The 288,358-nt window shown below is 39.2% G+C and overlaps 3 protein-coding genes across 12 annotated transcripts; 2 read left to right on the top strand and 1 right to left on the bottom strand.

Annotated features, from left to right (window-relative positions):
* The first annotated feature begins 8,358 nt into the window (after nt 1-8,358).
* RAI2 (retinoic acid induced 2) lies at nt 8,359-53,570 on the top strand. 5 transcript variants are annotated; one of them, XM_014260655.2, is made up of 2 exons: nt 8,359-8,486; nt 51,396-53,570. In XM_014260655.2, exon 2 carries the CDS (start codon nt 51,501-51,503, stop codon nt 53,163-53,165), a length of 1,665 nt encoding a protein of 554 aa, XP_014116130.2. In that variant the 5' UTR covers nt 8,359-8,486; nt 51,396-51,500; the 3' UTR covers nt 53,166-53,570. The 5 variants fall into 5 exon arrangements, with proteins under 5 accessions (XP_014116130.2, XP_087907620.1, XP_087907617.1 ...); XM_088051494.1 differs by lacking the exon at nt 8,359-8,486 and adding an exon at nt 8,522-8,543; XM_088051491.1 differs by lacking the exon at nt 8,359-8,486 and adding an exon at nt 8,940-9,052.
* Nucleotides 53,571-63,988: 10,418 nt separating this feature from the next.
* Nucleotides 63,989-135,396, bottom strand: SCML2 (Scm polycomb group protein like 2). Of its 4 annotated transcripts, none has more exons than XM_088052013.1 (15): nt 135,376-135,396; nt 122,674-122,781; nt 116,646-116,714; nt 109,992-110,062; nt 105,735-105,969; nt 101,680-101,768; nt 99,988-100,231; nt 88,075-88,325; nt 82,524-82,659; nt 80,471-80,674; nt 75,805-75,987; nt 74,659-74,772; nt 68,562-68,843; nt 67,714-67,877; nt 63,989-66,216 (listed from the first exon to the last, which is right to left on the bottom strand). In XM_088052013.1, exons 2-15 carry the CDS (start codon nt 122,693-122,695, stop codon nt 66,091-66,093), a joined length of 2,190 nt encoding a protein of 729 aa, XP_087908139.1. In that variant the 5' UTR covers nt 122,696-122,781; nt 135,376-135,396; the 3' UTR covers nt 63,989-66,090. The 4 variants fall into 4 exon arrangements, with proteins under 4 accessions (XP_087908139.1, XP_005516724.1, XP_087908140.1 ...); XM_005516667.3 differs by lacking the exon at nt 135,376-135,396 and adding an exon at nt 128,761-128,813; XM_088052014.1 differs by lacking the exon at nt 135,376-135,396 and adding an exon at nt 128,761-128,813 and having other exon boundaries at nt 68,562-68,723.
* Nucleotides 135,397-163,604: 28,208 nt separating this feature from the next.
* On the top strand, nt 163,605-287,383 carry CDKL5 (cyclin dependent kinase like 5). Of its 3 annotated transcripts, none has more exons than XM_088051985.1 (18): nt 163,605-163,654; nt 211,782-211,998; nt 212,525-212,559; nt 238,477-238,522; nt 241,671-241,807; nt 244,771-244,891; nt 246,062-246,121; nt 251,407-251,497; nt 255,747-255,936; nt 258,995-259,075; nt 263,355-263,515; nt 265,764-266,790; nt 270,216-270,321; nt 272,347-272,470; nt 279,887-279,989; nt 283,671-283,793; nt 284,895-285,014; nt 286,265-287,383. In XM_088051985.1, the coding sequence occupies exons 2-18, from the start codon at nt 211,935-211,937 to the stop codon at nt 286,646-286,648; spliced, it is 2,973 nt and encodes a 990-aa protein (XP_087908111.1). In that variant the 5' UTR covers nt 163,605-163,654; nt 211,782-211,934; the 3' UTR covers nt 286,649-287,383. The 3 variants fall into 3 exon arrangements, with proteins under 3 accessions (XP_087908111.1, XP_087908113.1, XP_087908112.1); XM_088051986.1 differs by lacking the exon at nt 163,605-163,654 and adding an exon at nt 163,833-163,906; XM_088051987.1 differs by lacking the exon at nt 283,671-283,793.
* Nucleotides 287,384-288,358: the final 975 nt, after the last annotated feature.

Below are 288,358 nucleotides of genomic sequence, written 5' to 3'. Positions count from 1 at the left end.
AATGCTTTTTCCCAGCATGGATTCAGTTGAACAGATTCTAAGTTACTGATCTCCAAATTTATCACATTCCAAAAGATACCACCGTTGGTTGGCAGCAGCCTCTAACATTAGAGCCCAAGCAAAATGTAACAAATACTGGTGCTTGCTGTGCTTTCATATCTTGACCTTAAAACACACTTTAAAGTAGACTAGAGGTAAAATCTGTAACTTGTATGACACTTGCCAATGGGCCAAGTACTATTTCCTCTTCACTTTCTGCAGGGAACAGTCAAGAGCCAAAATAGACTTGTCTTTCATCTATGACAGAATCTTCAAAGTGTAACCCTTTAATCGTTCAATGTTGCTGTGGGATAAACCTACAGGATGGTATCCCATGCCTCTGTCTAAGCAAGTCAGGTAAGCAAAGTTGCATTTTTCATTGCTGCATTGGCCTGTTGCTGATCCTGGAAAACGTGTGAAAAATACCCTTGAGACCAGGATAAGGCTCCAAATTCTGGATTTTCCTGGACACCCCCTTTCTGAGGTCTGCATCAGCATCCAGAGAAACCTTGCGCAAGGATGGAGGGGTGGGGCAGGCAGCTTCTGCAGGTGGGAAGGTTGGCACGTGGACTAACATCCTGCCCCAGTGGAGCTATCACACTCCTGTCAAGGTCCTTGGTGATGCCAGCTTGCCTCCCAGTGCTGCATGCAGGGTGGGAACACTCCAGCGGCTCCTGGGGGCGGCTTGGCTCACACTGCAGACCAGGAACAAGCTCTGGAGCTGGCTGCCTTGCTGGCTTCGACTGACTGCAGCTGCTTGTTTGCTCTCCGCCAGGCTGCTTCTGGAAAGCCTGTCTGTTTGACCTGTCTGCCTCCTTCCTGATGCTGAGCTGCTTCTCAGCTGCCTCATTTCCTCCCTGTGATCCTGACAGAGGCAGCCTGAAATCTCTGCTCATTGGGCTTCCAAGTGACTTCTCATCTATTTAATCCATCATTAAAACTTAATGCAAGGTCTTCCCATCAGAAAAAAATAGATTTAGGAACTCAGCATTCCTTTCCTTTCATGATGTTTTCTGATTTTTAACAACTATGCCCAGGTATTTGTTTCACAGCTTTAAATCAAGAACTCCATCAAAAGCCTGCACCAACCCTGCACAGGAGCTTCACTGGGATATTGCTTCAGTCTTTCCTTTTTTTTAAAATCTGCACAGCAGGACTGAATAGCATAATAGTGGATGTTGGAAATAAACTCTTGAGTAGTGGAAGGACCATCATTAGCGCTGACAAAAGCGGCTTTTGAGGCTGCGCCAAGATCAAATAAATAAGAACTGGTAGGAGAAGCTGGCATAGTTATGGATGTGAGGTTCAAGTTACCACTTTTTTGAAGCAATTAACTTTTGTGATACTTTGTATAGATGAGTCTAAGCTGAGGGTTTCCCTTCAACTGAAGCACAAATACCTTTGTCCATTATATTAATTATTTCTCCTTAAGTGGTGCAAGAGGCTTCCTCTAATTACTTCCAGGCTGGTCATTTCCCTCCCTTTTTTAACAGCTCTCCCACATCCAGACTTTCCTGGTGAGAGCACATCCAAGCCAACCTTACCCCAGAAGGACAAGTACACCTTATTTTCCTGAGAAAACACACAAGGAAAGAGTTGGACTGCTCTTTTCAAAAGGGAATTTGTCATGATATCCCTGCATCTACAGCCAAAATGTGCACTGACCACGAGGACCCTACTTTCACCTTCATCCATGGAAGAATTTAATTAATCTTTCTATATTGGCAGGCGAACAACATTTCCTGAAGAGAAAAATAACTGTTAATTTCCAGAGGTAATTAACAGTCACTGAATGAGACTAAAGGGCTTTCATCAAAATTACCAATCAGCTCAAATTTGAAGAGATTCTCTCCTCCTCATTGCTTCTTCATCGCATTCAGCCAGTCCTGCTGAATTAGTGCCTAATAGAGTCTCAGACATATTCATATCCTGTCAAATTCCCATCCTCCCAAGGAACTGTCCCTTTCAAATGGTAATACAGAGGGCGTATGATGTGCACTCGTTGCTATTTTGGATTTAACAGCTGGCTGTGTTGCACTAAGAGTAGCTGTGGAAACTTAACTGAGGGACGTGTGCATGTGTGTGTGTGTGTGTGTGTGTGCGTGTACACATCTGTGTGAGTAAACGCCTACTCCTTTGCAAATGACACCATTTATCTTAAACAATGCTCTCTTTATAACTCTGAAAGATAATTCTCTTTTTAGACCACCACAGCTGCCAAAGGGGAGAATGGTACAGTTTCACAGCAACCAAGAGCATGGCCTCACCTCAGGACTGGACTGTGCAACCCTTTTCTCACACAAGTTTCAGCAGGTGAGTAGGGTCACCATCACTACTGGGTCACTGGTGGCCCTCATCAAGACCTAAGGGTTTAAAAAAGGCTCTCTTCAGGCTCTCCTCACCTTGGCATGTACGGAGAGGCAGGTGGAGGGGAAGCCCCAGGGATTTACTTGTCTTTGCACAGTTTCAGATGTTCTCAACACAGCCCAACACACATATTGGAGTGCCTGAGCAGAGGCAGATGGTCTAAGGGCTGACCTCCACAGAGCAATATGAGCACAGAAATTCAGAGTCCTCCCAGGTCACTGCAATATAAGTCTGCCTCCTTCTGCTTTGTAAATATTTTGAGCCTGAGCCAAAGACAGGTGGTGTTTGCAGAGACATTTTCAGTGCCTCCAGCTGGATCTGGAATACCTGGAATTTGGACATCTCGGGGGATCTCATGGTGACAACCAACAATGAGAATTTCTAGTAAAACATTTCTCTGTGCTCTGCCAGGGCACTTCTGGAGACAGCACTAGATGGGCGCAGAGCATGACCTCTGTTAACAATATACACTGCATGAAAGCTAATAATTCTGGCTAAAGCATATTCAAAATAGGATGCTTGAAGCAAAACTAATGCATTATTCACTGCTTGTTGGGAATACAAGAACATGGAGATAGACATCTGAGCCTTGGGCCTTTTCTGAGATGTACTGAACATGGGCTCAGTGGGCTTATTGGCAGTACAGTGACTCTTACTACCATGGATCTTTCATTACTAATAGCATTTAAAATCTTGCACTGTGATAAAAAAAATAGTGTGCGTATTAATCTTTGCTTTCTAGTCACATACAGTGATGAGAGATATTTCTAATGCTGTATTCATTCCCTTGGTGTAAAATGTGCCCTTTTCCCACCTTTACATTAAATCAGACAAATATTTGGTGAAACTCACAAGGTGAAAGAGTGCAAAAATTGCCAATTTCTCAGGGGGAGCTGAAAACAATTCTGAACAGAGGACCAACATAATCAACTCCAATACAACATGCAGGCTCTGCTAACATAATGCTGCTTAAAAATAAAAATGTGTAAAAGAAGGAGAAAAATATGTTATTTTGTATACTTGTGATATAGAAATGAAAATCTCTGCAAAATAATTTAACAGCCACTGTAAGAGCAGCATTATAGAAAAATCTGACTGGTATTTGCCTAATTGCCTGTAGGCAGCCTGCAATATAGACACCTGCCTCTGAACTAATCACTCTCTGGTCCTTTTGTGGTCAACAGAGAAACACTGACACTTGGGGAGTGATTTCTCTCTTCCTAAAGTGCATGTCTAAGAAAGGTCAAATGAATTGCATCCTTAAAGTGCTTACTTCTCCTGGCTGACCATAAAGGTTGAAGAGTGACTAACTCAGGTGTAAATTAACACACTGTAACATACAAGCTTGTGGGTTGGTGGAGAGGGGAGGAAGCTATTCTTCCATTTGCCACAGTGGAAGGGTCTGTAGAATAAAGACAGATAACTCCTCCTCATCTCCAAAGATAGATTTCCACAGTTTCTTCAGATGTGAGATTTTTGGTTCAAGGTGTTTTGCCATACATCACCAGAAATGGTATTGTATGCCCAGACCTGCCCCACAATATCCTGTCAGACAGATAAACTTCTGCAGATGCTGCTGCAAAGAAGTTTTGGTCCCAGCAGTCCCAGCAAGTAAGCCTGATTTATAGTAATGGTTAATCCTTTTTGGAGCCAGAAGCAGCTTGACTGGATCCCAATTACTGCTTAACAAGGTATGTCTTGTCAAAACAGTTTTGAGGCAAACTTCTGATGCTAGCTGAACTTTAAGTGCAGCTGAAGATTGGCTTTTGTAGCACATCTTTGCTATGGCAAATTCTCTTTGACACTTTTGGGGAGCTGACATGGGACCAACTTTCTGCTAGAAAACAGATGGAAATGTAAAAAGCAGCATAGTTATATGCATTACTGTTATCCAAAATTCTCAGTTATCATTAGCTTCCCTACAGCTTATCCTTTTAAAAATCTATATAGTAATGAACCTTGCCTACGTGTGATATCTCTGTTCTTCTCACTAAATGCTTTCAGGATGATCAAATTACATATGATTTCTAATGAATGCTCATACAGTTAATTGAAAAGATAAACAATTGTGAGAATGCTGTTCTTGAAGCCACTGTGCTTGATTTTAATATCCACAAGTTTGTACTTTCCATGTTTGTTTGCAGAAACTTTGCCTAAAAAGCCTGATCTTGAATTTCAGACTACCTTAGAAAAAGGCAATTTTTAAATGTTAAAGGAAATCAAATACACATTCATATCTCCAAGGATGTGTTCCTCCCACTATAAAATAATTAAAGAACTACAACTAGATCAGGCTGACAATCACTGCATCAAAAAACAGTATGTACTATGGTCACATTACAAGCAACAAAGCTGAGCTTGGTGATTTATGACAATATCACTAAAACCTCGTGATATATTTAGCGAGTGGTAATGGTAAAGGTTATAATTCCTCTGAGGGACAATAGTGATGAAATAAACCACGAGGGCCAAGTGGATTATGACCTTGTGAAAACTCAAATAATGGAGATGGAGCTTTATAAACTTCCTTATAATAGATAATGCCTTAAACAATTTAAAAACTGCTCAGTACTCAATTTGGACTTGCCACAGGCTTACTACTATCTATATATTATTAGAGGCATACCTGAAAATTACTTCTGTCACTATGAATCTTGCATCTGCTCAGAACCCCTATTTTAGGTGCAATGAGTGCTCTTTCTGGGCTCTGAATGCTCCCAACAGACAGTGTGTGTGCACTCGTCTGTCAGTTCTCTCCACCCAGCATTTGCAGTGTGGCTGCTTATGCAGAATTTAAAGCTTGCAACACATCCTGGATTGCTGTGTTAGTAATCACACCTGGCAGTATTAATTTTGCTACTGTATACTACTATCCTGGGATCAAAGAGTTTCTACGTGATCAAGTGATAGGGTGAGATGAATGACAGTGCTGATTGCTTTACATGCTTGGAAAAAGACAAGATGTCACATTTATCAGCACAGACAATCCACCAGGTTCCTGCAGATCCTCTCTACAGAGTTACCTTAGACACCCAACAGTCTGTATGGGAGCTGAGGAGTGCCATGTACATGAATTCATGCTGAGATTTAGGTGGTGGTGAAGCAACATCACAGGCAAATGGTGACTATCCTGATCTACCTGAATATGTGATCCTGCCAAACAGTGTGAAAACAGTTTATGGGATCAGTCCCATAAAAGACTACAACCATGAGTCACTTGACCAAGGTCATTCACATACATAGTTTGGGCTCCTTCATTTTCATTCTTGCTGTTGTTTGCTTCCTGTGTGGCAACCCACCTCGCTAAAGCTAGTTTTTTGTACCAAGATACGATATGGAACTGGCAGATTTCTGGAGAAGCTGCATGGATAAAGCAGCCATACTGATTTATACATTTATAAGATTTAAATTTATACAGACTTATAAATTAATGCACAGGAAAAAAATTCTTCTGCCAGAAACACGGAGAAGTTTGAGACCATGCTATCTCAGCTGCAAAGACATGGAGGAGGAGGGAAAACAAAGAGACAACACAATGCTTACCCACTTGTATAATAGCACTGACAATGGCAGGCCTGAGAGGGCATCAGTCTGGAAGCAAACGGGACAATCAGCTGCCATTGAGAGAGGGATTTTTGATTGATTTTAAATTAAGGTCACTGTCCCCAGGCCACAGCTAGATTTGATTATTTCTGTCACATTTTAGAAGAGCGACAGAAACTTCTTTGCAACCAGTGCTCTCTCTCTTCAGTGACTCAATGCATAATGATGGTTTTTTCCGTGGGTTTTGATGATTCCAACTTCCACGATTTGCCACATGTTGGTACAGCAGTGACATTCTCCCACTGAAAGCCACTCATCCCTTTTAGTATTCGAATCTATGCAGTAAGGGCATTAGGAAAGCTGTGGGCAGCACAAAATTAACACAGGTATGACATTAAATCTGAGAGGTGTATTCACTGCTGGCAGGTGACTGTCAATGTACACAAGAGCAAACGGCAAAAAGAGAGTAAGCCCAGCCATGAGCCATTTCTCATGGAAGGACCTTTCTGAGCAAGCTATGATTTTGTTGCTCTCTGTGGATTTCTCTCCTGTTAATTCATTCATTTTCCTCTCAAAATGACATCAACTGCCTGCTGTCAGATGGCAAAGGGCTCCACAGCTGTGTTTGCATGAAGAATCACCTCTGTACAGTCAGGTGGTCTGTTAATGGCCTTTCCCTTTTGTGGTGGAAGCCAGGGCCACCAGTCCCTGCTCACCCTCTCCATGCTGCTCAAGATCTGAGGAACCTCTGTCACATCCCGCCTCTGGTGCCTCTTGCCAGTGTGCATGTACCTAACTAGGGAACCCTTTCAAGTCATGAATTATCACTGCTAGCATCCTCTGAAGCTTTTCTAGCTCTGCTAGGGCCTTTTTGAGAAGGTGAGACCAGAATTCCAGCAGCATTCAGAACACAGGTCCAGCACACATTTTCCAGTGTAAAATATTTTCCTTTTCATTGCTCTCCTAGCAAGTCCTGACATTTGAGTCACTCTTTTGGCCACACTGAGCATGATGTTGACATTTTCTCAGCTGTGAATGTCCCTGTGCTCTCAACCTAGGGAAAGTGATGGCCAAAATCCTTCCATGATGATGGGCAAGAAATAAATGACCAACTGCAACTGTACAGTTGTGCTGTCTGGGAGAAAAAACAAACAAACAAACAAACCAGCTTGGAATAACAGTAGTGGAGTTTAAATCCCAAGTTGCTACAAAATTCCCTCTCAGGCAGCTTGACCTAAATTCCTATGGGCAATAAGGAAGCCACGTATTTGGAGCATTTGAAAGAAAACTAGAAAAATGCCCATCCATTATTGTATGGGGGGACATTCCTACTCTCTTTTGGAAGATGGATTAGGCAGATGACCTACTAAGTTTTTTTTTTTTCTTCTTTCACTAATTCCTACAATGTCATGAGTGTGTGTGCTTTGCCCTTTCCTAAATCATAATCTATTTGATCCAGCACCAGTCAAAGGTTTCAAAAAGCCCATTAAACCTCAAGAGGAAATCTTGAGTGGTTTGCTAATATCAACAGAAATCCAGATGGAATTACAATCATCTTTTATATACATTCGAGGGCATATTATGTAATACTAGCCATGGATTTAGTTTAATGCACCGCACCTTCCAATAAGCTGCTGGTGACACTTAATAACGATTTGAAACCTACAAAAAACTCTTTTGCCCTTGACAAAACCGTTTTAAAGCCCAGAGCCTGAGGTCAAGGGGCTTGGGTTATTCAGAGTCTGATGGGGAAACGGGGACAAGGGAAAGCGAGGATGGAAAAGACGTGGGGGGGAAGGAGGGGGAGACAGGCAGGAGAAGGAATTAAAAAGGGCAAAGAGGTGGAATAAAGAAAATCAGGAAGTCAGAATCGTGGTCAATCCGAGATAGACATGGGGGAGACAAGGTCAAAACTTCAAGCAAGCAGGGAGCAAAAAATGCACGGGATTGCTGAAGAGCGCTGCCGCTGCCCGCTGCAGCATCCTGCCGGCTCGGCTCGGCTCGGCTCGGCTCGGCCCGGCCCGGCTCGGCTCGGCTCGGCCCGGCTCGGGGCTCGGCTCGGCTCGGCTCGGGGCTCGCTCGGCTCGGCTGGGCGCTCTGCGCGGCTCGGCTCTGCGAGCCCGGCTCGGCTCGGCTCTGCGGGCTCGATTCGGCTCGGCTCGGCTCGGCTCGGCTCGGGGCTCGGCTCGGGGCTCGGCTCGGCTCTGCGGGCCCGATTCGGCTCGGCTCGGCTCGGCTCGGCTCGGGGCTCGGCTCGGGGCTCGGCTCGGCTCTGCGGGCCCGGCTCGGCTCGGCTCGGCTCGGCTCGGCTCCGCGGGCGGGCGCGGGGGCGGTGCTGGCGGGCGTGGCGCAGGTTGGGCGGGCCGGGCCCCGCGCCCGCCCCGCCCCGGCCCGCCCGGCGCGGGGGGAGCGGGACGCGGTACCGGGCAGGGCAGGGCGGCGCGTCCCCGGCGGCGGCGGCGGCCGCGCTTGACAGAGCGGGCGGCGGCTGCGGCCCCATGGAGCCCAGCTAGGGGCTGCCGCACCCTCCAGCGGAGGTAGGTGCCGCGGAGCGGATGCGCACCGACAGCCCAGGGCGGGCGGAGCCGTGACAGGTTGGCCGGGGCGGCGGCGGCGTTGTTTTGCGGGAATCGCAACCCCCCTCCAAGCCTTCTTCCCACCGGCGGCCGGGCGCTGCGGTACCGTGGGGAGGGCGGCGGCCCCGCGGTCCCCGCTTCGGCCCGTGACTATTGTTTCTGGTGGCGCCGGGCGGGCGCAGCGAGATGCCGGCGGTGGCGGCTTTGTGCGGGTCGTCCCGGCAGCGGGGCTGAGGCGGTGGGGGGACGCGGAGGGACCGCGGCGGGGAGAGGGACCGGGCGAGACCGTGACCGCGACCGCTCGAGCAGAGCCACCCACCCCACCCCCGCCCTTCCTCCTCCTTCTCCTCCTCCTCCTGCCTGCGCAACTTCTCCAAAATCACGGCCGTGGGTGCGCGGGGAGGAGCGGCCGGGCATCGCCCCCCGGCGCTCGCGGCTCCTGCCCCACGGGCACACGCACGGCGGGGCCACGGCGGCGCTCTGCGGAAAGGAGATAAAAACGTGTGACATGGATTTCAAGACGAGCGGTAATGGGATGATTTGGGGTCCCTCGCGGAGCCGGTCGCAGGCGAGGAGCAGGAGGAGAATTTACCCATCCGAAGTTGGGGCAGAAATTCCTCCCGCTGTCGCCCGGCTTCCTGGCGAAGTCTGCCAGGCGGATGGATGGACTGTCACCTGCGGCTCCCTTAATGGCTTTTTCTGGATGAGGCTGTCGCGGGGCGTGGGTCATCTGCGGCGGCGCGTACGTGGCGGTGGGTGCCGGGGTGAAGTGTCGTGCTCCAGAAGTTCTGCATCCCTCCGCGGGGATGCTGCATGGTGCGAGGGCTCTGGGCAAGAGTTGCAGGGCAGTTGTTCTCTTCTCTCATTTCAGCCCCAGCTCACCTCTTTTTTGAGAGATTCGTTCGGCTTTGGTTTATTTGCCGCTGTTGATGGTAGTTTTCTTGCATGTTCTCCGTCAGAATTATTTTTCTAAAAAGAAAAATTATTCAAATGGCGGGATTCAAAGTATATATATTGTTTAATGGGGATGTATTGTTAAAGAGGAACGCGTATCTGGTTGCCCATTAATTCTTCAGATATTTTCCGTTTAAACTTGATGAGGAAATGTTCTTTTTTCAAAGTAACCTTTCATGTCATTTATCATTAGCAAATCGGCTTAGCATTCAAAGGAAAGATTTCCTCATAAATATGCTACTAAGTACTAGTGTAATGTCTGAAACACTCCATAGGACAGAAATCAGCACACCTTCAGTTTTTTAATATGTAAATTTGAAAAACCTTTCCTTCCATTTCATGACGCTGTGAGTGGCCCTGGTTAATCAGATGTAGCTACAGTAACTAGCAGAGGAGGCTGCTGGTAGGCAGGGTGGTTTCCTGCACCACTCTGCTAGAGCAACCTGATCAGTTAATGCATCCTCACTATTTTGTCCTTGGCATCTCTGATGAATTTTATAGTATTTCTGTGAGGAGCATCAACAGGGAGAATCTGAAGTCTCTTTTCACCTTCAGAGATGACTGAAGCCAAATTTGAAGAGGGAATAACTGTTTGAGTTGACTGGAGAGTGCTGCTGAGTTCCTGTGTATACATTAAGTTCTGGAGGCGGTGCAATAGCCGGAGCTATCTGGGTCAGACTGGAAATCACCTCAGTGATGGGTTTTGCAGGGTCCTGGGCACTTCCTACTGAAGAAAAAAAATAAAAAAAAAAAAGACTGTTAAGCTTTTGCAACATGCACCGATTGCATTGTAGGCGAGATCTGGAGAATGGAGCAGGTCACACTGAGCACCCTGCAACTTCAGAATGCTTGAGTTCACTGTACGGAGCCTGCAGCAGTATGAATTACAGGGGAAAAAATGCATTTAGATGTAACAAAGGCTGCTGGCTCATCTCCTGCATGAGGAACTAATTTTTTTAAAAAAATCTGGCTCACGTTTCTGCCTCTGACACAAACTGCCAGTGTGGCTGTGGGCAAATCATTTCATGTTTCCCTCTCTGCTCATCTCTGCCTGACCTGCCAAGGTCTCATCTATACAGGGCTGTCTGTTCAGACCCCAGCTCAAACCCCTTACTTTCCACCAGCTGCCTTGCACACAGCAGTCTGAAACCAAATGTAGGTGGTACCTCTCTGCTCCAAGGGGTTACAGTTTGACATTCAAATACTGCTGCTGGAGCCAATCATACAGACGTAGCAGCCTCACAGCAACTCATCAATCTCTAATCCTACCCCTCTTCTAATCCAGTCATTCTCTGCTGCTGATGGAATTGCCCGGCATCATTTGAGCTGTGTTTGGCTGCGTGCTCACCCTCATGTCGGCGAGCCTTCATCAAGCCAGGAAAGCAAGTGGCAGTGGAGATGGGCTGAGGATCACCAGCTCTTCAGGACACAGACTGTCACTTGAGGCTACAAAACCCCTGGCACGAGAGGCCTGGTGTAATTTAGAAATAGAAATTAGAGCTAAAGGGTGAATTGCACCAATGTCACAGAAAAATGACCAGAAAATGGAACCGTGGGCATTCCTGCACAGCCAGCTGTGTGCTGGTCGGGAGGCAACGGAGGTGGAAGGGAGCAGCTCCCTCGGCGTAACAACGGCATTCTTATTTTAGCATGGAAGACAGCCAGAGATAAGGAGTGGTTGTCATCCGGATGGTTGGAGGATAAAAAAAAAAAGAAAAAAAAGAAAAGCTGTGTGGAAAAATATTTTGTTGTAGGTACTAAAGGAAAAAAAAAGCAGATAACCTTGCAAGTGATAGTCTAACTATGTAAAGCTGGCAGGACAAGGCTTTTCCCATAAAATCCAGAATCATCCTAATTAAGCCCAGACCCTGTTAAATGACACATGGCTTTATTTATTTCAGATGTTTCTAGGTCCTAAAGATGGGACCAAATGTGAAGAGTTTGATGTGGCAGATAGTTTAACCCCAATTACTTTTACATAAATCACACGATTGGTACAGTAGCCAAGTACCTCTGATGGGTGCCCCAGAGCTACTGATAAAAAAAAGATATTTTAGAAAATCCCCTGAAAAATCTATGCAGCGCAGGTGAGGGTTTATGGAAGAGAGGTGGCCATGCTCTCCACAGGCAGGAGGATAGCAGTGTGGGAGCTGTTGTGGTGCTGTGTGCTTGCTGGGCTGTAGGCACAGGCAGCTGAAATGGTGGCTTTGTAGAACAAGCAGCCAGAGAAAGGGACATAAAATGGGAGCTGACAAATATTTTTGTTATGAAACTGGGATGGATGAATGATTTATGGGGGTACTTGCTTTTATTTTATTTTATTTTATTTTGAGAGGAAGGAGATAGTTAGTGATGTGTGGCGCTAGCCACGGATGGCTTTGTTTTGAGATCAGGTTGTGCTGGGTTCTGCCTCCAGAAACGGCATCTACAGAACAACAATACAGTGAAGCACTTTCCAGCAGTGCTTGAGTTTCATAGACTCGTTTCAAGATGAAAAAGTTTTCCTTATGTTCAAAGCCGTAGTCTTAAATCCTCCCAGCAGACTCTAGATTTCAAAAAAGAGGTGTCTGTATAAGAGGTCCTAGGCTGCCAGGATCTTTGTTAGCCTGTCTCCGTTCTCCTAGGGAATTTCCTTTCCGGGATTTGCAATATTGCCCATCCCTCCCAGGGCACTGAGTTACTCTGTAAATAGGCCACTCTGCGGAGGAGCTGCTCTGCTGGGTGATTTAATGTTGCTTGTTAGTTCTGGCTTCCCTTTTTTCCCAGTCCCACCCAGTTCTATCCATACTGTCCTTTAGTGTACAGAGCAGTGCTGTAACATGGCTGAGGTGAGTTCACAGAGTCACATCTGTAGGATTTTGCCAGTCCTGTGGGTGGCTGGGTGTCCTGGGGGCTCTTGTGTCAGCTGCAGCTCCATACTCAATTGCTGGCTTTGGGTGTGAATGACTGGATCCCTCTGAGCAGGACCTGTTTCCAGCATCCTTTTGTATTTCCTTGTTAGTAGAATCATAGAGTAGTTGGATCAGAAGGGACCTTACAGGTAATCTAGTCCAACCCCCTGCAGTAAGCAGGGACATCTTCAACTAGATTAGGTTGCTTGAAGCCCTGTCCAACCTGACTTGGAATGTTTCCAGGCATGGGACAATTGTCACCACTCTGGGCAACCTGTTGCAGTGTCTCCTCGTTCTCCCAGTAAAAAAATTCTTCCTTATGTCCAGTTTAAGTTGACCCTAGTTTAAAACCATTACCCCTTGTCCAATTGCAACAGGATCTGCTAAAGCATCTGTCCATGTCTGTCTTGTCAGTCCTCGTTGGACATTGGAAGATGCTGTAGAGTTTTCCTGGAGCCTTTTCAAGGCTGAACAGCCCCAGCTCTCTCAGCCTGTCCTCATAGGAAAGGTGCTTCAACCCAGGATCATCTTCCTCGTGCTCCTCTGGACCCGTTCCAACAAGTCCATGTCTTTCCTGTGCTGAGGACACCAGAGCTGGATGCAGTATTCCAGGTGGGGTCTCACAAGAGTGGAGGGTGCCCTTGATCCCACTGTTTGTGTCACTGATGAAGTTATTAAAGGATACCAGTCCCAGTATGGACCTCTGAGGGACACCACTCATCACTGATCTCAATTTGTGCATGTCGTTGTTTGGAAATGCTTCTTTTAAGATATCAGATGGCTAAATGTTCTCAAGAATTAAACAGAGAGCCCGGGATAGGTCTCCTGTTTGTTCCCTCCACCCTCTTCAAGGAAAAGGTGTCCTTCAGCTTAGTAGCTTCCAGGTGTTTGTATTGCTCCCAGTCCCTTCAGAGTGGCTGGAGAGCAGCCACTATAGCCGGAGGAAGGCAACTGCTGCTGACTCGGAGAGTGGGTTTGGGTTCCCCGCACCTCCCCCATGGCAGGCACAGAGATACCAGAACAAACCCCAGGACCGACTGTCTGTGTCCCCAAATGTCTTATCATTGTGTTATCTTTGGGCTGATGATGGGGGGTGAGCTCTGATTGACAAGGGAGGTGAGGGAAGTTTGCTGTGACACCTCACTAAGCTTCAGTGGGGCTGCTGAGGACAGGTCCCTGAACATTCCAGATGCAGCTCCAAATTGATTTGGTCAGGCTAGTTTTGAAAACCAGTCTCTCTTCCAATGTCTGCATGTGATTCAACCTTTTTAATTATTCTGCACTTTTTCTGTGGCATGGAAACAAAGAGGGGGAAGTGCAGTGGCCACCAGGAGGGCCAAGAGGGCAATGGCTCTTGCCTGCCCTGGCAGTCAGCATGCTTCTCATAGCAAAGCCAAGTTATTTGGAGGAGTGCAGGTCTTTCAGTCCAGGAAAAAATAATTTGTTAATGGCCAGAGAATAATCACTTTACTCTGAAAAGCCTCTCCAGCTGCATTGCACCAACTGTTCTTTATCAGTCTCTGAATCCTTAATGACAGTAGCAGCTAATTTCTCTTTCTGTGTTTTTCTAGCTGCAATGTCTATTTTCTCTGAGTTTATTGAGAAAATAATGGAAGTCATTACATAGCTACTTGTCACCTTTCAGAGAAGAAAACTTCTCCCTGCCTGAATGGCCAAGTTAGTTATTTGGTGGCTGACTCAGACAATAGCAACTTTCTGTAGCCCATCAGTTATTAATCTGTGCCTAGTGAATAAACTAATTAACTAGAGGAGTGTTACTGAAGGTCTAGTCTGTGATTATCAGATTATGGTGAATAAACTGTTCACAAACAGTATGGCAAAGGCACATGTACATTCTGTTGCATATAAGCAAAAAAATCAAGGGTTAGGAGTGACAAAGTGAGAAATGTGAATTCATTCTGTTTATTTTCTTTTAAATTTGATTGTCTTTGAAGCTTATGTGGCAGTACTACACAAAATGATTCTTAGTTAAAAGAAAACTATTAGGTATTCCATATGTACCTATAATAACTAGGCTAAAGAAAAGATAGTGAGGAGCATTGGAATAGATGGGAAATGAGAATGGAAGACACAGAAAATAAAGTGAAATGTGAAGTATTTTTGTGTTTTCATGATACACATCTTTCTGGTTGTTGGTGATGGATCACTTGCTGTAGAGCTGGATCTACACAAGGCCACTGCAAAGCAAACAGGAAGGGCAACACATTGTTTTTTAATCAGGATTTTAACCAAGAAGTCAGGCATCACTGTCTGAATAATAGATGCCTTCATCTCCAGACTTGGTGATGGGGCTGGGGATCTGAGGCAGCTCTCAGCCAGGAGGTCTGCCCTGCAGAAATCTGGGGGAGAGGACTTCTGCTATAGCCAGAGCTCACTCTGCAGGCTGTGGGATGCTGAGGGGAGACCAGAAGGAAGTAGGAGCATATAACCAGATCCTAGAAGAAGGAGCACACAGAAGAGCCTTTCTGTTCTCATGTGACATCCTTGTAATTCATCTCTGGTCCCTGGGGGATGGATGGAGTTACCTCTTGCCTTTCCATGTCTGGAGAAGCCATGTGTGCTTAGGGTGGATTCACAAAGTTTCTGTGACAGAAGGAACTGGGCTCTGCCTTGGAGCTCTGCTGCATTGTGTGTGCAGGATATATCAAAGGCCATCATTCTCTCACGGGACTGGTGGTCCTAAGCTCACATCTCCCCCCCTTGTGCCTAAGCTTGTGTTCATTTTGCAGAAAATTGCTTGACCATGCTCCAGTTGTGCTACAACCAGAATAATGTTGGTAGGTGGAAGAAGACAGATGCAAGGAATTTACTTCCCTGCTCACCGAGGAAATGCATCTGCCTTTGGCTTGGGTTTGATGTTTAGGTCCCTAAGTGATTTTTTTTTTTAGATGCTTGTGTAACAGCTGTGTTTAGCTTTGAAATCATCACTTCTCTTTTAGGATACATTTTGGGGGTCACCACAGCTTTCTGTCCCCAAAAGGGGGGGTACTAAAGTGATGGGGGGAGCCATCAATTGGGTGCCATGAGTGCCATGGATGCCATGAGTGCTACAGACAGGAAAGTGGAAGCAGCGTAAGGCTGTGTGCTATGGATCCCCATGTTCCTAGCATGAACCTCAGAGCTGTGCAGTGACTGTCCTGAGGGACCTAGCACGGCCTCCCACCAGAAATTAATAGGTCAGGAGACAAGGTAGATGCCCTTGATCACAAACAGGCTACAGACACCTTAGACTCACTTTGGTTACTGGAAAGGCTGGTCAACACTCTTACTTTGTATTTGCTTTTTGATGGAACTGAAGAGCTCTTTTGCTTTGCAGCATAAAGATCCAAATATTTTGGGACCTGATAATTCTGATTTTCTTGAGAAGAGGTGCCCCTACATTCCTAGGGAGCTGAGGTTCTCAGTCGAGTAGCCTTTTATTTTTAAAAAGGAAGGAGGTGTTTTTATTAGAGTTTCCTGTTTTGAACTCTTTGGTTAGAGGGTATGAAGTGATCATAGAAGGAAGACTTATCATTTAGATAAGTTGTCTCTTTGTATTTTCTTATTTGTATACATAATACTCATACATAAATTACTTTCACACATATATATATATTATTATATATTTTGAATTGTGCAATTTCCCCCAGTTCTATTTAAGGCTGCTACTTAAAGGAAATCTAAATAAGGTTTCCTGTCAAGAATGGTTTAGATTTAGCTGGCCCTGCCTGGGGCTGAGGGATGGGTTAGAACACTTCCCAAGGTCCTTTTCAGGACCCTTGCTGTGATTCTAGGCAGTTACTGTAAAAAACAGATTCATAGTAGGTGGTGCTTCTTATGCTGAAAGGGTTTTGCTATAGCATTTAATGTGGTTATTTGTTCGAAAAGGAAATAATAGGTAATTGTAGCATAGTTACTGCTGCTGCATTGGACAAATGTTTCTTTAAAGAGGAAAACAACTGATGTTACATTTTTAGACCAGCACCATGATATGGCTGTGATTAATTTTTCCAGGAGCTTTGTGTTTTTTATATCTGCTTAAGTGTATTAACATTTTAAAAGGTCAAAGGTAAGCTTTAAAATGGATGCCAAATTAAGATGGATGGGAGGAAAATGACATTTACTTCTTGTTACTGCACATTGTTTGAATTTGACCAAAGGCAAAAACAAAACAAAGAACAGCCCTCCCCCCCATCCACATGTACGCACGCATGTGTGCATGCGTGGACAGCCAGCCATGTTCCCACCACCTGCCTTCCCTCCACACCTGGTCTGGCAAAATCTTATTCACCAGGGCTGATTAATCATGATAATCATCATTATTATCCTAACAAAATCAGTAGTCCAGTGTATTCACTTCCAGACATCCTTTGTATTCTTTTCCAAAGTATATAATTTAACTAGTGTGAGTGGACTCTGTAAATAAAAGTAGCTAAAATATAAATATTAGGAAAACATGGCTAATGAGAACTCTAACCACATTATCATTTCCTGCCCTTGCTGTGTTTGAGATGATGATTTCATCAGGGAAGGGACTGGACGCTCATCCCTATTCATGCAGCTCCTTGCACATTGAATCCCAGTGAAAGCAGAGAATAAAATATGGTGGGAATGATGCCTTTGGTTCCAGTGGGAGTGGTGGCCAGTCCCAGCCAAAAGCAAGGCTTTAGCAGAGCTGCTCTGTGACCACACCGGTGTACGACAACTTTGGGTTTGGACAGAGGGACGGCTCGAGGGAAGGACCAGGTCTTGTTTATGTCCATCATTTCCACTCTTGCCCTCAGATGATGGTGGGTGGCTATGCTGGTGATATGCCCTGTGCCTCAGGAACCTCAGCCACTCTATCAGGAAGGGACCCAGTCTGTTTTTGTGGATGCTGTTGAACAAGGCATATTCGCTCCTCTCACTTTGTGACATCTGCCAATATATGGGGGGTTTAAAACAAGGGAGAAAACTGCTAAAATTCCTTCAAATCCTTCTTCCTACTGGTGGAAGTGGCTTGTCAGGGAGGCTTCAGGCTATGTCCTGACCTCTGGACACTCAGCCCCAAGCCATATCCCAGAGCACACCCCAAACTGGTGGGGGCCATGAGGGCTGTGTTGCTCTGGGAAGAGTTACCCAGTGCCAGCTGTGGCTGAGCCACGTGTAACCAAGAAAAGGCAGTGCTGCTGTTCCCATACCCACATCCAGCTGCCACCCTTGGGCTCCCTGGGCAGGGTGGCTGCCCAGAAAACAGCGTGGGGGAAGAGAAGGGCTGGCAGCAGCTTCCTCAAGGGAGAAAGATGCAGCACTCAGCCCTGCCCCTGCACAGCAGCATTAGATGTGTCCAAGGATGGCATAGGGGATAGTCAAATCTTCTCCTCCCTCCCCAAGAAGCAGCAAGCTCTCCTAAGCTTCCCTTCCTGAGTGCTGAAAATGTTTGTCTGACAAACAAAAAAAAAAAAGGAAGGAAAAATGACAATTGCTCATATGCTTTGTTTCAGCATGAAAATGTATTTTTCATTTCAAACTGAATGGATTCTGAGTTGAATCTGAGCATAACAAACTAGACAGTTTTATTTTTTATTTTTGCCAAAATTGTTTTTAAACCACTCAACCCAAATATTTCTTTTTAATTTTTTTTATCCCAACCTTGCCACTAATGCAAACAACTCCATTATTTGCATAGCTCTAATTGCAGTGATTAAACAAACACAGCAAACTTAACAGAGCCTCATCACAGCCCCACAGCCAGCTTGGTCTGTATTTTGTCAGCAGAGAGGGAGATGTGGCTTTGTGTAGACTGAAAATAAATTACGGACTTTCTGGTATTTTTTTTCCCCTCCAAACTGATACAGTATCAATTTGGGAAATGAATAATTTTGCTTGTTCTTTTGCTAGCAGGATGAGAGGTATCTCCCTATTGTGAACCTGGTACAGTTTAAAAAGCATTTGGATTTTCAGTGCATCGTTCACATGTTACGCTTAAGTTGCAACCTATGTTGCTGTTGTTAGAATAATGTGTAGGGCTGCTACTCCGTTAGTAATACCCATATTAAAAATAAAGGAAAGAGGGACAAATCTGTTTGGAGTTTTTTTTCTGTGCATGTGGTGGGTATCTGAAGACAGGGTTAAGGAAAATCTTACATGGCTACAGTTCCATCAAATAGGAACAAACAATTTTTTGGACATTTTTTAATGACATTTATTTATAGCAGGTAGCTCACAGGCGGCTGCTATTTCTCAGCAGGCTGGAAGAATGTTCTCCAGATGGTTCTTGCTGTTTATGCTTTTATTCACTTCGCTTGAACACAGCAGCACTCTACACAAAACATGGAAAATTGGAAAATAAAAACAATTATGTTTTTACAAAGTGCCATGTGATTTGCTGAAATGTCTGAGCTGACTGATGAGCCATGTGTGGAGGCAGCGGGGGGATCACTCCTGTCACAGAAACCCAACGCCCCAGCCCCACATGGGTCACAGGCGTCGCCCCTGCTGCGAGGGAGTTTTAAATTTATCTCCCAAAAGGTGGTTTTGAGCAGAGCTGATAATTCTGCCCTCTGTGTTTGTGCCTTTTCTGCCTCCCTTTTCCTTCACAAGGGTTTGGGTGAATGTAGGAAAGGCTGTTGTTTTAATGACAGTATTTTTGTTGGGTTTTCTGTGAGTGTGCAGCCGCAAGGTGGGAGAGACGAGAGACAAAGCATTTCATAACCCTCACCTGTGCCATCCTGTTCCTTCTGCCCCTAATCTCACTGAAAATTATTAAGGCCTTTGGCTGGTCCACATGAAAGCAATAGCTAAAGTCAAGACTGATGCCCAAAGGGAGCAGCGTGCTCCATGATTTCTGTTGGTTACAGTGGTGAAGATAGGTATCCAAATGGTTGGTGGGCTCTTGCAGGCTTTTGTTGTGCAGCTTCTGCAGGACTACTTGCACAAAACATTCTCTAAAAATTCAAAGCAAGCTTTAAATGAAAGACTCTGGAATCTAGATTTTTTTCCATTAAAAACCTTAGGAAAATTGGGAAAATAACTCGATTTTTAAAATTTTCTTTTTAAAAGAACCCCAAACAAACTAGCTAAACAAAAAAAAAACAAACCCAAAAAAAACCACGAACCAGTCAATCATAAAAATAGATATTGACAAGCAGGATAAAGGTATTTTTGGGTTTTTTTAATAAATATATCTTAATGTATGGGTAAAAGAAATAAGTATTTCTTGCTTCTACTGAAAAAGAACAAGAGAATAACAAACACACAGCACTTCATGGCAGGTTTTCAGATACCAAAAAACATATACCAAGTTTAAACTTTGAAGCAGGACATGATCATTATTTCTTTGAGAACAGGAGCCTGCAGATTCCTTCAAAATCTAGTTTAAAGCCAGCAATACTTTTAGTGAAATTAAATTTCAAGAAATTAATGTGTGAACAGCTCAACCGGTTTTGGGGTTTTCTCTGGTAAATGGGCAGTGCTGCACAGCGCTGCAGTTCTCTCCCTTGCCCGTTACCCCAGAGACAGCCCTTTCCCAAGCAGAATTCTTGCTACATCAGCTCCATGCTGTTTATCTTCTGTTGCTCCCTTGGCAGTTATTATTTCTTAATGTGTTAATTGTAGTTCCTGTACCCTTGTGTGTGAGGGTGTGTAATGCTCATGGTAATGATGCCAACACATTCTCTAGTTCCTGGAATCACAGAGCGAAAAACTGAAATATGGTTTGGGCATAGAGCATCCAGTAAGAGAAGTCAATTAGAAAAATTCAAATAGCATGACAAGAATAAAGTGGGTAATGGGGAAGAGTAGGAATTGGCTTGGGGTGGGGGTTTTTTTAGGCTTATTCAGTTATTATTCCTTCTATGGCTCTGGCTTTGTGTGATATATTTTTTTTTTTAATTAAAACGTGAATTATGTCACTTGCTTTCCACCTTTTAACAGTATTTCACAGTAGAATTCATTCCTAATAGCAAGTAGTCAGGGGTAAGGAATGACTTTGCTGAGTGATGGGATTGTTAATTATTAAAAAGAGACCTATGGATTTGAAACAAATTAGACCTCATTAAGCCTAGGTCTCTTTCCACACAGACCAGCAGACATGAAAAAGCCCATCTAGGAGCATGAAAAATCCCACTTTTAGCTGACACATTCCTAGCAGCGATGCTTCTGGGCTGGAGTGGGGTGCATTTGCTCGTTTGCTTTGTATCAGAGATCCCTGATAAAACCTGTGACTCTTTTGGATCTTTCCCATTTTCCTTCCACTTCTCCCATCACCCCCAGCCATCCCAGCCCACCTGCACACAGGACTCCCACCTCACTCTGGAGGTGGCTGCTGGCCATCAGCAGCTGGAGCCCACCTGGCTGCCAGGCTGGGGAAGCCAGTGCCTGGACAATGTCAGAGTGGACCATATTGGCTGCTACAGCTTTAGTGAAAGGAGAAACACAGGAAAATGCCTTTTCTCTTCCTTGATTTTGGAGGGAGGAGGATCTTTGGCTTTACTATAGAGTTCTCCCCATGGCTAGGCTGACAAACTGTAGGATATACTTACTTGTTTCCATTTACAGAGGCAGAGTTTTTTTGTTTGTTTGTCTGGATTTATTTTGTTATCCAGATTCATCTATGACACTTGTTTGTACCTAGAGTTTTTCCTTGGGCCTTTAGCAAAAATCCAAAGGGCTGAAGTGTTTGTTGGAGATTACCCTCAAACCTGTGTAACCATGGCACATTTTGAGCTGCTTTTTTGACACTTTTTTAAGGCAACAAGAGAGTGCATCCACAGGAGAATCCTAACAAGGGAGTCAAAGGTGGCCTTAAATGATTGTTTTAATTGTATGTTCACAGGCATGCCATGTATGGGCTTTGCTGTCTGGCTGAGACATCCCCCAAATCTCCTCTGGCATTACAGGCAGTGACACACTCATATCAGGAGAAGAAACGCCCATTCTGTTGGCTAGAAATCAGCAATAACATTTTGACATCTGTGCAACAGTTTAAAATGAATTATTCAGCACATAGATCGTGCTGTTTGAGCAGCCAGCACATCTCTGCCCATTTACTACTGTCAGTCCATGGTGGAGATATCATTGATGCCAGTGGGAGCTGAGCACATGGGCTGGGGGTAGGTTTTGGCCCATAGCCTGAAACAGCATTTGACAGCACCCCTGCAGAACATGATAAGAATAATCTGCTTTGCTACCAGCAAAAGACCGAAAGACAATGCCAGCCTGTTTCTTCTCAGAGTATTTTGAACACATGCAGATCTTAAGATCTTAAGAATTAAAGAAAAGATCTTAAGATCTTAAGAATTAAAGCAACAATTAATTGTTTGACTGTTTTGAGTTTTGCTTTAAAGAGTGAGACTGGCATGTAATTTTGATTAAATGAGTGTATTGCATATGACTCTCCAGAAGCCCTGAGCATCTCTTGCCTACTGGGAGTAGAGCCTGAGCACAAACTGGCAGCAGGTCCAGGCCAGCCTCCAGCTTCTGCCAACTTGGGGGGGTTAAAGTGAAGCAGTATCTAATCCCTGTCAGCAAAGAAAATCCATAAGATTCACGATGTCAGCAGCATCTGATTTAGAAAAACAAGCTGAAGTGCTGTAAGAACACACCTTGGGGAGCTGCAGCCCCATCTGGGAGGAAACAGATAACTAAACACCAGCACAGCCCTTCCCTGCTCAAGACAGGCATTGAGGGGAGAAAGTGGACATTTATCTTGTGCTTAGCTTTCTAATTCAGCAAGGTCATCTGAATTAAAGTGGTGTATGTGTGGTGAGAGTCTAACGTGTGTTGTTTCACAGGATGTCTGTTCCCTGTAGCTGCATTTTTAAAAATAAAATGCAGAACACAGTATGGAAATGTTCTGTGCTATGGGTTACTGTCCTTTCCTCACCCTTCTTTAATGACTATGTTGTAGCTGTCCACTGATGCTTATCTCAAAATTCAGGAGCACTCAGATAGCATTGCAGTGTGCAGCAATATCATCTGCCTGTCATTGTCCATGTTTTTCAGGTAGCTAGCTAAAAATGCCTCGGTTTCTACCTGCTCTTCCATTTATGTGTAAGAAGTAATACCCTACTTTGGAAGGAGCTCAGTGTAGTACATGAAAAGGCAAGACATATTATCCAGGTAACTGTAAAACAAATGGCTGGTATAATGAAAGTTAAGCAAGTCCTTATGTCCCCTGAAGTCAGTAGAAATTAAGCATATAGTTAATTCTTTGCTTTCAGTAATGGTATATTCTGATAGGAGCACTGTAGCTGTAAGGTTTTCAAGCTCCTGCATGTGTATAGCTTTATTTTCAGAATCCCCAAGAGCTTTGCAATTAGCTGAAAGATGTGAAATTGTGCTGTGTACCATGCAGCAGTGCTGGATGCTCAGGTGCAGAGCTTTGGCAGGAGGTGGGACCTGGCTCCCTCAGCTGGTCCTTGATGGGAGCAGTTCTGCAGCTGCTGCAGCTGGGTGCAGGCTGGGGTGTGCAGCCCTAGGTGGGTATATTTTTGCAGGGACTAAAGTCTGTTTTGGCTTTTGTAGGGTTGCCATCACCAAAGGGTTTGAACCTTCTTGCTATCTTTGGTCCACTCACCATCGCTGTGCTCCCCTGGGGCAGGAGGATGTTGTCCCCCTTGGGCAGGGAGTAAAAGAGGCATAGAGAAATGTCAAACCCGATTTTAATGGTTATTTTTGTGTCTGCATATGTGGAGGCATCTCTGGGGGAGGGTTCCAAACCTCCTGTCTGCATAGTTTGGAGCCTGTCTGCTATTACAAACTTAGTCCAGAGTGGCACCATGTGGGAAGCTCATGAGTGGGGCTACAGATGTTCATCTCCCCTGTGTCAGAGCAGAATTCGAGGATGTACCTTGCTGGTAGAGATGAGGGATGGTGGGGGAAGAGGCGAATGTGCCATCCAGAAAAACAAGGAGTGGGGTAAAGAGCTCAAGTAATATATATAAGACAGTAAATAAAGCTACCTGGGTTTATTGCCACTTGGTTGGAAGGATATGTGTAGCCTGTGTGCATCCATTAATTAGTGATGCAGTTGCTCCATGCTGGTACCAATAAAACCTTAATAGTACATGCTACCAGCCTGTGATTGCTTCCTCTTTTCCACATCCCCTTGTGAGGATGTGTGTATATCAGTGCAGCTGTGCACTGCGTGCAGTGTGAATGTGCTGTGGCCTGCACAAGAAAAGGACAGTAAAATAATTCAGTGAGTTATTACCTCCCATGTGATTTTTCCAAGTGTTTATAAAAGGATCTTTGATATGCAGCACTCTCTAATGTGCACAAAATAACCAGCGTTGTTTTCTTTCCTTTTCCTGAGACATATTAATTCTTAAAATGGCTCCTGAGCAGGCTTTCCTAGGTACGTGTAGCAACTGCAGCCTGACGGTTTAGCAACAACAACAACAACGAAAAAGGCTGTCCCTGGTTTCCTTTATGTGCACATTGTGCAGCTTTTCAAGCAGTGCATCAAACACTGCTGGCTGGAAATTTCCAGGCCCATTTCCTCCTGCCTGGTGCATGCTCATAAAGCAAGATTGTCTGTATGGTCTGTAGCTGCAGCACTGCAGAAAGTCAATAAAGAGCTGACCACCTCACCTCTATCAAAAGCAGTTGAGAAGCCCTGCCTCATCTGCCTTATTAAAACTGCACTTGACTCCCGCAGAGAAACCTAGTTGGAAACCTTGAAGAGGAGGGATAAAAAAGGAGTCTGAAATTGCAGTGAGTATTCTACAGCTAGGTCTTGCAGTTAGGTTAAAGAGTGCATATTGTGAAATAAACCAAAAAGACAACTTCATTAAAAAAAGGAAAAATGCCTGAATTTAATGCAGTGAACTTCTGACTTTCCCACCTGCAGTACAGCACAGAGATATGATTAGTTATTGCAGCAATAAGCAGATTTAACTGGCTCCGTAATGAATTTGTATTTTGAATTTAAATATGTATATGCCTACTTATGCATGCATGCTCATACCTATATATGCATTTGTGCAGGAAAAGGCATGATGTAGAAATAGATGCAAGAGGTAGAATTTGTAATGCAACATGTCTTTTGTGTGTTTGAAGGGTTGTTTGGGTTTTTTCTCCTTTCCTTTATGTAAGGGTAATTGATTAAATGTTTGCCAAGCTTTCAGTAGTATCTACTGGGAATCATCACCCTCACCTTCCCCAGGCGTGCCAGTTTTTTTTCACCTTGAAATGAAAAAAGAGAGAACTTTAACAGAAAAGATCATTGCTTTAGCTTAATACTGTAAGATTTCAGAGATTGAATTTTCTGATAGTAATGAAATGAACCCTGAGTTGTGCCATGAATTTGATTGCAGTTAATTTGATTTTTGAGATGCTCAACAAAGCTTGCCCATTAGCTTTAACCTCACATACTTTGGATTTGTACAAACTGGTATTTTTATGTATGTATGGGTAGAGATAACATGGAAATCTCTCTCTGGTGGTTCAGTTGTTTGTAACAATTACTGTCACTGAGTACTTACTAACTATAGGGCTGTTGGAAGTAGTATCTATTGATTTGCTGACCAGTAATCCTACTATGTTTATTACTTTCGTGATGCAGGGATGTTTTCCTTTTCACAAGGAAAAATACAGCTGAACATCTCAGCCAGGAGACCCATGCAGCCTCCATCCTGCCGTTTTTTCCAGTTTTCACTGATCTTAATGAGCCTAGTCATATGAATAGCATATCTGACTCTTGTCAGAAAGGAGTTTTTTTGGCTGAAACTCACCATTTCTGTTTATGTGATTTGCCTCCTCAGGCTTCAGAGTGAATGTGCTCTTCTTGCTAGTATTTGCAAAGAGGCAACAGCTGCGGGGTGGGGTATTCCCCAAGGTGGTCCCAAAGTCTGGCCTGTTCTCCTTATATGATTTATTCTCAGTCAGCAGTTGATAAGATGGTGGAAGATGGCCTTTTATATATATGTGAATATAAATAATACCAGCCGCAGATAAGAAACTATTTGGTGATGTCAGAAAACTGAAGACATAAGGCTACAGATAACTGGAATAGTGTTATGGTATGGAGTTGATTGTGTGTGGGTAAAACAGGAGGGAAATTCTGCTGCTGGGAGAAGATTGGTCACTGTAGGGAAAAAAATACAGAGGGTGCAGTTTCCAGAACCGGGGAGAAACAAGACTGGGGAGGGAAGAGATGAATGGCAGGGGCACGCAAGTTGGGAGTGATGCCGAAAGTTCTCCAGGCAATGGGCAAAGGGTTGAGCTGCCAAGGAGATTACTGCCATGAGCTGCTCCTGGGAGGTCCTGTGAGCAGGGGAGTGCAAAGTCTCAACAGAAGTCAGGGGATATATGACTTCGTGATGTGTGGAAGGGAAACTGCCTGTAGATGGAAAAAGGATTGGACACATGACTGGAAAGAGGGCGTTCCATCTGGATGTGTGCCACTGAAGTACACATCAGGCACTTGTGGAGCCAGGAACGAGGCTGTCTCCTTCCAGCTCCGTCATCCTCAACAAACCTGCTGGAGGTTCATTTCCTGGCCCCAGCACAGAGGGGCCTGGGACAGCCCTGCTCCTCACTTGGGTGTTTCTGTGTCCCATGGAGCGCTCCTGGAGGTCACGGTTGACTGCTACAGGAGCAAGATGAGGGCATGTGCCAGTCCCCTCCTGTCCACCTGAAATAATCTGCCCAGGGTGGAGTGGAGCACTCACAGCAGGGCTGATCTGAGAGGCCCACAGTTTGGAAGTGTGAGGGACCAGGTACCAGGGTGTGCCTCTGCAGGGAGCTGCTGTCCTTCTGCAGGATGCTGGCATGCGCACACCTCTGCAGCATCTTCCTGGATCCTGCCAAGTCACAGTCCAGCAGTCTCTCTTGCTGACTACATAGCAAGGAGAAGTTTTGTTATTTGCAGCTTACTATTTTAGAGGGTATAGGTTGTTTCTTAAATTTTCTTCCCTCCATTCTGCTTTTGGTGGCCCCATATGAAGGCAACGTGTGCAGTTATTTTGGTCAGAATTAGGCAAACCCATTCAGCAGCAGAGGAAAGCGGGGAAAAACATTAAAGAGAAAGCACTGATGACCTCACCAGAGAGTCCCATAATACCAAATTCAGCACAAAAAATTGAGGGAGGGGGCAGAAATCTCTTTCTCTTCAGGGGGTGTTGAAACAGTGTCCTGGAAATGCTCAGGCAACAAGGACCATTAAAGCACCCTCTTGGCATGGAGCTGCCCATTTGTGCCATCTGTTTTGCCTCACGGTGGACAGTGTTGTATCTTCCATGAGCATCTATATCCATAGGCTTCCTGCTAGCAGCCTGCACCTGATGCAGTGGGGATGTTGGTCTGCATGTTCCCTGAGGGACATGCCTTTCCCCATGGCTGAGGCTGGGAGCAGCGTCAGTCCTCACCAAAAAGGATGATACAGCTTCCAGATTGCCACGAAGTTAGAGTAATTCAGAGGCAGCATGTCCAATTGTCTCTCAGCCAATGCTAGCAAGAAAGGAAATAATTTTACACATCAGCAATTTTTTATGATTAATAATATTATCCTGCCTTAATTGAAAAATGGGCTGGTGTCCTCAAGAAGAAATTAAGCTGCAGGAATTAGTGTCTAACCTCTTTATGATGAATGTATATTTTTACCTTACATTTACACTGCATATTACTGTCAGTGCTTTTAGAAAGAATCGTACCGTGTATCGTCATAAAAAATTGTCCTGCATTGTTTGTAGTTGCGTGGCACCATTCTGTCTGGCTTACTTGGCTTTAAGAGCCTGAACGCTTGGGAAGAAGCAGTGTGAGGATGCTGAAATCCTTTTAAAGGGAATTTATGTACAAACAGGAGGATGATGTGTAGGCTCTGAGCTCTGCTATCAGTTGTTATTGCTGAGAGATATTCACAGGGAGTTGATGCCAGACGGAGCATTAGCCATTGCTGGCCTCAGTGCCTTCGTGGGAAGTCGGTCATAAAGTCAGTGAGGGCTCCTGTTTGTGGGATTTTTAAACACCAGTGAATCATTTTACGTAATAAAGCAGTTGTCGTTGGATGAGTTTGTGTAAAGGTCTTTGTGAGCCACTTTCTACCAAAACAAAGCTTCAGAAGGAGAGAGAGGCGATGCTGAAGGACGGGGAGATTTGTTATGCTGAGAAGAGAGCTAGCAGTTCCACTCTGCTGAGGTTTGCCAGGCACCCAGTGGGAGCAGGGAGCTGCTGCCTGTGTCTGCCAGTCTGCCTGCAAGCATGGGTGGTCCTGGAGACAGGGTGAATCACGACTTCAAGGTACTGTGCTCCTTCCATGTGTCCTGGGACTTTGTCTCGTGTGGAGCAGCCCAAAGAATCCAGGATTAAAGAAGATAAGAAGGTTTAGGTCTCTCAGTTGGACAGCTGGGCACAGAACAAAGTCAATAAAACTGCTTTCAACTATACTGCTGCCCTGGCACCATCCACGTCTCCTGGAGGTTTCTTGGAGGACCATCACTTCAGCAGGAGACTCACATATAATATGGTGTGTTTCAAATGCCTTGTTCTCTGAACATAAAACACTTAAATCAGCTTTCATCAACTTAAATATTGCTTACCCAAACCTTTGAATGTTGTGTGTCAAATCTCCCTGGAAACACACAGTGGAACATAGGTGCCTATGGTGGAATCACTGATGCTTTCCAGTGTTCTTGGGCAGAAGGGTGTAAGGAGCCTCTTCCTCTTCTCCATCCTGGAATAGTGGGAGGATCCTCATGGAGAAATATGTACTTGGGTGGTGCCATCTTTCCTGGGGGGAAACCTGCCCACAGTTTGGGGCTGTGTAGGGAGGAGGAGGGTCTGGGCAAGGAGCCAGGAGTATCTGTGCATAGAGGGGTCACGCTGGCTTTGCAGGGATGTGTGAGAGCACAGTGGGAGCAGCCTGGGCAAAGCTGTCCTTCCCTGTTCCTTCTTGGCCGCAGCCCGTTGGACTGTGCCTGCCATGGGGACCCCAGGATCTCCCAGTGCTGCTGAGCAACAGTGGTGGGTGGGCTGGGGTTGGCAGTGTTTCCCTGGTGCCACGCTGCATCCCTGCTGTCACTGCCTGCATAAGCTGGTCCTGGAGCATCCTCACACCCAAACTCTTGACTTCTCTAAATTTGTAGCCAAGGTCTTCTTACTTACCTCTTCCTTTGTATTTCAGCCAGGTCCCTATTAAAGCAGACAGTGAGGAAGTCTGCATTAAAATGCGTCCTTCCATCCGTCTGTCTTCCCCTCCTCCCAGCCCCATCCTCCTTGTCCCTGGAGGAAACACTTGTCTCTGCCAAGATCCTGCCTCACTAAAGTAAACAATATGAAATTACAATAAAATGTTTTGATTTGCTGGGCCTGACATTCAGAAGCTGCACAGCAGAGATTTTAAAAAAGGATTTTCTATAGATAGCCAGTGTGAGAGAGAAAAAAAAACAACTCTCATATTGGGCATTATTTAGATCCAAGCATCAGGGCAGCATGAATGGAGAACAGAGGATTTTTTACCAAACCTGAAGGTTCTTAGGTTTATGCTGCAGTATCTGTCAGCAGCTTTCTGCCTGGCATCTGTGGGTGACTGGCCTATTGCACAGTAATGTCAATATTTGGGCTCTTGTCTGTGTGTGTGTATATGTACTGTTGTTGCTTGATGCTTTAAGACTGGGTCATGTACTGAAAGCCTTCAGAAGGAAATAGATGAGCTGAAACTTGTTTCTTCCAGGGCTCTACCACATAACTCAGAAGAAGGCAGACAGAAATGGAGGTGTAATCCCTGGGAGTTGAGCTTCCTTGGGCACTTGTATGTTTAGCAGGCTGGGTAATCTGCGCTGTCATCAAGATTTGCGGATTAGCTGTAGTGAAGCTAGTTGGCTTTGACATTTCATTAGGGAAGTTTTCCATAGTTTTTCATCCTCAATCTTGGGGCTGTAAATTGTGGCTGATGTAGGTTTGTTATGCTTACACCTTCTAACATTTATGCAAGTTGATGCTCAGGCTGCAAACATCTTATCTGGTGAGGATTTTTTAAATCATTGCTTGTTTATGAAAGACTAACTGGGTCAAAGGCTAATTTTGGGAAGGATCCGCTTTCCCCAGTGCTAACCAATAAATTTTCATCTGGATATAGTAACTTACCCAACTGTTATCTCCTGAAAGGGGGATAAAAGCAAACACCATTTATCCTATAATCTGCAAATATTTTGAAAAGCGAACTGGAATATCAATAAAAGAGCTTATCATCAAGGTCTTGTGAGAACTCTTAAGGACTTTTGTTTAGAAAGCAAAATGTTAAATTTGGAGACAAGAACTGTGCAGATGAGGAGGGACTATGTACAAGTGACAGCATTGTAAATTGTCTCAAGGATTCAAGGGACCAGGGAAGGACACTGTGTCCTGAAGTCACTCCTTCTCCGAGATGTCTCTGCTGATAAGTGCCAGTTGTTGTTCCTTGTGACAGTGATCGAGGGGGACAAGGCGAAGGATCACCCTGCGGGCTCCTGCAATGGTGAGCAGAAATGGGGATGTGGCCTGGTTTATTTATGAGGGCAGGACATGCCCTCACTCTTCCAGTTGCTGCAAAGGACAATTCTGTGTCCTTGGAGCTTCAGTTGCTGTCCCCGTTATCCTCTCCCTCTGGAGTCCCTTTTCAGATGCCCCCTGTGAAGGATTGCTGCCCTGAGGACCAGGGGTGTGGGCTGTGTGTGACTTGGCCAGGGGGCTGTGTGGGCCATGGGCTGTGTGAGCCATGGGCCCTGTGAGCCATGGGCTGTGTGAGCCATGGCCCATTGGCTGTGTGAGCCACGGGCTGTGTGAGCCACGGGCCGTGTGAGCCACGGGCCGTGTGAGCCATGGGCCATGTGAGCCATGGGCCGTGTGAGCAATGGGCTATGGGCCGTGTGAGCCACGGGCCGTGTGAGCCATTGGCTGTGTGAGCCATGGCCCATGGGCTGTGTGAGCCATGGGCCATGGGCTGTGTGGGCCATGGGCCATGGGCTGTGTGAGCCATGGGCTGTGTGAGCCATGCCCCATGGGCTGTGTGAGCCATGGGCTGTGTGAGCCATGGCCCATGGGCTGTGTGAGCCGTGGGCCATGGGCTGTGTGAGCCATGGGCCATGGGCTGTGTGAGCCATGGGCCATGGGCTGTGTGAGCCATGGGCTGTGTGAGCCATGGCCCATGGGCTGTGTGAGCCATGGGCTGTGTGAGCCACGGGCCGTGTGAGCCATGGGCTGTGTGAGCGATGGGCCGTGTGAGCCATGGGCTGTGTGAGCCATGGGCCGTGTGAGCAATGGGCTGTGTGAGCCATTGGCTGTGTGAGCCGTGGGCCGTGTGAGCCATGGGCCCTGTGAGCCATGGGCCGTGTGAGCAATGGGCTATGGGCCGTGTGAGCGATGGGCTATGGGCCGTGTGAGCCATGGGCCATGTGAGCTGGCTGTGGAGAATGTGCTGCAGAGGCATCGCTCCGGGGACAGCCAGCAGGGATGTGTGGCACAAGGCATTCAAGGCAAGAATCAGCAGGGACACTAGGCTCCACTTTATAGTCGGACATCCTTGTCCCTCTCTGGCTACTTTGCTTCCTCACTTCTGCCTCTCTCTGTTTCACTGGTGCTCTCTCATATCCTTTGCTTCCCTGTCAACCTCCTGTCCCACAGTTATTGTCGACAATGGCATGTGGGCTCTGGTAGCTGAATTCTGCCTTAATGCACTGCTTTGTACTTCTGTTACAAAACCGTGAATGAAAGGCAAAGTTTAGTTACAAATTATTTACCATGCTCTACTCCAGCTGAAAAATAGACATAGTTAACATAAGTGTTGGACTGTGTATCTTAGGGCTTCAGTGATTTATCCATCAATTATGTCATTGTAAACTGAAGGTGAAGTTACACCTTCTTAAGTCTGGGATAACAAACGATTCAACTTCTGCTGGGTACCTGTTTGAATTACTTTCAGTGAGAGAAAAGGGTACAACAAGTAAAAACATCCTGCACCTTGCAACTGCTTAGGTTGGTTTGGGATAAATCAGCAGTTCCTGTAGCATGTATTCCTGTGATCCAAAAAGTGGAGAAATGTTAAAAATACAAGTTTGTGTATGTGCCCATGTGGACATATAGACAAATGCTGTTCCTGTAAGGGGTAATTATCAATTCTGATTATCTTAATATTGATGTAGCAATTTAGGAATAGCTTTCCAAGAGAAGGTGTTACATTTACCAGCATAATGAAATCAGACAAGTTTTCAATCCATAAATCACAGTACAGTATTTGCCATTACAATTTCTATGCTTGTACTGAGCAAGCTGCACTACCCAAAGAATGTTATTAAATCAAAATAATGAAATTGAAAATCTGTATTGACTCTTCCTTGGGTCTTTCATGTTCTTTTGTGCTTTGACTTGGGAATATATTTTGTTTGTTTTTCCGACTCTATTCCCATGGTTACTTTATTTCTCAGGTTGAAAGCTGTCTGTCAGATCTTACAACCTTGTGTCATAAATCTCAGGATGCTCTTTGTGGTGTGTACTGGCTGCAGCATAACACACATTTTCTAATAATCTTCATTATTTGAGAATTTGAAGCACCAAGGGGGTCCAATCAGACTACAGGAATCTCTGGCTTCAAGGCAATTGATAAGAAATTTCTTAATGGCTTAGTAAGGGACAGCATAAATTTAAAGTTGATTTTTGGTCATCACAAGCAATGCTATTGGTTAGAAATTGCTTCAGTGTAATATTATTTCCTTCCAAAAGACAAACTTTAAGGGGATTTGTGTATGGGATTGACTACAGGCAGAAAGTAGAATATTTTTTTCAAGAGCCTTAAACATTGTTCTCAGTATATTTTCATACCACACATATACAGGTCCTGCAATTTTAACTGAGAACAGTTTTGCAGCTCACACTGTGAAGATGTCCTGGGACTCCACTGCTTGCTAGTCGCTTTGTTTGAGCTTTCAGTCCAAATCCGACCTTCAGAGCTGGATTGTGGAGAGCCCATGGAGGCCTGTAAAAGAGCATGGTCAGCCCAAGTACACCTGTTCACAGGATCTGGCTTTCTGTGATATAAGCCTATTCTTCTCCAGCTTTCAGAATTATGAAAATATTCTGTATCTTCCCTAACAAATTCAGTTTTCCACCGCCTCTACTTCTAGTGTACTCTGTAGCTTCATTCATCTTTTTCCTTGGGTCAGCAGCTCTAGGTTTTCCTCTTCCATTCACTTCATCTTCCCTATATATTTTTGGTTGGGGTGGGGGCAGGAGGGAGGTTGTTTGTTTGGGTTTTCTGTTTGGTTGGTTTTTCAATGCCCAGAATTCTGTATTTTGTACCCTGCACCATCTCCACTTTTCATAGCAACATCATGTGCATCCCCAGAATTGTATTCCCCAAACTCTCTGCTGATGCCACATTTCATGTGCTACCACTTCCTTCCATTGCAGCTAGTCCTAAGAATAAATCATGAAGCATGTCGGCATAGTGGCCTTTCCTGGGAGGGTGAGTGAAGTTTGAGATGAGTGGTGGTGTTCTGCTAGGAGGCGTTTGGTGACTGCTATCAAGTGGTCCTTTGATCCGGAGACAACTCAGAGGTTCCCACAGTTCTGTGATACAGATGTCAGAACTCTGCATCATTCCCCCTCTTTTTGCTCCTTGCTTCAGATTTTTGGGTCATGCTCTTGTCTCCACAGGATTGGTGTCTGACTTGCTTTCAAAGTTATCTTCATCTCTGGGGTTGATCCAAAGCAGCTCTCTGAAGCTATTGCACCAAAATCCCATCAAGCTGAAGGCAGGGTTTCACAACCTACAGAACCTGATGTTAGGGCCAAATGTGTTGTTCCATAAGGATCAGCAGCTGACTTCCAAGGTACTTGAGGAGAAAGTGATTGTGCCTACTTGCACAAACCCAAAGACAACATTTAATTACTTCCTATAGGTCTGTTTTTAAGAAAAGGGGTTCCAATGATCTGAGACCATCGGAATGGTCACCTGACCATTGAGATGACCAAATGAGACATCTTTACCAGATTAGTGTAGGCTGAAAAACATATTCAGATGCTAATGCTCACTCATCAGCATAGTAATTGTCTCTGGGTTAATAATAGCTTCCTTTTTTCTTCATTTATTCCCCAAATTTGCCCTCTAATGGAAATCATGATTGTCACATGTTTAGAACAGATTTTCTTCACTGTGCATATGGAGGAAAGTAAAGGAAGTGATAAATCTCTAAAAAACAATATGATAAAATAAATCCTTTCTTACTAGGGGCTAGATATTGAGCTTTTTACTCCTTTGGAGTCTTGATCTGTAGCTGGCCCTGCTGACTGTAAGATAACTTCTGCTGCAGCAGGACTTGAAGTGCCAGAAACTGCTCTCTTGCAGTCACATGGGAACCCCAAAACTGGAAACTGTAGATCACCATATCCAATGAATAACTGGTGTGTTGGCTATCAACAAGGATTAGATTGATGGAACTGAAAAAAAAAACAAACAAAAAGCAACCCCAAAAAACCTGTTAAATTTGGCCATGTTTGAAACAAAGTAAAAACTTCAGGGTTTTGAGAATTTATGTCTTTCCTTTTCTTGCCTTCAATAATCTGAAGAAAATCCATCACCCTTCCTACCTGCTGCTGACACAAGAAATATTTTATACTTAGTTATTTCCCTCTGTTAGCATCTGATCGATAACAGGATCAAACTGCCGACTACATGCTCGTTCCTTTCCTCCCCGTGTTGCTGCTGTTTGGATAGGGGAATAATTAACTGAGGATCAGAGTGATGCATCTGCTGTAACCTAATGTTTCTGTCACACCAGTACCCTACTGATGGATGGGCAGTTGTTCAGCTTTCTGTCATGGAGACCTTGGGGCAGGTTGGGGCGGGTGCTGAACTTCTCATCCCACTCCAGTGCAGTGTCAGGTGTCCTCTGGCTGCGGTTCAGCAGCAGTGATGGTTATCACCCAGCCTGCCCTCCTCCCTTGACTAGAAGAAAGGGAAAACAGGACGAAGGCTTTTGTTCTTGCAGGATAAACCCCTTCAGCAGCAGCCACAGGATGCAGAGTAGATGCTTTCTGCTTGCAGTCCTCCCTGTTCTGTGGCATACAGGCTTCAGCTAAAATAAACCAGTATTCCATGAACCTTTGAAGTGTGCTTGTCTTCTGAGTCACTTCCCTATTGCTGACGGGCAGTGTGATGCTGAGGGATGTTGCCTTGCATCACACAGATGTGCTCAGCCATTCAGCCTCCCACTTCATTTCCTATGTGAGTGGCAGCTTTGCCTTTCCAGACAAACATCTTCCTTAGGGTATTTTCCAAGACAGTGGAAAGCTAGGACCACTGGAAATGCACATAGCCTGGTGCCACTTGCGGCCTCTGAACGTCCCTCCCTGCTTTCCCTCTTTGCAGATTATTTGTCTTAGTAGAAGGATCTGGGAGCAGTGCCATCAAAACAGGTTGTCTTCTCTCCCATCTTCTGTGATGGCGACTGTGCAGATAGAAGTGTGGCCTCCCAGGGCGAGCTGGCACGCACACCAGCAATGCTCCAAGTGAACTAGACAGTCCGCCACCATCAGAAATCACACCCTTCTTCTTGATTTTACATCCTACAAGCAAAGAAAATCCTAATGTTGTAATGCTCTGGGCTCTCTTTTCTCTCCCTGAAATTGCCAGTTGCATGAAATAATTTGTGATGAGTCCAGAGACCCCCAAAAGCTTAAATGCTTTTTGAATGAAATTGCCTATAGGTCTATTTTCTTCTTCAATCAGTCCAAATACTTTAATTTGATAATGTTGAGATCCTTACCTTCCAAACAATATAATTCATTTAGTTTTAATTAAAGAAGTTCTTCCTTTGCACTAGCCTGATTCTAAACTGGCTTCACTAAATCTTCTTATGCTGTAAGTAGCAGTGACCCAGATAAACATATTTGAAAGTGCAACTACTGAAACTACTGTATGTTGTCTTTGTAAGATGCCGCAAAAGAAAGACTAAAATAGTTCTATACATTTACAAGAGTAACAAGTAGCATTATATCTTTAAAAGCAGATTCATAAACCAATCTAAATCTTACATATTTCATGTACAGATCTATGTGAAATAAGTGTTGCTTAGCTTGGAGTCAGAAACTTAAAAGTCACAAAGAGGCCTATGAAAAAAAAATTGATTTTTCCTTTTGTGGATGACCTTCTGCATCATGACAAGGCCTTTTGAAAAAAAGAGGAGATAACTGTGTTTAAGAATATATCATAATGCAGCCACATTTCAGGACCATATAGGCAACCAGGATAAGGTTGCATTTCTGTTTTCCTCAATGCCTGAGTCTGCAGCTTCAGTGACTTTTTGACGTAAAGTCTGAATTCTAGTTCAGCCAAACCCTCCTGGTGCCCACCAGCCACGTAAAGCCAAGGTCTGGAGAAGACAGCTGTACTTCACTGGCTGTGTCAAGGATGTTGCTGAAGGGCTTTGTTTAACATTATATGGGTAATCCCTTTTTAGGGTCCTAAAAATTGGTTGAGGAAATAAGGGGATACTGCCCCTTGTTCCAGATGCGCATTTTGTGTGTCAGTGTGTGACAAATGCTGTTCAGGATGCTCTCGTACCAACTTCATGCTGCTGTTGAAATGTGCTCCAGCTACCTTATTCAGATCTGATTGCATGTAAACACTGCTTCTCCAGGAGCAAATGTGACCAGAATTTCTCCTGGTAACTGCTGCCCAAGTCATGAACTGCATGGAAGGAGCTGATGGAACTCAGGAGTGTTCAGACTCAGCTCTGCGTGGCAGCAACCACCCATGCCTGTGGCTGATGGATAGGGAGAGCCAGGCACTGGTGGGGCAGCCTGTGGGGTGTCCCTTGCACCCCATAACTTGGTGAAGTGCAGACCTTTCACCAGTTTTGGTTTTGTGGGTTTTTTAGACATTGGCGTCAGCTGTGTTTACACAAAGAAGAAATATATGCTATTGGGAACAATTGGATAATAAACAACCTTTAATTAGCATTGAAGATGCACAGAGACCTAATCCCTCAGTGCCTGTTTAGACAGCTAAACCCAAACATGTGCTGGTGGCTGGGTCCTGGAGAAACCTTCACCCAGAGCAGCAGCTGAATTGTCCTTAATCACTGTAAGGACTGGGCAGGGTTTACTGGGTGTTTTGGTATCTACAAAGACCTATTCTCACCCTTTAATTTATTTTTGGTAGCAGTATGCTCTCCTGCTTACTGTGCTTAGCATTGAGCTGTAAAATTGCTATTGTCAGACAAAAAGTCAATGGATTTTATTGATTCTTTATGCTTTTGCAGCTTTCTAGGGGAGCCTTTCTACTGGACATGGAGGATGCCTGGGGGTGGCAAGATGAGTGTGCACTGGAATGCATTCACCATGGCTGCCTTCCAGGTGAAGCAGTGGGTGCTGGCACTGACCTCACCGGTGAGGTCCATCCAAGGGCTGCCATCCCTCGAGATCACTGCAGTTAACCTGCACAAAGTGTTTTCTGGGAAAGATGGCCCTTTCAGTTGCATCAGCCAGCCATGGAAATGCAGATTGGTTTGTTGCAGCCTGACCTGTCTTCCCTGTGGGGAAAACTGTGGATGCTGAGCTCAGGGCAGCTCTGGTGCCTTCTTGTTGTGGAACACAGTTTGACAGAGTTTATGGTCGCTATACCTGCCCTGGTGGCCACCCTCCCCAGTGCAGCCATGGCCAGCGGCTGTCTGTTTGGCTTCTTGAACTATGGCACCTTTTCAGGGAGGATTCAGTTGAGGATGTAAAGGGTTTGCACTCACCAGGGGACAGCTGTCTCCTCTGGTTTGGTTTGTGCTGCCCAGATGTTTACCCAGCTCGACTGACAGTGTGGCACATGAGCATGTCCACTGACAAGCAGTAATAACAGTGGTTTCTCTTGGTTGCTGCCTTAGCTGTCAGGACTTCTTAGGGCTTCTTTTGCAACCCCTGTAGTGGTGCGGCTTGTTCCTGCTGTGCATCTCATATTGCAGACGCCTCTGGTTTCCCTCAGCCACCATCCTGGGCAAAGACAGGCCAGCAGCAGCCCCTGGGAGCCCAGTGGCCTGGCACATGCTGCTTCAGTACCTCACAGACCACCCATCCCTGCGTGGGGGGTGCCTAGATAGGACAGCCCAGCTGGAACCATAGACTTTCTTGGGGTAGTGTGGCACAGAACCACATTTTCCATGCAGAGGACCTGAAAGGTGCAGCAGCACTTCTGGTCAGCAATGGCTTCACCCCTTAAGCATGGGGCAAGGGCAGAGATCAGATGCTGACTGTCCCACTGGAAGGGATGAGGGAGAGCTTTTGCAGGTGGCATCTGCCCACCCCCTTTACCCAAAGCAGGCTCATCAATGAACATAGTTGTTTTCTTTAATACCCCACCAAGAAAATACAGAATGTTTTGTAGTGCTCTTGCTGTTTCAGTCTGCAAGGGTATCATTTTCATAGCCAGACTTTCTACCTGTTGGAGTCTGGAATATAGTCTTGCTTCTGATACTTAGTTCTAAGATCCAGAAAAACACTGAATTTCATATAATATGAAATTCAGGAGCATGTTTTCATGGTGATACATGAAAACAAATGTTAAAGTTAGATGGAAAAAGCTAAAAGTGTAAGTGTGTAGATTAGGAAGTTTTTTTAAATCACTGGGTGAAAAAGTTAGTTTAGAGAACAGGAGACAAGATGGAGGATTTAGGGTGTTGTCTCTTGTCCCTTCTTTCTTCTTCATGTTCTTCTCCTAGAGGTTTTTGGGTAGTAGTAAGTCATTGGACAAAGAATGCCACAGTGCATCACATAGGTGATGGGTCATTGGGTCATTAAGAAAAAATACGTGTCTATTGTTAATTGGGTAAAAATAGGTATAAAGATAAAAGAACTGCTTATTTTGGGGCCATTTTGTGCATCAGACACGAAGTGTGCCACAAGGCCTTGTTTGTACCATGAGAAGACAGAAATGTACAAGGTTGCAAAGACTAACCTTGTGTAGCCAGCCTGGAGAGACCTGTTAAATTTTGTGATGACCTTACAATAAACATGAGAAACAAGATTCTAATGAGCTCGGAAGTTTTCTTCGAATCATAAGAACTGAGATAAGCAGGGCTCCCCACGAGGGAGGATCCCAAAAGAATTCAGTCCAAAGGAGGCTGAGAAATCCAAGAATAAAAAGAAAAATACAGAAGAGATGCAGCAAAAACAGAGAAACAGAAAAAGGATTTTTTAGAGAAAGGTTACACTACCAACATAAGCATTTGCCTGAGGCAAGAGGAGCATGTGCCATTTTCCACAACTTACATGGGCTATAGGCAGTTTTAGTCCCTAAAGTTACTATATAATTAAAAATACTTCCTCCTTGCTTGCTAATCTCCCAGGCTCTGTTGTGCTTCTTTCTTGGAGCTTCAGGAGCTGCAGTAGTTCAAGCCCTCAGTGTCCATCCCTGGTCCCCTGGCCAAGGGGCAAGGGGTCACTCATGCTGGGGACAAGGTGCTTAAGAGCTGGCAGTGGGGATAGGGAGGGTTGGACAAGGCATGGGTGGTACCTCAAGGCTGTCCCCATTTCCAAGGGTATGTCTGGTGGTGGCCCTATCCTAGTGGGAATAGGCATTGCCACCTCAATAGGTGCCATCTCATTGTATACCCAGGCTGAGGAAGAAGGACCGCGCGCATTACCCGTGACAGTGGTCCAGTGTGGGGTGGGGTCAGTGGGAAAAGCTGGTGCCTCAGGGAAGAGAGGACTCAAAATGGTTAAGCCATTGGGAGTAGCAATGCTGTGGCATTCCCCACTCCATAGAGTACAAAAAAGCTCTTAGCTCCAACTACATGAAAAATGTGTCAGGAGAATATATCACTGCCTGAAACAGAATATACACAAAACACCAGAGACAAAAGTACCCTCAGACCTCCTTGCTCAGAGCTGCCTCTCAAAAGTGCTTCTATGGGGCTGACCTTCCCCCCAGCCTGCTCTTACACTGTGGCTGTATTTGCATTAGTGCAGGAGATGAGGGGGAACAGCCTCAGGCCCTGCCCAGTTATTACAAGGAAAAGCTAGGACATGGTACAGCCATGGAGGTTTTTATTTGTGTGTTATTTGTTTGACTTTCCTAAAGGGAGAGCCTGTGAGAAGTATGAACTTCCCTAATAGAGCATCACCTTACATTTTCATGGCAGACAGTCTGCTCTGTCTGCTGAGGTGGCCTGAAGAACCAAGAAGATTGACAGCAATAGAAAATTACTTCAGAATTGCACCAGTCTTCTGGCAGGTTTTTTGGGTTTTTTTTCACTGTTAGTTTTATTCTTCTTTATTTTTTATTTCCTTTTCTTTGTTGTTGGTAGTAAAGGAATGAAGCTACGTAATCAACTTTATTCCTCCACTGTCTACAATCCATGTACCAAAATTCAGTTCTTTGAAGAACTGACTGTGTGAGGAATTAATGCCAGGCTGCAGCCCTGTGTGCCCTTACATGCTGAAGTGCATGACCTCTTACATCCAGAGCTTCATTGCCATAGAGCAACAACACCTCACCAGGAGAGCTGAGCCACAGTCATGCCATGAACTGCATTGCTAGACAGCTTCCTGAGGCTGAGCTGAACAGCCAAATACGAAATCTCCCAGTCAGATTTATTGGAGTGGGCTGGTGACGTTCCCCAGAGGACTTACGATCTATGGTGATGGATGATGCCTATCCATTAATGTAGTAGTCTCATCTGGGAAAGATGTAATTGTCGTTCTGCATCCTGCAGTTTCCTGAAGTTTTTCTGAACATGTAATAGCACACATTGCAGTGGAAATTACTGGTGAAAAATGCTGCAGTAAATATGTCAGGGGCTCTATATCCTACGGCAGTGTGCTTCTCTTCTGGAACCACGCAGCCATCATTAAGATAGGGGAGGTGATAATAACAAAATTTGGTATAGTGCACTCATCATGATGTATGTTCTCGCCAAAGGTTTGATGGAAAATATGGGCAGGACTGACCTTGTTTCTTCTTGCAATAACCATCTGCAAATAGTGTTCATGTTGACTTGTTCATAGAATCAGGAAAATGCTATTTATTTTTACGTGCCATAGCAGTGCTGTTTTTACAGTACTGCTTGCCCTGCCTGCATTTCCTGAAATACAACCCTTTTCCTCTGCGTAGTCTGAGCCTGGACCCCTGATGACAAAGAGCATTATTACTTTTTTGTGTAGTCTTGGCGTAGTTTGGAATAGTCCCACCTCCATGTATTGGGAGCAGTGTGTCGGTCGTAGCTCAGATACCAAAGCAGCTGGAGAAGACTATGTTTAACTGGCTAGAAGATCTTTGTTCATAGAGCATCAAATTAATAAAATTCAGACAACATTCACTCTTAGACTGACTAGAAGTGCTCTGGCAGCAGAGAAACATGATGAAGAGAGAGGAGAAGGCACACTGGAGGAATGAACCCACAAGGAGTGGCCACCAGCTATTCTGAAAGGGAAGGCAGCCCTGTGCCACCTCAGTGAGGGTGTGCGTGGATGTGTGCCCACTCATCCTCATGATTGCAGTGGTAACTGGAATCCAAGCTGAGGTCTGTGCTTCGTGCTATCATGTGCCAAAATGACTGCTGCCTATGAGACCTCACAGTCGAGTGGATGAGGCAAAAGGCATGACAGAAGTGCTTGCTTGTATGCATGTGCATGTGGGACATTTCTAGGCACTGCAGGTAATGCAATTTATTTCAATCTGTAATTGCAGAGAGACCTCAACAAATTAGAGAGATGGGTAATCACCAACCATATGAAGTTTAACAAGAGCAAGTGCCAGATTCTGCACCTGAAACAGAGCAACCCTGGTCTGTGCATAAACTGGGGAATGAGAGGCAGGAGCACAGTGCCACGGAAAGGGCCCTGGGGTCCTGGTCAATGCCAAGTTGAACATGAGCCAGCAGTGCCCTTGGAAGCCAGGAGGGTCAGCTGTGTCTTGAGGGGCATCAGGCACACAGCATCACCAGTTGGGCAAGGGAGAAGATTGTCCTGCTCTGCTCTGCAGTGGAGCAGCCTCACCTCAAGTGCTGGGGGCACTTTTGGATGCCACGACACAAGAAAGACATTAAACTGTTAGAGAGTATCTAAAGGATGGCAGCAAAGATGGTGAAGGGTCTGGAGGGGAAGCCATGTGAGGAGCAGCTGAGGTCACTTGGTTTTTTTCAGCCTGGAGGAGACTGAGGGGAGACCTCATTGTGGTCTTCAATGAGGGGAAATGGAGGGGCAGGTACCAATCTCCCACGTGTTACCAGTGGGAATGGCCTGAAGCTGAGTTGAGGGGAGTTAGGCTGTGTATCAGGAAAAGGTTCTTCACCCAGTGGGTGGGTGGGGACTGGAGCAGGCTTTCCAGGGAAGCGGTCAGAGCACCAACCCAGAGAGAGTTCAGGAAGCATCTAGACAATGCTCTCAAGGGCACAGTGTGGCTCTTAGGTGGTTCTGTGCAGGGCCAGGAGCTGGACTCAATGATCCTGATGGGTCCTCTTGAGCTCAGTGTGTTTTATGATTCTGTGATAACCTGGACTGGTTGACTGAACAGTGGTAAACTCAGTGGCACTGACATGCAACATGACATATTTTAAGTATTTTCTGTTATTTACATACTACTTGTGGTCAGTGCATCTGTCAGAGGCCTATTTCCCAGTTCAATCTAGCAGCTTCTAGATGGGAAAAATTGGTCATTGTTGAGAGGTTTTGGGGTTTTCTTGTTACATCCATCAGCACCATTGTGCTGCATCTCATGCTGGTGTTATTTCAAATTCAGTCAGAATTCATCTGACATCTCGTGCATCATGTCATGGTGGAGAGGTCAGTTCTCTTCCCTTCAAAGTCAAACCAGGAAACACTTGGTACAAATGCTGTGAGGAAAGCACATGTAAAATGATGTGAGATTCAAAGAAAAAATGCTGCATTTTTTAATCACATCACAAGAGTCTTGCATTTATCTGTATCTTATAAACAAAATTCTTGCAGTGGTTAAAATTTTTGCAAGGATGAAAATAAGTGGCCTTTTTTCTTGAAAGTTTTTTCCGTACGCACATTTTGAGATAGGGTGGTGCATGAGTGCTTGAAATCTGCTGTGTGCATACTTTCTGCTGAGGAATAGTTCCATTGAATAGCTGATGAAATGTTGGGCTTGGCTTATAAAAGTGATGGGGAGGGAGAGAAGGAGAGTCAGTCTAACAAATCTGAAACTATGAGCATTAACTTGATTTTGAAGTGGCGAGCTGATGGAGTATTTGGTTACTCATGCTAGTGGGGAAGGACAGAGCATTAAATAACCATATTTTGCATAGAGGGAGGGAAGATTCCTCTATCCTTTGGCTCCCCAGGCAGCACTCCAATACTCCTGCACCTTTGTATCTGCCTGTGCTCTCAAGTGAGACCCTATCCCACAAGAGAAGATAAGCTGACGAGTCTGTTATTTATTGTCAGCTCTTCATCCCTAGATCTTCCCATTTAGGGCTATATCTGCATCATAAGAACCACCAGTACCAGGGTTTATCCCTTTCAGCCCACAGTGGCAAGCTGGGTGGCACACACCTGTGTGGTTAATTACCTGCACGTCCTTCCCCGTGTTCTTAGGCAAGAGCATTCGTATGTAACCAGGAAGGATCTGTGAGCTGGAAGGTTCAGTTTTTCACTTGGCTTTGCTTTTCTTCTCATTATTTATTTATTTAAGCCAGGCTGTATAAGGACGATGAGAGGCTATGTGAAAATGTGGCTTTCGGTTGATTTAAGATGAGTTACAGAAGTGTTGGAATTTGCTATTCTAACCCCATGGCTTTGTAATAAAGCTGAGGTTAGCCCTATTCCGGCCCTGTCTGCACCAAGAAAAAGTGTTTTTTAACTGGAGCTGGTGTGCTGTAAGAATGGATGGAAAAGGGTTTGCAGTGAGTCTAAAGGACTGGGTTTCTCAGGGCAGGTGTGGTACTAGTGGCACCTCACATCATTTACTGGATTTGAGCTGGTGAAACTGGTTTACTCCTCAAGGGGGTAATCTGGTGTGCTTCACTTTTATGGCTAGTTGGGAGACAGACAAAGGGGTCAAAACCGTGTTTGTGTAACAGGGAAAAATCCGATTTTCTGCCTGCAAAAGTGATATAGCAGTTTAAGAACTGATTTTTAACTTCACCTCACTAACCTGTTGGCTGAGACCTGTTAACACATCCATGGCGGGGTCCCTGTCCCTCTTACAAGGAGCAAGACAGTCACATCAGCAAGAAGAGATGGGCAGTGGATGGCAGCCTTTGCCACACTGATGCTCATCTGATGCTGGAGAAGATCAAGTGGATGTGGTAAAAATATCTGTGCCTGGGATCAGTGGAGAGTCAGGACAAAATAGGGAGCTGGGTGTCTCAGAGAAGTGTCTCAAACCTCCACTGGGGAACTAAGGAGTATTTGAAGTCATTTAACTGATATCAAACTTGGAAATCCTTTCTAAGAACTGAAATGCTTTATGGGCTGTTTAATAAAGCACTTGACTGGAAAAGGAGCAAATATTTTATTAGGCTGACACTGAGTGCTTTTTGTTTCAGGTTTTGGGGGAAGCAGGGCTGGCAATTATGTTTAATTGGTATCCTTTTCCTCTTGTTATCATTGGTGTATTGATTGCTGGGAAAACAAAATGTGTGGGTTTTAAAATTTACTGTAAAGTAAGGGCTCTCTTGTTTGTTTTGTTTAGCTCTGTGTATTCAAACCAGCTCATTTTTCTTTGCTTTGCTAGCGAATATAATGTTTTGATTGAAAATGATACTAAATAATCAGTTAAATGGGATATTTAATGACAGGAAAAATCCTTCAAAATATTTTTTCCCATAGGAAAATCATGTGCTTCACTTTCCAAGCCTAAAAATGCTAGCATGAATCTGCATTCTTTGTATGATCCTACTACAAAAGTAAATATGTGGGTGCACAGCATGCATGAAAGCCATGGAGGTTAAGGTATAGTAAATCTCAGGAGCTCTGATGCAAGACAGATCCCTAGAGTAAGTTCAGTCTTTCCCTCATAGTTTTAATTTAGACATTCTTAGACTCACAGTCCATTGTCAGTTTTCCTTCCCTGTGGGAAGCTGACCTACTGTGTGAGAGGAAAGCCTGGCAGATGAGAAGAGCACTTGATACTGAGGAAGGCCTTTGTCACTGTGTCCCATAAGATCCTCACAGACACACAGCTGATGTGGGGGCTGGATGAGGAGACAGTGGATTGGAAACTGGTGGAGCAGGCCCAGCAACACAAAGTCCAGTTGGGTTGGGTGACTTGGTGTGTACTCCAGAGGTCAATGCTGCGTCCTGCCCTGCTCAGCCTCTTCATTAATGATCTGGATGATGGGCACAGTGTACCTTCAGAAGTTTGCAGATTACACAAAACTGGCAGGAGTAGCTGATACATCATAGGGTCGTGCTGCCATCCAGAAGGACATCAACAGGCAGGAGAATTGGGCTCACAGGAGCCTTGTGAAGTTTGCCAAAGAGAAATGCAAAGCCCTACACCTGGGGGAAAGCATCAGTACATGCCAGGGACCACTCACCTGGAAAGCAGCTCAGCAAGAAAGAACCTGGTGTCCTGGTGGACACCAAGTTTACCATGAGCCACAAAGATGATGGGCTAGAGCATCTCTGCTGGAGGAAGTTTGTTTTTTGGGAGGGTGCTGGTGAAAACATAAGCTTCCAGGGCTATGCAGGCAGCACCTTCCCATGGTAGGTGCTCAGGGCTGGGCACTGACACATCTGTCCTGACATGGTGCTGCAGCATGTTCCCATCCCAAGGGACTGCTTCATGCTTTGAATGAGACATCTCCACACTGCCAGCTGTATAAGGGGAAAGCTGATTTAAACAGGTACTTCCATAGTCACAAAACCAAGTAACTTGTCTTCCCAGTTTGAACAGAAATTGGGAGCAGAAAAGCTGCACTGTGTCAGAAGCCCCAGCTGGGTTGAAGGGACATCACTTAACACGTGACTCAGCAGTAATTGTGGCTGGCAAATTTATATTTGTCCTCCATGTGTCAGGTTTAATACATCAGATTTCCACGCACTGTCTCCACCTCGGAGTGTGTTTTCAGCTTACTGGAAGCTAAGCAAGTTGATGCTCTTCAGGCATTTGTGTACAATACCAAGGATAAAAAATAAACTACAACTGTAAAGGTTTTATTTTCAGAAATCTGGTGAAAGGTTCCTCCAAGTATGATGGGTCAGGGACCCTGGGAACAGGCCTACACTGCAGATATGAGAAATATTGAAGATTTGGGAATAGCAAGATCAATCTGAAATAATTTCAAGGTTGCCCTGTTTTTATAGTGCTGGCTTACATGTACTAGTGTATATGGTATCAGCAGTGGTCCTTTTGGAAGCAGAGCCCATCAGTTAAGTGTTACAACCAGTTAATGAAATAGTTTGTGAATGGAGTAAAAGAAAAGGGAAAAGGCATCCAGGAGTGCCAGCAGTAAGTGCCATCCCCTTATGCTTCGGGTATGTCAGTTTCCTCTGCAAATGTAGGGGGTTTTGTGAGGCTTTCAAATTGGGTGTAAAAATTGACTACAGGTTGAAATTTGTCAGGAAAATGTTCTATTCCTTCCACAGCATTTATTGTCTGTCTTGTATATATTGCCCTTGAGAGTGAAGGCACTGGTTTCAGGCCCATGACAGGATTTTTTTTTCAATTGTTCTGATTTGTTTTTAAATGAGAAAAAAGTGAGTTCTCTTCTCCCCAGAATGGATTGCTAACTACAAATTGTTGACAACAGCAATATAGTTAGCAAATATATGACTCTAACGTGCTCTTTGCAGGCGATTAGCCTGTGCAATAGGCAGACGGCCGTGGTATTTATTCAACTGAACTATTTAAAAGACCAAGGTACCATCGGTTAGTCAAGCTGCTGCATTTGAGAACGATCATGCTGTGTGCTGAAGCAGTGTACACATATTGTCCATGTCCCATCTATCACGTGCCATTTTGCACTGCTGTAATGATTTCCTTTCTCTCTTGTTTCCCCAGGGCTTAACAGCTTGGATGGGAGCCTTGACACAAATAGCTTTGTTTCTTGAAAGCATCCACACATGCAGCAGTGGAAAATAAACCTGTTGCATGATTTGCATTGGAGCGGTATTCTCTAGCATCTTTTGAAGTTGTCTGATGAGGTGCTTATTTTAACTGCTTCTTGGCAGCATTCAGCTCATCCTCCACAGCATAGCTTCCATAGAGTAGGAAGTACCATCAGGCAGTTCATACATGCGTGGTGAACAGAAGATGTGCAGAGGCATGGAGAGCAAAGGCTGTGGGTGTTCCATACTGGCAGTGATACCCTGGTGTAGTCCTCCCTTCTCTGTCTGGCTGGTGCCAGAGTGAACCCTGCCCATCTTTCCAGTGCCTTTCTCTCCTTGCCTTCAATTGATTTTTGAATGGAACCTCCTAAATCTTAACAGGGAGTTAGTTGTTGGGTGTTTGAGTCAAGGGACTGAGGCAGAATAGGGCAGAACTAAACTGGGATGTTTCCCTGGTGCCCCTTAGAGGAGACAGAGAAGTGTATGCTCAGTGATTCCCTTTTTGTGATGACCAAGCAGTGGTCATTGAGCCCCTCACCTTAAGAAATAGCCTGTGGGTTTCTGCTCTGCCTGCCCCATACTTCGGAGTTGTTCACCATCAGCCTGTCTGCAGGCAGAAGGGGGACAGGCCCCACTGGCCCTCATGGTGCCTCTGCACCCAGCTGACCTGGGTGGTGTATTAAAAACAGCACCACAAATGGTGCAACATGGGGGGAAGGCAAGCTCACCACTAGCTATGAGTTGATTACTGCTTTGCCCCTTGGTGCTTGAGGATTGCACTACTAAAAGCATACATGGGGCAGCCAGGATTCTCAGTCCCAGGTACCTGAATGAATAGGTTAATCTGCAGGAAATGTGAGAGGCAAACACTGCTGAAATAGTTTGTGGGTTGCACGTGGGAGAGCCTACCTGTGTGTTGTGTTAATAATAGTTCTGTGTATTTGGCATATGAAAGCTCACTTTATTCAAGTACATTTTTTCTATTCTAGCAACAAAACAATAGTAATAATTTGGTAAAGCCTTTGTGTATGGCTGAAAACTATAGAGATCAAAATTTGTAGCATGGAAGATGATTTGTAGTTGTTTGGATCAGTGACATCAAGCAGCGAGTTTTGGGAAAACACTGAAGTCCATATCCAACCATAATTTTGTCCCTGAGCAGCTCGATTAAGTCAAGATTTTTAATTTTCTGTTTGCTACTGTGTTTATACTCAAGGGAAGCCCCATTTTTCCAGGAGATACTGAGCCAGGCATCCCACAAAGGGAGCATCTAATCCTTTCCCACGGTGTGCACAGTACAATTTGAGTTCTGTGTAGACATGAGGTACAAGCCATGGTACAGACAAGCAGGCAGAGCGCAGGGAGAGCTGTGCTGCAGCCCCACAGGAAGGCACCCAGCAGCCCTGAGAAAAGTCTGTTGCACAGCCATCAGCAGGAGATAAAAAAAATAAGCTGGAGTTATCACTACCCTTTAAAAGCATTTGTGTATAGCTAAGATACCATTTCCTGTACAGTCACACACATCATTGCACAGTGCCATGAACTTCGCTGTTATCAGCACCCTGATGGGAAAGCTCGGGTTATTTACAGTAGGGCTTGTTTCAGGGTTTCAAGCTTCTTTTCAGTTAAAACCAACAGCAAATTAAATATAAAATAGATAAGTAGGGAAAGTGAAATTGATTGTCCAGGACTGAGGTATGATAGGCAGAGAAAACTTAAGGCACTTCCTCTAGGTTACATTACCTTCTTTTATGTATATTAGATACATGAAACTTACTTTAAAAACTGGGCAACTGAATTTATGTTTAGTGAAGCAGCAATTTTAGATGACCGAAAAAAAATCCCAAACCCCAGCACATGCTTCAGGTTGATTTTGTTTACAGCAGTAGTATAGCTAACACTGTTAATACCAATATTGAAATTTTACTTTTGTTTCAGTCACTTCCATGAGGATTTAGAGTTTTGTATTGTGTACACTATATATGTAGTATATAAAAAAGGAGTCCAGGAACTACAAAATGCCTTTGGACAACTTCAGTCAGTCTCTTGATCTCAGATGTTCAAAGTTTCCTCATTTGAGACTTGGGGACTTGGATCCTTTTCTCTCTGCCTGCTTACTGACCTTGATAATAGATTTTTAGTCTAACACGTGTTTAGCAGCCCTGGGATTCCCTCCCAAATGAGACTAAAAATAGCTTTACAGGGAACAAGATCAAGTTGTGCTGGACTCTACTGTACCTCGCAGCCAGCTACTGCCAAACTGCAGGCTGTGGGCCGGATCAGGAAATAATTTTAAGTATGTACCTATATATTTTTTATATGTTAGTTTTTTTTTTTCTGTAGTGATGACATGCTCAAGAAGCAGGTGTACTGGAAGTACAGAAAGGTACATTCACTTGTACATACGAAACGTGAGGGGGGGGACCCCACCCCAAACCCATAAACCTGGGTCAAGGGCTGCCTTTCTTGTCTCTTTCCCCCACACAGTGGGGCCCTCCCAGAGGTAGTGACCTGGCTCCCAACAATGTATATTTACAGATCCCAGGCACATAGAGGATTCACTGTGGAAAACAATGCTTGACTGTGCTTTGAAAAAAAACAGGCAAGATTACAGGCTTTTCTCTGTGATTTCTGAGGGTGATAGATGAGCTTTTCTTCTCCCCATCTTGGTATTTCCTCTGCCTCCAGCCCTGTCACCTTTTAAAGCAGCAATGGGGGAATTTTACTGTGTTTTATACTTTCATCCTCAGCAGTGATCTGTCTCTTCCTCCGTGGATCCCTACAGCGTGCTAATCCCTCAAGTCTCTTACACAGCATAATTTTCATCTTAATTTTTCTGTTCCTCAGTGTTTAATGGGTTTGCTGGGGGAGCAGGGGGTGGTTTCATGTCCTGACCAGATCATTAATTCTATATGAAAACACCCCAATCTCACACTTCTCAAGCAAACAGAAACATTGGGAAGAGGCAGTGTCATGTGCAGAACACTCACTCAGCTGTGCTGCAGCAGCTGGAGGAGCAAAGATGTTGGTGAGCACTGCAGAGACCAGAATGGTCATTTGAAAAACAGGGAGGAAGAGATTATGTAAGAGCAGTAGAAAATGGCTTTTTAATTTCTTAGCAGAAATGACTATGTCTTTTTTTTTTTCAGCTTAATCTGCTGAGCTGTCTCCTCATAGTCTTTATTTTTATAAACAGTTACTCTTCTTTTTTTTTTCAAAACAACACTGTCCCAATGGTTTTCTTACTGATTCTTGTCACTTTCTGAATAAGGAATTTGATTTTTGCTCCTCTTTTCAGTGCTTGGGCATCTCTGCCTTCCTGTCTCAGCCAAAGCTGGAAAAAAGGAAACAAAAAAAAAACCAAAAAACCAAAAACCCAACCCTATATTTGTGAATCTTTTCTGCAGAGCATTTCATGAGATGGGAAAAATCCAGAATTATTCTCCTTAAGCCAGCAGCAGGAGGGGAAAATGAATGATTCATATGTTTACTTTTAAAAATCCTTTTTAAGAACTCAAATGCACCTGATAAATTGTTAGCATTTCACCCAACCAGCCTCTGCTATCAGCTCCTAGCATTTATGTAGATAGCCCTGTGCTCATGTAGTATCTCACTATCAAATCCGAGGATTTACAGGTCTCAGGAGAGATTTAGTAGATTACCCACTTCCTTGCCTTCAACATTTTTTAGCCTCTGTGGGGTTTTGGTTTTTTCCCCTTTCCCTTGGCCTCTTTGCAGGTTTGTTGGTCTTACAAACATCTGTGCCAGGAAATTATTTCTGTGAGCACTAGAGCCATGTAAAGGGTTCTTTACATGCTCTTTGACTCAGGCACATCCCCAAGCTGGGACCATTCACCCAGACAATTTCAGTTTCAGAGTGGTGGTGCTCTCCCTGTCATCTCCTGTCGTCCCAGGACCAGTGTGCCTGCAGGACATGGGGAAGTATCTTGCTCCAATGGGCCAGGGTAGCCAGGCAGTGGTGATGGCACATCATTTGCTTATAGGGAGCAAGATTCAGCTGTGTGCTGGTGAAAAATGCACATTTGGGGTGTGCTGGTGCTTTCCCATGGTAACAGAGTTGAAACTGGACAAGTTTCCATGGTGATTATTACTACATCAGGATTCTCTTCACACTTCAGGAGAGGCACGGGCAGCACCAGGCAAAGCAGCCAGGAATCAGCCAAAGTCTGCTGGCAGCAGCTCACAGGGCAGAAATTATTTATCCTTCTAAATAAATGGGTATAGTGCCATTAATTTACTGATTTTTTTTTTCCATTTTTTTCCCCAGGGAAGTGTTGATCTTTAGGGGAAACGGGCTGCGCATTTCATCATGATCATGAACAGAAAACATCCCTGTCCTTTTTTAATTGCCATTTGCTTGGTTGATATAAGAGTTGGGCTGTCAAAATGGATTTTAAGTGCTTTTGTTTTGTTTTTTTTCCCCAAGTCTTTAATGAATCAGGTGCCTGGTTCACATTACTGTCTCTGTCTAACTCTGTGGCAGGGTGAACGCTGGGGTTTGGTTTGGTCTTGCTTTGCCGTTGCGTTGTCATGCTCCTTTCTGATCCTGCATATGGCAGTTTTGGGATGAAAAAGAGACAAATATTGAAGGGGAATGAAGTACCCTTCACGAATGGTTGAATATTTCTTGGCTGCAGTATTTTTAGAAATGTTTGTTTTGGCGCTTCTGTTGAGTTAAAACAACATGCTGTCACTCAGCTCTGATGTGCATTGTCATTATGTGAAGCTTTGTTTAAAAATGTGGAATGGGCATCCTGAGTCCTTGTTTAAGGCTGTGTACTGAGAGGTTTTTTGGCTGCAGGCAGTCCTTAAGACCATGTTTATGGCTAAATATAAGTTCCTCAAAGTGTTTTGCACAACACTCAGCGCTGTATGTATATCCAGCATTTCTGTATGTATAGTACCCTGTATTACGGAGCCGTTAGCTTGAAGTGTGGAAACATTTAACGGCTTTTCTATGGTGACGGGGTCTTTAAAGGCAATTGCAAATATTATTTTAGGGAAGAGATTTATGTGGTGCCTAAAATATGTTTCTGGCTTGCAGGCCGAATTATGTCGGTGCTGATGCTCCTGGCAGCGTGGAGCCGCCGTGGGTCCCACTGACAGCAATGTAGAGGTGGTGCTGGCAGAGCCCAAGAACCCCTGCGGCATGGAGGAGCTGTACAAGGATGCCTCAAACCTACCTGTGGATGTCACCAACTCACCCTCGGCGATGGCAAACAACAAGCTGGAAAATGGGGTGGCCCAGCTGATCACAGCAGAGGCTTGGAACATCAACTCGGCCGACCTGATGAAGAAAGCCCTTTCTCCGCTGGTGACAGTCCCCGCGCCCTCCATCCTGACGCCACCGGCCGAGTCGCAGAGCGGGGTGGCCCTGAAGGTGGCGGCCACCGTGCTGCAGCCCATCTGCCTGGGGGACAGCCCCGTGGTCCTGCCCATCCACCTGCAGGTCGCCGGCAGTGCAGCCCCGCAGATGCCAGCCACCAATGCTGCCACCCCGTACGTGATGACCACCCAGGGCCCCGTCCCGCTGCCCGTCCTCCTGGAGCAGCACGTCTTCCAGCACCTGAACTCGCCCCTGGTGCTGCCCCCGGGGGCTGCCTGCCCCGCCAGCCCCCTGCACGCCGGCCTCTTCCCCGGCACGGCCACCCCCGTTGGGCAGCCCCAGCTCCTGGACCCCAAGCCCTCCGGCCAGGCGCAGGAGCCCGTCCTGCCCCCCGTCTTTCAGACACCGGGATTCGCCGCCGTCCTTCAGGACCTGTTTCCCTCACAGGGCGCCCTGGGCTCAGCCCCCTGTCAGCCGCCTCCCGACTACGCCACCCTCCCACCCCAGGCCTTCAGCTCGCCCCTGTCCCCGCTGGTGCCCCCTGCTACGCTGCTGGTGCCCTACCCCGTTATCGTGCCCCTGCCCGTCCCCATCCCCATCCCCATCCCCGTCCCCATCCCTGTGCCCCACGGCGCCGAGGCCAAGGCGGCCCCTGACCCACCCAAGCCGCCACTCTTCACCCCCCATTCCTGCAAGGGCACCCAGACACCCCTGGAGAAGGAGGAGACGAAGCCCTTCGAACTCCTCCACCCACGGGAGTTTCCCCAGCTGAGCCGTCACACTGTCATCAAGATGGGCGGTGAGAACGAGGCGCTGGACCTCTCCATGAAAGGGCCGCCCGCGCTTCGGGCCAGCGAGGCCGCGCCGCCGCCGCCGCCCGACGACGGGGCGCTGGACCTGTCCCTTGCCTCCTGTCGCAAGCCGGGGGGGCCGCACGGGGAGGCGGCCGGCCCTGGCCCCGCCACCACCGCCGAGGTCGGTGCCCACCCCGCGCCGGACAAGCTCCCCGGGCCGACCGCCCCCTTCGCACCCTGCAAGCCCCCCGAGGCGGCGGGCAAGGCGGAGGGCAGGGGCGCGGGCGGCGGCGCGGCCGAGCTGCTGCGGCAGCCGCAGAAGTGGCTGGTGGAACAGGCGGGCAGGGCGGGCTGCGAGCCCAAGGCCGGCAACAACATCGAGATCGTCAGCACCTCGCAGACAGCCAAAGTCATCGTTTCCGTCAAGGATGCCGTGCCCACCATCTTCTGCGGCAAGATCAAGGGCCTGTCGGGGGTCTCCACCAAAAACTTTTCCTTCAAAAGGGACCTGCCCCAGGACTCGGTGCTGCAGTGCTACGATGTGAAGAGCCCGCCCGAGCCCCGGGACAGCGCCGAGGCCCTCAGGAAACCCGTCAAAAACAGGAGCGTAAAGCTAAAGAAAATGAACTCGCCGGAGATACATATTCTTCCAATCAAGAAGCAACGGCTGGCTGCCTTTTTTCCAAGAAAGTAAATTATGGGTTTTTAGAATTTTAAGATTATTATGAGAAGAAGAAAAAATAATAAAAAAGATGCACTCGGTTTTAAACTCATTTAAAACTTTAAACTATCTTTGTAAGTTATTTTTGGGGGAAGAGGGAGAGGATTGGATGTAGAGTCCCTATAAGCTGGGTTGGTTTGGTTTTTTCTTTTGTTTTCGTTTTTTTCTTTTTTTTTGTTACCCAATTTTGACTTTTCATGGGAAACTGAATAAAAAGCAACCTATTTTTCAAGCAGATTGCACATTTTGCAGCTTTAATGGAGTAATGGATGAGTCAGAGGGGTAAGAGCTATTTTCACTGCCATAAAGTGCTTTGATGATGTAACTCTTCATAACAGTCGGAATGGAAATTTCAAAATAAATGTTTGTACGTGCTAATTGGTTGCAGCATTCTTTTCTCATTTCCGAATCGCTTTCAGTCTACACAGAGGGTTGTGCAAAAAGTCTGTAAGCTGTAAAGTGCCCCAACTGACTTGTGATGAGCCTAAAATGTTAAAAAAAAAAAAAAAAGGCTAAGAAAAATTATTTTGTCCCACAAGCAGTGTCAAAGAGCACGTCACAACAGCTGCTAATGATGCACCCAGATGAGCTACCAGAGGAGTGAGTGCTACAAGATAGTGCACCCTTAAGACAGGGTCACTGTGAGAGACCCATAGCAAACCATCTTAAGTAATGCTATCAGTCATTTAAAATAGAAAAGCCTAAAAGTCAGGGGAATTCGGTTGCCAGGGGGCAGGAGAGGAAAAAAGAATCACATAATTTTTCCCAGCTGACTACAGCTATATGGAAAAGTTGTTTATTGTTAGTTTTCTACGTTTCTTTGATGGCTGAAATCAATGCACGTAAAAGAGCAGAGCTGTGTAACTTTATCACTCAGTAGTATAGAAAGCCACCCACGTCAGTGGAGAAATGTGAATGTACAATTAAATAAAAGTTCTGCTAGGTTACAGCTTTGCACTTGTCTGTGGAAATGAGCTGGAGGTGAATTACTGTCTGTTGGCTTCGAAGTTCACACAGCTCACTGGTAAAAACATCCTGACAGGACAAATGTGAGAGCAGGAGGACAATTTTTGGTGGGCGCTGCCTTTTTTGTGACTAAACCTGTAGAAATCTTTTGTTACCATTTCAAATTATGTGTTCTGGCAGCGTACCAGGACTGCCTAAGTAAAAAAAGCCATTGTAAAGCCATCCGCTGGATGCTGTCACAAGCTAACTGTGCCTGCCTTTGCATAGCTGCAGCCAACCTACTTCTAAGACTCCTCTTGGACAGCTTTGGGAAGGTTTTTGCAGTTGTTCATACAATGAGAAGTTGCTCAAAGGAGCAGCTTCAGTGTCTCAAGTCTACTCACACCCAGTGTTGTGCCAAAATCTGCTCTAAGTTTTGATAGCAGCAGACACCAGTTCAAGAATTGGAAAATGAATCTGCACTATGAGGTTAGGAAGGACATGATATTTCTCTTTTCCTTGGCTGAAGGATCGCTGCCTTCTTGCTTTAATACAAAAATGGTAGACTTTCACATAGGCACAGCATTTTAAAGCCTTTTATTTTTCCCTGAGGTGGCAGAACTGACAATGTTCAGAAGAGCATAAAGTGTTGATGGATTCATTAATGTTTAGTCATCTGACTGTATTTTTTAAATTTTTTTTTCTTAATTGAACATACTCAACTACTTTGTTTTTCTCCTTTCAAGAAACTGCTAATGAAAAATATCATCTGGTTATTGCAGTGCAAAGGCTGAGGATTTCAACGTCCCTTGGGATGGCCATCCCAGTTGTCACTGTCCCCTTCTAATTCAGCCTTCCCATTCTAGAGTGTCAGAAAACCTTCTGAAAATGTCAATTTCCCTCAGGGCTATACCAGAGCAAAATAAGGCAGTCACCGACATGATGCTGTAATTTTTATTTTGCAGTTGACAGAAGCAAGTTGAAAATAAGTTTTAATTTATTTTTTTTTTAAGAAGTGTTTCACACTGGTGGTGGCATCTGCTGCACGAATTGCCCCAATCCTTGCTGTCCTTGCATGAGTCATTCCCCACGGCATCCTCAGCAGGCAGAGAGGGCCTTCATCCAGTGCTGCCCCTCCTGCTGGCCGCAGGATGGCTGGGACAGGCAGAGCCTGTTGGTGGCACTGGCTGCAGGTGCTCAGCTTTTCTTTCCCTCCTCTCCTTCAGAGGCCTTTGCAGGGAGCACCAATGCTGAGGGTACCTCCCAGCCCACTCTGCACACAGAGAGGTCTGATTTAATTGAATTTAGACCACAGGCTCCAGAAACCCTGACAACAAATTAGGCTAAATCAGCTTTATGACATTATAAACCCATACAAGCACTGTCAAACACCCAATGCCTGGGGACAAATTGAGTTTAAAGCCAACTGGTATGGGTTGTAACAGTAGACCAAACCTGCAGCCATGTGGCTGCATCTTGCCCCAGTCCCTTGGAGGAGTAACTGCAACTTCTTCCTCTGAAGCAGGGCTGAGGAAAACCAGAGCAGGCTCCAATTATCCTAACATCCCTCTGTGCCACTCCAGGACAGCCTCCCCAGCTTTACAGGCCCAGGATGGGCAGGCTCCCTGGAACTGCTACTTGCCACCAACATCCCCAGAGACTGTGACACAGGCTGGAGCCACTCCCATGGAAATGGGTAAGCAGAGCAGACTGGGTTCACCCACCCTGCTGCCTGGCTTTTCCATTGCTTAAACTGCAGGGGCAGGGGGAATATTCTCAAAAGCGTCTTCCTAGGAAGGCTTAGGGCAGCTCACACTCCCTTATCCTGCTGCCATTTCATGCAACCCCAGGCTTCAAGGCTGTGCCACGGGAAGAGGAGCCACACAATGGCACCTCTCCTGCAGCTGAACTCTGTTGGGAAAATCATGCTAAGCAGGGACCTTTTGCCTCCCACCACCCTTGTGTGTGAAGCACAAGTCCTACATCCCATCAGCACGGGGGAGAAGCAGCCGTAGAACAAAGTACTTAATTATACCAAGACTGAGCACTTTAACCTCCTCCTCCTCCTTGCCTCTAGCAGCAATTACAGTTTTTGTATATTGGGCCATTAATTTTCTACAGGGCTACATTTTAACTGCTTCTGAAACTTCTGTATGAGGAGAAGGACATGGAGCTGCATCATGATATATGGAGCTTCCATTTCTGGTGGCTGTTAATGGAGTCATTAATACCTCTAGTGAAGTTGAAGGGTAAGTCATTAAGCTGTAATGGTAGGAGGAAGACATTTTACAATGATGAGTATATGCAAGAGGGAAAGAGGAGAGGGAGAAAGGAGCTGTGCCTAGAGGAGCACCCCTTGTTGGCTCCAGTCTCCATGTGACTTGGACTTTGGGTGTGGGGTCTTGTTAGGGAGTGAGTGAGAGGGTAGAAGTTTGCGGGATCATACTACCTTTCCCTCTGCTCTCTTCCCTCTGTCAGGCAGGGGCTTTGCAGGAATCCAGAAACTAAATCCAACTAAAGGCAGGCAGAAGGGCTGCACATCTCAGATGAAGGCCATGGGACAGGGCAGCCCTGGGGTCAGGAGTGCTCAGATGTACCAGCTTTCCTACACAGGACAGCCTTTCCCCTGTGGTGGCCAAAGCACAGCTCCAGGACCAGGGGTACACACTTAAGGCTTCCACATGTGAAACTAGCTGTTAGTAAAATTAATTAATCCAAAAGAATAATGAGCAGCTTCTCAGACAGGGTACTTATCTGGACTGGGCATTTTCTAGGTTGGGAGAACACCAAGCAGTCAGGTAAAGCAGAGACAACTGTAAGTGCAAGGAAAAGATAGAGAATAGGGAGAGATAAGCAGGCAATGGAAGCTGAGACAAGATCCAAGCATTGCACCTTTATTTAAGTTAGCAAGCAGCCAGACAGAGAATGAAAGGGAGAAGCAAAACGATGACCTTTGGCCATGAGCTGCTGACAGAGAAAAGAAAGGTATCACCTTCAAAGACACCTCGGGCCACTCATTGAGAGTGAGGAGAAAGGCAGGCACTGAGCCCACAGAGGGCAATGCTTTTTTGGGCTGAGAGCAGGCAAAAAGTGAGGGCTGGGGGAGACTGTACATCAAACCACACATGCAGAGCACACAAGGCAGTGCAACCTCCTGCTCCTGCCCTGGCAGCAGGGGACAGGGGAAAAGGGGTAGCAAAACCATCCCAGCAGAAATGCAAAGAGAAGCAGAAGAGCAAAGGTAGCTGTTTTTGCATGGGAACCATGCCTGAGGTAACATGTGTGACCTATACTCTCATACCACCCGTGCTCCTATCTGCTATAAAAATGATGTGCCATGATGTCTCATGATCAGTGCTCACTTTTTTAACCGCTTCTACCCATTTTCTGCTCCGGCCTCCCAGAGCACTGTGATGGTAACACCACTTTGCACATCCCTGCAGAGGTTTGACCCACAGGGGCTCAAGGATCAGCTTCACACCCTTGCACATGAAAGGTTTCAGGGGAAACCATTTGGCACAGAAGTGGCCACTGAGCATGGGAGTGAATCAGACAAGTCTGTGCCCCTTCACTTGCACAGAGGCAACTTAGGACTGTGATCCAAAAACAGTAAGTGACTTGTTAACAGTTCTCATGAAGAATATTAGACAAGGAAAACAGCATAAAACAACATTGCATAATATCCTGGTGCCAGATGTTTTAGTTTCTTTTTGTGCTCAAGTTTATAAAAACATGTTGAAGGGCTCAGTCAAGGACCTTGTTTTCCTCTGGGGTCTGTTCCTGCCTTCCCAAAGGCAGACAGCCTGAGACAGTGACATTAATAATGTTAATTTGTGCGATTTGCTTTTTTCCCAATGCTTCCCTCCTCCTCCTCCTATTTAAAGCTGCATTTCTCTTAGACTATACTACATACCCTTAATGCTAAAGTTTTCATTTCAGAGTACTCTGGGGCAGTCCTACACACACAAGCAAATCCCCTAATTTTAGTGTGGAAAACATGTTTTCCACAGTTGTTAAAATCATGGTATTGCAATACTGTTAGGAAAATCTGTTCTCTTGTTGAACCATCTGAAATATTTCTTCATGTTTGAGTAGAAATATTACTAATCACTAAAATATTTAGCACAGCTTTGTGCCCATATACCCCAAGCTCTCTTAGAATAATACCATAATGTCCCAGTAGTGAAATTATTAGGATTCTTCCAAACTAAGATATGAAAATTAAAAGAGCAAACAGCAGGATACAATCTAATCAAATATCTGGAAGGAAGGACTATTTCTACTTTTTTCCAAGTGGAACATCATTTTTTTACTGTTTGGGAATGTGTTTCTAGTGAAATGCTAGTAGGAGACACACTGCATCCCTGCGTCACCCTGTGTGTCCCCCCCGCCTTGTTCCTGGGATTACTAATGCTCCGTAGGCCACAGCTGTTCCAAAACGGTCACATTTTTTGCATTGTTTCAGTATCATCCTTCCCACCACATCCTCATCAACAGAGTTCCCATCTTTCTTTGCTTAGGAACAAAGATAGGAAATGATTTGTCCTAGACTGGCATCTCACACAGCCCAAGGGCAGGCCACTAGACACAAAACAAGGAGGTCCTTCTTTGTGGGGCTTATGTACCCAAAGAAAACCCCTAGAAGTACCACCAATAAACAAAGGGAAGCTATTTTGAGCTTTCTGATACACAAGTAATTTCTCACTTATCGAGGAAAAAACCTCCAAACCCAACCGACCTGCATTCAAAGTTATAAAGGTAACAAGTAGATTTTTTCTCTTTTTTTTTTTTAACAAATCTTTCAAAATATGTACTTTGAAAGACTGTTGCACAGAGCACAATTCAGGGTAAGAGAGCATGTACCTACCCTTCAGAGACCCTCCACAGCTCAGCCACGATGGCACAAAGCCCCCATACTCAAAGCCCAGTGGTGCATATGCCACACTCACCTAGAACCATCTGCATTTGTGTACACGGGGGTCAGAGTCGGGTTAAAAAACCCCAACAGAATATTAAGTGCTTGCTGTCTGCTTTTTGCCACAGCATTCTGTGCAACAACAAAGATCTAAAAAAAGCACAAATATTCTCTATGGATAGAAGTTTGGCTAGATATTCTGAACAACTGGACTTCAAAGCCAGACCTCTTGTGCAGTAGAACGTGGGACCTGACCAACATTGCTTCGTTATTGTAATGTGTACCTGAACATTTGCTTCTCAATGCCAACTAGGTGTTCCAACAAAGGACTTGAGGAAGAGGGTTGCTCCAGCTTACTTGCAACAAAGAGCATTTTAGACAGGGAATTAGCTCATGTGCTAAAGTTGAAATGGGTACTGAGACTCCTATAGTCTTAATAGATAGTGATAGTGACAGAAACTGACTAATAAAACCAATAGAGTCAAGAAGGCTCTGTAAAGCAGATGTTGGTATCTAGTCAGATCACTCATACCCTCAACTCCCACAGACTAAACTGAGAAAGAGTCTGGACAACTATGATACCTAGAAATGAAGTTACAATAAGTCAAACCCAAGCCTGTATTCCCAAGCTTTGTCTCCTCGACTGGTCTGGCTTTAAAAAGAAATCATACCAAGAGTGAATTGTTAGCAGCAGCTAAGAAACAATTTAAGGACAGAGAATTCATGTCCCAAAAGTTGGGTTGGGAATTACAAGGATTCATCCCTTGTTTTCAGATAAAATCATGTCAAGATAAAAGACTTTACATCCCTGACATGGTTCAAAATGTTTATTCCTAACTTTCCCCTTAAAAATCCAAGCTTAACACAAATAGTCAAAGACACAAGTCATCTGTGAATCTGAAACAGTTTATCTTGATGTATCCACCTGGCTTTCTCCTTCCTAATTTTCCATTACTTCATTCTTCATGTATTTTCCTTGCTATGTTTATTGCAAGCAAACCCTATCACTCATCCCAGCCTTGCATTTCTGTTTTCTTTCAAAACATTTACACTTTCCCCAACCTGTTCATTTCCTGCAGCTGAACACCACCCAGGCAATTACAATTAATGTATTACAGTGAATGCAAAGATGTGTGAAAGTAATATGCTCCCTTTTGCTGAGCTGGCCTCTTGAAAACAAATGAACAGCTGATAGTACTCAGATAAAAAAAAAACCAAAAAAAGACAAAATAAAAAACCCCACCACAAACCAAAAAACAAACCCCTAACTAAAATCAACCAACAAAACCTGCCCCTTGTCCCATTACCCATTGAACCTAATAAGCAATTATGTTCCAATATAATAAAATTACCTATCTACTACCTCACCCCTAAAGTAAAAGCATAAAGCAAGGGTATACTGAAACTGAGCATTTATTTATTAATTTCTCCCTCCCCACTATTTTGCTTATGTAAGCACAGGGACTTAAAAAGAAAAGCACTTTATAGATGACACCTTGAGTAACACTGTGTAGGTGGGAGGCATCTCTTCATAACAGAGCACCATGTACGTGCCCAGGCAAGGGCTGAAATCAGTAGCAATAGCTGGTATATCACAGATAAAGGAAGAAAAAGCTCCAGAGTCCTTCCCTTAGTTTTTGTAACATGCAGAAGTTAGAAGCACATGGCAAGATCCTTCCCTCAAAAGTTTCTTCAATAAGAAGAAACCTGTTCTGCTGCACTTAGTTTGGGGAGATGGAAGTTGGGGAAGAGTTCAGACCTGTTTGAAAAACTCACTCTTGGAAATCTAGACAGCATTAGCCCAGTTGACTGAGGAAACAGAGTGCCTCCATAACTACTGAAAAAAACTAAATATGAGAAAGGGAAAAAATTAGTAAAATCATGACCTCTTGCATTTGAACACCAGACTTGCTAAGGTGTACCACTATTCATTACATTTTTTCCCACTGCCTTGCCGACTGCCTCAGCATCCGCCTGTAAGGGTAGATGAGTCTTTGTCTTTCCAGTTCTGGAGCTCAGAGCTGGGACAGCCAACACACAGTAATGGCAATTGTCATGGTGGTTTTGTGGCATATTCATTTTCTTCCAGCTGTCACAACTCGAAAGGAACCATTGGCAGAGAGGGTTTCTGCCAGCTTAAAGCTGTACATCTGTTCACACTTGTCTGTTCAGACAACATGGGATGCAATCTCCCTTCCCCTTGTGCTGGCATCTGTTTGCTTGTGCTGTTTGTCCTGAAAGGCCTTTGATTTTGGATGCTGAAAAAATCTCTGTGGATGAAAATGCCTTCAATGTATTTTAAAAAGAAGTAGAGGTATACAGCCTTTGCTATCAGTGCTAGACAGTTCCCCTGCAGATAATGAAGGCTGAAATAAAACTAGCAGTGGTCCATAAAGCTATGAGGAGAAGCAGCTTATGATGCAGGATTCCTCAGCGTGTACAGCAGGACTGGGAGATTCTGGAGTTAATGGAAGCTAATTCTGATTCAAATGGGACAAATTACAGCTAATCAAAATTATCTGCTAGGACAGGGATGGATGATTATGTAAGTAAGGAATGTAAAAGCCCACTGGATCACTGTAATGGCATATTTTAAAAAGACATAGGACTCCCATCATCTACCACAGCCCCAGTAATGAGGATTTATTTAGAACAAACCATCAGAGAACAAAGTAGCAAAGTCTTTCACTATTAAATAACCCCCCCAACCCTATCTCTGCAGTTTTCACACTAAAAAAAAATATAAAATGTTATATATAGTTATATACTGTTACAGACTCACAACACAGTGAGTTTACAACAGACTGTTCAGATTTTAATAAGTCTCAAAATGGTTCTGCATGACCTTTGAAACAACAGGAACACTGACAGTGGGGGAACACAATCCCAAGATTATGGGCTAGTTAGTAAGCTTTACAAAATGGAAGATTATAATCAAGGCTTGAAAAAGAATCAGCAATCATTTCACCACTAAAATGGACATTGAATCAGCTTTTGTATCACTCTTAGGCAGTTCCAAATGAGCACTTTTTACTCACTCCCATGATTTTACATGTAATAGAGGGGAGGAATATATGACCTTTGAAATCGATCTCAAGGAGGTCTCTCTTCTTTCATTTCTTTCTTTTTTCCTCTTCAAGCCAAGCCAGTGTAACTCTACACAGCCTCAACTCGGCAGAAAGAGTGACAAAAAGATGAAGATGCTCATTACTTAGAAGAGGTTCACACCTCTTCATTCATTTTACTCTATTATGTAACTAACTGACCAACCAAAGGAAAAAATACTGCTGTCATCCCCTTTTAAAATGTGTTTTTCTCCAGGATCCTGCATTAAAATAGACAACATTCTATAGCTGACAAAAGAAGACTGGGGAAAACTGGACCCACTTCTGAATGAGAGAGGGGACCTCACTACATAGAATATGGAAAAGGCTGAAGTACTGACTACCAGCTTTGCTCCAGTATACCCATATTTCAATTCTCTCAATTTCAACTTCAATTAAAACAAAGAAAAGTACAAAGAAACTTTTATCTGATCAGGTTTAAAGCTCAAGATTTTAGTCATCCCTACCCAGGGCTTAATTTTTCCCCTACAGAAATACTTGAGATACTCAAATTTGGAATTTTTGTATCATGTTCAGGGCTTACATCATCACATGCACAGACTCACACAAAACTATCAGAGCTATAGAGAAGGTTAACATGGCTTTTTGCAAATTATATCCCTAACTGCAGAGGAAGAAGATATTCTACAAATACAATGAGTAATCAGATAAACATCTTTGTGCCCATGTCTACCACCTGAAATAAAAAATGGTGTGTCTTTATCCAAAGCAACAAAAAAGGGGAAGATGCTCCATCCTTCAAGGCAACATTTGTAACATGATATTGCTGTCTTTCACTGTCATTCCTACACATGTGTGCAAAAGTCCCTACAATATGTATACTGCCACAGTCTACCCTCCAGCCTTCTTCAATTCCACTAATGCATTGGTCTTCTGCACAAGTAATTTTTAGAGCTGCTAGTCCTCCCAGGCAGCAGTATTTTAATTTCCAATAGTCCCATGATGCACTGAGGAGTTATGGCACTGCCTTCCAAGATGACCAAAAGTTACAGAACCAGATAAACAGATGAATTCGTGTTGATAAAAATGCAACTTGGAGAAACAAAGAGACTGAATCATATTGTCTTGTATATAAAATAAATACCAAAAAGATACTAAGTTTGTTCTGAGAGAGACCAGATGCAAAATGCTTCTGGACTACTGGCACTGCCAACCTCCAGTTATCATCATCTGCCAGTGACGGTTGTGAGGTTGCCATTAACCCAGTCCAAGTTCCTTCTCAGACACTGGCTGATTGCTGATAACAGTCACTGGAACAAGAGACTTCTGTATCACAGAAATAAAAAAGCTTGAAGTGTACAAAGTTCAAACTTACTGCCATTAACTGCTTTGATTTTAAATACTTTGTATCTTTATCTGAACACAGCACAAACAGTTTTTATCATGGTCTTCCCCTCAGTGGTTATATGAGAATTCTGTAAGCTGTAAGTTGCAAAATGAGATAATACAAAACTAAATAGCTGAATAACTTGATAAGTCCTTATTTTGAAAGCATAGAACAACCTAAGTTCAAACATGAATTGTTTAGATGAACAAAATTGGAATGATCTTACCCTTTTCATTAAAACCTCCTTATATCAGATGTTTCCATGAACTGTCAAATGCCAGATCAGACAGCCACCCTTGCCAACGCAAAGCACACTCACACATCCACATGGCATCAAACAGAACAGACAGTTACAACAATGAACAAACTATTTTATTTTTCTTGCTAGATAAGAACATCCCACTGAAAATAAAGAATAAAAAATATATTCTGCTGTAAGACTCTGAATGCTTGAATCTCACGCTACAGCACATGGAGAAATTCTGGTACAGCAACATCACAGTTATCTTTGTGCACACGGGTGCACAGAAACCCTTGAACAAATATTTATACCCATTAATAGTGCCATGTACAAAAATGTCATTCCATGAAGACCAAACAGAAAATTTAAACATCTTTGTTTTTTTTTATGCCAGGGCAATGTAAAAAAGGAAAACTGTTTACAGTCAATTACTTCCACCTAAATTGTATGAGATCTTTTTATGCTGAAGAGCCCAAAATCAGCATAGAAGAAGTAGTATACAATTATATATATGTATAAACAAGACACTGAACACATGGTGCACGATGTTTTCCTTAATATATAATTTTTGGTGTAACTATATGTAAGTTAAGTCATTACTTTTTTAACACCAAGAGAAAATATTCTGTTTCTTCAATCAATGCTCTGACCTTTTCTTACTATAAAGAGCATGCCTGTATTATTCATCTAAGTATACATGCACCACAAAAGATATGCAAAACAAATCGATACAGATAAACTTTAGTGTCAAATGTCTAATGATGTAATAACAAAAACAATTCTCAGGGCCCAAATGACTTTCTGAATTGAAATTGCATTGCAGTCACTTAAAATAACAAAATGCTTGGACTTGTAGGTCACAAAATTCACTGTTTTCTAGCAGTACCTCTGCTGAAATCTGGTAAGTATCAATCTATGGGTAAAGAAAGTAATTTTCAAAAAAGGAATTTGTAAAAAATACATTTATACTATACGCTTTCATATAAAAAGGCATTAAGAAATATAATAAATCCTACCATTTTAGGACTACACCTTCCCTAACAAACAGTTTTTATCACTTGACTATTACATATAGTACATTCAGTATCCTAAGCAGAAAGTATATTTTTTTTGTCCCTGATGTATTTTACAACTGGCAGTGACAACAAACTGTTTTATTATCACCACTCATTCTTGCAGCTTATACAAACAGCACCAATTTTACCCAAAAAAAGGTTTATCAGTTACATAGTAGCACTTCCTCACAGGAAATATAAACCCCAAACATTGGAACCAAATGTGTCTTTCCAAATATATATCAGAATATATGTCTCAGAGTTAAGGGATGAATAACCAGGATTATTGCATAGTACAGGGATCTTGCCTGTATGAATAAAGACACCTTTTGATTGTTTGTCACCTTCTGACTCAAGAACAAATTAAACAGGTGCTAATGAAAGTAATATACAAGTAAATTTACTGGTAAAAAAAACCCAAGAAATTGTACAGTTCTCTCTGGCACAGTGCAAAGTACACATTAAAAAACTGAAAATATATGTACAGTGTGTATGTATATTTTTATATAGTGTGTATTTCCCTGACACATACACATGTACATATAAAAAGCATGAACACACACATCCATGCCAAACTTAGCAAAAAGATGGAATGTTTAATATGTGGATGCATTGTTCCAGTGAAATCCGTCCGTCCCAGAAATGGCTGTTTATACAGCCAATATGACCTACCTTCCATGAAACAGAAATATTTACTGCCTGCCTAAACTGACAATATATGATACATTTGTCCTCATAACTTCCCAAAGGACTGATAATCACACTTTATAAAAGCTTATATTTGTATTAAGCCCTCTCTTCCATAACCCTTCCTCTCTTCTGAAAGACCAGAATATTCACTACAGAGATGAGATCTTCTATTTTAAGATTTTCTTGCAATATAAAAGTTTACAGCCACTCCTGTAAAAAATTATTAGCACCTGATGCTGGTTTTATTTATTATTTCCCTTTGGGATTCAGCTGTTTTGGTTCTGGATATGAACACACTGGCCGAAGCCTGTACCACAGAACACACTTTTCAGGATTCGGAGAGCATTGTTACCAGACCTGCCCACACCCAGTATGATCAATTGTCCTTCCCTGCCAATTTTCTGTGAAACAGTTTGCAAAAATACTAGAATGTAATACAAATCCCTCCCTGCCTTTATCCTGAATGTGTCTTTTACATTTTGAGAGCACTTTCAAAAAATAAAAGTTTATATCAGCAAAAGAGTTTCAAATCAAGGCCATGGCTGTGAACCTGAGAGCTTGGTGTGATTTGAGCACACGTGTTTGTGGTATCCCCACTGGCTAAAACTTTCCTTGTTTAAGCCGTTCAATGTGGTAGCACAGCTTCAGGGCAGGCCCCAGCTTCAGTCCCATGTATTTCATTATCATATCACTCCTCAGTAATAGCAGTGCCTTCCCATCAATTTCCTGCAGAAGGAAAAGAATAAACACAACAGACAACTACTTTAACAAGCTGCATGGTAAAACCGGAAAGTACATTATAGTTGTTTATACTGAAGTTAAAATATATCTACTATATATAACTGTATATATCTACTGTATATAACTGTAGTTTTGAATTTACAGATGACCACTAAAATTTAATTTGTTTTAATTTTTTTTAATGTGTGATTAAGTATTTGAGATGTTAAAGAAAGAAAATGATAGTAAATAAAAGAAACTGACTAAATAGCCCTCAGAATTAGGATTTCCAACCAGGAAAAAATGTGAATGGGTCAAGGGAAAAAATAAAAAGAAGCTGCAAAGGAAGGTCTGTGCAGTTAGAGATTAAATGATCCAAGCACTGAGGCCTTGCACTGAACCTTGAAAACAGCCGTGGGAGGATTTTGGCATGCGTGTGCAGTCACACAGAGGAAGGGGCTAGAGACCATCTAAATATGGGAAATTAGACAGATCTATTTCCATGTTGAACCAAAGAGATTGTCAGGATCAAGAACAAGGACAACTTAGTCAGATTTCAACTGTCTGACTGAGCAGCTGCTGAAATATGACAGTCCTAAACTCGTAGTATCATTACATACCATAGACAGGCAATTAGTTCCATAAAGCACCATAAAGAGAAACACTCTGTCTTACTTTTTTAAACATAAACCTGACAAAACAAGTGACATTTACTGTTGTTATACAACTAAGAATAAAATATATGACAGGAATCTCCATCAGAAGTTATTTTGATTTTTCTTCCAATACAGCTTACTCAAGAGATTAAACTGTTAGGAGGAGCTGGAGCAGAACATGGATGAAATACAGCTAAAGAGAAAGCCAATCTCTTTTTGAAGGGCCATATATGCAATAAAATAAGAAAGCTGCTCTTTACTGAGCAACCTACCATAGAAAGGCACAGTTAGAAGGAGTATGGGAGACCAAACCTACCAAACTGATACAGTTTCTGTCTCTAAAGATAACATCTAGTCAGACCTATGAAACCCTACACATTGTTTTCCCAAACAGATTAATTAAATATTTCAGTTGATTCTCTGAATTTTAGTATCAATGACCAAGTGTCTAGCTAATGATGAATAACACAATCTCTGCCCTAGGAGATTAAGTCTCCAAAACAGGACCAAATGCCCTGCAATGCACATGCGAATGCCATCTTCTCTAGAGGCACCAGGGATCACAGGGGTAACCAGGAATGTTGGCCATTAGAACTTGGGTGCTTCCAGGTTGGCATTATTCCATATACACTGAGGTGGTTATTTATCTTAGTCTAGCAAGAGTGACAGTCAGAAAAAATATACTGCAGGAGGGGTTTCAGGTGGAAAAGGAATTTTCAGCCTCTCTCCAGTATACGAGAACAGTTTACTCCACTTCCAACTGCAAACAGACTGATAGACATGAAAGTTGTATTTTAGGAGATTAACATGACACTATCTATTAGAACAGAATGGATATGCATCATACATGTCTCCTGAAGAGTTCTGCATGTGGAGCCAGTGCCCGTGGATCAGCTTCTTTCACAAAACGTACTACTTCCTCTATTGACCAAGTGGAAGGATCCTTATTCAATATTCTTGAAGGTTCCCTTTTTAGTGAATTCAAATCTGGTCCAGTTGTGGAACTTGCAGCTTTTAATACAAAAATATTGTAAAAGGAAGAAATATCACTAGTTTGTTCAGGGATAACACATTTCACATAAGACACTTTAATATTAACTTAAGACGTTTATTATGCATTGTTTGCAATATATTAAAATGAAAATATACTTTATTTTCCTTCTAATAATACTGAACTGTTCATTTTGTCTTTAATGACTTCTATAACTGCAAATATTCAGAGCAGCACAAACATTAGCACTGTGACATACCTAGAGGGATTAGTTTTACTTGTACTTGGCTCCTGGGTCCCAAGATGCTATTAACTGAGAATGAGACAAGTGAAGCTGTATAGACAGAGGGAGAGACAGTAGGAAACCCTATCCCTGTATTTCAGCAACATGCCAATATTTGATAAGATGCTCAGGAAGTGAGCTGCATATAGCTATCCCTGTCTGCTCTGGCTTGCTGCAGTGTCCATCACAGCAGCAAAAAGAAGCTGCAGCAGGAAAGACCCTCCTTGGCTTGCACTACACTACTAGTACTAACAGGCTTAAGTTCTGTATTTGCAGTTACATTAGCAAGCCTGACACACTTGGCAACAGCACATTTCACCCCATATACAACCTTTCCAATGGCAAAGAACTTCTTTATTCATAACTTTGTGTGTTAATAGAAGCAGTTACATATTCTGGAAGATTTTGTATGACAGCATACCTTCAATCCTCCTCTGTATCCGATTCCTACTGACTTCATAGTAACCACTGCTCCCAGCAGAGCACAGGGGCAGCCTGCGTAGGACTGGGGCTGAATTTGAGGTAGCAGTTGCTGGCTGATGGGAATTTCTGTAATATGCAGCATTTCCTGAAGTGCGGTACTCTGTGGAATTTCGACAGGTTGGGTTTGACGGATTTACAGAATTAAGTGCAGAATCCATAGAATCCTCAGAAAATCGTTGTTCTTTGGAAGTGCTGTTTTCCTCTATAGGCAATGTTTCTGCTACACAAAAAGCAAGCATCAATATGTTCAAAGTGATGGACATTACACCTTTGTTACTTAAGGCCTTGCTACGTTCTCTTGGAGGCACTGACAGATTGTAATCCTGTTAACATATCTCCCGTGAGACAATCATTGACACTGAATGTTTGTCCCTTTTCCTCAACCAATCATCAAGCTCTTATTCTATTTTAAAATGTTGTTTGTGTAGCAGAATATTTAATATGTCAAGTTGGAGACATTATTCCATTAAACCATTTCAGTTGTACTTACTGAATGCTATGAGCAGGGAAATGACAGAGAATTTTTTTTTATATAACATTGTCTGCTGTTAATATTGATACTTCAAATAATTTTAGTCAAGAATTTTCATTGTTTTTTAAACATCATTAAAAAGTTAACCATTAATATTATGCAGCATTTATTTTGCAAGACATTTTTAATACAAACAAGAAAGTCATGTTAAGTAAAAATTGTTTAGTAAGTTCTAAACAGCAGAGGGAGTTACTAACTTCATAAAGAAAAACGTGGACTTTTTCTATTATCTATTATTCTAGCTAATTATTATCTATGGACTCCAACAGGTTCAGACAGAGGTATGTAAAATCATTAAAAGGGAAGAGGTCACAGGCAAAGCCACACAAGTCTGTGAGTGCCTGGCACACTAACGTAACATGTTTTGACCACCCTGCTTAATCTACATGCAGTTTTTTGCATAGGGCAGGGTTTCAGTGTCTCTAACTGAAGACTCTGGAAAGTTAAAGATACAGGTAAATTACTGAACCCATGGAGCAAGTAAAAAAAAAAAGTCTCAGGTAGGGAGTATAACAATATTTTAGTTCTCGTGCCTTTTAAGCTAATTGATACCCTACAAAAGACAAACAATATCCACTCAGAAGACTTGTGAACTTTTAAAGTCTGTCAATACTGATTCTAAGGCACATGAGTGGAGTTCAGCATGTCCCTTCCCCTGGGCAGTGAGACAGGAGCCAGGTTTGCTCGATTACTGAAAATTCCACTCCTGTTCAGCCCAATTCAGGTCTGTTTGAGAGAAGCATGCTATGTGAGGAAAAACCAAAACAAATCAACAGGAACACCACTCCATTCTCTAGCAATCATAGATATTCCCCTCCGTTTGCATCAGGCCAATATCTAGAATGAGAAAGAAGTTGGAAGCATGATGTACAAATCTGTATGAAACAAATGCTGCTTTGGCAGGAGAGTTAAAAGCTGGAAAAATATAGTTAACAGGTTCACAGAAGTGTAAGCCCCACACTATCATCTTGAAAATAACTCTACTGAAGTTATAAAACATATGCTAGTGAGCCAGCATATTCTTTGGAATAAGAGCTGGTATGTTCTGCAAAACAAGTTCCTGAAATAAGCTTTTTACTACCCTTCTTATATGAAAACTTCCAGGAATTTCTTGGGCAAATGCCTAATTAAAACCAAAGGAAGCGTATTTTCCTAAAAAACCCAGTCAGCTTCTCAAGCACACTTTCAACTTGCTTCATGAGGTCTCAGGTTCTCAGTCTGGATCCTGTTTAAAGTGTAGTACAGTGAAGAGCCGTTATGTGTATTTTGACCTTCAAAGAGCATAACCCTGAAAGGGAATTAAAGGCTCTCAGAGAGCCAGCTCCATACTTAGTGAGTTCAGTAAGGCAAGACCATAGAATCACAGAATGGAAGCATAGAATTGTTTCGGCTGGAAAAAGCCACGATGACCATTGTTAACTCAGTACCACTGTGTTCACCACTGAGCCACATCTACATGTCTTTTAAATATCCCCAGGGATGGTGACTCAACCCTGGGCAGCCTGTTCCAATGCCTGACAAGCCTTTTGTGAAGAAGTTTTTCCTACCCAATTTGAACTTCCCCATGTGCAACTTGAGGCCATTTCCTCTTGTCCTGTTGCTCAGGAGAAGCATTAGATGGGAGAAGATATGAATTCCCACGTCCCAATAACCTCCTTTCACATAACTGTAGAGCACAATAAGGTGAAAGAGGTGAGCACTCCCACCAGCTCCCTCAGTACTCCTGGGTAGATTCTATATGGTCCCAGAGACTTGTGCATGTCTTTAGTGCTAACCATTTTCCCTTGGATTGTGGGGGCTTCAGGCTGCTTCCCATCCCTATCTTCCAGTTCAGGATGCTGGATACAGAGAACAACTGATCTTAAAGACAGAGGAAAAGGAGGAATGAAGTACTTCAAACAGGCTTCCTCAAACTTTGTCACTTTGTTCCCCTCCACATCCAACAAAGGCTTGAGATTCTCCTTAGCCCTCCTCCCGCAACTGCTGAGAAAAATGAGACAAAAACTTTCTTGCCTTTTATGGCAGTAGACAGATTAAGTTCTATTTGGGCTTTAACCTTTCTAATTTTCACCCTAAATAACCTAATCCTTATAGTCCTTCTGATTTTCTGGCTCCTTCTTCCAAAGGTCCTTTTTTTTTCTGAGTTCTAGCCAAACCTTTCTGTTCAACCAGGACAGTCTTCTGTGCAAGCTTGTCTTTCAGCATGTGAGGACAGCCTGCTCCTGGTATCTATATATCCTGCATTCCTGGACTTCTTTATCTGCAAGGTGATGTAACAACTTTTACAAAATTTGATAGTCATGGAATAAGGAAGCTTTTATGGATACAAGTCCTACTCCTTCATATAAATAACTTTCAAAATAACCACTGCAAAACCTTCTAGTTTGTCAGACCTGAATCACAAAAGCCAAGAAGAAGCTACTGACGTTTTCAAAGAAAACAAACAAGAAAATAAAAGCCTTTATATTTCTCAGAAGTACTTACAGCAACTTACCAAGATTAAAAACAAAAGGTATCATTGCACAGAATCTCAGAGACTTTTAAGAGATTAAGTCAATAATGCACACTATAAAATTTAAAAGTAGCCAACCAAGGGAAAATTAGAGCTGCAGAGAATAAAACCACATCTCAGTCCAAGGCCAAAATGCAGAGGTGATACCTTAAACTGTTACAGCAAAGCTGAATGAAGGAGCATAAGGTTTAATTGACTGAACCTGTAGATTCAGACTTCAGAAGTCTTGAAAGGCAGGATGAAACAATGGAGACAACACTCCCCAGCAGAGAGTTTCAGCTGGAGTATTCAAGCATGTATCAGCCAACACCATGTAAAATATTAAGAAAAAACATTTTAAAGTTTTTATAGTACACTAGCAGGAATCCGAATATAGGTTGTTTATTTGGGTTTTTTAAATAATTGGTTTACATTATCTTTGTCAAGGTATCTGTAGAAAAAAGATATTAAAAACTGCAAAAAGAACTTAATTGTATTCATTCCAATTATATCCCAGATTTCTCTCTGATGTTATGTATCCTGAAGCAAATACTAGGTTTGGGAAAGATCAACTGCTCTTTTTCTCCAAGATATCAGTATTTGAATTTATCTTACTGTAAATTCTAAACTCATATACACAAGGTAGAAAAGCTGGCATATTTCCCATCGTTTTTCAGGGAAGGCTTTCTGTTCAGTAGGTATAGTATTCAATCCACTTTCTGATCCATCCATCCATCTAGCTTCTCTACAAAAAAAAAAATGCTGCAAAATTGGCTTCTAGCAAATGGAGCATTGCAATCCATGGAGTGACAAAGTTCGCCTACCTCAGCATTTTGAGCAGCTGTGAATAACAGAGGTATGGAAATAGATGGGAGGTTCCACTGCAGAATGCCTGACCTCTGGGTAGATTAATGAAAGGCCAGTAAGAGGCCTTAAGTTTCAAATGCAGGGATGACAGCAGACTGTTTAGGCACTGAAGCCTTAGCAGGAACTGGATGTTTTGTTTTCTTGAGGCTCTTCTGGGAATTAGAAGCCAGTTGTTCTGTCTCATACATAACAAAATGATGTAATTGGACAACAGAGTAGGAACACTCTGTTTTCAGGGAAAGGGAGTCTGAGTTACTCCTCCTCCTTTATCTTTCATAACTTTAAGAAGAAACTGTTAGTGAGCAAGAAAGGCAGCAAAATCTGCAAAGCATATCCCTGAGCAGATCAGAAGGAAAACGAGCTGTTTGAAAGACTGTTTCCCACAATTACTCCATTTTGCCTTCAAATGATATTTCAAAACAACTATTTTAAGACAACTGTGTCTCAATGGAACCAGAACTTTTTGGGGGCAGATCTTTCTTGTTAACCAACCCATGACTGACCGCTACAAAATTGCCTCCAGATTTTCAGCAGAGGACATTGCCCTAATGGGAAACACACAATGCTAGAGAACACTCTGCCTGTTAAAATGCACAGAGTACAAATTCAAACCTCTGAAACCATGGAAAAACACTTATTTTAATTATTTTTTATTCAAGTAACTGCATTTTACAATGAACTACTGATCTTAAAATGTATTTTAAAGGGTACACTGACTCCATCTGTAAAAGATCTACTAGGAAACAAGGAATAAAAAACAGTATGTGCACTCATGTTTACTTCAGTAAGATTACTTACAAGATACTGCAGATTTACTTAAACATTTGTTTTGCTAAAAATGAAACAACTTAATTTGAGTGTTATTAAGTGCTCCACACTTATTAAGTTAGTACCAGAAATATAACTTAGATGTACAGTATATCTCTGGAATTAAACCAGAGCTTCTTTTGTGAAGAAACAGAATTCAATAACCAATGCAGAACTGTGTATAATAACAGCTACAGGAAATATAAAGATGTGAATATGTTACATATATACAAAATAATAAGATGTATAATTTTAAATAAGCTACCATTTGGAACATATTCATTTTACATCCTTTTCTGCTTTAACTGTAGTCTTATGGCTTTTTAATATGCACAGAAGAGATATCCTGCCCCCACTCATGGTAATAGATACAAAATAATTTCAAGATCGCAAACAAAAAGAAAGAAAAAAGGAGGAAAAAAAATGAATCCCCATTATAATTCAAAAAAGCCTTTGGAAATGATGCGCAAATGTCTTGCTGCAAGAGGAAGTATGTATCAGATGGGGTAAGTCAGTATCATCAACTTACATGTCTTAACCAGTGAAGTAGCAAATACTGAACCATTCTGCTGTGTCTCTCTCAGTGACATTTAAATCTAGATGCTTTACTTCATATCTGAGGCAGACTAAGACTAGACACAGTTACTGCAGCTGAGCTGCAGCACAGGAGAAACTGTTATTTTATCTGTGAACTACACCAACCTAAGAGCAAACTGCCACAGGGAGGCCACACCGCTCCCCTGGCCATGGCTGCCTTCCACTCAACCCTTCCTTGTGCTCTTCTGAGTCCACAGCAAGTTACTCCAGAGAAGTAAGACATGACTCTTCACCAGAATGTCTTCTGTGCTTTTGCTCACTGCTTCAACTCACTACCCAACCAGGGAAAGGGAGCAGGGGGTGGGCTAGGACCCACTGCAGAGACAAGGAGGCAAGGAAGCAGCACAACTTCCACTGGCAACTAGCCATAAACTCAGGTGAATTGTATCACGAAGCTGCACACTTACTCACTTAATGAACTTAGCCTAGAGTTAAGAGTTGCTTCCAAGGCAATTGGTTTTCTGCTCAGTAGCCCCACATGAAGCAGGAGGCTCCATCTGTAACCTGTGTGCCTGAGCCCCTTCACAGAAAAGGCTGCAGGTTTAAGAGAAGCACTGCTGGAACTTGCAGTAGATCTTAAGTGCAAAATCTGTGCCAATGATCAATAATTAACATGCTTCCACCCTGACCTGTCAAAGGCTAGAGTCAAACCAGACATATAGGTTGCACTCAGTCCTTTTCAACTGGAAATACTGAAACCATAAATAATCCTCATATAGAATTCTGACATAATGTAATTACCTTCAGATGGATGAGCATCGTTTCTGGGAAGCTTAGGGGAAAGAGGAGCAGTGTATGGTGGAGAGTCCTGAGGGTATCGTTTAGCACTCCTGTTTTCAGGTATTTCTTCTTTGGCTGTGAAGAGGAAAAGTCACTACCTATTATTCTAGCTCATGGGCTTATAAAGCTGATCATGGGGCAAGTCCAGAGACAGAAGCAAAGACAGACATCAGCCATTCACCAGGTTAGAGTTCCACTTCTTGTTTCACACAGACTCAGTCACTTCAAAACAAAGCTTCAAACTGAATTACATTGACCCTGTCTACTTTCCTGAATAGTTAAAACTAAGAACTTTCATATGATAGATAGAATTATAAACATAATTTCTCCATTGGAAGGAGGAAAAAGAATTTTCTACAGCAGCACCTGAAACACAGACTCAGCTATCAAACAGCTCGGAGGAAACTTCATTCCCAATACAAATCTTGTGAAATTGTCTTGACAACACAGCTATCTCAGCTGTGACTTTTGGCTTCAGCTGGGACTACACCAGGTCCTGCAAACAATCTGCTGGGACATCTTGCGCAAGTAATTTCATCTCCCCTTCACTCTACCTTCCTTGTGCAGCAAAGGTATTAGACTATCACAGAATTTCACAAGCAGTCAATTTCACAAGTTTTTCTTCTAGATGACTGGACTGTACATAGTACAATGTAAAATTTTTCAAGCCACCCCTAAGTAAGATGAAAAGAGAAAGAAAAGACTTTGTACTTGTGTTGGAAGGGTTAGACTGAATTACCTTTCAGGGGAAGTGCCTTCTCACAGACAGCAAGCATCTTTTGGTAAGTTTATTTTATGAGCTGAACATAAATTTAACAAATTAAATGTGAAGTTTTGAGCTTGTCTTTTTAGCAGTATCAAATGGTAAAGTACATATGTTTTCTGGCTAGCCTACAAGGAGAAGTTTGCTGAACAAAATTATTTTTGCACATGTGGTATGACCTATCCATTACTGTCAAAGCACTTCTACACTGGAACCAATTCACTAAGAACTGAAGTGTATTAATTTCAAGCAATTCATGTCACAGACTAAAAAGTCACATTTCATAAAGTCCCCACATTTCTCAAAAATATCAGCACTTGAAAATAACAAATGATTAACAGTACCTGGCTTATTCCTATCATACTCCATGGGACTATGTGCACATCCCATGTAAGGGCTGAAAGGCTGGCTACTGAAGAGATTATCGCACTGCAGACTGTGGCAGAGTTTCTCCAAGAAGCGTAGGACAAACGATGCACTGTTTACAGAAGGAAGATTGATGGCATGCTTTTCCCCATCAAAGGAAGCTGTGAATAAGCAAATTATGTCAAACATCCCCCAAGCATCATGAAGCATAGTAAAATACCATCGTTAACTTAAAGGAGAAGACATCCAGACTTGATTTAAACCATGCAAGACATGAGAGGTGTAAACAATCATTCTGATAATTTAAAAAATTTATATCCAAAGGACCAATTTCATCATCCACTGGATCCATGTTAGTTTAAATTTGCTCTATGGGAACTTAGTTTAATAAAATAATTTTGGATTCACACCAGTATAACAAAACTTACAACTACTCCCTCACCACCAAAACTTTATGTGGAATTTCCATCACTTATAAAGCTCTTTACCAACTATTTGGAGGAGACAGCACAAGAAAGATCCTTTACAATACATGCTGAAAAAAATCCCCCAAAATCCTCAAAAAAAACCCCAAAAAACAAAAAGCCCAAACACTTCTAAAAAAAAACAAAACCAAAACACCAGAAACAAAAACCCAAAACAAAAACCCAAAACTAAACAAAAATAACCCCCCAAAAAAACCAAAAGAAAAAACCAAGCATGAATAAATTAAACTAATAATTTTAGTATTTTTTTTCTCAGTTTCTAGCTGAATGGAGAATACTTGTGGTAAGGTGCTGGCATCCACTACCACTGAAATTCTGACTCAGAAACTGTTTTGCCATTTGGTATTTTATCACCAGAGAAATCTGTCCTGCTGTCAACACTGCAGTGGTCAAGCTCTCATTTATTTCAACAGGAGTTAGGTGGCAGAGATACCACAGCAGCCACAAATGGATCTGTTGTCTTTTAAACTGAGTGATTACAAAGAGCCTGGACATGTGCTTATGTCTTTTCCTTGTTGACCTCTTTTCTTGCCTCAAACAGTGTGGCAGCTGAGGATATTTCACTTTGTGAAAATTAGTAAGGTTTGGAAAAGACTCAGTACTACAGATACATGGATAAATAACCATTACATCAGCTGAAACTTTTAGTTACTTGTGATTAGGAATACTTCAGAACAAAGCAGGAACAAACTTGTAATTTAAGCTTAGGGCTGAAAAGAAGTGGCATAAACACCAGGTTTATGCATCAATTTGTCTTTTTGGTTTTCAGCCTGTCATGCAGCTTTCTGTTGTTAACATAAGTTTCGAAATGATAAGCAGAGCTTTAAAGGATCACATTTTGTTGGTAGCAGATGCTTTAAAAAAAAAAAAAGAAAAAAGAAAAAGAAAAAAGCTAGAAATGACAAGAAAGCCTTTATTCACAGATCTGAATTAAGGAATATTTCCATATTGTGTTACAAAAGAGACAGATAATATACACAAAACCAAAGAAAATGCCTAAGTCTAGCATATTTTAGGCTTCCTTAGAAAATCTGAAGTGTCAATTACTTAAACTGTTGATGTAAAGAAGCTTCTGATTAGAGTTAATCTGAGTTAACCAGCCAGCATCAACAACAATGTGCTGCCTCCCCCATCTGCTTTCATGACAGACTGACCAGCACAAGTGCTTGAAGTTTAAGAGTCAGTACTACAGGACCGAAGTGTTTCCAAGGCCTATTAGGTTTTTTCCAGGCTCCAATGTCCAAATGAAATGCTAATGACTAACAGTCCCACATGTGGCTCAGACACAAAGTCCTCTACATCCTGTTTGAAGAAGAGGTCTCCAAAGGCAAATTTTTGTTTGGAACTCAACCAGTTCTGGAGAGCAAATGGGCTGTGAGAACATAGCTTGACCTTATGACAAATTTACTGCAAGGTAGTAGTCAGCTACAGCAGAAGTTTAAAATGCTCTAGAATAGCCTTACGGATCTTCCTATATGGCCTTTGGGGAAATGACATATTCTATACCCCTTAACTTCCCGTTTTGAAAAAAACATTGAAAAGAACAATGTTACTCAAGAGTTGTCAGGAGGATAAAGCAAGAAACAGCTGAGGTGCTGTGACTGCCCCAGCGAAATATTCCATGATAAAAATCTGCAAATAAAGATTCAGTGCAAATACAGCTCCCCTGGACTCTTAAGACCTGAGGGCAACCATACAAACTCCAACCAAGGGTGTCCAAACAGATCCACAGGCTCAACTGTCTACTCTGCTTGAGGAAAACATAAGCATCTTACTTCACTGATAAATGTCAGGGGAAAAAATAAGGAGTACCTCTGTGGTGCAATAACCTCAATTTTAATGACATACAAACAAGGAACTGGAGCTTGCATGTGCAACCCCAGCCCTCAGGATGAAGACTCATTTCTTCACCTTCCATTCTTTAAGTATGTTTTAGATACTGGGTTCAAGCTGGGAGAAAGACTGAGAATGAAACAATCAGAGAAATGTGTTTTTCTGATAGTGACGGAACTCATCCAAGAGTCTGATTTTAATTCTCTGCTTGAGAAAATTTATCTGCGCCTCAATCTATTTCATCCCACCAAATACCAAAGTGTCTGTGCTACAAAGAGAAAAAAGGGGCTGACACCACCATTAGTGGGCTTGCTAATCAAGCCTTTAATTTCCTTTCTGTTTCACTGCCTGAGTTGAAAGCTTATGCATTAAGCAAAAATAAAATAGTTTGTGCCTTTGTTTGAGAAAGAAAAGATGGAAAAATCCTAAATTTAATTTTATTGAAAACAATTCTTTCCTTTGGCAGCTCAACCAAAAGAACCCACTAATTATTCCATGTATTCTAGCAAGATTATTTTATCCATGTCCTCATCAGCACACAGTTTCCGCCTACGGCAGGTATAATACTTTCTATAAAAGCATCAGTTCACAAAAGACTTAGATTTCTTTGCTTATTCTTTGCCACAACATTTTTTTTTTCTTGACAGTCTAAAAAAAAAAACCCAAACAAAACCTGAACAACAAGCCACCCTCCAAATCCACTTTAAAACAAAAAGGCTACAACAGTAGTTCCTTATTTTATTCTACTGTTGCTTCCCTCTTCTTCCTTACTATTCATGTGCACAGCTACATGTAATGTGCTACATTAATCTAAGTCATATTTTATGCTTCACAAAATTTATCACACACAAATTTTTGATAAAATGACAGGAGTGTTGGCTCAGCCACTTCTCAGCTACCTGTTTGACAAGCCAAGGAGAAGCAAGAGCTCAAGTACACTAGAAACCCACTGGGGCCTTGTGGCTCACTATCAGCCAGACCAGGACTCTGCTTCTGGAGCAGTCCACATCACCAGGTTACTCCAATCCAGAATACAGGCCTTGGGGTGAAGCCAGGTGCACAAGAGTAAATCCTTTCTGTACAGAATTTTTGTATGCAAACAAGCCACAACTACATAAGGAATCTGAGATTTCTCTCTCCTGTTTGAAATTATTATTTTCAATTATTCAGTCACAGCACAGAGATACTACTGGCCTGTGATTTAGCCCTTCATGATAAACAATCACAAACAGCATACTGGCAATGAATATCTCAGAGCATTTTGCTCTAGAAAATTGACTTGTCTGAAATAGGTACAGCAGGGTATTAATAATATAACAAAAATATATTCATATATATTCATATATATTGAAAAAATAAAGCAGTACCAGTTTCAAAACCACATATATACAATACCATTAAACCTGTACTGCACAGAAGAGAAGCAGCATCCATTTTGAGCACAAACTCAGGGGGATGCCTATGCAAGGCTCACCGTAGTTCTGCCATACACAGGTTGGGGTGCTGCTCTTTAAATACAGTTAGATAGCAGCATCTTTTTGAGTACTTAACTGAACCTCTATTCCACTAATCATCTTTCACATCTGGTGTTAATGTAAAGAGATTAAAGTAATTCCAAATCTTTTACTGCCACTGATGGAATTATTTATTGATGTGCTGTTATACATAGAGTATTTCCTAGCCCAGATGGAAAAATTGTCAAGCAGCAGCTATTCAGATAGAGACAGAGAGATAATTTTATCTTCAGGCCTGCCATCAATATACAATAGAAATAAATCTATTCCATAATAGGTGACATAGGTGGATGAAGAATGACCTAATATGCTTCTGCAGTTCCGGGGAATGGGGTAAGGGAAGCAGCAGCAATTTTAACATGTGGAATCACTTGCCTGGAAGTTAAACAGATTAGTTTGAGACTTGTCACCCACTTGGTTAATGCTTTAAGAACACAAACACCATGCATGGATAAGATTATATGAATGGCTTGAACTAATAAAGCTGATTATTTCACTTGTAGTGAGTTTACTTGACAAATGTTTGGCTACAGATGCTAAATGAGCTACACAAGCTCTACTTAGAGTAAGAAACTAACTATTATTCTGCATTTGTAATTTAAACACTGCTATTGCTATATTTTACTTAGATTTAAAGAACTGTTCAAATCACTTTGAACTCAGAGTAAGATAAATCATACAACATCAATGTTCACACCTGTGTTTACACAGCTATAAAAGTTATATAAATTAATTGCAGCTACTTCAGTTCTTCTGCCCTATCTCTAGTTCAACAAGTAAAGAAACAAAAGAAACAGAGCATCTTCACATACCAGTTATCATTTCCCCTCCATGATGACCAGATTTCAGAAATCCAAAGACTGTTTTGGCTTGATAGGCACAATCCACACAAGCCTGTACAGCCTGCTGAAGTACCACATTGACAGGACCTGGTCCAAAATGGTCTGGAAGCTGCTGAACTTTCTTCTTATCCAAGTGAGGCCCAGAATTTCCATGTTTGTTCACATAAACACACACTGAAAAAGTATAAGCCATATTTACTGCCAAGGAACCAAGATATGTTTCCAAGTCAGAACTGCAAATTGTCATTTTAGTTTTAGTCTTGCAGAAAAGTTATACTGGTCAACTCAAGAAGCTGAGCATGCACACATACTTTCAGAGCATGCAGAAAGTGCTCTTCTACCAAGGTCCTCCTGACTGAATCCTAAACTCACTTTTTTTTCCTGCTTTCTGAAGCCCCCTTCTACCTCACTAATGTAACAAAGCTGACATGATCTGTGCTTGTGTTCTGACTAATCTCTGCTTATACACTAACTCAGTAAAGTACAAATTACTGGTAGGTACTCCAAACTACCAAGTCACAATTCTACAAAGTAGGCCTTACCAAGTTACTGACTAAATTTTTTCCTATTTGAGAAGCTGCAACGAAGAGAATTCTGTGTTATATACCTGCCACTGCTGCTCATTCTGAAGCAGCCATATGGCACTATCATATACATCACACAGAGCGGCTACCAAAGGCCTGTAGCTTCAGAAGCCCTGAACCACTCACAGGATTTCCACACCACAATGTGGCCATGTCTGCTAAATAAACACTTTATAAACACTGTAAGGTGGTTTAAAGTGTAGCACAAAGCAATCATATAGGATTTTTGTAACTACTTTTTAAAGACAATGTGAAACTGTCTTCCAAAACAACTGCCAAGGCAAAAGAACATGGGAAACATGAAAATGATGATTTTTTTTTTCTTGTTAATCCTGGCTGCCACATGACCAAGAATGCACCCAAAGACATTATTACAGCTTAATGAAAAAATGTGCCTCTGTGGTGACTGAGAAATCTAAACAGTCTATTACACAAAAGACTGACATATTTTCTGAACTGTTGTTTAATTTCAGATAAAAATCCTGAACTTTTAAAAATGAAGTATTTCTACAAGAGTTTTAATGCTGCTATAATGTCTTTGTACATATCTGTTTACTCTCTGATGTCTGCAAATTGAAGGAAATCTGTTTGTACAAATAATCAAAGCTACAAATCAACAGTAATAGTATGGCATTTTCTCTCTGGGCTCAACAACTGCCTTGCAAAAGGTTTATTTTCCTAGGAAAAAGTACATGTTTTCCCCTCATCCATGACTGAAATTGGGTGTAAGAAGAGCCTGACAACTTCTGTAAACAGATTTTAAATGTTAAAAAAGCGCCCTAAGCAAAATTATCATGATTTATGGAGATTTTAGAAAGTTCTGAGATTTCAGCTGACAATATATGAATTGCTTCACTATAGGGTTACCAGTTCATCAATGGGTGAGTTCATTTACTAGCTTATTTCTTTTCTGTCAATCCTTTTCAAAACACATTTAATTATATTTAGAGGCAAAAAAAAAATTAAAAAGCAACCATGAGGAAAGAGGAATGTATTCCCTCTGGTTGCTGTTACTGGGTTTTAACAGAGTTGTTTCTTTTCATGTAAGGCTATATAGAGATAAAATCTCCATTTTGTTACATTACAGTACAGCTTGCATGGGATCAGAATATTTTATGTGCTTTTAGCTACATTTATTCCCATTTCATACACTAAGGAGTGGGACAGACATTAATGAACTGTACAGTTTCCTTCTTCACACGGGAACAAACTGCCAGGTCTAGCAGATCTATCAAAAGTCCCTGTGCCCAAGCACTTATTGCTATAATGTGGGCATCAAGATACTAGCTCTGAAAAGTAACTCTGGCTCATACAAATATCTTTAAAAAACAAGGCAGGTGGATAATGATTTACAGTAATAAGTTTGCAGCACACGCTTCATAAAATTAAACTGCTTGACTGGGAGCCATCTCATATATTTTTTTTCCTTTGTCTTTTACCTGTGGATATAACTGCTGCAGTTGCACCAGACAAACTGATTCCATCTTTAAGTATCTGGGTAGTGCCATTTTCCCCCTCAGGAGATGACTGAGGAGAAGGAGATGTAGGAGTCACTTGTTCTGGCAAGATTTTTTTCTGTTAAGAGAAAAAAAAAAACAGAGTCAAAATGTTTAATGTTTTTTAAGGAGTCTGCACAACCTTTCTGCTATCAGTTACAATCTTAATGATTGTGTGTGGTTCCTTACTAGAAAAGTACCACACACAGCAGAGAAGGGAAAATTCAGGAAAGAAAGACCAGAAACTGTCAATTTGCAATTACAGCTACTTTAGTAATGCAGGAGACAACAAATGCCTTAAAAATGAACCCATCTTTACCTAAAAAGTGGGAAAATAAACAGCTTTATATACTAATTCATGACTCTTCTAAAAATCTTAGGAAGAGGTATTTTGGGGTATTTTCCTGCCCATACCCTTTCAGCTGGGTTTATCACAGCTCAAGTAAGTTAGTTGGGCTGTGTATGTATTGCCATAAAAAACCTAAGTCACATCTTGGTGTCAACATTACAGTGCACCTGTATATTCCCTCAGCTTGTTTCAAAGGGGTTGAAATTCTCACTTCCAGGAGTTTTCAGGTGCTTCACGCAAGATATCAAATAAGCCTGTAGTTACAATCCAGTCATGCTGGTTGCCAAAACCTTTTTCTTTCCCAATGCAAACTTATTTGCAGCTTATCATACGACAGATAACCAGAGTTCAGAGCACAGTGGTTTAGAGATTGGTCCATGCGCATTACCTTCTCCACCTAAGGAAAAGAGAATTTTGTTGTAATTTGGTTTGGGCTGCAATTTAGAAAAGAGATGTGCACTTGGAAAACATTTCACAGAATCACAGAATATGCTGAGCTGGAAGGGACCCAAAAGCATCATTGAGTCCAACTCCTGGCCCTGTACAGGACACCCCTAAGAGTCACACCAGGTTCCTGAGAGCAGGAAAACACTTCTCAAGTTCTGTCACACTTAGTGCTGTGACCACTTCCCTGGGGAACCTGTTCCAGTGTCCAATCACCATCTGGGTGAAGAACCTTCTCCTGATATCCACCCTAAACCTTCTCTGGCAGAACTTCAGGCCATTCCCTTGGGTTCTTTCACTGGTCTCCAGAGAAGAGATCAGTGACATGTTTTGACATACTATGAAAATACATTGAAATAAAAGAAATAATAAATCAGAGTTCATCACTTCACCACTTATTCTTGCATGAGAACAGATTACATTTTTACTCTCTTACCTAGCAAAAATTAGGAATGTAAGAGATTACCCAAGGTCTTCACACTGCTGAATGCAGCAGAGACTTCTGGTCATGTGGTAAGGATTTACCATTAAAACAGATATACAGTGAAGTAAAAATTCTGTTGATTTGCCAAGAAAGGCTAAGCCCTCTTCCATATAGTAGTATTTATCCTTTACACTTTTAGAAGCAGCCTATTTTCCAAGTAATGTATTGAAAACCATGTGGAAAGCAATCAGAATATATACCTTCCTAAAAGAAGCAGTGCTTAACTTCTTCACACCTAGAAAGAATAAATTAACTTCCCTCTGAAATTCAGGGCACTTTAAAGAAAAATTCTGTGCCACTTGCAGTTTGGAAAAGATAAGCTAGAGAAAGTACTTGACAATACGGCACCGGGTGGGATCACCATGAACATAAGGAATAGACTGCCAAGACTTGGCATTGCATTGTGAATGAGATGAGGTGGCACAGGTGGCACAGAACCAAGGAGTGATGTATCACTTGTCAGGAACTGACCATTTATCTTAACACTGGATGATAGAAAGGTCTCCATACTTAATACAGAGGAAAAAAATGTACTTGGGAAGATTGAGGTTTTGATCTGAAGTCCAGTGTTCCTGAAGGCCCCCTGTAGCAGGGATTTTTGCAGGGGAGACTGTTACTGCTGAAGATCAATAGATCACACGGACACAGGTTGAGGTGTGGTGCAAGAAAGAGCAGAGTTTATTTTTCCTCCCAGGATTTATAGGCTTCCTACCATGGCCAGGGATTGGATGGTCAGGATAACACTTTGCACTGGCCATGAGAGATGCCCATCACAAGACGTGTAACAGAAAGAATGTACACATATCTATGTTTATAGTTACTGTCCTGGGAAAGTCCTTAGAAAACTATGTTAGCAAGCTCAGAAGCTGAGTTTTCAGGGCGACATCTCACCCTTTTTGGTTTAACAAAAAGAAAAGAAAAAGAAAAATGAACAAAGAAACTAACAACATTATAACAATCAAAAAATAAATAATAGAAAAATACAATACTCCATACAATCAGAAGGCTGTAATTTCAGGGTGATAGGAGACAGTGTTCTTTTACCACACTACCAAAAATGGGTGGTTGAATTGAGGGAAAAGATGAGAAAATGGGGAAAAATATAGCCATAAAAACAAAATACAAACACTAAACTAAGAGGAACCATCCACTCTCCACACCAACGCACACGTGTGGTAAGACTAGCTGGCTGTTTCCTACCTTCTCCCTCAGAAGGTAATATAGCACACGATGCTTCCTCAGCTGAGGCTCTCATTTTGCAACCCCCCCAGTGACAGGTAGCCAGCTGCAAACCCAGAGCCGTGTTGTTCCATGGGAAAGGCCACAGCCCCAGCAGGAGTGGGCACAGTGGCTTGGTCTGGCCTCTGCCAGCTGGGAGGGCACACCAGCTCTCTCTGCCTGCAGAGAGCAGGGCTCACAGCTTGTTCCATCAGGACAGCTTCACCAGCTCCACCATCATGCTTAAAAACTCTTTCTGTGGGGTTGAATTAACAGCTGGTACCCACACTCAGACCAAGGGGTTTCCTCAAGAAATTCTGAAAGGAATTCTTTGCACTGTTATGTAAAGTGAACTTTTAAAATTATAATGAAAGAGATATACACAGGTTTCATCTTTATTATAAGAGGGTAGAAACATATAGTGCAAGCTGCAAGACACAAATGAAAAACAAAATCTAATATGCATCTCATACTTACAAAGCTTAGAAAAATTTTAAATAAAGGAGGAAAATGATGCAACATCTCAATATTTCTAGCTGTATAACAATAGTTAATATCTGCAAAATGATAAACACTGCAGCATAACAAACCTAAAGGGGCAAAGAAATTCAAACAACTCTGCAGAGAGACAGGCTGATACCAATGTCCCTAAATACACCAAATAGCTAGTTCACACTTGAAACACAACCATTTAGCGCAGCATCTGGAGGGTTTTTTTTTTTGCAGCAGTTTATCAGGGTGTGTGGAAGAAAAAAAAAGCCCTTTCAAGCCTCTAGGCACATAGCACTTGCATATTGCATACATACAGTGAGGTGTACAGGCTGTATGGCTGCACTTCATGTCAGACACACCCTGTCTGCACAACTCCCACAAAGCCCCACTTCCTCTCTTTACCCTTATGCTAACAGGTGTAATAGTCCAAAGAAAAGTTTGCACATATGTATAACATCCTGGAAATTTAACCACTTACCAAAGCAGTAACAGCCTTCTGTGAATTCTCAAAAGGAGCTAATTTTTCAAGTTTTTAATGCTAAAGTTAACGAAGTAAAAAATCCCAAATTAGATATACCAAACCTAGATTTTGCAAAACCTAATTCTCCATTGCTTGGTCCCACAGAGGAAATCAGGAGCGCATAGAGGTACCTCAGATTTGCTGCCTCAGGAGAGGGAATGTCAGCACTAACACCCACTCCACAAAGAGTGCCCTCAAGCCCTCATGTGTCAAATGCTCCAAGCAGACACTTTCAGACACCCAGAGCCCAGAAGCCTCTTCTAACAGCAAGGTGCCTCCAACTGCTGCTTCAAAACATAAAGCCTCTCAATTTCTTTTTAATGAGAGCTAGAGGACAAAATTCTTACATGCAAGTAATTCTTACATGCATGTGGCACAACCTGCCACACCTGAATGTTAAGATATGACAGTCCTGTATTCAATGCTGTCCTTTAAAGCCCTGTTCAGACTTATGAAGAACACCCCACCCACCAGCTAAACCTCGACAGGAGCACCTTTCTCCTCTTTAATCTCTGTTGCTGCGCATTTTTACACACCAAGTAAGAGAGAAACAAAACTGGAGACCAATTCCTGTTTGTGGAATTTCCAATCGGTAGCCTAGCAGTTTGGATGTCTGACTGCAAGGGGCAGGCAGCAGGGAAGAGTGCTCAGCTTTCAATTTATGGTCCCCAAAATCATTTCGTATCTTGTGATCATATTTTCAACAAAGTGCTGCTTCCAGTTTCATACTAGAGCTTTTGGCTATGCTCTAGTAATAATATTGCTTCATTAGCATTTCACATTGATCAGCATGATCACTGGAAGGGAGAATCCCCACCTTGCCATCACTCCACCTCTTCCCTCATATAATTAGGAATAGACCCCACAGCCCACACTGATACTGACTGCAGGAGAAAAGCCCCAAAACTTCTACTTTTTGATTCTTGTGAGGAGGAAAGAGGGATGGACATAAACCCCCCACCCAAAAAAAAACACCAGGAAAAAGCACTGCCCCCCACCTTCTCATTAGTGCTAATGCAAAGCAGGAAGGAGTACAAGAACAGACTCAAAGGAAAGATATTGCAGGATTGCTACTCTTCTTGGACAGCCTGCTGTGCATGAGCAAGCCTCAGAAAATAGACTGTACTTCCATGGCAATCCAAATTGCCCTAAGTCTACCCTGCTGTGATCCTATTCTTCCTTGCAGCAGCTGTAGCATTTGTGTTTTTTTAGGGTGGAGCAGACAAAGAAGGAAGTAGGAGGGGTGGATGCCATGCTAGCTGTCTACCAGTTGAGCTCCCTGAACTGGATCACTTGGAGATTTCTCATCCACCAGCGCTGGGGTCAGGGGCAGTGAGAAATGGGGTGAGGGGACAGCAGTTCCAATGTGTACCTGAAAAACAGCTCCACCAGAGGCAGCTGCCAACACTCCAGGTCTGACTCAGCTGGGCAGGGAGAAAGGCATCATGCCTTTCAGACCAGGGCAGAATTAGGCCCACATCAAGAGAAAAAGAAGCTTCCTGCTTCATGCTAGTAGAAGCTCCAGGATTAGGGGGTATCCAAGAGATTCATCTGGCAAATCCCGCTGTATGCTTAAGAAACCTAAATTACGCAATAAAGCCCTCACTATTTTTAATTCTTTGTTTCTAAACCTGAAACAAAACCCAAAAAACCAAAAACCGCAAGCTATATATATGGTTCAGTAACAAACTAACCCAAACTAAAAAGCTTAAAGGCTTTCCTGTCTCTCTATTTCAGAACAGCATTTTTCAACACCAAATACTCACCCATAAATTAAACAGTAATCTTGTTTGGGAATAAAATAATCCACAGGAGTTTATACTAAAATATTCCAGAAGAGCTATTCTAAGTTTTTTCTTCTAATCAGTTACTGAAAACAGTAAAGCCCTGAAGGCTGAAGAGAAGACAGAAAATTAAGTAATAATAATAAAAAAAAACTCACTACAAAATTTTGCAATATAAAGTAAAGTAGTAGATAAGGACTAACCTTTTTTCCAGGTTTTAAACTTTTTTTCCTTGTTTTAGGATTTTCAGTATGAGAGGTGCTTTTTGTCAGGGGAATATTTTTAGGAGACCTGCCCTTCTTGGGAACTTCAGACTGTCCAGGGGGTTTGCCCCGACCTGGTTTCCTGCCCCGCTGCGCTGGTACTGGAGCAGATTTCTGTGGAGACTGCATTGAACGCCGGGTCACTTTGGAAGGGGAAGATTGGATTTTTGCACTGCTCTTTGTAATGGAAACTGAGGAAAAACAAAAACAAAAGGGAAGGGGGGGAAAACCTCAAAATGAACAATGGAAAGCAACTTTTCTAACAAAGGCTTAAAAAAATAAAAGTGTACTGCACAATTTACATTGTAAAATGAATATACTTTTTACTTTGAACATAAGTGGTTGGTATGAAACTATAGAACTTCATAGAAGTCAAAGAGAGAACTCTTTGTACCCATTTTTTAGAGGGACTTCCCTAAGAGAAAAACATTCAAATAAAAATTGTGAAAAAAACCCAATAATTAATCCACTCACCTTATAAATGCTTCCCATAATTTAATTATAATATTTATAAAGTGCCATTCATCAAGAAGGCCTTCAAAAATACTTCATAAATTATACAGCCTATAGTACATCCCTTTTCTGCTAAGAGTAGTTTCACAATTACAAGACATCCAAACTACTTCTAGGGAGCTACAAAACAACTTTGAGCAGCAAAGAAAATCATCCCAGTGACAAGGAGAAACTGTTGGAAGGCAAAATCTCTTCAATGACTATTTGTCTGAGATGCTGGTTTAGCAAGTTAAGCTCACATAACCATACCCAGATTTTTCTACCCGGTACCATTTCTAAGAAGGGATTCCAAAAATCAAACACAAAGTATCATTTTTCTTCATTCTTAACACTGATGTGATTTTCTCCCATGAGATGGGTTAATCTCCCATCCCAATCCAATATGGGCTCCCAACAGATATCCCCTTGGATATGTTCCAATATGCACATGATGTGACAGAACTATAATCTGGTGTAAGGCTCTAAGATATAACCAGATTTCATTAAATTAAAACTTCCTAGTGAACAGGTCTTTTCCACCCAACTCACTCTCCTCTGAAATAATGATTTCTTTTTAACAATTCCCCTCCCAATGGACAGATTAGAACACCAAAGGATGCTGAACAGAACATTTTTCATTGAGGATATATCCTCAATGAAAAGGTGTACTGCACCATGCTACAGCAGCACCTGTGGCCAACAAAAAGCAAATACTAAGTCCCTGTGGCCAACAAATACTCCATTTTGTTGGCCCAACCACTGGTATGCAGACATAAGCTGCAGGACAGGGAAGTCAAAGATGAAATAGGAAATTATTTTGACATCAAACCACAACTGTGTTGGTCACCAGTGCCTAATTCAATGCACTAATTCATACTGGAAATGGAGCATAGGAGCTGTTCATTCTGGATTTTTGTGAATTTGGAATCTTCCTTCCCTGAAAATATTAGTATGTTGAAGCTTTCTGGTAAGCAAGTAAAATAAAAAACAAAACAAAACAACAAAAAACCCCCCAAAAAGATACTTTTGAAATGAGAGATTGAGAAAATAAAATATTTAAAGATTGAGAAACAGTTTTAATGTCTAGCTCTATGAATTATATTCACCTTAAAGAGTCCAGCACCTTGCTTTACAACTGTTCCTTTAACTCTGTATCTTTATTCAGGAGTTAACTGCTATTAAGCATTTGCAATAGAAAATATCACTGTAAGATGAAATACACACTGCATACAGACTTCTTATAAAATACAAGTACTACTGACACACATTTCTAAAGCATTAGGAGCATTTACATACATTGCTATTTGCCTGATTCGGTTACTAATCTAATATTCCTAAATGGCAGTTCAGAAAAGATCTCTTCATTATGGCTGGTTGCAATCCTAATACATAAAATGTAGACCTGATATCCCTAGATATCTGAGAAGGACAACCTTCTGGATGTACAAAGTGATCACTTTCCTTTTATTTATGTGTGCCAAAACATATTTTCATATGCAATGACAACTTAAAATAAGATGAACAGAATTTTAACCAAATGCTGGCACAGCATTACTCTTATGTTCCTGAATTGCTGAACAACAACTCACATTAAGCTGTATATCTGGAAAGCAAAATGGTATCAATGGTAAGCTGTACAATACAATACTACATATTGCATTATACTTAGAGCAATATAAAATGCAGCTATTTTTATTTACTTGTGCCACACAACTATGCATAGAACAAAACAATCATGACCTTGTAAAGAAACGTTGTTTAACAAATTCTTTGTGCTTCTGCATATACTGAAATCTACCAAATGCATCTCTATTCTCACACAGTAAAGACACAGCTGTTGTTAAATACATGCTGCTTTCAAGTCAACAGGTTCTAGGAGCACAGGTAAGAGATTTGGACACTGGGCAATCCCTAGTCCCTTCCAGAAGGACATTTACCAGACAAAGAGTAACAATGCAAACAGTTCCAGCCACTTCATGTTGCCCTCTTGAACCACACGCATCAAGCACTATCTTATCTCACCATCTTCCTACCTGTATATGCCAGAGGACCAAATATGAGCAGCATTAACCATTAAGGGGGCAGGGGGAATCAGGTCCCACTTGCTATTTTTCCTTCTGCCTAGGGCTGAAGCTGCTTTTTTTAATAGGCAGGACTGCAACAAAGCCCATGCTGCCTGGGCAGCCTCCTGGAGACAGCAGCAAATGAGGAAGCTGCTATTTGCATTTGTTGATTTAAGAGAAGATGGGGGGAGTACAAGGAGTGGGAGACTGCTAAAGTAATTCCCATATTGTCTGCAGGCTGTATTGACAGTGATCATCAGTCACCTGCTCATACTTCCCTCACCCCGGCCTTCAGAGGGAGACCAAAGGTTACACTGGGTCACAGGATCTGGGGGGAAATGAAAAGACATGCAAAATCAAGCTGCCAACCCACTGCATCTGTAGACAGAGTTATCCCCACTAGGCCACATGTTCCAAAAACTAAGACATTTTAATAGTCTCATGAGAACTTGTTAAAATATAACGATGAAGAGAATAGAGAGGAAAAATGCCAAGCTCTGCTTGCAATTACTGCAGTATTTAGCTGGGATATTTACAACCATAAAAGCACATTTGCCTTTTGAGGATGCTGCTTTGCATCACAAAGGCCCTTTCATTTGCACAAACAAAATCAAGCATTTGTGTCATGTTGTTCATCTACACAAATATCCACCACTCCAGTTTCAGGAATGGGATGCATTGCATGGCTTTCTTTCCCAAATATCTTGTTTAGAGACAAAACCTGTACAAGCACCCTCAATAACTGAAGATCAGAGGTCACACTACACAGACATACTTTACCATAGAAATGTTAGCTATGAATCACTGCTTTCAAAGTTCATGGAGTTCTAGTTCTGCCACGTTTGTGAGGGCTATAGGTGTATAGCCCTTCATGCAATTCACAGCTTTCATACTTCTCTTTCAAAACATTCTTGCTTTTTTCCCCCCAAATGGTTCCATAAGAATCCCAACACCTGCAAACTTTGCATTTAATGTAAGAGAAACCCCAAAAGCCTGTATCTTGGAATTCACAACCTGGAGACGCACGGCCACAACTCAGTCCCTAGCTGAAACAAGCAGATCCACTGCAATCAGCTCAGCTTATCTGCATGAAAAGGACCCAAAAGGTTACACCTTCCATGAGGGCAAAATTCTGCTTTGTAGAAGCAGAAAAACTGCCCAGACACAGGGAGAACTGAAAAATTTGACCCCAGAATGTTATCGCCAAGATCTCTTGCCAGAATAAGTAAGATATTTAAGACAACTGTGAAATCTGAAGCTACTGAAACCTCCACTGCTTGGGAAGGGGATGGAACAGATGACAGCTCAAAAGCCTGAATTCTCATGCAATTCTAATTAGTAAAATTCCCTCAAATAATCAGCAGTGACAGTTTCACTCTGTGTTTTTATGGAAAGCAGGGGAAAAAAAGGTTCAGATTTGTAATATTTAAACATTATAAATCTCCCATTCAGTTAGTGTCACAGAACAGCAATTACACGACAAGACTTAAAACAGCTAGCTGATGGGAAATTACACAAAGCAAGGTACACAAAGCAGGGGCTCACTGCCATATATTCTGTGAACACAGAATTGCTACCTGAGGTGATGATGCCAATTAGGCCAGTAAAAAAAGCAGTTCACTTTTAAAACCAGACAGAAATTATCCTATTTGTACTATAGTATTGTTCCTATGCCCCCCAATATATAAACTCAATGGTCCTCTGAAAATACAAAAGCTTGGTCCTTCTGTCATGTACAGACAAGAAAAATGAGGCAAAGAGATTTAGCAACTTACCCTAAACCCATGTGAGCATTCCACAGGAGGCGTAATGGAAACATATCTCCTGAGTTCTAGCCTGGAGTTTTAACTATAACATTAACCTTCTTTAATACAGTCGTTATTATCATGATAGTTTTGACAACTGGCTAAGGAAGTGGAAAAGATTAGCAATTTTTCAAAACAGCTTACTGCCAAGGATTATAAAAATGTATGTCCTTATGTCTCAATTGAACAACAGAGCCATACAAAAGCTTAACTATCTGTAATACATTCCACCTCTTCCTATCTGTGTTTGGATTACTTCTGGTTATGAGGTAGCTTTGAGATAGTAATTGTTATGTTGCTATGATACAAAATCAGTTATAAGTCATTATTTTGCTATCTAAAAAGCAACATCACACTTGGAAACTTCAATATCCACCTTGGCAAGACATGGGACACTACAGCTTGAAATTTTCTTCTTTCTAGATTTTAGTTTCTGTTACCAATATAATAAAAGAAATAAAAAGTCTCTGTCTTCTGCGAAAATTTTTAGCAGACCTTACACAGGACTGAAAGGCAAAATGGAGACTGCCAAGCAATGTAAGACAAAAATGGAAGAAAGAAAAAGCATTCCTCTCCCAGTGACTTCCCCAGGGAGCACTGTAGTACCTTCAGTCCCTGAGTCCTTCACCCCAACCCCATTCTGCCACGTTTTCAAGAGGCAGGCAAGAACCAACCACTGAAAAGACCGTTTAAGATCCATCAAAACCCACTGCTAATCAAATTAACACACACCACTTCCAAAAAAACCAACCTTTACAAGCTAAGATGGAGCAGGGGATATGTGGGACTTGGGGGGCTTCAGGCAAAACAAAAGAAAGACTCCTGTAAGATCTTTTCAGTTAGTCCCCAGAAACCAAGTATCGTGAAGCACCAGCTCCTAGTCTCACCCTTCAACAAGAGCTGCCGTTGCAACCACATTAGCAAAAAACCTGGACAAACCTCAACAAAAGAAAAACAACTCTATTTTGTATTTTGTTAATAATCTGGAAGGAAGGAAGACAAGGAAGAGAGCAAGCAAATAATACGAACTATCAAAACAGCATCAACTTGAGTTACCTGAACTTAAATGTGCTGCTGCTGAATCTGTCAGTAAGCCTGGCAAAGCCCAGCTCTACACACTGAGTACAAATTTAACAACCTGACTTTTCACCCAATCATTACTGATTCTGCCATGGTTTTGACATTATTTTTCCCCAAACAGCATAAGCAGGATGAAAGGTGGGCCTAAAATGAGACAATAAAATGCAACAAGCTCCCAGGGAAGAAAAAAAGACCCAGAGAGCATGGATAGTACAATGCCAGAGTTTGTTTTGTCTCAGCAGCTGAGTGACAGCACTGATACTCTGGACATAGCTTATGCCTATTAACACAAATCTGGAAAACATCCACTCAATTCTATCCATTAGTCGGGCACCACAACCATTTGCTGTGGCTTGGCACTAGGTTAGGAACTCTTACTGCTTAGTCCCCACAGGAGTAGGGTCTTTTATTACTCAAGCTGCAGGTGGGAGGTCTGTACAGTAGTACAACTTTCTGTTTATATACCGAAATACCTACAGTACCCATAAGACCTGAACAAGAGCAAATTAAAAAAGAACAACTCCATGTAACAAGCAAAAAAATGTGTTGGAGTACTTCCAATTTACAAGAAAATTACGATTACCTAATAAATAAACATGGTAAGATGATGAGGAATCCAGACTTACAATAAGGTCACATCTTTGGGAAAGATAAAACCTTTATTTTTTTCTTAAGTGATTACTGCCCTGTAGCAGCACTATCCAAGCCTTGCTGCAAGATGTCAAGAAGTATTAATACCAAATAAGAAAAGCTTAACATTTGAGAGAATGTGGCAAATCAAAATTTAGCCTGAAGCACTGAGGAATTTTTCATGTACAATTCTGAAGACAGCATAAATCTGCTTACTGTATGTGCCTGATTTGACTACTGTGTGATCTGCTCACGAAGAGAAGCTGGCTTCACTGACAGAAAAATAAAACCTCCAGCAGTATGAAATTGTACCACTTCACTCCTTTTTTTTTCTTTAATGAAACTTAATTACCATGCTTATCTGATTTTTTTTTTGGCTACTCTAAACAACACAGAGTCTTCACAGATTTAACTGTAGCTCTGTCTAAAGTTTCAACACTTCTTTTGTTTCATCTGCAAACAGGGCAATACTTAGGTTTGTAGTGATGTTGCACATTGTGCACAACTCAGCTGAAAACATAACAGAGCTATTTTCATGTAATCACATCAGCAACAGAGAAGACCATCTCTAGTATCTAGCTTGGTAAAGTCTGCACAAAGTAAACATTGAGAACATGACTGAAAATTAAATAAAACTAAGAAATCATAAAATAGACAAACAAGATACTTTTAAACCTCTACTTGAGCCTATACTACTCTTATTGCTGCAGACAGTTTTAGAAGGAGACCTTTAACATCAACATGCTGATTAGTATAATGAAAGAAGATTGCTCTCACTGACAATAAATGCACTAAATTAGGAGAAAAGCAATGAGGGGACACAGGGTATGGAAGAGGGGGAGACAGAGGAGAGGGAAAGAAAGAATATGACTAAGGGTAAAAGCTACAGTGTATCATGTTTTTTGTTTGGTTTTTTAAAAATTATTTTATCATCCTCCTTTGGCTTCCCAAATTTTTCAAGCACAGACAGCAATTCCAACTTTTTGAGTTCTTTGCATCACCTTTATCCTTCCAAAATCCAGCTTCATAAGGCTGGAGGGATCATGGATATGTAGAAACTGATCCCTCTCTTTCCAGATGCTGTTCACATCTAAATGATAGATACTACTTAATACTGAAATCAATCTTTGCAGGTGAAACTACTTATTGTTTCCCACATGGCTTGTCCCCAATCATTCTTTTGTCTTCTCTGTTTTATGGAAAAGGTTTTACTTCTATTATAAATAAAAAGGTGGGTTGCCTAAGTAACTGCCATTTACATGTAATAGCTAAACAGTAAAATGAATTTATACAGAAACAGCAGATAGAAATTGTTCTGACAATCTCCAGTCACCTGCTGCCTGTTTCAATCATAAGCCTCAAATACAACGAGCTACAGAGCAATACAAAAATATCAAGAATATTCTTGCGTATAGTAACAGATTTCTATTCAACTGAGTAAAGTAAAAATTACAGTCTATTGTGGTTAAATACATTTGGCCTAGAAACAGAGTGAATAAAAAAATTGCAAAATATATAAAACTTTAAAAGCTTTCTTAATAGTATATCTAAAGCAGAAGTTACATGGACCCAAGAGATAACCAGATTTCAGAATGAGCAAATGCAGGCGGTAACAGTAAAGCAACAATTTTTTTTGCATTCATACTCACTTCAAGGAAGCATACAATATCAGTAAAAAAGTCCAAAAATCCCAAATATCAGTTACTGAATAATCACAGAAGGAACAGAAAATGTAACAGAAGGCACCATTACGTCACTAAGTTTCCATATATTGTGCACTTCTGGATCCAGTGGCTCAAAAATGCTGTAAGTGAAAATAAAACAGTACAGAAGAACGGGGGAGACCAGAGGAATAAAACTGATCCCTGAACAAAAAACCCAACATCTTCCTGAAAAGTATTGGTAGTACAAGAACCTGTTTCAGTACAAGAAACAATGACAACAAATGACACTATCAGCAAGGAAAAGGAATATCTCCTTTTCCACAAAAAATATACTCAAGTAGAGAAACCTTATGTTGTAGGAGCTAAAAGTTCAGATGGCTCTAGTATATAACAGAACAGGTTAGATCAAAATCCTCCCCTTTTATGCTGAGTACCTGAGAAGGTAAACAGCACAAAAACATTACTCTGGGCTTGGAAGGTGCTGGGCTGTAGATGGACAGATACTAGGAAAACTTGTGCAAACCTGTCTCCTATGTGCTTATGTGTTTCTTCAGACATCTGCCTTCAGCCAGTGCTGGAGAAAGCCTTCAAGAGCAGGTGGTCCTTCAGACTGCTCCAGCACAGATCATTACCATGTCAATCTCTTTCATTAGGTACTTTTCACAGTACTGTTCATGTGTAACGTGTCATCTCTAAAAGCATTTAAATGATCAAGGTACACAGAGAAAACAATCTATTGCATCCTTAAAATACTAACCTCGAGGCAGTGCGCCAAGTCATCATCAAGCACTGAAGTCAAACCATACATAACCAATTGCTACTACTGGAGTTTCTAATGACATGAACTACAATATTAGCTAAACACAACTTCTGATAGTATAAATATTGAATGGTACATTTCATACCACTGTGCACATACCCTGACATCCAGCCAGGTCCACTGAAGTTACATCTTCTGGTAAGGACCAAAGACAAAACAAACACAAATATTAAGGCCTTGAACAGTTGGTCCAAAACAACTTTTCAGCTAACATCTCTTTGTTATCTTCTACCTTAGTTCATGAGCTGTCTAATACCAATGAGAGGTACAGAATATACAGTTTATAAAGAGTAAAAATAAGACATAATCAATCTGGTCTGAAAAAAATCCCCCACATCCTAAAAGCCTGCATTTAAACTGTTCTTAAACACCTCCCTTGGCAGAGGTCCTACACTCTCTCTGGGAATCCTAAAAGGCTAAGACAGTAGACAGCTGAAATAAAATCTTCCCTAATTTTCATACTGTCTCCCTTACTGCATTTCATCTCTTTTTCAAAAGATTAAATTAGACCCCAAAATACATCTCCTGGCAGGAAACTGTTGGTCTAGGTATGAATGAAATTGAAAGCATCCTTTATTGCTTTCACACATAGATTGAAGGATTCTGGCTTTGCATGTTCACTAAAATCTGAGGCTTTTTTTTTCAGCCCTCTAAGTAGTGATTTAACACATTTAAATTCTTTCAGCTTTACAAAAATCAAGAACACTTTTCATATTCACTCTGGAATTCAAGCCACTCTTAAATCAATTATTTTCACTTTCTGTTGCAGAAATTCAAGCCAGAAATACTGAGGTAACCAGCAGGAAAAAGGTCCAGACCAGAATAAAACTTCAATACTTCAAGCAAATCCCTGCAATGTAGTACCTGTCATATTTTCTTCGTAACAGAAGTAGTCAGTGTTATTGTGACATAATGAAGAACCTTGACAACTTCATCACATTTCTGAATTGAAATTACTTCTTCTTGAAGCTATTATTTACATCTTAATAAAGGATTGTCATCGCAGTTCTTTAATGGCTCAATAGCGAACAAATAACAGTGAAAAACCTAACCTGAGAGCAAAACATATTTCATCCAGCTGTAAATTCAACAAGTCACACACACAAACATAAAATATAAAATAAATAAAAATAACAACACAGAGCAAAATAGAAATAAAAAAATATTTATGCTCAGTTATTTATAATGTTGTTACTTATAACAATTTATATTGTGAAATGTAATTTTTATAAATTGTTACTTACAACAATTATTTAATTGTTGAATACACAATTTCAATAAAACTGCAGTTAACTTTGGGCTCACTTTTGGAATCAAAAATAACACAAACTCCAGCCTACACCCCTCTACATTGAGTTTCTATTACATGTCAAAAATTTTCAGTTTTAACTACAAATCTGTAAGAACCTTGCTTCAGATTTTATTAATGCCTGGAGCATTTTTGTTTCTCATTACAAAGCAATAGTATCCTACCTGGATAGGTATTTCAAGTCTGAATTTTGTTTGGTTTATTACCTGAAGAACTGGATTACATAACCAGCTTTACTTATTGTCAAACAACTTTGAACTCTATCAAGCACTAATCAGGCAAGAAAAAATTCTGGATATCTTACCTCAAAATATCACTGGCCTTCCAGCAGTGAAATTAGAGTAGACTAAACAATTTAATAATATTCTTTCCAGAAGATGAAACTGGACTCAGTAATCCAAACTGTCAGAAAAATATGTTTTAAAAATTTTATGCCATTTATTTACACAGCTCCTCTTGTGTATCATACAATGGGTCAGGCTGGAAGGGATTGCAGTGGGGTCATCTGGTCCAGCCTCCCTGCTCAAGCAAGGTCATACCAGAGCACACAGCACAGGATTGTGTCCAGACAGTTCTGGAATATCTCCAGTGAGGGAGACTCTGCAACTTCTCTGGGCAATCTGTTCCAGTGCACAGTCATCCCCACAGTAAAGAAATAATTAACTTAAGCATAGTAACACATCTTATTCATGATCTCCAAAGACAAGGTCAACCTTCTGAAGAAGCTGAGAGACACTTTAGAGATTGGGAGCACAGAAACATTAAGACTAAGGTCAGTGTGGTACCTATTAGATGACTTCTGGTGAAATTTACATCATCCTCACCTGACTTTCCCCTTCCCTCTCACTGCAGGTTTGTACCAGCAGATCATTTTGGACAGTACAGCTATCCTTTGCTGAAATCTGCCAGAATGGACTCAACTCAATTCCAGGTACTATGACTCCTTGCCAGCAACTTCAGACAGGCAGGTGAGAGCAAGGATGCAGAAGTACCCTTAACTAATTCCAGTCAGATTTTCCATATAGCTCTTGATCTGCTAGCAAGACTGAGAAAAACCATGGGGATGGAAAGACCAGGAAACTTTACTGATTTCTTCCTTCTTGCTTCTTTCCGTGTTCCTTTCCTACTTCCAGTGAGAGTTCTGTGACACCAATCTACTTGTTCTTTACTCACCCAACATCAGCTGTGAAATTTCTCACTGAGAACAAATTATCCTGGTTGATAAAGAAATTAATTAAAATATGCTTCCTCTCCTTCAAAACCTCTCTTCCTGACAAATTTTTATGGGATGGGGATAGAAAAGCTCAAACGGTTTGACAGAAAAGCCTTACACTACAGAAACCTGACAAGCAGTCCCCAGGGTAGGAAAGGGATTACACTGAGGGATATCCCCCTTCACACAATTTCCCTTCTTTCTAAGGTAGAGAGCTGTTCCTTATAAAGTGGCCATTAGTTAGAGACACTATCACCTGAACAACAAACATCCCTAAAGGCAAGAGGATGACAAAGCATTCAGAATAGGAAGCTGCAAGACAGAATTTAATGAGAACGAAAGAAGAAACACTAAATAAACAGTTTAGTCCTGCAGTCATCACAGAAGCAAAGACTACTTTACTTAGCAGTTAGCAAAACATAAAATGCTGCAGCAGCCAATACAGTAGTATCACTAAACAGGAGCATGTATCTACTAATAACACAAACATCAAATCTAGTTCAAGATTCTTTACAAGCACACAAAAATTAGAGCTCATCAGAAATCCCCCTAACAGTATTAAATAAAACATGTTGCCAGAGATACTATGAACAGGCAAAAATTGTTTCCCAGCAATTTCTATTAGCTTAAAGCTACATAAAGAAAATTCAACATTTCATCCTTGTCTGCTACTCACAAATCAAATCTTCAGTCTTATCTGCATATAGCCAGCTGGTTTTTAAAATTCTGCTGTAATTGAGGAGAAAAACAATTAAGCAATATTATTAGTCATCTTACCATTGTTCCCTGGTGGTTGTAATGCATCTCCTGTCAAGCTACACCATCCGACTGGGAAAATATCTCGAGAATCACACCTGCACCAATAGTCAAATGCTCCCCTCCAACCATCAAATGTAACAAAAACTTCGTCTCCTTTAACATCTCCAATGGTTGCTGGGCAAATCAGGTATGGGTTCTTTCTATCTATAGCTTCAAGTTTCATTCCAACTTTAAAGCAGTTTGGCACAGGTTTTGGTGGTTCCTACAAAAATAAGCGTGGTAGAATATTTGTATTTCTAGGACCTCTTGAAAAAGAAAAACAAAACTAAGTAACAGCCCCTTATTTTTCCTCAACATTATTACTACCTATAGTCACTATGCTCAGGAAGTTATAGACAATATTCAAGGAAACTTACTCATATTTCAAATTTTCCTTTGCTCTTCTGCACTACAAAAATCTTCATTCTATTCCCCCAAACACAGCTGGGATAATTAGCAATATCCTCCATGACAGAAAGACCCTGATAAAAGTATTTACATAAGCAATAGGTTGCAACCAATACATTATGTCTGGGCAGCAAGACAGCCAAGACACTAAAATGAAATTATTACATGCTAATAAAGAGGTTTGCAGAGCATGGATATTTCTGGGGACTGATAACTGTCTGGTAAAAGCTTTACCTCTCAATTAATCCATGAAAAATTCATTAGCATTGGACATTATTTATAGGCCTCTGTTAACTCAGTTGGCCTTAGACCAATTCCAAGTGGACAAAAGAAAAACAAAAATCAAGTGAATGTGACTGGCATAAGTGTACCTCCACAGCAGGAGTTGTGATCTGACAGAACACAAATTACCACCTCAGCCTCAAGAACCTTATTATCCAAGCCCATCTCAGATGTGCTGCAGGCTAGCACAGAGAAGCACAGCTCATCATGCCTCAGAAAATTTATCTTATCTAAAAGAAAATTATAATTATACGAAATTAACACCAAGTGATGTAATTGCAGGCCTGAACCCAACTGTTTGATTTGCTGACATACTTGTCAGTATCACTCTCAGTATCCAAAAAGAACACACTCAGTATGACAACAGGGTTTTATCACCTCAAAAAAAATTCGAACCAAGTCATTTTAATATTAGCTATTTTTATTTAATTTTCCGTATTTCACAGTAACTTACTCAAGAGTCATGTTTAAAAAACTGAATGGATTTTGCTGCTATTTTCAACTACTTTCTCACTACATCATACATGATGAGTGTGTGCCCAATGAAAATGTTTAACAAAACCTTTTCAAGCACTACTGTATTACAGTGGGTATCATTCACCATTATTTTTTTTACTCCTGTGCACATTCACATGGCTACAGTGCTGTTAAAGAAATGTGATATGCACTTTATCTAAAATCCATGAGACAAGAAGTAAGCAAATACAATTTTTCTAAATAACATGCCATACTTTGAAGTCTCAGCTCAGAAAACGAAATGGTCCTCTCCAAGGAGTAGAAGCAGATTCCTTTCTCTCTATAGCATATAGTTCTCTCTATAGTTCCACAGCATTTCAATTCAGTTCAAAGTTGTTTTAAATAATAGTCTTGCCTTCCCTGTCTTTGCTGCAGACAACAGGGTAATACCTTAACATTCTCATTAAAAATGCAGCCATGGAACAATTGATAGAAGTTGTTTACTAGAAATGCCTTTCTCCTTACCTTCTTAAAGAATGCTGCAGGTGCCATTTCAGCTCCATTGAGAGTTCTTAAGAGAAACATTGGCCAAGAGGATGCATTCATCTGGAAACCTGAGGACAAAAAAAAACCCAAACAAACACCCCTACTTTCAGTTTGTAAAATAAAAGAGGAGAAAAAGGTTATAAAGTCTGTTTTACCAATGCCTCATGCCCTCTATTTCAGACTTGGCCAAAACAGAAGTAGTTAAGAAGAAATTAACAAATTTAAGAAATTAAATGCTGTAGCTGCAGAAAGCTATGTGATTAATTTTTTTCCTAAGGTACTTCCCACAAAATCCCTCATCATAATATCAGGTACTACAGATTAATTTCTAGGATTTAATGACATGCAAGTCCTAGTACAGCAGACCATTAGGTTGTCTCCTACACTCTCTGGTCCAGTAGAACTTCTGTGGCACAAGCACCTAGCTTTCTCTTCAGGTTCTAGCTCATTTATTGAGAAGATACTTTTTTATTTTTGAGAATCTTGTTATTCTTTCACCAAACCACAGACAAAAAAACAGCGCAATTGGTTCTTCTCCCTCTCTCACTAAAATAAATACATAAATAGTCATAAAAACAAATAATACCTAAGAGTGAACAAAAAAAAGGTAGTTCTAATAAATCATGTATCATACTGAAAAACATAAACCAGACAGTCTATTTTATTATTCTTCATAATAATAAAATCAATAAAAATCATAAACAACAATCAAATTTGTTTAGATGAAATACCTTATTCAAACAGAACAAAAGTTTGGCTGAAAACCTTCTTATCCCAGGTAATCTTCCCTCACAATCAACCACTTTCCAGTTAAAAGATAAAACAAAACAAACAAAAAATCCTTTTGCTTTCTTTGCTTTCCAAATGAATGTTTTAAAGTAATGAGTAAGATAACAGACACAGTGGACTTTTTTTTCTGCTTCTATAGCAGTTAGATTCTGGAACAGTTCTGCAGAGAAACAGACATAATACAGCAAATTGAAATTTTTTCCACGAAGCAAATAGTACCATAATCTGCCAAGAGCTCATGAATTCCTTCATAACTGATCTCTAACAATTGTCTTAAAAATCTGTTACTGGAAAAGTGGAATATATCTGCAATTCCTGATCAGTTAAATAATTTAGTCATCTAAAATTTGATTATATGCTATAGTACTACATATATAGTGGTTCTTTAGCTCACAGCTTTAATCCATCTTCAGTAAAATAAACAGTTTTCCAGCCAGAACTACCAATGCAACACTTAAATTAATCCACAGCTCCTGTATGATAAATGGTGTCATAATTCGGGGACTACTGAGCTGATTGTCAGGCCTGTTTTTTAACCAGAGTCTTTGTAAAACCTGAACACGTGTGGTTACTGAAACCCAGTATTCCCAACTAGGTAGCTCATAAAAAGATATACAAGTAAGACAGAGGACTAACAACTGAACAACAGTTTCAATTAACTTCATTTGGCCTTTAAGTTGCCCTGGTAAAACCAGAGCAAATGCTATCTGCAAAGTAATTTGCTCAGAACATTAAGCTCTCAACAACAAAAAGCTCATATATGGAAAACAGAGGCTGGAACAGGAACACTTTGCTGCAATAATCACTTTCTCAAAACCCTTATGCAACATGCATAATTAAAGCCATGTAAAAATCAGGTAGGAGGGACTATTTTAGTTGGTTATTATGATAGAAGTGGAACATTAGTATCCAGAAGGTTCCCTACTACTAAAGAAAAAAAAAATCCGTTGGTTAAATTTCTAACAGGAGGTAATTATACACTCAATTAGCTCCCAGCTTTACCCAGGAACAGGATGCTGCAAAACTGCCAAAAAGGCTTTTTCAAAAATTTATCTAGGTATGCCAGAATGTTTGATTGCTGGAATTCAGCCTATCTCTAGAAAAATCTAGGGCAGGAGGGCTAAAATAGTGGCACTCACGTTCTTTTCTGAATAACCAGCAATTCAAAGCACAGGTAAGCTTACATGCCTGGGCACAGTGAAACAGCTCCTTGTTAGGTGCTGCACTGCAGGCAGTCTGCCCACATAAGAGAAAGAAACAGTATCTGAGGAGAAGGCATTGACCTTTCTACTGATGGTCATGGAAAGTTTCTCTTCTTAACGAACCAACTGCCCCCATCACAAATAACCAGAGTTGTTTTATTCATCACTCTGACTTAGAAAAACATTTTAAAAACTGCTGTGCTCCTGAAACCATATTTTTAACACTGTACAAGTATACAACTGAAGGAACCTGTAAACTTCCATTTTTCATACTGGTATCACTTCATTCTAGAAGGTTATATCAAGAACTTCAGAGAAGTTAAACTGAGCAACTTCTTGGGAAAAAAGAAGAAGAAGAAGAAAAAAAAAGAGACTTTCCCCCCGATGTCAGGAATTTCCAGTGTTTTCATTCAAAACTTCTATATATCCACTGGAAAGAAGGGGAAAAAAAGCCTTTCTGGGCTCAAGCTGTATCTATGAGAAGCAATATTTTCCTACACTGACACCATGGTTGCTTCTCATGCGTTTCTGAAGAGCACAACAGCACAAAAATCTAGCCTTATAATCTATGTGAAGTGTCTTAATGGTTATGTCAACTATTCCTCTGTCTCTCTACAAGCAAATCAAGATTCACACTACAGTGAAATATTTTTCACTTCATCTTGCAAACAGAAAAACTGGAAGTTGCTTATAAAGCAGGATAACAAGCTTTTTGAGAGGCTACTGAGAGAAAGCATAGCTATCCTCACTAAACTGCCAATGAGAGTTCTCTAGCAATTACTGATGGCACAAAACCAGATCTAGGTTCATAACCGTAAGATGGAAAAGTGGCAGCAACCAATTTCTGTGTACAGGCACTTTTTTAATTTTAGTTTATGATTTTTATTATTTCTTGAATCTTCTAAAAATTACAGAAGATCATAAGATAACGGGGAGAGAGTGTTCAGGTAAATTTTGGTCATTATTCTTCCTTATTCTTTCATCCACTATTCTTTGCTTTTTTAAAAGCAAAGACTATTTGCAGATCATTGTGAAATCTTTAAATATTTCCATACATAGAATTTTAAGCTATTGACAAATTCAGTACAAGAATGCAGATCTAAACATACAGGTTAATCACAGCAAAGAAAGGCAATGTCACATCTTACTACCTCTAGCGGTTTAGTCCAAGTTATCAAGGAATTGCTTTGTAGAATTCCCTATTTAATAGACTAAATTCAAGCACTGTTTCTCAATTTGGGGAGACACAATGTTGTCACTCATACTGCTCATGGAAGGCAAAAGAAGTTCAGCCTGGTATTTCTAAGCATAGGAAAGCTATGCCTTGCTCATAAGCATCCATTGTGCTCACAAACCAGCCATGACAAACTGATCTGCCATTCCTGAACATATGTTTATTTGAGGCAATGAGAATATCACACAGTCTAAGCCTGCAGTTTGCTAGAGTTCTGGAGTGCTCCTTTTACTACCTCAGAATAAAAATTCAGAGCAGAATGCTGCAATTCTGCACTAGCCTACCTTATGCTGCCTGTCCTAGAACACAATCAATTTGCTTGGTGCCCAAGGAAACATCTTGACTGCCCTGCAGGGGCGTGCCTCCAGCAGTCCTGCTGAGGCTTCCCAGTACCCTCTTGTGAGCTGCTCAGATGCACTGATGGAGAGTAAAGGAACAACTTGGCTTTCTCTCTCCGAGGGCTCCCAACAGGAGCGTGCACGGCATCATGCAACAAAACACTGAACACACACACACGTAATGCAGGCTGTGTGTGAGGGAACATTTATAGAATGGGCACATTTAACATTAAGGGCCTATTGAAAAAAAAAACAACAACAAACAAAGCCGCTTATTCTTATGTCAGAAGAATGAAAAAATAAGAAAAAGCCACAATTCACTTAGCCAGAATTAGTTTACTTACCTCTTTTTCAATTAAATAATGGTTTGGTGAAATGTTCATACCATTGAATTTGCCAAGACAAAAAGATAAATTTGACTTCCTGAAAGCAATACTCCACACACATTTATTCAGCAGCTTTGTTACTTACCAAGTGGAGGCTGGAGCATGCCCCCTTTCTTTTCACAGGTCCCGATGGGCTGTATGTCCGAGGAATCCACAAGCCTCCAGAAATCATTTTTGTTGTCACTTCCATCCAGCCGCAACCTTAGCCTGGCACCAGTGATTCCAATTACTGTAGCTATACAAACTGAGGTAACATTGCGAGGATCATGTGCTTCCAGTTTCATACCAACTTTGAAATCGTTCTTGGGCGGAATTCTAGACTACAATAAAGGGCAAAAGACTTTTTCTTATTATTGTAAATACTGCTGAATTTACCAGCCAGTAAATATACAGCTTTATTTCTTCCAAATTTATCATAAAAATGATAAATATTAAGCTTTTAAACTTTGAGTGTCTAGCAGCAAGTCAGAAAAGGCAACTGGGTAACCCACCAACTGCATAAGCGTGATTGCTTTCTAAAAATATAAGGATACTAAGAAGGGTAACAAGGATCTTATCTTTATGAGGGTAAGAACATGAAGTGAATGGCATACAAGGACATTAGGAAATATGACAATTCAACTCAAAAAAACCCAAAAAACCAAAACACAACCCAAGACACACACACACACAAAAAATCCCAACCACAGGGTTTATTAGCTTCCATTCAAAATAAATACTTATCCTCATTGTAGTAATATTTTGGAAATTTAAGCAAAATTTGGACCCTTCTTTATCAAAAAATGCTTACATTACAAAAAAAAGGAGACAGGAAAAGGAGTTTGTGTTAACATTTTAAAGAAAGAAAGCAGTCCTAAAGTTGTATAAAATTTCTGTGCTAAGACAGAAACTGTAGCTTGTGCTTATTTGTAGAGAACTGAATATAATCACAAACATACAATGCAATGCCAATTTAATTAGCACAGCGAAAAGAAATGTGACAAATGCAATTTGGTCTTTACGCAGAACTTTTTGCCACATGCTACAGATGAACAAAGACGGTATTTTTTACTCATAGATCAACACACTATGGGCAGAGATTGACTGGATTGCAGTCTGATTACTTGCCTTCTGTCATATTGCAGGCAAGGACTTCACCTAATGATGTTCAAAGCCTTATATTAGCACTAACTGGGATGGAATGCTTCTCACGATCCTCTTTAATTGTCTCCTCATTTCCAGCCTAAATTTTAGTGATGGAATTTCTGGCTAACACTATCATTTAATTTATTTTTGCACCTTAGCAAATAAAACCAAAAGCTACAACTGACCCTTTCTCAGTACCATTCTAACAATCTAAATAAGCACTTAAATTTTTCTTAAGAGTTGATGACTATTCTCCTATCACCCTGGAAACTCTTTTCTGCAACTCCTCAATACAAAGTTGATTTTGAATACAGACACCCAGAACTGTAAGCAGCCTCCCCCATGGCATTTAAACCCAGTAGTTACCCCATCCAAACTAACACAGTCTGACTTCTAATACAGGGGGCACGTTAAATACCCAAAACCATGGCCATTCACACTCACAGGACTCCTATGTCTCCTTGTGCTTGCCTGACCAAGGTGGGTGAGGATCCCACAACAGGCAAAGTGCACTTACCTGTCTGCGGACACAGGAAAAGAAAATCTGCTCCTGCAACAAGTTTTAGCAGTATTTTTTCCCCACCACATTTAAATGTCTAAAATACATCTTGTTCTACTTGGTGTAGTATGTAGGTGCACTATTTACAATACACCCTAGATCAAGAGCAGAAGCTCTGGAGGAGCCTGAGCCCAAAAGCCAAAGAGGCGAGCAAAATTCAGTGAGCATCTGCCACTGCTACTCTCAGACAGCAGGCTGGCTGAAAGGGGAGCCCAAGCATATTAAATTTAAAGGGCAATTCAATTTCAGGATATTGCTTGTCAAGCTGTTATTTTGTACAACCAGGAAAAGCAACAGAAATTGAGAAATTGGGGAGTTTGCTTCTTTGTGGAAAAGGTGAGCTTGTTTAAATACCAACAATTCAAGGCATTCTACGAAAAGGTAAGTCCTCCATGCTAGTTTGGCTTTAATTAAAGTAACAAAACCTCTCTCAGTAACAGCTTTACTTTAAGTTCTGCTCAAACCACAAAGGACTGAGCTTTTACATTTAAAATTTTCAACTGCTTGGGAAAAAGTTTTAGGGCAAGAAAAAGGAGTATGAAGTGCATTGAAATTTCAAGTAGTTATTAAAAACAACTTAAAGCAACAGACAAAATAGCTTCTAAATTAAGATAAATACTTTAATCAATTTCCATTAGCTGTATCTTAATTTATGGTAGAGATTTTAATTTATTGTTCCCCAGATAATTTTTAATTACCACAAAATTTAAACTTTTAAAATTCCCACAGGTCACAAATTCTGAATGTAATTGTCAAATTAAGTTTTTCTCTGCTCTTTATTTTCTGGCTGGCCACAGCAGTGTATTTATTTGCGTTACACAGAGTAATAATGACACGTACCATTCACATGTAACCCAATAAAAGTCAAATTAGTCCTACACAAAGCACAAGCACTTTAGGTTCTGAGATCTGCAAACATTATGTAGTGAGAGGATCTAGCTCTGCACTTACCACCATTGCGTATCACTTTCTACTTAAAGGTTGACTCTTAGAACTGAAAATCTGCATATGCAAATTGTCTTGAAATTTGCTATGCACATAAATTAAAGCTCTTCTTTCCAACTCACACACTCCTTAAGCAATCCAGGTCATTTGGATTTATCTCTTTTAATGCATGTCACCTAAGCACCTCTATTCAAGGCATTATTTAGTTGCTCAGTTCAAACTTCTTGAGCATTATCAGGGAAGAGGAAAATGCAAGAAAGGTATGTGGAAAGGCTTTTGAGCAGCTTTCTGCAGTAGTTATGTTCCTTGGAAGCACACAATCTGCTCATGGTGGTTTTTGGTCTGTGAGCATGGCATTAACCTCAGAGAGACCCAGGGACAATATACCACCCTCTGCCTTCACTCAGGAGGAGTTTGAGGTGTCTGCCTTGCGAAAAACACATACTGTGAAATTAATTTCTGGAGCTCCACCCAGAGCTATGGACATTAGCAGTTTTAGCCACCTCTCATTGAAGGCAGCATGCGAGGGACTCTTCGGTCTTTATCTTCATATGCAAAGAGCAAGCTGAGATTCAAGATCTAGTATGAGGAAATGCTACCACCTGTGTTTCTCTCTCCTTATTCTCCATTCCTACAACTGCTTCAGACTCACCAACTGATGACTATTCAGCTCATGTTTTTTTTTGTTTGGGCCCACACTGGAGGCCAGTATCATTTACAGTACAATCAGACCACCAACAGACCCTAGAAAACAATTTCAGAACATGCCCAAGCCACTAAACTAGACATGCACTGCTTGTCACACCTATTACATGTCTATGAACCTGAACAATCCAATTCCTTAGCAACTATCTTCCTAACACAGTGAGGGCACACAGACCAAAATGAATCCTATTTAACTTTACACAGACAAGATACACCTCAGCTTAGGAAAACAGAAAAAGATGCCTAAAGAGATCGACTCAGTCTCCAGAGGGCTGAATAACTGGAGGTCATTAGCTTACACAAGATGGTAGATTTAAACTGCATCTGCAAATACACACCAAACCATCGGGTAGGGGGGATCAAACTTGTAGGGTATAGTGTAACACAAAATAGTACATTAAACACCCTTCATTATAAATCCAGTACTTCCTTTGTATTCCCATATAGTCCACTTGATTTTTTTTTTCAATTTTAGTATCTGTTACCCCTAAGTAGAAAGCACTCTGCTCAGTAAGAGATAAAATTAAACTTATTAGAGATCAAGGAAAAAAGTGGTGACTAAACTCTACTACACATATCTTATAGCTAAACAGAATTGAAAGAAATCTTTCAAAAATGGGGCAGAGGAAAGACTCCTCTGACAATCAGCCAAATTTTTAATTCTCACTAAAACCATGGTAGAGCTAAGATTATTGAAAAAGAAGTAGAAAACATTTTTGAACACAGACAAGACTATCTGTTTTCATTAACTAGTCTTTTTTTTTTTTAAAGGAAAACAGAGTTCAAAGATACAATTTTAATGAAACCCTCAAAATTTGGCTTGAGGCAAAAACCAAAAATGAAGAAACTTCCATAGCTAGTAACTGCCAAAACTGTAAGCTACTGATAACTACAGATCTAAAGAAGTCAAATAGGAAGTCTACAAGCAGTCTAAATGTGAAAGTTTTTCTAGGGTCACCTGTAAAAGGCATACATACACACACACTTGCAAAACATTATCTGGCATACCTGTCTGAAACAATGCAGGGGGGCAGCTACTGATTCAGTCTCTTTCAGATAATCATCCCAGTTAAACTGTTCTGGAAGACACAAGATTAAAAAAAAAGACCATATACACAGTTTTTTAAAAGGAAACTTAAATTAAATGAGGATTTGAGGAAAGGGACAGAAAACCCATCTTGCAGAATACATTCTTTTCAAGAGCAGAATCATTCTCAAATGGAAACTCCACCTTTTGAAATACACACAGACCTTGAAGGAGCTTCAAGAGTAATGTTAATTTACAGGGGTGAACACACAATAGGCAAAATCAATATAAACTTTCCTTCAATTTTTTTTTTTTTTGGGCTCCACATGCAAAATGATCCAAGTCAGACTATCTAGATTCAATTCTCTGCATAAGGAACTCCCAAGCATCCTTATATAAATCACATTGGCCTTGCTATATCTTATTTCCCTTAACAGAAATATATATATATATGATAACCTCATATGAGTACTGAGATGATATACGTTGAAAAACACAGACACATGGACACTGTTGAAATATATGTTATGAATACTATCCACTAGAAAGCAAAGAGATTAGCACAGTCTTCCAGTTGCATCTTTGTCTCTTTTTATCTGAAGTCACATAAAAGTTTCTTTTTGTAGAATATCATGTAATATGGTATATATGGGTAAATATTATGGCTATGTTAAGTAACAAAATCATGGTATTTTTTCCAGTGTTAATAGCGTCATTGTTTACGTGCATGGGCAAGTGGATACTGCATTTGATTTGATGGAAAAATATGAAGTACCCACATCAAAGATATAAGTAAGCATATTAATTATTTTAATATAAAGTGTAAGAGAAAAGCTACAATGGCACAGCTAATATTTTTGTTACTAAATTATCTAAGGGAGCTCTTTTGCTTATTTTTCTTGTTTGGGCAGCTGGCATCTTTCTGATGTTCCAGAAGAATAAAGCACCAATAAACCCAAAACGATGCAGTGATGCCACCCAGTGGCTCACTAACAGCCACTCACACAGCCTAAAACAAAATCCTTGGGGATGGATGGAGAGCTTGCTCAGGGTTTGCCAGTAATTCTTCCAAAAATGCCATTTGCCACAGACACTTAAACACATCTCTGCAGTTTTCAGGTGAAAGGAGAAGCAAAGAAACAATCAGAAAATGGCAGCATTTTCCAGCACTCACACAGAGCTTCTGTGAAGGATGTGTGGTGGCTCAAAGCCAGAGTCTACCTGCAGGAGCACAGCATTCAGCTGACAATATCAAGTGCCTCAAACCAAAGGGAACCATCCCCTGGGCCTGCTGAGGTCCTGGATTTGGTGAAACAGATTCAAAAGGGTACGAGTCATCTGTCCTTGGCACTGCAGAAGCCATGTGCTTGTTAGCTATGTGAGAAGTCAGAGAGAAGTCAGTAAAATGTCAAAAGCTGTTAATTTGGTGGTCTGGAATATATGCAGGCTGGTAACAAAGACACTTCTACACAGTATCTTGGTATTCCACCTATTTTGGAATGAAAATTTTATTCACACATTTATGTAGTAACACTGGTTTTGTATTACTTACAAAACACAGGATACAATAATTTAAGCATATATTTGTATTTCAGGAAGGCAGAAATAGTTCTTCAGAGCTTTACCCAGAAAGTAGCCTCCAGATTTGTTGCTCTTCTCATTAATAGGCCAAGGAGGATGCAAAAATTAAATACTATGAACTGATAACAAGGTTTTCTCTTACAAAAATTCATCCTGGACTAATAATAAAGCTGACACTTCAGGTTGCCTAATGCTTTTATTTAAAAAAACGTTTTTCGATCAGTTTACCTTAGTAAAGTACCTAATTTACATCATTAAATCTAGTCTAAAGAAAACATTAGTTGTGTCCCAGCTGTCTCAGACCTAACATGATGTAAAAGCTGTAGTCATGCATCATAGCCTCACTGTGTTAAGGACTGGACAAATATAGATACTTGAGTGACATTGCATTTACCAGGAGAAACAGTTCACCTCCTCCTAAGAAATTATATAGTAACATTTCCAAAATTATCTCAATTTTAATAACAGGATGATAAAGTTTGTGGAATCACCAAAATTACAGAGGGAAAGAAACAGGTTTTTTTTTTCAAGGGAACATTTACTAGAAAGACACAGAAGGTAACACAAGCAGCCAGCTGCAGATAAAGCCAAGAGGAAAACAACATTGCCTAGCTCTTTGCTTTAAATCCTGGCTATCAAAAGCTCTTGCATCAAGCAGAAATGTCCTGGAGTTAAAATTAGAAGCTCTCCACCTGTGAAGATATACTGCATTAAATTAGAGCCAAGCTCTCAGAGATGGTGCTAATTATCATTTAATTAGCAGTTATAGAAATAGGAGACACACGTATGTTTGCAACATGTAAGATGCATCTCTAGAAAGATAAGCACATTGAAAACATATCTACACAAAAGCTTCTCTGTATTCTGAGAGTGCACAGGTCAAAGAAGCAATTGTATTATACATATTTCTAATTCTAAAGACCCTGGAAATATGCAGTTTCTGACAACCAGAAATCCTTAAGAAATTAGCTCATACTAAATAATTTAATGTGCATTTCTCTTCACACTCAAATCTGCAGGCTGAATTAAACACCTTAAGAAAAGACTGTTATGCAACAACCACAACTTTATAACCCACCAGGATAGTGAAAACTAGAGAGAAAAAGAGAACTTTATGCTAAAGAACAAACCAGCACATAATGGAAATGGAACAAAACAAAACCCACACCAGAAGGTAACTAGAGCTTTTAGTAAATGAAAAAAATATTCATTTATAACCAGCATAGAAGTACGACTCTTCTATAGTGATTCAAAACAAGCAGCAATGGCAAAAAGCCTGACTAATCTAAAAATGGAGGGACTGAGTTTATGCCACAGTTGCTTGCATTATTGGCACTGACCCATGGGTCAATGACCCTTGATGCTCTCTGCCATGCTGTATCAATACCCTATCACTTCTTGTCAAACCTGCCAATCCCAAAGTAACTCAAGCTAGAAGGGACCCCAGGAGGTCTCCAGCCTCCTGCTCCTCCAGGGTTCCATCAGACTCAATGTGAAGATTTCCTCATCAAGGAGGAATTTCTTATGCTCCAGCCAGTATTTGTCACTTCTCCTTTCACGGTGGCTCTGAGAGGAGACTGGCTCCGTCCCCTTTCCATCTGCCCGACAGGTGGTTGAAGATAACATGACCATCTCCCAAAAGCTTTCCTTTCTTTTAGCTGAAAAAGAAACATTTCTTCTGGTTTCAGTATCAGTTTTTTGCTTACATCTTGCATTCTGGCCCCTTCAGTCTTTTGCAGGACTTCAATCCAGCCTACCTCAGTACAGCAGTGCCGTCCTTGTACCGTGCGGCTTGTACCTTGTACAGTTCTCCAGCCAGTCTCCCAGATTCCCCAAGGCAGTGAGTGAACGCCTCCTCCCGGCCGGCTGCCCGCAGGATCCCCATGCAGATGACGACTTTCGCCGCAAGAGCTCGCTGCTGGTCCACACTCAGCTGCTGCCTGCCGGATTCCAGGGCCTTTCCTGCTAAATTCCTTTCCAGGCTCAATTTCCCCCTGGGCTGCTGCAGGGCTCCGCTCTTCATTCACCATTGCGTCTCACCGGGATCCTGCCACTCCACTTCCCCAGCACTGGCAAGTCCATCTGAGGGGCAGTCCTGCCTTCCAGCCTACTGGCTACTCCTCCCCATTAGATGTTGCCCACAAACCGGTCTGGCAATGTGTTCTGTCCAATTGTTCCCATCTGATAGTAAGGCATAGAACAACATCAGCCCTACTGACCCATAAGAAATGCCACTAGCTATCATCTGCCAAGGTGGACCTTCCACTGCCTGACAGACCAGTCAATTTTTTATCCACCTATCCAAACCACACCTCATCACTTTGGCTGAAAGGGCACTGCAGAAACTGTACAGAAAGCCTTGCTAAAAAAGTATGATGGTTCATCCATATGCTGAAGTGGATGAACATCCACTGCTCTCTCCCTTGTTTCCAGAATAACTATGCCCAAAAGGGAATCAGTTATGCAGAGTTCACACTTGGTAAATCTACCTCCACTGTCCCTAACCTCATTGTTGTCCTTTATTTGCTTGGAAATGGTTTCCAGAAGTATTTTCTTTACAGTTTTCCTGAAGACTTTGATCAGGCAGGCCAGCCTGTTTCCCCAGGTGCTCCTGTCTTGTCCTTCTTGACAGCATATACTATTTGACCTTTTCCAGTCACGGTGGAACTTCCTCAGTCACTACAAGTTCTCCAAAAGGAGCAAGAATCAGTCCCCTGCATCACTACCCCTGGAGGCATCACATCTGCTGCCATGAATAAGTGAATGCCCACTTTGTTGAAGTGCTCCCCATCTTTTTTCCCCATATGTAGTCCTTCAGTTTAGTGTAAGTCAAAAGTTTTACAAAATTTTAACTGAAGATTTAAAGTATGAATTGTCGCTTGCAGATTGGCAGAATTTAAGGGCCTGGTTTATTTAGGTTAATTTAACACAGTATCACCATCGCTTAAACACTGTTTGGGCAGATGGAACACGTCATGTCTTCTCAGATCACCCTAGGTTCCCTTGGCACCCATCTGAGACTTTGGACATGGAGAGGGATCTTTTCTAGTCTTCATCCCACAATCTCTGTTCTTCAAAGATGAGATTTATTTTTAATTTTTGTTCACACACTCTTGCAAATACAGCAGTTTAAGTGTAAGGTATTTCATACTCCACTTTGTACCTCTTTCTGTATGTTGTGATCCTTCAATTAGAATTTTTCTCCTTCTCATGTTTTTCTCTACTCACTTCAGTCAATTTTTTTAACCCATTCTTCTCACACCTCTGTATCTCCTCTATGACTTTTCCTATCACATTCCCCTGGAAACTCTGGAGACTTCCTAGCTGCTAGCCCAAAGCATTGTATGGCACCTTTCTTCATCCAGCATCAAGATGCTCTTTCTGCTCCTTTGCCACCAACAAGCAACAACACAGGACAGAAAATTATCTCATCTGTAGAAAACTAGAGACCTTGCAAGAAACTCCTCTCTGTCTGACAGAGCTGAGCCTAGTTTCATGATGAAGTTCAGTTCCCAGACATTAGGTTAACAGCACAGACCAAGTCAAGAACACGGGACACAGAATAAGGCTTGCCTGCTTAGCACTGCTTCTCCACAAAGCTTTTTCAACACCTTGCTCTCAACTGCAGGAGGAGGCAGGGACATTTTCCAGTGACTCATTAAATATGGTTATCTTATCCACATATGAAAAGCACTTTGCTGGTGGGGGATGTCTTATAGCACTCCATCTGTCATGTCAAACAACAGTATTTAAAACAGACACGCTGAGTCTAGATTGACTGGAGCTCCTTTTACACTGCAGAAGAAGGAAAAATAGACAAATACACTTCTTTTTCTGGCAAAAAGTAACAGGGACAAATAACAAAGATGACAGGTTGCCCACAGAGGTTGTGGATTCTCTTCCTCTGCAGATAAGTTTATAAGTTTTCTAGATGCAATCCCGAGTAATGTGCTCTAGGGGATCCCGCTTCAGCAGCAGGTTGGACTAAAATGAACTCCAGTGGCTGCTTCCAACCTTTGCTATTCTGTGATGGCCAGAATCCAAATAAATGAAAAAATTAGCTCTGGCAAATGTAATAGCTGAAGGCTGTACTATGATTGGTATTGTATCTTTTATGCAAAGTCATTACCTCAATTATCCAGTGAATGTGTCAGTATCCTGGCATGTTTGATCAGTGACTATGCTACTTGTCTCCACTGGTACCCAAGAGGAACCAGATCATCCATCAGGAGTCAGAGGGTGCAGAAAAGTGAGCAGAGGGAGAGTTTAAACAGTTCAATGTCATTTTTTCAAGAACTCCTGAAGAGATTTTGTACTTTAGTTAATACTACTCATGACATTTCTTACTGGCCTAAATTCAAACAAAGAACATGAATATGTGAAGGGTATCTTAGGATGTTGCTGTTGTCTCACTGCAGCCCACAGAAGCTACCCTGACAGCAATCTCATGCATACACTACCTTATGGCAACTGCTGAGGATAGTAGAGGCTAAGTTAGCTAAGAATCTGGATCATTTCTGGTAAGTGTGCACTTTTGCTGTTTACTAAAAATAACACAAATTCTGTTTTCAAATCAATTATTTAAAGCAAAATTAGAATCCCAGACAATTTAACCCAGTTAGCATTCCTCAAAACTCAAAACTATTAAACTGAAAAACCTTCTTTTGGCACCAGGAAACACATTAAGGAAATAGAAGGCAACAGCAGCAGCAAAGGCATGAAACTGAGAAATACATGATGAGAAGAACAGACAAATCAGTAACAGTTTAAAAATAATAATGTTTACATAGCATCTTTGATTATACATACAAAGAGTACTTATCTTGGCTAGTAAAACTAGCAGGTTCAACTCAAGCAGTTTCAACCATTAATTTCTATACCAAAACATACTTTCCCAACAGCTAGACAAAAATTAAGGTATGTTTTTAACTACCCACCAGTAATATCCCAAGAAATACCAACAAAAAAAGAAAGAAGTCAGAAAACAGTACAATCCAAACACACACTTTCTTTTAGAGTACCTTAACTAATAACCTGACAGCTGCAATACCTACCACTTTTTAAAGATGGGGTGTTTGCCTGCTGATTCTTTCCATCTTTGTCTTTTTTAATATTCTTTGAATCTAAAAGACAAGATTCCATTACATAACAAATGTAATATTCACATCATAACAATGTCCAGCATAACACAGAATGCTTTCAAACAATATCTTCATTTTATTTTATTCATTTCAGTGCATCATCAAAAAGGTATCTATACTCTAAATTTAATCACCACACTATTTTTCTATCAAAATATATTGAAAAGTACAGCATGAAAAAGCAGAGCTTTTGACTACTTTATATCAATTACTAGAATAAATCTAGTTGCAGAATACAGACTATCAGCTGAAGAGATAGTAATCCTGTCCTTTTTTTTTTAAGTTTTACTTCAACCTACACACAATTTGAGATCCTAAAGATCACTGGATATTTTTATACCTCTGGTTATACACAGATCACTGTGAACTGAGAAACAAGGAAAAAACCAAACCCATCCTAAAACCATATTTCTGAGTTAAAAATTTCATTCTATATTGATTCTTTAACACTCAATATTCTCAATATAAAATTCTCAAGTACTCAAAGTAGCTATCTCAGTGCACACATCAGTTATTTAAAAAAATCATTCAAGAGAATCTACCTTCTCTATCACGCATTTTGGCCCACAGTCAGAAAAATGTCTGCCATATTTCATTTTTGATGAATTTCAGCATGTATGAGAGATGCAGGAGAACTGGGCAGCTACAATGGAGAAGACTGAGAGACACAGTTCTACTCATTCCTTTTAAAATACATTGTTTAGCAACCTGCTTTTGACACTCATGGACTCGAGTGCAATTCAAATATGATATTGACCTGACAACAAAACTGCAAGTACATTTTCAGATTTAAAAAGCTTTTTTGTTTTTACTAGGATCTGCATAGGAGAGTAATTCTCTTGGTCTGCAAATGCCTCAGTAATGGGAATGGGACTGATCCTCTAGTTAGGCTTGTGCCTAGCTCACACCTTGGGTTACCCCACTTAGCCTGAACTGGTACAGGTGAAGGGAAGGCTCACTTTTATACTGCAAGACCACATTAGTAGCCAATTATTAGTAGCTGTATTCACTTGCTTTTAAGCCTACAGCTACTAACTGGCTTACTCTTGAAATAAAAACATTCCTGACCTAGAATGTGAAGCATTTGGTGACAGAAACACTTGAAATACAATGAGTTGCTCTGCAGCAAAGACTAAGCCCTAACAGTATTTCTTTTCTGTAAGTAAAGCATTTCTTGAAACATACTGACAAGCAATGTTTGCTGTTCAGCACTTCCACCTCACATCTTCCGTTATCAAGGAATTGCCACATAATGTAAGAGCTGAGTCATGACAATCTTCTGTCACCAGTCCCAAAATCCTCTCCTACCACTCACTGAGGAGAGGATAAGCCATCCATGTGGCTCTGTGCTTGCTAGGATGTGATGTTCCTTTGCCCAGAGCACAGCAATGGCCAGGGCACCCTTGGGAGTGGTCACGCAGGGCCTCACCATCTAGAGCTACCCCATCACTCTGTCCAGGAGCTACCAGGGGGTGGCTCTGGGGGCAGCCCCAGCACTGGGTGCCATCCCAGGAGACAGGCTGGGGCTGGGATGGGACATGGGGCCAGGGCTTTGGTGATCTGGAAATGGCTCTGCTGCAGCATCACTGGGGCAGGGGCTGGCATGGGGTCCTGAGCAGGGCAGGTAAAGGCCTCAGTTGAGTCAGGGTCATTAAAGCCTATTAGTGTACTCAGGACCACACCGCCTTCCAAGAAAACCCAGACCCCACAGTCCTACAAAATGCACAACTACATAACTGCTCAAAATACTGTAAAAATACCACCTTTTTCTCCTAAAGCAGACATGGGCAAAACTATACGTCTTTTGAAAAGGAAACAAAATACTATGTTTACTCCTTGACTTAATCTTCTCTCTTGATGTACATGCTCTTTCTTTTGGAAGAAGTTTGCTTTTGAAAATTTTCTATTATATAGGTTCCTGAAAAAAACTGCTTATGAAGGTCAACTTCAGATGGAACTGCTGAAATTATTTGGGACAGTGCCCACAGACCTCAAATCTCAGTACTTCCTCAGGAGTAGAGCTGAAGGATATTCACACAAGTGGATACCCTACAACTACCTGTGGGAATCTCACAAGGGATAATGCTAAAAATAGTTCAGTGACACTGAAAACATGCAAGGCTAACGTTCACCTTCTCCATCCTACAGGTCAAAATATATTTCATCCAGCCTCTTTGGGATTGAGCTGAATCTAAGTAATTTTCTACTGGGATGCAGCAATCAACAACAGGACCTTTTGCCACGTTCTGTAACCTCAGTCAAGTTTTTCCACAAACAGTCATGGTACTATCACGGACATCAGGCTGTCAGCTTTCATAACTGTTAACTTCCTAATCTGACTATGTCCAAAAAGGAAATCAAGAAGTCTCTTACGTGGAACTGCACTTAAAGAAGAGAACTAATAACTACTTCCTGCAAACACCCAAAGCTTGAAAAGGACAGAGTCATGAAAAAGAATCTACCCAACACTGCCAGATTAAAAACAAGATGACAGCCTTTCATGATGAGAGACATCAAGAACAGGTGAAAGAATGTGAAAAACTGTAGCCTGGACACCACATGTGCTCTTGCTGACAATCACGACACAAATTCTTTATTCCCTGTACCAGCTAGCTTTAGTGCCTCTTTCAAAAATATCACAGCAAATATGAAAGTTGAAACTAAACACTCTTGGCAACATATTTTTCTTACCAGCCACTAAAAAACTACAAGAAAAGAAGAAATGATTATATTAATGAGAAGTGAATTTCTCAAGAGCTTTTTAAAAAACTATTTCATTTGAGGTGGAGGCATTTTCATTCACAGTAAACACAAAGCACTGTCACCATCACTTGTTTTTGATGGTTGGAAAACTCCTCTTTAAAATGCACAAATAAATCTCACCCAGTGTATGCAGAAGCATCCAAGAATAAGTCTGAATAAAACCAAGATTGATTTCAAAGGATCCCCTTGCTTTTATGAATTCCATCCTTCTTCAGTGGGAAGTTGGGAATACCATTACAAAGCTGGAGTATTTTGTCTAAGCAGATGCAAAGTTACTAGCAGGTAGAAACACCAACCTGTTTCTATATGAGACACCTTGTATCTACTGCCACCCCAGAAAATTTTCTCTCAGTCTGTATTTCAGTCTCTATTTCTCAGCTGTGTTCAGGTGTACTTTTTCCAATGTTGGCAGTTAGGGTGAATAAAAAATTATGTTTTATTAAAAAAAAAAGTAATATTTTATTAATAAAATATTGTAAGTGTTAATCTTTTATAAACACTTTGGTTTTTTAATGCATGCCAATCTTCATTTGAAATTTTGATATTCTGTATTTTAATAAATTTAGTTTCCAAAGAGCACAGAAGAAAATTTAGACAGAAGCTATTATTCAAATCACTGGGCTGAACAAGATGACTCTCTCTGCACATCATCCTCAGCTTGGTCAAGCTTTGAGGTCAAACCTCAAAAAATGAGGAAATGAAGGACATAATATGTACCTGTAAATAATTGTACAAGTACAAAGAGTATTTTCTTTTCAACCCCTTGCACATTCAGCTCCTAGCCACATTCAATGGCTAATTCCTTGAAACCTGAAAAATTGATTTGAAAATGGGAACACTATTTTTATATTGGAGACATAAGAGACTTATTAGTCCTAGAGTCTTGAAGCTCATGGTAACAAAAAAAAATAGGTCATCTTAATTCATCATCTATCTTCCCTTATCCATTTCTAAAGGGAAAAGTGGTTTACATTCTCTCAGTGTAAAACACAGTATGTGTTAGATCATTTTCCAAAATCAGACTCAGAATGAAATTCTGCCTAATCAAATGGACTTAATCAAACGCTACCCAGCTCTCTAAAAAAACAATGAAGAGCATTTTCAGAAAAAAAGTTTTGAAAATAAAGTAATACATGTAAGTACACAGCATTTATATATCTACTATGTATATGTTTAGCCTATACCACGTACAGGCTAAATACCCTATGAAAGATTTCTTTCTTCTAGGGTAGCAAGATTAGAGTATAGCATATACTGAAATTTTAAAAGCAACATATTCTATTGTTCACTATTTCTTTTCTAGAGTGCACTTCATAAGCTAAAGCTTTAGATATAAGCCAAGATTAGAGTAGGATTATTTAACATAGTGCTTTCTGCTTACTGATTCAATCATACTGATCTGTGTGTTTACATTACTCCCACCCTATCTTTAACCACAGAATCTTGCTGATAAGATTACTCAACAGAAGACTGGCAAGAGCAACCACATCTATCACTTAAGAAATTAGAGACAAAGGGGGAAAAAAAAAAAAAGACAAAGCTATCCTGACTGACTTGTGAATACCAAATAAAAAAAAATAACCAGAAGAAGGCAGTGGTAAAGCTCTGGACAAAGACAATCCTGGTGATCAATGTGTAATTCCTCTTATAAGCTCCTGTACTGAACTCCAGTTTCTTGCCCGAGATACACTAAAACTCTGCAACCTCTTTCTAGAAGACTTAACTTTTCAGGAAGCTAGATGATTGTTTTGTCTAAGTGATGGCAAGCATCATGTCTTTTAACAGTAATAGTTTTCATCCCAGAATGGTGTGCTACATGGGAAGGCATCTATGTGCTGTCTTCTAAGACTTGTTATTTGCTCGTTGTCCAGTGTGGGGAAAAGGAAGTTCACAGTCATGCTTTCCAGACTTCTGCAGCTATCACTTAGTCACCTTGAAGTCTTCAACTCTTCTGGGCGTTCAAAACGTGACAGGATAATGCTCTTCTCAAACAAACCCCTTCTCTTTTACTGATGTACGTGAAATACCTTTGGGTGACAAAAACTTTTGCTCTTCCCATGAGTAACCCAGCTACTCACCCTCAAATGAAGTTTACTAAAACAAGCCCAAGACTTACCACTGCTCAGGAAGGGGCCGCCTTCTCACTCCCTACTACACAGGGTTGTGAACACCTTTTAGCTACCTTTCACCAAACCTCAGTGCACACAGCTGAGGATATCCAGACAGAGTGACTATGAAATTTCTCTTTTCTTTTTGTGCTTCCCTAGCAGGATTCTTATCTGCTTGGAACAGGGAGTCTCTTTGACTATACTTAGACAACAGCCATGCAGAAAACCTACAAGAGAAGGGAACAGACTTCCTCCATAAACTCTTGGTGCAACAATTAAAATGGATGACTCCTGCCATTACAGAAAATCTATTCTAGCAAAAGACAATTATTTACCAAGGGAGCACACAAGCCCATAAAGCAGCTTGGGTTGAAGGTGGAAAGCTCAAGGAAAGTACAAAAGTGCTAGTAGCCTTTTCTGGGGGAGGACTACTAATCTGCAGCAGCAACATGGTTTCAGACAGTGGATCTTTTGCTCTTCATATTTTTTTTGTTTCACCAGCCCAAACACCCTTGTTTCTTCTTAAGTCTCACTCTCTATTTTAGCTCACAATTAACATCTACAGACATGACACAGCAGAAATCAGACCTTTGCAGTACACCATGCTCTTGTGGATGAATTTCTTTTAAAGTATTAATTTTATCTTCAAGAGACAGTTGCTAATGCATTCAATTGTGAATTGTGATGTGACCAATTCATTGTGATAAAATCTGATTCTCTGTACTGCTTAGTTATTATCCTGCTAAATTATAGGCAGCTCCAGAATAAAGCCATACATTTCAGCACATCTAGACACATTCCTCAATTTCAGAGTGCAGTAATGGTTTCTAGACTGTCACAAGACAGAATTCCTCTCATGAAATTTGTAGAACCCAAGACAGCCAAATTCAGCATATGTATTCTAAAACAACGTGAAGTTTGAACTTACCTGTATTCAGCAGATATCACAAACTGTCTTCCTTAATCTAACAGTATAGCAAATTGTCATGTTGTATCCCACCAGCTCCAAAAAGAGAATTTATCAGGTTACCCACTTTCTTTCCTCTTGGATTAAAGCTACCAGGCCTTACCTTTCGCTGCTGTTCTCCTCATGGTAACACTTCTGTGATCTCCCCTCTCACAATAAAAAGGCTGAAGTTGAAAGACCAGTTAATTCTTCCTCTCAGCACAACAGTTTCCTGTGGAGCAGTAATACAACAAGTTAGGGGGGGGAAGCTGTTGTTGGCATTTGGGTTTGCTTTTTTTGAAAAGGATGATTTTTTTGTATGGGTATATAATTATCTTGCTGGTTTTAAATTGCAAGTGTTTAACAAACTATCTGTAGGAGAGTAATGTAAAAACAAAAGTTAAATAAAAGTAGCAAAGGTACCAAATGTAAACTTTCATTTCCTTGTTTTAGACAGTTCATTGTCTAATGATTTACATTTTCTGTGGATTTCTAAAACAAAGAAAGATAAAAACTGTGCTTTATTCCTTTTTGCCCCCCCCAAGAAACATTATTGAAAAATGGAAGACTCTTTACACATAACCTACTCACCCTGCCTCACTTGCACAGAGTTAAACAATCATCAACTTCAATACCTTTGAGTAAAACACATTATCTTGCACAACTACAGTTGAAGATGGAACAAAACACTAATGTAAAAAAATCTGTACAAGGCACAAGCACTCACTGATACCCCTGCCCTATGATTTGTTATAGATTTGTAACAGCACACAGAACTGTTAGGGAAATGCTAGCTGCAGATAAAAGCAATGAGCCACATTCATTTAGAGTTTAGAAACTGGAAGGGACAGATTGTTTAAACTAGTGTAAAACAGCAAAAACAAACTTTCTTTTTTGTGTGTGTTACTGTGATTTTCTTCTCCAGCATGTAATATTTTGAACTTTGACTGTGTTCAAGTCAAACTAATTTCAAGTATTTAGCCCTGAAGCAACAAAGCCAGCAAGTTTATTATGCTTCTCCATTAACTTTCCATGTAATAATGGGTAAATACATTCAAATTATGTTCTTAGATAATTTCCTTTCAAGCAACTTCCATGAGGTTTAAAGCTGACATCACCAAAAATCTGAAGTTTTAAAAATTTAAATATGTGCATATTTTTTCACACATGATTTTGTCGAAAGTAACATTTTTAGAAGCTACATCTTTCCACTGTGACATAAAAGAAGTAACAGTTGAAAAGCAGGCTACTTGGAATATCTTGACTCTTCTACTCACATGTGAAAAAAATAAATTAAAATACACATCTGTATCACATATAAAAAGAGAAGTATCATACAGCTGAGTACTTTCCTGAAACTGTGATACTTTACTAAAACTTCAAGAAACTTGCACACTATGATGATGGACTGGATGATGAAAGCTTTATACAGTGCAAGACCACAGCTAAAGCTAATTAAAAGGGGTTTTTTAAAATGTCAGTGACTGATGAATTCATTTCATGTGAGTGTTGTCTGTGACCATGCTGGACAGTTATTACAAGGACTCAAGACTAAGACTTGAAAGGAGTTATAAATAAAACTGAATACTACCATAAAATAAGCAGGTTTTGCTACACAATAGCATTCATAGCATAAGTGATCATCAGGATTAAGAATAGAAATCCTTTTAAGCCATCAAATAAATTTTAAATACTTTATACTTTCACAGACTCCCCCAAAAATTCAAAGCTTTTCCACTGCAAGCAAATAAATCATGGAAGGTGATGCAGAGTCAAAGTAACTGTTTTTACAGATTACTTTAGAACAGCGAATGGTTTTTATCTTTTTGTTCCAAGTACCAGATTGCACTTGGTGCAGTAATAAAGATTCCAACCCTGCAGTGATAGTCATCAAGTTTAGCACAACTGAAGCATCTGTGAGAACATAAAAAGGATTCCAGCTTTTCATTAGCTTGTGTTGTACCAGATAGGCTGTTTTACAGCATGCCCACCAGCCTGTTAAAAATATAAGACAACAGAAAGTTCTGAAAGAGCTGTTTGAAATGAGGCAAACCCAACTGCAGGAACACAATATATTACTGTTTCCAAGAGGTGCTACTTAGAACTCAGTTACACCTAAGTATTCAATTTAAAGCTGCTATTAAATTAGCTCATAGATTGTACTGTTTTTCACACACAACACTCAGGAACAGTATTTCTGAGCCTCTATCTAACAACCACTACATGTTGCTGAACCTCAGCAAAATTAAAACCAGCTACCTCAAAAACAGGGGCAGGGTCAACCTGAAACAAATTTTAACTTCTTCTGCAGGGGCAGATCTAGGAACCATTTTTCATCACCTCATGTACTTAAGTGGCAAACCCTAGGCAAGGCAGTTATGTCCTTCGCTAATCAAGACAGAGTCCCTTATGTCGCACTCACCATCCCCAGCCTGGCTCAACCCATAGCACACCCGCCATAGAAAAGAAGAAAACTACCAGCAAACACAGGGGATACACCTCCAGGGCACATTCTGGCAAAATTACATAGCAAAGACAGATCTCAAGGCATTCTTGTATGTGTGTCTTGGCAAGCAAGCTGAATGAGAAAGACATGGTTAAGAAATTAATCAAGCAGCTTCTAGAAATAAAGGGAAAAATAAGCAAATAAAGAAATGCAATGGCAAGGCTGAAATGCAGTGGCATTAGAGTGTACAAATCAGCAGAGTGAAAACCAAAGTTATAAAGACTGAGATAAGCACAGAGGTTGTCAGCTGCAGACAGAAAATGACCAAAGTATTTAAGAGACTGTCAGTACAGAATCCAGTGAGAAACCATTTGCTGCAAATTTAGGAAAAAGGGGAAAAAAAAATCCACAAACCTAGGATAATATTGGATTAATCATCAAAATGTCTTCAATCCAAAGAGCACTCAAAGGATATCCACACTGATGAAGTGTGTTATTTACATCACTTATGTCTCAATTCATTCTGTAAACTGAGTTTTAGTCTTTCTCTGATTAACATCCCTCACATGAATTACTTTTTTAAAAATCAGATCAAAAGCATTTATCTGCCTTTAATTCCCTGCTGAAGTTTTTATTGTTAATCCCCAAATCACTTCTACTAGCCACCTCCCACTGTGCAAGTCCTTTGTCAGAAAGCATTATATTAGTAGACAAGCCTAAGTCTTCACTCTCTGCTTTGCTAGTACATAATACTAGGTGTCAGAAAACAAGATTGAAAACATTTTTCCTGCCTAACTTTGCTCCTTCTATTTTGAAAGAATTACTCAAAGGGCACATATTGCTGCATTTCAAAGAAGGTAGTATTCTACAGAAAATATCAAAATTGCTCCCCCTTTTGCCTGTCACGCATCTGAATTATCCTTCTCACTGTTAGTCAGGCATTCAAATAAGCCAAATGTCCTGAAAAAAAAATAATTTATGCATATCTAGGGCTTCCCAGTACAAGTTTATCTAGACAGCATGCCTGCTCATAAAAACACACAACAGAACTATGGAGATAAATGTAACATTTTAAAGAAGCCTAAGCAAAAAGGATATTGAGGGTTCAGTCTGCACAAAGAGGATTAAAGTTTTTCTCTCAATGACTCTGCATCTAAGGCAGGACAAGAGCCAGCAATTTTAAAGCCCATTAGCTTTTTTGACCCTACCAGTGGTACAAATGCAGTAACTCAGACTTCACCATTGGCATCTTCATGGGTGAGACAGTCATCAATGGGGAATCTCTGCTGGATAAGGACTGAGGATATTTTACACAGACATACTGCACTGTCTGTCTAACAAAACAGACACTTGGAAGCATCGATGAAGTTCTCAGTTTTAGCCTGAGATAAAGGCAGACATTTTTCAGGCATAATATGAACAAGGAGTTATATTTGCCCCTTTTTTCATCTATAAATGCTTCAAGATTAAAACTCCATATGCAAGGGTGAAAAGGAATTATACATAGTTTGAACAGCAAAACCAGTTATAGACGGAAAATAGGTACAGTGTAAGCTAAGAAATACTTCCCTCTGCCAATTTTTTCATTTGTACAAGTCTTACGTTTGCTTTCACCACCAGCAATCATGTGCTATTATGTTTAGAAACACACGAGACATCAGCTACAACTTCTGGCCACGCTCCCATTGCTCTTCTCCCTGCTGTTTGTTACTGTCAGTGCTGCAGAGCCCTTCAAGAAAAGGGCCTGTGCAGCCTCCTGCATGGACACACAGTCCAGCAGCCATAGTTCCCACTCCAGACTCCACACATGGGGAACATGTACCTACAGGCACCAGTCGCTTCCCAAACAAGTATGACTTAACTGCATTACTTCAAAGCTATCCTTAATGAATCTGGAACACCTTTTCCTTAAACTTAATCATCTATTCATCTGTTGTTTCTTAAATAAAAACCCTACTTCATACCATTTTTAAAAGTCTTTAATGGGCTGAAAAGAGGCAAACGAGAGTAAAACTTAAAAAGAGTTTTTAAATAATATACAGTATTTTATTAAATAAAATTTGCAATACTTAAAAATAATTTCCAGCAAACTACCCAGCATATAGACTCATCTAGTATACCTGAAGACACAACAGTATACGTCCTTATTTTTGTAATAGAGATAGTCAGTGTACCTCTCAGCGCACACTGTGGCATCTTTATGGAAAAGTAAGATCTCAAAGGCTAAAGGAAGAAAATTAAGCAAATGTATCAGAACTTTAGAAAAGGTACCAAAAGCTTTGTATTTATAAACTCAGTATTATTTAGCATTACACATATATGACTTTAAACCAAAATATTAAAAATCAGTTTTTCATTTATGCACATAATCAGTCGGTGTTCTGACAAGAAATTTGATCTGAGTTGGAATCCCTTTTAGTTCACATTTTTGTATTTAAAAAAAAAAAAAAAAAGTTCAATTCTTTCAAGGAAAGGAAATTAAACTTCCATATTTTCCTGCAGCTAAACTTTTAATAAACTGATATATTTGAACACCTCCTGTAGTCACTAAAAGCAAAGCTAGGACAGACAGACTTTAATCAAATTTATAGGCTTTCAAACCATCGAAGCAAATATTAACTAGCCATATATATCATTACAACAACTAAGCTTTAGTATTTCTTAAGTTGTTAAAGAAAGCAAGTGGGTACTTAGTACTTTACAAATATATTTTTGTAATGTTATTCACTCTAACATCAAGCAGGAATTTTCTGCACTTGCAAAACGGCTCAGTAAGTCACCAGTGGTGTACTGCTCACTATTTATGAAGTGATTAGCATAAACAAACTTTTAAGCTGTCAGCAGTAAAATATTGCCTGAAAATGTTCTGCTTTCTCTCCAGGTAAGTTTACGACCTGCTTTAGAATATGAGCAACTGTAATTACAGTAAGTCATACATTTCAAGAATGTAAAACTCTCTCTAAATTCTCAAAGCATATAAAGTGTGTTATTCAGTAGAGTAAGGCATTGTATATTTTAAAAAGCAACAGTAACAAGTTTAGACCAAAGATTTGTCCCAAAAAATCCTGAAACAAGAAATACTACTTATAAATGAGAATATTAGAGAAGTAAGGTCTCCAAATTAAACAGCATAGTTTGTATTAATGCACAACAGAAGCAAATAATGTCATGCAGATTTAACATTTACTAAATTGACAGTAATTTTTAAAATTGCAGTTAGAGCTGCTCTATGGCTAACAACAAAAAATGAAAAAGCTTTTCTCCTCCTTCCCTCCCTCCCCATCCTGCTTTAAAAGTCAGAAGATATGGGGTTGTAAAAACCTGAAAAAGGAAATGGTATGTGTGAAGTCAGCAGTTCAGCGAAGAGGCTGGCTGGCCATTAACAGCTTTAAATATTCTTAAAATGCCAATCTTCCCACATGAAAGGGTATTTTAATGTTATATTAAAATAAATAAAAAAATATAACTTATATTTCTATCTTAAACAAAACTGCCAGTTTTAGTAGTTTGCTAGTACATATTTACAGTAGCACAAGATTTTGACAATTTGTTTAAATATTTTGGTGAATTCAGCACACTGAAACCTCTGTGCTGTTTTCCACTTCCCCCTTCAAGCCTTGAGTACTCTTCCTGAAAACATTCATCATCATTATTCAACCTGGCTTTGTCCAAATACCTAACTCAAGTTTTTTTTCATAAAGCAAACTAATTAAATTATGAAAAAAAAAAAATAAACCTGTACAATTAGCACTAAGAGCTACGTACCTGCATGAAATTGTCTCTACACTCAGCTACATCTTCTGTCTTCAGCTCAGCCTCCCTTGACACAGGAAGAAAGATCTCAAATTATTCATTCTGCAAGGCACTGAGCTTACTTTCAGCACAGTGTAAATACAGCAGGTAAGGGAGAAAAGAAATTGCTGTTGCAAATATAGCATGAGATGCCCAGACACTAAAGATACATACCTATACAGCTTTTCTGCACTTGTCTTTAGCAGATAAGAAGCAACAACACCAGCAGCAGTCACAGAGTGTAATACATAAAGAGAAAAGGGGGAAAAAGACAAACAGAGGCCCAATGGCAGAAAGGGGATTTTTCACCCTTTTAGGCAACTTTGGCTTCCTCCCTTCTATATTGCCTTCACACTGGAAAAGGACTGTAAAAGCTTGGTTCAGTTATGAACCAACAGAGCTCTAGCCACACAGCGCACAGTCAGCAAATTCATCCCTGAGGTCCAGATTTTTTATTCACAACAGAGTATCCAGAGAAACACATACTTTTAGTCTGATGAAGAAATCTACAGAAGTCAAATAGCATGCACAATTTTTTTTTTTTTTCACTGAAGGCATTGGAGATCAGCCTTGGGACATTTCTGCACAGGATCCGACTGCTGTCAGCACCCCAGCTTCAGAACAACATATTTATCTCCCCTCACTTGTACTCAATGCCAACAGCAACGTATTTCTGCCACCATACTCTTCCAGAGCATAAAATACCTGTTTCTTTCTCCCACCTGAGAATCCAAACAACATATGTCCCTGACTGGGATTCCCTGCCAGGGTATATTAACAAAGACACAATTCTCCTCAACTCGTTCTTCTGCTGCTGTGACACTCCATGGCTTATATAATGGAATAACTACACTGATCCCACGTACTGGCGTCCAGTCAAGGAACAAAACCAAACCAACCAGAACTAACCAACCCTTAAGTAATTTCTTGATAGCTCCCCTGTTGAGACAATGTTTCTGCAGGAAAAAAACCCAAAATATAGAGCTGCTTGCAGTTTCCAGGCACATGCACTGGACTCACCTGTTGCTGGTGCTGATAGCTGTGCTATTTCTCTAACTCAAAAAGTCCCCTTACATAAGGGATCTTCATGCAAATGCCACTAAAAATATTTGTCCATCTATTTGGACAAATGTTATTATTCAATCACAGAATGTTGTGAGTTGGAATGGACCCACAAGGATCATCAAGGTCCAACTCCTGTCCCTGGACAGGACAACCCCAAGAATCACACTAACTGCCATTCCAAAGGACCATTCAGTGCTGCTAGACATTTTTGCAGCTAACAAAGCACTAACAGGTCATAAAAGACATTACAACTCCTAAGTGCTCAAAGGACTAGACAGCTGCAAATACTCTGCTGTACTATTTTGCTTCACTCTTCAAAAACGGAAGAAGACTAAGGACTCAAACCATCAGGAAAATTTGCAGCAAATCTGTATCTCTCTTCCCATCTTCTATGACAACTTTCCAGTTATACTAAAAAGAAAACAACCCAGAGGTGAAGCAAGCCGCAACAGGGCAATCTCCTCCCTCTTCCTTGGCATGACAGCATATCTGTCATGGGCTGTATTTAGCTCTGGCCCAGAGCAGAGGCAGAGTATCTCCCTTACTGCTGTTTCTGGAGATCCCCTTCCTGAAGGCAATCCCCCCTCTTTCTTCCACCCAGTGCTCAAACCATTGAGAACTAGAGAATATTCAGACTATATTTTCCTACAAGCTGAAAAATAATTACATACTATATTCAGAGTTTTCCATCTAATCATAACACTACTTATTTTGGGATCAAAACCAGTTAATATCATCTGACCTTCCCAAAAAAACACTGTCTGCTTCTTAACAGCCCTCCAGTGCAGGGTACACATATAAGAGATTTGGTAGGGGAAGTGCCATCAAACATGCAGCAGCCCTTTTAATCTCTGAGCCCCTGAGAGACGTTAGTGACAAAAAAAGAGTTCCACCAAATTTAGCAGCTCTGATACCCTTTCACATTCCTCCATGAACAAGACTGTTTTACAAACTGCCCTTTTTAAGTGGGCTTTTAAAAGTGCCCCAAGAACTGCACTCCTTCCACTGAACCTGCCTGCATTAATCTCTGATAGATTCCACACAGTACATAAATAATGGTACATGCTTCATTTTAGATATGCACCTCATTAAAATGGTGCTACTCTCTTACAGGTTTTATAAACTTCAGCTGCTCCCTGAACTAATGTATGGTAGAGGATGAAAGGCTCAACCTCGTCTTTGCCCTACACTAAAAGGAGTCTCGTATTACCTTAAGAAGACAACTGACTTAGATTTCCATCAAAGCTCATCGCTTTTATGAAAATTGATGGAAATTAAAATGATGGCATTCCCTTGGCATCTTAACTAGAATTTGACCTGATTCATGAAGCTGAAGGCCTAGAATTAAATTATCTAAACAGAAAATCTACCTTTAATACAATGTTTTACTTGGGTTTAGATGACAATATATAAATAGGAAGAATATAAACCACTTATGGGTTTAAAAAAAAAAAAATCAGTAATCAGTCATGCTCATGCACAAACTGGGTATAGCATTATTCTTACAGAGCCAATAAAGAAAATGTACTTTAGGATTAGTTTGGACATAAGATATCTAGACAGTATCTTACCTGTGAAGCAGAAAGTCTGTCACTCTGCTAAAACACATGAAAGAGCACTAAAATTCTGCTAAAGGTGTAGTATTTCAGAAAGACTTTGATATTAGGTTCTGCAAGTAATTCAGAAAAACAGAAGAGAGAACACATAAGAACCAATAAGAACAATAAGCACACCATCAGTACACCAAGTGCCAGCTTGGATCCAAACTGATCAACCACTACCCATAAAGCAGGTGCCTTAGGTGAAGTTCAGAACTATGAATCAGTCTTGAAACAAGAGTGCTGAGATAAAAGAGACACAGAGCTTAACATCACAAAGAATAAATCTATACTTCATTTAGAGAAGAAAATGGATACTTCCAAGAGAAGAAAATAATGACTTTTTGGTCCCATCTGAAAGACACAGAAACTAAAGCTGTTACTTTTCCTGAGAGGGATCTTGGGCACAGAGTTGCTAAGGGCACGTGCACAGCTTATCCCTGCAGACACACAGTGCTAAGGGTGTAACACATTATATCCCCTCTACTACAAACAGTTTAGTTGTGTGCACTTACGCCAAATGTCCATTGTATATTAAAGAAACAAGAGCAAGACCAAATAAATAAAAGTCATAACTTGGCTGATAGAGACAGCTGCTGCTTTCTGAATGGTTATGAAGCAGCTCCTGACTTTCATCCAGACCTACACCCTTGTTGACCAAGCAGAAAGACTAACAAGGATGAGATAAAAGTACCTCTGACTGTCATCAACACCATTTATGCACCAGTTACTGGTGCATAAATAATAGCAGTTCTTTGTGTATAGATTTGCCACATACAAAAGGGGAGCTCTGTTGGCTCAGGTACCTGAAGCCAAAAGATGGTAAGAGATCACAGATACCAAATACAACTTTTAGGCAATGTGGTGTGTTTACAGAAACACGCCTGGAGTCAGCAGGTGACTCACCAAATCATCTCCTGCTGCTCCCAGGAGCGAGGCAGGATTGCTGCTCTGTGGCCAGCAGTGCATCAGGAGCTGGGTGCACACCCTCAGCCCTCTCTGCCCACACACATCAAGTCAGCCAGCAGGTGCACAAAGGTACAAAAATAGTATTTACAGAGAAACATACTCTTAAAAAACCCTACATTTCACTTAAGTACTTAACTACCTCACTTTTCAGTGACTGTACCTCAAATTAATTGCCTCTCCACATAGACACCATAAGCTGCTCACACACACATTGTCAGTCATCGTTACAATGCAAAATAAACTTAAGTGCCTATAACTAATATTAAAGATTTCCTAACACTTAATTATAGAGCAACTGGACCTTACAAGAAATCTCCAAAGATGTACAGATTTTCTAGGAAAAGCCTCATATACCCTCATATACCAGAAGCACAAATCACAGTAAAAAAACAATTGCTCATCAAATTGTATTACAATGTTAACAAATATTCTGGAACTTTAAATTTAACATTTCCATTGTTTCTTATCTACCCACTGCTCTACTGCACTTGACAATTTTATATGGGCTTTTCTGGCTTTTCCCACATGCTAGAAAAATCTCATTCTGGGCAATTTATGTTGCATGTCTTACACTTTAAAGAATACAAACGGTATAGTCCTTTATATTTAAGATTTTAATCTCTGAAAGAAGCAATCAGCACTAAGGCTGGATGCTTAAGGCTATTTCTTTCAAATGGGAAGGAACAGAACTTTAAATGCCCTGCAGATGTGGAGCTCACAAAGTTGGTTAACAACCTCCCCTGTCTAGACTCCTTGAAGCAGTGTCCTGATCCCTACCTGTAATTTGTTCTATATTTACACTTTAAAAATACCATAATAGACTGTGAAATAATATCTCTCAGGATTTCTTTAAAACATGAAAAGAATAGCTATATATTTCACTCACCCTGTTTGAGATAGATGTATCCAGACAAGTAAGAAAGCCAGTCACAGTGTCCTGAACAGTTAATGACAAATGTCGTTTCCTGTTACTGACACTATTTAGTAGCAGTGGATAATTGCGGAGGACTTCATTTGTCCCCGTACAATCACTCAGTAAAGGGAGTAAACAGGACTTGCTCACAGCTCAATATTCCATTGGAATATCAAGAAAACAAAAGTAGAAACCTATGTACAGCAGGCAGAAGCAGCTATATATGTCTGCTTCGAGTTTCTTCATATTCTCTAAAGTAAAGCTGCGTTTTAGCACAAATTGTAGACAGGTACTGGAATCAATGCTTTCTCAGTATTACAAATTTCACACTAGCAAAATGCCTCTTTTAAACTTGAGCAGCTACTCCAGAAAACAATGCCTCTGCCTTAAGAGCACTATCTGGTCACAGCAACAGCAGTCACAGCAAAGGGGGAAAAAAAAGCATCAATGTAGGAACAAAGTCAAAAGAAAAATATTTTAAAGTACTGCCGTTGCTTGTTTCCTAAAATTCCTGTATCAAGACTTATATGTATCTGAATGTTAAGAATAATCTAATTATGTTCTCATATTTTCATGGCCCCTAATTATTGTGAAAGTAGTTTATACTTTCACTATAGCACATCATGAAAAGCCAACACATGTTTTTGCTGAATCTGAACCTTACTACAAAAATATAAAATACCAAGCAACCTGAAAGATACCACACAAACATTGCTATTTCTATTACACCAAATAGAAAAAGAGAGCATCAACTCCATCAACAGAGTTTCAAACAAAATTAGCAAACTCTATTTTCATATTCAAGACCAGACCATGTTAAAGTTAAAAGCCATATAAACACTTCCCGGTCTCAACCTGTTTCACCACACACTGTTTCCTGCAGCCTCCCACTTGCATTACTGTGCGACTTCCCATAAATAAAATACTAACAGAAGTGTCTCCAATGCACTTTTTCTTTACATCAGTTCAAGAAATATCATCCTTAAATAGTACTTACATTTTATGTTCCCTAAGGGAGAAAATCGGCTGCCCCTTCCCCAGAACGCGCAGCCTGGCTGTACAAGGAATTTCTGTGGACACGCTCTAAGTGCAGCCACTCACATGGGCTGTGGGTTGCTGTGGCCTGAACAGCACTTGATGGTGGCCCCTGGAGAGCTGGTACAGCGCAATGCATTCACTCCCCTATTTACTCCGCAATGTTAACGTGTCAGTCCAAAACCCAAGTGTAACGCAGCGAACGCCTTGCTGCAATACTGCTCCCATCTGCTCCAGAGCTGCAGTGACTGCCTCACCAAATGCTGTGCTCCGCCACTTCCAAAGAGTAAGGTGGGGTAGGAATGATTTTAAAATCCAAAGGTTTAAGACTGTTACTCTACATTATAAAAAATTCATAACCAGTCAAACTTGAAGAGCTGTCTACAACTTAGACACAGCATGCTCTGAAAACCTACTGTCCCGTCTGCAGAGTCTATGCTTTTTAAGTTTTAATCACCTTGTCCACGTTAGTTTGGAGATGCATGAGTCACAAGCAAAGTTTACATTACCAGAACTCACTAATATATCAGCATTTCCCATTTTCATTAAACCCTTTAAGTCTTAGAATTATTTTTTGATATCTCTCATAGTATAAGACATCAGTGAGGAACAGCACATAACTGTAGGGAAAGACTTCAACTTTAAATCGTATTAACACTTAAAGCACGTCTTCACTCCTAAAGAATAATTGAGCATAAAATTTAACTTGATACACGCCACAGCACTGCAATGTGTTTTGCAGGTTAGCCTAGAAGCTAAAGATAACAATGACGCACAACACAGCAACAGAACTTTCCATACTTGAATTACTTTCTTTGGACCATTCAAAATTATGACTCTCCGTGAAAGATACCCCCTTTAAGTCGACAATCAATATATGCCATATACGCAGTTTAATTGTAAAGAATACGGAAACAATGCCGCAGTGCATCGCAACCCGACAAGTGCCCCACAACAGGCCACGGCTGGCACCGCGCCGTCTTCGAGCGGCACCCGCAGCTCCCTTACCCAACACAAGCGAGCGCTCCGAATTAAACGATTTTTAACAAGCATCCGGCTTTTCTGGTCGACGCCCGCTCCCCAGCACCTCGCCAGCCTCGGGGGTCGCCAGGCAAGGACGATCAGGAGCAGCCCCAGCCGGGAGGGCGGGGAGCCACCGCCACCGCCGCGGGAGAGGCAGCGGGGCCGCCCCGGCGAGAGGAGGCGTGTCCTGCCCGCGCTCCTGTCAAACGCCGCCGGCTCCGCCGCTCGTCCCGGAGGCACCGGCGGCTCAGGGACCTCCCGCGCCACCCTTGTTCACCGGAGCTCCCGCTATCCAGGAGTCGCGGCCAGCCCCGGACAGAGAAAGGCACGCTGTTAGCGCCAGGAGGCAGAGCCGCCGCGCTCCTCTCACCCTCGCAGCTGCGCTCGTACTCGGCCACCCGCGGGTCCCCGCGGGCGGGGTCGGCGGGACCCGCCGTGCTGGGAGTTCAGCCCGCAGAGGAGGGGAGCGGCCAGCGCCAAGAGACAGGGGCGCGGCGCTGGACCACGGGGCAGCCCCGGCCAGACCCGATGCCGCCCCCAGCTCAGTGGTGTTGCCGAGGAGGGGAACGCAGGACCGGGGCGCCCGGCGGCCACGGCGGGCGGAGGTTGCGGTGCGAGCTATAGGAGGGGGCGCGACCTCCGCCTAGCCTCCCTTTCTCTCTCTGCTCCTCCCTCCCCCTGCCCGCCACCGCAGGGAGCGGGAAGCGCCAACGCCGCCACTCACCGGGCGGGCGGGATGCAAGTCCGCGGCGTCCTGTCAAGCCACTCCTGCCGCCGCCCGCCTCACGCCGCCGCCATGTTCCGGGGGCACCGCGCATGCCCGGCAGCAGCACCGGGGGCGCCGGGCCTCTCCCCCCGCTGTCCCCCTTCCGCCCGTCGCGGCGGGGGCGGCTCCGCTCGGCGCTGCGCGACCCGCGGGCATCTCAAGACACCGGCATCCCCTCACGGCCGCCATCCCCGCGCCCCGCCTGCATCCCCTCACGGCCGGCATCCCTGCCCCCCACGCCATCTCCTCACGGCCGCCATCCCCCCAACCCCCGCCATTCCCGCGCCCCGCCGGCATCCCCCGCACCGTCAGTGTCCCCGTGCTGTACCCGGACCTGCGGCGGGAGGTCAGGGTTGGCGAGGGCTGCTGCGCCCGGGGTGCGGGACCGCCTTGTGAGGGGGAAAAATGAACCCTTGGCAGGTGTTTGCGTAGGAGACTTCGGTGTGAGCAATGGACGCCTGGAAAAGGCGTGAGGGATCGATGGCAGGGGATTCTGAGGGGATACCTGAGGCAGCCGGTGCCGTGCTCTGCAGCCGCCCCGGTGCCGTGGTGCCGGCACCGCCAGGGTACACGTGGTGAATAGTGCCCTGCATTGTACGTGCTCGAGTGATCACGGTATGTGCGTATAATTATATGTAACCACTTATAACGGGTAATAATGCACGTTATAATCGGTGCACAGCCACTTGGGAAATATCACACAATTATTTTACAGACATCCGCGCTTGTAAGGACTGTATGATAGGAAAAGCTCTTCCATGGCTTTTTCGGAGGATGCATTCCGATTTTATAAGCTTTGGGTGTTTTAATTCCGACCCCGAGAGGCGTGTAGGCATAAACATAATTGGTAAAAAATCATACTTTAAATGCTACCAGCATTCAGAGGAGTTTGTGCCCAATTTTCATCTTCACTCTTTTAACATCACTTGGAAGTGAAATTTTAAATTTGAAATTATGGTAAGGTCATGAGAGTGAGGTTCTGTGAGTTCTTTTAATAAAAAAAAAAAACAAACCCAAACCACAGAAAAGAAATCCCAAATATCTACCCAAATACCTACCCAATCCCCCTCACACTCCTCTGTATGACAGTGAAATTCATACAGCCCACTTTGGTATCCTGCATATACTGCAAGTTACTACTAGCTATTTATTTTAAGCACTCTCATAAGCAGTAAATGGCTCTTTAGAAACAAGGAAAACTAGTCCTTGACATTATTATAAATATTTCATATTTAGACAACACAAAAGAAACAAGTAAAAATATGCTAATCCAAGTAATTAAAATTCACAAGAGGTAGAGAAAGAAATACTGAAACATGCTTACAGAAAACCTTTATAGTGAAGTGTGTTATGCTCATCACCAATGGAGATGAATGCTGCTTTTAATTTGAAATATTTTCCCCTTTCTGTAATATTGAACTTTTGCAGGAAAATGTTGATTGTAATAATGGATACAAAACCATGCCAAGTGTCACAGAATAAGTCCCTGTGAGACAAAGAGGAAATGAAAACATATTTTAAAGCTATTCTTTAAACCCAAGCCAGTGCTAGATACAACTTCTGAGGAATCTGTTCCCTGGGAGCCAGTGGGGCACCATATCTTGGTTTCTACAGCTGTTGTTGCAGAGCTGTCAAACATGAACTGGTGCGGTCCTATACCTGCTTGTAATTTTCCCTGAAGGCTGAAATCAGGAAGCCCAGCCAACAATAATCCTGCTTTTTAGACCCCTGATGTGATGAAGCAGAGTAAACAATAGTCATAAGAATAAATGTCTACAAGATACATCAGCAGTTAAAAGAGCAGAATAGAAGAAAACTTTTAATACAGTCTTCTAATCCAGGCGTTAAATGGATCTATAACGCTTTCACGTGAGTCCTTCGCCTACAAGCTATAGCTGATGTAAAACAAAAAAAAATACTTCTTTACTGGCTTATTAGAAAAGGAAGAAGAAATCCTGACTGCTTCTACTTTCCAGTAGAATGATGAGCTTGTTTTCTGGTGACTCGCCCATCATCTTTCATTTTCTTTTGTAGGTATTGAACTGAAATATTTGGGTCAGAAAAAACAGGCATTTTTTTAAGTTCTCAGTGTTCTTCACAGAGAGAGACACATGCTTCTGCATGAATGTAGAAGTACGTATGTGTATATATATTTGTATATGTATACATATATAAATGTATGGCTTCACAGTTTTTTTCCAGGGAGATTCTGTGATTTTAGAAAAAAGCAACAACATCAAAACACAACAAAAAATACATTTTATGGAGGTAGGTCCCCATGAACTCCTATAAGTAGCCAACATGATGTTCTGGGAGGTTGATGCAGACAAAAAAAAATGTTTAAGAACTGTCACTTCCCCAAAGAAATAACACTAAGAGTATAAGTAAATGAACTATCCATGCAGAAAATGCAACAGGCAGAGTAAAAGATCAGCCTGGCTGTCACAAGCTCCTCCTGAGCCTCAAACAGGAATGAAGCCTCCAGAAGAGAGAAGTTGGGTCAGGTTACTTGGAGGAACTACAAAAGCTGAGCCTGATCATGCAGGTGGTAAAGTAAGAAAAGGCTGCAGAAAATGAGACACAACTAGCAAGGGATATTTGGGGTAACATAAAATATTTAAGTACCTTACCAGACATGGAAAAGAATCAATTAAATGATTATGCCTATATCAAGCAGAGCTGGTAAGTTTTTAATAGACAACACAGAAATTCAAGCTTTTTAATATTTCTGTACCTAATTTTTACTTTTATATATATATATATATATATATATATCAGGCATTGTTGATAATTGGAAAAACAGGCAGATTTCAGATTTGACAAAGGACCAAGTGAAAAAATATTCAAACACAATTTGCTGCTTTTCCATCACCTGAATTTAAAGGACTGGATGATGAAAACTAATGGTTATCATTGATAATTTACAGTGAAGGAATATTACAGGACAAAAGGGGAGAAACTCTATTGTTGAAAAAGAAAGGAGGAAGGAGGATATTATATATCAATCTGTTTGACCTCAGTACACAGAAAAGATACTGGAGCAAGTAAACAAGCTATCTTTAAGCAGTTGTAACACAACAAGTAACAGCCAACACAGCTTTGTCAAGAACAAAAGATGTCAAATCTAATCTCTCCCACAACAAAGTAAGAGGAATCATCAGCGAAGGAGAAACATTGAAGGTCATGTTGGATGTCACTTTAGTAAGATTTTTGACATGGTCTCATATGATATTCTTTCAGCAAACAAGGAAAACAATGTAGAAGTTGTTATTTAGGGAGTTCATACAAGCAGCTCATTGTCAGAAAGATGTTAATGAACTCAGCGATGGTTCAGAAAACATGTTTACATTACTGGAGATTATACTAAACTGAGAGTCTTTAGAATGCTGGAGGACAGATGTTTGGTTTAGAAGGATTTTCGCACACTAGTGGTTTAGTTTGGGAAAAGGAGGGTTCTACTCAATGGAGATAAGTGCCTGCTACTGGGCAGCAGCAGATGCGATCAGCTATATAAACAGGAAAGGGGAAACTACTGTGTCTTCTGCAGGGAAAAAAGCTGCAATTATGTGACCAAAAGAAAAAAAGAAAAAAAAAAGGAAGTTCTGTTTTTATGTGAATCACAATCTCTATAAAGAGGATGATATCACAGAGCTGCTGCAATGAGAAAGTTAAACCACATAAAACAATTGAGAAAAAGAAAGATGGACTTTTGTGAAAGAGCCTTATTTACATGGCCCTAGGAAAACTTAGTAGCCATGGTCTGTTTGGCTTCAGTAAATACAAAGCCCATGGAAGGAGCAGAAAAGAACAATCTGAATGATTTAGTATCTATAAAACATGACTTAAAACCAACCCACAACGTAGAATTTACATTAAAGGGAGAAAACAGAAGAAGGAGAAAAATACATTATGTATGCAGTATTGATATGAATATATGCAAGTGCCATAAAGATAAAAGCATGAATTCGTTCTCCAGTTCCATAGTGAATGGATCAAAATTTAAAACAAAGCAAGAAGATTAGAAAACAAAAATTATAAGGATAGGAAGAAGCTGGCTAGGTGTTTGTGCAGCTGCCAACCTCAGACCCTACAAGAAGAGCTTGTACCACCATTCAGAACTAGCACAGGTAGAGTGGCCCTTAGGCAGAGAGTGGACTCAGTCACTCTCCATGGTCCCTGCAAACAACATGATTCAATGAATGTAAGCTTTCTTTAAGGACATTGGAAAATATCAGCTTCATCAGGGAAAGGATTTTATGGTTTCTGCAAAATGCATGCCACTGTCTTCCAAAAATAAATTGTTTCAATAATAATTTTAAACTGCTTTTCTATTTTCTGAGCCCTCCTCCTTTCAAGCTGTCACAATATGATTATGTGACTAAGTATATCACAGATATCTGAGAGGGTGTGCAGTTTCACTAGCTGAAGAAAGCTGCAATTTAGACCTAAAGAGGTTTGCCTTAGCATTCAGTTATGTGAATTCAACAGATACTGAAGATTTTTATCTGACAGCAAATTAACATTTTGTTCTTTCTCAAGAATGAAGTTTGCCTTTTTCAGAACAGCCTCAGAAGTCCTTCAGGGCCTGAAGTGTGACAATGACATATGCTTTTAATAACATCTTCTTTAATGTTTCTTTTCCTTTTCTGCTGGCTTGTAGAAAATGCCATCACCTCCTTCGAAATTTTTAAACTGTGTAGATTAAGAGCAGGAACAATTTCATATGACAAGTGTAAAGAACACTCACTGTGACTAGAGTAAGTAAAAACATTCAGGCATTCTAAAGCAGTTTCATTTAATGCTATAATATTACAGTATATACATAAGGTGTTTAGACATGCATGTAGGAACTGGTAGCCCTGAAAGAAGTTATGTTAATTTCATTTGCATAGCTGCAAACCTGAAAATAACTTCTTTGAGGTACAGGAACCTCACAGAAATAAATGGGAACAGAATATTCAATACACAACCTGTTAAAATACTTGGCAGTATTAGTTAAAAGTTGATTTTTAAAGGAAAAGGAGTGAGAAACCAATTTCATGTCAGACCTAAGCTATGGCTAATCTTTTACCACTGGATGAATAGTGATTAAAATTGCCCCAGCAAGGGAAAATAGAATTTTATTTTTTTTTGTATTATTTTAAGTGAGTGCTTCCTGCACAACAACAAAGAAGAAGGAAAAAACGTTTACTCCCAAAATCTTGTGGACAAAAGTATGTAATAGATTTTTAATACCAAAAATAGGAGAAAACGTTTTATGAAATGGATTTAAACATGGGATTTGAGATAAAGTAACAGCACCAGGAAACCAGACTATTACTTCTGGGTCATAATGATTCAGATCACTGATTTGTATTAGAAATCCAAATGCAAAAGCTCTAATAAACATCCTGCCACCAATCCTGATATGTCAGCAAATATTTTAGCAATGCATTTGACCCAAATTCCAATTCCTTTTGCAGTAGTAAAATTAATGATTAATTATTGTCTCCACAAAACAGGATAAAAGGTGGCATAACTTACCCATTTTCTCTTAATGCCATTGGGTTTTCTGCATGTCTAGGTAAGAATTAATTTCTCCAAGGTGTATTAAAAGTGTACTCTCCAACAGGAGAGTAATAAATGTTTAAGCTTTTATAATTGCCAGAGAGGAACTATTCTGGCTCTGGGTTCATATTTTGGCAAACAAAAGCAAAGTCTCCATTAATGTGCTGACATTTCTCCTTTGGATGCACTTTGAAAGTGGAAAGGAAATTCAATTAAAATAGAGCACCCTCATCACTAAGAGTGAGAGCAAACAAGATGAAGTGCTAGTAATCCCTACCCTTGAATTCAGCAGCTGTTGCAAAGCCTGCCATCTCCCTGCTGCTGGGGCTTATCCAGCTGTCTGGGGGCATCACTGCCCAACTCAGTCCCACATGAGAAAAAGCTCCAGCTCTTCTGGCTGTGGGAAAGCTTTGAGAAAATGAAAAATTTAAGCAAATGCACTGTTGTCTCCCAATATTTTTAGGCAATCTGGCAGAGTCATTCAGATACACTTAAGAGGTGATTTTTCTCTCAGATGTAGCCTTTGGACCCCACGGTCCCACAACTTCCAAATCCAGTCCATTTTCTCTGATGCTACTGAACTGAGCACTTCTGCCATAGGATTTGCCAGTTATTGTTGACAGTTCCCTGCCAGCCTCCTGTGGCCCCTTGGCTCTGTGGATCCTGGGGCAGCCAGAATGAAGGTAGGAGCAAGCAAGGTAGCAAGGAGGAGCCCAGCTGGCAAGTGAAGGGAGGGAGAGGGCCATCAGGATTTAGCACAGGCTGGCCGCCACTTGGGCTGCCCTTAGAGCAGGGTGGCAGCTTTGACCTGCTGGAGCCATGGAAAGGAGCTACCCTGGTTGGCAACAGAATCTCAAATCCACAATCAAATGAATCATGCCTCTGAGTGATGGGTGTGTAAATCCTGCTTGGGCTACACCCTGTGCTGAGCATGCCCTGGGAGAAATGGGGGCGATAGGGATGCCTTGGGTGGGCAAAGGGCTAACTGCTAAATAAATTTGCTGCATAAGAGTAAAACCAAAAAGGTCCTTTCTTTGAAGCCAAGAGTATGCTCACTAGGTTGTTATCTCTTTCAATTAGTACCCTAAAACCAAAAGAAGAATTAACTGATAATAACACCATTAAACACTCTTGAAAGTTTAGTTTCAAGTCATGCATTGTTTGGCTTAATGTGACCAACCATGTACACCCTGAGAGGCCACACAGGCATGAATAATATGACAAATGCCATTCTTTGTGTGAACAGCATTTATTTTCATTTCAGTGCAATGAAACCTGAGATGCCAGAGTGGTTAATCCTGTTTAGTGCTACTACCAAGTCAGAGATCTGTCAGCATTATGTTTTCAAATGATGACAGAGGCAGTTTGCTTGCAGCTCTCAGCTTGCAAGCTCACAAGTGCCAGTGACTTCTGCTTTCCTTAAAGCACTATTCCTTGTGAACAGAATACCTTGACTTAAATAGGGTGCTTAAATTGCTGTTTCATTTATTTAGCTTCTCAATAATTTATTTATTCATTTATTTATGGCTTAGTTTACTTAGCTTTATTAAGAATAGGTGCTTCTGCCCCTCAATACCCACCTTCAGAGCATCATGGGCATTGGTAGCATGCAGGGGTCTCTTCCAAGCATGGCTTTTTTCAGCTTTCCACCAAGTGCAGAAGACCCCAGGGGGAGCCTTGCTGCTGGAGAGTGTGAAAGGAGGGAGAGAGGGCAGGTGGCCAGGGAAGGGAGGTCAGACAAGGGCCACAAGAACAAGTAGCAGCTGCTAACACCTCTGTCTTTCCCTTTCTGCAAGGAAAGAGTGGTCATCTCCTGTCACCCATCCCTGTCCTAATAACAGATGACCCCAAGTCAGCAGAAAACAGAGGTAATGGGATTTTATTTTCTCTGTGTGAAAACATTACTATTAAATACTCAGAACAAATACATAGTTTTTTAGTCTAAGAAATGATGTTATGGCAATTGAAGTATTTTTTTACAAAGATACAAAAATAATGTGCTTTTCCTTTCTCATAGAAATACCACCTTACCTTCAGCTTTCAGTCTTTGGGTGAAAAAAATGAAGCATTTCAATTATTTGTTAGCTTTCAGTTTTAACAACATTTTTGCATTTATTACTTTTTTTAAAAAATATATAAATGTATTTTGTTAAAAATATGAGGATATGAGAAGAGGGTAGAAACAGTAAAGAAATGCCAGAAAGCCCTATACACCATTTCTGTTCTACCCCCAGATAGGAGATGGAAGAATCAGAGGGAGAGTTGTTGAAATAACAGGATGAGGTGAAGGACAAATCCTCAGGTTGAACAGTACATTCAGAGAGTTTTAAAATAAATTATGGAACTGCTAAAATAATACACACTCACTCCTAGGCAGACAAAGAGATACTTCTCAGGAACATATTAGGAATACTTTCTCTGCCTCAACTGCAACAAAGGGTCAAAGATGCTCATGGTCCCTAAGGCAAATCCTGCTGCACTTAGAAAGCATCTGCATAAAAGGATCTTTATCAAGGAAGGTATCTATAATCAGCACTGAAAGTAACTCTGACAATATCCAAGCATTATTTAAATCAGAGTTGTATTTTCTATTGTGTTTTATTTTGTTCTCTCCATCTCAAAAAAATGCAGACAAAATTATTTCAAAAACAGATGATGAAACAAATTTGAAATTCTCTTGAGTCTTTTATGCAAGGAAACACTATTTGTGGGGCTGTTTAATGCAGAGATGAGTGAGGGCAATAAATAAATATTTTCAAAAAAATACAAATAATGTAAACTCACAGACAAACATAAGAATGTACACTGAACTTGAATATCAGAAAATGTGATGAGCTAAAATAGAAAAATCTGAAACTCCTTAACAAATATATCATTGCTGTTACCAACAGCTAACAGGACATCACAAAAGGATAGACCTGTAAAGGTTAAAGTAGTTCTGACTGTCTTACGTTGATAAAATAGAGAGAATTTTAAATAGAGAGCATCCCTTCGGGTTTTTCTTTTGTAGCTGACAGATGCTGAGGAAAGAAAACTCTTTTTTGCCTGTAACAATTGCTTGTACTTTTTATACAAGCATTTATGTTGTCATTTTCAGAGAAAAGTCATGGGACTTCATAAATCTCTGACCGTATAAAATACAAAATTCCTTTGTTCTTAAAGATGAAAAACTGTCATGACCAAAATACCAGCTGAGCAGAAGGCAGGGAAGGAGAATCATATTTCTAATGGAAACACCAGAGATGTAAAGAAAATGCATTGCATAAGAAACAGGACATAAAATATGTGAATTATCAGAGCATAATGTTTTTTCTTTCTAGTAGTTCTTTCTTTTTTTTATTTTTTTTTTTTGGCAGGGATATAAGTTTTTACACACTTGGCATTAATAGCTTTTTCTTTGTTCTTTCAATGTTTATATATTTATTTTTGTTCAGTTTCTTGTGAGGCTATTCCCAAAATAACTTCACAGAGTAAGCTCTAATGGAAAAATTCTCATGCCTTCAAAGGAAAGAGGATATAAGCACAGAGAGAGTCAAAAACCCTTTCAAACTAAGCCCTCTATGCTTGTACCCAGTTGTTGGCACAGAGGTTGATGTTCCCATCACAAATGTAGTGTTTCTACACGTGCAGTAAGGATCCTTGAGTTGCTGACTTAAGTGCATTGTTCTCTCCTTGAAAGAAGACTTTACAGCAGGATAATGCTGCTGCCTGGGACAGCAGTAGTACTGCATAGATATGTAGGTAACAGATATATATACACAAAATATAACACATGTAGTATTTTATATATGTAAAGTACATATAAAATTGGAGGGAGCTGGGAGAGATCAAAATTAGGAATGGCTGGAAGGCACAATGGAAACTGTAGAGAAACGGAGAAAGTGTGGCATGGGTACATTGTGTAAACTGGTATGAAATAAGATACTAATTTTTGTAGTGCTACATCTGTGCTCCACTGCTGGTGATGTTACATGATGTGTGCAGCCTGTTGGAAGCTGCTGGCCACCATTGCCTGTTATGGCAAATCTGTATGAGCTGTACAAGTAATCAAAGCACTTCTAAAGTCTAACTACCTCCTGGTCAGCCTTCTCCTCTCCAGATGGAACTTCCAAGTACAATTTGGGCCCACTGATACAGCAATTCTTTGTGTATACAAGTGGAGTTTTGCCCATTACCTGTTTAAAGGACTCCAACCCCTTAGAAGGAATGTGAAGCATTAGCCCCTTGGCCACAAGCTGGCCAGAAATGCATTGGCCTCATCAGTCTTACCAGCAATCTGTGTGAAACAGTCTTAACAGGAGTTGAGCATGTCTGAACACAGTTTGGAGATTTTTGTGCTAGGAATTGTCTAATCCAGGGAAGAGGCAGGGTAATGGAGGGGTTCCTGCTAAGTGAAGTGGCAGGTGTGATCCTATACCTGTTATAGGTCTTTTCCTACCTCTGTGGAACACACAGAGTTAATTTCTCAACGTCTTCTTTCTCAGCTTAAGGATGTCAGTAGCTAAGGAAAGAAAAGTGATTTACCTTCAGATAGTTCAGCTGACCTTACACATTTATCACTTTACAGGATTTCATTTTTTCAATGGAGTCTATTGTTTCAACACCATTACCTCCACTTTTAGCAAAGACAATTACAGGGCATTTATTTATACACCAGAGACACATTGGTTAGATTTTTACATTCTTTTCCCCCAAAATAGGTCTGTCACGAAACAGTTGTTTGTCTTAAGCAAATATTTTTTCTCTCAAAGTTTTACTTAGAAATGCTCAAATGCCTTTTTATTTGCACAAGACAAAGACCTTTTTTACTACTTGTGACAAGTGAAGAACAGGTTGAGGTAATACACTGGCAGGTCATGGACTACTTAGCTAATGTCATACCATTGTATGGACAGACTTTATTTAAGGATTGTTTTTCAGATTGTTTTTGTACTCTCTTAGTTCAGCTAAAAGTTATCTTTTATCAGACTACTCTTGTAAACAAATAGCAAGTTACTAATGTCCTACTTACAATTACTTAGCAGCAAGGAAAAAACTTAGTTATTTTTGATTTTTAGAAGATTATTATTTTAACATAATGATTACTTTTTATTATTTAAAAGACAGATGATTATTTTAAAATATTACTATTTTAAAAAACCTCTACTTCATCCTAGTTCCTGCCACCAGCTATGTGATAATTAGTGAATGCATATGATCGCCTAAATAATTGGAAGATTAGAAAATCCCCACTTTATTATTTGTTTTTAATTTAAAAAGTGGCCTGGTTCCATGTGCAGAGTAGGGCCTTCTCTGCCCCTGACCTGTGTTCATCACTGCAGTTCATGGCAGCGTTGCTATATTCATTCCATCTGCCTCTCTTGGCTATGGCCAGCTGGCTGTGGTGATGCTCTGCTCAGACACATCATGGCAGCAGAGAAGTTACAGGACTCTTACTCCATAACCTGTGGCTGAAAGCTGTTCATTAAATACATTTGTAAAATCTGACACATGCTGGAAGTGTGCCAGGATATTAAGCCCTAGAAACTATGGGGACTATGAGCAGTCTTTCTTATTGGCCTGAGCCATGAATACTTTGACGTATTTTATGCTTCCAGCTCTAAAGTGCTCACCATGGAATTACAAATGGCTGTGATTTGTCTGGTTGACTTTTCTGATCCAATGTAGATACTTGAAGGAGGAATGTTGAAGGACAAGGTGAAAGCTCCAACAACCAAATAGTGCTTCTGAGATCATGGGATGAGAAAACAGAAATGCCATTGCACTGTCCCCATCCATTTATCATTACTCTATCCAGTCCTGGTCATAGGAAACTCCTTTTGAAAATAGGAAATTTTTACTACTGAAGAGCCTGTAAATTCAGTTTATTTTAATAAACAAAGTTGGGAACCTTCATATTTTATGATTCTTGGTGCCAACTCACTAATAACGTATCCTTTGCAAAATAGTTCCCTAGAATTCTTTGTTGAGTCAGGTTTAATAAAGTGACATTCCAAGATGCCCAAGGAATTTGGAGAAATGACTACTGCATAGAGATGACAAAAGAAGTGTCGATTTGTCTTATTTTAGTTACAATTAAACCCATTGTACTGCCCTTTAATGAAATCTGTCCTTGTGGACATTTTCAGTGCTTCAGTAGCTTTAGGAAACAATGATCTAAAGAAAATACAGCAGTAGGATGTAAAACTGCCTTACTCCAAAAAGGCAAAGTAGTCACACAGGAAACAGGAAGGTAAACACCAAATCCAAGGATTGGGGTACAAGCTCTTGTGAGATGGTAAATGCTCCAGTAGATGGGAAAAGCAACAGACTGAACAGAAACAAAAGGAACTGTTGGGGTTTTTTTAAACTTTGGAAAGCCCCCAAGCTTTATCTTAGCCCCTCCAAAGCCCTAGTTTTGCTAAAAATATGAGGCAAACTAGGACTGCAAGTCAGTAAATCTGACTGTAAAATTAGCATCTGAAAATCAGATATGGAATTTGATCAAAAAATGTATTTCAACTAAGATATATTCTCAGGGAGAATAATGGGATCCAGACCAAATTAATTCTCTCTCTCTTGTGAGTCAGGACTGTGTTAACATTGCCTAAAACAACACTGAATCTGAATTACATTGCTCTGAACAACTTCCACATAATATTAGTTCTGGCACACATGATGTTACAGGTCCAGATGACACCATCGTTAGTCTACCTTCAGTCTAAGCCCATAAAGAAAAAGATACCTTTGTATATGGTTTTCCTTTTTTTTTCCTTTATCTTTAACTGCATTTGAAGTTTATGTGCCACAGTAGATTTTTGTACATATTGATACTTTTATCTATTTACCAAGATAGTTCATGTCTTCCTTGGAACTTTGTTGGCTATTTTCACTAGTAAGAAAGCTAATTATGTCAGTCATTGATTACAGGAGTATTTGTCTTTTCTGGCTAACAGAGGCTCTTTGCACATCCTTGTTACCCTGAACATATGATCATATGCTGAATAATCAAATAAATCTTCAAACCCCAGAAAAAGATATATCTGTTCAGAGCTGTTAATATCCTTTGCAATCCAGAATTCTTAACCATGACTTTCAATCCAGCACTGTGCAGATTAAATGGGACATTTATTACTACAGGCTGGCTGACCCTTATGTATCCAGTACCTCCTGAACACTTATGTGCTCAGCTCTTTTCTTCTCTCTCTTCACACAGTAATATATTACAGAATAAAAATGCTTATTATTTTAGTATATACTGGATTTGGCTACTTCAGTTCTCACAGGAGTCAGAAATTAGAAAATGCTTCAAAAATTAATTAAAAAATATTAATTTAGGACAAGCTTTCTTTAAAGGCTTCTAGACTATTTTTTTACATCACTGCAAAATTCCTCCAGAGTATAAGAAGCTAATGTGAAATGAATGTTCCATTAAAGGCACGATCACAATTATTAAAAATAATGCATGAAAGAGAGCATTAGAAACATCAATTGGTGTATAATTGAAGTAAAATAGAAAGATATCTTTCTGTTACAATGTGGGAAAAAATGTCAGATGGAAAATGAAAATTTCTCTATATTGGTTGTGCTAAACAGAAAAGAAGGCCCTAGAACTGTAGTAACACATTGTTAAATAATACTAGGGACTTAAGGGCTTAGTAAACATACATTGTTATCTAGAAACACTTCAACCTCATGAAAAATTAGCAGGAGCAAAGAATGTAATTAAAACAATCATGATATAGCTATGAAAGTAATTTTTAATTTTTTTTTTAGGTAAAGAAAAATAGTTCAGTGAACTAAACAAACCATATTTCAGAGGCAAGATCTGTATGAATGAGCCACTGTGGCAGAAATGTCGATAGCCACTGCATTTAGGCACAGGTAAAAAAGTCCAAAATACAAGACAACACGTAGTAAAGAATCCTGTTAAACAAATTCTCAAGAAGGAGGTTTTAGATCTGACTTAAGTTAAGTCTTTCCCTGATATATATGCTGAGGGAGAGTGAAGTTGGACCTTCCATGAAATGAGCACACGATATAAGGAATTTTAATCAGGCTGATAGTGTTTGCAAGATTACTAAGGATTTTCAGTGTGCTGTATGCAGTGAATCAGCAAAACAATGCAAACCCAGAAAACCCAGGAAAATGCATATGATACTGGTAGGAGGTAACAATAAAATAAATAATCTGTGGAAACTGCATAGCTAAAAGCCATATCTGACTTACGGTTTTCCATTAGAAGGGCATCATCAAATGAGTATGCGATTTTTTAGCTGGTATTTAACATGACTCCATACAAAGAAAAGCAAAACAAAGAGAGGGTAACTTTATAAAAAATCCCAATCAAACATCTCTGTCTTCCTGCAGTCAAGGACATGATGGCTCAGAAACATTCATCTCCCAGCATCACTTTGGCATTTCTCCCAGAACTTTCGGGGTCTACTTGGCAGAAAATATGTAGCAGAATAATTTTAGTGTAGCGAACATCTTTCATCCTATGCATCACAGTCATCTTCATGGAAGCTCGGCTTAAGTTGCAGGGGTGTAACCAGGAGCAACCTCTCTATTTCAGCTTCCTCAGTGATAGGAAGGAATCACTGACAGCCTCTAGGCTATTGTTTCATACAGCTGCCTAAGCTAAATGTTAGAGAGCCTCAATCATGCATGGGTGGGAGCAAAGTAGAAGGGATACACATATGTCAGACCAGAGGCAGCAATCCTCATCACCTGACATTGTTAATAAATTCTAGAAAGGGTTATGGTCAATACGAACATTACCAAGAATGTAGTGACCTCCTGCTCTTGAACTAACAGGTCAGTACCCTATCAGTAATATCAGTATGGCAAAGCCCATCATACCCTAATGAATTTACTGACCTTAGAGCAGCCCACAACCAGTACTCAGGACCAGCATGATCTTGGTTCTGTAGCAAAGACAAAACTGAGCTTGAAATAGAACTCACCTGTAGCTCTTTTCTTTCCCTCACAGAGAATTTCTTCCTTTACTTCTCTTTGCCTAAAAGGATATTTTTGCCTAAAAGGTGGGGACCTTGTTTGTGCTGAAGGGGAACCCTCACTGCAGCTCAGGTGATGTGCATTTTCCACCATGAGATGCTCATCAGGAACAAAACTGAGCATTGCATCAGACCTTCCTCCTGCATACCTCAGTCAAGATTTAGAAAATTATGTCTCAGCAGCTTCTACCTCTGAATGTTAATTTCCTCATCTTTTCATATAGTCTGCTTAGAGGCTAAGTGATTTAACCTGTTCAATATAGAAAATCTTCTTTTTCAAAATTAAACATAGCTGTGTTGCAGGAAGTCCCTGTGTGATTCCTGGGGCATGTGTCAGATGATCATATTGTGGCCAGTACCTGCAGCACGTCCAGACCCACTCCACAACAAGCCTACAAGAAAGTCAAGTGGCTGCTTTCTCAGATGTCCATGTGATAACTGTTTCAAACTGAGCTTATTATCATTGTTCCCTCTCTCATGATTAAATACTACAATTTAAAACAATATGGTAATGGTCACAAAAAGAAAATACCAAATTTGGAAGAGAGAAAACACAAAAAAAAAAAAGACTAAATGGGGCAAAAAAGGACCTAAAGGAAATGTTGTCAGAAAGTCAAAGGCTTCCATGCTTAAACAACTTCAAAGCTGAAAAAAAATTCCTTTGCAGACTTTATCAGTAGGTAAATGAAATGTCAGTCCTCCTATTTTGCATAGAAGTTTGAAAGGTCTAATCAACACAATTTTTTAATTATTTAATATACACAGATTATATAAAGGACTGATGGATCATTGCATGTATTGGTTGTAATCCACAAGCCACAGGGGAGTTATGGTTTACTGATTGACAAGATTTATTTCCACATTTCACTATTCAGACTGTTACAGAGGGTTTACATGTTTTTATTGCTTTCCACACCTTTCCACCCCCTCACTGCTAATTTAGGAGCTGTTAGTCTCACTTCATAGTAATTGTGAGAAAATAAAATTCCATCTGTTTCTGTCGGGAAAAGGAAAGATAGGGAAGGGAATGAGAGAATCAACAGAAAATTCCACTTGCTAGACATGCTTTGCTGCTAGCTATTACTTTTCTAAGGGATGCCTTACACAAAGTACCTAGAACTGAGCATATAAACTGTATTTTAATTTTATGTATGTCCTTAAGTTAAGCGCTTCCAAGAATATTGTGCAAAGCACTATTCTTTGACTGTTCAGCTAAATACATAAATATGATGCCCATCAGCAAATCGTCCCATACAGAATTATTTAACTAATAAGCAGCCTAGAGCTCATTTTTTCCCTTGCTGGGTTTTCTGTTCCAGAAATAATTCTGATAGGAACGTGTAGGAACTCATGCCAGAGTTGTAGAGCATAATAGCAAAATTCAGGCTTCTGTCTTTGCAATCTGTCTTTCCAATAGCTTTGGAATGGTTTAAAGGTGAACAAATAATGAGGAAGAGAGAGAGAGATGAAGAGGGAGACACATATGCTCAGACAGAAGCAGAGATATATTTAGGATGAAAAGCCATTAAGAGTTAAATGATCTGCAAAGAGTAAAGCCTTGAAATTAAATTTCACTTGATATCAAATAGGAGATTTAAGAGTGGTATGCTAGAAAAGGCTCCTTTCATGAAAATGCAAATAGCAGCAAGCTGTTTTAATTATAGGCTGTAAGTGTTGCATGATAGAAGACCAGAAAAAAGATGCAGAAGGGAGCAGAACCATAAACCCTTCCCACTGGTATTTCAAGATCTTTTTTAGACAACAGTAATCTCAATCAAACAATATTTTGCAGCTACATTATGCTTTGTTTTTTTTTTTTCCCTGGGTTATTGATAGTTTGGCACATGCATACCATACAGTGGTGGGATTTCTTCTGCTTGGCAGTATCCCTTCAAGGAGGATCTTGCAACTTAAAGGACAAGATATTTGCTTCAGAGGGATGGAAGTGCAGGCATGAATCCCATTTTCCTCCTCATCCAGCAACCTGCTGCCAATGGCAATAAGATTAGATCCCATAATCCAGTTCCCTGGAAGAAAGAAATGGAAGTATCTGGATGAGGCAGCTACAGACCACAAAGCTTTGCCAGCAAATGGGGCAGATCTCCCCTACAAGCAGCTGTACATAATGCAATCCATTAGTGTTCTGCAGTTCAGTAGTTCATTTCCAGTATAAAACAGTGCTTGCTGGCAAGAGGAGGGCATAAAGAAAGCCCATATTCAAATGTGCTCTACCTAAAGGTAATGAAAATACAAGCAGTTCCTTAGCAGCCGAAGCGACGATTGTCTTGTCCTTTCCACCCACTGTGGCACAGAGCACACAGCTCTGTCTGAACAATATTTATGCTTGCCAGTCCCCTAGATTCTAATCTCTCCCTTCCTTCAGTGAGGAAAAAAAAATCCCTTTACATCCATTCTCAAGTGGAGAATGAACTAAAACTAAACTGCAGTCTTTCAGGAATTAAGTATTTGCATACAAAACACCTCACAGAATACATTGGTTAAGTATGTGTTTAAAGTCTGGGAACATAGTGGCAATGGGTGCTTCATAAGAAACAGATAATAATAGTTCTGAAATTGACAAAGGGAAAAATATTAAACCTCTCAGTATTCAATAATATATTAAATCCCTGGTGTTTGTATTATGTTTTAGAGAGGCAAATACTGCTTTCCCAAGACTTTTTTTGCTTTTCTTCAGTAGATGTCACTGCAGTACAGGATAACTAGTTCCAACACAGTTTTGGAGAAAAGGATATTAGTTTCACCAGGGAGTGGTCCACAATGGAGAACTGCAGCCTTATGTTTTCAGATTTTCAACAGGGAGTATCAAGCTGCACATCCAGATTTTTTTCCTGGTTGGGGACCAAACACAAGAAACTATTCACTGTCGTGGTTGGATGCTGTTAAAATGATATCAGGGAAGCTAATCTGGGACAACTGTCATTCTCAACCAAAATCAGCTACTGTGTGATTCATTCATTTTGCCTCTGAGGATTCAAATAACCACCATTTTTTCTGATGTAGCTTCCAACCAAGTTGTTAATCCCACATATTCATTATTCTGATCAAGACTTGAACTTTTTTCTCTGCATTCTTTGCTATAACTTGAAAGCAAAATCTCCACCATACTAGTTCTTAATTTTTTTTTTTTAATTTAATGTATTTCACTTTAAAGATGCTTACATAGTAAAACAAAATGTTGGTTTTAACTAGGGTCAAGGGGTTTTACTCAAAACAAGAAATCTTCAGACATTAGCCAACAATGAAAATATATTAAAGTAATAGGTTTACTAAGTTGAGAAAATCCATTTGAAAATATTCCTGGAAAATCCTGTATGCCAAACACAGAAGGATTGAAGATAAAAATGGAAATTAACATTATGTATGTGAGAAGTGACATCAGAAACAGAGGAGGGTTTTACAAGATTAAAAACATACTTTCAGCAAGCTCATGTACAGTTAAAGAAATGTGGTTGCTAACAGAGTCAGAATTTAGTCAGAGCGTACAAACTCCTCCTCTCTTAGTCATTCCTAGAAAACAAATCAGAATCACAGTCTGCTACAGCTCCCCAGGCCTAACAACAAAATCCCTTCTCAAAAACAGGAAGGAGAAAGCTTCTCATGGAAACAGGCTTTTTTGTGGACATTATGACTGAAATACTAATGCTGGTGAGGAGCACCATGGTCAGCACACAAGATATGAGACCAGCAGACCTTTCCCCAGGACAGGTGAGAGCAGAACCCCCTCACCCGAAGAGCCCCAGCTGCTGAGCTATTATAAGGACTGAGCAGTGTATTCGAGCAAGATGGATCCCGTCCCAAAGCTTTGCATGTAAAAACACACACTTTGAATTTCACAGGAGCCAAAGCTGCCTGCCAGGAACACTAGGAGGAACTCACTCAGCCAGTGGGTGTTCTGTGCTCACGCAGGGAAGCTCCCTTTTGATCTCTGGGTTTAGTCTTATGGACTGTTCTCTGCAGAAACCCAAACTCCAGGTGACAGAAGCACAGTAAGGCCCACCTCCAGGGGAAAAAATAAAAAACCAAAAAGTATCCACTTCCAAAAAAAGCAGAAGCAGCTGCAGAAACAGGAAAGTCCCTAAGACAGAAACCAACACTATTATCAAGCAGCAGAGCCCTCCAGTGCAGACTGCTGAAATAAACCTGATCTCAGCCATTTAGGTTGCATTCACACTGAAGTCTGTATTAGGCACTGTTACACGTATCATCCAAACACACCTGCCAAATGTGGTGAAACAGAAAGATCTAAACTTGTTTAGTAATGGCATTATTAACATCTCTTCCTTCTCTCAGCTAAATGAATCACCTGATACTTTATTAAATAAAGTTTCTATCAGCCTTTCCACCACCACCTAATAAACACACTGAAGATGACAGAGTAGGAATCCATGGTTCATTTCCTGCTGCTCTCTCCAGAGAAAAGCCCACACATCTGAGTAACTATTTGCAGATGATGTCTGGAAAGAAAAAAGAAAAATATTTTGAGGGACTCTACTTTAAAGCCACTTTTACTAAGATTGCGGAACAGAATTTAGGATCATTATTTTCACCATCCAAGTTTGAAAATTTTCTCTTAATGCTACAGCGTCCTTTCTTACTGCTTCTACCTGTCTTGTTTCACAGCTTCAAATTTCACACCTACACCCTTCTTTCCTCCCACTCTCTTTGTCTCTGTAAAAAACCCCTGTCATCCATGACTTTTTCATATGTCGTTCCTTTCACCCTCACCAAGTCCTGGGTCCTTTTTTTATCTTCCCTCTCTTTCAGAAGTTTCTCTTTTCCATTCATTTCTATCCTCCCTGACACATCTCATGGCAGTCACATTGGACTTTTGCTCTTTCCCTGTCCATACTCCTCCCAGGCTACACCCCTTTTTCTCGACTGTTAGCAACATTAAATATGACCCTTCTCACTTTCCCCTATCATTTTCTTTCTGTTTGCTCTCCATCTTCAGCCTTGTTCTTTGATTTCAGCTCAAGGCATTATTTTATTTTCACTGTATCCCATGTAAGTCTTTATCAATTCACCTGAGTCCTTAGCTGAAGAGTTCCATTTCTCCCTTCTGTGTTCATTCCTCCTTCAGTTCAGCCTATACCAAGGCTTACAGCCTTGCACTAATTTTCATCAGCCATATTTTTGAATCTCTGACGCCATGTTCCTCTCTTTTAAACAATGATCATATACCTTGCGCCCACATACTTGAGGTCATCTTCTCCCTCAAACCTTGTCAGTCAATCTTTTCACAATTTTCAGATGATCAACACTTCTTGTTATTTGTCTCCCTTTCTTTTCCCCACATTTCTTGTCTCCTTTCTCTTTTATCCCAAGTATTTGTGTTAATTTTTTACCTCCTTCTCTTCACCCCTTTTCCCCACTGCAAGCTTTTTTTATCCTTCTGTATTTCTTCCTGTTTCCTAGTTAAGTAATTCTCTGTTCTCCAGTTGGGGAACATCTGTCATCTTAAGTAGGATTTTTAGCTACCCTGAATCATCCTCCCTTTTACTCTTCTCCTGCATCTCCTTCACTCTCCACATTGGTATCTCACCAATGTCTTCCACATGAAGACATCTGCTTTCCATCACTTCCCTTTCTGTAACTCCTTTTCTTCTTCCATGTCACATCTTAAGAATTTCTCTTTTCCAACTCCTCCGTTTGCCTCAGTTCTTCCATCCTGAGCAAACTGTTGTTCACTCCTCCTTCAGTTCTCACGCTCCCACCAAAAACATTCTTTTTCTGATCCCCTTTTCTCACCAGCTACAAACTGCTCTGCTTCTCATTCCCATCTCCAAGCTCATTAGATTTACCTCTTCTCCAGTTTCATTCCAGAACCTCTGCAAACTAGGTTTCTCCCCTTAGACAAAACATAATCTGCTTTTACCTTTGACTGTTACTGGTTTTGAACTGAAGTTGAAAAATAATAATCCATCACTGAAACCTTGTCCTTCTTAAGTTTCCAAGATTTTTCTTTTTTGTTGTTGTTTTTCTCTCTGTGCATCTATCCATTACCACTTCATGTTATTTGGCATTTTTTTAAGACCCACCTCCAGCATTTATGACAATGTGACCCTATGATGATTTAGTTATTATTTTGAATATTCATCTCTTCACTCAGATCTGACTGTTTTTATTCAAAGGAAAGCATCAGAAAATTTGGCTAAGATTTGTTCTCCAGGGACATGACCCCAAGAATGATATGTTTAAAACAGCACTTTCAGTTGCATCTCCTTTGCAGTCACCATGACAAATCATATCTAGCCTGCCATTTATCTGCACTTTCCACCTCCATCTTTTTTTTCATAGCCAAATTATGCTGAAATCCTAACAAGACTTTTTTTCTAACATTTCTAGTAGAAGGCTTTTTGCATTTATATGCATACTTAAAACTCATCCAAATTTTCATTATGCCACACATTTATTGCTGCAACATCTGTTTTCTTACCCTTGCCATGAACTACCTTAATAATTCATCATCACTATGGGAGATGGCAAGTTCTAAATCTTCCTGTCCTAAAACCCTCTCTTTGTTCCCTCCTCTTTACAGCACCAGGGCACACTGTCTTCATTTTGAAGTCCATTTGCATTTTGTCCCCACTATATCATCTCTCAGACTCTCACATCCACCCTACCCAGGATGGCAGATATTATCTGCTTGTTAAAAATTCAGGAATGCACATCCATGTTATCTCCTGTGTGCTCTTATGTGTCCTTGCTGGGTTCCTCATAAACATCAGGAAAGCCAGTTCAGTAATTTCCTCAAAAATCTATGTCTGAGGTTCACCTCTGCCATGATGCTACAAATTTGGATACATCTAGCCAAATGTCTATAATATATGTGAAACAGAATGATCCTCTTATTTTGTGTTTGTATGAAAACCTGATCCATTTAAATAGGAATTCTGTCCAATAATAAGACTCTTTCTAAGAAAAATTGTGATGATAATACATGTTACAATAAATAATAATTGTAACATCTCAACTGCCTTGATACTGTTGCCCAACCCCTCTTTGCTATATTTAAATTCAGATTTTAGAACATAACCTTTTGTATGTCAGGCTACAAAAACACATACATCTCTCCCCTTACTAAAAATACATTGAAAGAAAGTTATATTTTTTATGTAATTGGAGATTACATTTAGTGGTACATCAACCTAGGTGCAGTATTTCATATATTACATAAAGTTTTTGGATTGTGTATACAGACACTAAATGTAGAAGCACAGATTCTCCATGAGGCTTGGCTTAATAGGACAATTAACAAATTTTATGTTTTATAGAATTTTATGTTTTCTTTTATATGGAAACATTGTCTCTTAAAAATTCAGTCAAAAGAGCCCCCAAATGTGGGAGACTGCTGGTATGGTTACATAGTTTAAATGCAACTAAGAGAGAAAGGAGTGAGAAGGAGAAATCAAACAGCAAAGGAAAGTATAGTATAGTTATTTAAATATAGTAAAAGGGACATGCTTTGGGAAACTGTTTATGTAAAGCTACAAATGTTCTCAAAATGGGACTGATTTTAAGAAAATAATCACTACAAAAATATGAGAGCTGTCCTACCTAATCTGTCATCATTGCTAGGGACACCATAGGGACACTCATTCTGACATCATTGCTAGCGACACCAGAGCTCCATGGGGAAAAATAGGTGGAAAACAAAGCGATGTGTAAGTCTGTAATGATATATGTCAGTACCATTGTTCTGAGATGAAGGTGAGAACTGCAGCATTGAAGGGTTTAAACAACCAGGAATTGCCCTCAAGAGCTTTACACACAGACTACTGCAGCAGAAAGCCACCCTGCAATCATGCAATCCCCATCTTGTTCCAACCAAATGCTGACATAGAACTATGAATTATGCTCAAGGATGAAATATGTCATGTTCAAAGCTACCTGTGTGCACACTGAATGTGCCTATTACACACAGTAAGAGATATTAGGATGAATGAAATCCATTAACCACAACTGGTCATTATTATTGAAATAAAGATGTACAGTTCTTGAGATGTCAGATTGTGGATGCTAGCTTTGGAGCAGGCTGCAGGCCCCATGGCCTCTCAGTCCTGCCTGAGAAGCTAGCCTGAGAGTTCATAGGAGGATTTCAAAACAATCCTCAGAAACAGAAAACAACTGCCAGGTGCTGTTTGTCTGTCCTCTTGTTTTCCTTGCAGGAGAAAGTCAGGGGGTGGTGAACCCCACTGACCAATGATGGTGATGTAGTGATTTACTGACCAATAAGATTTTCCTTTCTGTACTCTCCACGAACGAATCTATATAACAAGCCTAGACCAATAAACTAGAAGATTTCTCCTGTTGTGACTCCTTTGAGAGTCCATGTCATTCTTTCCCGCCGTTCCCAATTAGAACGACATCAGATTGCCTAAATTACTATAGTCTGGTAAAATATTTTTTAACTTTATTCTGTCTATTATTTTCTTGTCATAGAGAAATAATAAAAACACACTGATTTTAGATTTACAAAAGAACACCCAATGTTTTTAACTTTGCTAAAAATCAATTTACTTCATTGGAAAATACAATGTAAATGATCGCTTGCATACATAGGTCATTTTATTCAGGTATTAGCACTGTCATAAGTACATTAAGTTACAGTAAAAAGTAGACTGAGTTCAGAATATCTGAAATTAAATGCCAACAACTCAATTATTCATCTTTGCTTCTGCAAGTCTAAACAGTCACATTCTGATCTGAAGGTTATAATTAGGCTGAGTCCTGCCTCTGTAAAAGCAGAATGTGTATCTCGCGATCTACCCACGTATGTTTAGGAAGCCAGCAGAAAGGGCAGTTTTAATGCATAGGGGAGAATACATCAAGTGGGTAAGCAGCACAGAAAACCTATTTTTAAACTAAGAGGCAGAGAGAGTAGGTAAGCTCCAGATAACTGGTACTTTTCATAGCCTAAACAAGTATTGTTAAAGAAGACAATAAGACTATTTCTTAAAGACCAAGTACTGTTTCTTCTGTTACTTTCCTGCTTGGAAGGACTTAATCTGGTTTAGAAGTGCTGGCCAGAGCTGCTTGTATTTCTGTCACAGGGATGTGCAGAAAACTGTCATCCCTTCTGGCACACACACCCCACCCATACCAGGAAAATCTTGTGGAGTGATCCACTTGCCATTTTGGTTGCATCACCCACCAAATAAAGAAAGAATTGGTTTTTAGTCCTTGCATAGAAATCATTGCACAGGAAGGAATAAAGCCATAGCCTTTTGATCATGGGCCTAATCTTCAAAATGAAATGATCAGGAGCAATAGTTGCAAATTACAAATTTTAAAATACACGTTTTAGGAAAAGTTTTGTAAAAGGATGTCAGTGCAGTCTCTGCCACTTGAGAATTGTGACTATTGCATATATTAAAAGTGCAACACTATATAGGAAATCCACCCTAAAATTATTTTGAAGGTATTGATTGCTCAGCTGAGAGCTTGGTTCCCAGGAAAGCAACAACCAGTTTGTAGAGAACAATAAAAAAACCAGCATCACTCCGTTTTGTTACACTGTTTTCTCTTAAGACTTTAAGAAAGAAACAACATCTACTGACTATTTCATGTTTTTTCTTTCTTCTGTATGTAATGAAATGTCGTTGCAAGAAAGAAAAAAACGAATATTCTGCTACTATCCATGTGCCAATTTCTGCACTTTCCAGCTAAGAGAAACTCCCATTGATTTTTGCTCTTTTAAAGACTCTTCTAATGCCATGATAATATCTTGGCCCATTTACATACATTCATACCTCACTAAACTAATGCTTATTACTCAATGTCCTCTTGTCTCTCACTTCCACTTATTCCTACATCAAACTTATTCCTACTTGGCTCTTAGTGTCACTGAACATACGGGATGCAGTGGGTAAGCAGGTCTCTCCTTCCAGGCTGTATGACATTGGCTGGCCACCAAACCAGGAGCTGCCTTTGCACCCGGCTGCTGTGGTGACTCACAGGTGCTCCAGAGAAGTAGAACACATGTAGGACTTGGCCCTTCTCGCCATTTCCAGCAGAACAGATCAGACTGCTCTGATCTGCACTGGAGGGCCAGCCTGACACTGAGCCAGCAAAGGGAAGTCAAGACAATCTGACTGCTGCCTTCAGGTGCTTGTCTCTGGCCTTGATCACTCCACAATCCCTTTAGGAGTTCTTGGAGAAAACACTTAGGTGTCTCTTGGCAAACTCGAGTGTTTCTCCTTTTTGTAACAGGAAGTTTGTCTAAAAAAAAAGATATCTTGTTATGAATGAGACCTGCTGCTTATTTATATTCAGTCATATATGCTTGCTTCACCTCGTAAAACATAATTTTTCCTATATTTTGTTTTAGTGACTTTGTGGAATGTAGTCTAGCTTGCAAAAAAAAAAATAAATCTCTGTAATAGATGTGTCAGTAAAAAAGGGTTTGGCCTCCACATCACATTTGATTTGAAGGGTTCACATTAGAAAATTCCATCTTTAAAACTGAGTTAATTAGCCTTAGACTTTTGTAGACAGTAAACAAAGATCTGTTGTATTCTAACATGTCTGTTATAACCACAAGATCAGGGCAAAAAATACAATGAAGAATATGGAAGTAACCTAGAAGACAAATGAGCTATGATGTTTGATTTCAGACATGTAAAATTATGGACTGCTGTCTGTAGTCAAGCTCCTCAAGATTAAAGTTTATAAGAAAGTGTTTTATCTTATCTATCAAATAACATATTTCTCTCACACACACCTTCTAAAAGTAGACAGATCTCAATAAAAGGAGTAACTACATCATGTTAGTGCACGAAACTGGTTGCCTTGTGAGAAGCAGTGTAAGAAAAAGAAATTTCATGCATGTTGTAAGAAAAAATCTCTCAGATCCGATTTTGCTACCACAGTGGTTCTCTATATGCCTTCTTACAAAAACTCTGTGTGCTACATTTCTTACAATCTGGCCTCATATTAAAATGACAAGATGCACTGATAGAAAAAAAGATGTTTTCATTGTTAACATATGTTATTGGAAGTTAATTCAGTTATTTTTAATTATTAAACCACTACCCAATCATTTATCTTCATTTTAAACTTGCAGCACCGCTGCCATCTATCCTGGAATCTGTTGCAGGGGTAGGGAGATTAATAAGGACCACAAAAGCCATAGACAATATCTGAAACAGCAGCAGTGATAGCACATTTTTTACTTCAGTTCAAGTTATCCTTATAGCTGTGGATGATGTGATGTACTCCTGCCACAAGAATATGGGATGATCCATACATGAACTGGGAGTTCTGGCAGACTTTCAACCATCAAAGTTTTAAAGTATCGGTTGACTGCCAGCTGTGAACCAAGAATCAGGTCTTTCAGACTTTACACTAGAAACCTCCTGGGACCTTCCTTCTGAACTACAAAGCTGCAAATCTTCAACTACACTAGCAAGCACCAAGGTCTTACAGACCTGTAGAGTGCAACCGTTGGTGCTGAGGGCCTGATCTTCAAGCTGTACTCACCTCAAGGATTCCTGGTGTTTGACTAGTTCAGTTTGAGTCCCACCCAGTGCTCATTTGTGGCTGGAATGCATTCGTTTAGCTTTATACAAAAGGGATCTATTTCATGCACTCCAACAGCACTCCACACTCTGAATTACAGCACTGTTAACAGAGATGATGACAGCATTTACTTCAAAAGTGCATCCCTGATCCAAACTAAAACACTTCAGTGCCCCAAGGCTCATGAAGCAGTCTGTGTGGAACAACAAATGAAAATGAGATGCCTGATTTTTATGCACTGCAATGCCTTAAATTCTGCTATATGTCTGTGCAGATTTTTGGAGGGTACATATCCTTAAAGAAGAAATATACTTCTGGTAGCAATACTCAACCATTGCTGAATTCTGCAGCATGTTATGTCCATTGGGATTCATAACATTTGTCTAATTTAAATAGCCATTGAAGCATACCAAGAAAATGGGAGTCGAGTTTGGGCACCCATAACTTGCAGAGCTACATTTTGCCGTGATGCATCTGATATTCGATGCCTGCTGGAAAGTGGCTTCGGTTTAAAACTGTGATTTTGTGTGAGCAAAGCTAAAAGGTGAAAGCCTTATAGGCGCCAGCAACATATTCTGAAAGCCCAGATTAGAGTTTTGTAAAAAAAGGACGGAGAAATGCTTAAGGGCTGGAGGCATTTTCACCGTGTCAAGAGCTAATGAAGAAAAAAAAAAAAGAAAAAAAAAGATATACTGATTTTTAACATCCCCGCTCCCCTTCTCTCCAGCCGCTCTCCTCTCCACCCATCCAGCAAAAGCATCAGCAGCTCCTACGGCGCTTCTCCCGCCTCCCCGCCCCGCACTCGGGTGACAAACGGCTCTGCGTGCCGGAGGCGGGGACCAGTTTCCATGCCAAAAAAAGAAAAAAGAAATTTAAAAAAATCAAAGGAGGAAGCTCATCCGTTCCGCGGAATCCCCCGCACGAAAAGCCCCCCGCCCCCTCCCTGTCAGGGAAGGACACATCCCTCACGGCCGTGCCTTGCTGCCGGGGGCTGGTCTCCCGCTCCTCCACCTGCGGAGGTATCCCACTGTCCCCCATGGCCGGACCTGCCCCCGGGACCGCCCGACGCGACCCGCGGGACCGGAGCCGCGCCGCCTCCCGCGCCCGCTGCGCGGCAGCTGCGCCTCAACCGAACCGGCCCCGACAGGGGCGGTGCCGCGAGGGGCGGTGCCAGGGGCGGGGAGATGTGCCCATGGCGAGCTGCTATTGGCCGAGATGGGCGAGGGCGCGGCCTGATGCCCGCTCGCTCCTCTGCTATTGGCGAGCGGGGACGTCAGTGCGGGTCGGGGGCGGGCCCCACGGCCAGCGGGGTCGGCTGAGCGCGGCGGGCGGGGGAGCGCAGCGAGGGGGCGGCGGCAGCGGGCGGGGTAGCGGGAGCGGGCGCACCGAGAGCAGCGGCAGCGCCGGAGCGCAGGTAGGGGAGGCACGCGGGGAGCTCGCCCCGTGCCCTCCGCCGCCCTCACCTGTCGCCGCCCGGCCGCCGGGTTCTTGCCGCTGCTGCGGCGAGGCAACCCCGCGCCTCGCCCTCTTCCCTCGGCTCCCTGTCCGTCCCCTCTCCTTCCCGGCCAGCCGCGATTCCCCCGCCGCCGCTGGCGGCTGCTTGCCGCCCTCCTCCCGCCCCGCCGGGGCCGGTCGGTGTCTGCGCCCCGCTCCGCTCCCAGCCCAGGTGCGCCCGAGGGGCCGGGAAGGGCCCGGGGGTGAGGCTGCGGTGCCCGGCGGGGTCCGGCGGGGCGCGGGGTCCACGGCCGCCCCTCTCGGGAGGGGGCAGAGCCGGCGGGCGCGGCCCGCCCTCGGTCCGGCCGGGAATGCCCTGGGGCGGGGAGGTGGCCGCCCGTGGGATTCCGCCCGTGGGATTCCGCCCGTGGGATTCCGCCCCTGAGCCTTGTCTTGGGCGAGCTCTCCCTGCTTCGTCCCTAATACCGTCTTCCGTCGCACTGGGAGTGCTTAGGGCTTTTTCTTAAAAAGATGCTCCATAGATTATTATGATTTGGGGGAGGCAGCGTTGTCTTTTGGGTGGGTTTGGGTTGTGTTTTTTTTTTTTGTGTGTGGTTTTGGGTTTGTTGTTTGTTTTTTTTTTTAAATCAGTCGCCCTGTTGCTGGGTTTGTGCATCGTCGATGGCAGTTGTGAGAAAACGTACTAGTTGTTCCAAGGTAGGCAGGTGGTGATGGAGAGCATCGGAGGGGACAACACCCAGGAGAGAAGGCTGTTCCTCACCTCCAGCCGCTAGGAAGATGAGGGATGCCGGGATTCCCGTTGCTGGGCTATTCCTTGCATCTGCTTCAGCTTTCATCTTTTACATTGGTGGGTGAGCAGGGAAACCTCGGTTGTTGTCCTTGGAGTATATGGAAGGCAAAAGGATTTTTTTCAAGCGGGGTTTTGTGTGTCTGCAGCAATGCCTCTTCTAGGGCTGCAGGAGCAAGAAGCGGAGCTCCTGTTCCGTTCTCTTTATGAATGTGAGGGCTCTGCACGCTGTTGCTGAACTACTCCAGCCTCGCTCGGAGAGATCCTCCTCCTGTCTGCATCATGCGGTGCCGACCATGGCTGCGGCAGGTAGAGCTGTCTGAGGCAGCAACAGCCTGCAACTGCCATAGTGAAATTAGTAATGATCGTGCATATTCCTGGGTGCTCTGCCTCGGGCGAGGGAAGCTATTACCCGACTTGTACTCGGTAGGCTTGTCAGGATGGTAATGCATTAGTCATGGTCACATCTGGAAGAATCATTTATTACAAATATATGTTTAACTAGTAAAGCTTTGTGAGGTCTCAAATAGGCTGTAAGAGAATGTGTAACAGAGGAGGGCTGGGAAAATCCATTGGCACACTGATAAACGCAGATCACAAGTGGCTCTGCAGTATTGCAGGAGAGAAGTTTAAAATTGTCCTCTTAGTTTCTTTTCTTTCCCTCATGCCTCTCTGCTGTTTTTCAGGGAGTTGTTGAGCACCACCAGCTTCCACTGTAATGAGTGATCAAGTTGTATGTGGCCAGCTGATACTGGCTCCTTGGCTAGTACAATCTACAAGTCCCGCTTTATTTTGCTTTCTATGTGTACACTTAACTATTTATTTCCCATATGTCATGTGTGTCAAAATTGTGCATTTCAGATAGACTTTTGGGTCTGCCTAAAACAGCATGATCATTAAGATGGTTCTTGTCTTAGTGTGTGTGCTTTTAAAAGCAAAAAGATCTGCAGTTAGGGAGAAAAAGTAAGCTTTTTATAAAATATATTTGTGTGTAGTAGAAGCACGAAGTGTCATTTTTAATAGGTGGATTGAATAAGAAAAGTATTGGCCTTTTCTATTGTACAGACTTAAATACTACCTCTAGTTGTGTGGGTGTTCAAAATTTCTCTCATTTTGCTCATTTGACAATAGGAAGGAAAATCTCCCCCTTTGTACTTCTGGCAAGACGTTCTTCAAGGAGAGATCTTTTGCCTCAAGAAGCCTCTGCATTGAATAGCTCTTAGGGATATGGCCTTGTTTGTCAGTATTTACCTAAAACTGTAGTATTTAGGTAATTACATCAGAATTGTGTCAAAATCTTGGTTGCCTTGATTTAGTTCCTTAGATTTTTCTAGCATGCTGGAGAACTGGATGGCAGATTACAACTGGTGAAAGACCATATTTTATAGGAGCGTGGAAAAATCTAAAGCTGTAGATACCGAGCATTGCAAGGAGCAAATGCTGTACCATGTTTTAGATATTTTAATTTCAGTTGGTGTTGGACCTGCCATTGAAAGCAGTTACCTTTAAAGATACACATGTAAAAAATACTTGCATTATGCTTGTTTTTTCACTTTAACTTAATGTGGACAGTCTTAGTGAATATGATATATAATCTGTGGTTGGTTTATATTAAAGAGGTTTTTTTAAAATTTTAGATTGGAATTTCATGGAAGCTGAAAGTAGATATTGTTTTGATTCCTTTAGTCTAAATTTAAAATGAGAGTTACAATAAACCTGTTAATGTTGTAACTGATATGCACTGGCTTGGTTTTCAAAACTTGGTGTTGAAACAAAGAAATTGCAGATCCTTTTTAATGTTCTCATAGATCCTATCAGTTTAGTTTAAAAATAATGGGGGAAAATATAGACTTGGAGATTTTCATACTGAAATGCACACTCCATCTGTATGTTCCTAACAAAACCCTTGAGATTATACATTTCATAAGCCTTCTTTACCAGTGAAGCATGTACAGGCAAGTGTAAAAAACTGTATGATCAGTATAAAGACAGCCTCTTTATAAAATAGAAGTTTGGATTAGTTTGGTGGGAACTGTTATTGGACCACCAATCTAATTGACATCATGTTCTGGTATTTAAAGGGTGGCTACAAAGAACATGGAGACTCCCTTTTGCAAGGAGTCCCATGGAAGAGATGAGAGGTGATGAGTACCAGTTATTCCTGGGGATATTCCAGTGGGACACAAGAGGAAATTTTTTACGATAGGAGCAATCAGTTGAAAGAATAATCAATCTTTCCAGGAAGCCATTGGATTCCCAAACACTGGATACTTGTATGACGCAGCTGGAGAGGGTCCTGGGCCATCTTGTCTAGGTTGTGCCTTTTCCAGGAAAGGTTGGGCCGAGTGATCCTGAGGTCCCTTCCAAGCTGGTGTTCTGTCAACTGTAGTCCCAGGGTGGCCTTACACTAGCAGTGGCTATTTCTGTTGTTGTGTGGAGCCATACAACAGACTGTGAGTGGGAGGAGAGCTAAGACTGGAAGTACAAGGTAGAATAACAGAATAATTTCAGTAAGCAGAAAACACCCTCTGTATATATATTGAAAAGTCAGTTCAGTGCTGCTATAAAAATAACTATTTATAATACTGACTATATATGGAAACTCTTGAATTTCAAAACTGTTCACATGTAAGCACTGGCTTTCACTCTCTCTTAAATGTATAACAGCAGTAGAAATCTGGACAGAAAAGACCTAACCAACAGTTTTTCCTAGGTACTATTTAAGTTCTGACTAGGATATGAGTCCTAATTTATGAAATCTTTTATTGGTTGTATGCTTATTGTGTGCAAAGTATGAACATAGGTAATGAAACGGTAATGACAGAATGTTACCCTGGAAATGTGTTGATATGGAGGATAAATGAAGTCATTGTGAAATATGTGCTCATCATGTGAACGGAACAAGAATGCCTTGCATTTGCCATAATTTCTATTTGAGAATTTTAAAGAATTTTAGTATTATGCATGAGCTAAACCTATAAACTCTAGATTATTATCTTAATTTTTACAACAGAACATCATCATTCTGATGTTATTTCTAACGTGAGAATGATGAGTGTTTGTAATATAATGAATAATAGGATTAATTTCCTGGTTCCGAATTCTGTATTTTAACTCTGCTACTTTAGTATCTAGATTAAGATCTATTTATGAATGGTTATACCAGCTTTCTGCATCAGAAGCAGTAAGCATTAATTTTATAATATAAATTTAAAAAAATATTAAAATGATACCTAAACGGAGGAAATCACTGTTGCAACATAAGCCCTCTTGCTGAGTCTGTGCAGTTTCATAATACTAAATGTGGATGAAGGAAAGATGATGCAGTTCTGAATGTTCACAAGAGTAACGTATTCAGCTTTTAACAATACTTTTTAAAATTTAGAATGTGATAATATGTTTCTTTATCACTGTTAATGAAGATATCTTAGCATGGCAGAAATAGTTGTGTTAAAAATCTTGGCTAAGTCACAATGAAAGAACAAAATAAATGTAAAAGGTTCTGCATGTTTAAAACTGTGTTGCTATAGAAATATTGCATATATTTCTTTCCTCCCTTCTCTGAGAATTTCATTGGAAATAGGTTACCTTTCAGAGAGCTTCCGTGCCTGTTTCCTTTAGGCAAAGTAACTTTCAGAAATGAATGTATAGGCTCTCAAGTTAGTTGTGTTCCTCTTCTCAATCATGTGATGTTTGAGACCTAAGTTGCATTTAGCTGATGTGGAGTAAAAATAATCTATTGCTGTGTTTTAAAATGAGGAAAATGCAATGGATTAGTTATTATATGATGACTTTTTGTGATACTGAACTGTTAAATCCCCAGAAGCTTTTAATTCTAGCTTTAGTGTAATTAGATTTATTTTTCTAACATTACTTCAGCAGAGATGTTTGTGTGTTCCAGCTTGGCTTCAAATTTGAATTCCTAATACAGCCTTTTAGTGTTGGAATTGCCTACTATTGTATTGAAATTTAATCTTTTAGTTATTTATTTATAATAATAGGGTAACTTAATTTAACACTGACACTTATTTGGAGAAAAGAATATAATCTTAACATGGTGATGTAGTTGGCATTTAGAAGAAATACTTTCATGGCAATATTTTTTAAAAAAAAAAGGCAGGGGGAGAAAAACCCCAAAGTATGAATCAGTTTTTAACTGAATTTTCACTATATCAGCCACATAGAGCTCCATTATTTTGGTAAATTGTATCACTGTCTCTCTTAATGTGTTCTTACAGATGACTGTGGTAGTGCAGATGTTGATGGTAACGCACTGCTGTATTCAGCTAAAGAAAGGGGATGTGGCTGCAAGGTTCAGTAGAATAAAATATTTATTCAACTATTAAGTATAAAAAAAAAATATTTCTTGGAGCTGAAATATGAGACCAAAAATTTTTTCACTCCTTTCTCCTCTTCATAATTAGGTGTCAGTGTTTAAAAGTCATGGTGTACTGTAGGGAACTGTACATTTCTTAGTCAATTTCGAGAAACAGTTAAACAGTTTACACTTAATATGATTTCTGTGTAGAAGTATGTTTTGGCTGACTTCATTACCAAATTCATAGAAGTTGGGATCCTAAAACGGATTTTTCTTAAGTGCTTACTAAATTCATGGTTCTCTGGGATCACTATCAGGTGTAGAAACACCTGGAGTTTTCCTGTGTGTTTAGTTTACTTTGAGTTAATGCTTATGATGGGAGCAACTCCTCAGCTGTAAAGTCCCACTTTATATGCAAAGTAAGTGAATGTACATCATTGCGGGCTTTTCAGTCTCATCACTTCCTGACTTGGAGAGGATAGAGCCTTCTGTTTGGCCTGCATGTGATATTCTGGGTGATACTTTAACTTGTTAAACCAATCTGATTTCATGGCTGCAAAATAACTGCCAGCTTTTTAAGCAAGTGGGACTTTGTACTTCTGTACATTTCTCTTTAAAGCACAGAATCTTTTGAATTAAACTTGATAGTAAATTTGTGCTTATAAGCTTTCTGTTTGCTGCTATATTTCCTAATCTTAAGAAGGTCATATTTATTTTTTATGTATTTTTGTAATTCATTTCTCAGAAGCACCCTGTGTTTGCCTCAGCATTATGTCAGTACTATGCTGGTCTTGGTAGAGCAGAAAGTCCAGTGTGCCCTGAGAGCTGGGGGCTCATGAAGCTTGGGGGCATGTGCTGCTCTTCTTCTCTCCTCTCCCTTTTCATCTGGATGCATTTCTAGGTGATGGTGAAGAGGATGGTGTTCTGGTGGGAGATCTGTAGTAGACAAACTTCAAAACTCTGCTGGAAGGATTTGGGTATTACCCTCTGCTGGCTCTTACTCTTACCAGGCACACTGAGATTTGCTGTGTCTTGCATGTTGCAGCATATCATGTTAATTGCAGGTTTGTCACAGGCATTTTCAATGAGTAAGTGTAGTGTAGTTCCGTCATTCTGCTTCTTTCAAGATGGTGAGAGTGGTTTGTTTGTTTTGTTTTTGGCATTGGTTGGTTTTGTATTTGTTTTGTTTGTTTGTTTTTGTAGGCTGTGTTTTTGGCTATTACCTGAAATATTAATAGCAAAACCGAGGTGCACGGAAAGTTGGGGGCATGTCGTAGTCAACTGTTCCTAAAGCTCTTCCTGTCAGACCTTTTACACTTGTTCTAAATTCCTGTTACTCTGCTGTGTTCAATAAAACTTTCCAGTAGCTAAAAACAAATTGCAAATTTTCCTTTTCTGTTTTTTATTTTGAACACTTGGCAGCATTTTGTTTATTCCCCAGAGCCACTTAAGCCCTCTCTACAGATATCTGTGCGCATGGTGAGTTCAGCATGTGTTTAACTTCAGTTGCATTGCTTATACAGGAGTGTATGCAGGATTAAGGCCCATCTGACTTTGTGACCCTTTTCAGAGGTGAAGAAATCTTAAAGTTGTCTTGTCAAAACATACAGCAGCTTGTACAATATATGAAACTGTTTTTAACACATCTTAATCGATATTCAAGTTGATACGGTTCAAAGTAGTTGGTAGGCCTACTGAAAGCTCTTCAGTGTTTTCTGTGTTGGGTAAATAAAAATGTAATGATGAACAGAAGATGGGCACAGGTTTATAATACATTACAATACATTACATGCTTATGGGTTGGGTTATTTATATACTGGATTATTCATCCAAAAGTTAAAGCTGTTTGTTAGTCAAAATCTAGGCAATTGTCATAGCAATGACAGTAGCTGTTACTAATTTTCAGTTGTGAACCTCAGAACATACACTACTTATAATTATAACCTTTTTTATTGCAAGATGGGTGTTTACTGAAATGAGGCTGAATCTATTAATAAATGTAGAATACTCCCTCTCCAACTTTCTACCGCTGTTTTTATTAGGATTGTGTAGGGTATTTTGAAGTGACAATTAATGTTGGTGGTGGAAAAGGGCCCTCAGGAGGTTTTCTAGGTAGACCTTCTGCTCAAAAGCAGTATTTTCTTAAAAGTATGTTTATTCCTAAAATGTCAGTAGGAAGTTTTGTAAAATTAAATTATTCTTCTCATTTCAGGGAACACACATTTGCCTGCTCAGCTCATTTTAATGACACTGTTGCATTTTTTTCTTTGGAGCACTTAAAAAGAGAATTCTGAAGTGAAGCAAATGTCTTCGGTGCAAGCAGGCGGTTTTTTTTCCCTTTCCTCTTGGCTCTGATCTGCTGCTATTTTTGATTCTACTCTTAATCTACCACATCTACAATGTTGCCATCAAGTTGTTTGCTTAACCTCTGCAAAAATGCTTCCAGTCTTCCTTGCGATGGATGTTGAACAAGGATGGAGTATTCCCAAATCCACCACTCCAGACATGTACACATAATGTGCTGTTATCTACCTATAAGCTTTTTCAAAAATTCAGAGAAATTCCCAACTCCCCTCACCTTAACTAATCCTTTTATGAAAACACCTACAATGAATCTGTGCTGGCTTCAGAAGTTTCATGCTTTAAAAACTTAAGTCTACCTTATGGACCTCTTCACACTTTCCTGATCCATCTGTTCATCTAGCACAGCTTCTTCTCTATCCCTTCACACAATCTTAGGCTGTTGAGATGCAAGACGCCTTTGCAGATCCTTTAATTGGTAGTAGTCTTTATTTTTACTTCTCTACTTCTTTTCGTATTTCTTGAAAAACAAAACAGACCCCCCCCCAAAAAAAAAAAAACAACAAAAAAACCTGACAGAAATAGAATAAATGGACAACTTGAAAATAAGCCCCACCCCAAAAGCTTGTGCTTTCTTTCTCCTTTCCTTCCTGGCATTATTATTTCAAAGGACGTTTCAAATTACATGCCATTATAATGTTTTTATGCAACCATTCTTTTTCTCCTTAACTGTGAAATCTTGTTTGGGTACAGCTTGTGTTTAAAGGCAGTTATTTATGGAGCACTGTGGCTGTACATCGTGATGTACAGTCAGTAATGTGCTGATCCGGTACGTCTACAGACTAAAGCTACTGCTTTATGCAGTATAGCCCATTATAAAACAGAAAACCTTGAAGTGGGGAGTGGCTGGTGCTGATGAAATGCTTTGTGGAACAGGTGGGACTTCAAAGTTATATTTTAGTTTGAGGGAAGGTTGCTTATGCAATTGTTCCATCTGTCCATCCATCTGTCCATTAGCCTGTCCTCCCACCCTGCCAGTAACTTCTGATCTGGTTGCCCAATTCCTTGTTGACTTTGGCAGAGGGGCCGTGTTCTCCAGCCCTGTTGCATGCATATACAGGTCTGACAGAAGCAGGCAGATGGTTAGAGAGGAGATTGGGCAAGAAATGGGGAGCCCCAGTCTGTGTGACTGTGGCTGGCCTGTAGTAATAACCACTATGGCATTTTCTGTCTTTTGCTAGGCCAGCGTGTGTGGGGAAGGTCAGATGGGAAGTGGGAGAGTCACGATGCTGCTGCAATAGGTTATTGCATGTTGCATGAGGGAGAGAAGTCACAGGGGTGATAATTTGGGGATGTTATTCTAGGTGGGAAGCAAGGGTATTCTCATGGATGGTCATGGGACCCAGAGGTACTGTGGGAGATCTGTTTGATGGTCTAACTTAGGTTTTTAAAGAATTTCCTGTCGCTGAGGGTTTTGGGGAAAGAGCTGCTCAGCTTAGACCTGTCATCAAGAGCAAGGAGGAATAGGCATAGAAAACATCATCTGATGTACGTGGGTAAGAGGTTGTGCATATCCTATAAAGTCAGTGACAGAAATATGAACCTGATGAAGGAAGAAGACTGTCAGCCAGCCAGGAGGAACTTCAAACACAGAACCTCATATATAGAAATGAGGGGGATTAGAGAGAAAAGAGGTGCTATAGCACAGCAAATCAAATTTAAATAATTGAAATATTTCCTGAAAAAATTGGAGGGCTCAAATATTTTTTTCAGCTTAGGATTTAAAGAAATCTTTAGCTTCAGCACAACAAATGTGTTGCTTGACTCTCTTTAAAAACTTTACTACTGGTATAAATAAAAACAGATTTCAGCATGAAGGTGACAGTGTGGGATGCCCACAATAATAGTAACAAAACAGTATTTTCAGAAGGTGAACCGTGACTCTGCTTTTCCCAAGTAAATAGCTATTCCTGTCATTTGGAGACCATTAAATCTGTTTCAGTAAATTCTATACACATTGACGTTTTAGTTGCCTGAAGCTCTGTGAATGAGCAACATATCAGAAAAAAAAAAAAGGCATGGCCTTCCATCTATTAACCTAGTTGTTTTTCAGTTGCTGCTGCTGACTCAATAATATCTAATGTAACTCACAGAAAAAAAAATCCATGTATATTTGTAATTAATGTATTTGAAACTTAAGATTGTTTTAACTATAAGATTGGATGCTTAGAGATGTTTGTTTTCTTCTGAGATAAATCACATTTGTTTATATAAATCATTGTAAAATACAGTGACTAAAATTGTATTGCAAATAATATATATGGATGAGGGGAGATACTTGTATTAAGGTCAAAGTCTGCTTGCCTTTGATCATACAAACTACTGAACAGCCCTGGAAGGCTCAGAGGCCTATCCTGTATTTTTCCATACCAGTAAAATGGGTGACCTTTTGTTTGACTGTTCCAGTTATAGTCACTTAAAATAACATTTGAGCTATTGTTGGCTATTTCACTGAGAATGGAAGGCAGATCAAGCTTGTTATCTTGCTGCTCTTCAAAGAAATTAACCAAGAGGAGGTATGCTGTCCTTAAAGAATTAGTCTACATAAAGCTTCAATGCTAGTGAGAAGAGATTTTTCAGTCATTGAAAGAAAAAAAATAAACAGTTTACACTAGCAATTTACTTTTGCACTTTAAAATTAGAGGGCAATTAAAAAAAAACCCTAGTTCTTACACTTTTTTTAATAGCTCATGTTTTAAAAGAATTTATTAATAGCAGTTGCAACTTTCACTTTGTGACTATCAGAGTATTTTGGAACTTTTCTTGCTAATTTTCTGATATTTTGATGATTTTTTTGTAATTTGTAAGGTGCAGAAGTAGTTACAACATATCGTTTCCCGCCAAATTGCCCAAGTTGCCAAGTCCCATGCACTTTTAGCAATCCAAAACCATTCAGATCCCCAAATTTGGGGAATTACTTTTAATACTGAATATGCAAGGTTGATGGTGTAAGGCATGAAAGTAATGTAATGAATGTAGGGATGTAATGTATGAAAATAGGAATGTGCTTTTTACACTGTTGAATCTCAAAGGTAAGGGCTGTATGATGGGACCCCCAGCCTAATTTGTGCTTCTGGAAGTTGCTGTACAGATGAATGACCTGACCACTTCCACTTTCTACAACCTGTTGTGAATGTAACTAATACTTAGAAAGGAAAATATGGTATATTTCCTACCCTTAAAGCTGGTTTTGCATACAATGCTGAGGAAGACATAGTGGAAGCTGTGTTGCAGTAGAGAAATGGAAGCAGAGATGAAAGTGAGACTATTCTGTTGAGCATATTTACAGATTTTTCATCTGCTGTGGAGCCCTGACATTGAGAGAGCCATGTGCTGGGTAATCAGGAAGACTGTGTGCACTATTCTGGCCCATGTGATCAAGAAGGGTCTGGTACAAGGCTATGGTGAGAAGCTGCCCCTGTGGATAAAGCTCCCAGTGGCCTGGAGTGTTCCTGCTCAAGATGAACAGTTGAACATTATACCCAAGTATGCATTATACTGTGGATTGCAGTCCTTGTGCTGTGTTGCTAATACTTGAGAGGATATGTTGTGCAGAAGATTTAAATTGGGGAGCTGCAGATTCAGTTTGATGTTTAAAGTGTGGGATTTGACAGCTCGGTATGTAACATATATATTTGTGCAATGTTAATTTACATTTTTTTAAATCATTTCATTCTTATCTCTTGGGATGAAAAGCCAGTCCACCTGTGAAGCTGAAATAATTCCATCTTATTTGAGGTGCAATGAGAGATAAAGATGGACCTCTAGGATCAATTACATTTGTATGATACATGGTAAATTTTTTTCCTGACTTCCTTTTCCTTCTCTAATAGACTTTGCCGTTTTATTGAGGAACTGCAGGACAGATTAAATTACATATGGCTGACTGTGCTGGTGAAGTTCTCTGCGGTAAATCAGAAATAATTTTGAACGTGATGTGAATTGCTTAGTGTCTGCAAATGCTTGGTAGTTACATAGAACAGATTTTTGGCATGGTACCACAGCAGGAGTGGCATCATAATATGCTTTAACCTGAAGTTTGAATCTGGAAGGAAAATAATGAAAGCTGAGAGAGTTTTCGATACTTGATAACCTTGCTTTTGTCTAGTTATATGTTGCAATCAAAAGCACAAGGCTATTACTGCAGTGTAGTGTGTGCTCGTATTTAGGTTCTGTAGGGCCACTGGTAGAACAGTAAATGATGCTGAGCACCTAAGTATATGTAAGCTAAATAATGTCCTGTGATGTGTGCTTTAAGTTTGACCTTATGAGTACAAAAATATACAAAATACACTGTTAATGCTCTATGGTTTTATTATTAATCAAGCTGTTGTTTGTTACAAAAATCAGATTATTTTAAATTACAGAATGTCTTAATGGAAGATTTCAGTAACAAATACTAAGAGCTTATTTTCTCCTGGTTGCTTTTGTTTGCTCAGCTTTTGTTGTTGTTTTTAAAATATGCTTCCAAAATACATGAGCTGAAGACAAACTGTCCAAAAAGTGTATGGATTACTGGAACATGAAGAAGTGTTTTTAAGGAGTGCTCAAGAAAGTCATCTAGAATATGTACATACTGAAATACTTCAATTTGATACACCTTTTTCCATTTTCTCTGATTAAATGAAGACAAGTAGCCATTCTCTTTTAAATATTGTTCCTTAACAGTGCACAATAAAGTAATGGATGTTGTGTTTTTCACTTTTATTATGACTCGAGATGTTTTCTAATGATTGCCTCTGAAGAAAACAATGCTGCCATTTAATTAGAAGCAAAACCAAAACCAAAGGAAGAGAAGTAGCTCAAACTAATCTAAAAAAAAAAGATGAAAGAAGGGATTGATTGCACTGCAGTACCTAAGAGAAATGTAATGCTTCTGAAGGAGAAACATATAAAATAAGTTTCCAAATTGATTTTAAGTTAAGATGTCAGTAGTGGGGGGGGGGGTGCAGAAAATTGTGCATGTGCCAGTGTTAGCTATTTATGGTACAGCTGTGACTGGAGTACTAAAAAAAGGTGGAATATAAGTCAAGGTAAAAACTGGACTAAATTCCAGGTGAGTAAATTCTGGGATGCAGACACTGAGTGAGGCTTACTTTGGTTCATTACTGTGCTCTGGAAGTACTGTGAACCCAGCATACTGGAATTAAAATCTAAACACTGTTAAACATACATCCTTATGATCCTTTCACAATAGGAGAATTAGATGAAAACAGGAATTTGTCGTTTGGTAGTGAGAAACAGATTTAGTTAAAGTTGAGTAATTAAGAGTTACTTCCCTGCATTTGTTCTGTGATGAAAGCTGTATATTTTCTATCAGCATGTTTTAGAGTCTGTGTTTCCAAACTAGTAGTCTGAGCTTTTTGTTTAAAAGTCAACTAGAATTCTGGGATAGAATACACTGCTTCTGTTCCTTCAAGGAGTTTAAGCAATAAAGCATTGTGTACTATGGTATAAATGACTGACTGATTGTACAAAGTTATTAAGTGGAGTAAATAAAATATATTAAATTTGGAAAGAGTGGAAAAAAAAATACAAATCTGTGCTGTATAAGGAATTGTGCTGAGCATGACCTGAAAATATACTTTGGGTTCCATGAATGGGCTTATTTAATTGCTTTGTTTTGCATGTCTTCCTTTAAGAGATTTGTGAAACAAGGTAGAAAAACACAATCTGGAGCAAACCTTGAGAAAACAGAAATCTTTAGCATGCTTATGCTTCTTGGTATAAACTGTGAACATTCTGGGCTGTATCTGTAGTTGCTATGTGGTTTTCACCTTTGTTGCTTGGCTCTGATCAGGGTGGCGCCTTTATTCTTTTATTCCCCACTGCTTATATGCTGTTGCTTATACAATTTTAAGATAAAAAAGTGGTCAGTTTTTTTTCTCTGACTCTTATTTGTAATGATTCTTTTAGTTAAACAGTATAACAACCAAGTAGCTCTTTTGCAAAATAAACAACATAATTTTCCCAATTATCTGGTAATGCTATTAACTATCCCTCTGTTGTAAGTATTTCTTGCAGCAGAGGCCCAGTTTAATGGAATCAGAGCTGAAGGATGTGAACAGCAATAGTTTTCATCTATTCTACTTGTACCAGAAGGTAGGGGTTAAGTGGAAATGAGTTTTGCTGGTTCCTATACTAAGACATTTCAGATAGATTTTGCAGCTTTGTCAGTAACGTGAGATGGGATGTTCTGAGCACTCCTCAGTGTCCCTGCTCCTATCTCTGTACACAAGAAATTGTTTGGAACTCCTTAATATTCTCCTTTTTGATAGTGGAGTTCTTGGTTCAGCATTTAAGAGAATTGAATAGAAAGCAAATCTAAAAGGTCTCCCTAGGTTGTAAACTGTTTTTGAGATAGAATACTGAGATATGCTGAGCACTTTTATTCAGTGATAATTGTAATTTCTCCCTAAAGTTCCAGTAATGAACTGGAAAAAAAAAGTTCACGGTTTTATCCATTTGTGTTAAAGAAACTTAAGCTATTCAACTGCATTTCTTCTAACTGGGACGCAAAACTCCACTATGATTTCAATATTTTTTCTCTTGAAGACTAAAGGCCTGGTAGTAATTATGTCATAATTACATAAACTTTGCATTTCTAGTTTTGCAGTTCAGTTGTACTTATATAAAAACAAAGGAAATGAAAAGCAAAGCAATAATTGATGAATGAGGTGATAGGATGTGGAAGTACCAAGAGGGGAAGCATTGAAGCATTGCTTGTGAGACTGGAGGAGGAGGGGGAAATGTGTTGCTCTAGTACATCTATTAACACATTTTAAAATACTGTAATTCAGAAACAGCAGGCTAACTTGTGTTTTCAACAGTGGGAAATACACCTTTTATGAGATCTGCTCTTCTGCACTGTTTTACAGACAGCCTAATCTCTGTAGTTCTTGGGTTTTCCAGTGTGGGTTATTCTGTTAGATAGGCTTTTACAGTTCTGAAATTTTTGGGGGTCACTTCTGGAAATGTTGCAGGAGACTAGAGAGAAGATGGAAAAAAGAAATTGTGGTTGGGAAAAAATCCTGATAAAATTTCAAGATCTACACTTCTGAGGTTTTTTTTACCATTTAAGAACTTTATGTTTAGATGCCAATTGTGTGCTGTATCAAATGGAAATAGAAAGAAGTCTCAGTCTGCCCTTCATTTACGTTCATTTACGTTCATTTTCACTAGAGGAAAAAGAAGCATAAACTCAATTCAGTCCATTTCTGTTTCTATGAAGTTTCAAGCCCTGTGGAGCCCTAAAGTGAAGCCTACCTCTTCTAAATTTTTTTCCTCAAACTACATAACATTCTTATAAACAGTCCACTTGTATGATAGAGAAATACTAAAAAAACCCCCATACATACGGTTTATAAATGTACGATGATCTTAAGAGTAGTCTTCAGTATGGGGTTTTAACATGGGGTTTTAATCTTTCTGTTTTTTTCTTTCTCTGCCTACTTTTAGTCCTCAAATAGGGTTTTGAAGCTTCTTCAGTGGAAGTATTAAGAAAACATCTTTTGAAAATTATAGTGAACTATGTCTTATCAATTGAACCAAAAAAAACAACAAAACAAACAAAGGATTGAAACTAACTGGCTAATTGTTTTTTATTTCAGCTAATGTTCTAACAGTTACCTTTAGACATTTGCAGTATACAGTCACATTTTGAAGAATAAAAAAACTCAAGCCTTGGTATTTTTGTGTCTGTGATAGCTTATCTATAATGGTAACAGTAAGAAAATCAAATATTAAACTAGAACTATTCCCCAAAGATTTATTTTCTGTCAGGTATCCCAGAAAACATATAATAATGCAAGATGTCTATTCCAAATTAACTCATTTGAGGCTGATGCTCAAATTCTTGTTTCAGATGAGACAATAATGCATTGATCAGGTATTCTGAAGGAAGGGAACATGCAAGAAATCATTCATCTCTAGCAGACTGATACCTATATGTAAAATTGACACTATTTGTTAGGCTCTGCTGGTGGGTAGGAGGTGTAGAAATTTCTACTTTGTTAGTCATCTTCTACATATGGAAGCTCTACTGTTATTCTGCTGCACTTCCCGCTGGCTAACATCTTAATATATGGTGGAATTAATGAGATTAGCATCAACAGGTTTTAAAGCTCATTGATTTTTGTAAAGGCGTACGTCAGAAGTGGAAATCATGCACGTATAAACATGTGCTTTCTATTACTTGAGTGAGAAGGAAAATTCACTGTTACTGCCTATAGGGTTTATTTTACAGCAGAAGATCATGTGACAGTGTCTTCAATATTAGTCTTTTATCTATATTTTCTACAACTGGGTCTGTATAATACTTGTTAATGCTGCATATTTATGGCAGATACAAGATGTAGTAAAGGGAATATATTATTTAGGATCAGATGTTTTTACAAGGCATTTTATTTGGTGGTGAGAGTAGAATTCTGTTGTTAATCATGTTTGTGTGCTAATCAATGGAAATAAATTGAAGGAGATCAGAAAATACTGTGAGTGGTAGTTTCCATATTGTCCTATGCTTTTGTATAAGGTAAAGAAATGTTTTCAAACCAGAAATAAATGTCTTTTCCTTCTCAGGAAGACTTCCATATTACAACAATTGAATTGTAACCTTTAATGAGTGTTGAGATTAATGAATCAAGTAATCTGCACTTCTTAAACTACTGAAAACAACCTATTCAATTTCCATTCTAGTTCAATGTAAATTGATAAAATTACACTTAATAACTATTAGATCAGTTTTACAGTTGTGTTTCAAAAGACTAATGTCAAAAGGTAGTAGGGTTTTTTTCGATGTTACAAATCTGAAAAAAAGAGAAAAGGGCAAATTAATTATTTGATGGCATAAGCAGATAGTGGATGTTCTGTTTCTGCTAGTAAACTTAAATGAGAATTTCACAGCATTAAAAGTTGCTAATTTTTAAAGCATTTGAAAGGAAGAGAGGCAATTACTGGAATCATAAAATGTCCTGAGTTGGAAGGGAGCCACAAGGATCATAGTGTCCAGCTCCTGACCCTGCTCAGGACACCTCAAGAATCCCACAGTATGACTGAGAGCAACCTGAGTCCAAACACTTCCCCATCTCTGTCAGGCTTGGTGCTGTGACCACTTCCCTGAGAGGAGCCTGTTCTAGTGCCCAGCCACCCTCTGGGTGAAGAACCTTTCCTAATATCTGATCTAGAAGTCCCCAGCACAGGGTTGCCCCATCCCAGGTGCAGAACCTGGCACTTGCCCTTGTTAAAGGTCTTAGGGATTGGTGTCCCTTGGTAATTTGTCTCTTGTTTGTGCAGATGTCTCTGCAGGGCCTCTGCCTTCAGAAGCCAACAGCTCCTCCCAATCTTGTATGATGGGCAAACTCCCATTGTATACCTTGAATGTAAGTGCACTAAGCGGGCTATTTTCCCTTCTCTCCCTGCCCTCTTCAGCTCCCACAGTTCAGATTTGTCATTATAGCTGGGTTGCTACACTTAAGCAGCACTCTGGTAAAATGAGAATAATCACTCCTGACTAGATGAAGTCATAAGAACACAGATAAGTTGTGACTACAGCTGTAACTTAATAATTTTTGAAATTTCTGGGTTCCTGTGTACTCTCAGACAGGTACCACTTAGCAGCGTTTTCAACATTCAGTGAAAGCGGACTGAAGACTTGGTAGAATGGAATGCTTTAATTGTTCTGCACTTCATGTGGGCTATTGTGGGTGAAAAATCCTTTAGCCCTGTATTAGTTTCTCTGGCATCCTCACCTTTTCTGTTGACAAGTACCCACTTTAGTTTCTTCAAATAAGGTGCATGCTTTGTGGCCTTTCAGTAATGAATGTGACATTTTTAGGAAAAAAAAAATTTAAACATATGGCTGATTTATTACTCAGTCATTTTCAATTAACTGTTGTGACTTCTGGTTAGCTAAGGCAGTTTGCTTTTTAGCTTGTTCTGTTCTGTAGAGTGATATTCTTTTTACTGCTAAGTAAGACTAAAAGGTTTTAAGACCTTGTGTAACTACTGTAATGAACTGCCTTAGTCTGCCACAAATCAGTTTGTGATCCATCCAAAAATTTGTGTGTAAGGATGATAACATTGAGTTTGAGCTAATCTAAGTTTTACTTTCAAGTCTGTATTTGGTAGAATATTCTTGTTACAACTGTCTTGTCAACATGGCATGATATTATGCTCCTTTTAGTTTCTGGGGTATTTTGTTAAATAAACATTGTTTTGTCAAAATGTACAAAACAGGGCTGTACTGAAATCTAGATATGAGAAAGTGATTAAATCACTCGAAGACAATGAGAATAATACTATATTTGGGGGCTGTGTCTGTATAGGGAGAGTCTTTGGGAGAATATTAAGGGTTGTCCTTTCCTGCTTGTAGTGATCTTAGGCCATACTCGGTATTACCTCCTGGCTGTTGACAGAAACCACATGCTGGATTTGGTAGACTTGTGGTCAGTCAAGTTTACTCTTCTTGAAAGAATGGATGTTAGTAAAGCTGCATTTTTTAGGCAGATGACAGTTCTTCATATAGACTGCTACTATGTCAGCAGAGGCAGAAATATTTGAAATACCTATGGTCTGCAGGTCTTACAAGTGTTAATGATTTACTTTTGATTTAAAGAAATAAGGAGTACCTAAAGGTATGTTGCCTCTGCCCCTTTTTTTAAAGAAACAGATCCCAGGTAAACGAAAAATGCATAATACTTTTTTTGAAGACACTACCTGTATTCTTACTTAGCTGGGAGGGATTTTTAGAAGAAGGATTTATTTGGTAACCTAGATGTGTTGATACCTACTCTGACTCCAGATTTAGCAGGTACATTTTTTAGTGTCACAGATTAGGGTTTTTACTTTCTTCATTTAGAATCTGCATTGGTGTCTGTGAGGAAACTTTTTGTCTTGTGTGAGGCACAAGGTAAATCTCAAGGGAAGAAGAACAAGTACAAGGAGCAAATAGAGGAGAGAATGATGGTATTTGATGAGATTTCCCTGCTCATTAATTGGAAAGTGGGCAATTAATAGCCATTTGGGTTTTTTTTGTTTTTTTGGTTTTTTTAAGGCTTTTGGAAGTACTAATGTTAGCCTTTGCTTAGGTTGTGAGTCTTACACCTGGCTGTTCACTGTGTGAATTGCTAGGTTCATGACTATTTTGTTTTAAATGGCAAGGTCTGGATGTTTGTTCTCATCTCTCCCAAATGTTTGAATGACTGAGTGTGATAACAAGTTACTTTCCATTTTCTAATGGTGAATAGTGTATTTGCCTTAAAATTGCCTCAAGGAATTCTAGATAAGGAATTCCCTAACTGAAGTTGTTTGACTCTTAAATGAGTTTTTTGCATACTGCATTTATAACATGGACTAAAGCAATGTGTTTTGGACGGATTCATAAACTATGGGCAGATGATCATGTGAAGAGGTTTTTACTGTTGCCTTTACCTGCTCTTGCATTATTTTGTATTAGGACCACGATGCACTAAAATAATTATTTTTTATACCATCCTGTCTGTCAGCATCTAGCAGATGCCATAAAGAGATCATATTTTTTGAACACTGTGGGGGAATTTGAGGCTCCTAAAAACCTCAGGAACTCTGAGAAAGAGAACATTTTTGAAATTCATTATGATGAATTAAATCATCATGATGAAAGCACCGTAAGCGGGTCAAAGGCAATTGTTTCAATGCCTGTTACACTCAATTGTATACCTGGGGAAAGGACTGCAAATATTGTCTCTCTCCCCTGATTTATATTGTTTTATTTGATGTAATATTAAATGTGATAATGGACACATGATACCTACAAATTGACATGCTTGTACTAGGGGTTTTTTTCCTTAAGTGTCTGTGAGGAAAAGCTGTCGAGGAGTTCTTTGATATGTGGATGTAATTGGGTAGCCTTTGAATTGAACCTTGTCAGTCTAATTGTAAAAGGTAAGTAGTGCAGGCATCAGTTTTGAAACAGAGTTAAAAAACTTAAAATTAATTTTCTTAGGGCTGTGTTTTTCACTATGACGGGGTTGGCTGTCCCTGTATGCTGAAATGGGAGAGAGATATTAGAAGTGACGTTGTAAGCAGAGTTTTCCCTGGGGTCTCATCTTACCCAGTGTGGTGAGTAGGAGAGAGAACAGAATCCAGTCTTTCTTCCTTGATTACAGGAGGCCATCCTTTCTAATTTAAGCAACTCTTGCTTAGTATACTTGTATACTCCAGAGAAATCTTAAGTATGGTTAGAGTTAAGCAAGCAATGAAAAGGGTAAAACTTGTTCCTGTGGGAGTGGAAAATACATAGTCTAGTCCTTTTCAGGACTTCTGACTGAGACCTTTTCTCTAAGTGGTAAACTTTTCCCCATCCGTTCTGCATCTCCACAGCAAATTAAGATGAAAATCCTATGGAGAACCTGAGTCAGTGATGCATTTTTATGTTCAGTTCTAAGTGTGATCATTTTCCTGCTTGTAGGTCTGAGATTTTGTTGCATTATATCACTGTATTGTCCTAGATAACAATCCACGGTGTTCTGTCTTGGCTTTTTAGACTTGACAGGGCTTTTTTGTAATACAAAGTAGAGGACAAGCAGCTAATAAATAAATCATTTGCTATGTGAATGGAACCACCAAATGAGGAGTAATCCACTGGTGAGGCAAACACAGGTACCCTAGAATGTCTTGAAGAGTAATTTCAGGCTGTATGCAACTTCTTCAAGGGGAGTTAAAGTTCATCTTGTACCTCTTATTCATTTTATTGTCCTGAAGGAAGACGGCACAGCTCATATTGCTTTTTCCAATAAAGAAAGCTAGCCTGGTAAAATAATTTAATTCCTGGGGCCTCTGATAGGGATTTTAAGTGAATAGCCTATTGCTTTAGTAGTATTAGTGTTTTGGTGATGGGTCATTGAAACTATTTCAAAACAAAAGTTGCAATTGCTGGCCTATCCCTTAAATTCTCAGACATTTTTGTATTTCTGTTTTCTAAAGTAACTGCTACATGACATAACAAATTGGTTAATTTAGTGCAGCAAGTGTGAGGCATAAAGAAGCAAAGTTATATTTTATTTTGTCTTATTTTTTTTTATTAGAAAGCTATAAACATGTCTGAAAATTCAGGAAACACTTCGTGTTGCATTGAAAGAGGGATCACACAATTCACATTTTGTAAAATAGGCATCTGAGCCAAGATTAGCAATACAAAGTTTAAGAGCTTTCTTAATTTAGACACATCTGAAGGGACTATGTATGGATAACATAATGTTCAGAGAACTGCTAGCTGCCTTGAAGTGTGGGCAGGAATGGAGAAATACCTCAGGGCTAAAGAGGATTGTGGCAAATTAAAATCTAGGCATTAAGCATGGACACTATGGAACAAGCAAGGGATAATAAAATTCTGCACTCTTCTCTTGAATCTGGACAGTTAATTCCTGTTGTACTTCCTCAGACACATCACACACTACAGTTTGAGGTAGCTCCAAGGGTGTCAAAGAATCACAGAGTAGCTGAGGCTGGAAAGCACCTGTGGAAAGCCAAACCCCCATCTCCACCAGGGCCACAGTGAGCGGATTGCTCAGTGAACAAACACCACGTTCTGATCGTGTTTTGAGTGTCTGACATGAGACTCTGCAGTCTCTGGGAGCAGCCTGCTCCACTTCAGAGCCCTCCTCACTGCCAGTCAGACAGACCTTCCTCTGTGACAGTTCATGCCCACTTCTGCTTGGCCTTTCAGGGACACCTCTGTAGTGCTTTAGGTAAGACCAGCACAACCTCCAAGGAGAATCTGGGTTTATCTTCTTCACACCCTTGTGTCAGACACTTAAACACTGAGAAGATTCCTGTCTGGTCACCTGTCTGAAGTCCTTGACACCCTAGTGTAGGCTATTGGAAAGTGGCAGTACCTGCTGACTCCTGAGTCCACCCTGAACACTCAAGCATTCCTGGAGCTGCTGTTGCACATCTCAAGCTGAGGGCTTGTGCAGTCACAATTCATGTTGCCTCTCAAGTTTTTGATTCAAAAACTTTGACTATTTTGATTCTTAGAGCAATTAAAAAAATTAAATCTCATTTTTATGTTTTGGATCTTTACTAAGTAAAGGTGTTTTCAAAAGTGGAAGTTCAAGATATTTCTGTATATGAAAACTTCACAAAATCCCATAACTCACTTTAAATAACATTGAAAAGTTATCTGCATTGCTGAACTGGTTGCTATGCTTCATTTGGTTTTCAGATTTGAAGGAAAAAGAAAATTCTGTTCTACGACTTGAGATGAACCCTGCTAATTTTGCTTGGATTCTGGAAGTGCTTTGGATAACTGAAAAATTCGAGGTTTTTTTTTTTTTCTCCCTCAGCCTTGAGTGAAGTTCAGAGATGTTGCTGGTGCAGTTACAAACAATGTTGCTCAGCAGTTCCTAACCTGATCAAACACAGTACCCTATCCTTTTCAGTCTCATTGTTCAGCCTGCAGTTGGTTAATTATCTCTTAAGCAATTCCTCTCTAATTCATTGGTAATCTTCTGCTTATTTTCCATTTCCGTGGGTTAATCTTCTGAGTTAACAAAATGAAAAGAGGAACATCAGAATCTTACTGATTTGATCATGATGATGAAAGTGAATGAGAGGCCATGACAGCAAACTCTTTGTGCTGGTTTTTCATCTCAGACATGTGAGTTGCTAAAGATTCTAGTCATGAACAAGCCATGTTATTTTTTGTGAGATTGCCATGGTGATCAGGTGGGTTGTGAAGCACACTGACAAAATAAATACCTTTTCCCAATTTCTGAGCTTATCAGAAAAGGGGAATTTGGGAACTCCCATTAATCGGAAGCTGTCAGGATTTTTTGAGTCTTGCCAGTACCATTCTACTGTTGGTAAAGCTGTGAGGGGAGGGAGCACAGTAGCCGCTGTGTCATTCTGACAGTGTGAAATTGGCTAACTCTTGGTTGATCCTGTTTGAGCTTACAGTGTCCTTAGTTTGCAGGTGCTGGTGGAGGGTGTTGAAGTAACTAGGAAACCTCTGTAGCCTTCTGCCAGCATCTTGATTTTTATCACAGGACGTTGTAGCCATTGCTGGAATTGTGGAATTTCTCAGTAACCATTTTTTTACCAGTTGACCTTCTTGGCCATTTTCTCCTGTACCTCCAAAGTGCACACAAACCAAGTAGCATGAAGGGAACATGTGAAAAATTCTTTACATTCAGTTGGACATTTTTTTTTGATCTCTTATTGCTGTAGAAATTGGTCCAAGAACTATTGGATTATGCTTTTATCAAAATTTGCTTGTAATTACCGAGGCTGGCATGCAAGGCACGATGTCCATTTCTACAAACTACAGTGTATTTAAGGTGATCATTGTAAGTGTGGGGTAGTACAGTGGTCTGTTCATCAGTTGTTACTGTTGGTACAGAAAGAAGTAATTAATATTACTCTGACTGCAGCATTGGTTTAATCTGCTTAGATGTCCATTTATTCATGCAATACTCTGCTGTTTAATCCCTGAAGTAGAGTTTAAAGATATATGGAACTGGATCATATGGAAGGGGATTCAATGCAGTAAAAATACTTACTATATATAGAAACAGTGAATTAGACTTGAGAGGCTGTGCTAGAGTTGCTGCAGGGAATAATACTACATCTGTCATAAAGTTCATTGTTATTGCTCTGTATAGACAAGCTCAGCACGTGTGGTAGAAACATAAGCCTTTTAACTTTGGTTTGCTTTCTTAAAATGAATGCTATCCAATTTAACAAGACCTTAATGTCTTCTCTGTGAAGTTTATGGTTTGACCTGTAGAATTAGTAATTACAGTACTGAAGTCATTGAGGTGATTGATTTTTTTGTATATGCTGGGTTTTAAAGGTATACTTCATGCCAGAAAAGGGCAATTTGTAATTATTTTGAGGAAGATAGGTCATTATTTGGATCCTTCAATTTTATATTTTTTTTCCAGGATGAAGCTGTGTAGAGAAAAATATGAATGCTGAAGAATCCCCTATAAAAACTAATACCTGGATGGAATGCAGCCTTAGTGCCAATTTCCTTGTGTGCTCTGATGCAAACTGATCTGTCTAGCAAGTTGTAGTGGCCCCAGGAGGTAGGAACTAAGAGAGATATCAGTGCAGTACAGATTGAGATACAAATATAACTCAGGATTTTGCTGAAATCTGTAATAATGAAAACCAGTATTGCCAGTATTTAACTGGTGTAGATGATGAAATATATTTTTCTTTCTTTTTCCAAGGCTTACATTTCAAGTTTAAATTTAACTAAGCTGCTGAACAGGTTCCATGATCTATATTTAAGCAATATTTAACAGCTGAGGATGCCGGTCCCAAATACCATTCTTTAAATGGTTGTGTAGCATTTCCCTTTTCACAGGAACACAAAGGTAGTTCCAAAATTGAATCTGATAACTTTAAATTACATAATTGCGAGCAGAATTTCTAAGTTTATTTTTGGAAAATGTACAGTCACAAGTAGTTCTTTGCTTTTTTCATTTGGTGTAGAGTTGCTCTTATGTGATCCCTACTTTTTATATATATATGTATGTATGTATATACTGATCAATGCAGAGAGTGATGCTAAACCTTAAGAGAAATAAGCATAGTGGATGAACACTTTATTTTTCTTGTGACAGAAGAACACCCTATTAATGTAAAACATTTTAGAGCGCCCAAGAATCTGTGATGAAAGTGGGTATAAGAGGCTAGGGTTTCTGGGGGCTTATCCCAGTACCAATTTTACTAATGAAACTTCTGCTCCCTTCAGCTAATCCTGAAAATGTCCTACCAAGTAAGCAACTGGCAGTCTTCAAGTTAAATTACATTAACATCTGTTTTAAGTCTGTATCAGTTTGCTGATCTAAGTTTTGTGGTAAAGAAATTACATACATGCAGTACCTAATGAATTGCAGTATTTCAGAAGGGAGTGGTTCCCACACTCCATATGTAGGATTTGAAACACTTTTCTTACTGACTTTCATTTCACAGGTCATTATCTTTCCCTCTTTTTTTCTGTTGTTGGGCTTTTGTTTGGTTACAGTTCTCCTTTATTTCAGTCTTTCCTGTTGCACTGGAAACAACCAATTAGTTCTTGATTGCAGATCTCTCTTCTTTATTAAAACTAGGAAAAGTCTAGTGTATCCATGATACTGCATGAGCTGATATTTTGATTTAATCTGCTTTCTTTTATTTCACTAAGTGAAAGTTCTGAAGAGGTGGTATTTTGCAGGAAAGAAATGCTTGGGTAACTGAAATGGACTTCTTGATATGGCCTTAAACTTACGGACAGACAACAATTTAAGGAATTTACAAAAAAAAAAAAATCAAAACAACCAAACCTGACAAACAAAAAGATCCAAACAAAAAGCCTAGATCCTCGTTCAGAGTTTGTGCAAGCTGTGGGGTTTTTAATTTTTTGTTTTATCAAGACCACTGGCTACAATCCTTAGGCTCGTTTTCAGTCTTCTTTAAAGATTAATTTCAAGATCAAGGTATATACATTTTTAAGCACTCTTTTGTTTATCTTGCAGTGTCAGTTTTATTTGTTACTGAAAGGAAGAGTGATACTACTGATATCATACTGAATTCATCCTTTTCTGTTTGTCTCAGAACTCTGCTCTAAATGGAACGAAGCCTTCATGAATATCATGGTTGTCAGCTTGAAATTTGTAAATTTGAGAACTGAATACAGTACTCATATATCTGTGATATATACAGATCTGGAGATAAAAAAATGAGATTCATTGGTTTAGAATAGATGTTGATATATATATATATGAGTTTCTAAGCTTATTTAAAAAACCCATTTATTTAACAAAGACACAAAAAGAATAAATTGAAACATCTGGTCTTGCTAGCTCTTTGGATGTTTTGTGTTGGGGTTTTTTTTAGTACACAGGTCTGGAACTCTCTATAATTAAAGTTTCCAAAGCTTCCTCTTTGGATCCTACTTTTAAATTGCTTGTAACTTTTGACAAATGCATCTGGGCTAATTTTTCTTCTCTTCCCTCCACCCTCCCTGAGGGTGGCTGCCTCAGCCTGATTATTTTATGGCTTTTCATGCAGTTTGGTTCTGACTCTTATTTAATTCAAGCCAAAATGGTTAATTGTTGAGAAAGAAGCTACTTGAGAAGTAAAAAAAAAATCAAAGTTTTCTTTTAAAGTGCTATTAGAATATCTAATAAGGGATGGAAGAGTTACCTTCTCATGGTTACACTCAAGATTTCACAAATAATGATAAAAATTTGTCCAGGTTTAATGTATTAAAAAAAACATTAAAAAATCCTGTTTGAATGTGCTTATTGCTGTTTGGAATTTAGAAGTTACCGGGATGCAAAGATGAAAAGCCTGAGGACACTAGGAAGTTGATCTAACTTAGTAGAGTAACTGAGCTTAAGATACAGGATAATGGTGTGGGAAAGGGAAGAAGAGATGGTTTTTGAGAACAAGGTAAAGATCAGTTATTGAGAAGGGGATATAAGAGACCAAAGCTGAGCCAAAGGGAGTCTGCTCTAATGCCAGGTTTTTGAAAGGCAGTCCCTTTTTCTTCCTCTGCTGTGAGGGTTGGTAGCAAGCTATTCTCTTATCCCCTTCCATGGATCTGATCACAGAATCCTGTCTGGTTGGGGTTGGAAGGGATTCTTCAGGTGATCCAGTCCAGCCCCATGGTCTGGCAGGGACACCTAGAGTCAGTTGCTCAGATCCATGTCCAGGTGACTTTTGGGTATCCTCAGGGTGGGCATTCTGCAATCCCTGTGGAGAAACCTGTGCTAGGGCTCAGTCACCACCCTTACAGTGGTTTCCTGGTGTTCAGAAGGAACCTTGTGTTTTTCAGTTTGGGGCTCTGGTCCTGCTGCTGGGCAGGACTTAGGGAAGCTGAGATTTCAGTGGGAATAATGTTTGAATGACAGTGATAGGTCTGGGGCAGTCAGGGGTTCTGACTGGCTTTTGAACTGTCTACAGGCATTATGCTCCTCCAGTCCATACCCACCACCTGGAGAACCTACACAGAGGTGTATGAATGTGTCTACATAGGCAAATTGTTAAAAATATTCCTATATTGAACTAGGATAAAACAGAAAAAAATTAGGGTGCCTGTGTATTTTTAATTTGTGGCCTGTATTTGCACATATGATTTCAAAAATCATATGCTTGCGTAACCACGATAAACAAGAGTTAAAAATTTGAAATATTGAAAAACTGATTATTAAATGAGCATTATACATCTTTCAGAGTAAATAAAATCAAAAAGAACTGCATTTGCAGTGTTTGAGCACTGATAGGAAAGGGAAGTTATTTGCTTTCTCGTAGGCTCTGAGTGTCTTGATCCCTGTAGGGTACAAGTGCTTGGTACAGCTCTCTGATTTTGTCTTCTGCTTGGAAATGTGACTGACTTGAGTGCATACAATGTTTAAAATATATTTTAGTGTTTAGTATCTTATTTTAGGTGGTTTAGTTTTTGGCATTTCATTTTGTGCTTCAGCTTTTTACTTTTCCTGAAAGTGGTTGTGGCCATGAGTGTACATGTGTACATGTGTACATAAAATCCTGCTTAAGCTATCAAGATGGGAACCCAGAGTAGAATGAAGAAGAATCTTTCCATTCTGTACAGGCTTTTATGGTAGCATATGTTTTACGGGTTTTTAGTAAATTTCCATTCGGAAACAATTAAATGTATTGACTTGTTTGTCATGTGCTAAAACTTCTTGAACTTAACTCCAGAAAATTCCTGGCCATGCAACTGGCTTATTTGTACTGTCTTCCTTTGTTTATTAGAGCGTATGGTTAATTAGTTGAAGAGTAGAGATAGTTTGATTTCTCTTAGATGATTTTCAGGAAATTTGGCTGTACCTTAGTATGGTTGGGGTTTTTTTGGTTTTTGTTTTTGGAGGGTTTTTTCGTGGCTTTTTTTTGGTTGTTGTTGGGTTTTTTAGTTTGTGGTTTTGTTTTGTTTTTTTTAGTCTGAATGAATAGGGGTCCCAGTACAGGTCTTCCATGTGGTTAAATGAAAAAACGATAATTGTCTACTTTTTTGATTGCTGTAAGGTTTTGAAGAAAACAAAATGTTATATTTATTTTCTCAGAATGATTAATAATGCTTCAGTGTATTTATGTCTCATACAAGTCTTAAATATTGAACTTAATATAGGAATATTGTACCTCAAGTATTAAAATAATGTTATCCTTCACAATAGGAAGGGAGGGATGGATAATGACATTGTAGACAGACATTCTTGTATATTTTTGTGGGGATGCTGATCAATTGTTATGCTTTCTTTTTGCTTGTTCCAGTTCCCTCATCACTGTAACTTGATGATCTATATTTAGTATCTCTAGGCATTGAATTAAACAGTACAGGGTAATGATATACCCAGATTTAAGTCTGTGACATGGCAAACACATTTGCAGCTGTTAAAAAAACTAAGTGCATTTACTGGTTTTAAAAGAGTTTCTGACTTTCTCAGTCTTTGTTCATCCTAATCACTGTTGCATTGGAACACAAGCAGTGAATTTTCTTTACACAACAGATAAAACTTTTACTGTTGTGATTGCTGTGCTGTGAAAAAAAAAATGTTATGTTGCTAATCTGTTAGTGATACAGGACAGGCTTAGTCTCACCTCTGTTAGATACAGAGTTGGAAGACAATCTTGTAGTGTGAAATCTTAAAATGCTAACCTAGGCTAGGATAAGAGGAGGTGTGTGAGAATCCATGTATTCTAGGTAGCTTGATCTGTGAATTGTCTTTGCTGACATGAGGCTGTAATTGTCATTTAACAAGAGAAGAAAATGGCAGGATTCTGTAAAAGGTTTGTTGTCTTGGCTTGGAGTCATTGTTTGAAAGAGCATTAATGATTTGGCAACCTGGAATCCAGATGGCAAAGCTACTCCAGAGTGTCCCCTTGAGTCTGCTGAGATGGTGGCCTAAAGGGAAAGCAGAGGGGTTTTTTTCCAAAAAAAACTTTATCCTCGTTGTGTAACATCTTCTGGACTGAAAAAAGAATATAGTAGGTTTGTTGCAAAGGTTTTTGGAAGTAGTATCTAATTTCAAAAAAGAAAACTAAATAACTGTGGGGATTTCTTCTTTAAAAAAAAGTTGTATGTAAACAAATAAAATAGATTTGTGTAAAAACTTTTAAACTTGAACTGGTTTTTGACCATGGGCTAGTAGAGGTGGTAGACATAGGGATTTGTGATTGGCTGTGGATACTCGGATTTGCAGACAACTTAATCTGGATCAGGAACAGCTAGAATTGAGCATCTAGTTGTATCCTGAAACATTTAAGCACTGTCTTGCAAATATTTGTGGACACTTTTATTTTTGTTAGTCTTGATTTTCAGTTAAATGATGTTCTGTGAATGCAAAGCTTCACAGGCTTCTGTAATAGTAAGGATAACAACAAATCCATGCTCAAACACCATAAAATAATATTAGTGTGTTTTACTCTTTAAACACATTCTGGGCCTACCAGGATAGAGACATTTCTTAATGGCAAGGCCTCAGCCAAGTTCTGTTGTCTTCTCTATGAGTGGGCTGACCCCTGCAAGAGCTACTTTCACAAACCAGCAAGCTCTGTCTTCTGTGTCTGCAAGGTTCATAAATTTTAGTTAGATTTTCTGCCTTGATTCAGGATAAGGGCTTTTTAGGAGGGCATTTATTTTAATTTTTCCTTTAAGGAATAGATAGTCTTTTCCCATTGTTATTTTTGATGCTACGTGGAAGTTTTTATATAATAGAGCCCTGAAGAACTTTAACTGGAATATATGTTGGAGAAAGAGAAGAGAAAATAGCAAAGGTTAAGGCATTAAAAAACTTACAGGAAATTTACATAGATAATACTGAAACACCCTTACCCAAAGAATCTGTTGAATTAACTTGAGAGTTAATATTCATTTTAGTAAATAAATAAATGGCTTCTAAATTACCTCAAGAATAATATGTAGATTTCAATCAAAACCTGCATAAACTGAGAAAAGGGATATGTTCTGTCACATTTTCTCATATTAAGAAATGAATTATTAAAAACTTTAGGGTCTTGAAACACTTTCTGCTTAGATGATGTCAACAAGTATAACAAGTATTCAGATGGAATCTTTTGCTGATCTTATTGGTGCCTTTTTGCCTATACTGGACTGACCTGACAGTTACTGCAGCAATCCAAAGCTAGTTATTTGTTGTTATTTCATGTATAATGAGATTTTTGGGAGATTTGATTGAAAAAGTAAAGATACTCAAAAATTGGCATATTTATGCATTTAAATTATTTTTTTCCTTCTTTGAATTCAGTAGTAGTTTTTATCAAGGCTTGTTCTTTTTTAAAAGGTATTCTACACATCTGTATGTATACTGAATACTCCTTTCCATGTACAGTATGTTCATTATTTAAGAATTTCAGTCATTTTGTAACTGCAAAAATAAATGGTAAACTGTACAAAATAAATATCAGCAATATACCTCAACATAAAACCTCAACTGTGCTATTTTAAAGAAAAATTAGGCTTGTAGTATTATTGTATGACTAATGTATAAAAATAAATATCATATGTCTTGCAAAATATCTGTTCTCTTGAAATGAAATTTTGCCTTTTGCTATGAATTTAGTTGACTGTAGTCCCTTAGTACAGTTGTTGTTCTGGCTGTTGATGAAGTTATTTTACAGCGTAATCTTTTTTTTTTTCTTCTTTTCGATAGAACAACATGAAAATACTGAAGGCAGATTATTTTCCTTGGGCCTGTGGAAAACACAGGCTTTATAAAATCTGGCATGCAGAATTTCCACTCATCCATTTCTGTTGTGAGTTATTCAGATGGCTTGAGCTGCAAGTTCTTTGGAAGTCTTGCTAGCAATGGGGAAACATCTGAGAAAGCATCTCACAAGCTCTATTAATCTCTTTCAATTATTCAGATCACCTGGACTCTAGCTTCTCCTTCTAGAACATGTTTTTTGTGTACTGATCTCATTTAAACAGGACAAACTAAGAAAGCACAGGGCTTTTAGAATGGTAATTTCTGTATTTCAATTTGCAGGATTTCAGGAGGATCCCAGTTGACTACTGAGTTCTTACCTGAGTGCAAAAAAAGAAGCTAATCAGCCAGCATGACACTGAAGAAAATAGATGAGATTCCAGTTCACGGCAGAGAAAAAAAACCTTGATTTTCCTTTAGAGATTTTTCAGAACTAATTGTGTGCGATTAGACAAGCAGTTAAGAGGATGAAACAGAATGAAGCTTAAAAGTACTTTTGTAGACTTCAGTTTTGTTAATATAGGCATATTATAGTTGGCTGATTTGATATTGGAGGTAGTGCCAGCAATTAAAAAAATCCAACCAGCAAAAAGTAGCAAACTTTGGGCAGTTGAATGTGCTTGGTGTTAAATGTGATTGAACAGTGTTCAGTACAGAAGCTCCCTTGAGATCATTGAATTTTTATCTGCTCATCCTTGCGCTCTTAAATTTGTTGATTTGGTTTGGATTTTGTGTGAATTGTTTCCTTGTCATTGTTGATTTGTGCTGTGAATGTGATACGGGTTTTGTTGATGTTGTTGTTTGGTTATTTTTGTTTGGTTTGGTTTTTTTTCCTCTGGATACTGCAGTCAAAGCACGTCTGTTGTCATGTTGTTCTAGTTTGTCTTGTTCAAAATGCTCCACAAACATAATAAGGATTATAGCCTGAGTCCTGATTGAATGACTTTTGTCCCATTTTTAACTAGAGCAGAGCAGGCTCTGCTCTTCTACTTACTCCCTCCAGCCACTTGTCTTCTGTAGTTCTAATCTAGTGCACCTCTTTCTTCACAGCTCTGCTGTTCACTTCTGGAAACCAGTTTTTTTTCACAGTTTGGGCGTGGTTATATCTCTGCCATGGAGACATTCTCAAGGACAAATCTCCTTTACATTTTCTCTCATACTGTGTTTTCTTTCTACTGTGTATACTATATGGTATGTTTATATTTTTATAAATATATATGTGTGTGTATAAAAATATACACTGTATACACACAAAATGGTGTGTTTCTGGCTGCTGGCTCTTGATATATCTGGAGCTTCTTACGTCTGCTTCTGCTGCCTGATAGGTGACATGGTGTCAAGAGTTTATTGTATAAAAGCTGATACTTGCAATTTCATATATCAGTCTTTAGAAGCTGGTAAATAAATTGGTTAGTGCTTTCCAGTGAATCAAATTATGTATTATAAAGGTGAGGATTTCTAATTAAGGTAGTACGTTTGGTTGTAACTGGTTTACATGCTGATGCCAAATAACCCATGAGTGTTGAAAGGCGTGCTGATCTAGGTTACTTGTTGAAAGAGCAGCACAGCGGATCTGTAGCTTTGCTGGAAGCTGAGCCTTTAGTAAATGTTGATTCCTTTCTTCCTTTCGGCTGTTAAATCTCTTATCTGAGTTTTCTGCTCTTTTCAGTTCAGGTGTGCTGTTGAATCTCAGTATTATGGTTACAGACATGAACGTAGGTACTTGTTTTACTTGCAGTGAAGTTGTCCTTGGCACATTGACATTTCTCTGGTGTGGTCTCACTGTCAGAGCTAGAAAGAATTTCCTGGTTTGCTCAGGGAAAAATGTGCATTGCTGTTTTACTGAAATGATGGATTTTTATCTGTTGTGTAGGGATGACATGAGATTAGACTGGACAGTATCTCTGAAGGTGCTGTAAGACTACCACTTTTCTACTCCCACTACCCAAAACTTGTGTTTATATTTCTCTTTTAAGGTAATTTTCTGGAGGAAATACTAAGATTTTGTGGCTCCTCTGAGCCAGGTTTTGGAATCTGTTCTTCTTTACTGCAGGAAAAAAAAAGTAGTTATACCCCTAATAGGACATGGGACTGTGACCCTAAGAAGGCAGTGCAGAGGACTAGAGCCTTGTGCTCTTATTTCCTGTTGTCTTGAGTTGCTATGTGAAAGTTAATTGGTTGGTGTTAATTGAAGGGTTGTCAAGGTTTTGGCTTCATTTGTGTGTGGAATTTAATAAACATTAGAGCCTCTAGTGACACAGCAGTCCTTTGCTCCTCAGTGGTCTTTTGCTGGCAATCCTCAGTGGTGTCTTTCTGATTTATGTGCAGAGTATGTGACACTCATTGTGTGAAGATTTTTCTGAGGGTGAAAAATTTTTATCACCTCAAAAACTGATTTGGATTATATCCAGAAGAAAACCTGAAGTAGTCTTGGAGGTTTTTTTTGTTTGTGTGGTTTTGTTGTTTTCTGTTGTTTGTTGTTGTGGGTTTTATGTTTTTTCTTTCTGTTGTGCAAGGTCTGTGAGTAAGGACAACATGGTAATGTACTTTGGTAGGGAGTAAGTGCTGGGATCCTTACTGTACTGAGGATAGGGAATTCTGTAGTTGTATGCCTGTGAATTGAATGGAAAACACCACCAGAGGCTGATGCTTTGTATTGTGGTGGCTTTGGTTTGTACACTTTTTCTAAGTAGTTTACATCATCTTACTATAAAGCATAATATATTTACTATAATCCTTTCAGTACTAGTACAAGTTTCTGCTTGACTTCTCATGGCAGTAGACTTTAAAAAAATATTCTTGGTTCCTTTAAATGTGGTATAAATGTTAGTGGTTAAAGTCTTGATTTTTAGTTTAGTGTGAATCTCCCATCACAACACTTATTTTAACTACTTAGATAGAAATGAAAATAATTCAGGTTCTACATAGTAAAAACATGTTTTTCTTGCCAAATTCAAGCTGGCACATTTAGTGTCCAAACAGTTTATATAAACTAAGGAGGATAAATTTAAATTGGGCGAAGAACTGCTAAAAGGACACTGACTAAATTCGCCCTGGGTTTTTGTATGAATTACTTTTGCTTAGTGGGCACTTGACAGTGCCTCTGTTACAAGTAAATGAAGGGTTTAGTATGATTAATCTAGTCATCTATATTCTTGAACTCTGAAAGTTTTAATGTTTCCCACTTCAATTGGATACTTCAGATGGGGTTAACCAGTATTTCTTCTTTTTACTAAACATTCATTTCAGTAATGTCCTCAAGCAGACACAAGTTTTCAAACAACTTTGAGGAGAGCTTGCTTGTGTACTGTCTTGGGAGGGAATTTCCCTTTTCTTATGTGAAAGGAGAGGATGCAAACTATTTTTGTTGGCATGCTGCATTTAAAAAACTGTGTGGAGATAAGAAAGCTTCTGCTTTTGGAATCAAGTGTTGCAAGATCTCATTTATTCAGGTTTTTGGTGCAAATGTATTTGTCTTCCTATTAATGGCGTTTGACGTTACTGTTTTTAATTATTAATAAAACTATACACTGAACATGAATAAACATAATCTTGGAGAAAGATCATCAACATTTTCATCAGGCTTATAAGAATTGCTTTTGTTTGCAGTGTGAATATCTGTGCATATTTCATTAACCTTTATCTCGCTTGATGTGTTAATGTGTGCTGAGGAGACTTTCAAAATGCCTGAAGTTAACTGCATTCCATGTTCTATTTCTGGTGTTACTTGGCTGCTACTGCTGCTTAGAGGCTGAACTAGAAGACCATTGCAGTTCACTGCCACTGGAGTTAAAGGTACAAAATCATTTAAGTTCTCAGTTGGCCAAGTCCTCAGTTTGCCAAGAAACAAGTTTCTAACAGTTGGAAAATGTGCTGATGGATTCCTCCCCCCTTCCCCCCAATTAATTGAACTTCAAGAGCTAGAATATATTTCTGAAATGAATTGAGAGCTTGTTATTGGAGCAGATTCAAGTACTATATGGAGAAGTTCTTCTAAGAGAAGGGAAAAAAAAAAAAGGCTTGCTTTTACATAAGTAAAAGAAAAGGGCTGATACCTCCTCCTCACACCCCCAAACAAGATCAGAATGGTATTAGATTTTGCCTCTCTGGTTTTACTTGCAAATTAATAAAAATGGCAGTATAATTTGTGTTCACATCCCATGGCAATAATGACAGACTTTCTATTTTGAGAAATTGACTCTTTTAGTGCTGGAGACAGTTGACATTTTCCTTACAGTTGTTTCATAAAAGTGAATATTGTTCTCCAGTATGCTGGGCAAAGCGTGATCCATGCATCTGTTTTACCCTCATGTGGGTGACAGTCCTTTGTTAATTCATGAGCTGCTGTCTCTACAGGTTTGTGAAGCGTATAATTTCTTCAGTCCAAAGAGTTGCTTTATATTATAAGTGTTTCCTATGTGGAGCTTTCAGAAAGCGGTGGTTTGTATCAGTCTTTCAGTCCACTGGTATATGAGAAATCAGGTTTTCTTGGTGCTTTTTCTGCACTGTAAAAATATAATTTATTACTGTACTAGCATAGCCTTTTTTGGAAGGTCTTCCAACCATGTAGGATGACGTCCATCACACCATTTCTTCATTTTTGTAGAGTTTACCTTCTGAAGTTAGACTAAAAGTAGGAAGTAAATTACCTTTTTATTGCTTGGGAATCTAGGATCTGTTTGAAGTGCTAAGAAGAGAGTAAGTTATGATTTCAGTGAAGCTTTTGGCTTATGTATGATTCATTTCTAGAAAGAGTAGAAGAGGTAATCCATTTAATTCACAATTGCTTTCAATGAAGACAATAAAGGTGGTCATTTAGTTGAACTTCTAGGAAATGAAATTTTCTGGAAGAAGGACTTTGTTCCCTGTCATTAGAAGTACGTGCATGCATATGAACATTTCCCTGTGTGTGTATATATATAATCTGCAGAGATAAGAAAAAATATTTGACCTTGTATGCCTGTGTAGGGGGCGGGTATTTGCAAGGAATTTTGGGCATCAGTTTGCATGAGAACCAGTTAAAAATTTGCCAGTCTTATCTCTGGAAAAATTGGTCAAACCCTCATTTTGTTGAGCTGAGTGAAGTGTAATCCTGTTTGGAGAACCCAAAAGAACAGAGAACTTCCCTGAAATACCCCAACGTAACGTGGTGGGGGGTGGTGGTGAGGAGTTGGGGAATTTTAAAGTAGAGGACAAAGCACATGGAAGAAAAGCATAATAAAACTGGACCATTGTCTGGAATAAAAGACCCATAGTGGAAAGAGATGTTGTGTTACAACTTTTTCTTGCTGAGTTTCTTGAAAAAGACAAAGGTATTGCACTCCCCCACTCTAAGGAAAGTAGTGAGTCTTTTTGCTCCCTCATTTTTTCCTCTGCCTTCAATTAGCATTTTAGGCTGTTTTATTCTCCTTCTTCAGAAGCTAAGTGTTAGTTTTTGTGCAGAAAAATTAGTTTAAAGTTTTGAAATTTTACTAAATTTACTAAATGTTACTTTTTTTTCTGTATTCTGGCTCCTGAAAAAAACCCCAAACAACACCACCCCCCCCTCTATAACTCCCCCCCATATTCATAGAGTGACAATAACGAATGTTATGTCCATTTTACATTACAGGCAGCTAACTAGATTTCTTCTTTTAAAACAATAAGAAAGCAGGCAGAGAATATAGCCTTTTATTTTACCTTTGTTCAGTATTAACAAAGGAGAAGAGAAGGTGGCTTCTAAAGTTGGGTACTTAATGCAAATTCATTCTCTTGCATAAGCTACAGAGCAATAGAACATAACACTGTCATTAAAACTGACTCATAGCATTCAACAGAAGGTGTGTTTCAAGCTTTAAAAGTGTTAAGAGAATTACTGCAGTCTAGTAAATACCTTGCAGTGGGAAAAAGTACTTGAGCTGCATTTTGTTGTAAAATGTTGCGCAAATTATTTTGGAAGTATTTTGGTTTTTAAAATATCAGACCATGCAACCAGAGAAATAGAGTTATTCTAAACTATAAAGTATTTTAATCAGTTGAGAAACGGATGCAAATAGACTGTGAAATTAATTTAACATCCATATTTGAAATTTCAGCTCACAGTGGACACTCTTTACATTATTTGATTGTTTTTTAGCTCTCTTCATTGTGGCTGTTGGGGAGGATGACTCCTATATATTAGAAAAATCTGTCCAGCAGTAGGTGTTCAGCTCTGTAAATTGGTGTTCTGGTGGGTTATGTTTGGTTGGGGTTTTTGACATATTAGTGGAGGGGAACATAAAATGCGTATCTAGCACCACAAAAAGGCCTAAATGTTAAACTTGAATTTAAATTGGGTTAATATGTGGCTTCAGAAATAAAGGAAGTGGTATAATCCAAAAGAGATTACAAGAATTATTTCTGACTTTTTGTCTGAGCAAATAGCATATCAGCCATTCTATCTGTATTCCAAAGGAAGCTGGAGATTATTCTTTAATGTTACAAAGGCACAAAGAGAGTGGAAAGAAATCATATGCTGTGGTTTAAGCTGTAATCTTGCATGTTGTCTCCCTGCCTGCTGAGCACTGGCTGCTTTGGTTGGATGTGCTGGGTTAGGCCTGGGCTCAGTGTGCTGCTGCTCTGTGATTGCTGCCTCTGATGGGTGAGGAAACATCTTGATGTGCATCCATCTAGATCCTTGATGACCAATGTTTAAGCCTGTCCATATATGTATATGGTTTTGTCCAGCTTACTTGCAAGCGAAAGACAGCTGTTTCATCTTTGATTCAGTCCTTCACCTCAGCATCTCCCTAGCAGCCTTTGTCAGTAGTATAACTGAACTTTGGGAAGTTCTCTTTAACCCTCTGAGACATGTGTGGTATGCCCTATGTTGTTGCCAACCCTCATTGTCTTAGTAGTTTGTACTTTTGCAGGAAGTAAATGACAGTATTTTTCTGGGTGTAGACTTCTGCATTCATATCTCCCAAATTACTTTTATTTCCCTGAATATTAGAAGCCTGTTTGTACAAGAAGTAACTAGATATATAAGAAACAAGTAAGTCAGTTATGCAAATATTGACTTTTAGATGCTGCATGTCTGTATTTTTTTATAAACTAATAAAAATCTCAAATATCATAACGAACTCACTGCTCATGCCTGAAGCATCTTGTCTTTAGAATTTTGTTTTCTTCTTTCATTTCTGAACTTCTCCATATGCCAGCCTTTTACTGTCTTCTCCCATGACTCTGTCGAGTAGCTTACCTTCTCTTCCTCCCTCACCCACCCTTCTTGCCCTTTGCCAGGAGCATTGCCTTCCCTCTTTTTTCCCTTCTCTTTCTTCCACCCTCCACTCTCCATAACTAAACTTGTAAGACTCAAAGGATAGAAAAACACATGAAGGATGAAAATCAGGATTATGAGGTTTTTTTATTACCTTTCTTCTACTAGGTCTGCCAACATTATTTACTGTTTAGATGCATCTCCTTTTTCTCAGGACCTGTTTTTCAGGTCCTCTTTTGGGTCACTTATATATCCAGACATGCTTTTGCTGTCATGGGAATCTCTCATGCAAGAAGCTGTCAGCATAGCAGGAGATGGCTCTGCTTGTCTTGCCATTCTCTGTGGGACAAAGTCCATGGATCTGCCTATTTGTGTTTAAATATTTTTCCATTGATACCTAAACTTCTAATCTGGGTGATTCTTCTCTTTAGATTACAGTGACTAAATTGTAAATAATATTCTTTTACCTTTTTCTTTTTTTTTTTTTTTTTTTTTTTTTGAGATAGTTCAGGCATTCAGTAGTAAACACCTATATTTACTTCAGAGACATTTTTTTCAGATTAATAGTGTGGACAAAAATACTAGTTAAGCAGAGTTCATTGGATATGAATGTTTTACCAATGTATTGATTGTGGTCAGTGAAGGTATTGAGCAAGTACAGACTACATTTGGATTAAGAAAGTTAGTGTAAATGTTTGTACTTTTGATTCTGAGGTTAGTTTCCATGTTATAAGAGATTTAAAATATTTTCCTTTTTTTTTTTTTTCTTTTAACTACAAAATGGAAACCACTAGGCTGAAATTGGAAGAGGAGCTATTACTTCATTAATTTTTTAGAAGTGATTATGGAAGCTGGTGTTGAAGTAACATTGTTTATTATTTAAAAAAATAAAAATAAAAATATCACATCCTGTTTCCAGAAATTAATCAAGTTGCCTCCTAGTTTTTTTGAAGCTTTTTCCTGAGTTTCCTGGTAAGACTTTAATTTATCTTAAGACTCATATTTTACCACAGCAATGCTGTTCATGCAAAGAGCCATCACCATAGCATGGTTTCAAACATTAAATCTTAGTTATTTTATTGCACCACCAGAGGCCTTCAACATTGCAAAAAGTTTCCTCATCAAAGAACTTAACATCTAATTAAAGACAAGACCTAAGAATGCAACTAACAGTTGAAAAAAGCAGGAGAGGAAAAGACAGCAACATCGTCATGATTGTGTCTTTACAATTAGGAGTCTGTGAGGGGTTGACCTTGGCTGTCCGCTGTCACCAAAGTCACTCTGTTTACTCACCTGCTCAGAGCATCACGAAGGGCTGGGGTTGGAAGGGACCTCAGCAATTGTCTTGTTCCCACCCTGTCTCCCCAGGGTCTCTTCAAAACTGAACACCTCCAGCTCTCTCAGCTTGTCTGTAGGAAACGTGCTCCAGCCCTCTGACCGTCTTCGTGTGTCACCTCCTCCGTACCTGCTCTACTGTCTTCACATTTCTCTTGTGCTGAGCACCCCAGACCTGCACAGCAGCACAGCTGGAGTCTCATGAGGCAGACTAGAGTGGCAGAATCCCCTCCCTCCACCTGCAGGCTGGGCTGCTTTTGCTGCAGCCCAGTGTGCCTAGGTTGGCTCATGTCTGGCTTTTCATCCACAGGAACCCCCAAGTCCTTCTCTACAGGGCTGCTCTCAGTGACTTCTTCTCACAGTCCTCTATTCATATCTGGGTTTGCCCTGACCCAGATGGAGCCACCTTGCACTGGGGCTCGTTGGACCTCTTGAGGTTCTCATGGGCCAGCTCCTCAAGTTTTTCCCTCTGGGTCTGATCCCTCTGGATGCCATCTTGTCCTTCCCTTGTGTCAGCTGTACCACTCAGCTTCATGTCATCTGTAAACGTGCTGAGGTGCACTCAATCTCACTGTGTCACTGATAAAGGTATTACAGTGCGCTGGACTCAGGTCAGAGCCCTTAGGAGCACCACTCGTCACCAACTTGCAGCTGGAAGGTGGAGCCATTGACCACAACTCTCTGGCTGCATCCAGCCTTACCTGTGTCCTCAGTTGGACAGGAGAGAAATAGTATAATGAGTATTTATTTTTCTGATGCTTTTGGATGAGATCACCAAATTAAATTTGTGCTTTTGTTTCTTTACTTTTTTTTTTTTCCCTCTACTGGAAAATTGCTTGCACATATTACAAATTTAGTTGGTCACCTTAATATATCTTCCAAAAATGTTTGCAGTAATTTAGCAAGCTGAAGTTCCCCTGCCTGAAGGTGTTCTAGGTGGCTCAGCATGAGGACATCTGTCATGACAACACAAGTCAACACTCTGTTGTACTTTCTCTGCAGTGGATTTGCACTGAAGACAAACTCTGAGTTTTTAGTTTAATGTTCAGGTCCCTCCCTCAGACTTTCTTCAGTACATGATACGTTGCTTCTGCTGTTTCTGTGGTGAGGCATTCCAGAATGCTCTAAGCTTTTATCCTCTGCTTCAAGGAAGCTTATGTTAGTAAGTTGTTACATTAATGACAGTTAACAATTAACAAATAATGTTAACTTATGGGAATTGTTAGTTGCTTGGGGTTTTTGTCACTTCATCGTCTGGAATGTGGATCTTTTTTAATTGAACTTCATCTTATTGTGATGGTCATAACCTCTTAATGCAGTCTGAGCCACTTTGGAGATTAGTCTTCTTGACTTGGGTTTTACTTAATTGATTTATTCACTTCTGTAAGTTTAATGTTTTGTTTTTTTTTTCACCTAGAAAGCATAGCAAAACTCACCTTGAATTTAAACATGATTAGTATTCAGTTAATCTGATAATAGACATCTTAAAAAAGCCCCAGCTATGAAGTGTATAAACACATTGATACACTTTTAGTACTAATCATACTTGGTTAAATTCCTAGCTGGTAAAATTGGAGCAAGTGCCTTGTAATAGAGTTTCACACATTGAAATTTTAGCAATATCTGCAAATTCAGATGAAACTTCATATGGAGGGATGTTTCTATAGATTTTCATTTCTTCAAGTTTTTTTTTTAACACTTTGAGATTGGAATTAGAGTCTTTTTCTAATTAAAAAATAAATCAAACTTAAAATTATTACAAAGTCCTTCAGCACTTCCCCACAAAACCCCATTGTACACCATTTGTCTACCACGTGGTTTAATCACTTCTAATGACTTTTAGTGACAGAAGACCCTATGATAAATCTTTGAGTTGTTTCTTTAAATGTGCTCCTGCACATGTGCTTTTGCATACTAATATGAATTTATTCTTGAAATTACCTGTCTTTGGATATTAGGACCATTAGTTGTTGAGTGGCTCCTTTTTTAAACACTTTTGATGGCATTCTTTTCAGGGTTAATTTTGCATAGAGTAAATCATATTATTTAAATAAAATGTTTCTAATTATTTGCTTGGAAAATGCATGAAGAAGCAATGATAAATAATTTTATAGTGTAATTAGAATATAGTTCTATTCATTAGTATGTATGTTATTTTATTATTAATTTAGTTTACTAAATTTAAAACTTTAGTAACTAAGTTTTGAGGAGCTCTCCTCTCATACTTTTGTTTGTTCTACGTATTTGGTATGCCCTTTTCAAGGAAAAATGGATTTCTTGGTTTTTTGTTTTTGTTTTTTATTTCCTATTTGTTTCAGATAGTGAACCACTCATCTGTGTTTAATTATATGCTTGAAGATTACAAGAAGAGTAGTCATTGCGGTTGTTTTGATCTGCATTGGAATGCCCACAGAATTTAGTTTCAGCATTAGTTTGCTATTTATAAATACTTTTTATTCACCTTTACTTTTCTTTGTTCTTATGAGAAAGATCCATCTCAGCCAAATACAGTGCATAGAGGAACATCTGACTTTTAGAATGTGAATGGGAGTTATTTTTAGAACAATGAAGACAAAACTGGGTTGGAAGGAGGGGGAAACTTTGTCAGATTAGAAGAATTTCAGTCTCACTCAGTCACCAGTATGCTTTGTGTGTGCACGTATGAAAGATTCAGTGGCTGATCCAGTTAAGAATGCATCAGAGGACTTTTCCTGAGGTGGCCAGGTCTTCTGCATCTGTTGTTTTGTCTGCTGCCAGCATGGTAGTGCAGCTCTGCAGGGCTCTCGGGGACTGCTGCCCTTGTGCAGAGGAACCTCGCGGTGCCAGAGGATGCCAGGGACCAGGGAGCGTGATGGACACACTCAGGAGACCCATTCTTCCCACAGCTACCCTGCTGAGCTCAGACTTCAGAGCAGACCTTCAGCTGACTGGCTGCTTCTAGTGCGTCCCCTTCAAGAGAATAAAGTGTACTTTTCATGGACAGGAATGCCCTCTGCCCTCGTGCCTTTTTTTTTTTTTTTTCCCCCTTCTTATTCTTAAGTATGTTTATTTAAACATTGGAATTAAGCCATAAAGTGAGTCCTGATGTGTAGCTGAAAATAGCAGGTTTTTTTGGGTACTCCTAAAGATGAAAAAATGTCTGTAATATTATATTGATGATTCAAAGTCCATGGCAGATTGTCAAAAATAATATGGGACTAAATCATAGGCAACGTGACAAATGAATATAGGATATTATTGGAGACTGGTATTCTGAAAAGAGAGAAGATGAAAATCAAAAACCAACTTCCAAGGAGACCATTACAAATATTGTGTCAGAAAAATAAATATTTCTTCTTTCACAGCAAGCTATTCTGTTACAAAATAAAACCTTCTATTATCTAAAAATAAAAAATTCCCCCTCTTTGCCTAAGAATATATCACTGAGCCAAAGTGTGCTTTTACTTCAACTACAAATGCTGGGCACTTGTATTGGATAGAAATGAAAGTGTAAATTGTCAGGTGCCTTGTGCCAGAAGAAACAGCAAAGGCTTTGGATTTTACAGGTTGCTGTTGAGTGTTACCCTGTGCACACAGATGATTTTTCTTCAGAGCTGCCACAGGTACAGTGAAGCCCACCCAGCATGCACAAGGACCGGCACCAACTGCGTAAGAAGCTGTCACACCCACAATAGACTTACTTGTTAAGGTTCTTACTGGAGAGCAAGACTAAAATGGAAGCAAAATTGTCTTTCCTGTCCTCCTGTTATGACTCATGGGAGCTGCTTTTGTGCTCAGTGCTTTCATAATCAGTCTGCTTATTTGTCAGTATGGTCTTAGAAGCATCCTGCTAAGCACCCACTCTTTTTGAGTTGGCCACAGCTGTTAGGGAAGATCATGAATCCTGTGTTTTAACTCAGAGAAGTGAATTTAGTTCATATATCCAGGATGAGCTGAATTTAGTTTTGAGTCTGTACTTGGATGCAGAAGGAAGAGCACTCACAGTACAAGATAAAACAAACCAAATCATATTTCTGCCCTGGCCTTCAAGCTCAGTTTTCCTTTAGGAATTTAACCAAACAGGTATCTTTAATAGTTGGGAACTGATTCACCCTTTTTCTAGTTGTTTGCTTGCTGCGGGATGGGAACTTTGTTCTTCTCCCATGCACTCCTGGTCCTGTGGCCATGGAGATCTGCTGCCTTTAGTTCAGTTATGTGATGATGCCTTCCCTTGATGTGTAATCATTCAGGTGCACTTGCAGGTTTCAGTATATCAACAGCTATTAAAAAACCCAAAACCAAAAAATCCCAAGCAAATTCTCCAAAAACCAGCAAGAGTGAAGTCAGGGTCCAATGCTGATATTAGCAGTGTCTAGAAAAGCTTTCTGGGGCTGAATTTTAAAATCTGTGAGCCTGTGCAAGGAACCTTGGTGTTTCGCTTTTACATAATTTGTTAAAGTTTGACAATTTTCTAAATTTTGTATTTATTTTCACCAGCTGCTCCTTTCATTCCTAATTTTTTCTTATGAGCAGAGGAGGATAGATTGAAGCTTAGAGTATGAAAAATGAGTTGCTAGAATTGTTAAGTTCTTGTTGCTTTTTATCTCTACAGCTTTTTCTTTTTTCAACTTCCTCGTTGTGGATTTCTTCATATTGTGAAGTCTTGACAGCTCTTTCTCCAGAATCTTGTCTCATTTAGAAGGTCTACTGTCCCTCTGTAAAATGGAAAAATAAAGTGGTAGCTTTTTTCCAAATTAAGGAGTGAGACTGGTACAATGTCACTAGCAGTATGATTGTATTATTTTTCTCTTCATTCCTTAAGTCAGAATGTTACTGCTAGCTTCCTCTTTACAGCTTCTCATGTACTGTATTTTTTATTCCTGGTCAGTAATTCTTCATAATAATCCTGACTTTTTCCTCTGGATCAATAAATCCAGAAAAAAATCCCAGCTATTTTCTTTACCCTGTCAGTTGTTAATACTGCAATAACACTGAATTGGGTGCTTGTAACTCTAAATTTTTCCTGGAAAACCCCAATGAATAGAGCTCCATGTATAAAGGTGCTGAATGATGCATCATTGCTAACAGAAGTGGTTAATGCTTCTTTCATCTGTGTACCTTGTTTGACAGAAGACATGCCAGGGTGTGGATTAATGCATAACCATCAAAGACAGATGGTATGGTGTAAGTCCTTCACATTTGTGTACAGACCCACTGGTTTGTTAGAGCACAGAGGAAAATGTAAACCAGCCTCTATAAATTCCTAGTTGTGTCCTCTTGGTGAGTAAACATAATAAATAAATAAATAAACAGATCAAGTTTACTTCTTGTTTTAGAGGAGCAAGAGGGGTCTATTATCTGCTGGGAAGAAGTTTGTTTAAAAGCTCATGGATGACTTTGAAGTCAATTAGAAGTTTGAAACTAAGTTCAGCAGAATGCAGGTTGTGTTCTTTCTGTCAAGACAAATGAAATTTACTGAATACTTGATATGCAAGACACAGATTTACAAATTTAACTGTATTTCTAGAACAGTTTTATTTATCTACATTTTGTGAAGGCAAACATCTATACATGTGTTTCATAAGTCTCACTGTCCCTGTTAAAATCTAACTATGTGAAAAGTGCTTCTCCTCTCCACACAGGTATTCATGATTATGAAATAAAGAATAGCATTTCTACTTACGATTTGAGGCTTTGGATAGAGTGTTTAAGTCTGATGCTTTTGGATGATGCACTAGAATTCTTAATGGTCTTGAAGGGAAAAGGAGTTGTGAAATAGCTAGGGTTTTTCCTCACTGTTTTAATTTCAATTCAAACTATCAGGTACCATAATGCTGTAGTATTCTGTATGCTCATTTAAAAAATGTTGGTCTGTTTTCTTGGTTTTACATATAAGCCTGACGTGCTATTGCAAAACAGTTACTTTTGTGTTAAAGTCTCACACTGTTACACTTCTTGATTAAATAAAACTAATTTTTTCTCGTTCATCTCATGACATCTCATTTTGCTGAGTTGGCTCTGTGTTTTGTAGAACATCATGGTAATGTTGAGAACATCTCAGAGATCTGCTGGCTTAATTCATAAATTGTTGAAGTGCTGTGAATCTGGCTGCCTTAGAAAGAGATATTAGGAGAATGCTATGTCCCTACTGTGAGAGCCTTTGAGAGGTAAATGATGGCCTTATTTCCACTTCTGCAAGGGTTATTCTAGCCAATTTAGGAAAGCAGGCTAGTGTTGCACTCAGTGTAAAGAATGAAATTGTGGCAGCTATTAGGTTTTCCTTGTTATTAGTTAAGGTTTTCCTTGCTTTCCAGTGTTCAGCTTGAAAGAATCCAGCCTGTCCTCACTAAGTCACAGAATAAAGTAATTCTTGCTATGGTTAACTTTGTTGAGATCACCTTTTTGTTTAAAACTTCTAGGTGTTTTTTCTTGTTTTGGTTATTACAGTTACTCACTGATATTTATAAGACTCTGTCATTCATGGGTCTAGCTAGTCTGACATCACTAATATTTGAATTATGGCCCAGTTCAAGGTAAAAGAGTTGTGACAAAAGTTGTTTGGGTATGAATCTGTACTAATGCTGCATTCCACTAGTCATCTTTCACGAGTTTTCCTTTCCATTTCAAGATTAGGTTCTCATAAAGATTCTGCCACAGCAGAATGGGGCACAAAGCTGCCTGGAGCTAGTGCAAAAGGGGTGGGTCTCTCCAGTGCAGCTTTCTTTTGGGAGTCCCCCTGTATGCATCCGTGTTACCTGTGATGTCAGTCAGTCATGCACTTTGGGGAGAATTAGGGAAGCTGGTTTGTGTGTTTCTTTGGGCTAGTTGAAGTGTGTCACTAATGGTGAGTGAACATCAATAAGTGAGTTGACAGGGTTTTTACCTTTAAGGAATTACATGCAAATGCTTCTCTAGGTGCCATGAATCCAGGGGTATCAGGGGATCAGCTTTCTGTGGCTCTTCTAATGAAGTGAAAAGGGAAGCTGGTATGTGATGAGCGGGGAGAAGATGTATAGTAATGAATTTCATACAATGTTAGGAGTTAGAAGGGACCTTAAAGATCATCTTCTCCCAACCCCCCTGCCCTGGTCAGGGACACCTCCCACTGGACAGGATGCTCAAAGCCTTATCCAACCTGGCCTTTCATACTGCTGGGGTTGGGGATCCACAACCTCCCTAGCTGGGGGATTTCAGAAAGGAAGATGAGCTACTTGCAAGTCTAACCCTTATTCCCAATAAAAAGCTAGAATTCATACTGAATAAATTTGGAGAACTGAAAATAAAAAATAAAAACAGTGGATCACAAGCTGCAGGCCTGTATAGCTTCAAGTAGTTTTTCAAGAGAAATTTAAAAATTATGAATGAGCAACAAAGGAAACTGCATCTAAACTTCTTGAGTTTTTGGTACATTATCTCCTGTCTCTTCACTGTTTCATGATATACCTGGGAAGTATTATGTACACTGTAAGGCAGAATGAGAGTGTACAATGATAAAATTAGCAGATAAGTAATCCATTTGTCACAAACTAATTTCTGGAAGGACTTGTCAGTGAATAATGTTGGGGCCTGAAGTAACAGATTTGGTGATACTACTGAATAGTGCTAATAGAAAACAATATATGTTTTCTGATTTTTCTTTCTGGCAGGTAATTCTGCTATTCTGAATTTGGCTGACCAGTTTTGTTGTGTCTTGCTTACATTGTGGTGGCATTAATGGTTGTTTCAAGGTCTCTGTAGCAGTATTTCTGTCACTCAGCTGCAGCATGGGGACAGTCAGCTGCGCCCTGTGCCTGGCACCAGCCTGTTTCAGTAGAAAGCTGAAGCAGCTCAGTGTTCTCTGTTCTTATGCTGATGGGTGCGACTGAGCAGATGCTCCTGTTTTTCCAGGACCTCTTTTTTTTTAGTTCGTTACTGTAACCAGAAAGTCTGGACAAACAGCAGAAAGGCTTTTGTGAGAAGGAGATGCCAAATGAAATAGGAGGAGAACATACGGAAGGGAGAGGAAAGAGTATTTTGTACAATTCAGAAGTGAAGAAAAAAGTGATTAATTAAAACAGTAAATTAAAACACTGAAATAATTAATAAAGGACTGGACAGCTTTTTCTAAAAAACAAAAGCAAACCAGAAAACCCTAACTATCCCTTTGGTTTGTAACTCTGCTTTATTTTCAAATTACTGTGGTTGGTTAACACTGGAGTTGCTTCTAAAATAACAATCCTTCCCCACATGATCTGCCTGTGGCTTGCTGAAGAAAATGTTATTGTGATTCCCCTCTACCCCTGGGTTGCCCTTTTGTTGTGAGTGACCTGGTCAACGCTGGGCTTTGGGCCAGCAGCCCTGGTTTATAGTGAGACCCCTTTGTGTGAGCTGAACCCAGCATTATTGGGTCACACTCACCCATTACACATAATTAAACGTATTCACTTCCATCCTGCTATCTTGTACTTCATGAGTAGTTCTGTCCTTGAATCACTGAATTGTAAAGATGTTATATTTCCAATTTATGGTGAAACCATTTTAGGGGTTTTTTTTTGCCCAGAATTGAATGTGGGATATATATGCCTTTAATATTATGGGAGCAAATGCAGTCTGAATTAGTAAAACCAAACTTTGATGGGTTTTGTTTATTGAACTTCTAATAGGATAACAGTGAAGTGGTGAGCCTATAACAGGCCAAAAACCTTTTTCTTTACCTTGTGTATAGTTGCTTAATTTGAAAAATTACTTCAGTATTTAGCGAGCATGGAAAAAACCCTTTGTAAACATTTTATTTCTGTTTATCACATTTCTTAAATAAGCTGATAATGGAAGTAATTTTTAAATCTCATTTCTAGTCTAACAAATTAATTTCATTTATTTTTTTTTTTAATAATCACAGAAAAGAGTAGTAGAAAGCTATTTTCTGCTGTAGTGCTCTTTCTGCTATATCCTTTTCATCATTACAGTGGATAAATAAGAAATTAACTTAGCAAAATTAGTTTTTATACCTAGCTATCAACATACACCAAGCATACCATAAATAATTATAAGCTTATTTTTTCTTATTGAGGTAGTTCCTCTCAACATTTTAGTTTGCTTCCATTCTGTAGAATATTGTTTTATGCCAGTAAGTTATTATTGTAATAGACATCCTGTGTATGGGATTACAAGACCAGCTGTTGTGTCAGATGTATGGTCTCAATAGGTTCCATCCATTACACCGGCTGCTAAGCTCTCCTGATCACAAAATGTGGAAGTAAATTAATTGTCTCTTAAAATTGTTAGACTATATTGGTGTGATACCTGTATACCATTGCTTTCTCTTATTGAAATAAATCAAAGTATTAATTATGTTATTTTCTATTCTTTCCCCAGGAAGCTATTGATTGCCTAGAAATTAAAACAAGGTGTGAGAAGTCTGATTGATCAAGGTGGAATTTTTTTTTTCCAAGAGCCTTTTGCAAAACCTTCAGACAGCCCCATTCGTGCCATGTTTTGTGGCTCTCACCTTAAGAGGAATTTGTCTTGATGAAGATTCCTAACATTGGTAATGTGATGAATAAATTTGAGATCCTTGGGGTTGTAGGTGAAGGTAAGTAGTATCTTAATAAAAGAATAATTAGAATTTTATAAATATTTTACTTAGTCCTCTTAATGATAATAAGCTACCGACTGCAGTATTTTTATTGTAGGTGTTTATTATCTATAGCTTCTGCTAATTTCCTTGTCAGCTGAAAGGAAGGGAAGAGAAATAAAACAGTTTTGTGGGAGCTTGGGGTTTTTTTATGTTGTTTTTTGTTTTTCCTTTTAAAAGTTTAATATATTGATTTCATATTAGTGGTACTAGGGGAGATGCAAGTTATCAAACTTACCTGCAAGCGTATTTTTTAAAAAATAATTTCAGTGTTTTAAAATCCATTTACGTTTAAGCAATCTTTATGAAATTGTTTCAGTGTACAGAGATTTAGTACCTGTATATGCAAGTTCCGGATAATAATACTGGGAACATTGTTACTTCTGTAGTTAGGAGGTTGCTGAACTCTGTTTAACCTTTCCACTTTTAATTTTTTTTTTTTTTTTGCTTTGAGATGGCTTATCTCTCATCTTCTTTGTTTCAGGAGCCTATGGCGTTGTACTTAAATGCAGACACAAGGTAAGTGAATTGCTTTAAAGTCAGAGGGAAATGTTGGTGTTTGAGTGAAGCAATGCCTTTGATGAGAACTAACATGTTAATATGTATGAGACATGGTATCTGGGGTGGACTTCTTGCAGTCAGTCACTTAATAGCAATATTAATTTGCAAGTTTCAGGGGAAATGGCTATGTCTAGTACTAAATCTCAATTATTTGTGTTTAATATTTTCTGAAATATTACTAATGATTTATAAATTTCAACTAAGAGAGTTTTTAAGAAAAGAGACCAAAAAATATTTTGGAACACAGTTTATGCTCAAGCAGTCTTAATTAGAATGCCAAATTATTTGCCAAATATTGCTGTAGAAGCACTTAGCTGTCTTGGAAGGAGCAGGGGAGACAAAGGGGAGTCCATGAGGGATTTTGATATCTGTAGGATGATCAAATGGCACTTAGAAAGCAGTGACTTTTTTTGGTTGTTGATTTTAATTTGGAAAAAGAAGTTAAAAGGGAAATAAAGAACACTGTTTGATACAGAAATGAAGCCTGGCAACCTGTCTTCTGTATTTCAATTTGTGGCTAAATTTTGTATCTGAACTTGCTGCTCATCATTGCAGAACTGACACAAACTATTTCTTTGTCTTTGGAGCTGCAGTGTAGTCATTTAACAAAATAACTTCTCTGAAGCAAAACATTTCAGAATCACAGAACTGTAGTGATCCAAGAATATATAAAAGTCTTTTTATGTAGTTCATATCTTCTTTCTAGAGAAAGTTAGGACTATGCTGAGGGTTTATGTTCCTATGGTGGCTTTTAGTGTGTACACAGAAAGGCTTTTGCACACACCCTATGGGTCTATCTGGAATGTCTTACACTGTTGTACTGATTTAAAAAAAAAGGAAAAAAATTGGAACTTAAGATCCTCTCTCAAGCTGAAGCCTTGTTGGGCTTGGGGATGTGTAACATAGGGAACTTGGGTCTTTTTAGATATGGTATGAAAATTCAGGCTGAGTTGTTTGAGAATACCTGGGTAGTGATGATACAGTTTGTACTAGGCAGCTCTATTCATTGTGGAAATTAATCTCACCCAGACTCAAGAAGTTTCTAGGATTTCCTGCATTGCTGAGTGAAATTTAAGCTGTACATGTCTATTCACGCTCATGCAAAAGAGTTCAGTACTCAAAAAGTATGGTGTATTGGCAGGGTAATCTGTTGTCCGGATTCCTATGAGAATACCTTGCAGCGCACCAGATAACTAGAAAGGAAAGGCTTTTCTTCAGCAGAAGAGAGTGCTCCAACAGCCTGTGTAAGACTGCTTCCTTCCTGAGAATCTAAATTTTTTGGTAGTTGCACCATTTTTTTCTACAGCTTCATCTTAATGGAAACAACTGTGCCAAAAGTTTAAAACCAAGTGGTATTTACTTAAGCTTCTAGAAAGTGGATTAACTAAGACCTAGGGTTTCCAGTTTTTGGAGATCTAAAGAAGAGGTGATGTATATTGCTGTTTTCATCTGATAATTCTCACTTCGAACAAACTGCACCTAGCCTCTGAGAGCAGATGAGTTTAGGAACTATCCAAACTATCTAACTGTCTAAAAGTTAAATGCTGGTCTTTCCTACTTGTATAGGAAAACAAAGATAAAACTCATTTTAATACAGTCTCAACAGACGTGGAAATGCAGGGATGTATGGTTTGGGATTTTTTTGTTTGCCTTTTTGTTGTTGGTGGTGTTTTGTTGTTTCCTTTTTACTGTTTTGCTGCTGGTGGCCATACTTTTGAATGCAGAAGTGTTTATATTAATGTTTATAAATAGTGGTAATATGCCAGGAACAAATTCCCAGCTATTTTAAATCAATATATATCCACTGTATTGTTGAGAGGGTAAACTTAGTGTGAAATGAGGAGCCAGCCCCTAATTGCAACAATTTTCCAACATATAATCCACTAGTGCTTCGGTGAATATGTAGCTTTTTACCTCAGTACATTTCACTGGCATGTGTATATAGATTTAAGTAGGAGAGAATGGCATAAGGAACAAATACCTTGTCATTATTATATGTGTTTTTTCTTTGCTAAGGGAACATTACCAGAAAAGCTAAAGTAGCTCCTCTGGAATGACTGTGTTTACATTATTATACAGCCTGTTTTTATCCCAAATTTTTCATTGCTAATTGTGGTTTGTGCATAAAGATTACTTGTTTATCTGAGGGTTTCTTCTGATTCTAAGCTAATAGAAATAATGTTGAAAAAGAACAGGGATAATGTTCTGAAAAGCTTTTTCCTATTTTTTCATTTAGTCAGATGATGCTTCCTAAGGAAATACACTGAAGCGCATCGTGTTTGAAAATACTGGAAATACATTTGATAGTTCCAAATTATTAAAAAAGGCTGTCTTGGCTCATTTGGATTTTGGCTGTTTTCTGAAAAGAAAAGCCACTTCAACAGTTCAATAGTGTCAGAGATCATGGCTGAGGAAAAGAATCTTTGCTAATATTTAAGGTTTGTCAAATGTTTGCCCGTTAAATAAAACCGGTATCCCTTTTACTTTACAAAAGGGGTCTTGCTGCTTCATTCAGAGTTTTTTTGGGCAATAATATGATAGGAAGATGCTGTGGTAAAGCCAGAGGTCTCCAAAGACGGGCACATGGAAAAAGAAGCCTAAAGAAAAAAATTAAGCCAAAAGCCAGTATGAAAAGGAAATGTTAGACTGTGAGATAATAAACTGTGTTTATAGGAGGAGCACTGACAATTGCAGCTGCAAGTATAGTTTGTAGAAATGAGGTGAATATATCCTTAGATGCCTGAGATAAGTGGAGACTCTGTCTAGGTGGAGATGATGATGCTAAAACAGGGGCTGTTTCTTAGGATGAGGCAGAGCTCTCCACACAGCCAGGCTGGAGAGGAAGATGGGTTCATAGGAGCAGGCAATCAAACCATGAGAGAAGAATTTGGACAATGCTCTCAGGCAAATGCTCTGATTCTGGAGGTGTCATGTGCAGGGCCAGGAATTGGACTTTGGTGATTTTTATGGGTCCCTTCCAACTCAGGACATTCTATGGTTCTATGTCTATATGCATATATTTGTATGTATAAGTTGATGGTGGTTTTGTAGGTTAGGCAGGTATGCAGGAAGGTGTGTGGCGATGCAGTTTCTCTAAAAGCATAGTTGAAATGGATGAAATCTCCTTGACTTCTCCTCCTTTCTTTGTGTGTTAACAGAGGCCTTGAGCCTGAGGGGATAGAGTTTAATCATTTGGAAGTTTGGTGCCAGTTGTTCTTGTATGTCCAACATCTTCTGCCTAATGAGATGGTCTTTTGTCTTTTATATTAGATATATATTTTATATTAGATATATATTTTATATATAGTGTCTGGTGTTGGTGGCTCTTAAAAGTATGAGGCATTTTTAGACCTTTTCCTTGGAGATAAACACCACTCAATTCCCATATTAAAAACAAACATAAAGAAATGTTAGTTAAAATTATTTGACACTTCAGTGCACTGAAGAATAATGAAGAATAACCTCTGGAATAGGTTTAATACTTCCAGGCAATGTCATCTTAGCCTAATATTTAGTTTTGTCTTATTTGAGCCTTCTGTAATGATCTTGCATTTTGTTCTGATAAATTGTTGGTCTGCCTCGGAATACATGAGAGAAATATTTGCTGACCCCTTAAAGAAAGGTACATTTTACTCATTAGAAAATATAGTGAATATGCATATGTAGCAGAATCATTACATTTCTTTTGAGTATCTCAGCTTTTTTAATGTCTTTTATTGCTAGAACCCCTACGGATCAGCAGGGTCATGGTTTTCCCTTTGAAACCAATTTTTTTTGTTGTTGTTTCTACAGCTAACCTACTTCTTCACACTTCACACTATTTGTTTGTGTTTGAGCAGAGTCATGAATTCCTCTTTTACCAATGCTGGCCAATTTGAGAAAATTTTCCCCTGGCCATCGCTGTGCTCTGAGGAAGTAATTCTTGTAGAACAGTCAGCCCTCATCAGCTCCTTTTCCCTTCAGGGCTGTCTTTAAGCAGATACTAGAACAAGGTGAAATCTGTTCTTTTGAAAGACTAGGGTTGTATTTCTATTGTCCCTCTCTCAAGTCTTTCAGAATCTTAAATTCCACTGTCATGGTGGAGATGCTGGTCTGTTGTAATGCCAGAAAAAAGGCACACAGACTCTGTAAATTGTAATTTAAAGTCCTGCTTCTTTAGTGAGTATTAACTTCACTATAATAAAATAAAAATGGAACAGGTGATCTTGGATCCCTTTAGATGCTGAGAATCTTCAGTTGTGCAGCATCAAAATGGCCTCTGATCTGCGTGCAGCATACTGTGCAAACCAGTCTGTAAGAGGAGTTTTTTTTACTATTTTCATTATTCAATCTATTACAGGATTCTTTTAAAAGAAATCTCCTAATCAATTCTGTTGTCAAACAGAAGAATGTTCTCAGGAGACCTTCTTGCTACATCCCTAGATAGAGGCAAGGCCACACAGGTTGTGTAGCTTCAGATGCTGAGTGAGAGCTGCTTGCAGGCTCCTCAGGTACAATGACCTGGCTGAGTTTGCCCTGCAGTCCAGGCTCCTGAGCCTGGGTCACCTCAGGTGAATTCTGATGTGCATCACTAATTCCTCCATGTACAGTGGTCTTCTGTCAGGGTGCATACACATTGCCTGTGAGGTTATCGTCAGCCTTCACATTCCTGTTGGGTTATTGATCAGTGTCAAGCAATTGCCTTCTCCATTTTGCAAAAATCTGATTGTCTCCATCATGCTGTATTAGCCTTGCAGCAAATGCTGGAGTGCTCCAAGTCCTCTGTGAGAACTGGACTTCATTTTAAGACTTCCCTTAAAAAGGCTTTATCTGTTTTGCTCTCTTCATAAGGTGCTTTGAAGCAGGTATTCCCCTAATGTAACCTGACTTCTAACCCTCATGGCAAAACTTATGATTTTTGACTTTGGTCTTACCTGTTTGAAAGCAAATGTACATGCATCAAGCACCCCTCTCCTCTGCAAGGATCTCCTCACCTTGTTAGGATATTTAACAGAAGATGAGCTGTTTCTGCTGTGGCAGAGCTCCGGTCATGCAAGCTATTCCACTACATTTTCTGTAGCCCTAAAGAGTTGGTTCATCCTCTAGGATGACAGGTAGTTCAGATAAAATGTATATTTCTGGAGCTGTGCACTGATTCCTAGTTCCTCCTGGTCTCTTGTCAGAACTTTTCTGTACAGGCACTGGGAGCCTGGTCATGCCGTTCTCATAGAGCAAATGAGAACTTCATACTCATAGAAAATTTGTCATAATATTGTCATAAAAACAGAGTTCTGAATTTCCCTGGTGGATGTTAGAATCCCTTTTCCAGCTCTTGTGTCTGCTGATGTTATTAACACCTTCACACTTTAAATCTGCAAACCATTTCTATGTTGTTGAGTTCTCCTTTAGTGTCAAAATTAAAAGGTAAGCATACTTGTATGTAAATATTCCAGGTTTTTTTCAGTGTGTTGTATTTTTTCATGAACTTTCTTTAGATTTGGCTCTCAAGGTTCATTAACTCCCCTGTATGCGTTAAGTCAAATACTTGGACTGAAGAATACAGTCATTACAGTTTAACTTTTATGGTATTATCTTTCGTACTGAAATGGGTACAGCTCTTTTTTGTTTTACTTTGGATGTGATTGATTTGACAGTAGTTCCTCTTTGCTTGATTGAGAAATTAAATGATGAGTAAATGAAAAATCTGAGTTCTCAAAATGAGACCAGATTGCTGCCTGTGTTTTTTCCCCTCATCCTAATTTTTTTTTCTGTTTTTTTTGTATGTAATTAAAAGCAATATGCTAATTCTTTCAGCTAATCAAATTTGGTTTGGCTTTGTGGCAAGATTTTTGGTTTTAATTGTTGCCAGGGTAAAATCTCTATGCAGCATACTGTTTTCTTTCAGTAATGGCAGTTTATCTATATAAGATTATTCCATTAATGCTGTGGTTCCTTGGGCTAAAGCATCTTTCCACTGCTGGTTTTCTGTGCCAAAATTTGTATGAAACACATAAAATAAATATGAGGCTTTTTGGACCTTCTGGATAAATAGGGTTTGCCAGTAGTAAGTGTTTGCAGTAGTCAAAGTTGAGATATTTGAAAAAAAGTTTGAGATGCAAGTATTAGGTGAGGAAGTTAGGCAAGTGGTAGTGCTGAAAGTCATGGTAACTCTTCAATAACCACTTGCTTAAAATTCACTATGAGACAGTGAATAACCTTTTGAATTCCTTACAGAATTGTATTTTGAAATGTTAGATGTATTTGTTTTGTGGACTTCCAAACTCTACTTCCATGGCATTCCCTCGAGTGCAGCAGTGAGAGGCAAGCTTGATTAGTGCTGATTCACTTCAGTTACTTTCTGTACATATAAGAGACAGACAATGACCATCTATAACTGCTTCCTATGCAGGGTAGACATGAATGTGGTATTGACAGTTCATAAAGCTTTCATTTTTCATTGATGCATTGTGACATTTGTCTTTACATGAACCTGAACCTCTTCCCTGTGGCAGGGGGAAACAGACAATCAGATAGCATTATATTAATGTGTTTTAAATATGATTGATGTCAGTAAAGTGCTGATTTACATCTAAGTAAGTGGAAGATTCATATTTGTACTGTTAGTGCTCCAGAGATCAGATACTTGTGCAGAATGGAGCATAGAAACTGAACTTGCTGAGTTCCCACAGCTTGAGCAGACCACTACTAATTCAGTCTCCCCTCTCACCTCCAAGGTGGGCTATAATGTTCTCCATATCACGGTAATGCTGCCTTTTATTTCTTTTCCTCAAAATCTTATTCCCAAGTCTCTCTCGTTCTTCAATTATTTTTAGAGGTTTTCATAATACATTCATTAATAAACACCATTAAAACACTAATTTTCAGGAAACTGAAATGACTTGCCTACAATACTGGGGAAAAAATACAGATTTCTGTTTGGTGTTGTCCTAATTTCCTTAAAGTCTGAGTCCTTTGAGGAATGATGAAGTAAGGTAGTCCCGGATCTTTTTTTCATTGCTTTTATTGTTTTCTGTCTGTGACTTCTGCTGTATGTTGCTAAGATGTGCTCTGTTTCAGGGTTTTATTTAATTTGATCTTATATAAAACCTTGCCATCTTTATCAGTCACATACAGTAATTTCTTCAAGAGGACTTGGCCAGGGTTCAACAAAGTGGGCATGAATGCATTTTAAAATGCATTAAATTACTGGAGGGAATGATAAGGGAGGTTTAGGTTGGGTATCAGGGAAAGGTTCTTCACCCAGAGGCTGGCCAGGCACTGGAACAGGCTCCCCGTGGAAGTGGTCACAGCTCCAAGCCTGACAGAGTTCCAGAGCTATTTGACAATGCTCTCAGGCACATGGTGCGATTCCTGGGGTGTCCTGTGCATGGCCAGGAGTTGGACTCAAGGATCTTTGTGGGTCCTTTTATTCTGTGATATTCTATGATTTTATGAAAGTTAATGTTTTTTGGTAATAATAACAACAATCACTTTGTAGCCATATCAGTGGAATGATGCTGCTTTGATGTCTGCAGTTGTGCTGTGTTGTTTCCTTTTGAGCCTTTTCTGACAATCCAGACTGGTGTTTGAAAGTTCCCTTGTTCCCTCCATTCTCTTACCTCCTCCTTTGTGCTTGTCATGTTATGGACCCTGCTCAGATATGGGTGGTATTCAGTACAAAAAATTTCAATTCCACCCCTCCTTTGCTCCCAATGGCTTATATTTAGAAATGTAAGGGCAAAGATAAGAAACAGAGCTGAGAAACTAACTTGCTGTGGAAGGGGATACTAAGAATTTTCTTTTTTTCAGATGTGTTCAGTTTAAATCAGTGCAGTGTGAGGGTGTTTGCTCTCAGTACCACAAATTAGGATGGCTTAAGTTGGCTTGTCCATTATAACGTTTCATGCAGTACAGAGCTGGGGTGCAGAGACACCTAATGCTGCAGAAGAAAACAAGAAGGGTGGGGGAGACAAACAGGGGAGCACCCTTGTACTTCAGGAATGCAGGTAGTTGAAAGAAGCATAGAAGCGTGAGTTAAAAATAACAAGAGTGATTCATCTTGCTTTGGAAGGATATGTAAAATGTATTACTGATGGTTTTCAATTTAAATTAAGTCAAAGATAAGCAATTTGTTGCAGTCACAGTATCTCAGATGAGTATTTCTTTTAGACAGTTTCTTCTACTTGGTCACACTAATGACTCTGGATAAACCAGACATCTTTTGCCCTTTTTATTTTGTTTTTTTAAGAAACTGTATGCATTTTTTATAGTATTTTACATAATCCTTTATATGAATTCTTACTGTGGGTACTGGTGTTCCTAAGTGAAAGGTTACTGCTTATGCCACAAATAAGAGCTTTGCTTGGAATATTGCCAGTAAATAAACAAGCCTCCTAGTAGTTGCTCCAACTGCAAAGGGATTATATATCATGACACTTGTAATAATACAGAAATCATATTCAGACCTGCAGCAGTGTGTTCTGTGGCTGCCCTTAATGGCTCTTAATTGCAAACAGCTTGTAGAGCTCTATCTCATTTTAAGGTCCTTGTAAGTGAAATCTTACTTTTAAGTGTGGATGTGATGAGCACCCAAAACAAGATATCCATAAAATTATTTTTTCTTGCAAAAAGTTGAAAATGTTATGCTGAAAATTAAAGTTTAGGAACATGACTACAGTACTTCTTAGAAGCAGTAGCAGAAGAAATTAGAATAGATGAGATTTAGAGACCTTATGTAGGGTCTTGGATCATTAGGAAAATAGTGGTGCAAGCAAGGGAATTCATAGTTACTACAAATTAATATATGGGAGAGAGAGCAGCATATGGCTAATGATAGGACTACATCCACAGTAGTATGAACTTGGCTGAATATTGGATTACAATCTGGTTTTGTCATCAAATTGCAAATTACTCTGTAGCATAATTGATGCTAACAAAATGGTATTTCTAAATTTTAGTCTGATTGTTTTCCCATGAGGGATTCTTGTGGAGTTTTTAAACTTTTCTAGGAAACATGAGCAGCTCTAAAAACACTAGGTTAATCATTGATTTCTGAACACTGTATTTAGACAAAGGCCACTAAGAGCACAACTCAGTGTTTCAGAAGATCATACATGCAGATTATTAAATGTACCATGGTAAAAATGGGTCTGGATCAACTGTCTGCCTTTCAAAATTCTTTGTAGCAACTAAGTTAATCTAAAATTTAAATACGCTAAAGTGTCTTGAATATGTCATTCACAATATATCAGAGCACATATATCAGAATATGCCACTCTTTATTTTTGTTTTTTTTTAACTGATGAATTTACAGTCTTTTTTTTTAAACTCAGGAGTCCTGGAAAATGAGCATTTGACAATGTACGTAAAACATTGATAATAACAGTGAAAAATTCCCTATAATTTCATTTTTTTCTGAAAACTATAAGTTCTTCTTGGTACTATATTTTTTAATCAGAAAAGATTACAGTGTGTTTTTAAATATTAAGTTGTCCCTCTGAATGTCCTGGTTAAAGCAATTTATATTTCTTTGATTACTCGCTTCTGTGTAATTCCTAACTCATGGAATAATCTCCTAAAATATAAAAAACTTTCTAATTTTTTTTTTTTTTGTATAACAATTCTTGGAATACCTAACTTCTTTTGAAGTATAGTGGTATTTACTTCTCTTTCAAAGCCTGGATAACAATAAGTGGGGAAAAAAGGAAAGTAGTTTCCTTTTATATCATTATATCTGTTAAAATTTGTATAAATATGTAAATTCTTGTGCTAACAACCTAAAAATTGCATTTATAATGTGTTGTTTGATCACAGCTAAAGGCCTAAGTAAGGGACTAGACAAACCTAACATCAGAATATGGTGATCAAAAAATTTTGTATATAGTGGGCAGGCAGTCTGAGCTCTCAAATAGAGGCCACTTTTGCTAAGACTGCTTTGTGCTCTTTTTTCATCCAATAGCATTTGTTAAATGTTTTCACAGAACATGGATTCATTCTTTATGATATCTATGCCTTATACATGTGTTACAGTTCTGAAAATCTTCAAAACACATCTTTTTGCTGTGTGTAGCTGCAGCTCCACCTGGACAATAAAGCTTGATGAGTCTGCTGCTTGCCTTTTTTTCAAGAATAGTCCAATTGCATGCTAGTTTCTCCCTTCTAAAGTATATCTGTTTAAGCTGCTTCTGATTTAAGATAAAAACTAAAACATCTGGATTTATAAAGTATTTGCATTTTTACTATCTCTGATCCACTTTAGTTTAAGTTGCTAAATTAGACCAATCTTTATGCAAGTTCCTTTTAAGCCATAACACCACAGAACATAAAGGCTTTACTTTGCACACTATGAAAAATCACGCTATGCAATTTTATTTTCACTTTTTCAGATGTATAGCAAAGTGAGGCCTTGTTTCTGAACAAGACAGATAACTCTTGTTTGGAAACAGGTACCAACTTTGCTCTTCAATTTTATAGTTACTTGCACCTTAAAAACTTTGATAAGCATCTTCTGTTTCTGCCTCCATGTGAGGACTGTGTAAGTAATTTCTGTGTAGTACTGGGTGTAGAAAGATTAGTATAACAAAGTTCAGTGTCAGTCTTGCATAAAGGGAGGATGAATATTTGCAGGTCTTGAAGTGAAATGATTGTACTCATGGATACCCATTGCTTCCTGGTTTCATTCACTTGTACCCTCATACCCATACACTTAGAAGTATAAAGGGACACGTGTGTGCTCATGAGAGGTGTCTGATTTTGGCAATATCTCCAGTGTGCAGGATGGAGGATGAGGGTAAGGAGCTTTCAAGTCCCCACTTCATCTCTGAAGTTCCTCTGGGTGGTGATAACAAACTAGTACCTACGTCTTTTGTGTATATATTATGTTTAGATGTTGTCTGTTGTTATGGAATGGTCCTTAGCTTCAATCTTGCTTTCTTCAACTTCCATGGATCTGTTTTGTGCTTTTCCTTGTTTGGGGCTTGTGTCTGCAAAAGATGTTTATAATCTGTTTCCTTGATGGGCTAACAGAAGATAGGCTCACACATTATAAGCTGCAACCTTGTGGCCATTAAAAAAAAAAAAAAAAAAAGTGTTTTCGTGGTATGGCAGAAGTAGGTGATATTTGTAAGTGTAATAATACACTGAGATGTGAAAAGATGAAATTCTGTAGGACCTAAAAAAATTGACTGGTTACACCTACCTCCTCTTTTGACAGTATGCATCTTGACCAGGAGGCAAGCTATCTTCTTGAAATCAATTAACATTTCCAACAGAGATAGAGTAATGCCATGTTTATGCACAGAAATATGTTGCAGGCAATGCCATCTGCAGAGCAGAGCTGACTAGCTGCTGCTTCTACAGGATCAAGTTTTTCTGTGACTGTTTGTGTGGAAAACTCATCCAAGTGGTGCCTACCATTTCTTTCCCCTTCAAAGCATCAGCCAGTGAAGAACTGTGTTAAGAAACATACAAAAGATCTGATGGACTTGCACCCTGGGCTCTGAACTTGTTCTAATTTTGTAAGTCCTTCTTGCTTCCACTGCTATAAATGTTGTTGTAGTGCTAAGAAACTGTTTGGGGAGCAACAGAGAATTAGTAGGAGCTTCCCCCAGTGACTTTTAGAAAGGCTAAACATAAGCCAAACAACATCCATCCCTTGGACTCTAGTAGGTTAAAAAAAAGAGAAAGTGAGGAAGAGGCATTTATCCTCAGAAATTCTGGGGTGTATTGCCCGTCATCCATATTCCTCAGATAACATGAAAGAGAAAGCAGAGTAGATGTCCAGATGATGTCAGGATCAGAGAAGCAAATCAAGGGTGAACAGCCTGTCTATAAGCCTGTCTGTAGTATTTCTTGGTTTCTATTTAGTAGGGTTTTCAATGAAATGGATAGTGTTTAATTTATATTGCTAAAGAGGAGCTTCTGTTCCTTTACCAACATCCTTCTAATTACACATGTGCACATGTACAGTGCACAAGTGTGTATACACACACACACGCACATATTTGTGTAATTAATGAGTTACAACATAGTGGTCTCTTCTGGTCAGTTTTTGAAAATGCTGCTAGCCCATTCCTTCTGTTGCTTGTACAAAGATTTTTGTATGTACTAGTTTAGCACACTGTTACACTTTTCATTTTTATGCATGTAAGGAGAACTGAACACTTATACTTGAACAGTATAAAATATGAATGGCAGTAAATCTGTTGTTTTATCAAAGTATTTCGCAGGCATGTACAAGGCTTTAATGAAAATATGAAGAAAGACTTCACAGCTGAAGTCTTGTGATTATATTTTCTCAGCTTTCACTTGTCTCTGCATCTGAAGATCGTGTTTCAGGAACTTTCTGAAAATTTATCCTTATTGCTAAAGTGTCTTGTTTTTATATGTTTTTGTGAAGGAAGACAATCTTTTATCACTTCTGAGCTATTAAAAGAAAAATGAGAATGAAAGATCTGTTTAGTTTTATAGTTCTGTATCTACAGTAAACAATAAGACCCAGAATTTTTCAATGGAAGAACATGCCCTTCCTGAACAGATCAGGCTAGGAATCAAATTATGAGGGCATAGTTTATTCTTGCAAAGAACAAATATGTGGAAAGACAAAAGTAAAGGAAAAATTACATACAGGGATCTCTTATCTATGGATTTGTTTGAGGTTTTTCTCTTGATTTTTAGACTGGGATAGGTTAACAATTAACATTCTTCAAGGTCACCTTTTTATTTTTTGAAGAGGTGGTGATAATTTACTATTCAAACAGTACTACCTGAATGAAACCCGTGTGATGTGAATAATTTTTTTTTTCTATGAAGATTTCAACTGCATTTAGAATAACCAGTTTATTAATTTGCTAACTTTTTTTATGTATTATTACATATTCAGAGCTATTGCTATAAAATTTTATACTGCAGTGTTGTGGAGATTAAAAAAAAAAGAAATCACACCCAGAATCTTGTTATGATGAAACCAAGTCAGATTTGGCACATTCAAGCACAAATGCTAGTCAATAAACTGCTGTTAGAACTATTGTTTACTCTCTGTACCACCAGAAGGCTTGCTACTATATCAGTTTACAAAGGACAGAAGGCACCCTTCCTCTGGGAAAGCTTTGTTTTCCATATCATGCAGTTTAGACCAAGTACTTCAATGAAACTCCAAGCTTACTTGTACAGGTTTAGCTTTTGGATTTTTGTAGTAATCTTAAATCAAATCTGAGGTAGGAATCTTGCTATTAAACATTAATGAGAAATTTCTCATTAATTTCTCATTAAGTTTCTAATTCACTTAAGTAAAAGGTTCAAAACCTTTACTCCACAAAGAGTCATAAAAGTTTTCCTATTGTTACTTTTTCTTTCACCTCTCTTTCAATTAATCTTTATAGTGCCTTGGAACTGAGAGAAATATGGCTTTAGGAGGTCAATATATGACATACATTCTAAATCCATAGTTTTCTTACCAAAACTTCTCATGTTAAATAATTGAGCTCTTGCTCAAGGATCTGATCTGAAGCATTCTTCTGGAAGCTTAATATAAGGAGAAAAGCAACTTCTAATGGGCCCTTATTTGCAAGTTATTTAAAGTTTTATTGATCTCAGGTAGTACCTTTAATTACACCAGAGAAAGGAAATGCAGAGCTCACAGCAGGGATATTTATAGCTTCATGAAGATCCTCACAAATGAACATATACTTTATTCTCTAATATGCAGGTGAAAGAACAGGGATGAGCTTCAGAAATTCTGGTCTTGCTGCTAGCTATGCCAGATTGCTTAGTGGGATGTGAGAATTGACGCTGCAGTTACGTTGGCAATGGAGATGTTCTTCCTTCAGTAGCACACTTTGGAATACTTTATTTGTGTTTCTAGCATGTTAATTACAAATACAATCCTATGGACTGTGATGATCTTAATATAGCAATGTAACTCAAAGAATAATGATCCAGAGAAAGTAATATCTCTGAGGTTACTAGTCTTGATAAGATTTGGAAATGTACCTTAAAAACATGTACATGCATATAAGTTTGTGCACGCAAAAATAAAACATACAGACAGAAGGGCTGCAAAGTTAAGTAACTTGGGTGGAATTAATCTCACCCACTGTTTCAGTGCTTAGGTCTTGCATAACCAATCTCCCTCATTTATGTAAGTTGAGAGAGTCCAAAATCCAAAAATCAGCTCTGACCATCTGGAAAATATTAAAATCAGTAACCTTCTGGCCAGATCTTCTCTCCTTCCCCTGCTCTTACTAACTGTGGGGAAAGCCTTGACAAATCACATTGAGTATCTAACTCTTAGGTGGCTAAAGCTAAGTGAGATCGACTCTACCTTAGGAAATATTTGGCATTTTATATAGATGCATTGAGTTTTAAAACACAGAATATAATCGTTCTCAGTTTAAATTTAGCCTTGGAGGTTGCTGTTTCTATTTTAGGCCTGGAGAAGGGCTTCAGTTTCTTTTGCATACTCCAGGATTTCTAATGAAAGAATGCTACCTTTTCCCCTCAAATACTGCCTTGCTTATGTACACTGTGATAAACTTACTTTTTTTTTCCCCCCCATAATTTTCTAGACTTCTCAAATACAAAATTCATCATGGAACACCATATGGATACCCACGCAGTTGTCACACAGCTGTCAGCTTCTAGTATTTGAGATGGCATAGCTAGTAACCTGTTGCCTTCATCCCCCATGCATACCAGAACACTGTGGAATGAGACTCATCTGTGGTTTTTGTGGGTTTGCAGCTATTTCTGAATTCTCACCATTCCTCTGCTTTCAGTTAAATTGGGTTCCACTAAAATTTTAATGTTCACAGATCCATTTATTTGTTATGCTGGTTTTAACACTAACTTCTGAGTTGAGGTGCCTTACCACAGTTTTCTTTTCCAATCTGTTTTCAGGCTGCATTTGTTTGCCTTCTTTTCCCAGTTTCTTTAGCCTTCCCAGTTTCTTTAGCCTTCCCAGTTTCCTTAGCTCTTCACTCTGCACTTTTTTGTTTCTCCCCACATACTGTTTCCAGTGTTTGTGATCATAAACTCAGTGAGATCATGACACTTTTCCTTCCCCTTTTTCCAAGAAGTATTTGTTTGTCATGCCTGGGCAAACTTTCACAGTGAACTTAAATTCTGTGTGGTTATCCTTTTTTTTTTCCTCCTGGCTCAAAGTACATCTGTTGTGTGTGAGATCTAAATGTGCAATATGTTAGTCTTACTGGCAGGGGCAGTTTTTGCTAGAAGAGCTTTTTTTAGTCTTCCCAGAATTTCTGTGGTGTTTAGACTTTTTTCCTCCTTATTGAAATATAAGGGAAAATATACTGATCTTACCACGACTTTTTGGATGCTGAGGAAACTGTCTGAATTAAGTCCACAATCTCTGTTTCTCAATTTAGCTCCAAAGTTGAAATTTCATCTGCAGAAAATGCTATTTTTATGAAAACTTAGATGCTACTTCTTCTTCATCTGTTAGTAGTAGCAGAAGTCTTCCTTGGATGCAAATTCCTTTATTTCCACATGTATGTTTGGCTTCTCAAGTTAGCTAAATTACCATGCAGCCTGTGTAGAGGCAGCCCTCCTGTTCCTCCAACCTCTGCAGCAGTGATCAGGAAGGTGTTGAGGTATGAATTTTGCATTCTTTCTTTTAAGCAGTTTGGAATAAATTTTAATCTTAATGCTGTTCTGTGAAGAAGAGAAAATCTCTGAAAGGAACACACTTTGAAATGCTTCATGGAGAAAAATGGCAGTTTTCTTAGGGGGCAAGAATTTCTCTTTTACTATCCAGAGAGTGCACTGTTTGGATAATCCCAGACAAGAAAAGACTTTTTTTTTTTTTTTTTCTCTGCAAACCTGAATGGAGAAACTTTGAGAAGAAATTAAGGTCTCCACTGAAATACTCATCAATATACAGATTAGAAAAATCTTCTAAAATTTTATTTGCTTTGGCAAGAGCGTAATGTCAGCAAAACTGTTTCTTGATGAAAAAGACCTAGAGAGCAAAAAGATGTCTTGTAAATGCCACAAAATCATTAGGGGCAGAGGAGGGTATTGTTTTCTTTCTGTAATACTATTGTCTAATGTGAACTGAGGCTTGAAAATTCAAGTGGCATTTTCCTGTTCAAATTTATCTTTCCCTGGAGAACAACACAAAAAATATTCTCATTAAAGATCTGGAATAAGTGAAAGGGAATGACAGATTCCTAGGGTTAATGCAGATATCTATGAAATGTTTCATAGCCAAACCTAACAATGAGCTGACACCAGAATACCAAAGGTGATGGTTACATTAGGTAACACCTTTTAGGTACCAAATTGCATGAATAAGACAGTGTTATAGTATTACACTATTTTGTATGCCCAAAATGTGAGGAGGAAAAGTTTTCAGTTAAAAAAAAACTTTCTTCCTTTTTTTTGTTTGTTTTTGTTATTGTTGTTTGTTTTTTGTTTTTTGTTTTTTGCTTCATTTTTAATTTGAGGCACTAAACATAAAAGCTCTTATCTTTGGGATCCTAGACAGGAAGACCACTGTAGCTTAGGCTTTCCCCCAGATGTGGAGAGCTTACCATTGCTAACTAATTAATGTATTAAAACCAAAAATAATCTCTACCTTGGCTCTTGCTTTTGCTCCAGAACAGATCTGGAATGGCTGCTTGGTATCCAAATAGGTAATTGCTGCCTCTGGTTGTTTAAGGCCCACTTCAGAATACAGAGGAGTTGTTGCTGCCATTTGCACATGAGAGGTGTTAAAATCAGGGCAGACCTTGTCTCTGCTTTTTCAGCATGGAAGTGACAGTAGCTGCTGCTATGTTTAGGTGTTTTTCCTTCAGTTCTGAGAGACATTTTTTTTTCTAAGATAGTGTTAAGCCGAGTAAACTAAGTTTGAGAAATCCTGTTGTAGCTTGTACACTGAAATAAAAATTTAGTTGGTACATAAAAATGCATAGAATTAATAGTGGTGCTTTATGTTGGATGGTTGGATGGATGGATATAGATAGTCCAGAAAAGATGGGCTCAAAAGAGAGGAGTGAAGTTGCCCCTTTTGGGAAAGAGTGTCTCAGATATATGGTGGTATTTTCTGGGATTGTCTTATGGCCCACTCTTAAGGAAAAAGTGGGTCGTAGCAGCTGGATAACAGTGTGGTTGAGACCCTGTGGTTCAGTTAGAGGTGGGAAAACTCAAAAACAGAAACTGTGGCATTATATTGAGTCTTGGTTGTAGACCACTTGATCACAGTGAAAGAATGGGCACAGCCTTCTTTACACAGCTGATGATGTTTCTGAAGCACTTGTTTTTTAAGGGAGGAATTCTGACCCTTGTTTTCAAGAGGGGACTTTAACTTCCGTGGAATTGCCTGGACAGGCAGTGTGGTGGGATGTAAGCAGTCCCAGAGATTTCTGAAGGGTATCAGGGATAATTTCTTGATGCAGGTGATGGAAAGACCAGCCAGATTATTATACAATAACTGGATACAGTGTTTGCAAAACAGAGGAGTTCATGAGTATATCAAAAAGAAAATGTTAGAAAGTACAGACCTTGAATAGAGAGTATTCAAAACCTAATAGGTGGAGTTTGCAGGGGATGCAGCTTTAAAAGGCCTTTCTGACAATCCCATATGAATGTTGTAGGTACTTCAGCAATCTTAAGTGCTGCCAGACACCCATGTTTGGGCTACTGAATCATGGCTGGAGTGACTGATCAATGTAGAACTCTTAGAAGTCTGAGTACACAACTCACATACGGGGTATGAATGTAGATGTCTTTAAACTGAATTCCATCTGAAGAGTTTCAGCCTCAGGAACCTGCTTTACAAGTTTGCCTTTGGTTCACGGTAGGTCTTGTTTTACAATTTAAAGAAAATGCCTGTCATATGGTTGATGAGAAGAACGACAACCCCCAAAAATTTAAAATGTGAAAGTACCAGATAAAAAATAAATTGTATCCACTGCAGAAATAAAGATTTAAAAACTAAAGCTTGAGATGTGACGAACTTCAGAATTTCAGCCAATCATGCTGAAACTATTTTGTCTCTGAGACTTAGTATAAGAAGGAGGACTGAGGATTTTGGCACTGATACGTTGTTTTAAAAAACAACTAACCAACCAAAGTAACTTTTTTCTAATAAGTTCTCCCTGCTCATGAGTTAAAAGGTGCCCAGGAAGGGAGCATTGCATTTCAATAACAAAAAATTTAAGAGATACAGTGTAATTATAAATGTCTTGTTGACCTCTGAATTTATGGGGACCGTGATACCTCAGTGGAAGTCATGAAGGTAGTACAGTTTGCCTTTCTACATTTTCTACACTTGTATTACAAGTATCAAGATTATGCTATAAAAAGTAATTAAACAATGCTGGTATCTGCCAATGCAATATTATGCAATTTATAAATAGCTTTCATTTTCACAATTTCCAGTGTTAACAGACCAAAAAAAACCCCAGAAATAGAACTGGAAGAACATGAGGTTTGAAACTGAAATTGCTATTACTGACATTCCAGCATCGGAATAATTGTATAGACATTTACTGAATTTGGTTTGTTTTGCTTCCATGGTTTGGATTAAACAATACTGTCAAATTGTAAAATTATATGGATTAGTGCTACAACAGAATGAAATGAAACACAGATTATTTTAAACATTGCTACAAGAGTACCAGTTTATCATGAAAAGCTAGAATAGCTACATTTATAGTGTTTAAAACTGTTTTTTTATTCCAGATCCTTTTCATTACATTATTGTACACATTCTTTGGAGATGCACATTTACTTTCTTGCTTGGAGATAATTGTGAATAAATACAAAAATTCTACTTGGAACAATGGAAGTTCTGATGCTAACCACTATCACCAGCCCAATAGTTAGTAGAAAATACTGAGTGGGTTCACTTCCTTTCAAGTGTTTGTTTAAGGGTAGTATTTACACCCTAAATTAGTAGACTGCAAGTTCTTGAAGGATGTAAAATGCATGCTTTGTAGTGCACTTCTTAGGATTTAGGTGTGCCTCTTTACAACTGCTCAAAGCAGAATGAGCTACAGCATGTTGCTGCAAATCTCATCCTGGTGCATTTTGAATGCCTTGAAGGCTATTCAGAATATCCCTAGAAATGGGGACATCCAAATTGCCAGAAGTGCCTTCCAGCCCCAACTGTGCTGTGCACCTGTGAAGTCCCTGCAGTCTGGAGAGCCCCTGGCATCAGCATCGTTGTCACTCGAGCCTGCCACTGGGGCTGGAGCCCCAGTCCTGGGAGCACATGGACACAGATGGACCACTCATTTGGCTTATGCATTCATCTGATAATTGAATGAGAAATACCTGCTGTTTATGACTCCCTTCACTTGATTTAAAACAAGATCAGTAATGCAAGCATTTGCTCCTGACATCTGAACGAACAGTAAAGTTGTTGCAAGTATTTCTGAAGGATGTAGATAAAGAAATCAGAGAAACTCTTTCAATCTGTATGCATTTTTTTTTTTAAAAAAAAAAAAGTCTCTTTCCATCATTACCCCTACTTACTGGTAATTTCCTGTCAAGGATTTCGGCCATTTCTTGTGCTTCTTTCCTCAGAGGGAATAGCTGAGCTTATATGGCTGTTCCCCTTGAAAATCTTTTAAGAGTGCTTTAAGCTTTCCTTCATCCTCTTGTTCTTCCTCAGGAGACGGTGTGACCATCTTCCCTAAAATGGCATGTATAGAACTCTTTGTTCCATTAGGAGTCTTCCCTGCTCTTAGATGGCTAGTAAATAACATTCTGCTTTCAAGAGATAAAAAACTGATTTGTGGTGATTCACTCTAGTGCTTCTTTTCAAGTAAACTCTAACATGTATGTGTTGGAAAAATTCTAAGCAATTTTCCAGTAAATAAAGACATTGTGATAACTCAGACATACTGTTCTGTCATTATTTTCCAAAGACTCTGTCTCTTCCTAAAAATAAATAGGACCTTTAGATTAGGAAGAAATTTCCTGGAAATTCTCCTATGCTAAGAGTTATATTGCTTAGATGAACCAAGTGTGGGGGTTTTAGCTGATAAACAGAAGAAATTGCAGTTTTCTCAAGGGAGAAATACAAGGTTCAAACAGTGAAGCATCTCTTGAGGGAAATTATCCAAAGTTTTTTAGGTGTAGAAGAAGACAGAGTATGACTTGTACTTCATATTGTCAAATTGTTTGAAAAAAGAAATTGCATAATCTTGCACATCTCTCTCTCTCTCTCTCTCTCTCATATTTTAAGGTACTCCACTAGATTTTGAAAGTAATTGCCAGCAAAATTGCCAGCACATAATATCAGAAATGCTGAGACAATAGGAAGCTGTATTCTAGTTGTAGTACTGTCTAAAAGCAGTAGTGGTAGAAGCAGAGTGGAAATGGAGTCCAGACAGTGTCTGGGCAGTGACTTAAGGACCTGGCGAAATTGCAGGTAAATGATGTCTCAGAACGTGCATTGCTAGGTTTAGCTTAAAAACTTGCATAATTACAAATGTCACATTTATATTACATTGACCTGACTAAAATGCTAATATTTTATGTTCCTGTTTTGAGAGTAAATTTAAAAAATTTCTTGGTTGGGTTTTTTGGGTTTTTTAAAGCTTTGTTTTAAGCAACTCATGAAAAAATTTTTTTACCATCTTTACCATCTCGTATTGGTTTTCTGGGCTTTTGTTGCCTTGCGGCTGACTGCTTAATGTTCTGTGATTTACTAAATTCAAGATTATTGAAAAATCTGTCCTAAGTACTTTAATGTTGTAGAACATATTAATGTTTGTGCAAGCCAAAGTAAAACCATACTACTTGGTTCTGAAAAGACATGAGCCATTGGATATGTTTGGCTGAATTTTGTTGATTTTTTTAAATGTGTGTCTTTGTTGTGGCAAACTAAATTATATAAATGCAATAATGCATTGATGAGGATCAAACCAGGTTATTGCTCACGTCTAAATAATTTTTATGACATGTGAATCTTCCCTGTGAGTAGAGAACACGATTGATTTAACTTTTTCTAACAGAAATTGAATTTGGCCTTAAACTGCCTCACATTTGTACAGATGGAAATGATGAGCCCATCACAGAACAAGCCATATAATACTTTATTATTTCACTTAATATATCAGCATAAAACCCTGATGTGATGTACTTAAGAGTGCTTGAGCAGCACCGCCTGAGTGTAATATGCTGCTTGTGCATGGGATGTGCTCAGTGTTGACTGCTGCTATCTCTGCTCACATTTACTGATATTTATAAACATTTGTTCTTTCAGTTGCTTAGAAATTCCATGCTTGAGGAATTCTTGTAGTCATGCAGGGTGAGACAATAAAATCATAGGTGACCGATGTAACTTTCATAAGGTCAGAATCTTACCTATTTTTCAAGAATCTTGTTGTGTACCTGTGCTTTGTGTTATATTTTCCATGATATGCAAAAGATAAAGGAAGAAAAGTCCTAACAGAAATCTTTGAAATCAAATAGGGACAAACATTTAAAGAGAATTTTTTTGGTAACATGACATTTTCAAGAATAGGATATGCATTATATTTCCATACAATAATGGTTGTAGTTCTAAGAACTTGATTTATGGTGAGCGGTAACTTTTTCCTTGAGTACTCCCATCAGGGATCTTTCAAGAAAACAGCAGAGATACATTACTGTGCTGTTCTGACACTTGTGTCTTGTGCCATATATAATTACATATAATAGAAGTGAGTTCTGTCATATAACTTTTGTAGAGACAGTGGAAAAATAGGGGACCTCTGTCCTGTAAATGAGATAAAATTAAGTGGTTTTGAATTAGGAACACTTGTAGTTTGATAGTGGTGACAGGAGACACCAGCTGTGGCAATCTTGTGAGGAAACCTCGGAGAGAAACTTGTGGGTGGCAAGGAGCACAGCAGTGAAAATGCTCAGCTCTCATAGCCATACTGTCATCTCTGGTTAAATGGGCCGACAGTAAAGCATGTGTTTTCTCCAGAGGCAATTCCCACACATATTTTGAATTTTAGGAGCCCTAATCTGAAGTGATCTGTCTCTCCAAGGCTGGAGGTACCCTTTTCCCATGAACATCTCCTACCTCCTATCACTGTATTTATGTGTGAAGGAAATAGAACAGAATTTTTTGTCTTAGCCTTATTGAAAGATATTTTCAGATTTGAACGTGAAGAGACATATTTTGCCCCACATTAGACACATGCAATAATGTAGTCTGAATAACCAGTTTCTGTACATCCTTGACTTTTACACAGTCTTTTCAGTAATATTCCTCTATTGTTGTATGTTTAATTGTAAAATGGTATTCTTCCTATAGTTTTATAATATAGAATGTTTCTAATATACATGCTCAATAATCAGAGGTAATGCCAGCGTTGAGAGATTTGACTTCTGTGTTTGCAAATTTGCTATTGCTGTAAAGTCAAATAATGAGGCCATAATTTTTTATTAGAACATAGTAATGAGGTGCTTAGTAATAAATTCAGCTGAGTGAGGCAAAATTGCACCTAAGCAAACTCAAATTCTCCTACTTCACGATATAAGCCGGTAGTAGTAAGTAGTAGAGATCAGAAGGGATTATGTGAGTTTTTTCTTTCATTGACATTCACTGAAGTCAAACACTGAATCAACTAGTACCAGCTTATCTACCTAGGTGATACATTTAATTGTCAATGACAATTTCCATGCTAGGAGTTGGATACTGAGTTGTTATGTAAGTAGGTTTCCACAATCAGGCTGAACACTGTTTTCACTACTGTTCTGTTTCATAGTACAGTCTTGAAAAAACACCCCTTGAAATGCAAAAAAATACATTTTAGTGGATGACAATTCTATTTTGGATAATTCCAATTTCGCCTGTTTTTGAAGAACAGAAAACCAGATCCACAAAAGAGCTCAGGTCTCCAAAATGTCTTCTAAGTAAACATCTAAGTAACAAAGTCTAAATTCAATCTGTAAAGAACCTTTCAGATTTCCCAGGAGTCTGAATTATCACTTTTGAATTTCCTCATTCCTCAAAGTTCTGCTTTTCTTTGAATCCCCCATTCTGTCCATCTTCTCAGGGCTCAGCAATGTGGTGTCTGCTTTGCACCAAGTGCCTGTCAATGCTTGTTTGAAACTTCAGATTTAGCCTGCATCTGCTCAGCATGTCTCTCCTGATCCAGGAAGTGTATTTTTACCACCGCTATTATATGCCTGCTGCATTCATCCACATACAAAATTTACTTATTATTTGTGTTTTCAATTCTGTATTAGTTTATATTAATGAAAATTATGCATAATGGCTAATTGCATTGCACAGTCTACATGTGCTGCTGACCTGCAACATCATGCAGGCTACAGGAGATAGTTCTTTCTGCTTCCTTGCCCCAAGGAAGAGTATTCTGTATACAGATGACAAATTTGAGACATTTTTTTTAAATTTCCTCTTTTTAAAACTTGAAATTCTTCTTAAAATTTGGTGGAATCCAGACATCTAGTTCAAAATCAGTAGGAATAATGGAAATAGAGGTACAGGGCATTTCTTCTGGGTTCTTTCATATGAAATTAGTTTTAAATTGTGAGGGGCTCCTATTTTTTATGTCAGTTCATATAAACCATTCAGTTGCTTTAGAGCATGTGAGCAAGAACTGAGAAATGTACACTTGGCTGCAATTTTCTCTTCTGTCAGATGGAGCACCCCAGCTCTTTGGGAGGTGTTCTGGGTCATAAGGAAATTACAGTTTTTGTAAAGCAGGTGCAATGTATTTAAAAATCTATGGATAGTAATTTTAGTGTCCTTGTATCCTTGGCTTGACTGCTTCACCAGTGGCACATTCCTAGAGAATATCATTTACACAGGATGAGATTCTCCAAGAAACCTAGACAAGAGTGTTCCTTGCTAAGATGAAACATAATGCTACTAGGGCACCTCCTTAAAGCACCTATTGTCTAGGCTCATTCTGCTGTTGTTTCACATCAGGTTATTTAAATATTGTTTGTTGGGGTTTTTTCAAAGATGGGGAAAGTGTAACTTCTTAATCACTTATGACACCATTAATGATAATTTCATTAGTTTAATGAAATAATACAAGTGACAAAGCTTTTTAAATAAAAATTTCTTAAATGTTATATATTTTTGAACTATTCAGGTAACTTCTTCATCCCTAAGTGGGTTCCTGAGGTCTTCCTGTTCCTGTTATTCCTAGAACCACTCATGCTTTAAGTACTGTAAATATTTAGAATCCTCCAGGGTGTTTGATAGCGTATTTTACCCAAGACTTTGACCCAAGAGCTTTGAAAACTTAATTTCCAAAGTAATCATATTCACTGTAGACATCAGGATATGGCAGAGAAGCTATGTGGACTAGTTTTCTTGAATGAATTGGAATTTCTGTCTGTGTGGGGATACATGTTTCAATTCCTCTCTTTCAGTGTACTTAGCTATTACTTTGAGAGTAAAAACACAGCTTTTTTTGTGGTAGCAGAAACATCTGGAATTTTTTATTTTGCTCATGTGAAATAGGCATGTAATAGTAATGGATAAATTTGGTTTATTTGCAAAGTGGTATATGCATGTTACAGTCAGCAGAGGTTTTTGAAGACAATTTAAGTTGTTTTCTGAAAAATCTTTCTGTGGCTTAATTAGCCAGAGCACCTACCAGAAGTCAAATAAATTATATTTACTCACCCTCTTAATGTTCTTTCATAGTCCTAGTAACTATTACTATTATTACTAGAATTGGAATTAATAAATATAACAATACTATAACTCAGTAATAGAAATATAATTAGTAAAATAGGTTGTTCAGTTTATTTCAGACTATTCTTTCCAGGTGCTTTTATTTTAATTGGGATCAGGTATTTTACAGGTTCATGTGTTACATGTTACAATGGCTTGAAATGAAAAATGGAGTAAATATTTGTGTTGCTCAGTAATTGGTTATGCACATGTCTTCAGGTATTCCAGAGTGGTTTCATTTTTATATCCAATCTGGCCTTTGTATGTTGTTAGTAGTGGGATATTGCTGTTTGTTTTTTTTTTTAAACTGTGATGTTTGGTAGAGGTGTATGAGGTAGATCCAGCTGAAGTGCTGAGGTAGCCTGTCTGCTCACAAGCCCTTACCCCGTGACTTTAAAGCTCCCTCCACATCCTGTTGCTGAAGTGTAGTTGCTGCATCACTGTATGAGCAGACCTGAGCTAGGCAATGTTTTGTCCACGTGCTAAATACATTCCTGCTCACACAACAGGAGAGAAACTAAAGAGAAAAATGTGACCTGTGGTTTGGTGATTAGAGAATGCTGAAGGAATGCAAAGGTGGACATTAGGAAATTATCACAACTGTACAGTAAGAATGGTTGAACACTGCTAAATACAATTACTGATTCCTCTTTTGAATAGGTTTCCCTTAAGTGGACAAATTTTTAAAAAGAGGCACAGAGAAACTACTTTCCTAATACTGTATTCTTTGTAGATGTTTGAAGCCCAAACACTTTTGGCAGCCCAAATCACAGGTCTAACTATAAGCCTTAGCCACATACTGGCCCGGTATTTTCAGTTCACCTCATAAAGATGAGTATTCATACTGTGGTTACATAAAAGATTTCTAGAGCTTCAGAATAACTAAGAAACAACAGTTACAGTTGCAGGAAAAACACTTCTGAAAATTTCACTGGTATATATTACAAGGTGTTTAAATATGAACTTTTATCATTTAACTCCACTGATTTTCTGCTGGGGGTCCTAATTGTGACATATCTGATGTGTGTGGGTTTGTATTGCACATGGCCTGATTGCTGAGGTATTTACCAGATTTTCAATTAATTTTTTGCATTGTGAAATTCCTTTTGTATGCTTCTTTCTTTCTTCCTCTCAAGGGGAAAAACAAAAAAGCGAGAGAAAATGCACAACAAATCTTGAATCTTGCTCATTTCCATTTCTTTGCTTTTATTTTACAGGAGACCCATGAAATTGTGGCTATCAAGAAATTCAAAGACAGTGAAGGTAATCTTCTCTGCTGCATGATCTTTGATGTCAGTAACTACATTGTTAATATCTATCCAATTAAAATGAGAAGTCTCATACAGCAAAATATGATTTTAAAAATACAATGAATTATTAGCTCTGTAAATATTCAAGGCACTTGATCTTTCCTACCTTCCTAGAGACCGCATTATTATACACTCTAATTAGATAACACCTTTCTTTCTTGATGCATCTGTCTTAATATGGATGAGATTGTGGTGCTGTACATAGTAGTAAGATCTGCTATCTGGAGATGGGATATGACCAGAAAATGTTAAAAAGTCCTCTTGTAATAGTGACTTGCAGAGTCCTTGGGCTTTATCAGCTTTCATCTGTGAGAGGGGATCTAAATGTCAGGGCAATTTGAAGTTGTAAATGGAGGAGACTGAAAGAAGTCATTGAGAAGTTCAGTTACAGGAAGATAAATCTGGGAGCTCTTAAGGATCTGTGAAGGGAGCTGGGTGGTGAGAGAGCAGCTCTGGCCTCACTTCAGTGGGCTTCAGTCTCCTCAGGAAACTTGCTTTTTTCCACTTCACAGCAGACCCTGGGTACTCTGCAGCATTGCTGAGTTTGCTGAGAAGGAAGAAGAGCCCATTTCTGCAAGGATTAGCATTGCTGCCAAAAAGGGTGGTGGAAGGCAGGACACAGAAATTATTCTGAGGGCTCCACACACACATTCCTCACCCAACAGTAATAAACCCAAAGAACTGGACAAGAAAGGCTGGCTCTCTGACCTGCGCTTGTCGTGGGGACAGGGAATTGCCATATCCTGCCATAGGCAACACTGGCAACCAACCATGAGAGCAGCTGTGTCCCTTGTGTGCATCATGGATCAGCCCTGAGCCCCAAAGGTCTGCACAAACAGGAGGAGGAGGAGGGTGAAGTGTGAGAGGAGTCACCCTGGTGTGATGTGATGCTGCTGTGGTTTGCCACATAGCGAGGCTTTAGCCAAAACTTAGCAATGTTGTTTAAAGAAGCAGCAGTCACTTTATTTTAGCAAATTTTATTTTTCTGCTATCATACAGGATTGCTGGTGGCCATGAGGGTGGTGTTGGTTACAGGGGCTGTATTTTTCAGAGTCAGTCAGACACAGCAAAGTCTGATTTGCATCTTGTTTTGCACAGCGGCACAGTCATTTTCCCAGACACTTGAAGAGTATATTTAATAATATATTTATATTTTTATATATCTTTATTACATATATACATTATCTATATTATATATTATATATATTTATATATATATATATAAAAGAAATGTATTATTTATTTATTTATTTTTGATAAATGTTTTCGCTTTGCTGTTCAGAAATTCTGTTTTAAATCCCTGTAAACGATGTAGAAGACAGTTTAATTGTGGTGACCATCTTGACCAGGTCAAGAGAGTATCTCAGAATTGCTTTTTGGAATTTACTGTGGCTATTCAGTACAGATCCTAGGAAGTAAATCTCAGTATTAAGCCCTAAACAGGATTATTGTATTAGCTTTACTACCAAAAAATGAAAACAAAAAATGTGACATTGCCATTAGAGGTCTGGCTTTTCATGGGTATTACATAATATCAGTTTACATGACTGATGACTGCTTTTCAGATTTGTAGCTAGTTGTTTACAAGTTTCTGGAAATATGACAGAAGTTCTTTTGATGGATTTGATTCAGCCCATTTCACATCTGTCTTGTTAATATGGTAGTTCATTAGAAGTTTGAATATACTGTAATTGTTTCTATTGACATTTTTGTTTCACTGAATTTTTGCCGTTGTTTGACATATGAATACTAAATGTGCTGGAAAGTGACTGTCTTGTTATAGATGAGATTATGCAATCAGGCTGATGCAAGCCAACATCAAGCACTCAGTTTTAAAATGAAAGGATTTAGATTGCTCTAAATTATATATTTTTTTAATCAGAACATTTGTGATTATAGTATTTTGTTTTCTTTTTCCCTCCTGCTGCATTTCAATTTTTATTTTTCCCTTCTGTCTTCTGTTGATGATTAGTGTGTTTGCATGGCCAGTGTTATTGGCTCTCCCCTGCAAACATCTTTTTCCCTTGGAAAAACAATTTCTCTTCCTTGTTTCTTCTTCCTCTGTCTCTAACTGTGTTTGTGGTACATGACCTGCAACTTAACCTGACTTAGCTTTGAATTTATGCAAGCATTTCCCATTTAGTAACTCTGTTATGGATAACAGTTCTAAGAGATTAAGAACGCTATTTCTATATGTGCATGAGCAAATTTACTGAATTAATGGATTTCATTTTACTTAATGAAAAGTAAAATCTAATATAGTCACGTTTACTTCCCATATCATTGCTAGTATCCTTTAGAACCTAGTCAGTTTGTAGTCCCTTAATGATAAGCAGTGTATGAAGTGTTAGTGAAGCGCTCCTCCTTTCTTGAACACCTTTCAGACAATTAAATTGTCAAATCAGTTAAATTACAATTAAATTTAATTGATGAAGCAGTTAAATTTCTTGGCTGCTCTTATTTAGATTCCCGACTTTGTGGCATCAATACTTACTCTGCTGCCTTCTGTGGCTGCTACACTGGTTTGACATTGCTCTAATTCCTTGAAAGCCGTGTGGGGAACATACAGGACTTAAAAATGTGTGCTTCAGTCTTAAAATTTGTCATGGCTTTTGGAAAATAAAATTATTTCAGAATCAAATACATTTGTTTGGTATTCAAAGATGAGCTTTACATTCCAGTGTTTCTGCTGAGGACAACCTTCTCAGTGGTTTATGTGCATGATGTGTATTTGTGGAGTAGAGGATGTACACACACATGAATGTTTTTTCAAAGCATATTAGTTCCCTTCATAATAAAAAAAAGATAGAAATGCAAACTATTTGTTTTTTATGACTTTCTCTGCCACAGAAAACCTTTATGGTAGTGATGGGGAGATCAGTGAGGGTTGCATAATAAGCACGATCATCACTGACCTCTCTTCCAATGCAGAAGTATGCAGACAACAAATAGTCCACACTGAAAAATAATTCTGTAATGTCTAAAACCAGACAATTTAATCAATTCAGGGGTTCAAAATAAATCTTTATAACACTTTTTACTTGTGGGGTTTGTTTTGTTTTCTTAATCAGCTTACTCTGTCATTTTACTTCTCACTCTAGAAAATGAAGAAGTCAAAGAAACCACTTTACGAGAGCTTAAAATGCTTCGCACATTGAAACAGGAGAACATTGTGGAGCTGAAGGAAGCCTTCAGAAGAAGAGGAAAATTATACTTAGTTTTTGAATATGTGGAAAAAGTGAGTTAAGTTTGTAGTAGTATCCCTGCCATTTTTAAATCATCAGCTTACTGAAGATGTCTTTAAAATTGCTTTTTTTTTTTTTAAATTAAGCTATCCTAATCTCTAAAGAGAAGCAGCAGAAACTTTAATATGAGTTGTAATTAGACATCTGTTGTGAGACAGCAGCACTGATTACTGTTGTTTTTACATCATGTGTTGGTATTTTTTTTAAAAATATTCTTCCATTTGTGAACATCAACATGTTAAAAAGTATGCAGACTGGAATACATATGATTTGAAGAAAAATTTCCATCTGAACTCTTTAATCCTGTTTAATTTTAAAGCTGGATAACTGTCCTGTCTTATGTTGTGTAATGAGTCTTGACGTAGTCTTTCAAAACAAGATCATAGACTTTTGACCTTGGAATCTCTTTCAACTTTCTCCACCCTTCCCTGTTAAAAATAGGATTTGTTTGTGTATTTCTGTAACAAGGCCACTATCAATAGTTGCTTAGAGGGATTTGGCAAAGACTACTGTCATTAACTCCAATCCTGACCTCATTTTGAAACTATTCCAAAATTTCCTTAGATTGGCCTACTACTGCCAAGCATCCTGATCTGTTTCCAGGGAGAAACAACCTAGAACAAATTGGTCTTTTGTCATTTTTGCAACCTTCCTGATGAAAGTAGACCTTCCCTCTGAATTCTAACCATTTAGCATTTCTTCATGGAAACAGTTAGGTGCTATTCAGATACATAGAGTGAAATAAAATGCAGGTTTAAATATGTCTATAGCCTTCATGAGATATTGTTCTTTTGATTGAAATTTTCATTTCATTTCCTGCCAGTGTGATGTTTCAGTCCAGCTGAGTGCTAGTACTCTGCAGTCAACTTTCATCTAAAAATTTCTCACCCTAAATGATGTTTCCTTTATGTCAATTTGCCAACTTATTTTGTTGTATAATTGACTACATAATGTGAAGTGACCTGTATTAGCTCACAATTTGGCAGAAATCAGTTTTGGTTTTCACCAGCAGATCAGCAACTTTTAATGTGGTGGATCTTACTTGGATCTGACATTCAAAGCTTGACTTGTTTCACCCATGTTCCTTGTAATTGTTCCAGACACATGAAATGTCTTTGATCACACAGCAACTTAGAACATGCATTTAATTTTCTGTTATAGTGGACTTGGCTAAGCTATCTGGAGAAGTGAGTTGAAAGTGAAGCATAAGTAAAAGATATTTAATTGGTCTGATAAGGGATATATATTTAAAATCTGGTTAATATCAGTAAAAACACCAAGCTACAATATCTAATGTTTTTTGCATCAGAATAAAATAATTTTGTGATAAAGGTAGGCATCATGAATAGTTTGTACGTATGTCATTTCTGTATTAATGTTCAACTTTCTTTTCAATTAAACTTTGAAGTAAATGACCATTCCTTATTTTCAAATATCTTAAGTAGTGTCACCCATAGTTTCTTTGAAGACCAGGATGTTTCTGTTTTCTTTGGATGAGGGGAGAGTAGAAAGAATTAAATAAAATGTGGTGGAATAGACTAATTTTTTGTTTAACGGGTAATGAGCACTGTGTCCTTTGGGGAATGTTAACTCTGCAGTACTGAAATCCAGATTACTTAAATTCACATTTAGTCTAATCTCCTTTATTCATCATCCCCTTAGTTGATGTCTTCATATAGGATTATGTCTTCCTGTGTTGATGCTGTTATTTTGTTTTGTATTTGTAACACTAACTTCTTGACTTACTTATCCAGATCCACAGCCTTCTGTGCGGACAAGAATCTGACTAAAATCAATATGGTTTCTTAACAGAAAATTCCTTTCCTCAGATCTGAAGTGTGTTTGTTCAAACTCTTACACTCAAAGACATAAGTTCCAGTATTTACTCACAAACTGCAAAATTTAGAAATGCTTTCAAATATCAGCAAAATCTCATCTCTACTGTTCATTAAAACATCTTTCAAGAGAAACCTCAAAAATTTTACTGTACAATTAAGAAAATGTTTGTCAAAGACAAGGAAAATTTAACAAAAAATCTACAAATGCTCATAAATCCATAATTGAATGAGTTGTGTAAGGCAATATAGCCAAAATAGTCCTATTTCAGTGTTCAGTAAATAAGGTTTTTTTTCTCTCTTCAAATGGGTTGCTGCTGCCCATTATTATTCCAGAAATCAGCATACAAACTTCATTTTACTTCTAATTGTGCAAAATTAGAGATGTTTGCTAACATAATGGGAATCTAAATGTTCCTTTTCAAAGAGGAAATGTACTAGTATAAACAATGAGTTTATTTTCTTTACTGTTTATATCGATAAATTAGTTATGGCCAATAGATATGGCCATAGTTGCTGTAGTGCCAAGATGTCCCAGATCATTGTAGCTGATCTGTAGCTATGAGATACTCCCTAGGTTACTATTTATGCCCCTGTGAGGCATTTTTATATTTTTTTATTTTTATTGTTTCTTCATTGCTCTAAGAGGGTTGTGTTGTCTTATACCCATTCATATACAGATACAGTTGGTGATTTATCTTGGCCCTGCAGTGTCAAAGTGGCAGAACTAACTTAATGAAGAGAACAGTATGTTAAAGCATTGTTGAATATTTACAAAATGCTTTGATTTGCTAAAGTTTTGTATGGCCACACACCTGACCTGGTGTTTCTGTTTAAGCAACATTTTGTAAATAAATTACTTTTTATGTGTTTTAGGGAAAGTGTTTTGATGACACTCTTTTAAGGACTTTTAGGATTATTGTCTTCACAAGTCTTTTCTCCAGAATGAAAACAGCCAGGAGAATGCTTATGATTAAAATTCACTCCCTGAATGTTAAACTACTGATTTTCCATAGCTGAGCTCTGTAGCCCAAATACGTTGCTTCAGAAGGCTGAAAGCATGTTATCTTCCAGCAGCTAGAGAGTAGCTCTTTTAAATAATGTGTCTTTTAAACATTTAGAATATGCTTGAATTGCTAGAAGAAATGCCAAATGGAGTTCCACCAGAAAAAGTGAAAAGCTACATCTACCAGCTAATTAAAGCAATTCATTGGTGCCATAAGAATGATATTGTTCATAGAGGTAAGTGTGTACTTCTCCACATGGAATAAGCCCTTTTCTAAAGGGAAATATGTTACAGCTTGAAGTATTTTGCATTTAACATAAATATAAGCAATTGATTTATATTAACAGAAAAAATAAACTTTAAATTTGGCTGGGTCTTGAGTCTGCTTCATGGCTCCAGATCATTTTAAAACAAAATTCATCTACATAAAACGTTTGCTTTTCATTGTCTTTGTGAAGTGACAGGCACAGCAAACTGTAACTGCAGGAGCAGACATTGTCTAAGAAAAAGGAATTTTTTTTAACATTTCATGGTGCTCAGTCATTTCACATTTGAATCTGATAATAGAATATTAGAAGAAAAATAACCTAAAACGTAAAACTTGGTCCACCATGTTTTATTTCTTACAGCAGTTGCTTCCAGCTCCCTTGAGTTTCAGCTCTGTGTATTTACTTTCTCCCTAAGGTTCAAGCACTTAGAGTACACATCTTGATGTATGAGTTTATCTAGTTTTATGTATTTTATCCTGATTTAATACAATTGTATTCTTCTTCGTGACTTTGAGAGAATAACATTTTTAATTAATATTTCCAATAAGATAAAATTCTCACATGGTGTGTTTTTTATATATAAGACCAGCATAATTCTGAAATAATTAATAATTAAGATCAGCATAATTCTGAAAATATTTTCAAAATGTAATTAGAAAAATATACAGTGTCTATAATATAGGAATGAAAATAGGGCTTAAAAATGAGCAAGACATTTTTTCTGAACAAATTACAAGAGGTGATCAAATGGTCATTATAATTGAAAATGTTGAGCACAACATACTTAATATTTTATTGGTTAGCTGGGTAATTGAATATCAGTCCTTTCTTTTATTTTGCAATATTAAATATGGATATTGGTTTTCTGCCCAGGAATATCTGTAAGCACATTTTATCTTTCCATATTTTGTTGGGAAACACTTTAAAAGACTTCAAAAGGCAGAAAATTAATTCTGCCTGTTCCCAAACTGAATAGCTGGAAGCTGTTTCAGCAGTTGCTCTTGTAATGCTTCGTTTATGATTGCATGAATATCTCTAAATAAGTTATAATGAAATAATATTTGTTGACAAAGTCCAAAATTAAGAGAAGTTAACAGCTTCTTTTTTTTTTTTTTTTCACCCGCTCTCATACTTTAGATATCAAGCCAGAGAATCTCTTAATAAGCCACAATGATGTTCTGAAGTTGTGTGACTTCGGTAAGTTTGGAAGATAGCTGCTGATTATATTTTTAAAGAAAAACTCTTGCAGTGCAGTTTTGCTTAATTTTGTAAGAGTTCTACAGTATGTACTCTTTAAAAGTCTTCTACCAGTCAGAATTGATTACTACTTCAGGTTTGGGGCCAGTATTTTAATTTGGAAGATTTCTGTTCTTAATTTGCATACCCTGTGAAATACCTGTGTTAACATGTCTATAGAAACACTGCATTTCTCTCTTCCTGTATTAGACAAGGTTTCTGCTTTTGATGTTGCTGAGACTCAGCTGAGAAGATCACAGATGATTTTATTAGGAGGCTGGCAAAACTATAGGTTTATCTGACCTGTGTATTAAAACAAAAGATAATTACTGCTTGTTTGGTAAAGACACAGTAAACTTGTACTTTTTATATATTTTTTTGAACCATTGGCTTTTGTGGAATGTTATATGTGTAGTTACAGGTCAACATTTTTTGTTACCTTAGTTAAGGAATCACATGTCCACCTGTGATTAATGACTGAATGACTGGAGATCAGAGTCAGAGCTGTACGTGTTAGGCTAACTCTGATGTTTTCTGACCTACCAATGCCTGTTTAATGTCAGCTTTAAGGCTTCGAAGAATCATCACCCAGGTACAAGGTGAACTTTGCCCATGTGAGTAATCCAAGAAGGCAACAGGGCAGAATGTTCCAACAATCTGTGTTTTTATTCTAAATGCTACATAAACACAGAATAAAATATTGTTCCCTCTGAAAAGCTTACAGTTTGGCTTGGTAAATAAAATCCAGTTCCACAGTGTAACCCCAAGGGCACTATTCAGTAAGAACAGTTTGAAAGCTGTCATTTCAAACCTCTGCAATTTTGAATGAAAAGAAGAACTGCCAACAAAATAAATAAAAATAGTTTTTAAGGAAGACAAGAAAGGTGTTTGTCATTTGTAGTGCTGCTTATTTCTTTTATTCCTAAAGGCATTTTTGCTTAAGCATTCAGAAACAATAACCGGTCTAGAAAAACCCTTAGAATATTTGGTCCATATACGTTCTTTGAATTCAATGCCATTTATTCTGCAGTGTAAGGTATTGTACAGCTCTGACAGAACATCAGGATACCCTTGTGTGTTCTCAGTGCCTTTGCCTTTTTGGCACCCACAGGGCTCCTGTCTACACCACTTCACACTGATTATCGGGGTCTTGGCCCTGCCAAGCAAACCCTGCTGAGGGACCAACCCACCGCCCTGTGCAGAGCTGAGCAACCAGCACAGGCAGTACCTGTCCCTGCACAGTGCACACCCCATGCAGGCTAACCTCAACCATGGGAGCTGTGCACCCCACAGGTCCTTCCCTGGCCCTCCCTCCCTCCTTCCCTCCGTCCTTTTCTCTGGGTGAGGGATGTCCCTGTTCGAAAGCAATGTCATTGGAGTTGTCACATGACATCAGCTGACAGATCTTTGCATGTGAACTTCTGTCAACATCCTCTGTGCAGCAGAACTGCAGAAAAATAAAAAGCCAGACAAATGGCACGGTCATGTTTTGGACATCAGTTTTTGCACCAGATAGAGATGATGTGAATTCTGGCAGCAGTGGTGTTCTGTGTGGTCTGTTGGCTTGCTGTGTGCTCCAGCCATGTTCTCTTTCTGCTCTTGTAAAAGATGTGCAGTCACAGTGCACTCAGAGTGATCAGCATAATATCAAGAAAGGCAAACTGTATTTCTGTGGTTCTTAATGTTCCTGTGGGTTAGTTTTAATTTGCCTTTCATTTTTAGTTGAATTTAAAATTCTGAGCATCCCTTGTAAGATGGAATCAGCTTTAATTTTTTGGTGTTATTGCTAATTGACATAATTGCTAGTAGCTTAAACTATTCATGTAAAATACATGTCAGAATGGTATTAACCACAAGTGTTCACTGGACATGCAGAGATTAGGATATAAGAATTTGCCTTGTAGCATGACTTAACATATGCTGTCTGACGACCTTAATTCATGTTTTGGAACACAGGTACTTGCCACATACAATGTCATGTGATTACAAATACAAATAAAATGCATCCATTTCCAGTAGCCCAGTGGACAAAACCAGTTTGAACAGAATAGTTCATAAATTTTTAATGAGATAATTCTTCATAATCCTTGTGGCATGTGTTCTGTACATACCGTGCTAAATAGAATTGAGATTGGTTGTTGTGCATGCCTGGACACATGTTGTGTGGGTGTCATTTCTGCCAATAGAAGTGGAAAAAGAGAACAGTACAAAGTGCTGCTTACAGCAGATGCATCTGTTGGAAATTGGTTTTCTGTCTAGTGTGTTTGCTGTTTCAACACCAGGCCTTCAAAATTGCTTGTTTTAGCAACCTCTTTATTTCTGTATCATGTGTAAGCATAGAAATTGTGAAACATGGGACTGGAAAAGACCTCAAGAAATCCTCTAGTTTTTCCACCTACTCAAAGAAAGGATTAAGAATGTCTGTGTCATTCTTGACAGGTGTTTGCTTAGTATATTCTTAAAATTCTGAATAATAGAGGTTCCCTAGTGTTACATGTCATTAAGATTAGAATGCTTTACCTTACGTCTAACTTAAATGTGCCCTGTTTCTCTGTAAGAAGCTGACAACCTCCTACTTCATTATCTTACATCTTTTTCCTTGACATCTCTCCTACCATGTTCTGAGTTGATTAAAGTCCTTTCCTGAAATTCCTGATTTTGCTTATTTCTTTCTGCAGCATGATGCCTTTGCAAATGTTATTGTTTTCATAGTTGCTCTCACCTAAACCTCTTCCTGTTTCTAAACCTCTTCCTATTCTAATCTGTTCCTATTCACTGTTTAGAGTTTGTCTCATCTTCTCCCTAGCTTCCTTCTCTTGTTTCTATATTCCTGATACCCCAGCACAATTTGGAAGAAGGAACAATAAACAAACTCCATCATAACCAAAAATAATTGCTCCCTTAGAAAGATATACCTTCCTGAGCTGTTAGTTCTGTCCACCATCCTTCTGTGTGGTGTCATAGTGTCAGAGCAGTATTGGATCTATAAAATGCATCACCCAGCAGTGGAAAGGTGACACTGAAGCCCGTGGTGATAACTTTGCTTTCTGTCTTGCCACATCAAATCCATGCTGCACCTGGCCTGTAAAGTTAGGGGTTGATTCTTCAGGCTACATTAGTCGGTTGTTTGTGACCAGGTTCTGATAGACTGGCCTGGAGGGAGGAGAATGAAACTTTGCCCTCTTGATTCTTCTGATGCACAGGAGCTCATGTGCTGCCAGGCTCATGTGTTACATCAGCACATATTTACTTCTATTATGTGACTTCTTTCCTTTCTTCCCCTTCCCCTTTCAGTCTGGGGTTTCCCACGTTTTCACTCTCCCATTTCTTTGGTGTAGCTCCTGATTATCTTCCCCCTGTTCTTTAAACACATGAATGAAAGATTTTCCACTGCCAAGATTAATCAGATAGCTCGTAATTTCAAACAGAAATGGGGCTGCCTAAGCAGTAATATTTCAAAATTCACTCAATCCCCATGTAAGAAGGAAAAAAAAAAATTCCAGCTTTTCTGCAGCAGCACCAGTAATGTTCATTAGACTTTACGGGAACAGATATGAATTCTTATGTTCAGAAGGCTTTGAAATACCCATTCTTCATCATACTCATCCCAAATTTTAGTTTGCTAACACTTGAAGTTAGAGGTATCTTGCAAAAAGTAACAGCTGTAACCTATGTCATTAACAAATTTATAATTGTTTTCTATGATCACTAGTCTAATAATAATCACAATAGTAGTAATGATCTGCATCCAAATTTTTACTTCAGCTTGTAGTAAATTAGTATTCCACAAGTGTGAGTAGAACTGGGCTTTTTCCACACTAAGCCTTATACTTTCAGAATAGTAAAATAAATTTTAAAGTTTTTTAAATTTACAACTTTACGAAACATAGTGTAATGGGAAAGGCAATTTTGTCAGCTTCTGCAGAAGGAGCTCAGATGTAAAGAAAAATATCTATTGCATTTAAGTCGCATTTATTGATTCAGGAAATAAAGTTATGACTCATTCTTCTGCAACACTTTGGAATTTTTACTATTTCTTCATTGTTCATGCAGTAATGGAAAGACTTATAGTGATTTCACTGAAGGGAATTTTGAACTATATTTTAATGCCACATCTCAGTAAGAAAGCATTTTGGAAATGCTGCTTCTGCATTTCAGTCCCAAAAATTTGTCTGTTTGAGCTTTAGTGGAGTCTTGCTCCTGAGACATGTCTGTCCTGTCTCACTTAATTGTTAATTACTTATTTGAAAATAGTAAGACTTGATACTTTTTGAAAATAGTGCCAACATATGTCCTAGAGTACTTCTGCATGAAAAATCCAGTAACATTATTGTGGCGCTTGGCTGACTTTTAATGAATGGAGGAGAAGGAAAATAAAAGTTCAAATTATTCCTACAAATGGATTTTCCAGTATATGCACTCATCTCTCATCCAGTGTTCATAATTGTTATGCCTTAGGACAGCACAGAAGTTTTGGTACAATTGCAAATCAGTAAACATTTTAAAATTTTTTGTTTTATTCTTAACAAAATGATGTAGATAAAGAAGTTAATTTGGACATGGTTTCTGATCCTAATTCATGAAGAACCTTGTTGTGACTGTGGTGCTAAAGCAGCACAAACATGTGGAGTGAGCCAAGGTTTGCTGATTTTCCTAGACTTCTCCATTTTATAGTTTTTAGGAGATGACCATTTTCCTTGCCAGGCCTGGGAGGGAGTGTCCTTGGATGAAAATAATACATAGCTTTTTGACCAACTTAAAAAATAGAAGACTGTGGTAGTTAGGGTCAATGACCAGAAGAGTCTAGTACACGTGTGTGTAAAGTTTCTAGAATGTCTTTATGAATCTTCTTCTGCAAACAGCACTTCAGTGAAATTTAGTGTAGTGCTTCAATAGCTGACATGGCATACTGACAGTTAACTTTTATCAGTCTGTTTTGATTACATAATAGCATAGAGAGTAATAGCAAACCCCCACTGACTTGTGAGGATAGTACATGAATAAGGGAGTCATTAAAGCAGACATGCTGACTTTCACTGTTGCATCAATAAAAGCTTGCATTTCAGTAGACAAACAGTTGTTGGAGACAACATTTCCATTCTGCAGCATTGCATTCATTCTGCAGCAGGGGCTGTAAACAATTTGCTTCTATATAAATAAACATGACCTCTTACTGCCAAAATCAGTGGTGATACACATATTGTTTTTAAAATGGGATATAATCTTTCACACTGTTTCTCTGACAGGCTTTGCTCGCAATCTCTCTGAAGGAAGCAATGCTAACTATACAGAATATGTGGCTACCAGGTGGTACCGCTCACCTGAACTCTTGCTTGGGTAAGTACAGTTTGAGAACTGCTGTAATAAAGCTTTACTGATTCCAGACAGTTTTTCAGCACCTTTTGTAAGTTTGTGGAGAGCTGTTTGATTTAAAAGCAAGATTTCAAAAGGCATCCAGATTTTCATTAAATTTTGTTCATTTCCAGTAAGTCAGTATGAATCATTGACATATTGACCTGTCTTGAGCTGAGCAGTGTTTAACTGATTAAAATATTAGGCTGGATTATAACAGATGTACTTCCAGCTACTGCACCCCCATCCCCAGTTCTTTCAGAAGAGGTTTCCATGGTAGTCCTCTAGCCTGGAATGTTCCATCAGCCCTGTATGGACATCACATAGTAATGGCAGTACAGCTTTCACAATGCAACATTCCAAGTTATCTTCATCTTTTGAGTCAGAAGTGTATTAGGAAGAAATTTTTTGCTTAGAGGTGGGGAAGCTATGGAACAGGTTGCCCAAAGAAGCTGTGTATGCCCCATCCCTGGCAGTGTCAAGACCAGGCTGGATGGAGCCCTGAGCATTCTGATCTAGGGGAAGGTGTCCTTGCTCAGGTGAGGGGGATTGGAATGAGATGATGTTCAAAGCTCCCTTTCAACCCAAAACTTGATTCTGTGCTTTGATTTTCGTTTGTAGTTACCATTTGCCAGCACTGCTGAAGTCATTCAAAAGGGATGGTGCTAGGTTTTTATTAGATAGGAATAATTTATTGAAGGAGGCTGGATAAATCATTTTAATAAAGCACTGAGAGGCTAACATTGCACTGACTGCAAAAGTATTAGTAACATGAGTAGCCTCAGCCAGAAAATTTAGTTTTACCCCTTTGTTCATCTGTAAAATGAGCATTTTACTACCTCACAAGGTAAACCAGATTTTGAGATGCTAAATGAACACATTCATAGGACCCAAAAGGGCAAAGGAAGAGATAAAAAAAAAGTAGAGGTCTATGATACGTGATCTTCCCATTACAGTCAAGTTAAACAGAGCATTGATCTAAACTACATGAATGCTCTCATAGAATACAATTCCAATGTACAGTGCATTTGTATTTATATATACATGTTCTTAAAATAAGGAACTATTAGCCATAGGATGAATCAAAAAAATTCTGGTCACTCCTAAGAGTCTTTAAACACCATGTTAAGTGCTCCTGGGAACCAAGTTTTTGTTGGAACCTTTGATTAACACTGAACTAGATATTTTTTGAACAGGTAAATAATTAAGCAGTAATTATTCTGTCAATAAAGTCGTCCCAGTATTCCCAGAGCTGTGCTAACCTTAATTAAATTAGTTGGCTGTTGTTTTCTTATGTTCATAATTGTATCTTAAAGTTGACATTAAAAAACTCAAAGCTCAATTTTTCATGTTTTGGAGAAAACAATAAAGCTTCCTGTGAAGTGTGTGTGCATATATAAGTATAAAAAAAAAAGACTTGGGAAAATAGCATGAATTGTGACCTTTTGGAAACAAACAATTTTTTTCGGTCTCTAGTAGTAATGAGGATTTAGGAAGAAAGACATGAAAAGCTTGACAGACATAGTATTAGTCTGACCTGCAATTTTTGAGACTGTTTTGTTGGCAGAGGAAATTTAGCAGGAATTATATCTGTTTCTAGTTGTTTAAATCTGTTTGATTAACTTGTAGAGATAGGGAGGGGATTTGTGTGTTTAATGTTTCAGTTGTGCTGGTGTATGTTTTTAAAGCCAAGTTTTTCTGGCAAAGTGATGCCTGTTTCTTGGCAATCCTGTTCTGTTTCCCAGGCATACATCTTTCCCATTCCCTTTTCCTTGCATTTACCAAATTTTTATAAGCATCTAATATTCAAAAGTCTTCACAGGCTTATTAAATACATTCAATTTAACAAATACAGTTTTACTTTTTCAATTTTTAAAATGTGTCCCGGAGAGGTTTTTGTTTAGTGATAACATTCAAGACTTAAATTTCAGGAAAGGAAGGAAATTGCTCCCTAATTATTCACAGAACATCTAAAATCTACTCACTTTGGAGAGCCTCAGGTAACTGCTGTTAGTGGAGTACTCTGTACCCTTTGATGACAAAATATTGCTAAAAGCCAGTAGATTTTAAAGCATGCTAAATTACTAGATGGAAATATGTTTCGGAGAATCTAGTATGTGTAGGCATAGACTGTAGTGCTTCTGAGGTATGGTCTAAATGTCCTGTAGGAGTTATTTCATTTGTCCAGCCATGTCACTTGCATTTTTTTGTCTGCTGTGATCTGGTGAGACTGATCCTGACAATCAGCAGAAAAGAAGTCTCCAGTTTGCCTTTTCAAGCAACAACGTTGCAGTTTGTGCTGCAGTTTTTGGATTTGTTTCTGTTTGACTACAGAATAAATAATGAAAAAGTTCTTAGCTGTAGTTCAGCTTCCTTTATGCTTGAGAACAAGGAAAGGTAGTGGTCCATGCCTCAAAGGAGTTTTAGCCCATCCCTCAGTTGCAACCCTAGTTTATTCTACAGCACCCCAGTCTACAGCAGCCTTTTCCCCATTTCACATTTTAGTGGAGAAAACCGTGTATTAAAGGAGTTGCAAACAAAGATGTATTTAGGTTTTTGTCATAATAAAAGGGTAGGATTTTTACCTTCACTCTCACTGTTTTGCCTACAGAGCCTCAGTTTCCCAGCAGAGGCACAGAATATTTTAAGAGAAAAACCTTGGCTTTGGAGTCCATTCTTGCCTGTGTTGTTATTTTTTTTGAGCACTGTGAAAAAAACTAGGCCTTGTCCTTCTGACCTAATGGGTGGGTTGTACTAGCAGCATCCTAGGAAGGTCAAAAATCAGCATCCTAGAAAGGCTTTCAGCAAATCCACAGGGAGACACTGTGCAGGATTAGTAAGCAAATTATGAACCCCACCGAGTAGTAATGGTACTTGAGGAATTGTGACATGGTCAACTTTGCTTCTGGTTCCTTGTCAGCAATCTCTTCCAGTGGGGCAAACTTTTGATTTTGTGATGGTTGTGAGAGAACTACAGTGTCTCATGGCACATTTTCTAAGGCAAGTGGTTCTTGAAGTTTTGGTGCCCTACTTCAGCTTTCCCAGCTACCACAGAGTCCTGCAGCAGTCAGCTCAGTGAGCCTGTGGTTTCACTCGGGCTTTTGTCCAGCTAGAAATGCTTTCTCACCTTCACCTAGCCAAATCACCATAAGGGTTTACTTGTTCTTCTGGCCAAGTGCCCTCCCCACAAGTGAAGTAAATCATCATGAGTAACCAATGGGGAAGAGTCAAACATTTTATTTTCTTAGTTTGAGGATGTTCTTTCTCTAAACATCATTAACAGCAGCATAAGGAAGGAGTGAAGGAGACATTTAGGATAGGATTTGTCGCATGCGACTCTTGATGCTGTCTTATTCCAGAAAAAGGGAAGCCAGCTGTAACTTAAATCTCTTGAAACAGAGTTTGAGTTACTGGATTACAAGTTTCAATAAGAAGAGACTCAGTAAAATATGTTTTCAGTTCAGTCTTTGTTACAGTCTTTATTTTTTTTATATGCTGGTTTTTTGACATGAAAAGAATTCTCTGTTATTCTGTTCAAAACCTAAACATTGGAAAGATATTATTAGAATAATATGGGTGTTTACAGATTTTCTGTACTAATTCAACAAGCAAGAATTTGAGTGCATAAAAAAGAGTTCTCCCCAATCCCCAATCAGTGGCTTTGGTCCCAAAAAGGAATTACTTTATGATGCTTTCGTTGCTTCCTCACTTGTTTTTAATAAGGAATACTTTTCAGGAGCACTCCGTTTCCTCAGTAATTAAAATTTTTGTGTATAAATGCTGAAATAAAGATTTCTTGGAATTTCTCTTTTTCCAGTGGCCAGACCCAGTATGCCCATCCACCTGTTAAGCACAATCAAACAAGAAATGCAATGCAGGAACAGAGTGTAGGCATGAGCTCTAGAGAGAAGGGAAGTTCGAGGTAGTTTAACTGTGAGTGGAGAATGCTTTGCAGTCAAAAAGATTATTCTTGAATGTAAGATTTTTCAAAAAAAACAAGGTCCCTGGGGGAACTTGAGAATTCCTGTCCTTCCTTTTCAAGCAGTGATAGGTCCATCAGGAAAATCTAGGGCAGAAACAGAGGGTTTGGTTTTTGAGGTAGTTTGCTTAATAACAAAGTTTATTTTTCTGTGTTATGAGGAAGTGTGCCATGGGAAATGTGGCCAATAAATTGAAGCAGCTGAGTAAGAAGTCAGTGGCAGTGGGTGACAAACATTTTATTTTCACTTGACAGAGCCCCTTATGGGAAGGCTGTGGATATGTGGTCTGTAGGCTGTATCCTGGGGGAGCTGAGCGACGGGCAGCCCCTGTTCCCTGGCGAGAGTGAGATTGACCAGCTCTTCACCATTCAGAAGGTGCTAGGCCCACTGCCAGCCGAGCAGATGAAGCTCTTCTACAGCAACCCACGCTTCCATGGCTTGCGGGTAAGAGAAAGCTTTGTTCTTTTCTTCTTATTTTTCTTGTTTATTTGCGTGAAGTGCTGCAAAGGTTCTTTTCATTTACGTTGTGCATTATCTACTGCCTACGTTTCTGACTAAGTATAGGATGTATAGAATGTAAGGCATTCATAAGTCAAAGTAAAATTCTGATTACACCAGAAGTATTATAAATGCATTTGTTTTCTTGTTAAAAGTTGTTTAAAGATTTTCTTTAATTTCTTTGATATTTTTGGCATGCAATTGATCTCTTATACCCAATCTAACATTGCCCTGCCAGGTTTGCACTGTAAAGTTTAGTGGCAAATGTCTGTAAGGTCAGGTTGTAGAAAATTCAGGACTGCTGTCTTCAAGTTAATTTGTTGGGAAAATCTGAGCTATAGATGCTACTATCACGGAAGAAGAGCTTTCAGTCTTTTGACTTCCTGGGGAGTTTATGTAAGTCTCCTAAGTAAAAAAGCTCTTCCTACTGACAGCATTGTTCTTTTCAAGGGTTTGTCAGTATGATACGATGACAGAGACTCATTAGTGTGAAGATCTACGCAGGCTGGCATATGCAATATGACAAAATACCAGAATTAATAAATAATAGTTCTGTTACTTTTAACAATACCTGGTCAGTGATTGTACTCATGTTTCCTTGTAATTCAGTTTTGGTTGTCCTTTCTTTATTGATGAATGTTGCTTAGAAAGGTGAGTTTATGATCTTGATAATATTCTGAAATCATTAGTGTAAATAATATAAGGTGACATCTGAACGTTTTAGGAGACCTGAGCTGTGCTAAAGATTCAAGATCAGTTTTACTCTGAGAAAGAGAAAATGTGAGAATGTGAAAGGGAATTAGTGGGGATGCAGTTCTGTTAAAACATGTTCAGAGTTGCCATAAATTTGGTTTAGCTGACAATGATAAGAAAAAAGTTGGATTAAGGTTTTAAGGTAATTATTTTAGGTATAAGGATAACTAATTCTGAAGAGTTTTTGCTGAAGTTTGTAGACCCTTCAAAAGTGGAGGGTTTAAAGAAAACTATTAGACAAGCAAAGTCCTATTTGTATTTCACCCTGTTTCAAACAGCGGGCTGGATGGGGTTTTTGTATGAGAAACTAAAATTTGCTTTAAAAATTGTAAGCCATGTAAATTACTACCTCTTCAATGTTATTTTACAGCATTTCTGGTTGTGCAGTGTAATCTTCTTTGGATAAATGTTCAGTGATGTCTTAAGATGAGGATGAAGTATCTTTGTTTTGTAGCTTTGAAATACAGTAATTCAAGAAGACAGCACGGACCTAATGTGATTAGCACAAGGTTCAGAGTTATGAGTTCTCATCCCGGATCAGTGGTTTATTGCTTGGCCTCAGACGTGTTCCTGCCTTCTTAGTCCTGTCTGTAAAGTCAGGATACTGCTGATGTGGACAGGGCCATATGGCTCCTCATAGAGAGTATTTTTTAGAACTGAAGTAAAGTCTGAACAATGGCTTAAACATAAAAAATACTACAAAAATATTTTTTTGAAATATGACATTCATTAGTTAATTCATGGGAAAAACTTACCCTGTGCTATCCGACAACCTTAAAAGTACATTTTTTCTGAATGTAGCATAGTGCTTAATAATGAAAGATTTTCTGTTGCAGAGCAGATAGTAGGTATGCTGTGATCGAGCCAGTTATTACTTACAGCCTGAATTTGGTGGTGGATATTCTCAAGATAGAAACTAGCCCATGATTTGGAATTTTTTATCCGTATGCTTAGACTTCATGAATTTCTACATTACCCTAAGTGAATACTACCATATTGTAAAACAGGATTTAAAAAATTCTCTTCAGACACTCCAGTATGGATCCAAATGCACATTTACAAACTTTGTCTTTTCTTTCTACTCATATCCTCCATATATATGTATATAACACAGTTCTCCTAGCACCTGAGGTTTAGGGAATATTTAGTGATCTCTCTTCAATTCTTTTGAGGAGGAAAACATCCAGGGTATGTTGAAGACTAAGGAAGTAAAATAAAACGGGATCAGAAATTGCCAATAGGCTCATGACTTTAAAGAAAAGTGTGACTGGCAATGTAGGGCTATAAATATTTTTTCTGCCAAAAAGTTCCATGAAGAATCTGAACAATTACAGTGAAAAGTCCCTGGTGCTTTGCACAGCTTCAGCACATTTTCCTGTTTCCCTGATCATACTAGCTATAAAAGCTTCTTTATGAATGTCACTCTGCAGGAAGACATGAACATTTTACAATTTTATGTGAAAATTGGAGGAAGCATGGAAGCCTTGGTTTACCTGAGTTACTGTTTAAAATCAATATAGCAGACGTGGACTTCAAAAAATTCTCAGTTATTAGTAAACCACTTCTAAGCAAAGCAAAGTAAAAAGAAAAATAATTAGACTATTTAAGAATAAAAGCATTTAAACTAATGTTCTTCCATTTTTCTTCAAAGTTCACACAATATAATTTATGAAAAGTAATACTAGTACAACTAATGGATGTCCCCAGCAGTGTGCACTGCTTCTCATGGTGCTGCCAGCAGCATAACCATGCTGCTGTTACCAGCAGTAACCCTGAAACTTAAACCTTTGAACTTTTGCCTTTTTTCACTAAAAACACTTAGGAATTATTTGTGAATGTTTAGTATTTAATTAGTACTGTATTTGTACTCTCAAATTCTCGCTGGCTATTTTTAACCTTTTTTGTTATAAATATGTTACTTACGTTAGTTCTGAATCTGTTCTAAACTTCCTGTCAATCATAATGCCATAAAAAAAATTAAGTTGATTATTTCTCACTTGAGAGTGGTTTCTTGGCTGCCCTAATAATCAATAATATTTTGGTTGACTTGATTTGACTACATGCTTATCATACATCAAGAGTTACTTGTTTCACTATAGTATTTTATGGTTTTCAAAAACCACTAACTTTTTCAGTGCTTATGATTCCCATTAATTACATGCCTTGATTCACTAGTTTCTAATTTTGAAACATTGTATTCATGTATTGCCTTCTTTAAGTGATCAGTGTATTTACAGTGTATTTTTTACAGTTTCCAGCAGTCAATCATCCACAGTCTTTAGAGAGAAGATACTTGGGAATTTTAAGTGGTGTATTACTTGATCTTATGAAGGTAGGAAAATGTCTTTTATTTTCTGTCTGTAATATGTAGGAAAATACAGAAGTGACTTTTTGCCTTTTTTGCTTAATATAATGCATCTTAGAAAGGCTTGGGCATTCCCTTTTGAGGTATTTTGATTCCACCATTGTTTGTAGTAAGGCTTGGTGTTTGCTAGGAAAATATCCCTTGCAAATTCCAGGAGAGTCTGTTCAATTTTAACTGATTTGATAAAGAATATATGTAGCCCAGACAAAGCATTATCACCATCCTTTGCAGGACTGTGCATTCACACTGACATCCATGCAGAGGCTCTGACTGCTGGAGTGTGAGCTCTCAACCCATCATATTTAGATACATCCAGAGTATTGGTCTAACCTGGGTTGTTTTTCATTTGTTGTTGGGTAAGTGTGAGGATGTGGACAGTTGTCAAAAACAGAGTTGACACACGGGAGTTTTGTGTCTTTATCCAAACTCTTAATCTGCTTGCTCTCACCTCTGCCCAGTGTGTTAGGTTACTCTTCAGTCCTGTTTTGGAACAAGTCAGCTAGTTACACGTGACCAAGCTAAGTTATGGTCCTGAGAGTTCTTAGGGGGAATCAGGAGAATCATTCCCCACAAAAACACTGTGCTATGCATTTGTGCCATTTGTTCTGGGTAGGGAACACGTGTTGTTGTTCTTACTACTGTACTATAAAAACATTCCCATGGTAAGCTGCAGTACAACCCTCACATCGTTTCATCCCCAGTAAGCTGAAGAAAGAGGTTGTAGTTTCCAAAATTAGGTTTAGAATCACAGAACCACTTAAGAATTAAAGGCAATATGGGACACACATGAAGCGTGGATATGGCTAATCAACTCTGAATGACTTGTATGATCCCAAACCCCTCTGCACCAGTTGTCATGGAAAACAAAGATGCTTTGGGATATACTTGGGTATTTGCTTTTAGTAGTTGTAGCCAGCAGAAATCCATATAATTTGTTCTACTCTTCTTCAACACAGCCAGTTCAAATCCCTTTGATCTGCTTGCTTTATGAAGAGAGTCAGCATGGCTTTTATCTTGGTTTCAGGGAGTCTGAAATATGATATACTCCAGTGCATATGATTACTTGTTTTGGTATTACACTTTCTCCTCTATTTTCCAATTCACAGAAACTTTTTTTCATACTTAGCTGTAGCTCAAGATCTGGTAGCGTATGTTGCAGAAAGGAAATTTCAAGATCAGTCTTAAGACCATCATTACATGTACTGGGAGAGGGTTTATTTTCATTTTATCCTAGATTTTTTTAATATTTCAGTGTCTTTTAGGTTCTTTTGATATGATTTAAAAGTTGCTAAGTTGTGATATGAAGCACAGGAGTTTTAGGGGAACACAGGTTTCCAAATAATTTCATTCTTCTCATATTTTCTGTTCATGTTTCTGGCTACAAGGTGAGAAAGGTCAGGGATTCTGTAGAAGGGATATTTTGTGTTTGACCTGCATTTCTTAACTGGTGAATTGGAACTTTGTTAAGCAATGAGCAGAAGCCTACTAGGAGAGAACAGAAGGGAATTGAGGTTAAGTTGCATGTTGCAAATGCTGCACATACTTTGTTGTGTGCCTGTCTCTTGTGCAAACAATGGACAGTCTGACACATGTCCACACTTGCTGTGCTCCTCATTATCTGCATTCCCAGGGACCACAGGTCGGATTACTAGATTACTGAATAACCCACACTTCAGTTTGTGCCAACTGAAGTAGGGAGTTATTAATATATATCTATTTAGATCTATTTAGAGAGTATTTCTGGACTAGATTAATGAAGAGGCATCAATTTGAGCTTGTTGCTTTGTTGTTGCTCCAGTCCTCTGCTCTCCTTCACAAGTCATTTGGTATGCAAGCATTAGGGAGTCAGGAACTGGTTTTGCATGTTATGACTTGGGGAAAAAAAAGACATTGAGACTCTCTTTTTTATATCATCTGCCATTCAATTGTCTCTGCCATTCAGCATCAGACATGTATTACCTCTGATCTTGTTTGCTAAAGAGAATACCTGTAGAACTCTTTCTTTCTACCCTTGAATTTCTTCACTTGCCGTAGCTGGACTTCAGCCTTCTGAAGTGGCTTAACCTTTGTGCTGCTTTTAAAGTCCACCTTTGTATCCTGCCCTTCACTCTGGTTCTCACACACTGCTGTTTTGCGTTTTTGTTCATTGGGAAACTCCTTGTTTAGCCAACCTGAACCTTTGAAAAAGCTTTTGGTCTTCTATACCATAAGATGCTTTGTTCCTGAACTCTCAATAAATTTTCTGTAAAAATCAATGGCTGTCTTGGATACTTCTCCTCTTATGGTAGATTTTTAGGAGATTCTTCCCAGTAATTCCTTATAAAAAATGGAATTTGCTTTCCTGAAGTCCTGGGTCTTATCTCTGATGTTTATCTTCCCACCTCTTCTTTCAGTCCTAACTGTAATCATCTCATGGTTGCTACAGCACAGAGTGTCTTCTCTTATCAGATTTCTCACCAGTGCTTTAGCAGCAGCTCAGGTAAATTGAAATCCTCCCCTTGGCTAATTTGCCTCTCCAGCAGCTGCACTAGGAAATTTTCACCAACACAGTCTAAAAATCTCCTGGAACATGTACACAGGCTGGATGTCAGGATAGCTGAAGTCTGCTATGAGGATGAGGATCTGTGACCAAGAGACTTTTGTTGTTGTTGTTGTAGAGAGGTTTTCTCTTCATCACCTTCATGCTCTTCAATTCATTGTTGGTAACAAACCCCCACCGTAACATAACAAATGTTGCCTTCCCTTCTAATCCTGACCTAGAGATTGTCAATGGATAAACCTGTTGTTCCATGCTGACATTGGATGTCAATTATATGCAGTGTTACTCTTCTCCCTCTCCATCCCTTCCCTCTCCAACTGAGGTTGTACCCATCAGTGACCATGCCTCAGCCATGAGCCCTGTCACACTTCTCTGTGATTCCAGGCAGATCCCCAGCCTTGTGGTAACCTATGGACTTGCAGTTCTCCTTGCTTGTCGTCCAGCCTGTGTAAGGTTGTGTACAGGCACTTGTGAGAAGCCTCTAGACATCCTCTTTTCTGAGGGGGAGTGTAGGAATCACATGTGGCCTTCCCAAGTTTGTTTGGCTTTTTGAGCCACTGTAGTGACAAGCACCAGAAAAAAAGGGTGAAATAAGTTGTTAATTATTTAGTACAGTTTGTCACTTGAGAAAGAAAGATGCTGGATACTGTATGACCGAACTGCGTAGGAGTTTGGTTTGCCACTTGTTTTGTTTCCTCTGAGTTTTTTCCATTTTGAAGTGCAGGGATCCTGTGCAGGGAAAACCAGTTTGTGGTCAAGTGGCTGAATGTGGTGTTTATGTAGTGTGTGTGTGTATGCATGTGCATAGACAGACATAGATTTCTTCTCTCTTAAACATATGCAACCCTTATGAAATAGCTCTTGTTTTTACTTTATAGCCATTCAAACTTTTAACCTTGCTAACAGTCATGCATGTTGAAATATTACAATGTAAGCTTTGTATTGTTCTTTTCCTGCAAGAAACCTTTCAAACTTCCCAAAATACCCAAGATCCTGTTTTCAGTTTCATGATTAAATATTTTCTTCATGTCAGGAAGTGTCTTTCTTTACAATCACAGCTGATCTAACAGAATTATAAGGCAAGTGTTAAATGCATTGTAAACAGCTTAGAGAATTTTTTGAAACTATGGGCGGACTTGAACCCTTTAAGCTAAAACCAGAACTCTTACATTTATGTATTTTTAAAAATACTAACTTTAAAATAATGTTTGTTTTTGCATAAGAATGTTCCCATATGGTTGTTTTGTTTTTAAAGCCTGTTTCATTGTAGCAATTTAATAATTGGTAAATATAATATTTTTGATTCTAAACAGTGTTGTATATCCTGAAAAATATGTTTAAAATGCATATACTTAAAACATACAGATATATTTAAAACATACTTTAAAAGTTTTAGATGTCTTTGTATTTTAAACATACTATAATATATGTGTACCTAACATTATATATGTATAACATGTTAACACATACATGTGTTTATTTTGTATATGAAGTTTAATGCACCATGAAATTATTCTAGCAGTGACATCTAATTCCAGAAACTCTGGATATTACAAAATTATCCCAATAATGTTCTTTATTTTGTCGGGGATTTTTTGTTTGGTTTGGTTTGATTTTGGTTTTAGTTTTTGGGTTGTTGGTTTGGGTTTTTTTTGCTAATGTAAATACAGATACTAACATTTAAACTTTGGGATTTGTTTTTCAAAGAACTTACTGAAGTTAGATCCAGCAGATAGATATTTGACAGAACAATGTTTGAACCACCCTTCGTTTCAAACCCAAAGACTCTTGGATCGCTGCGGAAGTTCACCTTCACGGTCAGCTAAGAGGAAACCTTACCATGCAGACAGCAACACTTTATCCAACAGGTAAATGCAGTCTTGTCACTGTTAGCACTGATGTTTGCTCTGCCACTGAGTGAGTTGTTTCTGTGCTCACATGCAGCATCACCTACAAGAAAAGTGTCTGTTTGGCAGCTTAGGCACACTGAGACATGTTGTATGCTGTTCTGTGTTGCCTCACTGAATAAAGGAAGCAGACATAGTATTTACAGCTACAAAAGCTGAAATTTTTGCTAACTTTCTGCATCAGGCTGAATGCATCTTAAAAAAAAAAGCTAACAAGATAATGTTGCATATGATGAGAAAAAATAATTGGCTGATCCACCTTAAAAAAATATTAGTCTTTTTATTGAACAATAGGAATTTTGTGGCTTGGAAGATGCCCAAGATTCCAAAGGAATGCTCTTTTCTTTGGAATGCTACCATTGCTGTATATGTACAAATCTGTCCAAGATTTTGATATTTAAAAGCTTAAAGTTCACACAGATTTTTTTAGCAGCTAAATGTTCTAAAAATTTTGCACATTGATCACATTCCAAATTGGAGATGAGCAGAATTTTGTCTGCAGTTCCAATTGTGGATCAGGTCTAGTCTATTTGATCTCAGACTCAAAGCAGGATATGTTTGCTCAGTGACTCCTTTGCTGGACCCACATAGCTTGAGAGAGGTCACTTAATTTTAGTACTTCAATGAACCAGGTTTACTGGTGGATAAAATACTTCAGTACAAAAAGCTTCATGCTATTGCTCCAATAAATGCGTTCATAAAGGTCTCCCTCTGAAGTATGCAGAATATTTTAATATTCTGTATGCAGGCTTTTAATCCTGGCCATGTTTTTTTTTAGCTTATCCTATGAGATTCAAAAAATTGCTCCTCTATTTTAAGACTTGGGATGATGAGGTTCCCAATCTATAATTTTTCAAAGATAGATGCCAAAAAGTTTTAGCTGCCTTTACAGATGCTTAGAGTAGAAGTTTTACTATTAGACATGTGGCATCAGAAAGAAAAAACTACATCCACTGGAAACTTGTCCAAAAGGCTTTCCTAGGAAAAATACTAGGTTTTTCGTATCTCTAAGTTTTTTAAAAATATACTTTCTGTTAACTGAAAGACATTTTAACTTGGCATTAAAATTGCTAAAGTTTTAGAAACTGTAGTGAAATAGATTATGAGATCACTGGGAGTGGTTAATACAAAAATCTTAGGTATAAAAACGGCTAGCATTATCCCATTATAATTAACAAAAAGATCAACCAAAGGTACAGTGAGCTCTCACTTCAACCCTCGGTAATATATCTGAGTTACATCATAGATTTATTACAAAAATAAGTTAATTGCTCAGAGCCTGGCTAGGTCCATCAAGGGAAACAAGCACAGCTCCAGCACTGCTCAGTCTTGGCTAGTTTGCAGTGCCAGCCTAAGTCCAGAAGCAGAACTGGTTTAATGCCAGAATGAGATAATAAATCCTGCTCAAAAAAAATCAGGATTTGCAGGACCAACTCACATCTCAGTCCTGTAATCCCAAAACCAGAAGAGCTAGGACATGAAAGTCAAGGGCACAACCAAGTAGCTCTGCACTGAGTCAGTCTGGTTGCAGAGCCTTTCAGGTGCAGCTTTGGCATGAGCTAATACACCAAAAACTGGGATAGTGCCAAGTTCCAAAAAAGCTGTCTTCCTGTGGTAAACCTGGTTTTGGGTTTGGTGTTACAGGACTTGCTCTGGCTCACCCCCTCTGAACAATAACCTTTTCCCCTCCTTTCCTCTCTCCTCCCCCTCCAAACCAGGAATATACTAGCTAGCCTGGAGCATTGATTGTATCAGGGTTTTTCAACAGTGCTGACATATTTGATTGCTCTACCTTCCTTTGATATGCCAGGTGTATTTAAGATTTTTTCAATTGATATACAGTTAATTTTCATAATGTAATGTTTCACATAGTGTTATACTCACATAGTATAAGCTTACATGCATAAATGTGCCAGTATATGTTGGAATTTCCATGATTACATTTGATACCTTCAGGGTTTTTGTCAGCAAAATCATTAACCAAAGCAGAGTTTGCCATCAGATTATAACCAGAAACAATGATGTACAAACGCTTACAAATCTGTTATTTTAGTGGAGTTTCTGGTGCCTCAGTTGGCAATATTTGGTCTTACTGCAGTTAAATGTTGTGGTTTTAAATGGTAACTGAAATGGGTGTACTTTTTTGAAGTTATTAATACATGAATAAGTAATTTGGCATACTAATGCTTCTTTATGCATTTTAATATAGAAATCAAGCCAGCAAAAGTTCTGCTTTGCAGTCACACCACAGATCAAACAGCAAGGATATGCAGACACTAGGGGCTGGCGGGCCAAGAGAAGAGGGGCTTCCAGCAAATGAAAGCTTTTTAAATGGAAACCTTCCTGGACCTGCACCTAGTCCAATGCATGCAAAAAAACCGAGCAACACACCTGGATCTGGCAACAAGGATATAGCCAATAATAACATGCCGCACCTTCTCAGCCCAAAGGAACCAAAGGGAAAAACAGAGTTTGATTTTAACGTGGACACCAAAAGTTCTGATGGTTCAGGCACAAAGTACCTGAAGTCTAACACCAGATCTCAGCAGAACCGGCACTCCTTTATGGAAACTTCTCAAAGCAAAACTGGGACGCTGCAGCCCGGCGACAAGCACAGTCGCCACAGCTACATCGATACCATCCCACAGTCTTCTAAGAGTCCCTCCTATCGGACAAAGTCCAAGAGCCATGGAGTTCTGACAGACTCAAAATCTGTGGGCAACCTTTCTGAGGCCAGGGCCCAAGCTGCAGAACCAAACACCAGTAGGTATTTTCCATCCAGTTGTATGGACTTGAACTCTCCTACCAGTCCAAGTGCTCCCCGGCACAGTGACAACAGAACTATGCTCAGTCCATCCGCGAGGAATAACCGCAGCGAGGGTACCCTGGACACCCGAAGACCACCAACTAGACACTCCAAAACAATGGAGGAGTTAAAACTGCCAGATCACATGGATGGAAGCCATTCCCACTCTCTATCTGCTCCACATGAATCTTTTTCCTATGGTCTAGGTTATACCAGTCCTTTTTCTTCACAGCAGCGCCCTCATAGACACTCTATGTATGTGAGCCGGGACAGAGTGAGGTCAAAGGGCTCAGAGGGTGGCTTAAGCGTAGGGCAAGGGATGGCAGCCAGAGCAAACAGCCTGCAACTGTTATCTCCACAGGTGCAGCATAAGTCACTCACAAGGTCTGTTGGCTCATCACGAGAAGACTGTACTGAAGATTCTAATAGGGTTAGTCAAAAATATTGCCTCTTATTTGAAGGTTTGCCTTCCTCTTTTTAACTCGTGTGGAGGCAGTAGCCTGCTTTCTGTCTTCTGTTTGTTTCTTTGCAGTTACTCATTTATTTGTCTTGTAAGGCCTGGGGATATTGTTTGGGGGCTTTTTTTCTGAAGGGCTGAACATTTCAAGGTACTTTTAAAAAATGGACTGTGAATTCCATTATCTGAAAGTAGTGAAATGTGAGAACGGAAGAATTGTCTCTGAAGTTAAAATTTCATTAGTTGTGTTTAGTCCTTGGTTACATGGTCTGATGTCCCTTTTACTGTATCGTTTTGCTTAATTATCTTTCTCATTTGTGTTTTTATTTAGCTTTTCCTATATGTATTTCTGTTATGAATGCTAATGTTAATTTTTGAAGCCAGTGTTTCATTCAGGTATAGCAGGACATTATTGCTGAAATCCCCTAATTTACTAAGGAAATATCAAAGCTTGCAGTATTTCTTTAGATTGGTATAAGTAACTGGGGTAATCTAGAGATTTCATGTTGTAGTGGCCACTGGTAAATTGACTCCTGTCAGTGGATACCTGGTTGTTTTTCTGTGAGCATTAATTAAAGAGTAGAGGATGGGCTGGTTCTGGTGTTGATTTACATTCGTTACACAACACTTCTGAATTATCTCATGTTTTACACATCAGATATGTAAAGATGACTGTGTTTGTCCTCAGAGCTTTAAATTCCTATATTAACAAAATGGTGCAGAGACAAATACAAAAATGAGTGTTTGTTTCTCTATGGCTACACCTGTGATAAACTGAATTCTAAGGAGAGAACATCTAGTTCAGATTTGTTGACAAATTGAAGAAAGGCAAAATGCTGCAAGCTTTAAGGTCCAAAGATTATATATTATATATATATTATATATTACTCTGAGAAATTAAAATACTCTGCCTACTTAGTAGTTAATCTAAGAAATATGTGTAGCTGACCTAATAGGGGTCTTACAAGTACCATAAAAAGGAGAGTTTTAGGTAGTGGGTTGTCTCCTCAGACCAGTAGAGAAAAAAAAAAGACATAAAATGTTTTATCATTCATAGCACATCTTCTCCATTCAAGATTGTGTAGTCAAACCTGAGAAAATACTAAAATAGAAGTGCAATGGAATAGTAATTTTTAAAAAGCTACCTAGAAGGAATTGCCAGCAGCTCCATTTCAAAACCAGTTTTTTTCTGTGTACTTATTTTTCTATCTTTCTCATTTCAGTCAAATTAAATGTTACTTATTCTTCAGGACATTACTTGGAAGGGCAGTAATATCAGCATTTCAGTTTTTGATTACAGAAGGTCACACTGCCTTGTGTCCTTCAGTTCATTTTCTGCATTATGCAGCAGAAAGTAATTTGAAGTAATTAAAATTTTATTTCCTACTATTTAGAGGCCAGCTTTTTTTACTGGAACATTATTTGTCTTTGAATATTGGTTGACAGATTGTTATTTTAATTAGCAAAATCAATGTGTATTGTAATGCTTACGTTTTTGTTCATTTTCACCTGCTTTGGAAAGTCTGTTCATGCAAGATAAAGAACTTGCCTTTATCACTTATGGCCATTATTTTTAAAACTTCAGCCTTTACTTAGTGCATTTAAATCTGTATTTCAACCATTAGAAGTGTGAAAGGAAAATTACTTTTCTGAAATGGATGTTAAATCTGTGAATTCAAAAAGCAGTTTTTTATTTGTTTGTACTGCTTCCAGTAGCAAAATCAAATTGTCAGTCTTCTTGTGCCTCATAAAGGCATTTTCACTAAGAAGTCACTTTGGCTCATTTCCCCTCCCCCCCAACTTTTTTACATTATGCATTAGGAATCAGAAAATTCACTCCCCTCAGAATTAGTGAACTAAAAGACTCATTAATAATATGTGTTCTCATAGATTCTTTACTGTTTTCATACTTATTTTTTCTGATCAGTTCTCCTGGGTTTTTTTTTCTCTGCTCGTATTTTGTGAAGTTTCCTCACTTCCATGTTTCTAATTCCTCACTGATTTTCATTTTAGCTCTACCAAGTCTTTTCAAAGAAAAACAGTATTTGTCTGCAGAGCTTCAAAACTTATTTTAAAAAAAAAAAAAAAACCACCAAGAAAAAATTCTCATCCAGCCTTAGTTTTAGGACTTTTCAAGTCTCAGCACAACAGTTTTGTTTTAAGGGGCTTTTTTTACATTTAAATTAAATGTACACAGAAAAGGGTTAAGCGGAAGAAAATCAAATACAAGTTGCTATTACTGTCTTGTGTTTGAAATTTAACTGCTGATAAATAAGAGGTATCTCATGCAAGTAGTAATTCAATCAAATGCTTCAGCCTCTGGTAAATTTTAGAAGAATCCAACTGGGATTTGAAGCATTACTTTAGCTGCAGTTCTGGTCTTGGTTTCAAGGTTTGTTTTCTCTGTGACAGCAAGACCAGATCTTCATCTGCAAAAAGCAAAGTAGATTTTGCAAATCACTTGTCCAGTGAATTCAAATCCCAGTTGTTAATTTTGGTTAGGTTTTTTTGTGGCTTTGGTTTTTAACCTTTGTCCTGCTTAGACATTCTAGATTTCAGTTTATACAGGGGTTTCAGTAGTTTCCTGTGAGGTCTTGGAGAGAGCATTAAATTTCATGTGGTCAGTCCATACTGAGGGGAAAATTGTAGCTTCTGATTTATTTGAGAGTGGGGTTAAGTCATATTTGTGCATAAGGATGTTTCTAAGGGCTCACCTAAACCTCTACTCGAAGTACTGCCAGGAAGTGCTGTTTTCAGGAAAATAGAATAAATTAGAGGTAATGATATGCTTTTTGCTATCCTGTCTGACTGAAAGTACTTTGTCTATAGATTTCTTAGGTCAGCAGCATTCAGAGACATTCTTATTATTTCTGTATTATTTTGCATACAGTAGATTTTGTGACTGTTGGTAGCTCTAGGTAATGATGTTAAGAGATGAGAGATGATAAGAGATGATAGTGCTGTGGTGTTGCGATTATCACGAATTAGATGCATTCCTGTCTGCTTTTTAAAGTTTGCCAGTAGCAGCAGAGTGACCAGATTACATCAGAAATTAATTTAACAAGCCTCCAGTAAAAGATTCCTCCAGAGATTTTACAGTTGCATTTCATTCAGGTTGAAAATCTGAGGGCCTGAATCAGATTCATGTCTTTAAAGTTACAACCTAGAGGCAAAATTTTGTTAATGCCGTTTTTGTCATTTTAAAAAGAAGCAAGCAAGCAGCAAAATCAAGTAATTATTGATTACGTAGTCTGTGATTTTATATTTGCAGTTAATAATAATATGAAAGGAAAACTGTATGGTGAATTTTGGAGTTTTCTTGCTTATGTATGTTGCTTAAAAACTGCAAACCAGTTTATAATCTTTCATTTTAAATAGTTTATTGCTCTTTTGCATAGGGTGGAGCATATCATGATCCACACACAGAAGATGGAGCATCTACTAAGGAGAATAGAATTCTGTATAATGACCCTGTTCCGAGAAGAGTTGGCAGCTTTTACAGAGGTAATTTCATGGTGGATCTTTCAAATTTAATCAAGAATTTTAGAATGGAATATAAATTAAGTAGTAGAAATTGATACAGAGAATTAGCATGAGCAACTACGAAAGTTTATTGGAAAAATAATTGTTTCTCAGCTTTCACAGGGTGAGTTTACCTGCTAGGTTGTTTGCAGGAACTGCATTGGTTCCATATTGTTTATTTGTAAATGATAGCTCACATTAATTGGAAAGTATATCCACTGCAGTACCTTGTAAAGCAGTATATAATTTAACAGGGCAAAATAAAAAAAATAAATTAATATAAACAAAATAAGCAGTTAATTAATATTTTTAATTTTTATTTTCAATTCTTATAAAGAGTCTATTTACACCTATGCATTTATAGCACATAGACATACTTACTGACCTGTTTCAGATACTGTGTTGCATGGAAGTGTAATGCTAACTTTGTATGGCTGGAAACCTGTGGAATTCCTTTTGTTAAGACTTACTTAAGATCAGGATTTCCTACAAACAAGAGCATGGTTACATAATTCCAGTTCAGAATAAATATTAAAACAGGTCTGTGTTTGGACACACACAAATACATACTGTTCTATTATGGCACACAAAAGAAGGTGATTTCTCAGCAGCTGCCTCATGGCTAAACCTTGGTAATTGCTTTGAAAAAGATGATAAGAGGCTAATTACTGTCCTGCAAGTGTTAGGAGGCTTGTGGGGCTCCTCTGAACCTTAAGAAGTCCCAGTCAGCTAAAATTCGATTATGAGTCACCTAATAACCTTAAGTAGAGTCACAAATCTCCCTCTGATCCTCTTCAGGTTGATCGGTTGGCTGATGACCTGATTTAGACACGTTAAAATCTGACAATCCTTGCAAGTGTCCCACTGCAATATTAAAACCTGTGAGCAGAATTAAAGCTTGTACTGTTTGAGCAATTCTTTTGAGTGTTTTTGTTGCAAATGCAACAGGGGATGCTTAAGAATTCTCAATCCTGAATTGCTTTCATTAATCCCTAAAAAGCTCCTAAAATTGGACATGGATTATCCATCTTTTTTATACACAGTAAAACAAAAGTTCCAAAGAAGAATGACTTTTCATAAGTCATCTGCTAAAGAAACTGTGGGTCTGGGATTTATTCAACTCTTTATTATAAACATGAGGGTTTTTCCTCTTCAACTTTATCTATCAAATATATTTTAGATGGACTTTTTTTGCTTTGAGAAATGATGCTATATTTAAAATAATACATTGTTATTACTATATGCAAAATTGGCAATAATAGTATATGCAAATTACTGTGAACAAGGTAAATCCTTTTTTATATAATGTTAACCTTTGTATTAGCACAGTATTTATTAGCATATACTTTTGTACTACAGCTTGAACAAAAACTTACAGATGCTGTTTTGATAGATTGTGTAATGTGATGCTGCATTAATGTTCCAGCTACTGTCTGGTCAATTTTTTATCCAGTGCAGGTATCTCTAGTGATATTCATAATTCTAATAAATTTATGTTCTAGATCTGTATATAGTTGTGTATTTTCAAAACCACAATATGTCTGTCTGAAAAATACATATCTGATTTTGATGTTTTAATTTTTAGTGCGTTATCGCTTACTTACATTAAAATTCAAAATTCGTTTTTTCCTAAAAGATGGACAATACTTTTTTTAAGGTGTAAAGTGAAGATGAAGTGTAAACTACTGTATTTCATGTCTTTAGTAACAGTATTCCAACCTCTTAATCTCTTCCCTGTTTTTAAATATCAAACACGCTTAGAGCTCCCTACAAATAGAAATGTTCTCAAATCTAATAATGATTTACCCAAGTTCTGATGATGGTCTCATTTTACAACCAGTAATATCGTGCAAGGACCACAAAAGTCAGGGTTTTTTTCAATCACACACAGGATGAAAGCGTGTCTTTGCTCTCTTGTTACTGTAAGAGGCAGATAGGAAGCAGAGAAATGGGAGCTGGGATTTTTGGCAGAGCTCTGCGTACATTGTTTGCTGTTTCTCTGTTCAGTTCCATCTCCACGTCCAGAGAGTACCTACATAGAAAACAATGTGTCAAACAGAGCCTCGGTGTTACCAGCAGACAGCACCACGGTGACAAACCACCCCAAGAGACAAACCACCTTTGATACCTGGTGAGTCGTAATTTGCACACACCTGTAGAGAATGGCAGGAAAAAAACATGTTTTTAACAGGAGGGGAAAAAACCTCACGATTTTCTCGAGATTTGCAATTGACCATGTGCTTAGTTGCTTCCTCCAGCTGTACTGGCATAGCATGGCATGTTTTCTGTCCCCTTTTGAGCAGCAAGAAATCCTTCATTGCACCCATAACATGAATGCATTAAAGTTTATATACTTTATTCCAGTACTTCACAATTTTTTTCCTGCTATTAGTCTTTAGTTAAAGATAGTACAAAGTGCTTGTGTGTGTAGTATGTATAGAAATTTGTGGATTCCAGAAGCATGAATTATTAGACAAGTGGAGAAAATATCAAAATGCATGCTTCCATGTATAAAGTAATACTATATTAATGAAAAATATTTTCACTCTACAATGGGGACCGCTGCTCTCTTTGTTTACACGCAGAAGGAAACTAATACATTCTATGGGAAAATGGACTAAGCAACATCTTAATGGTGTATATTGATTTTAAAAGATTAAAAGCATCACATGGCTCCATTATATAACATAGAGCACCTTAATTATGCTACTAAAATGACAGCATATACATAGCTTTGCAGGACTTAGCTTAATTTTGTTTCTCTGAGAGCTGTTTGGCTCTAAAATACTCTTAATCTTATACTTCGTTAAATCACAATAAAGTGTATTGAATAAAAATAAGCAGATGGAGCTTCACAGGATTGGTGGGAGGAATGGTCTGCATACATTTGCGTGGTTCAACTATGCTTTGTACCACTCTCTGAAACACTTCTTTCTGAAAGAGCCATAAAGTCATGCTATCTAAACTGTTTCAGTGGTTTGTTGATCTAATGTATTTTCACACAAATAACCAGTGAATTATGTGCTTTAAAGAGAAAGGGGGGTGGTGGGTGGTGGACAGTTGGTATTTCAGATACCTGTGTCAGTAATAGAAGATGTTTACTCCAGAACACTTCTCACCTGCTCTGATTCACTAGTCTGCTTCCTGTCCTTCAGTAGCTCCACCTACGTCCATTTTCTGGAAGTTAGCTGAGGAAACCGGTCATTTATGTAAAAAAGGTGGTACTTTTGTTGTGACTTATGTGGCTAAAGAAGGTATTTATTCCTACTGTTGAACCCTTTTACCATTTTACATTGTGCTTCATATCTGGATCTTTCTATCTTGCACAAAACATAAGACAACTGGAATCTTGTTTTGCTTTATATATCATTCAGCCATATATTGTCTTGACTGCAAAGAAACATGTAATGTTATTTTAACACTGACCTAAAAAAATAGCGTATGTTATTAGAGCTGGTTGGGAATTTTTTTATGAAGTGTTTTTTTTATTTATAATGCCAAATTACTGAAATCAAAAGAACTGGCTGATACCCATTAACCTTTTATTGTGAAGATTCTTCAGCTCCAGGATGCAATTGCCAGTCAGAACCAGAGATACTCTCAAAATAACAAATATTTTGGAGGCAGCATTATTTTGTAGAATGTGAGGAACTTGAGTGCAGGGTCTTTGTTATTTAAACCAGAGGCTTGAACCAAGATCTTAGATCTAACAAGTGAATGCCCTAAACCAGAAGTTAGAGGTTATTCTGGAGGACATTGTCTGGTTCCCTCAATACATGCTCTTGAAGCTGTTTCATCTTGTTAAAACAGTGAAATGACCACAGAGGTGCTGAATATGACCTTGTGAAAAAGGCTCTTCATTAACTTTGAGACAGTCAGATTTAAGTCCTTGCTCCAAATTACTCCAGTATTTTCACAAAGTGGAACAGCTCCTTTGAGAGAAGAACCCATAGAAGAATAAGCATTTCTTGTTATGAAATGGAAGAAATAGCAGTACCTGAAACACCCAAGTTACTGCTATTTTGGCATATGCTTATCTTTCTCTTTTCTTTTCCTATTCCCTATTTTTCCCAAAATGTTTCCTGCCCAGCTCTACATGCTAACTCTGTTCAAGTTGTCCTGGCAATGGTCTAATGTTGTTGCGAAATTGTTCTGTGCCATAAATGCAGCTTAATCAGATTCCTGAGTGGTGAAGAGTCTGTGTTCCTCTACTTAATTTTCTGTATAGAAATTGTGTAAATGCTTATGAAAATGTTGAAAGCTCTAATGGAATATGATTCTGCTTACATCAATTTTATGATGAAGTAAATATTTGATGTTTGACTGACATACCTAACTGGTACATGACAATTCATCTTGAATTATGAGTGACATGTATTCCACCTGGACTTGCCACTACTGTAAAATATTGCTTCTCATACTATTGCTCTGTGTTGCCCTTCTTCTGTCAAAGATTCTGTGAATGTTTGCTAGACTGAATTGTCACAGATGTTCCCTTGTCTTTGTGTGCATTTTTTCGCTCTGTCCCCCTGTCCTGCCTTTTAAAATAAAGATGTTATAAACTTGACTTTTGTCATTAGATTTTACTCTTAAATTACTAGATCATTTCTGAACTTCTAAACAACTTGATTTGAAAAAAGGCAATTTTTTTTTTTATCCTTCTAGAAAATCTTTTCTTTGCTAGAGTTTAATTTCCTGTAAGTGACCTTGAACTTGCTCAATTTTTTTCTCATTGATACAAGAACAGATGTTTTATTCTCTTTTGCTCATACAAGTTTTGTTCTGAGCTGGGCACAATCAGTAGGTATAGGCAAGATACTTAATTGTATTCTGCCAGTGTGCCAGAACATTGGCCCAAGTTATCTTTACCACTGTCATAGTTCTAAATACCTCTTTAGAATCAATTGCAACATGCAGTAGTGTATCTTACATCATACTGGAAGTGTTTGCATTGACTGCTTACAAGATATTTGGGGGCTTCTGGAAAGCATTTTTGTTTAGACCTTTTATGTCCGTACAAACATAATCATACTATGACAAGCAGCTTGTCATATCTTCTCTAGCATATGTCATACATTTCTGCAAAAATAATAAAAAAGAGGAACTATACATCTAATATTACTGTTTTTATATGTATATAGTATATATAAACACACACAAAATCTCTGTCATTCAAGAAAAGGACAAAAATGAAATCTCACTCTTAAAAGAGTAAAAGGCTTAAAACTTTATCCACAATAAAGTTTCAAGGTTCCAGAACAATACATTATTTTGTAAACAGGACATGACTGACTTCTATATTGCCATGTCAGTATCAGTGTAACATAATAGTCACACTATTCCTGAAAGTAAAAGGTTGCTAGCATCTGAGCAAGTTAGTTTAGAACATATTTGGCCGTGTGTGCAGCATGACTGTTGCAACATTATAAATACTTCCCAATTCTTTAATGGAATTTGTAAAAAAAAAATCAAGAAATTGCAAATTCTGAATGGTATTCTGTATATGAGACAATAGATCTGGGGTTTATTCCAATTAATAAATCCTCCTTTTCCACATCAAAAGTAAAACATTGCAGCTCCAAACAGAGTTCAGATTTGATCTTTTGATTTTTAAGCTTTCAATGCCAGACTTCTAGACCATGAAGTTTTACTGTGGGCTTCAGTTTATGGGATTGAGATTCCTGTATTGAACTATCTATTTGAACTGTTTCATTGGTTTCTGACATTTTCTTGTTTTTGCTGAATGGTAACTGTGTAACTACCCCTTAAGGGTCTTACTTTGAGTAAAACTAAAAGCTAACGTGGAGAATTAGTGTTTGACATTTATCTTCCAAAGAAAAGTTCAGCTATTTCAGTCACTCCTTCATTAGACAAAAACCTTACTCATGTAATTGTGATTGGATCAGTAAAGGGAATAGTACATGAGGGTTTCCAAGCCAGGCTGCCTGATGAGATTAGGATTGCTGAAAAAGAACTAAAACAATCATGAGGAATTGCCTCCCAAAAAGAGCTGTCTGCAATACGAATCTCTCTATGGCAATATGAATGCAACACACTTCCTATTTTTTCTTTTCAGTTAATGTGAAAGCACATCAGCTTGCTTGCCACATGCATGTTTGCTGCTACACCTCATTGCACCTGCATGAAGCTGGATACCTTTCCTACTAGAGGCAATAAATAAGAGTGACAATCACAGAATTTCTGTTTGTACTTATGCCTTTTCCACGTGTTTCAGACCAGAATAACCAATGTGTTCTACATTACACATCCTAAGCATGCAAAAGCTGCACAAAGATAAAATAACAAAGCACAGCACATCTTGCTTTTGGTTTCTGCTTGAGAATGAGCTCTCTGAGTGGGGGCTCTTCTCTAGGGCTACTCTTATTTGCTACTAAAACAAACAGCACATAAAGATTCTGGTGAAACTGTTTGCTTTAATGAGCTGAAGCTTTATGCAAAATACCAAGATATTTGCAGTATGTTGTAAGAGTTTAGTGTTGTGTGACTCTACCATACAGATTTTTTTGATAATCCTAATTTTCTCCTGTACTGTCCATTATCTGAAAATCATCTTTTGGGATGCCTAAAATATCCCAATGTTTCATCATCGATCAAAATGTTCTGCTCTATTTTTACTCAGTACAAAATCCTGGTGTTGAAGCTTCCTGCTATAATGCTATATATGTTCACTCTCTTCACATAATGAGCATGTGTTTTGAAGCAGTTGCTTTTCAAGGTCAGTGCTTTTTCAGACAACTGTACTGCAATATGAGTCATAGGAGTTAATGACATGAACCATTCAGTAAAAAACCACTGGCTTTTGGGTAAGCAGCAGTTGAAAATGAGCAGTTCTCAGCCCCTTATTTTCCAATTCTCTCTGGTCACTGTAGCCATAAAGAGGAAATCATGGTGCAGAATTCCATTTCTCTCCTCTCTGCTCAACTGCTGTGGAGAGCAGTTTTCTCATCCAGGTTCACTGGGCCAAAGAAAAGAATCATGCTTGAGTGAATCTCTGTCTAAGAGTATTGCAAAAATTGTTCCAAGCTTCACTCTGAAGATTACCTTCACCTTTTAAAATATAGCATCTCCATTTTGGAATAGACTTTGTAATAGAAAAACCATAGCAAAACGTTGAAAAATTTTAAAGGATAGTGTAAAGTAACCTCCTGGGGGTCTCGCTGATGATGTGACACTGGTTCCTCAGTGGACAAGAATCATCGGGTTGCTAGTTTGCACTGGGGCTGTGGTTTGGGATATGCCTGCAGATGTGAATGCACAGGAGCTCCTCTGGGGAAATGCTCAGAAGATTCTTAGCCCCTTTTAAATGACTTTCTGAGTACAAGGAGGATACTTGGGGTGTATGCTTTCCTCCAACTTTTCTAACAAATCAATTAAAAATCATTTAGTGAATAATTCAGCAGGTGTTCTGTCTGTGTTAAGTCAGACAGACTCCTGAGTTCACTGAATCTAAAGCTCTGAGCAGTCTTTACTCTTTGACTTTCTCCTTGGTGCTTTAAGTGACTTGTATAAGAATGCCTTATTACCTGTCACACTACTTACAGTAGTACCAAATACAGGGACATGACAGCAACAGGAATCTTTAGCAATCCAGTATATTTAAAATATGTGTTATAAATATAGTAATTACATTACACTAGAGGTTTTTTCCCTGTAGTAGTGTTTTAATGTCCACATTAAATATGTATTGTCATGCATCTGCATGTATTTTCCGCATCTAGATATAAGTTCCCAAAAATCTAAATTAGGAAAATTTCTACCATACTTCCTGCCTATGAATCTTTTTGCTAAGACCATTCTCTTAATGAACAGTTGCTCTTTATTACAGGATTTAAACACTGCATGCATTTATACTTAGAGCCTTATACTTAGAGCCTTATACTTAGGTAATATTTCAAGCTTGAGATGGTTTTGTGTAGAAATTGAGGAACTAATACCACTTACCAGAAGATGGTTTTATCAATACAGAGGATACCCCAGTTATGTTTTTCACATTTATTTGGGAAAAACAAGTCAGCCTGGCATGTAGTAGCAGCTGAATCACCAGCTGATAGCATAGCATTTAAAGCCAGAATTAGAAGCCAGTGACAACTATATTAGACAGTTAAATGTTGCTACATTGCAGTCGCTCCAAGAAAAGCTCCTGTTTGTCATACAGAGCCCTTAAAACAGTGGCTTTGCTTTAGGTTTTCCACCAAGACAGAGGAATAATTTATTTTTTGTTTTCCTGCAATTCAAGCACGAAAAGGGACTATTAAATGACGCAGTATGTCTTTCTATATGTTAGTTGCTATTAAATGTTGTCCATCCTCTGGAATCCAGGCCCAGAGGCAGGCCTGTTGGCTGTGTTTCTCCCAGATGAGTATTAGGTCCTGATTTGAAATGTCAAAGATGGGAAATCTACTTCGCTAAGGAGATTGTTCTGATAGTTAATGATGTTATTGTGAAAATCAGTGCCTCATTTCTAATACGACTTCTTAGGCTTCATCATCCACCTCGTTTTTGTTATGTCTTTGCCTGTTAGTTTAAAGATTTTTCTAGTATTCTGTAACTTCTTTCTCGATAAGTAGTTGTGTATCATGATCAAAGGAATCAAATATTTGGGCTGGTTTGGCTGTGTTTTTAAACACACTAAGGAGGTTGAAATCTCTGAAACTATTTCTTTGAGGCTTTACTGCACCATTTTCACTTTTCAAGCTATTTTAAAGGGCACTAGAACTGCATTTAATTATGTCTCACCACTGTCTTTGTAAACCATCTTTTTATCCCATATAAGAACTTTACATACCTGGTTTACTGTGTATATTGAAAGTAACATGTTATTTATCAGCTGTAGTTGCTTCAGATGGAAAAGCTAAGAGTTAAAAGGCAGAAATTCAGTCTTCAGGCAAGTCACCTGTTCCACTTTTGGGACACCTCCTTTTGCCAGCACTGTCTCACTCACACACAACAAACTAACTGAAGGTTTTAAGTTGAAATGGACAACAGTAGATTCCCAGCTTCCCCGATGATAAATTTGGAACCATGTCAGCAAGGGTCAGGAAGTGCAATTGAAAGTGGTTCTCTCTGGCCAACTTTGCAACTCCTGGTTCTCCGGCAAGCAGTGGATAAACTGGACCTGTGCTTTTATAGCTCATCACCATTTGTATGTTTTCTCAGATATGCTTTTCATTTCTCTTAAAGACCTTGTGTGTGATATTTTGGTTTGAGTATTAAATTCTGGCTTAAAAGAACACATGCATGCTTTCCTTTTCCCTAAATAACAATTCATTGGTTTAAACTAATCATTCTACCCTTTAACTAATGTAAACTAAACATTTTACATTTTACTGTGTACCTCCTATCCCTTGTAATAAGTCTATCTGGTATTGCTGTAGTAACCCTGGAACCAATGAATGCTAAGACATTAAGTATCGTTTTACTTTAATCAATAACTTGCATTCTTTGGCATCAGATCTCAGTATTACACAGAATTTACAAAGTAATACCAAAATAAAATTTCTCTTACAATACCTTATTTCATATTTAGGAAGAGTCCTGAAAACCTTAACAGTCATTCAGAACAGCTCAAGGAGAAAGAAAAGCAAGGTTTTTTCAGGGCAATAAAAAAGAAAAAGAAGAAATCTCAAAATGTAAGTATGCAGCATTTCTAATAGAAGAATTATTTTATTCATTTTGAATTATACCATTTTTATATGCTAGATTAGTACAGTACATTTGTATTATTTATGATTATGTGTATGTATACAATTGTTCTTTTATTTTCTCTCTTCACTAAATGAAAGTCAAATTCTACTCCTGTTCAGGGTTGATTGTTCTTCCTTTTCAAATATTTCTTCACTTACTAGTCCTGTGCACCTTTGTTTACATTCAGACCCTTTAAAAGCCAGTTTTGATGCAAATATTAAGATGATGTTGCAACAGATTCTTTTTCTGGATATGGTGATACCATTCCAAGAATAGTAAATTCATTGTTGTGTGTCCCCAGAGCTTGAATAGTTTCAGGCACTCATATAGAGAAAATGAAGTTGTTACAAATGAGAATTCTTTCCAGTCTTTTTCACGGAAGTGTCTTGGTAACAGCCTCTGTCTTCTTGCTGCATTCCATGACTGGAATAAGGATGCTCTGTCTCAACCATTTTTGTTATATGTTTTGTTGAGGGAATGGATTGAGGCTTTTGTTATTCAGTATAAGTCTTTGGTGTCTCTCACGTTTTTACATTTTCATATAGCTTTTGGGAGGGAGAAAGGACTTTCTTTTATCAGAAAGTAGTGGTGTACTAACATTTCACAGAGTTTTGTAATAAAGATATTCCCTAAGAACAGAAGCAACCTAAACATAATCTCATTCTTAAGTGACAGCTTTGGAAACAGTAAAACATTTAAAACAGTAATGTTCCTGTAAGTGTAAATGCAGTTATAGTTTTGAAGATTCTCAGAATTGAGTAAATCATGCTCACTCCTGGCGAAGGAGAGTGACTTAATGAAAACACTTACTGTCAAGGAGTGAGGTGATACAACTCTGAGTGTTGGGCTTACCTGTTGAAAATTGGGAGAGAGGAATGATTTTTTTTTTAAATTTCTTTGCACTGTGTGGAACATGTGCATATGTATATTAACTAGAACTCAGAAATGTACTTCACCTTCCTGCTGGGTGAGATTTACAGCAATGGCATCTACCTCTCCTTCTGAACTTGTTCACCCTTATACCTCTGTGCAGCTCAAATATGATTATTTTTATTAAACAACTGAATGAAATGTTTAGAGTATAGGTCTGGGACTGTTTGATACCAAGATGTCCATGTAAGGATAACACACCTAAGGCTATTTGTTCCATTGATGCATTTTCAAGGGGATTAAAAAAAAATGCAAAAAGTATTGCTATGCTGTACTCTGGTTCCAGCCATTCAGACATGGTAGCAGACAACACTCCAAATATCTCAGCTGATAGATGGTGTATTAATTACCTCCACATGTGAAGGAAATATATACTGGATTGTGTTGCCTCTCAAAATCTGGCATTTTACAAAACACCTGAGTCAAAAGCTCCTTGATCTGTAGCTACCAAAACCATCACTGATCAGAAACTAAGGCAGATGTATATATAATCCTTACTCCTGTTTCTTCTCACTCTTAAGAAGGGAGGTAGAGAGGAACAGAGAGAGAGAAGGCAAAAAACTGTGTTTGGTACTTAGAGCTCGTATCTCACAGAAAGATGAATAAATTAGTGAAATAATATAGTGATACAACTCTTTCATCCTCAGCTGGAAACTTGCTGAGATCAACTTGAGTTTTGTATCAAACCAGAGCCAGAAAACCTCCATTCATTTCTATTTACAGCTGATTACCAGGACAGTATCTAAGCATAGACATAGCAACACTGGTGTGTGTACAAGTGTCTGGCTCAAACACTGCTTTGTTCTTCTTCATCTGTTAGTTGAAGACATCTACCTAGGATCTTCCAGCACAAAATAAAATTACTGCCTTCAATTCAGCACAAGATTTGGCATTAATTGTAAAAGCTGTTCACATCACTGTAATATTAGCTCTTCAACTACACATATAATGTTTTCTATGAATTCCTATTAAAAGTATTAATAGAAAACTTGTGACTACCCAAGTTTTTTTTCTGAGACCTGCAATTCATGAAGAGTCCTAGAAGGATGAAATTCCAGTTATTTACTCATACACAGACTTTCAGCAAGAAATAACAACCTAGACCTGAGGACTGTCACAGAGCAAGAAAGCACATAATAGCTAGCTATGATTTCCTTCTGATATCCTTTGGCAAGTCTCATTCTGCTGGTGATCGTCATCACAGGAGTCGTAAAAGATACCTGAAATTGAATTGAAGACATCTTAGTAATGTCAATATTAGATATTCTCAAAATATCTAATAGCCCAGAATTGATCCCAGTTCCTGACGCTTCTTCCTGCAGGTTGTTCCCATGAAGCATTCTCCCTGGAGTTCTCCAGGTGCAGTGCCTCATGGGATAGCAATTGTTACTGCCTGTTACGGGAATTCTTTGCAATATTGTTTTTGCAGAGCTGTTCTTATCCATTCTCCTTTTCATCATTTGAAGTGTTTTAGTAATTTAGCAAAAGGTGTTGAGGATTGTTAGAATCACAGTTTTATGTCATCTGCCACCAAAAATTTGGTACCCATGAGGGGTGTGAACAGTGTCAGTAGGTACTATCTTCAGAGGAGCCTGAGTTTTGCAGACTTTGGCACTTATTTCAAGCTATGAGTCTGAAGAAATTATCTGCTTTGGAAAAAACAGTTGCAGGTGAGCATTTCTCTTAGCAATGCTTTCATTTCTTTTTAATTTACTGAATTTGAAACAGGAAATTCTTCTGACCATAAAGTTCTTAAACATAAGCTATGCTAATTATTGATTTTCATTAACTTGGATGGAATCTAGATGCTGAGAAAGCGGTTTGAAAGCTCTTGCTTTTGGTGGTACACTTGTCATTGTATTTAGTCCTATAATAATTCTATTGCATAATAAAGATTTCTTCTGATAGACAGGAAAATGCAAGGCACAGTGTATGTGTCCTATGGTTGTTTGCAATAGACTCATTTATAATTTTAGTACTTTCTAGTTCTGCTTGTTCTTCATGAAGCCACTGGTAAGCTCTTTGGTTGTGCTCCAGAAATTAAAATAAAACAGCCAATGTACTTGCATCTATACATGAAGTTGCTAATGGTATATTTATGTTAGAACTGAAATAATTCATCTCAGAGCCTTCACTCTTATTGCAAGTTAAAAATAGAATGCTTTTATTTCCCCTGGAGTAACTATCAACTGCTCATTCTGAAACCAATTCCTAGTATTGTTAGTGTATCTTTATTTTCTTTATATAAAAATATGAAATATTATACTGCTTTATGTCATTATCAGAAATAAAAATGATTGCCAGGGTTACAGGATTTAATTCAAAGCTCAGTAAATTCAACCACAGCTATTAGTTATTTCCAAAAGCCTTTGAAGCAAACACATTCTGTATTCCTAATGAACATGCATTGAAGAATAGGTGTGCTGATATTTTTTTACATGCATTTCTATGCATTGAGTTCCTTGAATTTGTACCATAGGTTTTTTTCAATCATTATTGTATTTTCCAAAAGAAAATTATAGATATATAGATTTTCCAAAAGAAAAAAATATATATATTGTATATATATATATACAATTATAAATTGTAATATTGTCGAATTACAAAAACAAAAAAAAAGAGTTAACATAGTAAGGGGCAGATAGATCTCTTGAATTGAAATACTGTGCATTTAGTTTTTGTGTCTTATATTGCAGACAGACTCAACCAACGGCGAGAATCCAAGCATCAAGAAATCCCTCTTCCCTCTTTTTAATTCAAAGAATAATTTAAAGCATAGTTCTTCTTTGAAAAAACTTCCTGTAGTCACTCTACCAATGGTATTAATTTTTAAGTACAGTAACACTGTAAAATGTTCCAGTAAATTTGTTTTACTGACTACAGCAGCATGTGGTTTATTTTCATGGTATCACTTCTTCTTCATGCCAGTTAAGTATCTTGGGCCAGTTCAATAAATTTAAGTAAAATTGGCAGTTTTGTTGAAACAGATTGTGCCAACTAATTTTTTTTTTACTGTTTGATGTAGTGAAAATGTAACATACACAGTTCCAGAGAGAATGAGCCTTAGTAGGAAGGCTAGGGAAGGGAAATAGTTGTGAAATTGTGTATGTTTAAAATTAAACCGAGTCAGTATGTTTCATTCAGGAAAAAAATTAACCTGGTTTGGTTTATAACTATATTGTAATTACATAATTTTATACAAACTACTCCTTTATATATAAACTTAAATAAATCAAATACTAACAATGGATTATGTGGAAAGAACTTTAGCTCATGTGTCTGTTGTATTTTTGTTTGGCCTGATTGTTCATGATAAAAGACAGCTTGCATTAAAAATAGATTATATTTTTACTGTCCTCTTTTTACTTAGAATTCTTGAAATGAGATAAAAAGCTACATGTAAGTTTTAAATTATCTTTCTGCCATAAAGTTTCAGCTGTTTCTTAATTTTTGCTTTAGTTTGGGATATTTGTGGAGGAGAAGAAATGTGTGAATCAAGAAAGCTCTTGGATTTGTGATGTCAGTCAAGACATCAGTTTAGAGGGATTTTGGTCTGCTTCACTCCAGAGCAAATTTATAGAACTGATCCATGGTCTTAACTGCAGTATGGAATGCTTTTTAAATGAAGATGAGGCTCAACAATATTTTGGTTTTAATTTTATTTTTGAGGCCTTGTTTAACTGCTCTTTCTTACAGCAAATAACACTAACAGCATGTGAATGTTTTAAGGGCTAAGGGTAGAGCAAATCTGCATGATGTCCACAGCCACTTGCTCTTACTATGGGGAGAATTCTTGAGAGGTCACTGCAATTCTTCTGCAGTAACGGGCTTCACTTGTGTTCTGTAATTAACTGTGGGAAAATATTTACAGCTATTCTTAAGAAAATATTAGGAGACCAGTGTTTAATATTTTGTTGCAGATGCCTAACACTGAAGGTCAGGATCTCTTGGCATTACAGAAAGCCATTCATTCTTCCAATCACCAGAGCAGCAGGCAGAAGGATTGGCATCCTGAGAAGATGACAGAAATCCAGCCTCATGTAAGTGGCATTATCAGTTCCCTATATATTAATATTACTGATGTATCTTGACAGCTTTTTCTCTGGTGAATTGAAGAATTGCATTTGACATTGTTTCCCAGCTTCCTAATTCCTTGCTCACTAGATGTAAAAAATCATGTACCTGCAGTCCTGCATAATTTTTTTTAAAATGTGGACATGAATGACAAGGAAAAGAGAGACTGAATATCCTTTGTCAGTCTTTGAGCCCTTCAAAGTATTGGTGGTGTTTTTGTATTATAGGCAAGGAGTGTTTCAGTGCACGTCTATGGTAGCAATGCAGTTCTGTACAAAAGCCCTCAAGTCAGCTCTGTAAGGAGTGGTGAATCCTGAGAGTTGGCTGCTGCTCAGCAGTGTTCGATACTTGATGTGGACACCAAAGCATCGAGACCACGTTACAGTGTGGCTGGCACAGACTGCAGTTTCATCAGGCTACATTTTGAAAGCATTGCACTGCACTAGTGCAACTTCATTTTCTGCAGTGCTAAAACCAGCTCAGTGGGCAGTATTTGGGAGGGAGTGTCAGTGCCATGCTCCACTGTTGTCATATTGGAAACTGGAAAAGAGGGTTTGTTGCAGCTGCAGTGTTTGAAGAAACAAATTGCTCTGTGAGCTGTGGAATTTAATGAGACTGCTTTCGTACCACCCAGGCTCTTGATACCCATTTTCAGTAACCCTGAATCACCACTGACCTTCAACTTGCTCACCAGTGAAAGAAGCTGCAGGAGATCAGAGCTGCCTATCACCCAGCTGCCAGCAAACAAAATATGTAACTTCTGAGTTCTGCCAGACCTTGTTTTAGTGCAGATGGTTACTCAAGACTCACTCTAACCCCTAATTTATGTTCACAACATTTCTAAGAAGTTGTATTTCTGAAATCTGTTCCTCATAAAATGTGGCTGAGGTTCATAAGTTAATAGCAGAAGTGACAGATGGACAGCTAATGCAATTGTCTATGCCTGCATTTTCAAAGGAAACGAGGATAAAATAATTGATGGGACACATTTTTTTCTGAGGGAGAAAAGGTTCCATCTTTTCAGGTAGCTAATAGATTGGACTGTGATGAGAAGACACTTTCTCAGGTGTGTAGTCACAGCTTGGGATGAAATATATCAAAAAAATATGAACTAAAAGTGAAGAAGTCCTGTAAAGTTCAAAGATGTTCAGTTTAGGATAGGACAGCTTTTTTATGGGAGATCTGATATGATGGAACTTTCCCGTGTGTCTTTCAGAGCCAGCCGTTAAAATCTCTTCGGAAGCTCTTACACCTCTCCTCAAACCATCCTGTCACTGCTGAGCCCCGCTTCCAGCCCTTACCGAGCCAGCCAGCCAAAGCTTCTTTTCCTGAAGTGCGAATTCATCCCATGAGTCAAAGCTCCAGCAGCGGCAGCAGCAACGTGCGGCCGGAGCCCCAGCCGAAGAGCCGGCCAACGCTGCAGATCCCGAGCCAGCTGGAGCCCACCTGGCACGTGTCCCCGGTGAACAGGAGCGTGAGCGATGGGCCCCCCTACTCCGACCAGCTGCCTTCCAAGAGCGGACAGAACGGGCACACCTACAGCCGAACAAACCGGTCGCGAATGCCAAATCTGAACGATCTCAAAGAGACAGCCTTGTAATTGCACTGCAGCAAATAGACCAGTGTGGGTGGAGATCAGCATAGGGGAGCGGTGGTGGTTCTGGTGATGGTAAGACTGCATTTTCAGCTTTATAAAGGTGTGCAATATGTACGTGTGGAGCTATGCTGTTCGGCACCACGAGAGAGTCAGGGATTATACAGGTGCAAAAGTGAAACTATGAATTACCAGTCATCAGAAATGTCACTGGATGCCAGGCAGAGTGTGACAGTCAGGGAGAAAAATGCACTGTCATTTTCTCTCATTTACATTCCAGCTTAGTGCACATCTCTGTCTGAAAGCTGGGAGACTTCTGGTATGTATTGGCACTTATAAGGGTGAAAACATTGTCTAGGCCTATGCCCTTACTACATTTTTTGCTGCCTAGTTAAAACAGTGGGGTTTATGTGATAAAAGTGTATCCCTGTTAAGGGTTTAAAGTTAAATTGTATGTCTTAAATTTGTTTTTTAAACTTCCATATTTGATAGGATTTGTAATATTTATTTATGATGACCTAATATCGTACTGTTATAATCATATCTTTTATGTTATAATGTAAAGTTATTTTGAGCTGTTTGAAACATTGTGAAGCAGTGCAACAGCTACAGTAGTTTCTATAAAAAACTAACAGTAACATTTATATATTGCATCAGGAGTATTTTATTCTATATATAAATATATATATAAATGGAAAATAACTGTCTGTTTTTTAAATATACTCATTTAAAAGAAAAGTATTGTTATGACACTATCTGCCATATTTTTTATACATTTGTGATATAAAGTGCAGTATTATACTTCTAATAAAAGGAAGTTGAATGTGGATATAAATGTGACTGTAACAGTATGAGTCTTGCTTGGCTACGAGAGCCCAGTATTACAGGCATTACTGGTAACGAACAAAAGGCAGCATTTTATTCCAAGCTTTATTATGGGCTATTTTGTTGGAAGTATTGGCTAAATGTAAGAGACTGCAGAACTGTACAGTAATCTAAATGTGGTATGTTCTCCCCTGTGTCCATAGCTTTCCTAGTAATATTAATGGGATTTCTGCATCTGCATCAAGAGCACAGAGCCCCAGTACCAAATTTTTGTTTCTTCTAAAGAGATGAAGTGCCCCATGACTACAAGCGAAAGCAGGTGCTCTTCCACTTAATAGCAGGGGTGAAAACCAAAGAAACACAGCATGAATTGCAAGTGAAATGCAAAGCTTCAACACTTAAGCATAGCATGGCACTGCAGATCATGGTATAAGCTTTTATGCATATGTGTATTTTACATCTCTAGCAATCTATGAACTAATAAGATAAACACTGTATTAGAATTTAAACTACTCTTGCACTTTTTATTATATTTCAGGATGTATTTAAAGTTACAAATCTGATATTTGGATATTGAGGGAGAAGGTTGCCATGCAACTTGATTTCTCCTTAGGTCTTATTATCCAGATATTCCCATACCCAGTTCAGCTACCAGTCTCAGCAAAATACTAGATCTTGGGTTCCAGTCTCCTGTAGAACATAGCTAAAACTGCCTTTACCTTGGTGAATGTCAAGTGTAGAAAATACACACCCTGATTCCTCTGTTGCTACCAGTAAAGTGAATCAAAGGTGAGCCAGTAGGAGTCAAAATAGTTATGCCAGTCTAAACTTTGTGCAATAAGAGGAGAGCCAGGCCTGTAGTGTCAGAACAATACAATCTTTCCTTTTTAA

Source organism: Pseudopodoces humilis, chromosome 2 (assembly GCF_049639895.1).
Source record: "Pseudopodoces humilis isolate 2021_Gansu_Grassland_sample_001 chromosome 2, ASM4963989v1, whole genome shotgun sequence".
Lineage (NCBI taxonomy): Eukaryota > Metazoa > Chordata > Aves > Passeriformes > Paridae > Pseudopodoces > Pseudopodoces humilis.
This window is presented reverse-complemented; position numbering and strand designations above follow the sequence as displayed.

Excerpts from the sequence above, each read along its gene's own strand:
- RAI2 (XM_014260655.2), top strand. The coding sequence starts at position 51,501 with ATGGAGGAGCTGTACAAGGATGCCTCAAACCTACCTGTGGATGTCACC.
- SCML2 (XM_088052013.1), bottom strand. The coding sequence starts at position 122,695 with ATGAGGAGAACAGCAGCGAAAG. Across the intron at positions 80,675-82,523 it reads TGCAGCAGTTATATCCACAG|TGTGTGTTTATGTGAACAAA; the intron begins GTAAAAGACAAA and ends ATACTTTTTCAG. Across the intron at positions 75,988-80,470 it reads TGGAGGGGAAATGATAACTG|CTTCCTTTGATGGGGAAAAG; the intron begins GTATGTGAAGAT and ends GCTTATTCACAG.
- CDKL5 (XM_088051985.1), top strand. The coding sequence starts at position 211,935 with ATGAAGATTCCTAACATTGGTAATGTGATGAATAAATTTGAGATCCTT. Across the intron at positions 241,808-244,770 it reads TTTTTGAATATGTGGAAAAA|AATATGCTTGAATTGCTAGA; the intron begins GTGAGTTAAGTT and ends TTAAACATTTAG. Across the intron at positions 283,794-284,894 it reads CTGTAGTCACTCTACCAATG|ATGCCTAACACTGAAGGTCA; the intron begins GTATTAATTTTT and ends ATTTTGTTGCAG.